The 229,256-nt window shown below is 43.6% G+C and overlaps 1 protein-coding gene across 3 annotated transcripts; it reads left to right on the top strand.

Annotated features, from left to right (window-relative positions):
* The first annotated feature begins 11,195 nt into the window (after positions 1-11,195).
* On the top strand, positions 11,196-215,979 carry CDK5RAP2 (CDK5 regulatory subunit associated protein 2). 3 transcript variants are annotated; one of them, XM_030919432.1, is made up of 38 exons: positions 11,196-11,436; positions 19,590-19,657; positions 23,198-23,265; positions 39,264-39,374; positions 50,635-50,711; positions 57,283-57,406; positions 59,913-60,067; positions 65,975-66,137; positions 67,658-67,711; positions 68,527-68,646; positions 71,350-71,442; positions 77,473-77,691; positions 113,769-113,939; positions 117,818-117,961; positions 127,837-127,937; positions 133,365-133,495; positions 134,998-135,104; positions 137,215-137,352; positions 144,483-144,578; positions 146,525-146,697; positions 151,288-151,705; positions 158,757-158,988; positions 163,130-163,252; positions 166,938-167,511; positions 169,376-169,608; positions 180,704-180,752; positions 183,496-183,668; positions 188,410-188,529; positions 192,370-192,486; positions 194,531-194,720; positions 195,740-195,861; positions 196,930-197,166; positions 200,283-200,360; positions 201,324-201,589; positions 203,655-203,798; positions 210,539-210,665; positions 215,393-215,439; positions 215,887-215,979. In XM_030919432.1, the coding sequence occupies exons 1-38, from the start codon at positions 11,378-11,380 to the stop codon at positions 215,941-215,943; spliced, it is 5,679 nt and encodes a 1,892-aa protein (XP_030775292.1). In that variant the 5' UTR covers positions 11,196-11,377; the 3' UTR covers positions 215,944-215,979. The 3 variants fall into 3 exon arrangements, with proteins under 3 accessions (XP_030775292.1, XP_030775291.1, XP_030775293.1); XM_030919431.1 differs by having other exon boundaries at positions 134,995-135,104; XM_030919433.1 differs by lacking the exon at positions 144,483-144,578 and having other exon boundaries at positions 134,995-135,104.
* The last annotated feature ends 13,277 nt before the right edge of the window (positions 215,980-229,256 follow it).

The raw sequence follows: 229,256 nt of genomic DNA, 5'->3' as shown, positions 1-229,256 counted from the left end.
AGTTTTTCCATTGGTAAATCCAAGAAGTTTAAATGTTCTCTGTAAGGACCTTTTTAATTCTTGTATTCTATTTGGTGGGAAGACAAGGGTGTTCAGAGTAAGATAATTAATTCTGGTTAAGATTTATTAATTCATTCTTTCCTCAACATTTATTAAGCACCTATCATCTGCCAGGCATTATAACAGACCAGAGGGTATAGAATTAAAAGTTCCTGCTCTCCAAAGAAGCCAGACACAAGAGTATGTACTGTATGATTCCAGTCGTAAGAAACTGTTGAAAGACAAATCTTGGCTGGGCATAGTGGCTCATGCCTGTAATCCTAGTACTTTGGGAGGCTGAGACTGGAGAATAGCTTGAGTCCAGGAGTTTGAAACCAGTCTGGGTGACATGGCAAAATACTATCTGTACAAAAAATACTAAAATTAGCTGGGTGTGGTGGCATGTGCCTGTAGTACCAGCCACTTGGGAGGCTGAGGCGGGAAGATCGCTGGAGCCCAGGAGGTCGAGGCTGCAGTGAGTTGTGATTGCACCACTGCACTCTAGCCTGGACGACAGAGCGAGACCCTGTCTCAGAACAAAACAAAACACACACACATACACACAAAACAAAGGAAAGAAAGAAAAAATGATTTTTTGTTTGTTTTTATACAGCATCTCACTCTGTTGCCCAGGCTGGATGGAGTACAGTGGTGTGATCTTGGCTCACTGCAAACTCTGCTTCCCAGGTTCAAGGGATCCTCCTGCCTCAGCTTCCCGAGTAGCTGGGACTACAGGCATGCACCGCTATGTACAGCTGATTTTTGTATTTTTAGTAGAGATGGGGTTTCGCCATGTCACCCAGGCTGATCTTGAACTCCTGGCCTCACGTGATCTACCCACCTCGGCCTCCCAAAATGCTGGGATTACAGGCGTGAGCCATTGCGGCCACCTCATGCTCCATTCATTTTTAATTTTTTTTTGTAGAGATGAGGTCTCCCTATATTGAGTAGGCTGGTTTCGAACTCCTGGGCTTAAGCAATCCTCCTGCTTTGGCCTCCCAAAGTTTTGTTATTATAGGTCAGCACCACCATGACCGGCCCGAAAAGACAAACCTTTAATGAGGGAAAACAGAACAGTGAGGCCGGGCACGGTGGCTCACGCCTGTAATCCAAGCACTTTGGGAGGCCAAGGCTGGTGGATCACCTGAGATCAGGAGTTTGAGAGGAGCTTGGCCAACGTGGTGAAATCCTGTCTCTACTAAAAAACACAAAAATTAGCTGGGCATGGTGGCGCATGCTTGGAATCCCAGCTACTCAGTAAGCTGAGGCAGGACAATTGTTGAACCCAGGAGGTGGAAGTTGCAGTGAGTCGAGATCATGCCATTGCGCTCCCGCCTGGGCGACAAGAGCGAAACTCTGTCTCAAACAAACAAAGGCCGGGCGCCGTGGCTCACGCCTGTAATCCCAGCACTTTGGGAGGCCGAGGTGGGCGGATCAGCTGGGTTGAGAGTTCAAGACCATTCTGGCCAATATGGTGAAACCCTGTCTCTACTAAAAATACAAAAATTAGCTGGGCATGGTGGCGCACACCTGTAGTCCCAGCTACTTGGGAGACTGAGGCAGGAGAATTGCTTGAACCTGGGAGGCGGAGGTTGCAGTGAGCTGAGATCATGCCACTGCACTCCAGCCTGGGCTACAAGAGTGAAATTCCATCTCAAAAAATAAATTGAAATAAAAATAAAATATTGGCATTGCCTCTCCTAGCCTCAAGGAGTTCACACTGTGGCAGCCAAGTTAACAGTTACAGAGCGAAATGTCACAATGATGATAGGCTCAGGGTATTCTGGGAGTCCAGAGGTGGGACATCTACCCAAACTGGCTCCCAAAACTTTCTCTTGAACTGCTGTTTAGAGGACCCTAGGACACAGAGAAGGGGAAGGAAGTATATTTCAGACTCTAAGAGTCACTGGCATGTATAGTTCTTTTGTGTGAATTAGAAAAAAGGCATCCCTGCTTTGGGATAAACTCACAGCTTGTCCAGCATGACACGGACTCAATTTCAGCCTCCACTCCTCCTTTGAGTGGATGTGCTTGTGTAGGGCACAGCCTGTGCTGTGTACTTGGTGGCATGTCACACAGAGAGGACACGTGCAAGGAAGAGGGGACTGTCATTTATCCCCCTGAGGAAGGAGGCCCTGCAGCTGCCACAAGTGTCGTGTTCATCCTTTTCTAGATTCTGCTCTGTGCTCTCAATGTGAATTCACTGCATTTAAGGGAGATGCAAAGTTTACCGTCCCCTCCTACAAGTCACAAGACATTAAGTGCTTCTTTTAATCTGCAAAATGTCCAGACAGTTGATTAATTCAATTATCCTTCTCTGCCTAGAGCTATTGCTGCTTTATATATTCAATGTGCAGCTGGAGAGGGTACTTGAAAGCACTCTGTGGCATCCTAGGATAGTTTTTTCCAGCAGCTTTTAGATCTCTGTTAGCAGACCGTGGATTTCAGTGGGTGGGGATCTGGCCACAGTACTGACGATGATCAATTTAGGTAGGAGATCTTGGCGTGGGACATTATCTTGGGCTCCTGCAAGTTTCAAAAAGCTCAGGAACCAGCTTTTGTGAATCAGGAAATGGAGGTCCAAGCTCCTCTCTGTCACTAGCTTGCTGTGTGACTTTGGGAAAATTGGTTCATGTTTCTGAGCCTCAATTTCCTTATCCATAGAAGAATGATAACAAACTTCTCTCAGAGCTGTTGTGAGGTAGAATCAAGGGAGGAAGAATGTGACACGGGCTTTTTAAATAGTTCCATCAAGTAGGGATTTTATTTGATCTCTGTGGACCTTCAAACATGAGGAGCTAGTGCACATAATAGTATAGACAGATTTTTATCCTGCTTTTGCAGGGCATAGGTCTTACTTGTAAAATAGCCTTCCCCAACTCTTCAATCAGAATGACTCAATCCTTTCTGTGATCCTAGAATCTTACTGTTATTTTTCTTTCTTTCTTTCTTTCTTTTTTTTTGTTTTGAGATGGAGTCTTGCTCTGTCGCCAGGCTGGAGTGCAGTGGCATGATCTCAGCTCACTGCATCCTCCACCTCCCAGGTTCAAGTGATTCCCCTACCTCAGCCTCCCAAGTAGCTGGGACTACGGGTGCACGTCACTACACCCAGCTAATTTTTTTTGTATTTTAGTAGAGACGGGGTTTCACCATGTTGGCTACGATGGTCTCCATCTCCTGACCTTGTGATCCACCTGCCTCGGCCTCCCAAAGTGCTGGGATTACAGGCGTGAGCCACCGTGCCCAGCCTTATTATCTTTCTTATATCAACAAAGTATTTAAAATGTTTTGCTTTGTTTCATAATTATTTATGTGCATTTTCACCAGCTTCTTGAGGACAGGTATTCAGTGAAAGGCACTACGGCTTAGTGGTTAAGAGCAAGGGCTTTTGGATGAATTCTGGGTTCAAATCTCATCTCCACAACTGAGCTACTTGGATGGTGTCAGGGAGCAAAACTTTCTCTTTATCCTGTCTGGTTCAGTACCTGAGGGTTCTGTGAATTAAATGGACAAAAGACAGATTAACAGGAGAAAAGGCATATAATTTTTATTAATAGTTATGTGCACAAGAGTTCATAGAAAAGAAGTGAAACTCAAATAAGTGGTGAGGCTCAAGGGCTTTTATCCCATTATGACAAAGGAAGGGAGTGTTGAGCTTCAAGGCTGATAAATCATGGGAAAGTGATTAGGGAATATATGGGGGAAACTAATGGTAGACAGGGAGGAGGCACATCTTCACAAAGGGAAATTTATGTCCTGCTTCAGGGTAGAAAAGGAGAAGGCAGAAAATTCTTTCTGCATCTCTTGATTCTCAATTGTCTTCAGCTCAAAATAATCCTTATGCAAAAGTAGCATATGTTGGGATGGCATATTTTGATCCCCTTCAATGGCCAGGCAACTCTTTCTTCTCTCTGTACTTCAGTTTTGTCAACCATAAAGTTAGATAGAGCATCATCAGTTCTTGTTTCATAAGGTTATTGTGAGGATTGAATGCAAAGTATATAACACAGTACCTGGCACACAGAAAGAGCTTAATATATGGTAGCTAATTTTAGTTATTCATGGAACATCACAGCTGAAGGGGCCTCAATGTTGTAGTGTAACTCACTCAGTACACCGATAAGAAAATAGGCCCAGAAAGTTGAACTGGGAGGTTGGTATTAATCTTATGTTGATGTGTGTTGCCATCCCTAGTCCAATAATCCGTATTCTATTCCTTTGATATTTGGTATTTCTCATTCCTCTTTCCATTTTGAGAAAAAGTCAGGACTTGGAGTTAATCTGACAAACTGGCACTGAGCACCTACTATGTGCACAGCCTTGGGCTACATGTTGGGCCCAGAAGGCATCACTGGCTTGATCACCCTGCACTCTTCAGAGAAGGCGGTGGGTACTAATTGAGAACTGGTCCCTAATAAGGACTGCTGGTGTTGAGGATTGGATGGCAAGAGGTCTTGGGAGCAGCAGGGCAGATGCGTGTGCCAGAAATACTGCCAACTGTGGGACTGGACAGGCATGGGTTTGAATCTCAGCAGAGTCATAGTTTAGAAGGGCAGCTTGGGCCGGTTGCAGTGGCTCATGCCTGTAAACCCAGCACTTTGTGAGGCCAAGGCGGGCAGATCACGAGGTCAGGAGATTGAGACCATCCTGGCCAACATGGTGAAACCCTGTCTCTACTAAAAATACAAAAATTAGCTGGGTGTGGTTGTGTGCGCCTGTAGTCCCAGTTACTTGGGAGGCTGACGCAGGAGAATTGCTTGAACCCGGGAGGCGGAGGTTGCAGTGAGTTGAGATCGCGCCACCACACTGCAGCCTGGGGACAGAGCAAGACTCTGTCTCAAAAAAAAAAAAAAAAAAAAAAAAAAAAGGAAGGGCAGCTTAGCTAAATCTAGGACAGCTTGTGCAACAAATAATGATACTAATGGATTATAACACATAAAATAAACCAATATCCATGACTTCATAATGATGTAAATCAATAATTGAATAAATGAATAAATGGGGGAGAAGAGAAAGCTCTTCCTTACAGTAGAATTCCAATAAATATAGAAAGGATAATGAAAATAGAAAATCACCAATTGTGGCAAATACTACTGTGAAAATGGTTTTGGGTAAGAATTATCAATAGATGCTAAAATTAGTGGGTGAAAGTATACAAACTGAACACACAGCTTCAAATATCTTCCCACGACATTAGTATTAATTACAAAAGGAAAAACAGTAATTTTATTGTAGATACCACCTTAGCCAAGAAATCAGAGTTAACATCACCCATTAATGAGACATATTAACATTCTGCGCCTCCTGATATACAACCAAGGAAGGGTGTGTCACTTTTGTGGTATTCTTGTCAAAAGTGCATGACTTGGGCTCAGCATAGTGGCTCACGCCAGTAATCCCAGGGCTTTGGGAGGCTGAGGCTGGAGGAGCACTTGAGCCCAGGAGTTAGAGGCGGCAGTGAGCCATGATGGTGCCACTGCACTTCAGCCTGGGTGACAGAGTGAGACTCTGTCTCTGAAAAAAAAAAAGTGCATAACTTGAATTTGATCCTGAGAAAACACGACACAAACCCACATTGAAGAACATTCTACCAAATAACTGGCAACAACATTTAGAAAGTGCCAATCAATGCTGGCCGGGCGCAGTGGCTCACACCTGTAATCCCATTACTTTGGGGGGCCGAGATGGGCAGATTATCTGGGTCAGGAGTTCAAGACCAGCCTGGCCAACATTGTAAAATTCTATCTCTACAAAAATACAAAAATTAGCTGGGCGTGGTGGTGCGTGCCTTGTAATCCTAGCTACATGGGAAGATGAGGTGGGAGTATCACTTGAACCTGGGAGGCAGAGGTTGCAGTGAGAGCTGAGATCGCACCACTGTACCCCAGCCTGGGTGACAGAGTGAGACTGCGTCTCCAAAAAAAAAGAGTGTCAATGCCATGAAAAACAGAACTGTCAGAGACTGGAGGACAGTAAGGAGAAGTGACAAGTAAATGCAATGTGGAATATTGGATTGGATCCTGGACCAGCAAAAGGGAATTAATGGGAAAAGATTAAATTTAAATAAGGTCTGTAATAAGTAGTATTGTATCAATGTAATCTCTTATTTTTGACAATTGTGCTATGGTTGTGGAAGATGTTAATATTTTAGAAATTCTTTGTACTATTTTTGCAACTTTTTTCTAAGTTTGAAATGGTTTCTAAATAAAAAGCTAAGAAAGAAGGAAACAAAAAGAAGTGTAGCCTTTGGGAAATCTCTTCCCCTCTCTGGGCCTTTAGTTTCTTCTTAGGTAGAGTAGTGCGATCACCCCAGTTCACTTCCCAGCACCATGAGGATCAAATGGAAGAGTGCAAAGTAGCAGCATTGCATATATATTGATCCTATAAAAAGTTATTCTTGCTGTTAGTAATGGCAGTTCAAGTGTCTTGATCTGTGAAAGCTTCAGGAGGGTTCTACCCAAATGAAAAACATCTGACTGCAAGCTACTGCCTCCCAGCCATTTATATGACCTTGTCTGAGGAAATAATAATGCCAGCTTTGTGGTTGGACAGCTGTTGTCAAGGAGATAGCCCCAGATAGCCCAAACAGCTGGTGGTAGTGACGTCACCTCTAGGCTTGGCAGAAAGATCATGGTGAGACAGACACAGGACAAAGGCCTCTGTCTCTGACCATGAAACCACTACAGTAGCAGGAAAACCAACTTCCAAAGAGCCTTTCCTTTGTGCAATTGATTCTATTTTCAGTTTCCAGGTTCACTAAAGGGTTTAGCATGCAATCCAGGGACATGGTCATGCTGAACAAGGCAATGGACTAATCATAATGAGAGCTCCTAGGCTGGGCGCGATGGTTCATGTATATAACCCCAGTACTTTCTGAGGCTGAAGTGGGAGAATCAGTTGAGCCCAGGAGTTCGAGACCAGCCTGGGCAACATACCAAGACCCCGTCTCTACTAAAAATAAACAAATTAGTCAGGCGTGGTGGCACCTGCCTGTGGTCCCAGCTACTTGGGTGGCTGAGGTAGGAGGATCACCTAAGCCTAGGAGGTGGAGGCTGCAGTGAGCTATGATCACTCTTACTGCACACCAGCCTGGTTGACAAAGCAAGACCCTGTGTCAAAAAAAAAAAAAAAAAAAAAAAAAAATTAAATAAATTGAAAAAACAACCCAACTCCTCACAGGTTCTTTCTTCTTCAATAATGTCCAAGGTATTCAATTAGATGAGGCAACCATGTGAACTCAGCACTGTCCTCCCCATTTTACACATGAGAAAATCGATGTGTAGCAAGCGGGAAGGAACCCCAGGTCACAGGATAAACGGGAAGAGTTTCCAGAGTCAGAATCCAGGTGTCCAGACTTCCGGTTCTGTAAACTGCCAACACTAAGATTCACCTCTTAGCCACTTTGGAGCAGTTTCCCAAGGAGTAGGGTCTGGTGAACATGTCCCCTAAATACTGTCGTCTGGGTGTAGACCTCACCTCTTAATACTAAATTCTAAAGCAAAATAAAAACCCAAATGGGGATGACAGGCTGCCTGAAACATTCAAGGTACTGGAATTCAAAGGGACCTGGCCTCAATTCCCATCTCTGGCACTTACTAGCTGTAGAACCTTCAGTAAGTAGTTTTTACCTTTCGCAGCCTCAGTCTTCTCAATTTTAAGTCGAATAGTAGCACCTCCTGCAGAAGGTTGTTGGGAGGGTTAAATGAGGTGTTGCATGTGATATACCTGGAACAAGTGACACATAAGACATGTTCAAAATGTGTAAGTTCTCTTCCTTGTTTATATTCTCAAGAGTTTTCATTGGCTGGAGATGCAAAGTTAGTTCCTTCATGTGGGAAGTGTTAGCCTTCCTCCCCATGAGAGAGTTGGTTGTATGTTAGTAGCTTTGAAATATACACAGAAGCTGGGCACAGTGGCTCACGCCTGTAATCCCAGCACTTTGGGAGGCCGAGGTGGGTGGATCACCTGAGGTCAGGAGTTCAAGGCCAGCCTGGCCAACGTGGTAAAACCCCGTCTCTACTAAAAATACGAAAATTCGCTGGGCGTGGTGGCAGGTGCCTGTAATCCCAGCGACTTGGGAGGCTGAGGCGGGAGAATCACTTGAACCCAAGAGGTGGCGGTTGCATTGAGCCGAGATCACATCACTGTACTCCAGCCTGGGCAACAGAGCAAGACTCCATCTCAAAAAAAAAAAAAAAGAAAGAAAAGTAAAGAAACACAGAAATCACCTCCAGAGCTGCAACATCCTGAGAGACCCTGAGAGGTTCAGCCCTCTCATTTAACAGATGTAGAAGCTGAGGTCCATAGAGAAGTGATCTGCCAGGCCAGGCGGGGTGGCTCATGCCTGTAATCCCAGCACTTTGGGAGGCTGAGGTGGGTGGATCACCTGAGGTCAGGAGTTCGAGACCAACCTGACCAAGATGGACAAACCCCGCCTCTACTAAAAATACAAAACTAGCCGGGCGTGGTGGCGCATGCCTATAATCCCAGTTACTTGCGAGGCTGAGGCAGGAGAATCGCTTGAACCTGGGAGGCAGAGGTTGCGGTGAGCTGAGATCACACCATTGCACCCCAGTCTGGGCAACAAGAGGAAAGCTCCATCTCAAAAAAAAAAAAAAAAAAAAAGGAAAAGAAAGAAGTGATCTGCCAAAGATCACATTGTTGGTGGCAGAGCCAGGGGGAATCCTGACACCCCAACTTTCCTGTTTTTGGACACACCTGTTCATGGGTTGAATTTACTGGCAAGGAGTATTGGTTTCTGGGCTTCAAGGACTGCCCCTTTCCTGGAGCAGTGCACCCGGTGTGCTAAGCTCTCCCTCTTTTTCATGCTTTTATATTGCTAATGCTGGGGGTGGTTGAAGATCTAGGGAAAGAAGAGGGACAGGCAAAAATCGTGGGCTTTGGAAGCCTCACTAAAGCTGAGAGAAAGAGAGAGACAGAGAGAGAGAGGGAGAGAGAGAGAGAGAGAGAAACAGAGAGAGAGAGAGAGAGAGAGAGAGAATGAATATGAATCTGGGATACACAGAATTACTGTTGACTGAGCTCCTAAAAGTATCTCCGATTATTCTTACAAAAACCTTGCAGGATAGGTATTGTCCTCATTTCCAGATTGATTGATTGAATCATTCATTCACGTAACATACATTTTCAAATAGCTGCTGAGTGGCAGACATGTGCTAGCTGTTGAGGATATAGCAGTGAACAATTCAGAATGTAGTCCCTGCCCCATGTAGCTTCCAGTCTAGTGCAAGGAAAGACATTTAAAAAGATTTTACACACACACACACACACACACACACACACACACACACACACTGCAAAATATGGTAAGTGCCACAAAGGAATAATTTGCATTGCTAGGAATACAAGAAGTGGCTTGATTTAGATTAAATGATTAGGGAAGGCTTCTTTTGAAAAGTATCAATAATTGGTTAATTACTTAATTGAAGAATGAGGGCCTGGTGCAGTGGCTCAGGCCTATAACCCCAGCACTTTGGGAGGCCAAGTGGGAGTATTGCTTGAGGCCAGGAGTTCAAGACCAGTCTAGGCAACATAGTGAGACCCTGTCTCTATCAAAAAAAAAAAAAAAAAAAAAAAAAAAAGAACGAGGAAACTGAGGGTGAAATGGGAATTGTTCAAGATTACTGGGAAAGTCACTATCTATCCGCTCATCAACTGTTTCAAGTTATTTTCATCCGGTGCTCTCACAAGGGCCTGCAGAGGAAGGAGCAACACTGAGTTGAGGAGGGGAAGGTTGATTTCATTGCTTAAGCTCTGCCAAGATTATCTAAGTGTTTGGTGATTGCTATGTGCTTTAAGAAAGGCGGCCAAGGGGCCGGGTGCTGTGGCTCATGCCTGTAATTCCAGCACTTTGGGAGGCTGAAGCGTGCAGACCACGAGGTCAAGAGATCGAGACCATCCTGGCCAACATGGTGAAACCCCGTCTCTACTAAAGATACAAAAATTACCTGGGCTTGGTGGCGCTGCGCCTGTAATCCCAGCTACTTGGGAGGCTGAGGCAGGAGAAATCGCTTAAGCCCGGGAGGTGGAGGTGGAGGTGGAGGTTGCAGTGAGCTGAGATTGCGCCACCGCACTCCAGCCTGGCAACAGAGTGAGGCGCCATCTCAAAAAGGAAAAAAAAAAAATAAAGACAAAAATGAAAGGCAGCCAGGGTTATGCAGAGGGCCCTCATCTAGTTGGCAGGAGCTGCGGACCCCGCTCCAGTTGAAAGACATTGTCAATACTTAATCACTTTGGGAGAGTCCTTTCCTCTCGCTGGGCCTCAGTTTTCTGACCACAAGTGCCTTTTGAGTCCTAATGGTAATAAAAGATCAATAGGTGAGTGACTGGAGTGGGAGTGCTGTTGACCACTGGCTCATGGGAGTAAGTTATTTGCTTCAAACTAAGTCTGCAAATTACTGTTTGCCTTGAGATTCCGCATGTAGGATTTTTCTAAAGCAAGGCAGCACTCCGTTATCTGAGTTTCAACTCAAGGTCAAATCACAGTTTTGGGGTCATTATTCCAGAAAAGCAAACACGGGGTTAGGAAATTTGAGGATGCCTAAGGCGCTGTATTCATTTCCATCTCCCGCGTAAATTAACGGACTAGGGCCGGCTTTGGCCCTCAACAAAGATGGCACCCGCCCTAGCCTCGTCTTTTTTTTTTTTTTTTTTTTTTTGAGACGGAGTCTCGCTCTGTCACCCAGGCGGGAGTTCTGTGGCCGGATCTCAGCTCACTGCAAGCTCCGCCTCCCGAGTTCACGCCATTCTCCTGCCTCAGCCTCCCGGGTAGCTGGGACTACAGGCGCCGCCACCTCACCCGGCTAGTTTTTTTTTTTTTTTTGTATTTTTTAGTAGAGACGGGGTTTCACCGTGTTAGCCAGGATGGTCTACGATCTCCTGACCTCGTGATCCGCCCCTCTCGGCCTCCTAAAGTGCTGGGATTACAGGCTTGAGCCACCGCGCCCGGCCAACCTCGTCTTAAGTGCCCTCACAAAAAATGATAGCCGGCCTTTTTTTTCTCTTAGTTTTGCTGGCATAAGCACGGACGCTATGCCCTTAGTTAAGATGGCACCTACCCCCGCTTCCCTGCCCGTCCTCTGGCGCCAGCCGGTCGGCTTCACTGCGTGCGCCTCGGTGACCCCGCCTCGTTTCCGTAGGAAGAAGCGCCGGGAAAGATGGCGGCGTCTGTGGTTTGAATTCCAGCGGCGCCGCAGGAGTCTGAACAAGCGCTGGGGTGGAGGGGGCGGGGACACTGGGAGCTCGGCGGGTCGCTACCGCGGGGGTTACTAGTGGCGCCGCCGCCACAGACACCAACACCGCCACCACCTCTGTATCCATGATGGACTCGGTGTTGGAAGAGGACGTCACCCTCCCTGGGACGCTCAGCGGCTGCAGGTGCGGCCGGGGCATTGGTGGTCTTGGTAACCGGGCCGGGGTTCCAGCTGATGGGGTTTGGCTCTAACGCGGCCTTGAGGTTTGCTTTTGAGGGTGTCTGGCCAGGGGCAAGTGTGTGGGGTGGGCTCCTACAGAGAGGGTCTCTGGGGGACCCACCAGCTGACACTCTGGGGGGGCTGGGAGCCAAGATCTGCACCACAGTTGCCTGTAGCATTGCACCACGTACTTTGTAGAGGGCTTGAAGAACAAGTAAGCGGTTTTGTGAAAGAGTAGGACGAGGGTGGGGCCACTTGGAGTATCCCGTTAGTGGGGATTAGTGGAGAACAGGGACCTTGAGGACACCTAATGGTTCACTCTGGTTTGAGGGTTTGTTTTCATTATGGCGAGTATAGCCGGTATGCCCAGACTTTGCTTTTTGGGTCAGATAGTGGCCACCCAGGAGGCAATGGAGTGCAATGGTTAAAAGCCGTGGCTGGAGTTGGACAAAACTGGATTCAAATCCAGCCCTGTAAACTGACTAGCTGTGTGACCTTGGTAAAGTGATTTCACCGGCTTTCCCATCTGTAAAATGGGCTAGTAATATCCACCCAACAGAGTTGGAGTGAGGATTAAAAGAGGTGATGCCTGTCGAGCCATTAGCTTGGCAAGTGTAGTGCCTGCTACATAATCAGTGCTTAAAAAATGATCTTGTGTTGCCATTAGTGTTATTATTACTACTGTCATCAAAGGTGATATGAATCAGGGAATAATGGCCAAGAGTGGCCTCCCATGGACCTGCCCCAAGAGACTGGGAGTCCCCATTGCTGGTTGAGCTGGGGTCTGGTAAGAAGGCCTAATAGAGCACTACACTGCTCCAGGGCTGGCCTCTGTGGTTGTCCTGGACTCCTGGTTGGAGAGTGAGTGGAAGAAAGAAGAGGAGAGCCCTGACTGAGAACCTGCACTGTTTATCCAGCTCTACTAGAGACAAGCTGCTGCTTTTAGTCAACAGATCCTAATTGAAAGGGTGACCATGGTATTTATTGTGCTAACTGGGACACTTTTAAGAGTGAAAAGGGCCAGGCGCGGTGGCTCACCCCTGTAATTCAAGTCCTTGGGGAGGCTGAGGTGGGCCCATTTCTTGAGCACAGGAGTGTGAGATCAACCTGGGAAACATGGTGAAATCCTATCTCTACAAAAAATACAAAAATTAGCCAGGCCTGGTGGCATGCACTTGTAGTCCCAGCCGCTCGGGAGGCTGAGGCAGGAGGATTGCTTGAGCCTGGAAGGTTGATGCTGCAGTGAGCTGTGTTCATGCCGCTGCGCTGTAGCCTGGGTGACAAAAGTGAGACTCTGTCTTAAAAAAAAAAAAAGTGAAAATAATTAATATTTATGCCCGGGCAGCAGACATACATAGGGCCTATCTTGGGTAAACCTGGACAAATGGTTTTTCTGTTTATTGAGAACCTTCATGTATCAGGCACAGACTAAGATGCTTTGCAGTTCCTGTCTAATTGGGTCCTGTGATATTTCATCATGCCCTTTTCTGTCTGTTTTACTTCCACTGCCCCAGTATATTTGGAGTATGGCTTCTCTCCTGTATTGTCCTTTGCACCTCTAATAGTTTTTTATACTACAGTTTGAAAACTATTATTTATGGCCGGGCGCGGTGGCTCAAGCCTGTAATCCCCAGCACTTTGGGAGGCCGAGACGGGCGGATCACGAGGTCAGGAGATCGAGACCATCCTGGCTAACATGGTGAAACCCTGTCTCTACTAAAAATACAAAAAACTAGCCGGGCGAGGTGGCGGACGCCTGTAGTCCCAGCTACTCGGGAGGCTGAGGCAGGAGAATGGCGTGAACCCGGGAGGCGGAGCTTGCAGTGAGCTGAGATCTGGCCACTGCACTCCAGCCTGGGTGACAGAGCGAGACTCCGTCTCAAAAAAAAAAAAAAAAAAAACTATTATTTATTTATTTGAGTCTTGCTCTATCACCAGGCTGGAGTGCAGTGGTGCGATCTCGACTCACTGCAACCTCTGCCTCCCGGGTTCAAGCAATTCTCTTGCCTCAGCCTCCCCTGTAGCTGGGATTACAGGAGTGCACCACCATGCCTGGCTAATTTTTGTATGTTTAGTAGAGACAGGGTTTCACCATGTTGGCCAGGACGGTCTCCATCTCCTTATCTCGTGATCTGCCCACCTTGGCCTCCCAAAGTGCTGAGATTACAGGTGTGAACCACCATGCCCAGCCTGAGAACTATTTTTTAAATATAAATCTGCTCTTCACAGTCTGCTGCTTTATGCTTTTAATGCTGCTTATTGCTGTTATCGTAACTTCCATGATTATTCTCTCAGATAGCCATTCTCATTTCAGTGCTTGTTGGCCAAACACTTAGATTTTGAGGTCCCAGGCCTAGCTGGGTTTCAATCCCAGTTCTGCTACTTAACAACCCCTTGATTTGGGGCAAGTCACTCATCCTCCATGAGCCTCAGTGTTTATCATCTGTAAAAGGGGTTGGTGTAAAGCCTAGGGTTGGCATAAGGATTAAAATGAATCTTAAAAAGTTTAGCTCAGTGTCTGACCTGGAGTAACTACTCAGCAAAACAGCAAACATTCTCCTTTCCCTCATCTCCCTCCTTTACAGGGCCTAGATACTGCATACATTCCATCTTAACCATTTTAAAGCATGGTTCAGTTGTATTAAATCTATTTGTATTATTGCTGAACTGTCACCACTATCTATCTTTGTAACTCTCCATCTTGCAAATGCAAAACAGAAACTCTGTCCCCGTTAAAACAGTAACTCCCTATTCCCCTCTTCTTCCATCCTGTGACAATCACCAGTCTACTTTCTGTCTCTATGTTTTTTTTTTTCTCCTGAGATAGGGTCTTGCTCTGTTGCCCAGGCTGGAGTGCAGTGGAGTGATCTTGGCTCACTGCAACTCCCGCCTCCAGGGTTCAAGCAATTCTCGTGGCTCATCCACTTAGTGGCTGGGACTGCAGGCATGCCCCACTACACCTGGCTAATTTTTGTATTTTTAGTAGAGACAGGGTTTCACCAGGTTGACCAGGCTGGTCTTGAACTCCTGGCCTCAAGTGTTCTGCCTGCCTCGGCCTCCCAAACCTAGCCTGTCTCTATGATTGTGACTACTCTATAAGTATCGCATATAAGTGGAATAATACACTATTTGTCCTTTTGTGACTGGTTTATTTAATGTAGCATTATGTCCTCAAGGTTCATGCATGTTGTAGTATGTGTCAGAATTTCTTTCCTTTTTAAGGCTTTTCTTTTCAATTTTTTTTAGAGGTAGTCTTGCTCTGTTACCCAGACTGGTCTTAAATTCCTGGGCTCAAGTGATCCTCCTGCCTCTGCCTTGCTAAGTGCTGGGATTACAGGCACAAGCCACTGTGCCTGCCCCTCACCAATATTTTTATTGTCCTTTTGATTATACCCTTAGGGTGTGACATGGTAGGTATCTCATTGTGGTTTGTTTGTTTGTTTTTTTTTTTTGAGACAGAGTCTCACTCTCTCACCCAGGCTGGAGTGCAGTGGTGCAATTTCAGCTCACCACATCCTCTGCCTCGTGGGTTTAAGCGATCCTCGTGCCTCAGCCTCCCAAGTAGTTGGGACTACAGGCGCATGCCAGCACGCTTGGCTAATTTGTATATTTTTAGTAGAGACGGGGCTTCACCATGTTGGCCAGGCTGGTGTCAAACTCTTGACCTCAGATGATCCGCCCACTTCGGCCTCCCAAAGTGCTGGGATTACAGGAGTGAGCCACTGCGCCTGGCCCTCATTGTGGTATTGATTACACGTTAATGGCTACTGATATGTTGAGCATCTTTCCATGTGCCTTTTAGCCATTTGTACACTTTCTTTGGAGAAATGTGTATTCAAATCCGTTGTCCATTTAAAAAATGTGAATATATTTTGACCCAGCAATTCCACTTCTTGTCATCTATGCTAGAGAAATCCTCATACTTGTGCATAACAGGACCTTATAAGGACATTCATATGACAATATGTGTAAAAGAAAAACTTGGAAACAAATTGAGTTATTATCAGTAGGGGATTGGGTAAATACACATCCTTTCAAAAGTATCTTTCAGACTGTGGCCCATTGGTAGCTCATGAAATTCAATTTAGTAGGTTGCAGCCAGGATTTAGAAAAGTAGAACAGAATAGAAAACATTTCAAGGATGAAGAGTAATAATATTTCTTCTGCGGCTCATGGTCAGTAAAGTTTGAAGAACAGTGCTGTAGAAAGCTTTGTAGGAGTTAAAAACTTTGAGGCATATCTATTTGTACTGTCATGAAAACATCTTGAGGGCATATTAAGTAGAAGAAAGATGTTGTAGCAAGATATATACTGTTTGATTGCATGTGTTTTATTTTTAAGCAGCAAAATTAAAACTATCTATGTAAAAACACATAAAAAGATCTGGAAGTTACAGGTCTTTTTGATAACAGTGATTACCTCTTAGGTGGGTACTAGATGGGAGTGAGGAGGAGCCAAGGAGAACTTGAGGCTTATCTGTATTTTTTTTTAAATTTATGTATTTTTCTCTAATTAAGAATAAAATAGAATGAAAAAGGGGTTGTTAAAAGACAAAAGTGAGCTCATTGGTGTAATCGTCTGAATGTTATGTCTGGTCTCATTCACGGCTCTAATGAAACAATTTGTCAAGGAGACAGTCCTGTTGGGTCTTGTGGTTTGAATGGACATTTGTTGCTGGCATATATAGGCATAGAAAGAGGTCACTCCTTTTTGGTAGCAATAGAGCAAGATAGGAGGATGAGGTGGTGGAGCTCAGGTGAAGGTCCATTCAATCACTCAAAAATTGTCCACAGACAGTTGCTACAGCAGGGCACGATGGCTCACCCCTGTAATCCTAGCACTTTGGGAGGCTGAGGCAGTCAGGTCACCTGAGCTCAGGAGTTTGAGACCAGCCTGGCCAATGTGGTGAAACTCCATCTCTACTAAAAATACAAAAAATTAGCTGGGCATGGTGGTGCATGCCTGTAATCCTAGCTACTTGGGAGGCTGAGGCATGAGAATCGCTTGAATACGGAAGGCGGAGGTTGCAGTGAGCTGAGATCACACCACTGCACTCCAGCCTGGGCGATACAGTGCGAGTCTCCAAAAAACCAAACCGAAACAAAACAGAAGAGTCATTATGATGGCTGTGCCCTGTGCTGAGTGATGGAAACCTTATGCCTTAGTCCATTTGGTCCTTACCACCACCACCACCACCCCCCATCCCCAACCTCAGGGAAGGCGTCAGGGGTACCAGGGTGGTGTAGGTTCAGGGCAGGGGGTTAAAGTCAGGCTGGCTTGGAGTTTCCAACCTATTAACTTTTGGGTCTTTGTTTTTCCTCATTAGAAAGTTAAAAAAAAAGGTAACATTAAAAATCACCACCTACTGCAGAAGGACTATGGTGAGGATTAAACCTGATTTTAATTTCAAACATTCAGTTTAGAAAATGGACTTCAGTCCTGTGGTGAGGATGAAAGGGAAGGCTGCCTGTCCTGTGCTGAGTGCGGTGCTTGTGCAGAATGGGTGCTCCATGTAAGGCAGGTTTCTTAGATTGTGCTTTATTTTGCACGTGAGGAAACTGGTACTCCACCATGTGTCACATTTATGTAGGAGTTTTGGGCAGTCTTCACACAGGCTAGCAAGGGGAAAAGGCACTGGGATCCTGGACTTTGGGCTCAGCTTTGCCAGTAACTTTTGTGATTTTGAGCAAATAAGTTCCTAACCCATTTCTGGGTTTCAGTCTTCTCATCTGTGGAGTAAGATCATAGCTGAGCCCTTTTGTTTTGCTTACATTGTTTTTATTTCTGGTGAGTCTCCCTGAGGCCCCAACCTTAATTATAAGGCTACAAGTGAATGATCAGAATGGAAAGTGGGAGCTGCTTGGGGCTGGAGGTGTGGTTGGAACTGACTGGAGGATGCACATGACAGAGGTTCATAGCATTTTAAAAGTGGGTAGGTAAAGCCCAAGTGGAAAGTTGGCAGGATCCAAGCAAGAATTTCTGCATTACATAGTGGTTTTGTCTAAGAGTTGGGATGTCAAATGTCGTTTTTCAAACTTTGCCTGTAGGAAGTTTGTCTAAGACCAGAATCTTTGGCTTTGTTTGCTAGGTACTTTTCAGCTGTGATTGATCTTGGCTTGAGTTATTCATGGGCAGTTTCAGCCAGTGGGAGTTAATGTAATGGCTCTGGTGGAGAGAACCCCAGATTGAGAGTGTAGGACCAGACCTTAGGCCGAGCTTGGCCAATAACCTGGTGTGTGTGACCTTGGGCTTCTGGACCACTGTCTGCAAAAGGTGATGGTTGAACTTTATTTTAGTTTTTAAAATTCAGTTTAGAAAATTGATTTTGTCCTTTTAGTGATGTTTATTGGAGGAAATTGAGAATTATACAACATTAAAAAGGAAGAAAACCTCTCATTTCCCTACTGATGATGACTTTTAATATTTCAGTGTATTTCCTTTGTCTTGTTATATATCTATAGCCCACCTATTTCCAAAACGGACTTGAGGTGACTTCAGTATTTATGTACTGTATGTATTTGTTTTCATAATTGAGGATGTATTCTGTTTATGTTTTTTCATTTGCCTTTATAGGGGACACATTTTTTATTTTTTTATTTTTTATTTTATTTTTTGAGACAGAGTCTCACTCTGTCACCCAGCCTGGAGTGCAGCGGCGTGATCTCAGCTCACTGCAACCTGCGCCTCCTGGGTTCAAGTGATTCTCCTGCCTCAGCCTCCCAAGTAGCTAGGATTACAGGCACCTGCCATAATGCCCGGCTAATTTTTGTATTTTTAGTAGAGATGGGGTTTCACCATATTGGCCAGACTGGTCTCGAACTCCTGATCTCAAGTGATCCACTGGCCTTGGCCTCCCAAAGTACTGGGATTTTAGACATGAGTCACTGTACCCGACCTGGACACATTTTTTTTTGGATCATTTTCTTGATGTTGGAATTTTATGATATTTCCAATTTTTTGCCTGTTTTTGATCTTGAAGGTACATTCCAACTCCAAAGTTTGGTGGTCAGGCAAAATTGTCTGAGGAGCACAATGAATTTGGATTTAGAGGCATGGAAAGAGCAAACTGCCAAGAAGGCAAGCTGAGTTTCCATCAGCTCCTAGTTTACAGTGTGGGATAGGGAAGCATTCGTGGGGGTTGGACGTAAAAGACCTGGCTTCTGGACCTGGCTCTCTACTGAACTGCCATGTGACCCTGGCTAGGACAGTGAAATTGTCTGGGCCTTGAAAAATGTGTGCACCCTCAGGAAGTTAGGCAATTCTAATGATGGTAAATCTTTTATAAATTGTAAACCACTGTAGGTTTCAAGGCGACATGATATTTCGCTCTCATTTGTGGAGTACCCACAGTATACTGGACCTTGCTGTATCTTGTTTAATTGCCAATTACTCTGTGAGGTAGCTGCTGTTCTCCTTTTACAGTTGAAGAAAGTGAGGCTCAGAGAGATACATGGCAGAGCTTAGAATAGAATCCAGGATAGTGTCTTTTGTGTCACACCACACCTCCTATTATGGGTTAGTTTTCTGTCAATGTCTCCAGATCCTCACTGAATGTATTTATGTAATTCAACCAGGACAACTTCTTGGATCAGTGAATTTTGCATTGTTTGACATTCTTAAAGCATCTAAATTGGTGTCTGATTCCCAGAGGTTGTGATAGGCATATTAGTGGTCATAATGGTAATAGTAACAACAATAATAATTGCCATTTATTGAACATTTACTATGTGCTTTGTGTTTATATACATGAACTAATTTAATTTTTACAGGGAGGGCATGGTATCCCCATGTACCAGATTAAGAGAGTGAGACTCAGAAACATAAGTAGCTTGTACTTGTCACAGTGCCTCTGCCAGTAGCACATATTTGGCACACAGAACATGTGATATATGACTGAAGGAATGACATTACTGAAGGTCACTCAGCTATCAAGTGTTGGAGCTGGAACTCAGACCCAAAGCCTGAGTTCTTAACCTCTGTGCTTCATGCCTCATAGGTAGCTCAGCTGTGTGCGTCCCTCCTGGCCATGGGATGATTGTCATGTGCAGTCCAGACAGTCGTAACAGTTTCTGTTGTTCAAACATTAGCTCATCTGTTATCTCATGTGTTCTCTCCTAGTGGCCTTGTTCCCAATGTACCAGATGACCTAGATGGCATCAACCCCGATGCTAGGTTGGGAAATGGTGGTAAGTACACAAAACCAGGCCTTCTCTTGAGTAAAGAACAAGGAAAGTAGACATTAGACTGTGAGCATCTTGAGCTTTCATGTCTCTGGGGCCCAGAGGCTTCCCTGGACTGGCATACAGTAGGTGCTGAGTATTTTTTGTATGTATGGATTTGCTCTGCACCTGCTTTCATAAACACTGGACTAGAGGAATTGTTGTCCTTTTGGCCATACTTCATGAGTTTCATTTGTTGCTACTAAACCTATAGGGACTCAGTGAGCGTTTGCTGAACTGAACAACTGCATGGAGGCTGGACATTGAATTGGCGGCTAGGCCGGTGGCTGGAGGCCCAGGAGAGCTGCCATCTGGACGCTAGCATGCCAAGACCTTCCTGGCAGGCTGCTGGATCCTGTTTGCCGGCTGAGGCCCAGCATTCCTACACGGGCCTGCCCTTTGGAGACAAATAGCTGGTTAGACCACAGGAGACGGCACTGAGTAAACAAGTAGCGTATTGTGTTTAAGCTGGATTATGAGGAGACTTTGCAGTTTGGGTCTAGCTAAGCATTCTTCATAATTTTTATTTCTGAAGAAAGTGAATGCTTAAGCATCTCTGTGGGTAGTGCTAGTTTTTGCAAAATATCTCTAAGATATTTTGACTTGTGTATTTTTTTCTCTTTTCCACAGTGCTGGGATATGTGCAAAAGGAAGGAGATTTTGGAGCAGACAGGAAAAGAGTCCCAAGGTTTATTTCTGGAAAATCCCTTAACTTACAGGGCACCCTCATGTTTTCCTCAGGAACCTATTAACTTTTACTTTATTTTTACTTTTTATTTTTTTGAGACAGGGTCTTGCTCTGTCACCCAGGATGGGAGTGCAGAGGTGCGATCACGCACACTGCAGCCTTGACCTCTTGGACTCAAGCGATTCTCCCATCTCAGTCTCCCTAGTATCTGGGACTACAGGCGTGCACCAAGACATCCGGCTAGTTTTTGTATTTTTTGTAGGACGGTTTTGCCATGTTGCCCAGGCTGGTCTTAAATTCCTGGACTCAAGCGATCCACCTGCCTCAGCTTCCCAAAGTGCTGGGATTATAGGCATGAGCCACTGCACTCATTGGCAACTTTTACTTTAAATGCAAAATCTAACAAGTCTGATGTGAGATGGAGTCTCGCTCTGTTGCCCAGGACTGCAACCTCCGCCTCGTGGATTCCAGCAATTCTCCTGCCTCAGCCTCCCGAGTAGCTGGGATTACAGGCATGTGCCACCACGCCCAGTTAATTTTTGTATTTTTAGTAGACACAGAGTTCACCATGTTGGCCAGGCTGGCCTCGAACTCCTGACCTCAGGTGACGTGCCTGCCTTGGCCTCCCAAAGTGCTGGGATTACAGGCATGAGCCACCATGCCTGGCTGGCTTATTTCTTAATTTAGCCAATAGTATACATCTGTTTCATGCCCGACCCTGGGCTCAGTGCTAGAATTCAACCTCAAACGTGTTTACATTTAAGCTGAGAAGATAGACAAACACTTATGAGAAATCATATGATCAGTGTCAGGAGCAAAGACGTATCAAGTGCTGTGAGAGGGGATTAAATGGAGATTTCCTCTGGTGTGGAAGTGAGTCAGGCTAGAGTTTCACAAGAAATTGATATTGGAGCAGAGACCTGAATAAGTCGGATGTAGGTAAGGAAAAAGGAGGGGATGAGCATCCCAGACACAGGTGAGGGCATGGCCCATTTGAGGAACAGGAAAACAAACCAGTGTGCTCTTCACAGTCTGCTCTGCCCATTTCTTAGCCTCTTTTCTGCTAAGTGGTTTCTGAACACCATCCCCACTCCCACCTCTGTGCTTTTGCCCGGGCTGTCTCTCCTTCCTTTTGTTCCTCATCTGCCCAGTTCCTGCTTGCACCCTCTTTAAGACTCAGCTCAAAGCTCACCACCTTTTTTGGCTCTCCCCAGGCTAAGGTGTACTTTCCTCTCTCAGCATTGTGTATTTCAGTTTGTCTCCTCTCATTTCATTTATTCCTGTTGGCTACTTTTAAAGTATCAGAATCAGACTAGTTCTCAGTCGCCTATACTCCTTCCATCCTACTCCAAACCACCATGGCCTAGATTATCCCAATGTTCTCCTAACTGGTTTCCCTGTTTCTCTCCTAAGCCCCTTACAGTCTGTTCTCAGACAGGCAGCCAGAGGGAGCCTGTAGAAACCTAAGTCGAATCATCTTACTCCTTAGCTCCAAATCTTCCAGTGGCAACTCAGAGTCCTTAGAAGAGTCTAAAAACTGTATACAGTCTGTCCCCGTTTACCTGTCTCACCTCCTCTCCTGCTGTCCCCCTTTGTTTATTGAGCTCCAGACTATTGGCCTCTTGACTGTTCCACAGACCCACTGGGGACCATACTTCCACCTCAGGCTTCTCTCTGAATGTGGAGAATTCTCCCCCAGATAACTGGTCCTTTCTCTTCAAGTCTGCCCATATGTCACCTTCTCAGTGAGACCTTCCTTAACCACCTTACTTAAAATGGCAGTCCTCACCCCATGCCTCCTATTTCCTATCCTTACCTACTTTTTCTCCATAGCATTGATCACCTTTTAACATATTATGCCGTTGTCCTTTCGTTTTGTTTATTGTGTTTCCTCCCTCTAGACTATCAGCTGCATTTGTTTGTTTTATTTCCTGATGTTTCCACATCTAGAAAGGGGCCTAGCAGAAAGTGGGCTCTCAGTGCATATATTTTGGAAGAATGAACTTATTCTCTCAGCACACATTTACTGAACACCTACAAAGTGCCACGGGTATTCAGCCTGATAACAGTTAGTTTAGATCTCCATCCTGCCCACTCGATAGGGAGCCTCTTGGGTGCAGGATTAGTGTCTGCTTCACCATTGTTTCCTCAGCTCACAGGATGGGGCTTGGCACCAAGTAGGTGTGTAATACATGTTTGTTCAGTTAAAGACGCTGCAGAGAGATTTGGTTGTTGGCACAGTCTTTAAAACAGGTCAGCAATTTCCGGTCCACTGCTTGCTTTTGAAAATAAACTTTTATTAGAATGCAACCACTTTGTTTCTGGATTGTTTGTGGCTGTTTTTGTGTGACAAGGATTTGAGTAGTTGTGACAGATTTTAGGCTTTGTGTATGGCTCACAATGCCTAAAATATTGTCTGGCGTTTTAAGAAAAAGTTTGCCAACCCTGCTGTCAAGTCAGTTAGACGTGCTTTGTTGTAATTACTGACATGAGAAGATGACACTCTGTTCAGTAAAGTAATTTCACGAAATAAGGAAGTATGTATCAGGACAGTCTGCTTTGCAAAATGCCTGACGTGTTTGCTGTGTTCATCCTCTGACGTGCGCATTGTTACTTTGGGGTTAGTTTAAGTAATTTGTAAATTAATGGTTTAGAGCTTTCCCTGGACTAAAATCAGTAAATCACAACAGACAGCAGGTACCAGCCGCATGCACTATGGAAGCAGTTCATGTTGTTTTCCTCTCTGGGCTCTGTTCCTCAATAGGAACCTTGAGCAGTTTGCATGCTGTGACGTTTTCCTTTCTTTTACCTTTTCACAGTGCTCCCAAATGTGTCAGAAGAAACAGTGTCTCCCACCAGAGCACGGAACATGAAGGACTTTGAAAATGTAAGTGGAAATACCAAATTACTGTCCCCAACAAATCATGTCTGCTGCCCCTGTCCAGCCAGACCCAGGAAAGCTGTGTTTCTTGAGATCTAAGTTCGGTGATGCCAGAGGTAGGAGAGGTGCCATGTCTCATGGACATCCTCTGTGAGACTTTTACGTCCACGTGCAGTCAGCCCGTTATACAAGGGCCAAATATAGGTTCTGATGGGATCAGCAGTTTTCAGCTTGGGGTGAAACTTTTAGTTTTCAACTTTGGTTTTCTAGTTTGGTGTCTTTCTGGTGTCCTAAAGGTGAGGATGTTTCCGTGTTGCACAGTTGAGGGGAGCTGACATTTGTCAAGGGCCTTACTATTACTATAAGGCATGTTATTTATGGTCCTCTATTTGATGCTCACTGCAACCTTTGAGATATTTTGTATTATTCCCATTTTACAGATAAAGAATCTTAAGACTAGGAGAGACTTGTTTATGGTCGTATAATAGATAAGTGTCAGAGTTGGAATTTGAATCCAGGTTTTCATTAATTCCAAAGCCATTATTCTTTCCACTGCATTGTGCCTCCCCTTGCATTTTGTAAACTTTTATCTTTGTTGCTCTTGAATGAAATGTGAGTAACCTGTACCCAGTACTGTGTAGTTTTTTTTTCTGAGAATGGATTACTTGGTGATAGATTTGGCTTCAATGCCTAATGTCTTCCAGCATTGTGTCTTTCATTTATTAGTAGAGGGGGTTTGTTGTCAAGTAACAGAAAAATAAGGTTATTTTCCCAATTCCAATTCTCTTTAACAAGTTACCTGTTCAGTGCTCTCATTTATCATGGGAAGAATTAGACCCTTCTTCATTTGTAAGCAAATGAAATCCATACTCTGCAAGACACAAGAGATATTTATCGGAGAGAAGATGGAGGACACAGAGAGAAGGACATTCCACAATTATGTTTCTCTCTCCCCAGTTGTCTTTACAGAACAGAGCGGTGCTGTCTCTGGATTTAATTTAGAATACTCATTACTGCTAATAGTTATCTGCAAACCACCAGTGACCAATTGAAGAAATGACTTGTCAGATCTCTAATGGAAACAAGTAATTTCTGAGCTTTGAGTTGTTATAATTTCAGCTGTACAACTCGATCTATGCTGTGGGGTCTGGGGCCTCAAACGAATGAGATTTGATTATTCTACATCGTGTATAATTAAAATGTGCTCTACTATTAAATGGTTGTTCCTGTTTTATCATAAGAGTAATAACAGCTACTGTTTATTGAGCTCTTGCTCTGAGCTGGGCACTTTAAGTGCTAAGTTCTTTGTATATGTTACTTTAATATTAAAGCGGCTCTGCAAGATGGTTATTTCATTTTTGAAGGGCACTGCTTTACATTTTATTTCTAAATTGGAAAATTTCACAGGATATTAGAATTTTGGTTTCACATCTTTTATCTGCTTATTGAACGGAAAGGAATCCCAGAATTGAACACAACCCTCTTTATTGTATATAGCAGAAACTGAGGCCCAGGGATGTGACATGGCAAAATTGTTCTCAGAGGCAGTCTGTGCTGCCTGAGGCCCATGGCTTCTGGAGCCAGGCTGCTTATTTGTCCACATCTCCTGGGTGCCCTGTGGCCGGTCACTTAACCTCTCTGTACTTCCCTCATTTTAACAATGGGCATGATAACAGTACCTACTTCATAGGGTTGTTAGGAGGATTGAATGAGTGAATATTTGCAAAGCACAGAGTACGTTCTATGTGTTTGCCATCACTGCTTCTTCCTTTTCTTACTGTTACTGTTATCATTACTGTTACTTTTTTCCCCTCTGCCATGTGATTCAAGTTCCCCTTGTTCAGATGTGTTTTTGGTGACCTAAATCCTGTTTTTCTTGAAGGTGAGGGAGAGCCTTCTATACCACCAACATGTTTTAGGATTTATGTTTTTTTCTTTATGACTGTAGTCCTTTGGCTGCTGTTAGGTTTTTATGGCATTAATATTTTTTATTGTAGCATTTTCAAGAGCAAATTCTGCAGCCGGAATTGAAATGGCCACAGTGTTCTCAGTGTCTCCCTTTCAGGTCTTTATGAGTCACTGAAATTTTTCATTTGGCCTGAGTTATGAATGCATGATCTCTGTGTAGTGGTAGTCTGAACTTTCTGTGGGATGCTTAATAGGAAATGCTCTTGGCATCTAAAGCTAATTTTAGAGTCAGCAAGCATATTAAGGAGGGGGCTGAGATACTTTGGATTTAAAGTGGAAACTCATGATTCGTCTTATTCTAGTCTCGGATGATTGATATCTAACCATCAAGAGTTGCGTTTAGTTGGGGGCTGGCAACACATAGGTCCCCTTCTGGTTTTCCTCAGAGTTCATCCATTTAATAAACATTTTTAAATGTACGCTACTGTGCCAGGCTCTCTGCCAGGGGGAATCTGCAGTGGATTAAGACCAGATAAGTCCCCCTATCCAGAGGCTCACAGTCTGATTAGGAAGATGGATAGAAAAATAGTGCAGGGACAGAGGTAAGTATAGGGTGCTGTGGGGCCACAGAGGAGGGGCTATGACTCGGGGTTCAGAGAAGCCTCTCTGGAGGAGATGTTGCCTGAGTTGGCTCATCAGGGACAGGTAGGGATTGATCAAGTGGAGAGAGTTAGGGAGCATCCCAGGCATAAGGACTCATATGTGCAAATGCAGAGAGAGGCATGACAGGGTTTGATGAGTTCAGGGACCTGTAAGTTCTCTTTGGCTGGAAGGAGGCTGTGTGAGACGAGTTGAGAGGTGAGGCCATTGAAGCAGGCAGGGGCCAGCTCCTGCAGGTTCTTGAACGTTACACTGCTTTGTTTGGTTTTTGTCCTGAAGATGAAAGGGAACCAGCAATGGATTTTAATCTGGGGAGGGAAATGACCAGAATAGTGCTTTCGAAAGCTTACCAGGCTGGTGACTATGAGGAGAAGAGTTTGGAGGGGAGCAATGCTGGTGGTAAGGTGATGAGTTAAAAGGCTGCTGTGGTGGTGTGGGCCCAAAGGGAGGAATGTGGAGCTAAGGGCATGGAATGAAGGGATATTTAGAACAGAGTTAATTTCAGAGCTGGAGGAGCTCTAGGAATCATCTCTTCCAGTCTTTTCATTTGACATGTGGGGACTCTGAAGCCGAGACAGGGGTAGGGACTTATTCAGGCTTTGAACCCAGGTCTTCTATCAAAGGAAGTCCTTTCTGTTTCATTGGACTGTTCTGTGCAAATACTCACTCTGGCTTGTGAAAACCACATGTCTTCTTTTTGGTCTTTAAACTGGTAATCCATTGTCTAATATCCTTGTTAGCTGAGGGTATAATCACCTGTATGGCAGGCCTTATGGTAGGAAGTAGGTAAATCAGTTGCTCTTCTATGGGAGCCTGTCTTACTGGTCTTCCCTCCCTAGACCAGAGGAGGCCTCGCGGAGGCAGCATTTTGTGAAGGCCTGTACCTGTTGTGACTTGTTCTGGACACTAGTATCTTGCTTTCCCTTTAAAAAACATGTTTTTTGGGTGAGTGGGGAAGACCCAGAATCTGGTACAACATATGCTGTCCAAGTAGCTATCTTTATGAACATATGGAAGAGTATAATCCTGGCTTTTGACAGGGAATGACATGGATAGCTTTCCATTCTCAATACTGATAGATGGCATTATTGGCTGTGTAATATTAAATAAAGGCTTATTAAAAGGGATAGATTGAGCCATAATTAGTAAAACCTTACTGTGGGACATTTCAAGTTGTTTCTAATTTCTCACTTTTATAAACAAAGCTGTGATGAATCTCCTTGTGCGTGTATCTTTTTATAGTTACGTGATTTTTTTTTTTTTTTTTTTTTTTTTGAGACAGAGTCTTGCTCTGTTGCCCAGGCTGGAGTGGAGTGGTGTGATCTTGGCTCACTGCAACCTCTGCCTCCCAGATTCAAGTGATTGATTCTTCTGCCCCAGCCACCCAAGTAGCTGGATTACAGGCATATGCTACCATGCCTGTCTAATTTTTTTGTATTTTTAATACAGACAGGGTTTCACTGTGTTACCCAGGATAGTCTTGATTTCCTGACCTTGTGATCTGCCCGCCTTGGCCTCCCAAAGTGCTGCGACTACAGGCATGAGAAACCGCGCCTTGCTGAGTGGTTTTTTTTAAAAGGGTAGATTCCTAGAAATGAGATTTCTGGATGTCAGAGATATTAAGCATAACTTATATGCAATAAACAGTAGATGCTATGGAATAGGATTTGTTATGTCTAGCAGCCTCCTTTCTAAGGAATTGAAAGAACTCTTAGCCAGGTATGGCTGAAACAATTTCCTGTATCCTGTCCACACCTAGTCTCCTTATCTTTTGCTGTTCTTGTCTTATACCCACCTGTCCTGAGATGCTGGCATTCTTGCATTGAGGCCCTTATTCCTATTGTTGAAAATTCTTGGCCTCAGCTGAGGCAGTTGGTCACATTTGAGTGTTTTGTTTTTGGTTTCACTAGGATGTTTGCATCTTTAAATTTGTTGTAATATGTTGTGAATTACTTACTACCAGATGATAACTCCCTCACCTTCCACTCCTGCCCCACTTGTATGGCCCTGAAGCTTTCAGAAGCACCGTGGTGTATAGATACGATGTGGATTTGAGAATGATGAGGACTGGGTTTCAGGCTTGGCCCTGCCACTTACTGACCTGTGGCCTTAAATTGGTTGTTTCTAAAACCTCGTGTGTAAACGGGGCTTCTACTGTCTTTCCTTCAGAGTTATTAATTGGGTAAGGTATGGAAATCATCTAGAATGATGCCTGGTGGAAGGTGGGTACTCAATAAATGCTGATGTCTGCTCTAATCCGAAGATTCTGTTGACTACAACCACTGCCCTGGGTTCTGCCCCATCAGTGTTCAGTTTCTGTACATCCTTCTGTGATGTTTCTTTGACCTTGGAATAAAATCCCTAACCATGGTCCATGAGAACCTGCCCTGTGTGATTGGCAGCTTCCTGTCTCTCTGAACTCAGCATATTCCTCTCCCTGTCGTACACTGCTCTTGCCACACAGGCCGCTATTCCTCGGCCACACCCAGCTTGTCCCCGTGCCAGGGCCTTCATGCATGTTCCACCCTCTGCGTGGACACCCTTTCTCCCTTTCCTTGAATGGCAGGCCCTTGGACCTTCTTGCCTCAACTTGAATGTGACCTTGTTAGAGAGGCTATCCCTAACTCCCTTCTCAACTCATGATTCTGTCTTCTAGCAAGTACTCAGCGCCCTGTCTCTCCCACCATGACTCTTGTGACAGTTTGTGGTTATTTCTTTATTAGTGTACTTGCTTAACATGTGTCTCTATTCAATGTCTGGTACTCAACACTGAACCTAAGAAAATCGTAGGCACCTAATATTTGTTGATTGAATGAATGTGTGACCCTGTATGGAATACTAAAGCTCCGAATTTTGTTTTATCTGTAAAACTGGGAAAAAATGTTTATCTGAGGCTTGGGAAAAGTAAAGAACATGCTAGGATAGTGCCTGCTATACCAGATCTTTAGCAATCAGGGCAGCTGCTGTGGTTATTGTTACTAAAGTGGCTGGAGAGGAGATATGCCTAGAGACACATTTAGAGGCAGATAGCTTTTAATGAGGATGGGGGCATGCAGGGCCAGAGTCATAGGAAAACAAGCAGTAATGAGGGCAAGGTGAGGCTAAGAGTGGGAGAATGAGGGTGAGCTCAGAACACGGCAGGAGTGTAAGAATTGGGTGGATGCCACTCAGTGGAAGTGGGTGAAGACCAGGTCTGTAGCTGGCAGAGTGAGTGTCGTAGCCACTTTCCACGGAGCTCTGTGCACAACATATAGCCCGACGGTGCTAGGGTTTTTTGCAGAGATGAGTACTTGGAATCAAGTAGGGCTCATGGCTGGTGGGGTAAAAGTGTTAAGTACAGGGGTTCGTTTGTGTAGTGGGACGTCCTGCTGGATTGAATGCTCTGAGTTCCTGTACCTCTCTCTGCATGTCCTGGCCATGCCCTCCAAAAATGGCCAGATGGAGGGCTGAGTAGTGTTAATTTTTACAATCTTTTTGAAGGCCATTTGGAAAGAGATTTTGATAGTCATAAATATAAAATTAGTCTTGAGCCCAATAATCCATTTTGGGGAAATTGATCCTAGGGAAACAACCCAGTAGAAGGAATAAAGCTCTGCTGATGAAGGTGTTTGTGACCACATTGTGTATCATTGTGAAAAACTGTAAGGAAGGGAAATTATATATTACATTTGTTATCTCTTTGCTTTTGACAAACGTGTATTGAGGATATTTCACAGATGAGGAAGCTGAGGTTGGAGAGATTAAACAATTTGCCCATGAGCTTATTGTGATTGAGAAGCAAAAAGAAGGCAAAATTCAAGCCTGGTCTTTCTGATTGTAAAGCTGGTCACTTTACAATAGAGCACACTGAGTCCATCAGTGCACAGCAGAGAAATGGTTAAACAGTTGACTGCATCACTTCAGTGGAATGTAGTGCAGTTATTTCAACTGATAGTTTTGTGTAATTCTGCCACAGTATGAAAAATGCTTAAGAAATATTAAAGGAAAGCAATGGAATATGCAAATTCACTTATGTTATAATTCTGCAAAAATGTATATTCATGAGCAAAGGTTGAAAAGAATATGAAAATAGTTGATTTCATAAAGTAGTTAAATTCCAACTGGTGTTTGGGATTCAGTTTTAAATTTCTGTTATTGAGGCTGGGTGTGGTGGCTCACACCTGTAATCCTAGCACTTTGGGAGACCAAGGCAGGGGGATTGCTTGAGCCCAGGAGTTGTGACCCAGCTTGGGTCACAAAGTGAGACCTCATTTCTACAAAAAAATTAAAAAGTTAGCTGGGCATGGTCATGTGTACTTGTGGTCCCAGCTGCTCAGGAGGCTAAGGTGGGAGGATTGCTTGAGCCTGGGAGGTTGAGGCTGCAGTGAGCCATGAATGTGCCACTGCACTCTAGCTTGAGCAACAGAGAGAGACCCTTTTTAAAAAAAAAAATTCTGTTATTGCTCCAGTATTATTTATAATAGAGACTTACCTAGTAACAGTTTTCTTGATGATTTGAAGACACCAAGGAGAACATCAGCATCAGAAATTGATTCCAAAGTATCCTCCCCTCTTTACTACCTCACTTAGCTGCTATAGGCAGTATTATCTTACATGCAGTATTGTTTACTAGAGATCAACTTTAGGTAGCCAAGTTCATGGTTTTTGTTATGGCTAGGTGAGGTCTAACAGTTTTTGTACTTTCAAAAAGGTTAAAAAATTCATTGTGACCCAAAGATCTGCTTATTAACGGCCTGAGAAGTGAATTTCTTTTTCTTTTTCTTTTTTCTTTTTTGAGACGGAGTCTTGCTCTGTTGCCCAGGCTGGAGTGCAGTGGCACAATCTCAGCTCACTACAAGCTCCGCCTCCTGGGTTCACGCCATTCTCCTGCCTCAGCCTCCCCAGTAGCTGGGATTACAGGCGCACACCACCATGCCCGGGTAATTTTTGTATTTTTAGTAGAGATGGGGTTTCACCATGTTAGCCAGGATAGTCTTGATCTCCTGACCTCGTGATCCGGCTGCCTCGGCCTCCCAAAGTGCTGGAATTACAGGCATGAGCCACCGCGCCCGGCCTCTTTTTCTTTTTAAAAAAGGCTTTACTCTGTGTGTGTGTATACACATACAATTTTTTAAGATAGACAATATCGGCTGGGTGCGATGGCTCACATCTGTAATCCCAGCACTTTGGGAGGTCGAGGCGGGCATATCACCTGGGGTCAGGAGTTTGAAAAAATACTAAAAATAAAAAAATTGGCTGGGCGTGGTGGCACATGCCTGTAATCCCAGCTACTTGGGAGGCTGAGGCAGGAGAATCACTTGAACCCGGCAGGCGGAGGTTGCAGTGAGCTGAGATCACGCCACTGCACTCCAACCTAGGCGACAGAGCGAGACTCTGTCTAAAAAAAAAAAGACGATATCACCGTCTATGTATGCAGACTATAATACTTCCCTAGGTGTAAACATTTAAAAATTGATGACTTCATGGAGGAAAGATGCCATACTGTCTTGAGACTGTGAGTGGACGTAATCACAGAGTCAGCAACAGCCAGGATCGCCACAGACCATTCCCGGTCAATAGTGAGTGAAGAACACAGGCCTTGAGACAGCAAGATGGTTGGGTTGGAGAAGATCTCTTCCCTTTAGCGCCTTGGTGTTGCCTTCACTCTACGCGATTTTTAATGCTATCCTGTGTTTCCTGCTTGCTGAGTACAAGGCTCTGCCAGGTGCTTTATCTCATTTGGTTATCACAACACCCCTGTGAGGGAATTGACTTTATCCTCATTTTATAGATGAGCCAACACTGGACAAAGATGTTAAAAAATTTTCCCAAGGTCACACAATGTAAAAGTAGCAGCTCGTGTAGTTTAGTCTGTTTCTGCTGATCGCAGAGCTCTTGCTCTTAGCCCTAGTGCTGTCTTGGGTGGAAAGATGATTTGGTAGAGTGAGCCTCAGCTTTGGAGGCCCAGGTTCTTGCGAGCCTTTGAAATGGACAGCCAGAATTAGGCGCACTTTGCTTAGATTTCAGTTGAGGTAGGGCTGGTTGGAGTTGCCCTGATTCCTTTTTATGTTTTTGGTTTTTCTTCCCTTTTAGATGGAACTTCAGGCTAGGCAAGGCTTTTGACAGAGAGTGGGAGTAGGAGGAAGCCAGGATGATTGACTACTAGCTCCTGCAAAGTTTTTCCTGCTGCTAAGCTGGGGCCCTTCTCCAGTTTCAGAAAGCATCACCCCATAATCATGTTGGGATATTTCCCATTTCAGATGGCTGCACTTCCACAGTAACATGTGGCTTCCAAGGGCTGGAACGTGGCAAATACAGCCTTGCATTAGCTTACTTTTGAGCATTAGGTTTCCAAGTCATATTTGGTGGGTTTTATATTTTGGGCGTTTATTCCTACTGTATTGTAAGCTGTTACCAGTTTTTCCACCTCAAGGTTTTTTTTTTTTTTTTTTCTTGTTTCTCTTAAAGGGAAAAGTACACGTGAGAAAAACAATGTTTTAAATTCCCATGTTGTACTAGGCACTATAGTAAACATTCTAATTAATTTCTTTCACTTCTTAGACTAGTTCTTTGAGATGGTTATAATAATCCCCTTTTTATAGATAGAGAAACTGAGGCACATAGGAAAAGTGAACTTCAGTAAGGCCATACAGCTAGTAAAGTGGTCTGGATTGCATTTATTCATTAATTTGTTCACTCATTTAACAAATTGTTGAATATCTACTGTGTTCTAGATACTTGTTAAAACCTTGGAGGAAACAGCCATGAAAGATTAAGTGGATTATATTCATGTAATAAACATGATAATAATAAACACGCAAATAGATGAGACAAATACAGATTGTGAAAAATTCTAGCAAGAAAGTAAGAGCTGTGCGTTAGAGAGTGAACTGGTTGGGGTGGTAGAGATGGGGTCCACTTTAGATGGCGTAGTTGGGGAGGGCCTCCCCAAAGCAGTGACATTGGAGCTGAGTTGGAAGGGATGAGACCGAGCCACCCTGGCAGACGCTGCAGAAAGAGCTTTGTAGGCAGACAAGGGCTTGGCTTATTTCAGGACTGGAAAGGAGGCCAGTGAGGCTGGAATATTGTGAACGGGGAGAAGATGATACCTGATGAGGTTGGAGAGGTGGTCAGGGACCAGATGATACAGCTCTTTGTAGCTGTGGCAGGGAGTTTTATTCTAAGAATGATGGAAACAAGAGCTAATGGAGGGTTTACCCAGGGAGTGGTGTATACCAGATCTGTCTGAAGCCTGAGGGGGCTCTAATTACATCACACTGCCTTAAAGAAATTATTATTATTATTATTTTTTGAGATGGAGTCTCACTCTGTCACCAGGCTGGAGTGCAGTGGCATGATCTTGGTTCACTGTAAGCTCTGCTTCCTGGGTTCAAGCCATTCTCCTGCCTCAGCCTCTGGAGTAGCTGGGACTACAGGTGAACACTACTACACCTAGCTAATTTTTGTATTTTTAGTAGAGACAGGGTTTCACCATGTTGGCCAGGATGGTCTCGATCTCTTGACCAAGAACTTCTTTTTTAAAAAAATTTTTAGGCTGGACACAGTGACTCACGCCTGTAATCCCAGAACTTTGGGAGGCCGAGACAGGCGAATCACCTGAAGTCAGGAGTTCAAGACCAGCCTGGCCAACATGGTGAAAACTTGTCTCTATTAAAACTACAAAAATTAGCCAGGTGTGGTGGTGGGCACCTGTGATCCCACCTACTCGGGAGGCTGAAGCAGGGAGAATTGCTTGAACCCAGAAGGCGGAGTTTGCAGTGGGCTGGGATTGTACCACTACACTCCAGCTTGGGTGACAGAGTGAGACTCCGTCTCAAAAAAAAAAAAAAAAACAAATATATATATATTTTTTGACAGAGGGTCTCACTCTGTCACCCAGGCTGGAGTGCAGTAGCATGATCATGGCTTACTGCAGCTTCGACCTCCTGGGCTCAAGTGATCCTTCTGGCTCTGCCTACCAAAGTGTTGGGATTATAGATGTGAGCCATCCTGCCCAGCTAAGAAATTCTTAAATGTGTCTGTCCATCTATTCTGCCAACCATTGGCTATTTAGTAACCATCTCTTGGGTTACAGTCGAGTGCACAAGGTGGTTATGGGATGGGGGTGGGTAGAAAGCCAAGCATCCAGCTAGGACAATTCAGTATGGTCATTGCTCTGATAAAGTAGAGAGTGTATGGAAACATGTAGAAGGATCCCCGGTCCAGCCTGGTAGTGGTATTCAAAGAAAACTGTGAGAGAAATGGTACTAAGCAGAGAACTGAACTGGCCATGGTGGAAAAGATGGTGCTTGTATTTCATTTTATTCATTTGGGACTGTCTGGCGTTTGCTGTGACCTTCTAAAGGCGTATTTTCCTTTGCCATATACAAAAATTTCTTTAACTATAAATAGGACAAATATTCTTTCAAGTGTTGCTGAGAATTTTAGCATTGTGTACAATGAGGGCATTCTAAGCAACCTCCATAAATATTTTATTGGTAGCTGAGTAACAGAATAAGGTTTCTCTTTATAGGAAGCATCTGGCGGGGTAGTCGTTTTTGTTTGAATGAATGTTTTATGTGCTGTTTCCTTAAAAGGAGGTGCTAATGAACCTATCAGTTGTTTCTTGTGCTTTTCTTGTTAACCACAAAAGTGAAACCTTAAGTGTTAACAAGCGGGCCAAGGGTAGATAGTTTGAAAATGTACTTAATGTGAAATATGCTTATCGTTTTCTTTTATTCACTGATAAAATTGTATTTATGGGCTGGATGTGGTGTGTCATGCCTGTAATCCCAGCACTTTGGGAGGCTGAGGCGGGTGGATCTCCTGAGGTCAGGAGTTCAAGACCAGCCTGGCCAACATGGTGAAACCCCGTCTCTACTAAAAATAAAAAAATTAACTGGGCATGGTGACACACATCTGTAATCCCAGCTACTCGGGAGGCTGAGGCAGGAGAATCGCTTGAACCTGGGAGGTGGAGGTTGCAGTGAGCCAAGATCGCAACACTGCACTCCAGCCTGGGTGACAGAGCGAGACTCTGTCTCAAAAAAAAAAAAAGTATTTACTAAAAAGAATATGATATGCTATTAAAAATTGTTTTTTAAAAAGCTGGAAAAAATATGTGGTGAGTGTGAAGATGTACTAGCATCCAAGTGTAGCTTTTCACATTTTGCCCTAATTCATTTTAGTTATTTTAAAAATCAGCTTTATTGAGATATAATTTACATAAAATAAAATGTATCAATTTTAGGTGTTGGATGAACTTTGACAGATGTATATTCCCTTGTAATCACTATTGTAATCTGTATGTATGTATGGTTATAGTTTTTTATATGTGTGTGCAGTTCTTGGCATATGTAATGATCACTACAATCAGAATATAGAACAGTTCCATAATCCCAACAACTTCCCGTTTTTTTTTTGCTTCTTTGCGGTCAGATCCTCTCTTCACCCCAAGCCTCTGGCAACTAATGCCCTGTTCTCTGTCCTTGTAATTTTGCTTTTCCCAGAATGTCATATAAATGGAATCGTACAGTATGTAATCTTTTCAGACTGGCTTCTTTGCCTCAGCATAATGTCTTTGAATTTGATTCACGTTGTGTGTTTCACAGTTGCTGAGCACTGTTCTGTCGAATGGATGTCTACTGTTTATCCATTCACCCTCTGAGGGACGTAAGAGTTTTTCCCAGGTTTTGGTGATTATTAATAAAGTTGCAGTAAACATTTATGTACAGGTTTTTTGTGTGAACATAGGTTTTCATTTCTCTAAGATAAATACCTAGGAGTGGAATTGTTGAGTCACATGTTAAGTATAGTTTTTTTGTAAGAAATTGCCAAAGTATATCTAGAGTGTCCGTGCCATTTTGCATTACCATCAGCAGAGTATGAGAACTCCATTTATTCTACATCAGTACTTGGTATTAACAATGTAAACAATTTATTTTACTAGGCACAGTGGGTCACATCTGTAATCCCAGCACTTTGGGAGGCCCAGGCGAGTGGATCATTTGAGGTCAGGAGTTCGAGACCAGCCTGGCCAACATGGTGAAACCTTGTCTCTATTAAAAAAAATACAAAAACTTAGCCGAGCGTGGTGGTGTGTGCCTGTAATCCCAGCTACTCAGGAGGCTGAGAAAAGAGAATCACTTGAACCGGGAAGACAGAAGTTGTAGTGAGCCAGGATCGTGCCAAGCCTGGGCAACAAAGCGAGACTCTGTCTCCCACCCGCCCCACCCCCCAAAAAAATTAACCATTCTAGTAGGTGTGTACAGTATCTCATTTTTTGTAGGGACAGGGTCTTGATTCTTTTTTTATACCTGTTTCTCCACTCAGACTTTCTATCTTTCCATTCATTTCAAGATTGTTGTCTTATGTCTTAGTACATGATTTTGCATGTTACAAACATTTTAGTCACTTGACTTTAAAAGTTTCACATTTTGAGGCTGGGCGTGGTGACTCACACCTGTAATCCCAGCACTCTGGGAGGCCGAAGATGGCGAATCACCTGAGGTCGGGATTTGAGACCAGCCTGGCCAACATGGTGAAACCCCGTCTCTGCCAAAAGTACAAAAATTAGCCAGGCATGGTGGCACATGCCTGTAATCCCAGCTACTTGGGAGGCTGAGGCAGGAGAATGGCTTGAATCTGGGAGGTGGAGGTTGCAGTGAGCCAAGATTACCGCCATTGCACTCCAGCCTGGGTGACAGAGTGAGACTCCGTCTCAAAAAAAAAAAAAACAGCAGTTTCACATTTTGAAATTGTCAAATTCATTTATTTTCTTCTCACAAAAACCTATGAGATTGATTTTATTATCCCTGTTTTAAAGTTGAGGAAACTGAGGCTCAAAGAAGTAGCATGTCTAGTTTGCATCATAAAAGAGAGTTAAGATTGGACTTAGTATTGTCTCCAAAGCCGCTAATCTTTCTGCCTTACCATTGAGAACTGAGCTTGAACAGTGACTTTGAGAATGGAAAGAGAACAACAGATGCACGAACTGTAGCATGGACAGGCACACTGCATTTAGTAAATATCATCAGCACTCGCTTCACAATTCAGAGTCTCAAAAAAAGATTGCGTTTTTCTATTATTACTTTATTTTTATTATTTATAGGAAATTTATATGGTACAAATATACAATGTACTTCTAGATGCATACTATCATATCAAGTAAATAATTACGTATTCATATCCCCTGCCCTTTTAAAAAATAGTAACCTATCTATATAATGTTCCATAGTATAGTGTTTTTATTTAACAATGTACCTTGGACATAATTTCCTATGAGTGCACAATGTGGTCTCTCATTCTTGTTTATGGTTCTATCATATTCTATCGAGTTGACATACTATAATTTACTTAACCGTGGACAAACTGACTTTTAATAATTCACATTAACCATAGACTAGTAGACTATTTGACTTTAAAAACTTTAAAAAATGAGGCCAAGTGTGATGGCTTGCACCTATAATCCCAGCAGGTTGGGAGGCTTAGGTGAGAGGATTCCTTGAGCCCAGGAGTTTGAGGCTGCAGTAAGCTGTGATTATACCACTTCATTCCAACCTGGGTGATAGAGCAAGACCTCATCTTTGGAAAAAAAAAAAAAAAAAAAAAAAAAAAACTTTAAAAGAAGTGTAACATGCATGCAGGCATACCCACAAATCATATGTGAACAGTTTAATGAATTATCAAAAAAGGAGCATAACCTATAACCATCACCAAAGCCAAGACATGGGACATTATCAGTGCCCCAGAAGTTTGCTTTGTGGCTCATTCCAGGCACTAAGCACTTTTCCTCCCCAAAGGTAACCATCATCCTGGACTAATTTAAAGTCCCTTCCTTTGTAACAGGGTAAAGAGAGGAATTTTTTTTCCCCGCAAAGGCAGAGACTTAAAAATATGTGAAACAGAGAGGGAGAACCTGGGGATGTTGGTAGGATTTTGGAGAACATTTAACTATTTAAACATGGTGATAGAAACGTACTAGGAATTGCTTTACTGTGTAGGCTATTATCTGTTCTTGAAGTTAAGTTAGACTGCACAGAAAAGTTTACTGGATGAACCAAACCAAAAAAGTCAGGAATTTTCTCTATAGGCAGTGAGGTTGAATTGACAGATCATAGTTACTGGAGTCAGATAGCAGGATGGGAATCCCAGCCCTTTCCCTACTAGCGTGATCTTTGATCATCTATATAGTGGAGACGGTACTTTTGCAGTGTTACTTTAAGAATTGAGATATTGTATGTAAATTATCTAGCTAGGTGCTTGTTTACATAGTAGGTTCTCAGTAAATATGCTTTTTCTTACTATATCCTTTTTTCCCCCAACTTTTTATTGTGACAGATTTCAAGTGTATGAAAAGTTGCAAAATAGCGCAGTGAACAACCATGTATATTCATCTAGATTCACCAATTAATGTTTTCTATATTTGCTTTATCTTTTTTTTTCTGTCTCTGCTCATTTGAGTTAATTGCAGACGTCATGACACAGCACTCTTAAGTACATTAGCATGTGTCTCTTTCTTAGGACATTTTCCTGTAAAATCGTAATATTATTACCTAATAAAAAGTTGTTATTCAAGTTTCCCCAGGTATCATCATATGGTTGTTTTTGTAAAGAATTCAAGCTTTTATTGTACTTAGTAGTCGTGCCTCTTCAATCTCTGTTTATTTAGAAGAGTTTACCAAACATTTTTGCCTTAGGATTGTCATTAAGATTTTTGAAGAGTTCAGTTCTGTTGTTTTGCAGAATGTTTTTCAACTTAGATTTATCTGATAGACTCCTCTTGATTAGGTACAGGTTAAAGGTTATAGACAGAAGCACTTGAGATGGAATTGTTTGCTCTCAGTGATTTATTTCAGGAGGAAAATGATGTTAGTTTATCCCTTCAGTGGTGATAAGAGATGAATTTTTTTGGTTAAGATGGTGTTCGCAAGTTTTCTAAATTGTAAAGGTACCTTTTCCTTTTGTAATTAATAAGCCATTTGTGGGGTAATAAGTCTGAGACTGTCTGAATATTATGTTCTGTAGTGATCTTTCATCTCATGCTTTTAGTGTTGCTGATTATTACCTGAATCAGTCATTACTATGGAGGTTGTACAATAGTGATTTTCTGTTCCTCGTATTCTACATTTATTAACTGGATTTCTTTTGAGATTCTCCTCTTCTTTTCCTTTTCTTCTTCTTATCAGTGTGGAGTTTTGAATTCTTTCTTTATTCAGTCATTATTCATTTTCATTCATTATTCATTCCTGTCATTATTCATTTTAATGCTCAAATTGTACTGACTTTGGCTAGTGGGAACCGCTTAATTCTTCTGGGTTAGTAGAATGGTAGCAAAAATAAGCTTTCTCTAGTATTTAACATTTGAATCAGTTTTCTAGCCTTGTAATCTATAGGGACTAATGTATGTACTATCTGTCTCCTGTTTGCTTTTGATGACCCTCTGTGATATTTTTCAGCAAATCACTGAATTGAAGAAAGAAAACTTTAACCTAAAGCTGCGCATCTATTTCCTTGAGGAAAGAATGCAACAGGAATTTCATGGCCCCACCGAACATATCTATAAAACTGTGAGTGGCCCACTTCTCATTGCTGTCCCTTGTGTCTTTTCTCATTGTCATGTCAAGCAGAAATTTGATTAATATTTGATCTCAGAGTTAGCAGGAATAGAGATGCTTTCATTTAATCTGAATTGATTATGGGGAGCATGAAGATATCAGGATGACTTTATTTTTTTTTTTTTTAATTTTTTTTTTTTGAGGCGGAGTCTCGCTCTGTCACCCGGACAGGAGTGCAGTGGCCAGATCTCAGCTCACTGCAAGCTCCGCCTCCCGGGTTTACGCCATTCTCCTGCCTCAGCCTCCCGAGTAGCTGGCACTACAGGCGCCTGCCACCTCGGCCGGCTAGTTTTTGTATTTTTAGTAGAGACGGGGTTTCACCGTGTTAGCCAGGATGGTCTCGATCTCCTGACCTCGTGATCCGCCCGTCTCGGCCTCCCAAAGTGCTGGGATTACAGGCTTGAGCCACCGCGCCCGGCCGGGATGACTTTAATATTAAGCAAAGGGGTACATGATTAATTTTAAGGAAGTCTTTCACTCTGTTTTAAAAATCGGAATTCGGATTCACTCATTTTTACCTCAATTAAGTTTTTATAATTATGTGTTCTTTAGAAACAGGCAGTGGAATGGTGGAATGGTTTTGGAGTTGAATTCTGTTACCAGCTAACTTGTGTAACTTAGGCAAGTCACTTTAGCTCTTGGGGCTTGCTTCCAGAATTAAGTGATAATCCCTTTGTCATAGGGTTATTTGTGTGAATTAAAATGAGAAGACAGATGAAAAGCTCCAGCACAGTCAGTTGACAATTATCGTCTTCTTGAGGCTTCGTTTGGCAGCCCAAAGTTAGGATTGTCAGTTTTTCTGTGATAGGACTCTTCTGTATTCCTGTGTGCTTGCCTGTAACTGTCAGAAGAAAAGGCTATCCTCATTTGAAGTCTTGACCTGGAGGTCTTTGTCTGAAAACAAACCTTGGTTCTGAAAACTGAAAAAAGAACTTGGCTTTCTTGAAAAGGCTTGAGTACAAACAGTATTTCAGTGCCTGTTTGTTGGCTTTTTCTAGTAGATTAGCCCTTGGCCTGGGAATTATTCTGACTTTTCTGAAGTTTGTACCAGTGGAAACTTTTGAAGGAGGAAAAAGAACTCTCCTTGAGTTTCAGCAGATGAACTTAAATTGACTTGTCTTGAAGAGGGATTGTGCTGTGCTTCTGAGCCTTTTCAAGAATTGAAAAGCTTCTTTGTCCCCTATGAGAGTTTTTTTCTTCACTCTGGGGGTGGAAAGACAATGAGGATGTCCCCTTTTCTGGAAGGGAGTGGTGATGCAATCACAATTTTAGAGGAAAACCAGTAGCCTAAAGCAGTTTATTTGTGAGTATGGTGGTCATGCGTCTCAGAACCTCTTGGGTGATAGGAATACAAAACGTGCCAATTGCCAACTCTATCAGGCACTGTCTTTGGCATCTGTACATTTGCATCTTATTGTAATTCTCATGACAGTCCTATGCCATGGAGTTTATCTTCATCTTATAGGGGAAGAAACTGAGACTTATAGAAGATGAATAACCCACCTGATGTCATATAGCTATTATGTGAGGTGGATTTTGAGCCCAGGTCTTCCAAACTCATTGTACCATACCACTTCAGCTGTCTGACTAGATGACCTGATTTCATGACCCCTTTCTTCAGTGTAAGGTTTTGGATAGGTGCACATCGTTTAGAATTCAAAAAGCCTAAGAGATACACACTGAAAAGACTCTTCCATCCTTGTGTCCTGGTCCTCTAGATCTAATAAATATTGATTGCTTATGCAGAGGAATTTTATGTATATATAGTACAAGCAAGCGTGTGTTTGCGTGTGTGTGTATGTATGTGTATAAACCCTCTTTTTACATAAATGCAAGCATGTTCTGTTCTGCACCTTATATTTTTCACTTAATGATTTCTTTCTTTTCTTTCTCCCTCCCTCCCTTCCTTCCTTCCTTCCTCCCTCCCTCCCTCCCTCCCTTCCTTCCTTCCTTCCTTTTCTTTTCTTTTTTTTCTTTCCTTCCTTTCCCTTCTTTCTTCCCTTCCCTTTCCTTCCTTACTTCTTTTTTCTTTCTTTTCTTTCTTTCCTTCCTTCCTTCCTTCCTTCCTTCTTTCCTTCTTTTTTCTCTTTTCTTCTTTTCTGTTTTCTTTCTTTCTTTTTTTTTTTTTTTTTGAGACGGAGTCTCGCTCTGTCGCCCGGGCTGGAGTGCAGTGGCCAGATCTCAGCTCACTGCAAGCTCTGCGTCCCGGGTTTACGCCATCCTCCTGCCTCAGCCTCCAGAGTAGCTGGGACTATAGGCGCCCACCACCTCGCCTGGCTAGTTTTTTTTTTGTATTTTTTAAGTAGAGATGGGGTTTCACCGTGTTAGCCAGGATGGTCTCGATCTCCTGACCTCGTGATCCGCCCTTCTCGGCCTCCCAAAGTGCTGGGATTACAGGCTTGAGCCACCGCGCCCGGCCTCTTTTCTGTTTTCTTTTCTTTTTTTATTTTATTTTATTTTATTTTATTTATTTTTATTATACTTTAAGTTTTAGGGTACATGTGCATAACGTGCAGGTTTGTTACATATGTATATTTGTGCCATGTTGGTGTGCTGCACCCATCAACTCGTCAGCACCCATCAATTCATCATTTATATCATGTATAACTCCCCAATGCAATCCCTCCCCCCTCCCCCCTCCCCATGATAGGCCCCAGTGTGTGATGTTCCCCTTCCCGAGTCCAAGTGATCTCATTGTTCAGTTCCCACCTATGAGTGAGAACATGCGGTGTTTGGTTTTCTGTTCTTGTGATAGTTTGCTAAGAATGATGGTTTCCAGCTGCATCCATGTCCCTACAAAGGACGCAAAATCGTCCTTTTTTATGGCTGCATAGTATTCCATGGTGTATATGTGCCACATTTTCTTAATCCAGTCTGTCACAGATGGACATTTGGGTTGATTCCAAGTCTTTGCTATTGTGAATAGGGCCGCAATAAACATACGTGTGCATGTGTCTTTGTAGCAGCATGATTTATAATCCTTTGGGTATATACCCAGTAGTGGGATGGCTGGGTCATATGGTACATCTAGTTCTAGATCCTTGAGGAATTGCCATACTGTTTTCCATAATGGTTGAACTAGTTTACAATCCCACCAACAGTGTAAAAGTGTTCCTATTTCTCCACATCCTCTCCAGCACCTGTTGTTTCCTGACTTTTTAATGATTGCCATTCTAACTGTTGTGAAATGGTATCTCATTGTGGTTTTGATTTGCATTTCTCTGATGGCGAGTGATGATGAGCATTTTTTCATGTGTCTCTTGGCTGTATGAATGTCTTCTTTTGAGAAATGTCTGTTCATATCCTTTCCCCACTTTTTGATGGGGTTGTTTTTTTCTTGTATATTTGTTTGAGTTCTTTGTAGATTCTGGATATTAGCCCTTTGTCAGATGAGTAGATTGCAAAAATTTTCTCCCATTCTGTAGGTTGCCTGTTCACTCTGATGGTAGTTTCTTTTGCTGTGCAGAAGCTCTTTAGTTTAATTAGATCCCATTTGTCAATTTTGGCTTTTGCTGCCGTTGCTTTTGGTGTTTTAGACATGAAGTCCTTGCCCATGTCTATGTCCTGAATGGTACTACCTAGGTTTTCTTCTAGGGTTTTTATGGTATTAGGTCTAACATTTAAGTCTCTAATCCATCTTGAATTAATCTTCGTATAAGGAGTAAGGAAAGGATCCAGTTTCAGCTTTCTACTTACGGCTAGCCAATTTTCCCAGCACCATTTATTAAATAGGGAATCCTTTCCCCATTTCTTGTTTCTCTCAGGTTTGTCAAAGATCAGATGGCTGTAGATGTGTGGTATTATTTCTGAGGACTCTGTTCTGTTCCATTGGTCGATATCTCTGTTTTGGTACCGGTACCATGGTGTTTTGGTTACTGTAGCCTTGTAGTATAGTTTGAAGTCAGGTAGCGTGATGCCTCCAGCTTTGTCCTTTTGACTTAGGATTGTCTTGGCAATGCGGGCTCTTTTTTAGTTCCATATGAACTTTAAAGCAGTTTTTCCCAATTCTGTGAAGAAACTCATTGGTAGCTTGATGGGGATGGCATTGAATCTATAAATAACCTTGGGCAGTATGGCCATTTTCACGATATTGATTCTTCCTATCCATGAGCATGGTATGTTCTTTCATTTGTTTGTGTCCTCTTTTATTTCACTGAGCAGTGGTTTGTAGTTCTCCTTGAAGAGGTCCTTGACATCCCTTGTCAGTTGGATTCCTAGGTATTTTATTCTCTTTGAAGCAATTGTGAATGGAAGTTCATTCCTGATTTGGCTCTCTGCTTGTCTGTTACTGGTGTATAAGAATGCTTGTGATTTTTGCACATTAATTTTGTATCCTGAGACTTTGCTGAAGTTGCTTATCAGCTTAAGGAGACTTTGGGCTGAGACGATGGGGTTTTCTAAATATACAATCATGTCATCTGCAAACAGGGACAATTTGACTTCTTCTTTTCCTAACTGAATACCCTTGATTTCTTTCTCTTGCCTGATTGCCCTAGCCAGAACTTCCAACACTATGTTGAATAGGAGTGGTGAGAGAGGGCATCCCTGTCTTGTGCCAGTTTTCAAAGGGAATTTTTCCAGTTTTTGCCCATTCAGTATGATATTAGCTGTGGGTTTGTCATAAATAGCTCTTATTATTTTGAGGTACGTTCCATCAATACCGAATTTATTGAGCGTTTTTAGCATGAAGGGCTGTTGAATTTTGTCAAAAGCCTTTTCTGCATCTATTGAGATAATCATGTGCTTCTTGACTTTGGTTCTGTTTCTATGCTGGATTACGTTTATTGATTTGCGAATGTTGAACCAGCCTTGCATCCCAGGGATGAAGCCCACTTGATCATGGTGGATCAGCTTTTTGATGTGCTGCTGAATCCGGTTTGCCAGTATTTTATTGAGGATTTTTGCATCGATGTTCATCAGGGATATTGGTCTAAAATTCTCTTTTTTTGTTGTGTCTCGGCCAGGCTTTGGTATCAGGATGATGTTGGCCTCATAAAATGAGTTAGGGAGGATTCCCTCTTTTTCTATTGATTGGAATAGTTTCAGAAGGAATGGTACCAGCTCCTCCTTGTACCTCTGGTAGAATTCAGCTGTGAATCCATCTGGTCCTGGACTTTTTTTGGTGGGTAGGCTATTAATTATTGCCTCAATTTCAGAGCCTGCTATTGGTCTATTCAGGGATTCAACTTCTTCCTGGTTTAGTCTTGGGAGAGTGTAAGTGTCCGGGAAATTATCCATTTCTTCTAGATTTTCTAGTTGATTTGCATAGAGGTGTTTATAGTATTCTCTGATGGTAGTTTGTATTTTGTGGGGTCGGTGGTGATATCCCCTTTATCATTTTTTATTGCATCTATTTGATTTCTCTCTTTTCTTCTTTATTAGTCTTGCTAGCGGTCTGTCAATTTTGTTGATCTTTTCAAAAACCAACTCCTGGATTCATTGATTTTTTTGGAGGGTTTTTTGTGTCTCTGTCTCCTTCAGTTCTGCTCTGATCTTAGTTATTTCTTGCCTTCTGCTAGCTTTTGAATGTGTTTGCTCTTGCCTCTCTAGTTCTTTTAATTGTGATGTTAGAGTGTCAATTTTAGATCTTTCCTGCTTTCTCTTGTGGGCATTTAGTGCTATAAATTTCCCTCTACACACTGCTTTAAATGTGTCCCAGAGATTCTGGTATGTTGTATCTTTGTTCTCATTGGTTTCAAAGAACATCTTTATTTCTGCTTTCATTTCGTTATGTACCCAGTAGTCATTCAGGAGCAGGTTGTTCAGTTTCCATGTAGTTGAGCGGTTTTGATTGAGTTTCTTAGTCCTGAGTTCTAGTTTGATTGCACTGTGGTCTGAGAGACAGTTTGTTATAATTTCTGTTCTTTCACGTTTGCTGAGGAGTGCTTTACTTCCAATTATGTGGTCAATTTTGGAATAAGTGTGATGTGGTGCTGAGAAGAATGTATATTCTGTTGATTTGGGGTGGAGAGTTCTATAGATGTCTATTAGGTCCGCTTGGTGCAGAGATGAGTTCAATTCCTGGATATCCTTGTTAACTTTCTGTCTCGTTGATCTGTCTAATGTTGACAGTGGAGTGTTGAAGTCTCCCATTATTATTGTATGGGAGTCTAAGTCTCTTTGTAAGTCTCTGAGGACTTGCTTTATGAATCTGGGTGCTCCTGTATTGGGTGCATATATATTTAGGAGAGTTAGCTCTTCCTGTTGAATTGATCCCTTTACCATTATGTAATGGCCTTCTTTGTCTGTTTTGATCTTTGATGGTTTAAAGTCTGTTTTATCAGAGACTAGGATTGCAACCCCTGCTTTTTTTTTTGTTCTCCATTTGCTTGGTAGATCTTCCTCCATCCCTTTATTTTGAGTCTATGTATATCTCTGCATGTGAGATGGGTCTCCTGAATACAGCAGACTGATGGGTCTTGACTCTTCATCCAGTTTGCCAGTCTGTGTCTTTTAATTGGAGCATTTAGTCCATTTACATTTAAGGTTAATATTGTTATGTGTGAACTTGATCCTGCCATTATGATATTAACTGGTTATTTTGCTCGTTAGTTGATGCAGTTTCTTCCTAGCCTCGATGGTCTTTACATTTTGGCATGTTTTTGCGATGGCTGGTACCGGTTGTTCCTTTCCATGTTTAGGGCTTCCTTCAGGGTCTCTTGTAAGGCAGGCGTGGTGGTGACAAAATCTCTAAGCATTTGCTTATCTGTAAAGGATTTTCTTTCTCCTTCACTTATGAAACTTGGTTTGGCTGGATATGAAATTCTGGGTTTAAAATTCTTTTCTTTAAGAATGTTGAATATTGGCCCCCACTCTCTTGAGCAGTCTGTCTGTTCTCAGATCTCAACCTCCGTGTTGGGAGATCCACTGCTCTCTTCAAAGCTGTCAGACAGAGTCGTTCCCGTCTGCTCAGGCCTCTGCTGCTTCCCCTGTTGTTTTTTTAGCTGTGCCCTGTCCCCAGAGGTGGAGTCTACAGAGACAGGCAGGTTTCCTTGAGCTGCTGTGAGCTCCACCCAGTTCGAGCTTCCCAGCGGCTTTGTTTACCTACTTAAGCCTCAGCAATGGCGGGCACCCCTCCCCCAGCCTCGCTGCTGCCTTGCAGTTAGATCGCTGCAGACTGCTGTGTTAGCAATGAGGGAGGCTCCTGTGGGCGTGGGACCCTCCCGGCCAGGTGAGGGATATATTCTTCTGGTGTGCCCGTTTGCTTAAAGCGCGGTATTGGGGTGGGAGTTACCCGATTTTCCAGGTGTTGTGTGTCTCAGTTCCCCTGGCTAGGAAAAGGGATTCCCTTCCTCCTTGCGCTTCCCAGGTGAGGCAATGCCTCGCCCTGCTTCAGCTCTCGCTGGTCAGGCTGCAGCAGCTGACCAGCACCGATTGTCCGGCACTCCCTAGTGAGATGACCCCAGTACCTCAGTTGAAAATGCAGAAATCACCGGTCTTCTGTGTCGCTTGCGCTGGGAGTTGGAGACTGTAGCTGTTGCTATTCGGCCATCTTGCTCCGCCCCCCTCTGTTTTCTTTTCTTTTCTTCCGACAGAGTCTCCGTCTGTTGCCCAGGCTGGAGTGCAGTGGCACAGTCTTGGCTTACTGCAACCTCTGCCTCCCAGGTTGAAGTAATTCCTGTCCTTGGCCTGCTGATTAGCTGGGATTGCATGTGAATGCCAGCACACCTGACTAATTTTTGTATTTTTGGTACCGATGGGGTTTCGCCACGTTCTCCAGGCTGGTCTCGAACTCCTGGCCTCAAGTGATCCACCTGCCTTGGCCTGTCAAAGTGCTTGGATTATAGGCGTGAGGCACTGCACCTCGCTTTACTTAATGATATCTTGGGTATCTTTCTTTAAGAGTAGTTTAAGAATGAATTTCTTTATTCTTTTTGTTTTTGAGACAGTATCTCACTCTGTCACCAGGCTGGAGTGTAGTGGCGTGATCATAGCTCACTGCAACCTTGAACTCTTGGGCTCAAGGGATCCTCCCATCTCAGTCTCCTTAGTAGTTGGGACTGCAGGCATGCACCACCACACCTGGCATTTTAAAATTTTTGCTTTTTTTTTTTTTTTTTTTTTGAGACACAGTCTCGCTCTGTCGCCCAAGCTGGAGTGCAGTGGCCAGATCTCAGCTCACTGCAAGCTCCGCCTCCCGGGTTCACGCCATTCTCCTGCCTCAGCCTCCTGAGTAGCTGGGACTACAGGCACCCGCCACCTCGCCCTGCTAGTTTTTTGTATTTTTTAGTAGAGACGGGGTTTCACCATGTTAGCCAGGATGGTCTCGATCTCCTGACCTTGTGATCCGCCCGCCTCGGCCTCCCAAAGTGCTGGGATTACAGGCTTGAGCCACCGCGCCCGGCCTAAAATTTTTGCTTTTTATAGAGATGGGTCTTGCTATGTTGCCCAAGGCTGGTCTTGAACTTCTAGCTTCAAGCCATCCTCCTGCCTTGGCTTCCTAAAGTGTTGGGACTTATAGGTATGAGCCACCGCACTAAGCTGCCTTTTTTTTATAGTTTCATCATATTCCATTTATGCTTTGAAGGTACCCTGACTTTTGGTTTGGAAATTACAATTATGTATATGAGTTTATAACTTGAGATATTGGACTTGAGAAAAATAGCCAAATGGACAAGTTAGTATTAATTCTTTTAAATGTATTAAATTGGAGTGCCTGTTGGTTCATCAGAAAGGGAAGCACTTAGAGTATATTATATCATTTCATAAATAGAAGCTCTCCACCCTTCTGAGAGCTGGAAAAAGAATCCTCTGTTTGAAGGATGTTTCTGCATTTTTCACAAAATTACAGTTGAAGACATTGTACACTGTTACCCAGGGTCCTTTATGCAAAGATCACTTTCTTCAAGAAAAAGTTCTGCCTCATAGATGACTTCTTTAGTTCTTGTTGTTTGACAGTGAAGAAGATAACCTATTTTAAGCCCTGTCTCCGAGGCTTTTCTCATTTGCTTGCTCATTTAATCCTTAAAGCCCTCATGTCATGGGAGCTTTTATGTTTTGTTTTTGGCACTTGAGGGATTGGAAAGGAGAAGCATTGCTTTGTCACCCTGTGGACTTATGTGTCTAAGGACTGTTACAGTATTGTGCTTCTAGTTTTGTATTCCACGTTAGCATGTCTTGTTCACTTCAGTGTCTTCTGTGGTCTGTCCTTCACAGGTGCTTGGTAAGTTTCTGCGAAGTGAAGGAATGAATAAGTGAGTAGCCACTGACTCTGTGGTCTCCTCTTGTAGAGAGTAGAGACAGAATTTAAACCCACGTCCTTTTGGTCACACAGCCATGACTTTTCTGTCATGGCTGTACTTCTCAACCTGAAGTACTTGTTTCTCTAGGGCTGCTTGCCAGAAAGGAGGGAGGCATATCCTGTGAGATGGTAAATCTTACTTGAAATGATTTTTTTTTTTTTTCAAGACAGAGTCTCGCTCTGTCGCCTAGGCTGGATTGTAGTGGTACTATCTTGGCTCACTGCAACCTCTGCCTCTCAGGTTCAAGCGATTCTTCTGCCTCAGCCTCCCAAATACCTGGGACTACAGGCATGCACCACCATTCCTGGCTAATTTTTGTATTTTTAGTTGAGATGGTTTTGCTATGTTGGCCAGGCTGGTCTCGAACCCCTGACCTCCAGTGATCTACCCGCCTCCCAAACTGCTAGGATTATAGGTGCGAACTGCTGTGCCTGGCCTGGAAATATTTTTGTTTAAATAATACACATGTGGCCGGATGCAGTAGTTCACACCTGTAATCCCAGCACTTTGAGAGGCCAAGGTGGGCAGATCACTTGAGGTCAGGAGTTCAAGACCAGCCTGGCCAACATGGTGAAACCCCATCTCAACTAAAAATACAAAAAATTAGCCGGGCGTGGTGGCAGGTGCCTACTATAATCCTAGCTACTCGGAGGCTGAGGCAGGAGGATCACTTAAACCTGGGAGGTGGAGGTTGCAGTGAGCTGAGATCGCACCACTGCACTCCAGCCTGGATGACAAGAGCAAGACTTCATCTCAAAAAAACAAAAAATGAAAAACACATGTATTATGGAGTACAACATAAAATTGGCATGGATTATTAAAATAAAAGAGGAGCTATAAACCCAGTGCTTTGGGAGGCTGAAGCAGGAGTATCATTTGAAGCCAGAAGTTCAAGACCAGCCAGGGCAATATGGCAAGACCCCATCTGTAAAAACAAAACAAAACAAAACAAAACAAAAAAACGGGCATGGGAGTGCACACCTCTAGTCCCAGCTACTCAGGAGGTTGAGGTGGGAGGATCCCTCGAGCCCAGGAGTTTGAGGCCTGCAGTGAGCTATGACTGCACTTCAGGCTGGGCAACAGCAGAGCAAGACTCTTGCCTCTAAATAAATAAACAAAAAACCAAAGGGAGATTTCCAAGAAATGGTAGATTTACAGCAGTCTTCCACAAACTATGCACCCAAACCCCCATCTACTACATGAGTTCATCTAATATTCTGTCTGGGATACATTTGTGCATAAGTTTTAGAAGCCTGCCACTGTTCCACTGTCTCATATTGAATTCCATTTCCCCTGAATTCTGTCTTGGATTCTCACGTGAGTTGTAAGCCCAAGGCTGTGTGCGACTCCCTTTGTTCCACTCAGTTAGAGGAAGACATTTGGTTGGAGAACATTGTGGTTCTCCTTATAGACAGCTTGCCCTATGTGGTTGTAGCTTTTTTTGTAAGTGAGAACCTTGAAATCTTATATTGAAATGACATACGCCATGATGTGTCCTCCTGTTTTCCATCCACATGTTTTATTTATTTTTTTTAAGCTGTAACACGTTCCCACTGCTACAGCCACCACATGTGTGATTGTAAACAACCACCAGTAATTGCTTTGGAATGGGAAAAACACACCGCAGAATTGCTTGTAAATTTGCTTGGCGGAGGGCATACAATTTTTAAATCAGCCTTCCTTGTATGACATTTATGCCTTGATATTTGAATGCTCTGGCTGTTAGAAGCTTGGAGCATTTACATAATTGCTCCAAGTCTTGGGAAATCCAGGTCTTTCTTTTGAGACCACCGGTGTTTAATAATTCCCTTTTCCCTGTGCCCTGAGGCTAATGAGGGTTTTTGAATCTAACATCTGCCTATTACAAGCATCCTGTAGTCAGTCTGTGCTGGAAGCAGTTTCCCCATTGTTGACATTCATAGGTCCTGTATTTTACGTTGATTCTTTTCTTTCTTAATCTTGTCTTGTAGAACATTGAGCTCAAGGTGGAAGTAGAAAGTCTGAAGCGGGAACTCCAGGAGAGAGAGCGGCTGCTCGTCAAAGCCTCGTGAGTACCGTCATCTGTTGAAAGCCTGCAAGTCGCCCACACTGGGTTGGTCAGTGAAATAGAGCCATACACTTTTCTAAGACAGTTGATTTCCATCTGGAGTCTGAGGACTCCAAAGAGGTTTTTGTTTTTACTTAATTATTTAGTGTTCAACAAGCTTTTAAGATATACCATGATTATAGAAAAATGAACAGATCTTAAGTGTACAGCGTGAATGTTCACAAGCAAACACACCCGTGGAACTACCATCCAGATCAGGAAAGAGAACATACCAGCCCCCGTAAAAGCCCTCTTTGTGGTCTCAGAACTCACCTTTCTCCACTAAAGATAACGACCGTTCTGACCACTGTTAGTTCTGCCTGTTTTTAAACTTTATATACAAGGAATTATATAGTAGGTTTTCTTTTGTGTCTGGCTTGTTTCCTCAACAATGTATTTGTGAGATTGATCTATGTTTTTAATTATATCAGTAGTTCATTCTTATTGTTGTAAAAGCCTGGGGTGATTTGAAGGGGTCCTGGTGGGTGAGGCAGGGAGACAGAGGATAGGGCTTCAGCCAGAGTAATTGTCTTTTTCTTTTTTTTCTTTAAGATCTGTTAAATGTACTAGGGACCCTCATAATATTTTGCTTGAAAGAGGTTCTACTCCTTAAAAAACATTTGAAAACTAGTATTTTCATTTATTCAAATATTGAACAACAAGCACAGTTCAGCAAATACAGTCTGTGAATCAGTTGATGATTCATTCATTCATAAACATTTATTACATAATAACTTGTGAAATACACAAGTATTTCGAATCTAACATCTGCCCAAAGATCTGAAAAGAGAGAGCCCTCCACCCCTCTACTTGAAGAGCCCGTCAGAGACTGGTGAGCTGTTCATCACACCTGTGAAAAATAACATGCCAGGAAGGTACAGTGGTAGAGTGTGTTGTGGGTAAAGTGGCGACACCAAAGTGTGCTAAGTTTTGTTCTGTGACAGTGGAATAAGACTTCCCGGGGCTGCCTCACTGAGGATCCTAGCCAGAAGCTTACGTGGAAATGCTTCATTTGTTCTGACAGTAGAATTCCTGCTGGGTGTGGTAGGCCAGGACCATGGAGTTCTTCGTTTAGGGCACAGCTGCACTGCTCTGGGCCAGGCCAGTATAATTCCCTTCATTGCCACCGGGTCCAGCAACTGGAAGCTGGCCTGCTGTTGGCTTTCAGCAGACTACAGGATGCCAGGTGTAGGCTGCTTCTCCCGGTTATGCTGAACTTGCACACTTGGTATTTTCTGAATGAATAAGTGAATGAAGTAATAAATATCACCATATTAACAAGTTGTTAATGTTGTTGTTGTTTTTTGAAGTACATTATTTTCTGGGCAGGGAGGCAAATCTACTTTATCAAACCTGAAGATCAGTAATAGAATTTGGTCTGTCTCATACTCAGTGCCCTGCCTGCTGCAGGTCTTGGCTTGGACTAGTTTTTAGTTAAGCTCATATACATGGCAACCTCAGCTCACAAAGGCTTGCATACCCTCCTCAATAGCAAAACATGGGATTGAGTATTTTGGAGGCTTGTGCACATCTTTAAATGTGTATATTTCCCAAACTGCTCAGGCTTGTGTGGTCTGAGCTTTATTCATTTATTCAGAAATATGTATTAAGTGGCTCTTGTGTGCTGCAGTAGACTAGGTTCCTGGGGATGTAGTGGTGATGCAAACAGATGCATGAGGCTCACATTCTAGTGGGAGTGATGGTGATAAAATACTTGGAGTAATAAATATATAAACAAAAGTTGGGGAAAGAGCTATGAAGTAAAATAAAGGGAGCTGTGAGAATTTATAGGTAGGGGAGTAAATATATATTATTATTATTTTTTGAGACAGAGTTTCACTCTGCCAGGCTGGAGTGCAGTGGCGTGATCTCAGCTCACTACAACCTCCGCCTCCTGGGTCCAGGCGATTCTCCTGCCTCAGCCTCCCGAGTAGCTGGGATTACAGGCATGTGCCGCCATGCTCAGCTAACTTTTGTATTTTTAGTAGAGATGGGATTTCACCATGTTGGCCAGGCTGGTCTTGAACCCCTGGCCTCACGTGATCCACCCATCTGAGCCTCCCAAAGTATGGGGATTACAGGGGTGAGCCGCTACGCCCAGCCAGGTAGGGGAGTAAATATATAGATGTGGCTATATAGCAGGAAAGGTGTCCCTGAGGAGGTGGCATTTGAAATGAGATCTGAAAGACAAGTAGGAATTAACAAGGTGAATGGGTAGAGAAACTGTTCAAGGAGAAGAGAATGTATGGGTCTGAGGGAATATGAGAAGTCTAGAACACTAGAGATTTTGGTCTTTATCCTAAAATCACATGGAAAGCAGTCATGGGTTTTAAGCAAGTGATACAGTCAGAGTTCTGTTTTTGAAAAGGTCATTCTGGATGCTGGGTGGGAAGTGGATTGTGGAGAGAGCGCGAGTGGAAGCTGGGAGACCAGTCAGGAAGCTAGTCCAGTGGTTGAGGTGAGAGGCGAGTGACAGAGTAGCTGGGTGAATCAGACATTTGGGAAGCAGAATCAACAGGCCTTAGTGATGGATGGGAAGGGAGATGTCATGGATGATTCCTGTCTGGGGTTAAGGTTATGAGCTCTGTTAAGAATGTTCGCAATGAACATTCTTAAACTGCTCCAGCTTCCTGTCTACCAACTCTATCCCAAACACAGTTCATGGATGCTAAAATGTTCTTGCTTTTGCTACTCTAACTCTGCTCCAGCAGACCTCCTCCCCCTCATCTCCTCCCAGCCCAAATGCCTTCCATTGCTCAGCCCTTTGTGAAGCCTCAGATCTGGAACCACGCATGGCTTCCTCTAGCCTGCGTCAGTCTCTTAACGGATTTCGCTGGTACAGAATGATAATACTCTATGCATAACACTTGTTAGTTTATAAAACACTTTCCATTTACATTCCGTCATTGTTCTGGGAGCTGGGAAAGTCTTGAAGAATACCCTCATTTCATAGAGGAGAGACTATAGGCCAGGAAAAGGGAAGGGCCATGACTCCCAGCCGGGAAGGTCACATCTGCCATTAGAACTCAAGTCCTTGACTTCTAGTTCAGCACTAGGTTCCATGTTCTTTTTAAATTTTTGTATGTAGATAATTGTATATTGGTATATACACAATATCTATGTATGTGTTCAATGACAGTATCTACCATGGAACGGCAAGGTGTGCCTATCTCTTTTTTTTTTTTTTTTTTGAGATGGAGTCTCGCTGTGTTGCCCAGGCTGGAGTGCAATGGTACAATCTCGGCTCACTGCAACCTGGGTTCAAGTGATTCTTCTGCCTCAGCCTCCTGAGTAGCTGGGATTACAGGCATGCGCCACAATGCTTGGCAAATTTTTGTATTTTTAGTAGAGACAGGGTTTCACCATGTTGGCCAGACTGGTCTCGAACTCCTGACCTCAGGTAATCCACCTGCATTGGCCTCCCAAAGTGCTGGGATTACAGGCTTGAGCCACCATGCCTGGTCGTGCTTTTCTCTTTAACCCTAGCTTTCTAGCACCCAGCAGTATGTCTATGGTGGATACTTGCTGATGGAAAATATCTATGTTAATATAATACCCTTGACTCCCCTTTTCAGTGTTACGATTTTTGGTGGGGCATGGGGACAGGATATGACAACTGCCACAGGAAGAGCCCCTGCTTTTACCTGAAGAACCATAATTAGAATGAAAAGAATCCAGGGGAAATGTGGAGGATTGAAAGGGTAGTGAGGCTGGCATTTATAGAATCTGACTTTCTTGTGTTGGGTGGAAAGCTAGATGAAACCAGTTTCTCTCAGCCTTTCCTCTCCTCAGGTCTTGCTGTCCACCTTGTGTGTTAGCCCCAATTCTGCAAGGAAAGAAAGGGTCGAGGGAGGGAGCTAACACTTATTGAGATCCTTCTCTGTTCCACATCCTGAGTCTGGCACTTGACAGGCTTTATTGCATTTGATCAATTATGTGGGCAACCAGTATTCCCATTTGAGTGGAGAGAAAACCGAGGTTCGAGGAGTGGGGAAACGTGTAGCGGCTGCTCTGGCTCCAGAGCACGCTGTGCCTTGCTGTGAAATAAACATTTGTTGGCTGGTTTTCCACTGTTATATTTATCAGTTACAATAAGGGGACATTAAAAACGAAAGCAGTCATATTGTTGCGAGTAAATTTTATCTCTGTAGCTTTAAAACACAAACAAAAATAATAATTCCATTAGTAGAGGAAAATTGTACCATACTACTGAGTATAAATTTTATTGCCACAGAAACTGTGAAACACAGAGATGATAAATGAAAAGTTGGAACATTTATTATTGGGAATATATTTTACTGGTATAACTCAAACTCAAACAAACTGAGTAATAATAGTACTTGTTAAAAATTATAGTCAGCTTCTTGACAATGTATGTGATTCAGACAGCAAAACACAAAGGTTAGACCTGGGCTGATAGGAGGGAGATAGCATATTTGCACTCTGGTAGGTAGGGTGGAGGGGTAAGGGAAAGGGGTAGCAGAGGTGATCTATTTTATACAGGAGGCTCTGTAAAGCCCCAGGCCTCAAACCTTGGTGAGCAGGTAACAGAAATTCATTACTGGAGAAATCCTGTATCCAAGGCTTGGGAAGGCAGGGCTTCTCGTCCAGAATTCTTTCGGCCTGTGTATAATGCTTCTCAAGGAGTGATAGAAATGATTGTGAATCACTGTGAATTCAAGACAGCGATCCAAAAATGAGCCCCAGGAGTGGGGGGTGATGGCATTCAATGGCATTAATCAGGAAATGGAAATGGGCACCTTGGCTGTGGCCAGCAGAGACCCCAGCAGAGGGTAGAATGAGGCCTCTCACAGCAGCTCAGCAGGAGCCAGCACTGTGTGAGCCTCAGAGGCCAAGGGCTAGCTGCAGAGCACTCCGATCAGAGAGGAACAGGCCTACATATGTGAGCACATTAATTCTGAGAGGTAATCATCTCATTTTTCACATGAGGAAACTGAGGTGTGAGAGGTAATTTAGTGAGGCTACATAATTCATCCAGAGTCACACTGAGGATATAATAGAGTAAAAATTTAGAAGCAGATCTGTGCAGCTTCAGAGCCCATGTTCTTTCTTTCCAGTTGTTCACATTGAATTCCATTAAAATGATATGACACTGGGGCCTTCTGAAGCTTTATTGGTGAAAAGAAAAAAGATATTAATAAAGTCTTTATTTTCAGGCGACTCATGTTTGAGACTTGGACAACAAGTATGGTCCTCTTGACTTTCCATTGTTCTCAGTAAAAAAATTCACATGGCTTGTACATGTGAGTGTCTGATCACATGGCTCTCAGTTGGAAAAATTTTATATATCTTTAAAGTAGGGCATGGGAAGCTGGTGGTGAATAGATTTGTTCTGTTGCAGTTTTTCTGAGAAACCAGCCTTAGGTGGAAGCATTTCCTTTATTATTTTGCCTTCTGGAAACCTGCAATCATTTTAGAAATCTGATGAGGACTGCTCATGCATTCATGTCCGACACTATTTATCTTCTGGCATCGGTGGTTGTAGTCCTGCATCTGATTTGGGCGTGCCATTCCCACCACTGCCTATCATGTGGAGAAAATATTCCATGGTGCTCTAGCAGTGTGTACTCCGTGTTTTATGTTAGAGTAACACAGAGTACAGGTTGCTTATGCAACCTTCCCTCTTCATACCCTAAGTGGTAGCTAGTGTGTGAACAGATTGATCCTGATGCATTTAAAATGCTTTTCCCTTCAGTTGGCAGAAGATAAAGTATGCAGACCCTTACTCCTGCAGATTTATTTTCGTTGCATACTGCTCCTTTGCACGTTGGTTTGTCAGACCAGCTCTCTGCCCTCCTTGCACCACTGGTGGAAGTATACTTTGTTGGAAGCCCCCTGGTGGGAAATTTGGCAGTAGCTATCCAGAATCTTAGCAGTGGGCTTACCCTGTGACCCAGCTATTCCCTTTCTAGAAATCTGTTCTCAGGAAGTCACTGGATAGTAGACATACAAGGATGCTTTTATCATAACATTGCTTATTACAGTAAACAATTTCACCAACATTTATTGAATACTTACTTTGTACCAGGCACTGTTCTCAGAACTTTGTGAGTATCGTTGGATACAATGTGTTAAATGAGAAACAATTTAAATGTTTTAAAAATAGAGAACTGATTTAGTAAACTATAGTACATTTCATACATTGAGTTCATGTACAGCCTTTAAAAATGATGATATAGACTTCTATTTATTGACACAAAAGGATGTTTATGGTATATTAAGTAACAAAATCAATTCACTGATGTGTACCAAATGGTTCTTTTTTGTAGAAAATGTCTGAAAGGCTATATGCTAAAATGTTGACTTAGTTATCCTGAGTGACAAGATTATGGATGATTCTTACTTTTTTCTTATTTGTGTTTTTGAATGATAAATATGAAGCTAAAGAAAAAGAAGCTCAGCATGGGTCTGTGGGAGAAATGACTAACAAATATTCCTTGTCTCTCTGGGGCTGTGAAATGACCATCAGACTATCACCCTTGCATGTTTTACCCCGTGCCTCTTTTTGCAGCAAAGCAGTTGAGAGCTTAGCTGAAGCTGGTGGCTCTGAAATCCAGCGGGTAAAAGAAGATGCTCGAAAGAAGGTGCAGCAGGTGGAAGATCTCCTAACCAAAAGAATACTCCTTTTAGAAAAGGCAAGTCTGGAAATCCTGAGGGCAGTGTATTTCTTACAGTGGGTTAATAACAGGTGGGCACAGTTTCGTTTCTTTTTTCATAAACCGTCAGTTTCAGGAGAAACAACAGCCACCCTTATTGAGCATCTCCTGGATTGTAGCCCCATTTCAGGCATTTTACATGTATAATTTATAACCCCTTTACCCTGCAAACTGGCCATTGTGGTCTTCATTTCTGTATAAGGTCACTGAAATACAGAGAGAAGTACTAAATCGTCTGATAGGCCTAACCTAATACTAATAGGTTTAATCCTGGGTTTAACTATGCTGATTTTAAAGCCCATGCTCTTTCTACAGCAGCACTCTGCTTATTGTCTAGTTTAGCTCCATTATTTTAAAGATGTGGAAGCTGAAGGCCAGAGAAGGGAAATGACTTACCTCACATTAGTTAAGCCTGGAACCAGACTCTGACCTTTAGGCTACCACGTGTCCATCCAGCTCTGGTACCTGGTATCCGGCTTCCCTCCAACCATCCTGCCAGTGCTCATAGAATGTCTTTTCTCTATTAGGCACTGCATGTCACTTCTCCTTCTATTTATTCTCAGTTAGGTATTTCCTATCACTGTGATGGGAGTCAGGATGTTCCCTGGCTAAAAAATCCTGTCTCCTTATCTATTTTAAGCTAGTATTAAGTAATACTATTTAATTCTTGGTCTTTGATATCTGTTGTTTTATCACAGTTTCTCTACCTGAAACTGGTTCTTTTTAGATACAGAGAGAAATGGCACCAAAAGCACTTCTGGTTACAAAGAGCAGGCACTGTTTTTGCAGTTTACAATTTTCCATTTATGATGTTCACATCAGCCCTTAAATTGTCCTTTTGGGGGTATGTAGCTATTAGGCCCAAAATACCTGTGTTTTAAACAGGCTTGGAGAGGGTTAGAAACTTAGTATAGGTCAGAAGTGGTAGAACTAGAACCACAAGAAGGTTCTCCTGATCACAAATTCTGAATTTTAGCTAAAGTGTAATTATGAGATCTAACTTACTGGGTCATTTGTTTTTCCCTGTAAGTGCTTTCCTGTGTGTTGGGGTGACGAGTCTCCGCTCTGTCACTTAGTAGCCTTATCACCTAGGATAAGGTATTTGCTTACTCTGAGCCTCTGCTTCATCATCTGTAAAATAAGGACAGTGATACCTGGTTTGCAGCGGTAATTGTAATAATAACTGTGGTATTAACAATTTATTGTGGGCTTACCATTTCATTGTGTGAGACATTCTCCTAAGCTCTTTATAGACATGAAGGTAATCTTTTCAATAAACCTCTGTGAGGTGAATACTTCTGTCATCCTTTTTCTTTCTTTCTTTTTTAAAACAGGTGATGAAACAGGCACAGAGTGGCTAAGTCACTTGCTTAGGGGCACACAGGCAGTAAATATCATAACTGGCTTCAGACCTGCATTCTAAACTGCTGTAGTCTACTGTCTCGGGATATAACTTTTTAGGGTTGGATGCAGATGGGAGATAATACGAATGAAGCTCCTTGCTCAGAGCCTGGCATTTAGTAAATAACAGGCTTTGTTGTTGTCTAAGAATATGATACATGATTTTTTTCAGCTTTCATTGAGAGTGACAGGAAGCCCCGTGGGGAGATAGTGGTGGGGGCGGCACTGTGGAGGGCATGGGCAGGGAGGAGGGAGCCAACATTTTTTTCTGAGCTTCCTGTGATGGAACAAGCATTTGACAGTGACTCACGACAGCTCTTTGATGGGACGGTGGTTATCCCTATTTTATAGATTGGGAAACTCAGTCTCAGAGAGGTTTAACAATTACCTGAGGTCACACAGCAGGTATGTGGGAGAGCTGGTTTTTGAACCCAATTCTCTTTGATGTTTATCTTTGTGATGTAATTGGAGGCAGTTGGTGTGAGTAGCTGGAGATTCATATCTACTCCCAGGTCACTTTCATGAACACCAGGGCCTTTTTCCCTAACACAGACACTGCCTGCATGATTTAGATAATTTCCTCGTTGGCTTCTCTGACCTCTTGGGAAGAACATACAGTTGTTTTATTTTGTACCACCTAAATCACCTTGGAGATATAGAAAATGTACTTTAGAATTGTTCAGTCATTATCTTAAAAAAATAGGGCAGTGGGGGTGTGTGGGATGAATTTGTATGGAAATTATGGTGACTCTTTGGAATTTATGTATGTTTAGTATTGAGAGGAGCATTTCTCCTTGTTCTTCTTGAAGCTGTAAATATTGATCTGATTTTTCAAAACCAAAAATACAGTTCTTACAGAGTTGAGTCTTTTCCATTGGAAATGCCTATTACGCTTCAGGATACAAGAGGGAAAAATGGCTGGCAAGTGTATTTATTACCGATTCTCTCCATGTATAGTACAATTCAGGGAGGGGAAATGTGCTGGAGAACAAGTCATAAATATTTATATTTTAATCCAATTTCCTTTCAGAATGTTCCCAATTGTATTGAAAAATTGCATCAAATGCATTTAATTTAACTCTAGGATGTGAAAGCCGCCCAAGCAGAACTGGAAAAGGCCTTCGCAGGGACAGAAACGGAGAAGGCTCTTCGGTTGAGTTTGGAAAGCAAGCTTTCAGAGATGAAGAAGATGCACAAGGGGGACTTGGCAATGGCTCTGGTCCTGGATGAGAAAGACAGGTCTGGCTCTTGTCCCTGTCATACCCTGACATCACATTATCTGGCAGCGTGTTCTCTTTTCTTCCTTTTTATCCTTCCCTTCTCCCATGTTTCCCACAGGACTTGAGTGACTAATGGGAACAAGTCCAACACAGTTAGATAGAAAGAAAACTACAGAGAGAATCAGGAGGAAGAGAAAAGGAATAGCATAGTCATATGAGGTCAGAGATAGTCTACTGATAGACATTCATGCTGAAAAGTTCTACTCAACTAAAGTTAGCATTTGATTTTGCCCGTAAGCTTCCTGGGAGTCAAAGGAAAAAGGATAGAGACGAGATTCACATTGCAAATGAGGTAAAACAAGCTAGTAACTCAGGAGAAGTCCAGTTTTACTTGGCACAATCAGAGGAAATTTCTCTTGTGGTTCTTCCGAAAGTGAACAGTGAGTGACTGCCCCCACAAGAAATACCAGTGAATTCCATGTGACTTATTTTCCATCATATCTTTTAATGCAGCCCAAGGCACAAATTAGTACAGGGCAAGGTGTCAAAAATAAAACAATGTTGACCCAATACAGAGCTCTTTGATGATCCACAATAAAATGGATGCCTTCTAGTCTATTGGATAGTTGATATGGCTTTTAGGCAATCCTTAGTGCCCGTTGTATTTTGCAACCAAACTTTTGGTAAAAACTTGTCAGGAGAAAGCTGATTTTATTGCTTACCATAAACCTTACATTTTGATACTCTTGCCTTATTTTGGCAGTCACTAAGTGGAAGGTTAACTAAATCTAGGTCCAACTGCTGGCTAACCTGTGACCTATCTGTTGAAGAGCCGAGCTTGGAATTTGATAGAAATTGTTCTAAAGCAAATGATCTGTTTCAGAGGATACTGAGTGGCTCCGTTTTCTTGGTTATTTGGTGCCTGCCCCCTGCATTGACGAACACTACTGTGTTGTTTAGGTGCTTGGCCTAACTGCCTGGTTTCTCAACTGTTGTCTGCTTTTACTTCTGCCTTGGTACTACCTGTGGAGATTGGAGTCTGCTGCTTGGAAAATCAGATGAGCAAATCCTAATCCTTGGGATGGGATTATCTGTAAAAGAGAAGTAAATAGACCTAGGGGGAGAGCCCACGCCTCCATGTAAGTGCCCTAGCTTCAGCATTTGGAGGTGTGAGCATTTATTTGGTGCCCTGTGATCTTTTCTTAGCTTTGATCTGGAAAATGAAAGTTTAATGATGAATAATTTCAGGGTGAGTGAGGAAACTGGGTTCCCCATGGACCTCAGTGGAGTGAATCTGTATCATGTCAGTTTACCCATTTGAGGCCTTGTGTTTTTCTTGACTTCATGGCTAGGAAGAGAAACTTCCCTGGGATGTGCCCTGCTACTGAGCCTCCCCTCAGAGTACTGCCCTTTCCAGGCACCACCCATGGAGCCACTAGACTGAGAATTCCACAGAACCATTTCTGTGTTCCCTTGTATCTCTGCCAGCCCATCAGCAGTGAAGCCCTTAGAAGGCTTATGGGCTTGTCTTCCTTGGGGAGCTACAGGTCTGGAGCAGTTAAACTGGGAGTAGGGGACCCAGGGAATAGAATTTGTGAGCAGCCACCAAAGAAGAAACGACTGGCAGAATTCCTGGCGCCTGTGAAGGGGAAGGAGAGCGTTTGGGATAGGTTTGAAAAGAGGTCCTGGGACAGAGTGAATAGAAAAGGCCCTCTGAGGGGCCTGACAGATGCTGAGCAGTCAGTTCATTGATTCTATTGGATCTTTACGCCTTTTATTCAACAAATATTTCCTGAGCATCTTCCACTCAGCACAGTGGTGATGAGAATGTAAGAGGGAGTGATACAGCCTGGGTTCCTCTCCCCGGGAATCTCATTGTTTGAGTTGAAGCTTATCATACAGCAGGGTGGGAGGGGTGGAGGGAGGAGCAGGATGATAAGGGCTAAGTAGGATCAATGCTGGGTTAACATATTTTATTGAATTCAGTTTAGAGGGATTAGGAAAAGTTTCCTGGGAGAAGTACTGGGATGAGGAAGAACTACTTGGACAAAGAAAGGGGAAGTAAAAGAACAGTCCTGAGGCAAGAAGGAACAGGCAGGATCCAGGCACAGGAGGGTGCGTAGCCTGGCCTGAGTGCTGTGTTCTGGAAAGAAGTGGGGAAGAGGTGAGGAGAGGGAAGCTGGGGAGGTGACATGGACCTTATTGAAGAATTTGAGTTTTATCCTAAAGGCATACAAGAACTTCGGGGAATGACAAGATCAGATTTAAATTTAGAAAGGTCTTTCTGGCTGCCCTTAGGGAATGGATTGGTGCTGGGGCTGGGTAGAAGACTAGTTCTCAGGCTGATGCAGAAATCCAGGAAAGAGCTGATGGTGATCAAGGTGGAGGTGACAGAGCTGGGAATGGAGGAAAACAGGCTAGAAGGTAGGGTAGACATGATGGGCTTGAAGGACTTGGTGACTGATTGGATTTGGGGGATGAGGGGAACGGCTACAGTGACACACCCTTGCCCAGGTGTTTTTTTTTTGTTGTTTTGTTTTGTTTTTTTAAGATGGAGTCTTAACTCTGTCCTCCAGGCTGGAGTGCAGTGGTGTGATCTTGGCTCACTGCAACCTCTGCTTCCCAGGTTCAGGTGATTCTCTTACCTCAGCCTCCCGAGCAGATCTCGGCTCACTGCAAGCTCCGCCTTTCGGGTTCACACCATTCTCCTGCCTCAGCCTCCCGAGTAGCTGGGACTACAGGCGCCTGCCACCTCGCCCAGCTAGTTTTTTGTATTTTTTAGTAGAGACGGGGTTTCACCAGGTTAGCCAGGATGGTCTCGATCTCCTGACCTTGTGATCCGCCCGTCTCGGCCTCCCAAAGTGCTGGGATTACAGGCTTGACCCACCGCGCCCGGCCCTGAGGAGACAGAGTTTCACCATGTTGGCCAGGCTGGTCCTGAACTCCTGACCTCAGGTGATTTGCCAGCCTCCCAAAGTGCTGGGATTACAGGCATGAGCCACTGCGCCTGGCCCTTGCCCAGGTTTTGAGCATGAGCAGCTGTGGTGCAGTTTATTGAATTTTGTGGGGGGAAAAGGAAAAAGAAGAAATGTTTTTGGGTGGAGGGAGAGGGAAGATGATACCTTCAGTTGGCACGTGTTGGGTTTGAGGGCCTGTGAGCCTCAGTGAGTGGAGTCTAGGATGTGGCTGGGTGTATGGATTAAAGCTTGAGTTAAAGGAAGTATAGATTCATTCCTTAACCAACCACTGAGTGTGGCCTTGGGAATGCATGCTGGGAATGCAGGGCTGAATGTTCTCCTGCTTCTATGGTGCTCTCAGTGTGGGAGGGGATAGATGTTAAAAAAATATATGTCGTGATGGATGCTGTGATAAAGGTGAGCCCAGGGTTCTGTGCTGTGACAAAAGCAAGGTGTGATCAGCTCTGCCTGGGCGTGGGATGGGGAGGGCTTGTCAGACAAGGAGTCCTGGGAGTTGGGTGAGGACGCTTTGCCAAGCAGAGAGAACAGCACATAAAGGTACAGAGCCTGGCACATTTTAAGGTGATCCTAGAGGAGAGTGGTCCTCTTAGCATGTGCCACAGAAGCTTGATTGCTCATCTTTTTTGGAAGGGGGACTTTGGGAAGGGTTAACGTGTATCAAGTACTTACTGTGTTCTAGGTGGTGGAGTCTCCATGGATGTCGGATCAGGGCTTTGCTAAAGGCTGCATCTTCCTGGGATTTCCCATAGGTCTGGCTGGACAGGCGCCGAAACCCAGTGTGTCAGTCCTGTGAGTACAGCTGTCTCTCAGGGCTAGCTATGTCCCAGGCGCACTCCCAGAGACCAGTGCAGCAGTCGGATGCCAGCTCTGGATTTTTACTCAGGTTGTGGCCCTTTTTGTGGTGAAACTCTCCTGGGTGTAGGATCAGTATGTTCCCTCCCTGAAGGCAGGCCTGCCCAGGAAGCTAAGTCAAGGTCAGGTGGTTAGCAGAGAACTGGAGCCAGAGCCCTTGGTTTTGCCCTCATGAGATGGATCTAGATCTGCGACACAGATCAACTCACTGTTGGGCAGGGCAAGGTGTTGAATCTTTAGGGCCCAGGGACCCCTCACGTGGATGGATGGACTCTGCCAATATCTTTCTGGGGTCCCACCACCCTTTTTAAAGGTGCATGCTTTAGCTACTTTATTGCCTTCAATCTGGCCTTTGAGCTGCTGTGTGTCTTTAAGGCAGTTAATACTGGGAAGCCCTGCAGATCAAATATGCCAACAGATATGTTCTGTTTGGCTTACAGTATTTTTAAAAGTGTGGATTAGTTGCCAATATGTAAAAAATTGAATTTCATGCAGAAGTCTGGATTTCCACCTTCTCTTTAAAACCTAGGAGATTGGCAGCCCTGGGTATCGTCTTGCTGGATTGAGGCTACCCCTCCCCTAGATGGGCCTGGTGCTCCAGCTTGGCCACAGGAGTCCCCACCAAGCCTGCCTACTGTTTCTATTCTCTATCTAGAACTTGCTTTAAGGTAACTAAAAAAAAAAAAAAATCAGTTTTATTGATGTAAAATTACATACAACACAGTGCTTCAATTTTAAGTATTTATAGTTTGGTGACTACCTCTCTCATTGATTATGTGATGATTTCAAAGTTGAGCCCCTAGAGGGCAATCTTACACCTCTTTCCAGGTTTTCTGGGGTGTTGCATTGGTGCTGCCTGGCACCCTGTGTCCTAGTACATTGCTAGGTACTTCAGTTACCTTTGTCTCCCTCTTTACCTTCATTGTGGGAAGCTGTGCTTCACTAGGGCTGCTCTGTCTGACTGCAAAATCTTTGTTCTTTCTACCAAACTAAGTTGCTTTCTAGGCTTAGCTGCAGAAAGGCTATTCTGAGGGTCTTCTGACAAAATGCTAATTGTTGCATGTTAAAAAAAAGTAATAATTGTAGCAACTGTCATTTGTTGAGTTCCACCATATTCCAGGAGCAACGCAAGATTGTTTTAAATAGCTTGTCTTCAGTCCACAATCGCAAGTCACCCCTATTTTGTAGCTGAGGAGGCACAGGCTCAGAGAGATTGAATTACTTGTCATGCCCAAGGGGCAGTTGATATGGGATAATTTGGTAATTATATTGTGTTATTTGATAACACAGCCCAGAGAGGGATATGTTCAGCTGTTCCTGAGGGGGGCACTAGGGGTGCAGGTAGCAAAACTTCCTGGAGGGGAGGTGATGCTTAATTAGCTCTGGCAGGATGAATGGGTGTTTGTCAGGTAGAGGTGGGGGTGAGGTGGGTGTAGGGTGGGGAAGGGCCTTTTAGCTAGAGGGAATAGCATGAGCAAAGGCGTAGAGGCATGAAACAGTCTGGCTTTGGGAGAGAACTGGAAGTGAGGCTACTGAGTGGAGATGGAGAGGGCGATGGTTTCCTGTGAGACTGAAGCTGTCGGCAGGGGCCTCTGATCTGGTAGGCCCTAAGACCTGGGACCTGGAATGCCTGGAAAGGAGTTTCACCTTTATCTTGAAAGTCAGTGTTTTTAAACTTTGCCCTGAGAAGCCTTGACAAGACATGCCGTTTTTTCCACGCTCACCTGAACAACTCTGCTTCGTTGGTTTTGTTTGCTTAGGTTTCAGTGACATTTCTTTTGGAGAGAGGATTTCTTGGCCAAAAAAATTAGTAGTCCATTGCTGTTGGTGGGGGCCGTTGAAGGTATTTGAATAGGAGCACACCTTGGCTAGAGTCTAGAAGCTCAGAGTTGAATTGACTGGAGGCAGGCAGGGGACCAGTTAATGTCACGTGAATTCTGGTGCTTCATCTCCTACCTGCAAAATGTGATTCTGTTTATGTTCAGCCACTGTATATGTCTACTTTGAAGATATCTGGCCCCATTTCCTTCCTCCTCCTGCTCCACTGAGCTAAGAGAACAGCTTAGAATTAATATTTAAATTTTGTTCTCTTTTAGACTGATTGAGGAGTTGAAGCTGTCTTTGAAGAGCAAAGAAGCTTTAATTCAGTGCCTTAAAGAGGAGAAATCTCAGATGGCATCTCCTGATGAGAATGTGTCATCTGGAGATCTCCGAGGACTTTGTGCTGTTCCAAGGGAAGAAAAGGAGAGAGAAACCGAGGTGAGGCGACGGGACATGAAGAGGGGACTTTAATTAGCCAACCAGACTCCTCTGTGGGAGATGGAATGCGCATTCAGGCCTCATGGTTCATACACAGCCTGCTTCTAAATATGAGACCCCTGTCAGCTGAGGAGTGAGCAGAAACTGCCTTTGTCAGGGGCCCTGACATTCTTTTTCCTTTTCAGCCTCCTGTTCCTATAAAGAGTTGCTTAAAAAAAAAAAACAGTCCCTACCTGCTTGCCTCTGTTTTACCATGTGTTGATTTGTTGTTACCTGGGGACTTTATTTTCATCCTTTGGGTTTTCTTACGATACAGTTGTGGTGCGTTGTTTTCCATCTTGCCTTTTTGGTTAGAAGTAGGTGTGAGGCCAACTTTGGTCTCTGCAACTTGAGAGGTAGGGTGGGAAGGGGACTAACTTGTATCGGGTTTGGCAGCATGGGAGGGGTTCTGTATACCACCTCGTTCAATCCTCCCAGCCACCTGGCGAGGTAGAGCTCATGGTCTCCTTGTCAAGTTTCGAAACAGGTTCAGAGGGCCGGGTGCGGTGGCTCAAGCCTGTAATCCCAGCACTTTGGGAGGCCGAGACGGGCGGATCACGAGGTCAGGAGATCGAGACCATCCTGGCTAACATGGTGAAACCCCGTCTCTACTAAAAAACACAAAAAACTAGCCGGGCGAGGTGGCGGGCGCCTGTAGTCCCAGCTACTCTGGAGGCCGAGGCAGGAGAATGGCGTAAACCTGGGAGGCGGAGCTTGAAGTGAGCTGAGATCTGGCCACTGCACTCTAGCCTGGGCGACAGAGCCAGACTCCGTCTCAAAAAAAAAAAAAAAAAAAAAAAAAAAAAAAAAAAAAGAAACAGGCTCAGAGGAGTTGTTACATTTTTCCAGGTTCCAAGAGATGAGTTACTAGTAGCTGACCCCAAAGCCTCCCTGGACGCCTGCCCCCGCCCTAGGCAGCCTCCCCAGCAAGCTCTTTTGAAGAAGTTGGGCAGGCCAGGGAAGTGCAGGTAGGTCTTAGTCTAGGCCTTCCATTCTTGTTGGACCAAGAATAGCTGCTGCATGTGGTATATTCACATTGGGGATGTTCTGGTTGTTCACAGAAAGTCTTGGTTTCTTCATGGAGGCAGGGCCTGTGTTCCTACCACAGCAGTGAATGCGGTAGCCTTGCCAGTTCATTTTCGTCTGTAATCCACAGTTGTTTCCTGCCCCTCCTCTTAACTCTCTTTCCCACTTCCGTGGCACGGCCCTCTAGTAGGCCTTCATCTTGTTCAGCAGCACCGTGGTTTACTCTCTGTGGGGCTGGTGATCAACCAGGGTAGGTTGTTGTCTTCACATTTTTCTTCATTCAAATCAGGTGGGGTTTTGGGTGGGGTGGAGAGAGGGAGGGGACACTTGTTTTAATGAGTTCCACAGTAGTGGGGGAAAGTGAGTAAGCGACAAGGACGTGCTCATTCTATTTGTTCTGGAGAAGCTGTTGGATTGCACGTGCCTTCTTGACACCAATTAATGCCTTCTTTTAGGCTGCACAAATGGAGCATCAGAAAGAGAGAAATAGCTTTGAAGAGAGGATCCAGGTATGTTGATATGGTTTTAAAAAATGTATTGAAGATTTAGTCTATTCTTGCCTCTTGTTTTATTGAGTGCAACAGATAATTCTGTGTCACATAGCTGTCATTCATTGAATGCTACTGTATGACAGTCGAGCATAAGGTACTCTAGAAAGGGTTTCTTAATCTTTGCAGTAACTCTGTGAAGTAGACATTCCCGTTTTACAGATGTGGTACCTGAGGCCCAGAGAGGTGAGGTCACTTGCTTAAGAACACATAGCTAGGAAGAGGTAGAGCGAAGATTTGGACCTGCCCATGTGCCATGGTTCCTCTGTCACAGCAGGAGGCATTTGTGGAGTGCCTGCCAGCTTAGAAAGTGCTTTCACATCCATTATCCCATTTGATCCTCACAACAGCCCGGAAGGGAGGCGGTGGTGATTATCTTTAGAAATGAACTCAGACTATAAATGTATAGTTCAGTCTCCATCAAAAGGAATGAAATTAATGATCTGTTATTTCCTCCAAATAACCTGGTATGGTTTCAAAGACTCTGAGTGACTGTATTCAAATTCCAGAAGGCATTGGAATCCTTCCCATAGGAATAGCTGTCATCGTCTTAACTGATTTGATCCCCTTCCCTTCACCCAGCCCTGTTGCCGGGAGCGGTAACACAGTAACTTGGAGTTGATGCCACTATGTTCAGCTCTACTTGGAAACATTAATCACAGGTTGACAGGAATAAGATAGAATAACTGCATTTGAGTGTGCTCTTAAAGATATATTTACAGTGCATTTTGGTTGGAACACATCAACTTAGTGAATCTTTTTCTAATCTAATTTAGGCACTTGAGAAGGACCTGAGAGAGAAGGAAAGAGAAATTGCTACAGAGAAGAAAAATAGTTTAAAGAGGGATAAAGCCATTCAGGGTTTAACCATGGCATTAAAATCAAAGGAAAAAAAGGTATGTGTGATACATTTGAAGTAAGATTTTTCTTTATTAGCTTCTATGACTGGTCTGTCCTGCCCTGAATTTTTAGCTTTAGATAAAAAGTTTATAAGAGAGATGAGATAGTATAGAAAGTGGGGAAATAATCCTCTAGTCAACTGGGAATTCTTTTGGAGTGTCTAATCCAGTGCTGTCCAAAAGAAATATAATATGAAGTTACATATGTGATTTAAAACTTTATAGTGGCCTCATTAAAAGAAGTAAAAAGAAACAAGTGAAATTAATTTTAATTATATATATTTATCCCTCCAAACATAATCATTTCAACATGTAATCAATAAAAGTAATGAGATAGTCAACACTTTTTTTTCAGAACTATTTGAAGTCCAGATATGTTTACAACACACCCTCAAATCAATCTAACCACATTTCACATGCCAAGAGCCACATGTGGCCAGTGACTGCCGCATTGGACAATGCAGGTCTAATCTTTTGAAGGATAACAGAAGAGTGAGATAAAGGAGTTTTGGGAGGCAAGGCCATGACTGTGAGTTGGTTAAAGAGCTACCTGAATGTTGCCTGTGTGATCCAAGGTGGTAGCTGATGGTTCTGTGCTGTTTTCTTGTCTTTACTATGGCAATCTATTGTGTCCTAGTAACTATGCAAGGAACAGACACAGAGAAGAAAACCCAGCTCTGCTTGCAAGTCTATTGGGGAAGAAAGAGTGGTGAGGGTTGTGATTGAGGGAAGTGCAGGGAGCTGGGGAGGCAGAAGGAAGGGGGCCTGATCCAGATTAGGTGTGGATGTCGGATGTGTGGAGCAGTGCTTAGAGGAGGAGGTGCCTGAGCTGCATCTTAAAGTATCAGTAGGAGTTAGTTGGGAAGTAAGGCGGACGGGGGGAGAACACTGGTCAAGGCGTTTAGTTAGGAGAAACCCCATATGCATCACAGACAGTTTGGAGTTGTCAGAGCACAAAGTGTAAAACTTAAAGCTTTGAGGCGAGAGAAGAAGGTGAAGCTTTTTCAAGTGGCCAACCAGTGGGGGTTGGGGAAACTAATCATATTGAGCTGCTTGAGTGGCACTGAAGGCCACTGAAAACTCTTAAGCACATTTTCATTTTGGAGAGGTCTCTGGCTCTATCTGGAGAGTGAATTGCAGGAGGGAGAGAATAGAGGCTGGGAGACCAGTAGCTTCGGTGAGAGCCAAGAAAGGCTGAATTAGAGCAGTGGGCACAGCAAGTAGGAATGGACGGGGAGGGGCTTATTTAAGAAATAAGATTCGAAGTAATTAGAAATAAGGTTGGGAAAATTTGAGGATTAGATGTAGGACTTCAGAGAAGCATAGTGAAGGATGACTTCAGGTGTCTGGCTTGCATGACTAGAGGTATGGTGGTGCCATTGACTCAGCTCAAAGTGTGGATAATGGAGGTTGATAGCAAGATCTGGGACAGTGGTAGATGTGATGAATCTGTTTAGAAAGTGCTGACTTTGAGGAGCCCGTACACCATCCAGATGAGATGTCCAGGAGGCAGATAATGTGCATGCCTAAAGTTTGGAGAGTGCTCAATCCTGAAGAGGTCAGTCTAGGAATCCCTTGTGTACAGGTGTGAGTTAAGATTCTGAGAGTTGACCTACTTATCTAAGGAGAGTATAGAATGGGAAAGAAGAAGATTGGTGATGGGACTGCAGAGGACATCAGAATTTCAGGGATAGGGAGAGGAATGCACAAAGGAGACAGAAGGAATGGTTGCAGAAGTAGGAAACTGACCAGGAAACTGGTGGTGTTGCTAAGGAGTTTGAATGATCACCAGTGTCAGATGCAGCAGAGATTTGCCTCCTAGTAATAGTAGTCCTGGTGGGCATGGTGGCTTATGCCTTTTATCCCAACACTTTGGGAGGCTGAGGTGGGAGGATCGCTTGAGGCCAGGAATTTGAGACCAGCCTGGGCAATAAGGTGAGACTGTCTCTCTAATAAAACTACAAAAAAGTAGCTGGATTTTGTGGTGTTCACCTGTGGTCCCAGCTACTTGGGAGGCTGAGGTGGGAGGCTTGCTTGAGCACGGGAAGTTGAGGCTGCAGTGAGCTGTGATTGGCCACTGCACTCTAGCCTAGGTGATAGAGCAAGACCCTGTCTCAAAAAAAAAAACAACAAAAAAAAAAACAAACGCACAAAAGTAGTCAACATTGTATCACTTGTGGGGAGTTCTAGGCCCAACTGGGACCAGAAGCCTTCAAGTATGTCAGGACACTGGTGTTGGAGCTGCTCTGGGTGCTGGCAAAGTCCAGGGTGTGGCCATGGTGGTTCATGGCCAACTCCGGGGTGTAGGAGAAAGTCACTGGAGAATGAGGAATTTGGGGAATACCCAGGCTAGGTTGTTGGGCAGGTCGTTTATACGGACAGTAATAATAGTAACAGTATGACCAAGGCATTATTTTAGCACCGATGCACATTACCTCGTTTAACCCTAACAACACAATAGCTGGGTGAGTGGTGATATCCTCATTTTACAGTTGAGGAAATGGTGTCTCAAAGATTTTGAGTACCTTGCCTGAAGTGATCCAGCTAGTAAACGGCTAAACTGGAAATCCCACTCGGATCTTTTCTGATTACAAAGCCCTTGATTATAAGCACGACACAGTTGAGCAGGAAAAGCATGTGGGCTGTGCAGAGAGGAGAGCCCAGTTAGATACTTGGCTGGTATTCGTTATATTTCCCCAGGTTGAAGAACTTAACTCTGAAATTGAAAAGCTCAGTGCTGCCTTTGCTAAAGCCAGAGAGACCCTGCAGAAAGCACAGACCCAGGAATTCCAGGTAAGTGTTCACTTGGCTTAAGTGGCTGTCTCTTTGATCCTGACCCCTGGTAAGGTGAGGACTTTGCAGCTGAAAGAACTTGGATGATTTTAATAAGGAAAACTGTGGGTGGTCTTTAGATTCGCTCAGTCTAATTAAAGGGAAATTCTCTACCAGATTTGGGAGATTTTCCAGCCCCCTCCTCAATATGGTAATGATAAATATTTCCACAGTTAGGAGTGCTAAGTGTGCTCTGTGCTAAGTAATAATGCAAGATATGTGGATTATCTCATTTAATCTTCACCACTCTGTGGGGAAGGTAATCATCATCCCTCTTGTGTTTGTACTTTTTTTTTTTTTTAAACGGAGTCTTGCTCTGTCGCTGAGGCTTGAGTGCAGTGACGCAATCTCTGCTCACCGTAATCTCTGCCTCCTGGGTTCAGGCAATTTTCCTGAATCAGCATCCTGAGTAGCTGGCATTACAGCCCACCACCATGCGTGGCTAATTTTTGTATTTTTACTCGAGCTGGGGTTTCACCATGTTAGCCAGGCTGGTAGCGAACTCCTAACCTCAAGTGATCCACCTGCCTTGGCCTTCCAAAGTGCTAGAATTACAGGAGTTAACCACTGCGCCTGGCCGTATTTGTGAGGTTTTGAGACTCAGGAGGGTGTGCAGCTTATTTACTGTCACACAGTTAGCAAGTGGCAGAGCCAAGATTTTAGTGTAGTAATTGCTAATAATAGCAAGAGACATTTATTGAACACATACTATGTGCCAAGGCCTGCTAAGTGCGCTCCATAGATTATCTCAGTTATTTGCACAGCAGCTCTATGAAGTAAGTACGATTAATATCCTTTTTTTTTTTTTTTTTTTTAACTGCTGAGGAAATCCAAGTTAGTTTCTAGTAACTTGCTCAGGGTCCCAAAACTGGTAAGTAATAGAGCTAGGATTTGACTCCAGAGCCAATCTGACTCCAAAGACTGTGCTTTTACTGTCATCCCATATCTCCCTTACCTGGCTGCTTTGGTCCCAGCTGCTCTTTTCCAGACCTTGATGTTTTTGACCTGCCTTTTCTCTCCTCCCTCTGTCCCCACAGTGTTGTACTACAAGGACTCCTGCTGGTCAGCCCCTCTTTCTTCCTAATTTTAATTTCATGTTTTAAATTATTGTAACATGTTTCTTCTCATGTTTCTAGTTTTCCTACACAGCTTATACCTATCACTAATAACTTAATAAATCAATAAATTTCATCATCAAAGTAAGTCCATACTGCCTAAAGCTTCCTCCTCCCACCCCTTGCACTGATGTTGCTTTTGGTTGTAACGTAGAAGTTAGAAGTTAAATCTGATTTAAGACTGTTTGATTCCCAAAATTCATATCCCATGCCTTATCTTTTGCAGAGCTTTGATTCACAGTAAGAATAATTGAAGTAATTTGACTTAAATCATAGTACGCTAGGAACATAGACAAATCTTCGCTTTTGGAATCTCAGACTTGCCTTCGCTCACCATTTTGACAGTGGTTGATGAAATGGAGCTAAGATTACACTTTAGACTGTTTCTCTTTTTCCTTGCCTAGAAAATAACAAGCTTCAGAAGCTGAATTCTTAGGGAAATTATGTTTCCCATTGCTTGGGAAAAGATCTGTTGGGTGCTGATAGCCAGAGAGAGTGGTATAAACATTGCGATATTTTACTGGTTATGACGGGCCTTAAAGGAAAGAAAGGAATCTTATAAATTTAAATGTTACCCAGATTTATTACATACATTTAACTTAATAACCCCAGTCTTAGTCAAAAGACTTTAAGAATGAGTTTTGAGGTCTTACAATGTACAGTGTTGGTCGGGTTTCTTATCTTGCAGCACACAGAGATTGGGAGCTGTTGTAACTCCTCAGGTTATACGTGTCAGGTTGGCTCTTCAGAGAACCCTCATTTAATCTTTGCCCAAGGAGGTAGCAGATTTACAAATCAGCGAGTTTTTGCAGGACTTGAACTCAAGTCTGTCTTCAAAGCCTATGTTCTTTCCACTCCTCTGATTGTGTGTGAGTAAATGCACACAATGCACCTATGTTGGCTATCTCATTGTGAGGCATATGTAGTTTGAATGGTGCACAGATACATGTAAATGCATTTTTCCCCCATGTATTGGGATCTTTTTGGGATATCATGTGATTTGAGCCAATTGCAGCATGAGTTAAATAGCCAGCGTTCACAGGGTTGGCATCAAGCCTGACACTGAAGCAACAGCAGGTGATATTTAAACTCTTGAAGTGATTGCCAAAGTTCAGAAGTACAGAGGTGTGAATTCTAGTCACTGGTATCACTGTGAAGGTAATAGTGTGGGCTGGCTGCTGCTACCTCCACACTCATTTAAAAAAAAACTTTCAAATTTGAAACGGTATCCTCCCAGCTATTAAAGTAAAAATGCACATTGTAGGAAATTTATAAAATACTTAAAGTAGTAGTGAGAAGTTGATAGAAATCATCAGTAAACTCACCTCTTGCCTTGACTCTGTGCCTCGACTCTAATGCATATTTGTACATATATACATATACACTTTAAAAAATTAAATAGGATCATAATATGTATTTTGTTCCATGACCATTTTTTAAAATTTAACATTCTTGCTATGGCAGTTTATATAGACCTACCAAGTCTTTTCTTTTTTAATTTTTATTTTGAGATAATTGTAGATTTACATGTACGTTCTTTGTACTCTCTACCCAGTTCTCCCAAAGGTAACATCTTGCATAATTGTGATGTAATATCAGGACATTGACATTAGTGCAGTCCTTTGACCTTATTCAGATTTTTAGCAGTTGACATGCATTCATTTGTTTATGTGTGGGTGTGTGTACATGTTTAGCTTTGTGCTACTCAATCTTTTTAAACAACTGAGTATAGTCCATTATATGGAGGTAACATTTTTACTGGGAAGAATGTGGAGTGGGACATGGATTTGAACCTTGACTCTGCTCTTGCAGAGAGCAAGTAGTAGTAGTAGTACAGTCTCTGTATTAGTACATTCTCATGCTGCTAATAAAGACATACCCGAGACTGGGAATTTACAAAGAAAAAGAGGTTTAATGGACTCACAGTTCTATATAGCTGAGGAGGCCTCACAGTCATGGCGGAAGGCGAAGGAGGAGCAAAGACACATGTTGCATGGCACAGGCAAGAGAGCATGTGCAGGGGAACTGCCCTTTATAAAACCATCAGAACTTGTGAGACTTATTCACTATCATGAGAACAGCATGGGAAAAACCTGCCCCCATGATTCAGTTACCTCCCACCAGGTCCCTCCCATGATGTGGGGATTATGGGAGCTACAATTCAGGATGAGATTGGGGTGGAGACACAGCCAAACCATATCACTAACTCTAACCTTGGGCAAGACATTTGAGCTCTTCCAGCCTGTTTGTGCATTGTAAAATCTAGATATCACCCAAGGTTTAAAGATTTAAATAAGAAAGTGTACCTGGGCACAGTAAATGTTGTTAACTCACCCTTAAATTAGGTGGTATTTGGACAAAACAGAGTACTTTGGTCTGTTTTTCAAATTCTTGGTTAATAGTGTTACTATATATAGCTTTTGGTTTGTGGAACCTCTCTATTATTTTTTGATTGGGAATGAAAGATAGTGGAGTAGGTAAAGGAAAAGTAGAGCTAGATTTATTTATGTTGTACCCACTGAAATGGCAATTTATGTATCATATGCTATATGAGATATATGAGATATATGTGAGATATATATCATGAGACATCTCATATAAGATATATCACATGATACATATCATATGATATACCTCAAATGAGATGTATTGTGATATATCTCATATATGTGATATATGATCTCATATTATATATATCTGATATATATTTTTTATATATATATATTTTTTCAGACGGAATCTTGCTCTGTCACCCAGACTGGAGTGCAGTGGTGCAATCTTGGCTTACTGCAACCTCTGCCTTCTGGGTTCAAGCAGTTCTCCTGTCTCAGGCTCCCGAGTAGCTGGGACTACAGGCGCATGCCACCATGCCTGGATAATTTTTGTATTTTTTTTAAATTAATTAATTTATTTATTTTTATTATACTTTAAGTTCTAGGGTATGTGTGCAGGTTTGTTACATATGTATACTTGTGCCATGTTTGTGTGCTGCACGCATCAACTCGTCAGCACCCATCAACTCATCATTTATATCAGGTATAACACCCAATGCAATCCCTCCCCCCTCCCCCAGTTTTTGTATTTTTAGTAGAGATGGGGGTTTCACCATATTAGTCAGCCTGGTCTCGAACTCCTGACTTCAGGTGATCCACCTGCTTCAGCCTCCCAAAGTGCTAGGATTACAGGCGTGAGCCACAGCACCCAGACTGTGTATCATGTTTAATCTTCACAAGAAGAAAATAGAGACCATTCCTCCCAAAGTGTTGGGATTACAGGCAGTGAGCCACTGTGCCTGGCCAAGGATGTGTTTCTTGATATGAGTGTATTCAGTTTGTGAACATTTGTTCAGCTGTACACGGATGATTTGTGTACCTTTCTGTATATATGCTATATTTAGTGGAATGCTGGTAAACCAGCTTTCAGAAAAAAAAGAAGGAAAAAATAATAATTAAAAAAAAAAAGAGGCCATCACTTCCCATTTCACAGATGTGCGTATGTTTGATAATCATATGTATTTTCTTTAACTGTGTATTAATGAAATACCACATATTCTTGACTTGTTTTGACCATGGACTTTGCTGAAATTGCAGTCTCTCAGGCTGGCCATTGAACTAGCATGCTGACCACTTTTTTTTTTTCTCCAAATGAATCTGGGTTTGAGCCATTCTGATGTGGATGAACATTGTAAATGCTTAGGTTTATCTCTGCTTTTTGTCAACCTAAATAACAGAGAGAATCTCTCGAAGAGAAAATGACACTTATTCAGGAATAGGACATGGCAGTGGGAATACATGTACCATAGCTTTGTGCATGTTCAGGGAGGTTAAGGAAGACAAAGATTTTTAAAGAAAAATGACAATTACGTGATTGTATTGAGATACTTATCCTTAGCTACAAGGATCAGTAACAAGAATGACACCAGTCCTAGGTTGAATAGGCAGTTGCTGGGCAGATGTCCTTGCAGAAATATTTTTTTGTGTAGGATTGCAGTGGCCCTTGTGCAAGGTTGTGGTTTTTACAGAGTCTTTTGTGGTAGTTTTTGTTCTGAGGCATTTATGCCTGAGTAATCTGTTTTCATATACCCGAATCTATTTGTCAAGGTTGTTTTTTTATTTTTATTTGATTTTTTATTTTTTTAAACACAAGTGACTCCATTTTGATTCTGACAACTTTCACATTTTCAAATGAAGGCCTTCATTTTCTACCGTTTAAAAATGACTTAAATTGTTTTTTAAACCATTATTAAAGTAACATGCTCACTTACCTTAAAACATTTGAAAATACAGAGTTGTGAAGAAAAAAAATTAACTATAGTCCCACGCAACTAAAGACAGTCCCTGTGAAAATTTGTGCTTTTCTTTCTTTCTTTTTTGAGACGGAGTCTCGCTCTGTCACCCAGACTGGAGTGCAGTGGCATGATCTCGGCTCACCACCACTTCCACCTCCCGGGTTCATGCAATTCTCTGCCTTAACCTTCACAAGTAGCTGGGACTACAGGCGCCCACCATCACGCTCGGCTAATTTTTGTGTTTTTAGTAGAGACGGGGTTTCACCATGTTGGCCAGGCTGGTCTTGAACTCTTTACCTCATGATCCACCTGCCCCGGCCTCCCAAAGTGCTGGGATTACAGGTGTGAACCATGGCACCCGGCTGAAAATTTGTGCTTTTTTTCCTGGTCCTTTAAGAAAATACTTCTTTCATACAACAGTAGACTTTTCTTCCTTAACATCCACATCATAAGAATATTATCTTGTTGCTTTGGTTTCTGAATGTTGTCTATGTTAATGTTTTTCTTTTCTTAAGAGCCCAGGTTTCTTGATTTGTTTCAGTGAGGTATGAAAATTAGCTCATCTTTCCTCTCTACCTTCTCTTCTAGGGGTCTGAAGACTATGAAGCTGCTCTATCAGGAAAGGAAGCCCTTTTGGCTGAGCTGCGCTCACAAAACCTCACCAAGAGTGCAGAGAACCACAGACTGCGTAGAAGCATTAAGAAGATCACCCAGGAGCTGAGTGACTTGCAGCAGGAGAGGGAGAGACTGGAGAAGGACCTGGAGGAAGCCCATCGAGAGAAGAGCAGAGGAGATTGCACCATCCGTGTGAGTACCGCCCTGCCCTTCTGACACAGTGGACAGTGCTTTTGGGGCTATGTGGCTGTGTCTGCTTGTGGGGTGATGTTCAGTATAGAAGACTAAAGAAAATACTTCACTTATTATCTCACTACCTAGAAATGACCAGCTTCATTTGATCTATTTGGTATTTCAGTCCTTTTATTCTCTTTCTCTCTCTCTCTCTCACACACACACATACACACACGCACACACACACATACACAGAGTTGTTATCACGTTGAAAATACAGTTTTGTATCGTGCTTTTTTAAGTTTAATGTTCTCTGTCTGGTTTGTTGCCATGTAATGAATGTTCTTCAAAAACAATTTTTTTGTGCCAGCATAATATTTCATCACTTGGATGTATTACAATTTATTTAACTAGTTCTTTTTTGAACGGCATTTAGATTATTTTACTTTTTTTTTTTTTGCCTTATGACTTCTGCAGCAAACATCCTTGTACATAAATATTTGTCTGCTGATTCTTCCTTTGTTGTTTTTTTTTGAGATAGGGTCTCACTCTGTTTCCTGGGCTGTTCCTGAACTCCTGGGGTCAAGTGATTCTCCCACCTCAGTTTCCTGAGTAGCTGGGATTATAGGCACATGCCACCATGCCCACCTCACCGATTATTCCTGATAGAGGTATAATAACTGGGCCAAAGAGTATGAATTTTTTTAAGGACTGTTGTATAGATAAATTCAAATTGTTCTACAGAAAGATTATACCAGGTTTCTCTAGGTGATCTTTTTTATGACTGTACTCTATTTAGCATTGGGTATTAGCATTTAAAAATCATCTCTGAATTTGGTAAGCTTATTAAATTTCAATTATGCTTAAACTTAAATATTCTGTGTCTTTTAATTTAATCCCTCCTGAGAACATAGCCTTGGTGCAATCAGGTAAGATTGGGGTCTGGGTCTGAGTGATCATTGCCATGCAAGTTAATTGAATTGTCTGCCTGAGATCCTGGGCCAGGCAGTCATTAGAGTAGAGGACTCAAAAGAATACCAGTGGTTAGCTCTATGGTGCCTGCTGCTGATGGGGACACCAGGATCCAAAGGTTGAAATCCCAATGTTAACACTGAAGAAAGAATTGAAATGCAGATGTTTGTATATTTTAATAAAATTTTAACAAACATTAATGGGTCCATAAAGGAAATCTAGAAAAATTAGAAAATGGTAGCTATAATTCCACTACCCTAGCAAAGTAACTCTAATTTTCTGTACTGCCGTTCAGTCCTGGTGCACCTGGGCTCCTGGTCTAATCAGATTCTAAATACCATTCTGTCTTTGATCACTTAGTCTATCATAGGCACCATCTCATGGTGTAGGCTTCAGAACGATCATGTTAAATGCTGATGCATACTCTTTCACTGAATAGATTTCACGTGATTTACTTAATAATCTCCTTTGTTGGACATTTTGGCTATTTAAATAATGCCACAGTGAACGTCTTTTGACATAAGGGTATTTTCTCTTGAAATCCCTAGGATAGATCCTGAGGAGTGAGATTACTGGGTCAGATAGTGCCTATATGTATATATATGTAAATACATATTTTTCGAGACAGAGTTTCACACTCTTGCCTAGACTGGAGTGCGGTGGCATGCTCATAACTCACTGCAGCCTCAAACTCCTGGGCTCAAGGGATCCTACTGCCTCACTCTCCTGTGTAGCTGGGACTTCTGGTGAATGCCACCATGCCCAGCTAATTTAATTTTTGTTTTTTGTGGAGACAGGGTCTGGCTGTGTTGCCCAGGCTGGTCTCAAATTCCTGGTCTCCAGTGATCTTTGCATCTTGGCCTCTGAAAGTGCCGGGATTACAGGTGTGAGACACTGCACCCGGCCAATATTTTATACTGGTTGGTTAATCATGTTGCCAAATTGTTTGTCCAAAAGGCTGGCCCATTTTATGCTGCCACCAGCAATGTTAGAGTGCAGTAGTATATTGCATGTTATTAAAAGACCTGTTTCTCATATTTATTCAGTGTTATTGAACACAAAATGTATCTGGTTTAGACACTGATGGAATTACAATACGTAACTCCTGAAAGTTTTATTTTTCTAAGGGAGGTGAAAATGCTATACAAGACAAAATGCAAAACAATTTAAAATCCACAGCTAATTAATATAACCTGTACTCAGTGCAAAAGATCCTGTGTGAAGTGGTAGTCAAGGAAATCTTCTAGGAGGGGCTGACACTTGAGAATGAGAGGGGTCAGATTTGAGTAGTGTGACTTTATGTAGATGAGGTAAAGAAAAGGCTGGCCAGAGGGTCCATTTATACAGCTGCATGTTTCATAATCAATTCTTATATCCTTCACTATTAGATGACAATTTTTTTAGTTTAAAACAATTATCCCCCATCCCCTACTGCTATTATAATGTTTGTGTGGTAAAATTTGGAAGGCCGAGGATGAGGGGATGATACACACACACACACACACACACACACACTCACACTCTCTCTGTCTCTCTCTCTCATAGATAATATATAATATGTAGTTTTTTATATCATAACTTAGTCTTTGTAATCATTTGAGATGGCTGTATAACATCAAGCGTATATACTGTAATTTCCTTAGGCATACCTCTGTTGTTAGACATTATTTGTTGGTTTCATAATTTACTTATTTATGTAAACTCTGGTGCTTCTAGAAGAATTTTGGGCTGCTGTGGATAAAAAGATGTATTAATGCATAACATGTATATGTCTTCATATGGAGGTATTTGGCAAGGAATGGAAGGGGACTGTGATGGCAATAGGGCAGGGATTGGGGTGAGTATACTGTGGGTAGGACTTTCTTGTGAGTGATAGAAACCTAGCTTGAACTAAGTTTGGCAGAAAGGGAACTTGATTGCCTTGTGTAACTAAACTGCTGGAAGGACAGGGGCACTGGAAAACTGCCAAGACCAGACTCACTCTCTGAGAGCTGGCTTCTTTTTTTGCATCCATACTCCAGTTCCAAGAGGTTGGACTCATTGCCAGCCATGTTGGGATCACATCTTCCCAATTTATTGCAGAAGAAGAAGAAGGACTCCCACACTTTGCTGCCCTGGCTGGTTTCTTGTCAGGATGGCCAGATGGGTGATGTACTGAGAATCCCAATTTGGGTCACATGTTCATTGTGCCTTGGCAGAAGGGTGTGTGTGTGTGTGTGTGTGTGTGTGTGTGTGTGTATGTATAACATCATTGGCAACCTCCCCTAGAACCACATGTTTGGAAGGGGATGAGCAGGTACCCAGAGAAAGTGGTATTTTGTTTCAGGGCACTGGGCAGACCAGAAGTAGCTGTATACTCTAAATGCTTTCCTCAGGTGAACATGCCAGTGACTCAGGCTTCCTGGCATCTCATCGTGACTACCTTTATACATCAAGTTACATACATGTTTCCAACAAGATGATTTGGCCATGGTTTCCTTCTTTTTGTATAGATATTGCATCACAGTTGTATCTCTAGTTAACTTTTTTATAGTCTAAGAATTTGATGTGTGCATCTCACATGACTGTTCTACACCAGGTCTTGGGAGTACTGGCTTACTCAGAGCCTGAGGAAACATGGTGGGGTGGTGCCTTTGCCTTATGGCGCTAGGATAAATGCACAGGTGGAGCATAACACACTAGCCTTGCATAACTTCCCAGCTTGTTTCTGGTAACTAGGCTCCTTATTTAACTGGAGTGCCTGCCCACTCACCAGCTGCTACAGCTGTGGCTTTTGGATTGAAACAGAAAAACCTAGACCTTTTGTGATGTTTCTGTCCTGGCAAAAGAAAGGAATCCATTCATACATTCAGCAACGTTGAACACTTTGTGCAAGTCCTCTACTAGACAAGGAGAAAATACCATAATAGGGACATGAACAACCTACCACAGGAGCACAGAGAAAGGAAGTGGCTTGCAGGAGCAGGGAAGGCTCCTGGGGAAAGTAACTTTTGAACTGGTTCTGAAGTTTGAGCTAGAGGCTAATGGATAGGCAAGGGAGAGGAGGGTTTTGTATAGAAGGCAAAGGTTTAGAGGTTGGAGAGGGTATGGTGATTTTGGGGAAGAAGAGTTTGGGGCCGCAGTGAAGGGTGGTTCCTCTAGGGATGTGTCAGGAGATTAACCTGAGAGATGTTGGTTTGTGGAGAGCCTTGGATGCAGAGTCTGGGCACCTGGATTTGAGGTGTAGGCAAGGGGCCCCGGGCGGGGTAGGGGTTGGGTATGCCAGTCAGAGGACTGACAGCATCAGATTTGCAGTTTAGAAAGACTAGTCTGAGGGATGTCTAGAGGATGGATTGCTGAGGGAAAGCCAGGAAACAAGATGAGACAAGGCTTTTCCTTAACACAAGTCAGGCTCTGAGAGGTCAGTGTTATGGGGGAAAAGAAAAGGAACCTGTTTCTTTGTAATGGGGATGCTCAGCTGTGGCTTGTAGGGCTTGACTTGGTGCATATTCAATACTTCATCCACGAGGACTTTCGGATGTTCACCTTTGGGTCCCTTTCATGTTTACTCAAACTTTGCTGCATCCCACAGGTAGGATAAAGAAAACATTGGTAAGAACAACATCCAAAACACAGGTCTTGTTCTCAATTCACATTCAGCTCAACCCTCATTGTCTCTTTGGTTGCTATTCAGAGTGGTAGAAATAAAGCAGGTATGATCCTCAGGTGTAGACTTGTACTTTACAGTTTATGAAGATTGCCTGTGTGCCCACGTGATGCTCCCAGCCTTGGGTTTGGGCGTAGAAAATGTTTTTCCCATTTTACAGATTAATCTGTGCCTCAGAATTTACATTGCTCGGTCATCGTTACATAGATGGTGATATGTATGTGACATGGATTCAGGTCTATGGACTCTATCTAATTTCAGGACTTTGCTAAGATAGTACACTGTTGCTATGCCAAACCAGTCAGTAATTATGTTGAGAATACTGTGCTTTTGGCAGAAAGGAAGATTGGTATATTTTCAGCTTTTCAACAGACCAGAATAATACATTCTCAAGAACACCCAACTTGAAGTATTCTGGCTAATTGAAGCTGTAAACATTGTAATTTGTTCCTTTTATGTTTCAAAAATACTTGCAGAGGTTTATAGAAAGTCATAAGATTAAATGAAATTAAAAATAAAGGCTTTAGGGTCAAGGAAAAATAAGAGTGACTGGCAAAATGGAACCAGAGTGAGTATTTTAATTAATTCATTTGAGACAGGGTCTTACTCTGTCACTCAGGCTGTTGTGTAGTGGCATGATCCTAGCTCACTGCAGCCTAAACCTTCAGGCTCAAGTAATCCTCCTGTCTCAGCCTCGAGGAGCTAGGACTATAGACATGCACTACCACACTTGGCTAATTTGTTAAATTTTTGTAGAGAAAGGGTTTTGCTGTGTTGCCCAGACTGGTCTTGAATTCCTGGCCTTAGGCAATCCTTCTACCTCAGCCTCCCAAAGTGTTAGGATTATAGGTGTGAGCCACTGCGCCTGACCCAGAGTGAGTATATAAAAATGCACATTGTGGCTGGGCACGGTGGCTCATGCCTGTCATCCCAGCACTTTGGGAGGCTGAGGCGGGTGGATCACCTGAGGTGAGGAGTTCAAGACCAGCCTGGGCAACATGGTGAAACCCTGTCTCTACTAAAAATACAAAAATTAGCTGGGTGTGGTGGCACCCAGGTACTTGGGTAGTCCCAGCTATTTGGGAGGCTGAGGCAGGAGAATTGCTTGAACCTGGGAGGCAGAGGTTTCAGTGGGCCAAGATCGTGCCACTGCACTCCAGCCTGGGTGACAGAGGGAGACTCTGTCTCAGGAAAAAAAAAACAAAAAAAACAAAACAAAACAAAAAAAACTACATGTTGTGATATCCTTCACAGTGCTAAAGAGGGGGACTTATAATTCAACTGGTAGTTCCTGGCAGGGAAAGCAAAAAGAGAAAATCAGTTACAAGGTCTCCAGTGTCTGTAAGAGGAACATGTCAAGTGAAAGGACGGCTTTTGCTGGCACTGAGGCCCAAGGAAAGAATTGCCTCTGGTGGGCTATTATAAAGAGTACTTTGAGCAGTTTATAGCGTCTTCAACAATACCCCATTCAACAAAAGCTATTCTGTATGGGGCCAGATTAATGTTATCCAAGTAAGTAAGCTTGTAAGTAGGTTTTCTGGGACTATATCTAGCTGTTTCCCATTTTTCTCTTTTTCTGGACAAGAACTACAAAATCAGTTGGAAATGCTGCAGCTCTGTTTTACAGATGAGCCCTGACCTAAAGCCTATATACAGGATCCAGATCAAGCAGTCCTGGTTTTTGTAGCCTTCCTTGAATTTTGATGGTAAGCCAATCATTATTCTTGGATGTGATCAAACCATCCTTTGCTCATGCCAACAACATTTATTGCCAGTCTCATTGTGCCTGTTCTTCAGCATTTTGTAGGGAGGCAATTTTTTACTGAAAATTCAGCTTGGTTCAGAGGCTTATGAATTCACTGTGTCTGGTTGTGCACGAACACTGAGAAGTTGAGCCCCGAGAGTCAGTTCTCCATGCTTGTTTGTTTTAATTGCCTGTGATTGCAGTGACCTAGTCCCAGTTGACTCAGCGTGTGTTGTAATTTGCAGTTTTTTGTTTATTCAACACAAATTTATGGAGTACTTGTAATGATATTGTTAGGCTCTGGTGAATACAAGCTTTGGTTTTTACTTTGGGCATCTTATTTACAATGAAGAAGGTCAAAAAGTGAGGATCACAGATAGATCCCTTGTATTGTAGTATACCTCCTTGCTGCCAAAGGGGCCTGTATCCCTTCAAGGAAATTCAGGAGACCTTTGCAAAAACAAACAAAAAACCCATTGTTCCCCAGTCTATGCCCCAGCTGTGATGTTTAAAGTGGCCTACTCTTGAGGTTAGTAACAGGGATGCTGCTTGGATCCTCACATCTTTGCCTTCATTTGATACATTGTCAGAGCCAGAGACCTGGGCTCTCCTTTTAGCGTGTGTGAGTGTGCACATGTGCATGAATGTGTGTGTTTGGTGAAGGGTGAGAGAAATCTGTATTTTAGGTGCACTCTCTCTGGTTCAGATACTTAGTATTCTACTCAGGGTGGGTGCGTGGAGAGAAGCAAGCTAAGGTTTTTTTGTTCTCCTTTATAAGCAACATATATTAGACATTGGCTTAGTTGTATTCCCCAGACTGTTTCAGAATGCTTTCATCTGTTATGAGACCTGTCATCTGCTACCCTGACAAGTGTGTGCTTCAGTACCTGGGCACTTAGCTCTGTGGGGATGCATTTGCTGGCTAAAGCCCAAAAATCTAATTAAAGTTGTACCTGTCACCCAGCTGGCTAATCCCATGTGCTTTGACAGGAGTGGGTTTAATTTCAGGGTAGTTCAGCCTGAACCTCCCAGTTCTCACATGTACTCATTGATGGATATCTCCAAATGAGATTGTGACAGCATTTAGAACATCTTTTGGTAAATCAGAATCAAAACATGGCATTACAGGCTGGTTGGTTAGGGCTAAGACCACAGACCTGAGATAGTATGTTTTTTACTAAGGGCCAAAGCTCTCCTCTTGCCCTAAATATATATATATTATGTGTGTGTGTGTGTGTGTGTGTGTGTGTGTGTATATGTGTGTGTGTATACATGAATTAGGTGTGAAGATTTTGAGTTGGTATCTTTATAGAATAATATGCAGTTTAAATGACCTATGTTGGAAGAAGTACTATCTTTGCAAATTCCAGTTTCTTATGAGAGAGGCTGAAGGCAGAAACACTGGAGTCAAACTGGTTTGGAGTCCTGGCTCCATTACTTACTAGTTGTTGAACTGTGAACCAGCAAATTTGCCTCTTTGAACCATGGTATGCCCATTTCTTATCAGAATAATAACGGTTAGTTCTTAGGTTTATCTGAGAGAGGGAGTGATGCTTAGCATAATACTTGACACATCATAAATGAGCAATAGTTGGTAGCTATTTTGATGATGATGCCTTGGCCTCGGGCCCTAGAAACGTAGCAATTTCAGTGGCCATCTTTGGAATAGCGGAAAATAGTTCTCACCTTGGGTTGCAATCTCAGCTTCACTTACAAGTGCTTAACTTCTAAGCCAACAGCTTAAACTTGCTAAACTTATGTTCACTCCCCTAAAATGGGGTTGATTATATGTATTTTAGGATTAAACAAGTGAATAGTAAAATGTAACATGTGAGAAAATGCCTGCCATGGTTCCTGGTACAGAGAAGTTGATGCTCAGTATATCTGATTCCTTCTTTTCTGTCCTGTTTTCCTGCTTTTAATTGTGTGGCAGGTACTGGCTCAGGACTTTGAATGACAAATCATCACCTGCTGGAATCTACCAGATGCTGTTGATTAATAAATGTTGTCTTCCCTTTTACCAGCCAAGTCACCAAAGCTATAAATTTCTTCCTTGATCAACAGTAACCTCTCCTCTGAAGAAAGTGCTTGTCTGTTCCTTTCCAGCTGATTGATGCCTCTAGGAAGGGAGTCGGAGCACTCTTCTATTGAGAAACTCCGGAGATTCTCAGTGGCTCGCACCTGGGGCTGCTGTTAAAGCTGCTTTAAAAGGCTGTCCCCAACAGTTTTCATATGGAATTGCCGTAATCTCCATGGGGCACAAACAGGGAGACTTTCCCTTATGTTCACCTTCTCATTTTATCATTTCTGTGCCAGGCTCTGTCCTGGTCCCTAGTAGTACAGGACTGAATCAAATCATACACAGTTTCTGAAGGAATCTAGTGAAGAAATAGCATAGACATACAAAGAGCTAATTAAAATATAGCATGATAAGTCCTAATAGTGGGATGGACTGAATGCTTTGGAAGCACAGAGAATGGAACTGTGCTAAGAGGCTAGAAAAGAAGGGAGGGAAGGCTTCACAGAGGAAGTGGATTTGAGCTGAGACTTGAAGGATAGGTAGCTGTTTGCCTGGGGGAATGGGAGGTGGGAATGCATTCCTGGTAGCAGGAAGGCCTGTGCCAAGGTTTGGGGTCCATGAATGAGCCTGGCTCATGGGGAACAGTGAGTGGGGCTGGAGGAGGGGCAACTGGTGAAAGCTGTATCAAGCCCTTTGCTCAGAACTTGTGCAGTCATCACAGCTAGTACCATACTGTTAGGTGAGGCACATGTTTGTTAGTTCTTTATGCCAAGGACTGTTTCATTGTGGTGGCCTCCCAAGTTTTTTTCCCTCCAGCATATGAATTGTTTGTTTGAATGAACTATTATGGAGAGAAAACACAAAAGTGGAGCTGCTCAGGGTGAAGTGAGGTAGGAGGCCTGGCACCCACCTCCCTGCATCATCTGTTTCCACCACAACCCCCAGGAGCAATGAGGCTCCACAAAATGTGGCACCTACTAATTCTGGAAATTCTCCTTACATCACAGAGTACCTCTTCCTCATTAAGACTGTGGAGAAATTTCCTTTGTATATTTACAGGTAACCACTGAGCACTTTGACAAGCTTTCTCGCAGTGAAACCTGATAAGGTGGAAATTTGATGGATGAGAACCTTCTCATTCTCCATCTGGCCAGAGATAAAACAAAACTAGCAGGCTGGAGGAGGAAGTGTGAGGGCTTGGCCTTTCATTTCTAATGTGATTCTAAGATTTCAGGACATGTTATTTTTCAAACAATGCAGTTAAATTTTTTTTTTTTTTTTTTTTTTAAATCAGCCAGTCTGCTCAAAGAGAGCCCTGCCATGCAGAGGCAGTTCTCAGCCCAGTGCTGGTCTGGAGTGCACCTGTGAATCTTAAGGGAAAATTGCCCATTAGTGTAGAAATTGAGGCCATTAGTTGACATCATCATATAGGTCTTGCTGTGGCAGCACTAACTTTAAATTAAGGCGGTAGTCTGGTATAGGATAGGGTTTTTTTTTTTTTTTTTTTTTTCTTCCCCTGTGTAAACCCTTTGTTCAGAAGCAAATAAAGCAGATGCACCCAGGGGGCTTTGCAGATTCCTTAGGATGGTGGCTTTTTGTATTGAAATCAAATATAATTTTCTGTGTTCTTCCCTAAGCTACTGAGTCAATTTCTAGAGGAAGGCCCAAGAACATGTAGTTAGAGGATACTGATATCCAGTCAGGTTTGGGTATTCCTAATCCTAGAGCTTTTTGGGTTTGGCTTGTAAAACCACTGGCATAGTAAAAAGAATATAGATAGACCTGGCTTCAAATCCTGCTTCCACTACTTTTTACCTATGTTACTTGGGTTAAGTTGCTTGAAGTCTCTGAACTTCAGTTTTCTGATTGGTAAAATGGGTATAATTAAAATACAGACAGTCCCTCAGGAGATATTAGAGATTGGAATAAAGCGAGTCATATGAATTTTTTGGCTTTCCAGTGAATATAAAAGTTATGTTAATACTATACTGTGGCCTATTATGTGTGCAACAGCATTATGTCTAAAATAACAACATACATACCTGAATTAAAAATACTGCCAAAAATACTAATGATCGTCAGAACCTTTAGCTAGTTGTAGTCTTTGTTGGTGGAAGATCTTGCCTCAATGATAATGGCTGCTGACTGATCAGGGTGGTGGTTGCTGCAAGAATGAAGTTTGCCACCTTGATTAAGTCTTCCTTTCACAAAATATTTCTCTATGGCACGTGATGGTGTTTGTAGCATTTTACCCACAATAGAACTTCTTTCAAAACTGGAGTCAGTCCTCTCGAACCCTGCTACTGCTTTATCAACCAAGTTTACGTAATATTCTAAGTCTTTTGTTGTCATTTCAACAATGTTCACAGCATCTTGAGATGGAGAAGATTCCACCTCAACAAACTACTTTCTTTGCCCATTCATAAGAAGTAATTCCATATTTGTTCAAGCTTTATCATGAAATAGCAGCAATTCAGTCACATCTTCAGACTCCACTTCTAGTTCTCTTGCTATTTTCACCACATTAGCAGTGAAGTGAAGTCTTGAATCCCTCAAAGTCATCCATGAGGGTTGGAATCAGATTCTTCCAAACTCCTGTAATGTTGTTATTTTGACCCTTCTTATGAATCACAAATGTTCTTAAGGGCATTTGGAATAATGAATCCTTTCCAGAAGCTTTGCAGTTTACTTTGCCCAGATCCATCAGAGGAATCACTCTTTACAGATGTATTTCTTAAAGACTTGAAAAGTTAAAATTACTCCTTGATCTGTGGGTTGCAGAATGCATGTTGTGTTAGCAGGCATGAAAACAACATTCATCTTCTTGTACATCTCCATCAGAGCTCTTGGATGACCAGGTGCATTGTCAACAAGCAGCAATATTTTATTTTATTTTATTTTATATTTTTAAATTATTATTATTATTGTACTTTAAGTTCTAGGGTACATGTGCATAACATGCAGGTTTGTTACATATGTATACTTGTGCCATGTTGGTGTGCTGCACCCATCAACTCGTCAGCACCCATCAACTCGTCATTTACATCAGGTATAACTCCCAATGCAATCCCTAACCCTCCCCATGATAGGCCCCAGTGTGTGATGTTCCCCTTCCCAAGTCCAAGTGATCTCATTGTTCAGTTCCCACCTATGAGTGAGAACATGTGGTGTTTGGTTTTCTGTTCTTGTGATAGTTTGCTAAGAATGATGGTTTCCAGCTGCATCCGTGTCCCTGCAAAGGACACAAACTCATCCTTTTTTATGGCTGCATAGTATTCCATGGTGTATATGTGCCACATTTTCTTAATCCAGTCTGTCACTGATGGACATTTGGGTTGATTCCAAGTCTTTGCTATTGTGAATAGTGCTGCAATAAACATACGTGTGCATGTGTCTTTATAGCAGCATGATTTGTGATCCTTTGGGTATATACCCAGTAATGGGATGGCTGGGTCATATGGTACATCTAGTTCTAGATCCTTGAGGAATTGCCATACTGTTTTCCATAATGGTTGAACTAGTTTACAATCCCACCAACAGTGTAAAAGTGTTCCTATTTCTCCACATCCTCTCCAGCACCTGTTGTTTCCTGACTTTTTAATGATTGCCATTCTAACTGGTGTGAGATGGTATCTCATTGTGGTTTTGATTTGCATTTCTCTGATGGCGAGTGATGATGAGCATTTTTTCATGTGTCTCTTGGCTGTATGAATGTCTTCTTTTGAGAAATGTCTGTTCATATCCTTTGCCCACTTTTTGATGGGGTTGTTTGTTTTTTTCTTGTAAATTTGTTTGAGTTCTTTGTAGGTTCTGGATATTAGCCCTTTGTCAGATGAGTAGATTGCAAAAATTTTCTCCCACTCTGTAGGTTGCCTGTTCACTCTGATGGTAGTTCCTTTTGCTGTGCAGAAGCTCTTTAGTTTAATTAGATCCCATTTGTCAATTTTGGCTTTTGCTGCCGTTGCTTTTGGTGTTTCAGACATGAAGTCCTTGCCCATGCCTATGTCCTGAATGGTACTACCTAGATTTTCTTCTAGGGTTTTTATGGTATTAGGTCTAACATTTAAGTCTCTAATCCATCTTGAATTAATCTTCATATAAGGGGTAAGGAAAGGATCCAGTTTCAGCTTTCTACTTATGGCTAGCCAATTTTCCCAGCACCATTTATTAAATAGGGAATCCTTTCCCCATTTCTTGTTTCTCTCAGGTTTGTCAAAGATCAGATGGCTGTAGGTGTGTGGTATTATTTCTGAGGACTCTGTTCTGTTCCATTGGTCTATAGCTCTGTTTTGGTACCAGTACCATGCTGTTTTGGTTACTTGTAGTATAGTTTGAAGTCAGGTAGCGCGATGCCTCCAGCTTTATTCTTTTGACTTAGGATTGTCTTGGCAATGCGGGCTCTTTTTTGGTTCCATATGAACTTTAAAGCAGTTTTTTCCAATTCTGTGAAGAAACTCATTGGTAGCTTGAAGGGGATGGCATTGAATCTATAAATAACCTTGGGCAGTATGGCCATTTTCATGATATTGATTCTTCCTATCCATGAGCATGGTATGTTCTTCCATTTGTTAGTGTCCTCTTTTATTTCACTGAGCAGTGGTTTGTAGTTCTCCTTGAAGAGGTCCTTGACATCCCTTGTAAGTTGGATTCCTAGGTATTTTATTCTCTTTGAAGCAATTGTGAATGGAAGTTCATTCCTGATTTGGCTCTCTGCTTGTCTGTTACTGGTGTATAAGAATGCTTGTGATTTTTGCACATTAATTTTGTATCCTGAGACTTTGCTGAAGTTGCTTATCAGCTTAAGGAGACTTTGGGCTGAGACGATGGGGTTTTCTAAATATACAATCATGTCATCTGCAAACAGGGACAATTTGACTTCTTCTTTTCCTAACTGAATACCCTTGATTTCTTTCTCTTGCCTGATTGCCCTAGCCAGAACTTCCAACACTATGTTGAATAGGAGTGGTGAGAGAGGGCATCCCTGTCTTGTGCCAGTTTTCAAAGGGAATTTTTCCAGTTTTTGCCCATTCAGTATGATATTAGCTGTGGGTTTGTCATAAATAGCTCTTATTATTTTGAGGTACGTTCCATCAATACCGAATTTATTGAGCGTTTTTAGCATGAAGGGCTGTTGAATTTTGTCAAAGGCCTTTTCTGCATCTATTGAGATAATCATGTGCTTCTTGTCTTGGGTTCTGTTTCTATGCTGGATTACGTTTATTGATTTGCAAATGTTGAACCAGCCTTGCATCCCAGGGATGAAGCCCACTTGATCATGGTGGATCAGCTTTTTGATGTGCTGCTGAATCTGGTTTGCCAGTATTTTATTGAGGATTTTTGCATCGATGTTCATCAGGGATATTGGTCTAAAATTCTCTTTTTTTGTTGTGTCTCGGCCAGGCTTTGGTATCAGGATGATGTTGGCCTCATAAAAAGAGTTAGGGAGGATTCCCTCTTTTTCTATTGATTGGAATAGTTTCAGAAGGAATGGTACCAGCTCCTCCTTGTACCTCTGGTAGAATTCAGCTGTGAATCCATCTGGTCCTGGACTCTTTTTGGTAGATAGGCTATTAATTGTTGCCTCAATTTCAGAGCCTGCTATTGGTCAGGGATTCAACTTCTTCCTGGTTTAGTCTTGGAAGAGTGTAAGTGTCCAGGAAATTATCCATTTCTTCTAGATTTTCTAGTTGATTTGCGTAGAGGTGTTTATAGTATTCTGTGATGGTAGTTTGTATTTCTGTGGGGTCGGTGGTGATATCCCCTTTATCATTTTTTATTGCGTCGATTTGATTCTTCTCTCTTTTCTTCTTTATGAGTCTTGCTAGTGGTCTGTCAATTTTGTTGATCTTTTCAAAAAACCAACTCCTGGATTCATTGATTTTTTGGAGGGTTTTTTGTGTCTCTATCTCCTTCAGTTCTGCTCTGATCTTAGTTATTTCTTGCCTTCTGCTAGCTTTTGAATGTTTTTGCTCTTGCTTCTCTAGTTCTTTTAATTGTGATGTTAGAGTGTCAATTTTAGATCTTTCCTGCTTTCTCTTGTGGGCATTTAGTGCTATAAATTTCCCTCTACACACTGCTTTAAATGTGTCCCAGAGATTCTGGTATGTTGTATCTTTGTTCTCATTGGTTTCAAAGAACATCTTTATTTCTGCTTTCATTTCGTTATGTACCCAGTAGTCATTCAGGAGCAGGTTGTTCAGTTTCCATGTAGTTGAGCGGTTTTGATTGAGTTTCTTAGTCCTGAGTTCTAGTTTGATTGCACTGTGGTCTGAGAGACAGTTTGTTATAATTTCTGTTCTTTCACGTTTGCTGAGGAGTGCTTTACTTCCAATTATGTGGTCAATTTTGGAATAAGTGTGATGTGGTGCTGAGAAGAATGTATATTCTGTTGATTTGGGGTGGAGAGTTCTATAGATGTCTATTAGGCCTGCTTGGTGCAGAGATGAGTTCAATTCCTGGATATCCTTGTTAACTTTCTGTCTCGTTGATCTGTCTAATGTTGACAGTGGGGTGTTGAAGTCTCCCATTATTATTGTATGGGAGTCTAAGTCTCTTTGTAAGTCTCTAAGGACTTGCTTTATGAATCTGGGTGCTCCTGTATTGGGTGCATATATATTTAGGAGAGTTAGCTCTTCCTGTTGAATTGATCCCTTTACCATTATGTAATGGCCTTCTTTGTCTCTTTTGATCTTTGATGGTTTAATGTCTGTTTTATCAGAGACTAGGATTGCAACCCTTGCTTTTTCTTGTTCTCCATTTGCTTGGTAGATCTTCCTCCATCCGTTTATTTTGAGCCTATGTATGTCTCTGCATGTGAGATGGGTCTCCTGAATACAGCAGACTGATGGGTCTTGACTCTTTATCCAGTTTGCCAGTCTGTGTCTTTTAATTGGAGCATTTAGTCCATTTACATTTAAGGTTAATATTGTTATTTGTGAACTTGATCCTGTCATTATGATATTAACTGGTTATTTTGCTCATTAGTTGATGCAGTTTCTTCCTAGCCTCGATGGTCTTCACATTTTGGCATGTTTTTGCGATGGCTGGTACTGGTTGTTCCTTTCCATGTTTAGGGCTTCCTTCAGGGTCTCTTGTAAGGCAGGCGTGGTGGTGACAAAATCTCTAAGCATTTGCTTATCTGTAAAGGATTTTCTTTCTCCTTCACTTATGAAACTTAGGTTTGGCTGGATATGAAATTCTGGGTTGAAAATTCTTTTCTTTAAGAACGTTGAATATTGGCCCCCACTCTCTTCTGGCTTGTAGAGTTTCTGCCGAGAGATCTGCTGTTAGTCTGATGGGCTTCCCTTTGTGGGTAACCCGACCTTTCTCTCTGGCTGTCCTTAAGATTTTTTCCTTCATTTCAACTTTGGTGAATCTGGCAATTATGTGTCTTGGAGTTGCTCTTCTGGAGGAATATCTTTGTGGCGTTCTCTGTATTTCCTGAATTTGAATGTTGGCCTGCCCTACTAGGTTGGGGAAGTTCTCCTGGATGATATCCTGAAGAGTGTTTTCCAACTTGGTTCCATTTTCCCCCTCACTTTCAGGCACCCCAATCAGACGTAGATTTGGTCTTTTTACATAATCCCATACTTCTTGCAGACTTTGTTCATTTCTTTTTCTTCTTTTTTCTTTTGGTTTCTCTTCTCGCTTCATTTCATTCATTTGATCCTCAATCGCTGATACTCTTTCTTCCAGTTGATCGAGTCAGGTTACTGAAGCTTGTGGATTTGTCACGTATTTCTCGTGTCATGGTTTTCATCTCTGTCATTTCGTTTATGACCTTCTCTGCATTAATTAGTCTAGCTATCAATTCTTCCACTCTTTTTTCAAGATTTTTAGTTTCTTTGCGCTGGGTACGTAATTCCTCCTTTAGCTCTGAGAAGTTTGATGGACTGGAGCCTTCTTCTCTCATCTCATCAAAGTCATTCTCTATCCAGCTTTGATTCGTTGCTGGCGATGAGCTGCGCTCCTTTGCAGGGGGAGATGCGCTCTTATTTTTTGAATTTCCAGCTTTTCTGCCCGCTTTTTCCCCATCTTTGTCGTTTTATCTGCCTCTGGTCTTTGATGATGGTGACCTACTGATGGGGTTTTGGTATAGGTGTCCTTCCTGTTTGATAGTTTTCCTTCTAACAGTCAGGACCCTCAGCTATAGGTCTATTGGAGATTGCTTGAGGTCTACTCCAGACCCTGTTTGCCTGGGTATCAGCAGCAGAGGCTGCAGAAGATAGAATATTGCTGAACAGCAAGTGTACCTGTCTGATTCTTACTTTGGAAGCTTCCTTTCAGGGGTGTACTCCACCGTGTGAGGTGTGGGGTGTCGGTCTGCCCCTAGTGTGGCATGTCTCCCAGTTAGGCTACTCAGGGGTCAGGGAACCACTTGAGCAGGCAGTCTGTTCGTTCTCAGATCTCAACCTCCATGTTGGGAGATCCACTGCTCTCTTCAGAGCTGTCAGACAGAGTCATTTGCGTCTGCAGAGGTTTCTGCTGCTTTTTTTTTTTTGGTGGTTGTTGTTTAGCTGTGCCCTGTCCGCAGAGGTGGAGTCTACAGAGAAAGGCCGGCTTCCTTGAGCTACTGTGAGCTCCACCCAGTTCGAGCTTCCCAGCGGCTTTGTTTACCTACTTAAGCCTCAGCAATGGCGGGCGCCCCTCCCCCAGCCTGGCTACTGCCTTTTGGTTAGATCGCAGACTGCTGTGCTAGCAATGAGGGAGGCTCCATGGGCGTGGGACCCTGCCGGCCAGGTGTGGGATATATTCTCCTGGTGTGCCCGTTTGCTTAAAGCGCAGTATTGGGTGGGAGTTACCCGATTTTCCAGGTGTCGTGTGTCTCAGTTCCCCTGGCTAGGAAAAGGGATTCCCTTCCCCCTTGCGCTTCCCAGGTGAGGCGATGCCTCGCCCTGCTTCAGCTCTCCCTGGTGGGGCTGCAGCAGCTGACTAGCACCAATTGTCCGGCACTCCCTAGTGAGATGAACCCAGTACCTCAGTTGAAAATGCAGAAATCACTTGTCTTCTGTGTCGCTCGTGCTGGGAGTTGGAGACTGGAGCTGTTCCTATTCGGCCATCTTGCTCCGCGCCCAGCAATATTTTAAAAGGAATCTTTGTTTCTGAACAGTAGGTCTCAACAGTGGGCTTGAAATATTCAGTAAACCTTGCTTTAAACAGATGTATTGTCATTTAGGCTTTGTTGCTCCATTGTAGAGCACAGATAGAGTAGATGTAGCATAATTTTTAAGGAGTTCTGGAATCATAAGTGAGCATTGGCTTCCAGTTAAAGTTACCAGCTGCATTAGCCCCGATAAGGAAGTCACCCTATCATTTGAAGTTTTGAAGCCAGACATTGACTGCTCCGCTCTAGCTATGAAACTCCTAGATGGCATCTTTTTCCAATGTAAGGCTGTTTCATCTGCATTGAAAACCTGTTGTTTAGTATAGCTACCTCCATCAGTTATCTTAGATCTCTTGGATAACTTACTGCAGCTTCTACATCAGCACTTGTAACTTTACCTTGCACTTTTATATTACTTAGATGACTTATTTCCTTAAACCTCAGGAACCAACCTCTGCTAGCTTCAGTTTTTCTTTTTTCTTTTTGCAGCTTCTTCACCTCTCTCAGCCCTCGTAGAATTGAATAGAGTTAAGGCTTTGCTCTGGATTAGACTTTGGCTTAAGGGAATGTTGTGACTGGTTTGATCTATTCATACCACAACTTTCTCCACATCAGCAAGGCTGTTTAGCTTTCTTACCATTCATATGTTCACTGGAGTAGCACTTTTAATTTCCTTCAATAAATTTTTCTTTGCATTCACAATTTGGCTAAGTGGTGCAAGAGGCCTAGCTTTTGGCTGTATTGACTGTTGACATGCCTTCCTCACTAAGCTTAATCATTTCTAGCTTTTGATTTAAAGTGAGAGACACATGACTCTTCCTTTCACTTGAACACTTAGAGGCCACCATGGGGTTTATTCACTGGTCTAATTTCAATTTTCTTGTATGTTAGGGCATGGAGAGGCCTGAGGAGAGGGAGGGAGACAGAGGAATGGCCAGTTGGTGGAGCACTCAGAACACACTTTTATCCGTTAAGTTTGCTGTCTTATATGGGTGTGATTTGAATCACTGGCAAACAATTGGGATAGGAATATCAAAGATCACTGATCACCATAACAGCTACTAATAGAGAAAAAGTTTGAAATATTGCAAGAATTACCAAAAGGCGACACAGAGACGTGAAATGAACACATGCTGTTGGAAAAATGATGCTGACACACTTGGTTGATACAGGGTTGCTGCAGACCTTCAATTTGTAAAATACAGAATCTCTGTGAAGTACAGTAGAGCAGAGCACAATGAAATGAGCTATGCCTGTACCTGCTTCATAGGGTTGTGAGAGTTGAATGAGGTGATAGATAAAGTGCCCAGCACTCTCCTAAATGTCACAGAGTTTGTAGAAGAAAATGTCAGGTGGTATTTTATGATGATTGTTGACGGCCTGAGTAATCAAATTGGGCTTTGTGGAAGAGGTGGCACTTGAATTGGGCCTTGAAGGATCGTGTGCTTTCTCTAGGTGGAACTGGAGGGAATTCATACTTTTTCCAGGGGGAGGGGACTGGATACAGGCAGAGAGCCTGAAAGTATGTTAATTAAGTGGTTGGGTGAAGGGGACTGGTTGCAGATAAAGCTGAAATGTAAGCTGAAGCCCACTAGTAGGAGCCTTGAGTAGACTCCTTGTAGGGTAGCTTCATTCTGCAGTTAACTTGGAGTCACTGAAGGATGCCAAGCAGAGATGTCATGATCAGAGGTCTACATGTGATTTGGTGGCGTGAACCCAGAAGCAGCGAGACCAGTTAGGAAGCTGTTGCAGTTGACTAGCTGGGAGCTGAGTTCTGAAGAAGGCAGAGGCAGTGGGGTGTGGGGTGGGGAGCTGTCTGGCGGAAGGAATACTTTTCTCAGTACTGCAGCTTCTACCCTTCTTCCTTTCTAATTAAGGAAGGAGGAGTTACTAATCTGAGTGATGAGAGTTCAGGATATTTTGGGGGCCATCCTTGTTAATGGGTGAGTTATAAGAACCTAAGTTCCAGATTCTTTTGCCTTGCTGCTCCTGACCTAGCCAGGCCTAGCCTTTGCTGGACAGGCCGACTCCCTCATTTCCTCATCAGTCATCTTTGTGCACTTCTACTTCTACTTGAGTAAGAGGACTTGGGTAGCTCCCTAAGCTGCATACACCCTCCCTTTTCCCAAACAACAACAACAACAACAACAACTACCCATAACCCTTAATTTTATCAGAAAGCACTTATCTGGATATGAGATTGTTACAGAATTGTACTTTGATTCCCATTCTGCTATTGTTGTGTATAACTCCTTTGAGAACTCTGCGGATAGCAGGAGTGATTGACAGGGCAGGATATGGACACTCTTGGCCATGAAAAGCACCAAATCCTCGCTTTTCATCTCCTAGGTGCTCTATGTTGAGGGTGTGCTGTACCTTGAGACCTGGGTTAACTGTTGGATGACAAGGTGCCTGTGAGAGGGAGGGGCAAGAGCTGAACCTTGTGGTGAGGTGGGGGTGGTGGTGGTGATGCCATGACCATGTGAGGAAACTGGGTAGTGAGGATCAGCCTGGGGGTTGTATGTGGGGACAGAGGGAGGTGAGACGACTTCATTTGCTCTGCACTAGCTTCTATGCTGGGCACCCATTGAGCATTCTCTCCTCCAGCCCTCCAAGGACCCTGGGAAGTTGCATTATTACCTTCATTTACCGGAAGGGAAACACTCAGATTTAAGTTATCCATCTCTGGTCACACTGCTAGTTAGCAGTAGAGGCAGGATTCAAAACTAGGGCTGTTTTCACAGTCCAGGAATATCGAAGGAGGTTTGGAAAAACCACCCAAGATGATCAATTTTCAGTTCTGATTGTTGTACTCAGGCAAGACATGCCGTCTCCATGCCTCCCCAGAACATTTATTAGAACCCCACTGGTGGCAAGTGCATGAGCCTGTCAGCCGTCATTGTGTTGCCATGGCAGCCACTCTTCTTCAGGGCCACCTCCGCACACAAACCTGCCACCCCACCATGGTCATTTTACTTTAAACCTTCTTTAACTGCTCTTCATATGAGGTTCAAGGTGCTTGGTTCTGCCCCATTCATTAGAAGGAGGGCCTCAATCTCAGGCTAGAGAGTCCATCAATCCAAGTCCTTAAGAAATGATAAATTAATTTCAGGTATTGGAATTATTGGCTAGTGGAAGCCTATGTCACAGCGTGGTTTTATGTTTTCTTTAGCATTAACAATAGCACATATGGGTGGAAAAAGCACAGAATTTGGGGTCACACTGACTGGGGTTTGAACTTCAGCCCTAAAACTTACTAGAGCTTTTGTAAAGCTTTGTGAAAATCTCTCAACCTCTGTGGGCCTTAGTTCTCTTTCTGTAAAAACAGGATTAATAATACTTACCATGTAGGCGGTCATTAGGGTTGGAGATATTTTATGTAAAAATGCCTTGGCCTGTGCGTGGTTCATAGCTGGTTCTCAGCAAATGGTGGTTTTCGTAACTAATGAGTAAAATAAGAGAAGCAGTCTATACTCTTCGGTATCTTAACTTTCCCCAAGATCCTGATGATGCTGTGGGCCCTCTACCTGTCCCCCCACCCGAAATGTACACACACACAGATTTGCATAGGATCCCTGGCCCAGTCAATGGTCCTTAGGTTAAGAACTCCTAATCTTGGGGAATGACAGCACTACATGTCCTTTGTGGAATTCTGTAACAGGTCATTTTCATGTTGTCAACTCTGTTAGGGGATTTGTGGGAGAAATGTGGCACATTAGTATCCCTTATTGCTTAAGCCAGGTAAGACGTTCTTAATCTAGGTAGCTGAATTAAAAATTAAAAGGGGGGGGGCGGAGCAAGATGGCCGAATAGGAACAGCTCCAGTCTCCAACTCCCAGCACGAGCGACACAGAAGACCAGTGATTTCTGCATTTTCAACTGAGGTACTGGGGTCATCTCACTAGGGAGTGCCGGACAATCGGTGCTGGTCAGCTGCTGCAGCCTGACCAGCGAGAGCTGAAGCAGGGTGAGGCATCGCCTCACCTGGAAGCGCAAGGGGGAAGGGAATCCCTTTTCCTAGCCAGGGGAACTGAGACACGCAACACCTGGAAAATCAGGTAACTCCCACCCCAATACTGCGCTTTAAGCAAACGGGCACACCAGGAGAATATATCCCACACCTGGCCGGCAGGGTCCCACGCCCACGGAGCCTCCTTCATTGCTAACACAGCAGTCTGCGGAGATCTATCCGAAAGGCAGCAGTGAGGCTGGGGGAGGGGCGCCCGCCATTGCTGAGGCTTAAGTAGGTAAACAAAGCCGCTGGGAAGCTCGAACTGGGTAGAGCTCACAGCAGCTCAAGGAAGCCTGCCTGTCACTGTAGACTCCACCTCTGGGGACAGCGCACAGCTGAAGACCAACAGGGGAAGCAGCGGGGGCCTGTGCAGACGCGAACGACTCTGTCTGACAGCTTTGGGGAGAGCCGTGGATCTCCCAACGCGGAGATTGAGATCTGAGAACGGACAGACTGCCTGCTCAGGTGGGTCCCTGACCCCTGAGTAGCCTAGCTGGGAGACATCCCCCACTAGGGGCAGTCTGACACCCCACACCTCACAGGGTGGAGTACACCCCTGAGAGGAAGCTTCCAAAGTAAGAATCAGACAGGTACAATCGCTGTTCAGCAATATTCTATCTTCTGCAACCTCTGCTGCTGATACCCAGGCAAACAGGGTCGGGAGTGGACCTCAGGCAATCTCCAATAGACCTATAGCTGAGGGTCCTGACTGTTAGAAGGAAAACTATCAAACAGGAAGGACACCTATACCAAAACCCCATCAGTACGTCATCATCATCAAAGACCAGAGACAGATAAAACCACAAAGATGGGGAAAAAGCAGGGCAGAAAAGCTGGAAATTCAAAAAATAAGAGCGCATCTCCCCCTGCAAAGGAGCGCAGCCCATCGCCAGCAACAGATCAAAGCTGGTCAGAGAATGACTTTGACGAGATGAGAGAAAAAGGCTTCAGTCCATCAAACTTCTCAGAGCTAAAGGAGGAATTACGTACCCAGCGCAAAGAAACTAAAAATCTTGAAAAAAGAGTGGAAGAATTGACAGCTAGACTAATTACTGCAGAGAAGGTCATAAACGAAATGACAGAGATGAAAACCATGACACGAGAAATACGTGACAAATCCACAAGCTTCAGTAACCGACTCGATCAACTGGAAGAAAGAGTATCAGCGATTGAGGATCAAATGAATGAAATGAAGCGAGAAGAGAAACCAAAAGAAAAAAGAAGAAAAAGAAATGAACAAAGTCTGCAAGAAGTATGGGATTATGTAAAAAGACCAAATCTACGTCTGATTGGGGTGCCTGAAAGTGAGGGGGAAAATGGAACCAAGTTGGAAAACACTCTTCAGGATATCATCCAGGAGAACTTCCCCAACCTAGTAGGGCAGGCCAACATTCAAATTCAGGAAATACAGAGAACGCCACAAAGATACTCCTCCAGAAGAGCAACTCCAAGACACATAATTGCCAGATTCACCAAAGTTGAAATGAAGGAAAAAATCTTAAGGACAGCCAGAGAGAAAGGTCGGGTTACCCACAAAGGGAAGCCCATCAGACTAACAGCAGATCTCTCGGCAGAAACTCTACAAGCCAGAAGAGAGTGGGGGCCAATATTCAACGTTCTTAAAGAAAAGAATTTTCAACCCAGAATTTCATATCCAGCCAAACCAAGTTTCATAAGTGAAGGAGAAATAAAATCCTTTACAGATAAGCAAATGCTTAGAGATTTTGTCACCACCACGCCTGCCTTACAAGAGACCCTGAAGGAAGCCCTAAACATGGAAAGGAACAACCAGTACCGGCCATCACAAAAACATGCCAAAATGTGAAGACCATCGAGGCTAGGAAGAAACTGCATCAACTAACGAGCAAAATAACCAGTTAATATCATAATGACAGGATCAAGTTCACAAATAACAATATTAACCTTAAATGTAAATGGACTAAATGCTCCAATTAAAAGACACAGACTGGCAAACTGGATAAAGAGTCAAGACCCATCAGTCTGCTGTATTCAGGAGACCCATCTCACATGCAGAGACATACATAGGCTCAAAATAAAGGGATGGAGGAAGATCTACCAAGCAAATGGAGAACAAAAAAAAGCAGGGGTTGCAATCCTAGTCTCTGAAAAAACAGACATTAAACCATCAAAGATCAAAAGAGACAAGGCCATTACATAATGGTAAAGGGATCAATTCAACAGGAAGAGCTAACTCTCCTAAATATATATGCACCCAATACAGGAGCACCCAGATTCATAAAGCAAGTCCTTAGAGACTTACAAAGAGACTTAGACTCCCATACAATAATAATGGGAGACTTCAACACTCCACTGTCAACATTAGACAGATCAACGAGACAGAAAGTTAACAAGGATATCCAGGAATTGAACTCATCTCTGCACCAAACGGACCTAATAGACATCTATAGAACTCTCCACCCTAAATCAACAGAATATACATTCTTCTCAGCACCACATCGCACTTATTCCAAAATTGACCACATAATTGGAAGTAAAGCACTCCTCAGCAAATGTACAAGAACAGAAATTATAACAAACTGTCTCTCAGACCATGGTGCAATCAAACTAGAACTCAGGACTAAGAAACTCAATCAAAACCGCTCAACTACATGGAAACTGAACAACCTGCTCCTGAATGACTACTGGGTACATAACGAAATGAAAGCAGAAATAAAGATGTTCTTTGAAACCAATGAGAACAAAGATACAACATACCAGAATCTCTGGGACACATTTAAAGCGGTGTGTAGAGGGAAATTTATAGCACTAAATGCTCACAAGAGAACGCAGGAAAGATCTAAAATTGACACTCTAACATCACAATTAAAAGAACTAGAGAGGCAACAGCAAAAACATTCAAAAGCTAGCAGAAGGCAAGAAATAACTAAGATCAGAGCAGAACTGAAGGAGATAGAGACACAAAAAACCCTCCAAAAAATCAATGAATCCAGGAGTTGGTTTTTTGAAAAGATCAACAAAATTGACAGACCGCTAGCAAGACTAATAAAGAAGAAAAGAGAGAGGAATCAAATCGACGCAATAAAAAATGATAAAGGGGATATCACCACCAACCCCACAGAAATACAAACAACCATCAGAGAATACTATAAACGCCTCTATGCAAATCAACTAGAAAATCTAGAAGAAATGGATAATTTCCTGGACACTTACACTCTCCCAAGACTAAACCAGGAAGAAGTTGAATTCCTGAATAGACCAATAGCAGGCTCTGAAATTGAGGCAACAATTAATAGCCTACCCACCAAAAAAAGTCCAGGACCAGATGGATTCACAGCTGAATTCTACCAGAGGTACAAGGAGGAGCTGGTACCATTCCTTCTGAAACTATTCCAATCAATAGTAAAAGAGGGAATCCTCCCTAACTCTTTTTATGAGGCCAACATCATCCTGATACCAAAGCCTGGCCGAGACACAACAAAAAAAGAGAATTTTAGACCAATATCCCTGATGAACATCGATGCAAAAATCCTCAATAAAATACTGGCAAACCGGATTCAGCAGCACATCAAAAAGCTTATCCACCATGATCAAGTGGGCTTCATCCCTGGGATGCAAGGCTGGTTCAACATTTGCAAATCAATAAACGTAATCCAGCATAGAAACAGAACCCAAGACAAGAAGCACCTGATTATCTCAATAGATGCAGAAAAGGCTTTTGACAAAATTCAACAGCCCTTCATGCTAAAAACGCTCAATAAATTCGGTATTGATGGAACGTACCTCAAAATAATAAGAGCTGTTTATGACAAACCCACAGCTAATATCATACTGAATGGGCAAAAACTGGAAAAATTCCCTTTGAAAACTGGCACAAGACAGGGATGCCCTCTCTCACCACTCCTATTCAACATAGTGTTGGAAGTTCTGGCTAGGGCAATCAGGCAAGAGAAAGAAATCAAGGGTATTCAGTTAGGAAAAGAAGAAGTCAAATTGTCCCTGTTTGCAGATGACATGATTGTATATTTAGAAAACCCCATCGTCTCAGCCCAAAGTCTCCTTAAGCTGATAAGCAACTTCAGCAAAGTCTCAGGATACAAAATTAATGTGCAAAAATCACAAGCATTCTTATACACCAGTAACAGATAAGCAGAGAGCCAAATCAGGAATGAACTTCCATTCACAATTGCTTCAAAGAGAATAAAATACCTAGGAATCCAGCTTACAAGGGATGTCAAGGACCTCTTCAAGGAGAACTACAAACCACTGCTCAGTGAAATCAGAGGACACAAACAAATGGAAGAACATACCATGCTCATGGATAGGAAGAATCAATATCATGAAAATGGCCATACTGCCCAAGGTTATTTATAGATTCAATGCCATCCCCATCAAACTACCAATGAGTTTCTTCATAGAATTGGAAAAAACTGCTTTAAAGTTCATATGGAACCAAAAAAGAGCCCGCATTGCCAAGACAATCCTAAGTCAAAAGGACAAAGCTGGAGGCCGTCACGCTACCTGACTTCAAACTAGACTACAAGGCTACAGTAACCAAAACAGCATGGTACTGGTACCAAAACAGAGCTATAGACCAATGGAACAGAACAGAGTCCTCAGAAATAATACCACACACCTACAGCCATCTGATCTTTGACAAACCTGAGAGAAACAAGAAATGGGGAAAGGATTCCCTATTTAATAAATGGTGCTGGGAAAATTGGCTAGCCATAAGTAGAAAGCTGAAACTGGATCCTTTCCTTACCCCTTATATGAAGATTAATTCAAGATGGATTAGAGACTTAAATGTTAGACCTAATACCATAAAAACCCTAGAAGAAAATCTAGGTAGTACCATTCAGGACATAGGCATGGGCAAGGACTTCATGTCTAAAACACCAAAAGCAACGGCAGCAAAAGCCAAAATTGACATATGGGATCTAATTAAACTAAAGAGCTTTTGCACAGCAAAAGAAACTACATCAGAGTGAATAGGCAACCTACAGAATGGGAGAAAATTTTTGCAACCTACTCATTTGACAAAGGGCTAATATCCAGAATCTACAAAGAACTCAAACAAATATACAAGAAAAAAACAAACAACCCCATCAAAAAGTGGGGAAAGGATATGAACAGACATTTCTCAAAAGAAGACATTCATACAGCCAAGAGACACATGAAAAAATGCTCATCATCACTCGCCATCAGAGAAATGCAAATCAAAACCACAATGAGATACCATCTCACACCAGTTAGAATGGCAATCATTAAGAAGTCAGGAAACAACAGGTGTTGGAGAGGATGTTGAGAAATAGGAACACGTTTACACTGTTGGTGGGACTGTAAACTAGTTCAACCATTATTGAAAACAGTATGGCAATTCCTCAAGGATCTAGAACTAGATGTACCGTATGACCCAGCCATCCCATTACTGGGTATATACCCAAAGGATCACAAATCATGCTGCTATAAAGACACATGCACACGTATGTTTATTGCAGCACTATTCACAATAGCAAAGACTTGGAATCAACCCAAATGTCCATCAGTGACAGACTGGATTAAGAAAATGTGGCACATATACACCATGGAATACTATGCAGCCATAAAAAAGAATGAGTTTGCGTCCTTTGTAGGGACATGGATGCAGCTGGAAACCATCATTCTTAGCAAACTATCACAAGAACAGAAAACCAAACACCGCATGTTCTCACTCATAGGTGGGAACTGAACAATGAAATCACTTGGACTCGGGAAGGGGAACATCACACACTGGGGCCTATCATGGGGAAGGGGGAGGAGGGAGGGATTGCATTGGGGAGTTATACATGATATAAATGATGAATTGATGGGTGCTGACGAGTTGATGGGTGCAGCACACCAACATGGCATAAGTATACATATGTAACAAACCTGCATGTTATGCACATGTACCCTAGAACTTAAAGTATAATAAAAAATAAAGAAAGAAAGAAAGAAATGAAAATAGAGAAGAGAAAAAAAAATTAAAAGGAAATTAAAAGGAGAATGGAATAAATGGTTGCTGAATACATATAAATACACTTGGAACTTGAACCAGACATCAAAATATGGGTCTGATAGTTGTTTGTATAGAGTAGGAAACTGAATCTCGAAAATGAGGTAAGTGGACCTGTAATTACTATGCACAGGAAAAGTGCACACTCTACTCAGCATGATACATGAACATTTTTAGAATTAACGGGTATGCACGATGTTTCTAGGATGACATACACATTTATTGTGAATTTAAAGGTGTACCTAAATGTCTGGCTTAACACAGGTTTTATAGGTATTCTTCACAGCATTTTTCAGGGGAAGATTTCTAGAAGTGAGTGTTGGATGTACGTTAAGTGAATTGGGATCATTGCGTTAGTGAGTCATGCAAAAGAGATCTAAACCATGGTGTGGAGGCAAACTGAGAAGATTCGGAATGAGAGAGACCTGGAATAAGGCAGGTGCTGTCCCTTGGTGATGGTGATCTTAGGCAGATTACCTGTCTCAGCCTGTTTCCTCATTCATAAAATAGGAGTAGTCCCATCCATCTCATTGCTTGATTCATTCAGTCATCCAACAGATGCTTACTGAGTGCTTTCTTGGTTATCTATTGCTGCATAACAAATTACCCCAAAATGTGGTATCTTAAAACAACAATCATTTCGTTATACCTCATGAGTTTGTGAGCCAAGGACTTGGGCAGGGCACAGGTGGGTTTTCTGCTCCAGGTGGCCCAGGTTACTCGTGGTCTTCAGCTGGTGGATGGGGTGGGCTGGAGGGTTCATGATTTTTCACTCACATGTCTGATACCTTGTTGGGGATGGCTGGAAAGAACAGAAACTGACACAGTATCACTTCTGCCATAGTCTCATGGTCACAGCAGGTGCTATGCTGCCCAGATTCAATAGGAGGGGACATAGAGTCCACTCCTCTCGATGGAAGGAAAGTCAAATAATTTATGGCTGTGTTTAATCTGCCACAGTGTCTGCTATGTGCCAGGTACCATTCTAGGTGCTGGAGATACGGCAGCCAACAAAATACACAAAACTCCCTGCCCTCATGGAATTTGCATTCTGGTGGGAAAACTGTAAGCAAAATACACATATAAATTAAATACTATATTAGGAGGTACCATGGGGTACAATGGTGCAGGGAAGGAATGTGGAGAATAGGGTGGATGGTCAGGGAAGACTGGTCTGAGAAGATGATGGTTGAGCACTCACTTGAAGAAAGTAAGGGAGCAACCTGGAGAACTTTCCAGATAGAGAGAGCAGCAGGCTTAAGGGCTCTGACCTGGTGTGTAAGAGGAACGGCAAGACAGCCAGGGTTGTTGGAGAAGAACTGGTTGGGGAGAGCCACAGGAGAAGAGGCCAGCTGGTGGGGGCCCTGTGGGTCATCCTATGTTGTGAAGAGTAAATACGTCATTATGAAAGTGCCTAGCTCCTTGCCTGGAACAATGGTAGGCTCTTGACACACAGTAGCTTCTATTATTGATAGAACTCAGATGTGGGAGCTCCCAGGTGTAGGAATTTTCAGGTATGGGAGTTCCCAGCACCCGCCTTACTCCACTCAATACCCAGTCTTTAGCCACAGTTGCTCTTCTGGCACTGGTGGTATTGACTGTTTCTGAGCCGTCACTGGCCAGCAAAACACAATCAGGAAGGCGAAAACATGATGATAATCAGCCTCATAATCAGCCTCTTCTCTAATAACGTTAGTATGGTAGCTAGACCTTGCCTTGGTAGATTTTGTAATGTAGGGGAAAATGAGCTTGTGTGTGTATGTTTGTGTATGTACACCCTGGGTGATTCTTGAGAGATCAGCTTTTGATTATATTTTCTCCTTGAAACTATTTTCATTCATGGCCCACAAGGACAATTTGTACAAGGAGAAATTCAAACAATAGTCAAATATATAGAAGCATGATTGGCAATCAAAGAATGCAAATTCAAAGACTTATGAAGAACCTTTTTATACCAATTAGCAAACATTTAAGAAAATATCAGTGCTGGTGAGGATGTGGTGAAACAAAAAACTCCCACTTGGTGATTGCATTTTTGCCACTGTTTTTTTGGAAGGAAGTTTGTCACTTTATAGAAAGAATCCTGAAAACATGCTTATCCTTTGGCCTAGTAATTCTACTTTTGGGGATTTAGCTTAAGAAAACAAATCAGAAGTTAGAAAAAAAACTTGTTTTATGCTCACAGCTATTCCTTGTTGTATTTTCTGTACTAGCAAACAGTTGGTGACAGTGGGAAAGTAGTTAAGTGACCTAAGAGACATGCGTTAAAATTGGTAAGCATAAAGATCATGTGGTATAATCATGTGGTATGATCATGTGGTATCTTTTGCTTTAGGCACAGCCTCATCACCTGTCCCGCCTTCCTTTAGACTAAAAGGATGAGCAGAGCCAAGTTGGAAGCTCCATATTATAGCAGCTCTCTAGACCTTTCTCATCTCTGTACTTTAAATGAAACAAAACAAAAAACTTTTCTTGACTTTATACTCTTAAACTTTTCTTGTTGTTTAATTGTTCTTTTATGTCATCATTATTTAATTGCTCTGTGCTCTTTGTAAGCCATAGTATAATGGAGTAAAGTGAAATAGGGTAAAGTCCATACCAAACTTAAAACTGTACAAAAATTAGGGCTGCAGATGGACAAGAACTGAAAGAAGCCACCTACTGTTTGAAAATGGTTTAATATATTGCCATGACTGTATTTTGGGGGAGTGTTTTTATTCTTTAGCTTTAGAATTCCGTTAATGTTGCTTTAGTATCATTTGTATAATAATAAAAAAACCCTTTCTTTCCTTCTCCAAATTGAATTTCTATTTACTGACATTTATAATTCATGATAAGTTCTTGGTCTGGCTGTTTGGAGTAAAGGTTTAAGGCAATCTCATCATCATCCTTTTGCCCAAGAAAAAAATTAACAATTTTTAAAGCATTTTAAAAAATGTTACTTTACCAATTATGAATGTAGTGTCTGCTTAGTGTGAAATATTTTAAAATTGAGAAAAGAATAACACAATTTAAAAAAATCGTCTATAATCATGTGTTCTGATACTTCTTGCAGATTTCTAATAAGTACCTTAAAAAAAAAAAGACCCTGCTCATTATGGAAAATTGAGAATACCCACAAAAGGAGAGAGAATAGTACATTGAATCCCTATGTGTTTGTTTCCCAGCATTAGCCATCGTAAACAGAGCTAATCTTGTGTCATCTCTGCCCTCCCCCTCATTCCCTCCTTTTCAACACTGAATTATTTTAAGCAATTCCCAGACATACTATTTTATCAGTATTTCAGTATGCTTTAAAAAGTACCATTTTCACATTCAAAAGGGTAGTAATCTCTTAAAATTACCAAACAACCAATAAATGTTTAGATTTCCCTGATTGTCTCATTAAAAGCAATTGTTTGAAATAGTTTGTTTAAATCATGATCCAAGGATGGGTGTGGTGGCTTATGCCTGTAATCCCAGCACTTTGGGAGACTGAGATGGGAGGATTGCTAGAACCCAGGAATTTGAGATAAACTTGGACAACATAGTTAAGACCTTGTCTCTAAAAAAAGATAAATTGTGATCCAAACAAGGTGTATACATTGTATTTTATTTATTTATTTATTTATTTATTTATTTTAGAGATGGGGTCTTGCCATGCATGTTGCCCAGGCTGGTGGTGTCAAATTCCTGGGCTCAAGTGATCCTCCTGCCTTGGGCTTCTAAAGTGTTGGTATTACAGGCGTGAGTCAACACACCCGTCAATATGTTTTTTTTTTTTAAACCTTTTTATTTTGCAGTAATTTTAAACATACAGGAAAGGGGCAAAAACAATATAGAGACTTCCTATATATCCCCTAGTGTTAACATTTTGCGTAACTGTGGCATACTTATCAGTATCAGGAAATTAACATTGATGCAACACTATGAAGTAATCTACAGACTCTATTTGAATTCTGCCAGTTTTCCCATGAGTGAGCCTTTTCTGGTTCAGGATCTCATGAAGGATCCACAGTGAATTGTCATGTCTGCTTAGACTTGGCTAATATGGAACAGTTGCTCAGATTTTGTCTTTTATGACCTTGACTGGTTTGAAGAGGACTGGTCAGTTATTTTGTGAAATGATGTTAAATTTGGGCCTGCCTGGTGTTTCTGTCATGTTGGGGTGATCAGACCCAACAGCAGGTCGTGGGGGCAACGAAGTCTGTCGAAATCAAAGGACTGAGAAAAGACAGTTTGAAAGAGAAAGTGGGACCAGGGGGCCATCACTAAGTATGGAGGCTGTGAAGGCCTGGAGCTCTGGAAGCCCAGACTGTTGGTGATCAAACAAAGAAACAGGTGGTGAGAATATGGGACAGGGCAAGTACATGATCTACAGCTGTGACAGTTTAGCATTTCCTTTGCGGCATATGGAACATGTTCTGCTACTTGAGATAATGGAGATCAGGTTCTTTTAACTCGATACAATCAATCCTGGGAGAGCAAGGAGCAAGGAGCCAGCAAGTCTAGACACATTCCAGAGCCACAAGGGGTCCCTGATTCCTGGATTCTGTCCAAGCCAAGAGGGGTTTTATGCCCTGGGCTTAGATTATGGTGCATCAGGGTAGCCTTCCACCCTTCAGCACAGAGCTTGGTGTTCCAAAGGCCATAAGGAGTTTTAGACTCTGGACCCCGGGCATATTCCAAGACTCTTTACATTATGTCAGATATCAAGCCCTGCTTCAGCTTCTCCCAACACTCAGCTTTTCTCCCAACACTCTCATGATTAGATTGAGGTTGTGTGTTTTTGGCAAGAATAGCATGGAAGTGACGTGCTCTTCTTGGTGTATCTTATTTGTAGGTGCGTAATGTCAGTCTGTCATTATTGATGAGGTTAGTGCTAGTCACTTGGTTAAAGTGGAATCTTCTGGGTTTCTTCACTATAAAGTCACTATTTTATTACCTTTATAATTAATTTTGTGGGGAGATCTTTTGAGACTATATGAATATCCTGTTTCTCTTCATACTTTGAAGAATTCTAGCATCCATTGATGATTCTTACCTGCAACAATTATTACTGTGGTGTTTGCCTAGTTGTTATTTTCTTTTTCTATCTTTCCTTCTACTCTTATTAGTTGTAAGTCTACTATGAGGAAGAGCTGTCCTCTTCCTCCTCCTGCATTTGTTTATTATTTAGTTATTTGTTTCTATCAGTATGGACTTGGGGATGTTGTTTTACTCTATAAGTTATAAGCCATTACTATCATTATTTATTTTATTGTTCAAATTGACCCATATTTGGCCATTGGGAGCTCCTTCAAATTGATTCCTGTGCCTTTTCAACATAACTCCTTGTTTTTTGAGCAATTCCTTGCTTTCTAGGAGCACAAGATCTCTTGGGCTCATCTTGTATTATATTTTCCCTGCTCCAGGCCTGGAAGCAAGTATTTTCCCAAGAAACACTGGTTTCTTTTATTGGAAAATGGTATTTAGAAACCAAGATGTGAATGATGGGTATCCTTATTACTACTGGAGTGTTACTGCCTCTAGGATTTGTCAGTGTACAGAGCTGAAATATGTATATGATACATGCATACAAACATCTGTATTTCTATATCTTTCCAGTTCTGTGTGTATGTGTGTGTGATCATGAATTCAGACTGATTCTACAGAGTTCGTTCTTCCCTTTCTTTCCTTTTCTTTCTTTTTTTTTTTTAAACTGAGTCTTGCTGTACTGCTCAGGCTGGAGTGTGGTGGCACCATCTTGGCTCACTGCAACCTCTGCCTCTTGGGTTCAAGCGATTCTCCTGCCTCAGCCTCCTGAGTAGCTGGGATTGGCATGTGCCACCACGCCCTGCTCATTTTTGTATTTTTTGTAGAGACAGAGTTTCGCCATGTTGTCTAAGCTGGTCTCAAACTCCTGACCTCAAGTGATCTGCTTGCCTCGGTCTCCCAAAGTGCTGAGATTACAGGCCAACTTTTTAACTTATTGTTTAATAAGTAAACAGGTTTTCCCTCTTTTTTTTTTTTTTTACCCCATGTAATTTATTTGTTGAATATGTTGGGTCATTTGTTCTTTAGAGTTTTTCACATTATGGATTTTGCTGACTGTTTCTGTAATGTCATTTGACTTATTTCTCTGTTGACTCTATTTCTAGTAAAGTAGTAGTTTAGATAAGATGCATGGTCAAATTCAGGTTAAATTTTTTGGCAAGATTACATCATCAATGGTCATTTGTACTTTCAAATATTTGATAGTCCCTCTTTTTGTGATGTTACTAGCTATTGATCATTTGCAAATGGTGATAATTTGATTTCATTATTCCTTCTTTTATAGCTGAATACATCTATAAGAGAAACTTGGTTTTTCATCACCTATTTAGTTACCCTGAGGTGCAGCTCATACAGGAAAGTCAAAACAAGTTCCCTAGAATCCTCCGATGGTGACTGTATTATTAGCTTTCTATTGCTGCTTCGACGAATTGCCACAAACTTGGTGGCTTAACAATACAAATCTATTATCTTGCAATTCTAGAAGTCAGAAGTCTGAAATGGGTCCCACTGGACTAAAATCAAGGTGTTGGCAGGGCTGCATTCCTCCTGAAGGCTCTAGAGGGAGAGTCAGTTCCTTGCCGTTTCCAGCTCCTAGAGTCTACCTGATTTCTAGGTCTGAGTCCCCTTTCCATTCTCAGAACCAGCAATATATTTGCATATATGCAGGTTATACTGATTGTGCTGTTCTAGGGACTGTACTTTAGAACCACTGCTTTAAATAACCCTGTTCTTTTTTATAGGAAAAGGCATTTAGAGACTCTAGTCTAGATACCAAGGAGGACACTGATTCTAACCTTTTTTAGTGAAAGAAAGGAAACAACAGAAAATAGAAGTTCATATTGATATTTCAAATTCACTTTTAGAGTGACAAGTTTTAACTTCTTTTATGTTTGTATTTCTTTTCTACTTAAGGTTTTGGGTTTTACGACAATAATTGTTTAATAAATATATATATGTTATATATACTCACACAGTTTCAGAATAACATTACCAATATCATTACTTATAACATGATTACTAAAAACAGTTTAAGATTTTTTTTACAACCTCTTTTGTACTTAGAGAAATATCCCACTAGGGATGTACAAATTATTCTGCTTCAAAGTTATTGAAATAATTTCTGTCTGTTGGGTTAACCAGTTAACTGGTTACAAAGTTAGATTCTTTTGTTTGCTTGCTATTTTTTCAGTTTTAGGGGATTTTTATTTTATTTTTAAGGTAATTGTGTAAACATTTAGATGACTGCAGTGTCACATCTGTAAAATGAGTTCTAGTGTCTGTCTTTGTCTCTTCTACCTTATTCTCTCTTATACCTTATAGGCAGTGATTTAATTTGTTTTGTGGTTAAATAAATGGCAGTGTGCTATCCATACTTATTTCTCTTGGGTCTCTGCTGCTGCCATACACACTTAACAAAATGTTCCAAAGATTACTTTAGGGCAGTATATTTATATATAGAGAGAGAGTCCTCATTCCTTTTCCTTTATAGCTTAAGAGTGCTCCACTGTGAGAATGTACCATAGTTTATTCCTCTATTGGTGGACATTTGGATTGTTTACAGCCTTTTGCTATTATGAATAGTGCTTCAGTATTACAAATAGTATACATATTTAAAGGTAGTCATAATCATTCTGTATACTTTTTTTTCCTTTTTCTATAACATGGGAATAACATGAACTTTTTAAATGTTATTGTAAATTCTTTGTAAATGGTATTAAGACAGTGTTTTTCCTGATTGTGAAGATAATACAGGATTATATAGAAATTGTGGAAACTTAGAAAAATAAGTAAAAATCAATGGAAAATTACCCACAATTCCTCTACTTAGATATACTGTTTTGTTTTGATGTGTTACCTCATAGCCTTATGACATTTATATTAACATTTAGAAAATAATGAACATCTTATTATCTGTACAGTTGAATACTCTGGTTTGTTTTGACTCATAATTGTGGGTGTGTGTTTTTTAAATACCATACTCTATAATTATTTCTCTGTTGTTGACTATCTAGTTTCTTTCTGGTTTTCCAGCATTTTAAATAATATTGTGATAAGTTATCTGTTCATAAATCTTTTGCCAAATTTCAGATTATTCTTTTTTTTTTGAGACGGAGTCTCGCTCTGTCACCCAGGCTGGAGTGCAGTGGCCGGATCTCAGCTCACTGCAAGCTCCGCCTTCCGGGTTTACGCCATTCTCCTGCCTCAGCCTCCCGAGTAGCTGGGACTACAGGCGCCAGCCACCTCGCCCGGCTAGTTTTTTGAATTTTTTTAGTAGAGACGGGGTTTCACCGTGTTAGCTAGGATGGTCTCGATCTCCTGACCTCGTGATCCACCTGTCTCGGCCTCCCAAAGTGCTGGGATTACAGGCTTGAGCCACCGCGCCTGGCCTCAGATTATTCTTATAGTGGTTTTTGTAAGATTTTAAGTGAGAAGGAAATATACACTTGTATATTGCCTTAAATACATCTATTATCTTGTTCTCTTGTAGCAGTAATTTAGCAAGTCAAACACATAAGAGATTGAAATTTTTGTTAAATATATTCCATTTTTTCATTTTCTTCTGGTAGGATCTTAGAAATGAGGTTGAAAAATTACGCAATGAAGTGAATGAAAGAGAGAAAGCAATGGAAAATCGTTATAAGAATCTTTTGAGTGAAAGCAGTAAAAAATTGCACAATCAAGAGCAAGTGATCAAACATCTAACAGAAAGTACCAATCACAAGGACATGTTACTTCAGGTACTGTAACTTTTGTATTTAAATTTTTTCATTTGGCATGGGTTGTTTTTTTAAAAACAATTCTTTTGCAGAAATATTTATGATTACAGTAATCATTGCTATGTTTCAGAATACTTTAGAGCTTTCATGATGTCATTTGGGCTTCAGCCACCAGGGAGGTAAGTGTGGTGAAACAGATGCTCAGAGAAGGGAAGAAACGTATCCTGGGTCCTATGACGACTACATAGCAGAGCCTAGAGTCACGCTCTGGCTTGTTTTGCCCTAGTGCTCAGGCTACTTCACTGAGGCTCTTCTACTGCAAATATTTCCTGTTACTTATTTATACCATGCTCTTTCACTCCCCTTTACTTTTCTTCTGACTGTTCCTTTTTCTTTAGGAGTACCCTTCTTGTTTGATCATGTAGTGAATTTTTGAGATTCATCTCAGACTTACAGATAACCATGATGGAGTAAACACAGGCATTTAACTCTGCTTCCTACAGAAACCTCATTAAAATAACAGTGGAAGAATAAAAAGGTATAAATCCACAGGGACTAACTAGGAGAATGGAAGGAGGTATAATAGCAAGTGTGAGTTGTCAACAGAATTTTGGATAAGTGTGGCTTGTAGACAAAAGAGGTAAAAAGAAAAAAAAGACAGAAAAAAATTTGGCTAAGTGGATGGGTGACCATGTTAAGGGCATAGGATTCAGCTTTCTCCACACAGCTACATGCCTTTGGGACAAAAAGCCAACAAGAAGCAAGCTGATTTCTGCTACAGAACCCCCAGAAAGGCATGGCATGCATTGGGTATACCTGGTAACTTTAAAAATGGGAGACTGGCTGGAATTCTAAGCAGTTATAGGTGACCCTCTCCTCACAAGCGGGAGATCTCTGGAGACCTTAAACCAGAGAAGCTCTGGCTATGGGGTCACCAGATGTAACTGAAAGCAGGAGTGACCACTTAAGTGAAAACAGGGAGGGAGTGGAAGTGTGCATGCCCAGCAGTGAGATGCTTCGGAGGGGAGAAACAATGGAAAGATGCTGACAATTGGGGGTCCTCCAGCAAAATACCTGGGCCCCCACCTGAGCACCTCACTGTGAGGCCACCTTTGATGGATCCTTTCCACACTCTCAGAGCTGCTGAATACTTCTAACCCCTAAAAGTAGGTGCATGGCCTGGGTTTATCAAATAGGAGAAAAGAATTTAGGAGGAAAGATGACCTGGTGTGGTGGCTCATGCCTGAAATTCCAGCACTTTGGGAGGCCGAGGTCGGCAGATAACCTGAGGTCGGGAGTTCAAGACCAGCCTGACCAACATGGAGAAACCCCATCTCTACTAAAAACACAGAATCAGCTGAGTGTGGTGGCACATGCCTGTAATCCCAGCTACTTGGGAGGCTGAGGCGGGAGAATTGCTTGAATTTGGGAGGCGGAGGTTGCGGTGAGCTGAGATCGTGCCACTACATTCCAGCCCGGGCAACAAGAGCGAAACTCCTTCTCAAAAAAAAAAAAAAAAAAAAAAAAAAAAAAAAAAAAAGAGTTAAGACAAAGGCCAAACAGAGCAGAGGTACATAGAAGAAATAAGAAACATGCAAGGAGGAAAAAACAAGACAGCTTTTAAAAATCCAAAAATTCAGGCTATAACACCTTTAGATAAGGCTCTGACAAAAAAGATATTTGGAAAAGAAGAATGACCTATTGGAGATTGAAAGTATGATTGCAAATATAAAAATGTTTAAAAGAAGAGTGAGAAAAGTTGGAAGATAAAGTTGAGTCTTTCAGAAAATAGAAACAAATAAAAAGATGAGAAAATGGGAGAGAAAAGATAAGAAACCTAGAGGCTTGATACAAGAGGTCCAAAATATGACTAATAGGAGTTCCAGAAAGACAGAACAGGCAAAGCAGAGGGAAGGAAGTTTTCAAAGTAATAGGAGAACATTCCCCAGAATGGAAGGACAACTATTTCTACATTGAAAGGGCCTGCGATGTTTCTAGCACAAAGAATGAGAAAAGACCCATACCCCATGGTGTGTCATTTTGAAATTTCAGAACACAGGGATAAAGAGAGGACCTGAAAGCCTTCCACAGAGAGGAGAATACAGGTCACATACGAAGAACCCACACTTGGAATGACATCAGAATTCTCAGCAACAACATTGGAAACCAGAAGATGGAAGAGCAAGGCTTTCAGATTTTGAAGAAAAGTAATTTCCAATCCAGCGTTCTGTACTCAGCTAAGCTGTCAGCAAGTGTGAGGGCAGAATAAAGGCATTTTCAGACATTTGGTAGCCTACGGTCATCTGCCTCCTATATACTCTTTTGCAGGAAGCTCTTGTAGGATGATTCCATATGTATAAAGGAATAACCAAATGGGAGAGAATAACCAAAAGAGAGCGACGTGGGCTCCAGAAAGTAGGGAATTCACGTGGCATGTGGTGAAGGGAAGTCCTGGGATGAGAGCTGAGCTGCTTATATAGAAAGCCTAGATTTGAACTCTTGAGGGCTTCAGTTGGGATTTCTCCAAGAAACTAAAATGCAAATAGTCAATTTTTTGATGTGTGATCACAGAACACTGTATGGTTAAGTCATGAGCAGTATCTGCTTGGCTGTAATGTAAATGCAGAATATTGATTTACCTAAAATTGGGATATTATTAGGAAAAGGGTTGAGGGACAGAGGATATAAGAGCTGAATCCTTAAACTTCTATGGTAGGAACCAGTAGGTAAAATCTGAACTTAAGAAACCAAGCCATGTAAGAATAGGAATGTAATATAGAAACATGGAGGTATATAGCAGAAGAAATAGCTAAAGAGTTGAAAATTGTTTTTCTCTGGGAGTGGGATTTGAGAGGTGAGAGTAGAGGAGAGGGAGAGGACACCATTTTCCATTTAAGCCTTGTAGTACTATTTGACTGTTAAACTATATATATCTATAATTGGACTTTAGAAAAATGAAAATGAATGGTGTAATTTAAGCACAACTGTATTGTGACAATTCTAGAAAGTCAGTATTGGTTGTTTGATTCCTAGTTCTTTCTATTACAGTTCAATGGGTTTTTATAAAGAATTACCTCTACTTTTTTTGTTTGTGTTCACCGAATTTCTCATAAAAATTTGAAAGGATACATTAGTTCTGCTAGGTGCTTAGGAATAAGATGTGGTTCTTACCCTTAATTTTTGACAAGAGTGGACAGAATCCTAGTTCAGGAGTTACCAGGATTTTAAATCGTTAGGAATAGATTCCACGCAGAAGACTAGAGATACAGTCTCCAGTCCTGTTGTGTTGTTGGATGTTAGATCTTCTGAAGGGTTCAGTCAGTGGAATCGTATTGTGTGTGATCATGAGGGAGCCTTTTATATGTGACCAGACCCTAAAGCAGTATTTGCAGTCTTGGCTTTTTTTCCTGGAAGTTAGATCTCCTTTTGGATATGCACAGTTCAAGTTTTATCAAATTTGTAACATTTCAAGAGAGACTAAGACTTCATTGGGTTTTGATGTACAAGTCTTGTAATCATCTCCATAAGCCTGCAGGGCTGGAAATGATCGCATCCTGAGCAGGGTGCACCTAGGTTTGGAACCAGGTCTGTTGGGTCAGAGCCTGACTTTGTCCTCCACGCCCACTGGTAGTGGTGGCGAGCGAGTATGGTTTGTAGCGACTGCCACCGTCCTTGGCTCTGCTTTGCTGGCATGCAGCTATTCTGCAAGTTGTAACAGCATAGAAATGGAGTTGCATGACAGTTTTGTAATTGCCTAGTGTTTTGGAATGATGAAAATTATGTAGGGGATATAGGAGTATTGTGAAAAAACAAAATATTTTTCCTTAAGGAGTTTGGGACAATTTCTTAATATTTTTTTCTTGGTGTCAACTTCCTTATAATTTGTTTTATTTCATTAGAAATTCAATGAAAAAGATTTGGAAGTAATACAACAGAACCGCTATTTAATGACTGCAGAGGATCTCGAGCTCAGGAGTGAAGGCTTAATAACAGAAAAGTGCTCTTCTCAACAGTCACCAGGCAGCAAAACCATCTTCTCTAAGGTAAGCTTGACTGAAATTGGACATTCACATGCGAATGGATTCATATACTTTTTTGAAACATACTTGATAACTCCTTTGATCTAGAGATCCTCAAATGGCTTCTTGTTGATAATTGAGCCTACAACAGGTAGGAGGAGGAGTTCTTAGCCTACCACGTTACAGATTAATATCCTTCAACTGAATATTAGTCTTTGCACTGCACACGAAACTGAGAAATCACAGCTTGTTGAACCAGAAGCCTCATTTGCTCTATCAGGGCTTACCTCTTAAGAACTATGTAATCCCAAGTGTTAAGTGTTCCTGTTTAAATTCACACAAAAAATGGCACAGCAGGCCCTTCCTTATCTGGCCTCAAATCATCTTTCCAGTCTCATTTTCTTTCATCTCCAGCAATAGCAAATTTCTTATAGATTCCTGAAAACACCATGTTTGTACCTCTCTGTGTCTTTGCGTGTGTAGTTCCATCTGCCTGGAATGATTTTTCCCTCCTTGTTTACATGCTAACTCCTGAACATCTCTGCAGGTGCCATTTTAGTGTCACCTTCTCTCTGGAGTCTTTCCTGATCCTGCTTAGTAGTGCGGTCCCCTCTAGTAAGTGCCCCTCATGGTACTTACTCTGTGCATTGGAGTTATGGGATCCACCTTTCTGCTTCCCCTCACCTGGGCTCCTGTATAGCACCATGGGCAGGCACTTCTGGGGTAGGGAACTGGCACATGTTCCAAATCCCAGTGTTCAGCCTGTTGCCTGGCTGTGTAAATATTTGTTGAGTGAGTGAATGAATAATGCAACCAGGCAGCCAGATATGGGAAAGGAAAAGAATTAACTTAAAAAAAAAAAAAAAAAAAAAAAAAAAACAAAAAAAAACTGGCTTAAATTAAGTTCATACATTTGGAAGATAGAGAACTCTTATGCAAATTAGTTTTCTGATGAATGGCTCTAATTGTGACTTGCAGGTTTGTGAAGGGTGATTCTTAAAATAATTAACAACTGGTACAGCATGGGCATCAGCCTTCAGAAAAGACTTGGGCACTAGGGCTGGAGTGGGGACCTGGAGGCCTGCTCCTGTGCCAGGCACCAACCCTGTAGTTTAAAAACTACTAGGGACCTCCTGGGAGGTCCCTAGGGAGGGACCAGGGCAGCTAGCATGGTTGGAGTGGAGGGACCAGGGTTTATTTTCCAACTGGTGTGGAAGTATTTCAGTATTTTAGCAACCAGTGCTAGCCACTGTGCTGTGTATCTGCTCAGTATCAGAGCTTGTCCTGGGGATATCATTGGCTGAGCAGTTGGAGCTGTTTCTTAATTCTGACCGTTTGTGTATTTGCATTTTGCTGTTTATCTTGAGAGCATCAGCATGGACTTGTGGAGCCCTTGGGCTGGGCCAGCAATCTGGAGGCCTGGATTTCTCTCTGTTGACTCTGTCATTTCACTTACGTAACCTGGGGCAAGTCTTATAACTAAATCTCAGAGGGCTAATATTTTGTCATTCTAACTAGCATTTAGTTAATTTGATTTTGACCAACTTCAGTTGGCTAAGATTCACATTAACCTGTAATATAAGGCATAGTCTGTTTCACACCAAGATAGCAGCTCATCAGGTTATTTTAGATGGAAATATCTTCATTACTATGAATGTATTTAGTTAAACTAAAATGCTATTTTGAATCACATTTTAGTCATGTAAAAAGTATCTCCTATAATCCCAGCACTTTGGGAGGCCAAGGCAGGTGGATCACGAGGTCAAGAGATCGAGACCATCCTGGCCAACATGGTGAAATCCCGTCTCTACTGAAAATACAAAAATTAGCTGGGTGTGGTGGTGCATGCCCTTAATCCCAGCTACTCACGAGCCTGAGGCAGGAGAATTGCTTGAACCCGGGAGGCGGAGGTTGTAGTGAGCCGAGATTGTGCCACTGCACTCCAGTCTGGCGACAGAGCGAGACTCCCCCCCCCCCCCACCAAAAAAACGGTATGTAAATGTTGAACAAAATGCTTATAAATTTATTGGACAGGTTGGGTATTTTAAAATTTCAGTTTTATCATTTTGTTTTTAGTTGTTTTGTGCTGGGTGATGTACTTCATATGACCAGAAATATAAAGTTACTGGCTGGGCATTTTGGTAATATTCAGATCCTGGTGATATTTAAATTACTGTGTCAAATACCTAAGTATTTTAGCAAAGGCTTTAATTGTGTTCTGCAAGATGAATTGCAAATTGCAGATAGAGATTTATTGGCCAGGCATCATAGCTCATACCTGTAATCCTAACATTGTGGGAGGCTGAGACAGGAGGATTGTTTGAGGCCAGGAGTTGGAGACCAGTCTTAGCAACCTAGTAAGACCCCAGCATCTACAAAAAAAAAAATAAATAAATAAATTACAAAAATCAGGTTGGCACAGTGGTGCATGCCTGTAGTAGCAGCTACTCAGGAAGCTGAGGCAAGAAGATTGCTTGAGCCCAGGAGTTTGAGGCTAGAGTGAACTATGATCATGCCACTGTACTCCAGCCCGGGTCACAGAGTGAGCCCCAGTCTCTTTGTTTGTTTATTTATTTATTTATTTATTTATTTATTTATTTATTTATTGAGACAGCGCCTTGCTCTGTTACCCAGGCTGGGTGGAGTGCAGTGGCATGATCTTGGCTCACTGCAGCCTCCGCCCCCCCGGGTTCAAGTGATTCTCCCGCCTCAGCCTCCCAAGTATCTAGGATTCTAGGCATGTGCCACCATGCCTGGCTAATTTTTTTGTAGTTTTGGTAGAGAGAGGGTTTCACCACATTGGCCAGGCTGGTCTCAAACTCCTGACCTCAAGTGATCCTCCTGCCTCATCTTCCCAAATTGCTGGTATTACAGGCATGAGCTACCTCTCCTGGCTGAGACCCAGTCTTTTTAAAAAACAAAACAACAGCAACAAAAGAATTTTAAGTGATCATTTAAGAATTGTAAATTTCTGGTGTCACTTTAAGAAATCCCAACTGTTGCAGCCTTACAGTCGTACCCCCACTCCCCCGGCCCCAAGAAAGGTGTGCTTTTCAGATCATAGTTCTGTCTTTGTAGAAAATGTGAATTTATTCTGCTGTGCCCTTGGCTATTTTGTGTTGGTTTAGACTTTATCCTCTGCCCATTTCTAGAAAGAACTTGAGGCTATGATCATGTCTCCATAGACTCTGGGCAGTCTGTTTTCCTTCTGATCATTGTGTGATCCTGAGAATTAATGCTAGATGACTAGGGAATTGAAGAATAGAGAGCACAACACACTGATTATATTTAACTTACTGCAGCCAGAGATTGATAGCTTGGTTATTGACATGGTTGGGACATCGCTGCTGAATTTTCCGAGTATTAAAATTAATGTCTTTGTTGCAGGGCTGTGACATAGCTACTGAAATAGATAGACCCCATCTACCTACCAGGCCTCTAAATTGCCTGATTACCAAGAAGTGATCCATTAAGCTTTCTCATTACGGGTCTGCTGTCTCTTTAGATGTGGTCTGCACGTTACATGTGTTTCCTTCAAGTCATTAAGGAAACTATGGTAAAGTAGAAAATGCCCGGCTTTGGCGTCAGAATGCCAGTCCTGCTACTCACTTAGGTCTGTGATCTTGGGCAACTCACTTAATGCCTCTGAAACTCACTTTCCTCATCTGTGAAGTGGACAGTTACATGCCTGCCTTTTGAGAGCATTAGAAATAATGGAAGTGGATTAGTTAAGGTTCTTTTGGTTGCAGGCCGCAGAACCTCACATTGGATAGTTTGAGCACAACCACCACGAAAGGGGATATTGATTGGGAGCAGACTTGAGGCTGTCACATATGCCAGGCAAGACTTGAGCAGCCACACTTTGGGGAGGGTGAAACTGGGGCAGCACCATGGACTTCAACCACAGAAGTCCCAGACTCTAGGGCTCTGTCGGTGACATGACACTGACCCAGAGACTCCCAGCTGTCTGGTGTCTTGGTTTAAATCTCTCAGTTCCTGGGAGAGAACTATACTGGTTTAGCAAGTGGGCCCAGGGCCTGGCTTACAAAGGAGAGGAGTCTTCTTGGGACTCACCCCTGTGTTGTAGGGACAGTTCTCAGGTGAGGCAGGGGAATGCGGTGAGCGGGGTGGTCATTCCAAGGGCCATGGAGAACACATCGAAGAGCCAGACACCAGCAGATGTGCAGCAGTGATGAGTCTTCTCTGCACTGAGAGACCTACTGTCTGGGTTGCTTTTTGTTTGGAGGGGCTGGGTGGAGAGGGGGTAGTGGAGGTTGGTTGCTCCTGCTCAGCATGTGCTTCTCATGACTCCCCTCTGGGCAGCCTGGCCACCTGCCTGTGTGCTGAGGAGATCTACTGGTTTGTCAGCTCTGCTGAGGGAGCCAAATGACTTCATTCTAATGGGGCATGATTCAACGCAGGAGAATAGGTGATTGATGAAATGGGACCCAAATGGCTTCAGAGAGTTCATTTATTTAACATGGGTAAGCAATTTGCTTCTAGGAAGACGTTGACTCACTCTGACTTCCATTATGCAAAATATCCCCAGGAATCTCTGCTCTTAAGATTCATATCAGTCTCTGAGTTCCCCTCTTACCTACTTAATCATCAGTTTAGCAATTATTTGTGGCAGCGTTTGATTTGTGCCAGACACTGTGCCTGACTCAGGACACTGCTGCTTGCCAGGAGCCCTCAGCCTTGTAAACAAGTGGCTGGCATGCCAGCTCTGGGGGCTGGAGGAGGACATCTCTGTCAGTCAAGGAAGGGCTTCCTGATGAGGTTTGGCCTGAGCAGATCCTGTAAAGTGCTCTGGAGTGTGCCAGTGGAGAATGGTAAATGACAGCACTGGGTCTCGGGGGGATAGGCATTCCCCCCGGGACTCTGATGGAGGGATTTCCCAGTTCCACTGAGATGCAAGGGCAGGAGGAAGGGAGGAGGGCAGGAGCTGAGGAGAGTGGTGGCCTGAAAATTCTGAGGAACCTTTGGAATAGCTGCCAGAAAGAAGAAAAGAGCCTGAACTGAGATCCAGGCCCTGGTGTGGCAGGCAGTGGGCTGTCCTCCTGTAGGACTAACAGCCAGCCTGCAGAGGTCCTGTTAAGATACTGGGTCCTACATGCATACATTCCTGGAGTCTCTGTGCCATCCGTCAGAAATCCATGTTTACCGTTTTTTTCCCCAATCTTTCTTGGTTGGCTTTGAAGTTACATACTTAGACACAAATTCTGACTTTACCAGTTACTAGCTTAGTGGACTCTAACAAGTTACTTCTGCTCCCACAGAGTCAGTTTCATCATCTGAAAAATGGGAAGTTCCCTGGAATGCTGTGGTGACTAGAGATAATATGTCAGTAGCTAGTATAGCACTTGGAGCATAAGAATAATGGTAACAGCTGACATTTATCAAGTGTTTGCTTCAAGCCAGGCATCATTCTGAGAACTTTGTCTGGATTAACTCATTTAATCTCTTTTATGCTCCAGGACGTATGTAGAATTATTACCACTACTTAGAGGTAAGAATATTAGCATACAGGCCAGGCACGGTGGCTCACGCCTGTAATCCCAGCACTTTGGGAGGCCGAGGCAGGAGGATTGCCTGAGCTCAGGAGTTCACGACCAGCCTGGACAACACGGTGAAACCTCGTCTCTACTAAAATACAAAAAATTAGCCGGGTGTGGTGGCGTGCGCCTGTAGTCCCAGCTACTCGGAAGGCTGAGGCAGGAGAATTGCTTGAACCCAGGAGGTGAAGGTTGCAGTGAGCAGAGATTGCGCCACTGTGCTCCATTCAGCCTGGGTGACAGAGCAAGACTCCATCTGAAAAAAAAAAAAAAGGAAAGAAAAAGAATATTGACATAGAGAGGTTGAGTAACTAATTCAAGGTCGCATAGTTCATAAAGTCACACATTCTTAATCATCACTGCCCCTCATGTTAAGTGCTCAAGAAACAATAGATTTTCTTATTTTGTCACTGGCTTTTCTTATTTTCTTTTGCTGGCCTTTATGTGGCTGACAGTGATGATGTTACCCTTGCCAAGCACCCAGATGCATTATATTTAAGGCATCTATTATGGGGCAGTGATGGGTGGGCTGAAGAGAATGGGCCTTGAAGCCCACACCTGGCCTCACCATCCTGACCTTGAGCATGAACAGCCTTCTGTGTTACAGTTTCCTCATCTCTAAAATAGGGAATGTAGTAACATGTAAGCACATTGGGTCATTGTGAAGATTAAATGAGAAAATGCCTGGAAAGCACTTAGCATGGTGGCTGGCGTACTGGTCCTGGAGAGCCTCCTTGATCTTGATGTCCTCTTTAAATCCTTCCCACTCTTCTCTGAGGTCCTCTGGCTGCTCACGTGGTTGTGTGCAGGTGGGAGCTGAGAGAATCCCACATGATTCTGTTGTTGTGTACAAAAGGCATTTGGGAACTCCTTGTGCCAGTGACATGTGGCATGATTTACAAAAGGGCCTGACATTTCCAGCAGTCTGGATGACGAACTTATCATGACCCGACTGGTGGTTTAGCATCTAAAAGCTTTAATTAGCAGGTGGTGCCTTGGCCTTGTTTTGTCAGGACTGGAAGCATAACAGTATTCCCCTGGATCAGGGCTTCTTCACCTTTTTTGCCCTCTGCATCCTTTTGGGAATCTACTGAAGCCAGAGACCCCTAGCTTGAAAAAATGTTTAAATGCATACAATATATGTGTAGGATTCTAAAGGAAACCAAATATTTTGAAATTAGGTTATCAAAATACAAATTATGCTATGGAAATGGTGCTTCCTTAATTAATATTACTTATTAATATGTTAACTAGTAAGATATGGTGGTGAGTATAAGTAACTACCGTAGTTATGAAGTAGTGATAAGAATGAATATTTTGAGATATCTGCAATATATACAAAATAACTATTTCTTTTGATGACAAAGTCAAGGTAATACCACTAGTATTACTATGGTTTGTAGCAATAGCAGTATTCCTTCAATTCATAATTGAAGGTAATGCTAAATTTCAGTTAGAGGTTAGTGGAAATAGAGATGTAATTTTTTTCCCTTGCTCATATTCCTTCAGCCTGTAAATTTTAATCAGGTTGAAAACCCCTGTCGTAGGTGGTATCTTAGCTTTAGGAGAAAACGCAAGTCAATGTGAACTACAAAGGCTGTTTGCAGCCCCAATTTCTTCACGAACTGAACATCCACCTCCAGCATTTAGAGAGCACTTAGTTGGTGATAGGCACTGTGCTGGATATTCTGTATGCATTAACTTCATTTTAATGTTTTTTCTTATTTTGAAATCATTTTAAATTTGTAGAAAAGTACAAAAATAAAGGATTATATTTTTTCTGAGCCTTCTGAAAGTTGCCAGTGTGAAGCCTTGTCCCCTCTGAATGCGCTAATGTGTATTTCTTATAAACAGGAACATTCTCCTGTATAACCTCAGCCCAGCCACTACAACCAGGAAATTAGCCTGGACTAATTTCCTTCAACGCTACCTTCTAATCCTCAGACTCATTCGAATTTCATCACTTGTCTCAATAACACCCTTTGTAGCAAAAGGATCCTATTCAGGATCATGCCTTGCATTTAATAGTCATGATTCTTTAGTCTTTAGTTTGGAGCAGTTCTAAAATCTTTCCTTGACTTTCATAACCTTGGCACTTTTGAAGTGCCCAGGCCAGTTATACCGTAGAATGTCCCTTCAGTTTGGGTTGTTTGTCTGGTGTTTTCTTGCTGATTAGATTCAGTTTATGCATCTTTGGCAGGAATATCATGGTAGCGATGCTGTATTCTTCTCATTGTGTCCTGTCTGATGGTACACAGTTGGATTTGCCCCATTACTAGCCATGCTAACTTTGATAACTTTATCAAGATAGTGTCTGCCAGGTGTCTTGACTGTCTAGTTATGCTTTTTTCCCTTTGTATTTAATAAATATTTTGGGGGAGGTGTTTTGAGTCTATATAAGTATCTCGATCTTCAAACTTTTACCTACTAGTGTTAGCGTCCTTTTGTGTTTCTTGGTAATTATTTATTACTGTGATGGCTGGCGAAGGGTGATTTTTCTAATTCCATCATTCTTTCTACATTTATTAGTCATCATTTTTCTATAAAGAAAAACCTACTCTTTTCCCCTCCTATTCATATCAGTATGGATTTATGAATTCCTATTTTATTTGGTGGATTACAATCTGTTACTATCAGTTATTATCAGTGGTTTATAAACCATTACTCATTATTTATTTCAATGCTCAAATCATCCCCAGATTTTGCTTTTGGGGCCTTTCCAAACTGGCTCTGTGTGTCCTTTTGACAACATTCCATCATTATTTAAGCATTTCTTTAAAAAATTTTTTCAGCTTTGAGTTATAATTGACAAATTAAAATTGCATATATTTAAGGTACACTAGATGTTTTGATATATATATATATATATACACATTGTGAAATGATCACCATAATCAAATTAATTGGCATATCTATCATCCCACATTGTTACCTTTTTTTGTGTGATGAAAAAACCTAAGCTCTACCTTCTTGGCACGTTTTAAGTGTAAAATACAGTATTTTTTGTTTGTTTGCTTGTTATTTCAGGGTCTTGCTCTGTTGCCCAGGCTTCAGTGCAGTGGCATGATTCTAGCTCATTGCAGCCTCAAACTTCTGGGCTCAAGGGATCCTCCTCTCTTAGCCTCCCAAGTAGCCGGGACTATAGGGGCATGCCACCGTATCCTGCGAATGTTTTTATTTTTTACTTTTTTGTAGAGATGGGGTCTCACTATGTTGCCCAGGCTGATCTTGAACTCCTGGCCTCAAGTGATTCTCCCACCTTGGCCTCCCACAGAGCTGGGATTATAGGTGTGAGCCGCTGTGCCTGGCCAAGGTATTGTTACTTATAGTCATCATGCTGTGTATTACATCTCTGTAATTTATTCATCTTGCATAACTAAAACTTTGTTCCCTTTCACCAACATCTCCCATATCCTCATCCCTCCAGCCCCTGGCAACCACTGTTCTATAAGCACTTCCTCATTTTTTGGCACAATAAAATGCTATGCACATATCTTTTGTTGTTCCTGATTTTCCTTGTCCTAATACGGGAATCAGCAATTTCTCCAGGTATCCCTGGTTCCTTATAGTACACAGTTTATCTTTCATCTGCTCCATAACTCCACAAGGCAGTGGTAATTGTCCACCAGTTTTACAGGTGAGAATACGAAGGCTCCTAATAAGTAACTTCCCAGAGTCTCAGAACTGGTAGGTGGCAGAACCAAATTTTGAACATTAAAAAATTTCACATTTGTGAATGTGAATTCATAAAATGACATCCCCATTTCATAAATGAGGAGACTGAAGCTCAAAGAGTTTTGTTAAGCTACTTACCCAAGATCATACCTCCAGTAAGTGGCAGAGATCCACCTCAGATCTCTTCATCATCACTGTGCTCTGGATGCCTCCCAAGAATGCCTTGGTTGACCTCTTCTACTTGACTGTCACTAAATCCCTAGTCCCCAATACTTGCCAGGTTTTGGTTTGTGAATTTCTCTTCTTTGGAGCAACAGTAAATATGGAAAGACATTTTTTTGTAGTGTTGTAGAAACGATGACCAGCAGCTCTGAGGGATGACAGTCTCACGATGGGCTAATCCCATAACTGATGCGTCTTCCTAGCAGCTGTTGGAAGCAGTATTGGAAGCTCAGCTCTCAGCTTCGTTCTGGGATAAGTGATGGGCAGTCATTCCCCACTCCTCCTGAAGGTGGTGCTCTCTGACTGTGACCTGAGCCAGAGCCAGGCACAGGGCCTCACCTTCGTTTGGTTTTAAAAACTGGGACTAGCTACATATGTTTGCATAATATAAGGATGTACTCTTTCAAAATTCTTCCCTTAATGTCAAATGCTCTTTGTCATTTCCAGGAAGAGAAACAATCATCAGACTGTCAAGAGCTGATTCAGGTCTTAAAGAAAGAGCGGGACATCTATACCCATCTGGTCAAATCTCTGCAGGAATCAGACAGGTAAGGGTTTCTGTCTGGACATCACACATGTGAATGCGAACACACACACACGCACCCCTTCAATCAGTGCTGGTGATCTCTAAGGCAGCAACGCCCTGCCAGTTTGCTTATGGAGCTTATAAAGCTTGGGTGGCGATTGCCCTATTTAATAGTCACATGTACCTGTTTTCTATCAAGAATTGTCTGATTTTTGGCAACAAAATTGATTACTCAGGTTTTAAAATCATGATTACTCAGGTTTTAAAAATACTTTATTGTATATTTAGAAAGTGCTTCTTTGTGTATTATCTCATATGATCCCCACAGCCTTTCTGTGAAGTAATAATAATGCTATCCCTGTTTTCTATAAGGTCATGAAAACTAAGATAGGGTAAGTTACTTGCTCAAAGTCACACAGATGTCAAGTGACAGAACCCTGGGACTCAAACAAGTCTCCCTGTCTCTGCAGAATTGCTGAAATGAGTTGCTGCCAGCAAGGTGTGGTGGGGAGAGCCAACTCTAGGATTGAGAGGCCTTGTTCTAGCCCTGGCTCTCCCATTTTCTAGCTCTGTGTCCACAGGCAAGTGCTGCTCTGGGCCTCTGTCCACGTATCTGTACACGCAGGGTTGGCCTCAGGGATTTCTCAGAATTGAGAAATCCTTTTTTTTTTTTTTTTTTTTTTGAGATTGAGTCTTGGTCTGTTGCCCAGGCTGGAGTGCAGTGGTGTGATTTCTGCTCATTGCAACCTCCACCTCCCAGGTTCAAGCGATTCTCCTGCCTCAACCTCCCAAGTAGTTGGGACTACAGGCATGTACCACCACACCCGGATAATTTTTTGCATTTTTAGTAGAGACAGTGTTTCACTGTGTTAACCAGGATGGTCTCAATCTCCTGACCTCAGCATCCACCCGCCTCCACCTCCCAAAGTGCTGGGATTACAAGTGTTGGCCACCACTCTCTACACAGTGGAATGGGTACAGTTGAAAGGATATGATGTCTGGGATTCATTTCCAAACTGTGCAGAAGCTGAGGAAGAGGGTGGGGATATCAAAAGAACAAGATTGGCCCTGGTTCTCTGATTGTTGGGGCTGAGGTATGTGTAGATGGGGGAGCAGTTCATTACAGTAGTTTTTTTTCCCCCCTTTTATGTATGTCTAAACTTTTCTATAATAAAAAGTTAAAAAAGAATCACCCCTCATTTCTCCCTCTTGTATGTCCTCTACTCTCACCATAGTGAGCTCTTTATCGTTCCCTGGTCTATACCTTCACCTGTTTTTCCTACCCTATTCCCAACCTTTCCCCTACTTTGTCTCCTCCCAGTCCTTTAGAATTTAGCTTGAATGTTACCTTTGTCAAGCGGTCCTGCTAATCCCCAGAACAGTTGCCTCTGTGTTTCTGCCCTGCATGGGGAGGTCACCTTGTGTAGATCTGTGCCTGCTGTGCCTCCTCACCTCGGGGCAGGGGTCCCACCTTACTGTCTCGGCTCCCCAGGGCCTGGTACAGAGTAGGCACTTGGGAAATGTTCTGTGCAGGAATGCCCCTCCCCACTGTGTTGATCTTCTAAATTATGAGATAATTTCCAGATTTTTTCATAGGAAATGAGTTTAGGGAAAATGAAAACATGCCGCTGAAATTCTGGGAGTAGGCGTCACTCCCTGAAAGTGAGTTTTTTCAGAAACCTCAGCTGCTGGTCATTTTCACTTGGCGAGTGGTGTGGGGGGAGGTGGCGGGGGAGTGAGGGGTGTGGGGTGTGGGGGGTTGAGTCATGTGTGGAAACTCACAGAGGGAGTGGACACATTTCATTTCAATCCCGCAGCTTCTCTGGATAGGAGCCAGGTTGATTCTGGGTACTGAGAGGCCTTGTGGGTGGATGTGGTTGCGCCTGAGTCTTCTCAGCTTCATGAGGGGCTCCCAAGTTTCACAGGCTCTTTCTTAATGAATGAAAACTTGGATGGGACTGAGGCGGGTCAGGGCTAATTCAGACTAACAAGGACTAACCAGGACTAACAAGGATTCTTAAAAGGTTTCCTGTTCATCTTGAGACTTGTAATACATTTAGTAGGAGACAGACCTGGGTCCACATCTCAGCTGTGCCACTCAGCAGCCCTGAGCTCTTGGGTAAGTAATTTCTCACCCTGAGCCTCAGTGTGTTTGTGAAATTGAGACTGGCTGGTCTGCCTACTTACCTACCTACTTAGAGATCTACCTACTTTACAGGGTTGTGTTGAAACTAGAGAGAACACTGTTTAAAGACCTAATACTTCCTGGCATGTAGTAAGCACTCAGTAAATGGTAAGATTTCTTAAGAATAATGACAACATGAAAAGCTTATATATGTCTCAATATTCCATTATGCATAAACTTAGTTTGCAGGGGGTTTTTGATTCCTCAGACCTTGGCATATCCAGAGGGCAGAATGTGGGCTAAGGAAGGTAGAGCTCCTTTCTGTAACTCCAGCACTGTTCATTCTGGAAATTGGCAGGAAAGGTGGATGACCCTGGAGACAGATGATGTACTATGATTAAAATTGGAAAAGAAGGTCAAGAAGGGAGGAAACTCATCGTAAGAATGTGGTTGATCCTTTCACTTTTACTATTTATTCTTCACAGCAGCACTTAGAAGTTGGCGGATTATCCCCAAATTACAGAAGTGGAAATGTGCATTCTAAGACGCTGTGTATCACCCAGTGTTCCATAGTGAAGGATTATCAGTGCTCAGGTCACCTTGACTCCCAAGTCAGGTTCTTGCTGATACACTCCCCATCTTGAGGACTAGCACCATTTCCCTTTAACTCAGGATTTCTCAGCCTCAGCAATATGAGGCTTTGGGGCTGGATAATTTTTTTGTCATGAGGGCATGTCCTATGCTTGGTAAGATGTTTAGCAATCCCCTGTCTCTACCATGGGAAGATCGGCTCACCTGGTCCTCCCATGCCAGTTGTAACAACGCAGAATGTTTCCAGACATGGGCAAGTGTCCCCTGGGGGGTGGGGGCAAAATCATCTCCAGGTGATTATCATTGCTGTAACTCATGAAATTCAGCAATCTTGGCTCATAAATATTATCTTCTGGATAGGAGTTGTTGGAGTATGTGGAAGGAAGGAAATGATGCTCGTTGAGCGTCTCATATGTGTTAGCCCCTGTCCTAATGTCTTTCCCATGTAACATCTCATTTATTCCTCAAAACAGTCGCAAAGCAAAGGTATTATTATCCCCATTTTGTGTGAGGAAATCAGGACTCAGTTAGTTGAACTGGCTTGCTCAGTAGTGGTAACATGCTATTTTGAGCTTGGATCTCTCTGACTCCTTGTTTCTGCTCCTGTCTGCCCCGCCCCAATTCCAGGAAGAGGAAGGTTTTTGTTTTTTTCTGAGTGAAGCACCTTTTGTTCTCCCAACTCCTCACACCTTGAAAAGATTCTCAAGTTGGGAAAACATAAATGACAGACACAGGAGCAGCAGCTGTGTACTTTTCACCCTGTCAGAAAATGGAAGAGGGAGTGAAGCAGTTAGCTTTCCCCAGCCCTAATCACAGAAGCTTCTCTAAAACAGCCTCCTTTTTCCCCCCTGGTTAAATGCCTCTGCAGCACGACCACATACAAGCGAGTGCTGTGCTGTGACACCTCTGTGAGGTTTTTCATCAGCCTTACAAATTGATCATTATGATTGTCTTAAAATGGAACTAGGTACAAGTTGCTAGTAGGGCCCTTTCTCTTGCATGAAGACTGCTTCACGATGAACTGTCCTCAAAGCAGCAAGCATAGAAGATTAGACATCATGGTTTATTTTCCTTCCAATGTGTGTTGATTTATGTGTGCAGTTCGATGGATGGAGCTGGAAGTCTCTGAAGGAGAAGTGGGGCTTCTTTGAGGAGTCTGGCACACGTATTTAGAGCAATTGCCTCTAACCATTCGGGGGCTATTGATCCCTTTTGAAAACCTGATGAAAGCTTATAGGCCCTCTTCCTAGAAAAATCCACATATTCATTCATTTCTTGGCAGATAATTTCATGGCATTGATGGACCTCTTTAGGGAACCATAGGCGCTGGATGGAGAGTGATAGATCTCTTGGTATCTAAAAAAGAAGTCTGTCTGATTTGTTAATGTGTTTCAGTAGTATTAAAAATGTTCATATACTTTGACCCAGTAATTGCATTGCTGGGAATCTTTCTTAAGAAAACAACCTGGATGTCAAACAAGGCTTTAACCACAGAGATGCACAGTGAAGCATTATTTATGCTATTCAGATGTCAGCTGGGGTCTCCATGTTCTTCTGAGAGCTGGATTTAAGTGGTTCCAATCTCTGCCAATTGCACATCAGTAGGAGTCCAAAGCTGTTCCTATGGATCTGCACTGTCCAGTTCAGTAGCCACTAGCCATGTGGCTGTTCACATTTAAACTTACTGTAAATTTAATAAAATGAAACATTTAGTTCCTTGGTACATTAGCCACATTTTAAATGCTCAATAGGCACCTGTAGCTAGTGGCTACTGTAGTTGACAGTGAAGGTATAGAATATTTCCATCACTGGAGAAAGTTCTGTTGGACAGGGCTCCCCAAGATTAATGCAAATTCTGGGAGGTGTGCATTTTCTTGGCCTCCTCTGGGTTTTGGGCTTCTAGTCTGTGCAAGCTCTCTGTACAGCTTAGCACTACGTCTCCTCTCCCAGAATAAAAATCCACTCATACTATACATTTCTGAGTGGTTAACCCATCACAGTGGAGTTTTGTTGACCCTTAATAGATTAGTCTTTTTCTCCCTCTTACTGTTGACTCACTCTTCCTTTAATTTTTTCTCTTCCCACCTGTCCCCCACCCTTACTTCCAATATGACTCTTTTGAGGAGCGCAGCAGGAGTCCTCTGTCTCCCTTTCTTCTGAAGCCTGGGTGTCCAAGTGACACCCAGGCCCTGGGGAGCCTCCCTTTCTATACGTAAGCCCTCTCAGGGCATTGTTCAGAACAGAGACACGTTCTGGACTGGAGAATTACATTATTTTCACCTAGTTATGCCTATAGCAAAAATTTGGAATTGACCCAGGTATCCACTAATAGGGGATGAGTTAAAGTGAGTGATAGGACATTCACCTGGTTTAATATTATATGGTCATTAAAAATGATGTTTGCAAATAATTGCTAAAAATATAGGGAATTATGAAGTGAGGAATGCATATCAGCATTGTATGTCTAGTATTATTTCAGCCATGTAAATTACTAATAGGGGAAAAGATTGGAAGGAAATACAGTCTGCCGTGTGTTAGTTGGTAGTAGGAGCCTGGTAATTTTTGTTTTCTTTATACTGTTGTATTTAAAATCTTCTATAGTAAGCCTGTATTTACTTTTATAACCAGAAAAAAACACAAATGACATAAAAATCACAGGAACAGTTTCTGGGCTTTGCATCTAAAAGTACAAATAGGTCTGTTTTAAAACTTCTGGTGTCTTGTTTTACCAAGTATCAACAACCTGCAGGCTGAGTTAAACAACATTTTTGCCCTGCGGAAGCAACTGGAGCGGGATGTGCTTTCATATCAGAATTTGCAGAAGACCTTGGAGGAGCAGATCAGCGAAATTCGGAGGCGGGAAGGTACACACTTTATTCTATGTGCTTCTCTTTGGTTTTTCCACTTGGAGGGCATGAACTGAACTTCATGAGAGTCCTAAATATTTGTTAAGGGATGAAACATACACAGGGTTTCATCTGGAGATCCTTTTTGTGGTGACCACGCTGATGTTAGCCTTCCTAGTAGAAGAGCCCAGTAAGTTGTACTAAATTCTGCTGAAGGTCAGGTGCAGGATTGCTTCCTAGCTGCCTCTACTGTTTTCTGCATCGTTTGATACTTCTAGTTCCAAATATCCCTGGGCACTTGCAATCCCCTTTTCTGGGGGATTACAGCCCTCACCGCCCAAAACATCTGAGTACTGCCTACCACAGCACCTACTGCAGAGAGCCCAAGACCACACACACATATGGGTGAGACGCTGTTTTAGGTTGAGCACTGTTTTTAGTGGTGTATATGCATTAAAGGAGGGCTACAACATGAGGGTCCTGTGGGACATATGTTTTCTGTATTCATCACAGTAATATTAAGATTTGACTCTCTCCCCTGGTAGAACTTGAACCCTTTAAAGTTCGGGTTGGTATCTGATTCCCTTCTGTATCTCTAGCCTGGTGCCTGACACATATGGTAAAAATTGATAATAACAGTGGTAGGTTTGACATCTCTTGAGCATCTGCTCTGTACGAGGCCCAGTGCTAGGCACCTGACTTTCCACCTGTGACCCTCACAGTCATCTCATTAGGTAGAGTAGGTAGATGAAGAAACCAGGGCTCAGCTGGGGGTTGATGTGCCCAGATTTGAGCCAAGGCATCTTCCTTTAAGTTTAGCTGTTTCTAGTATTCTACACCATAGTTTAGGTGTATCAGCTCTTACACGTGTGTGTTAAATGAGATACTGTTTGTTGATATGCCTGGCTCAGTACACATATACACACATCTTCCCCCCGCCCCCTGCTTCTCCCCTTCCTATTACAATTGACCTTTGCTGCAAAGGAAGTAGATCCTTACATCGGTGACCAGAGATTCTTCTGTCTTAGCACTAGCAGGCACTTTTTGCACTTAGTGTGCTGGTTTCCCATGAGGGTTCTGGGGCCAGTAAAAAAAATAGATCAGACACTTTTATCTCCCTTGAGTTCTGCCCTTGTGGGTCACATCTAATTTTTCTGCATTTTCCCCTAAACAGAATCAGTCCCTCATTTAAACTGAAATCACCATTTTCTTGTGCCATTCAGAATGGTCTCCAGGCACAATACTTGATATGCAAATTATAATTCACAGTTGGCCACAGTGAACACCTACGGCCTAAGATGAAACCATACGTTGAAATACCAGCCTGTTGAGAAAGGGAAAATTACTTTTGCTCCAAAGGTGGTGCCTTAGGCCCCCTCTGTGCACTATGCTCCCTTCCGCCCCACCTCCCCCATTCACATTGCTTTGGATGGATTGCACAGGGATCAGTCTTGGGAGGACCTGTTTTTGATATTCCTTTTCTCTTCCCCCTCCCCACCTTTTGTTTTTTTGGGCAGAAGAATCATTTTCATTTTATAGTGATCAAACATCTTATCTAAGTATTTGCCTTGAAGAAAACAATCGGTTTCAAGTGGAACATTTTTCTCAAGAAGAACTTAAGAAAAAGGTATTGACCTATTAACTTTTAGTGCATTTCTTTTTGTTAGATTGTTTGTTGTATCTTGGGTTCCTGATGAGAGGTTAAGATTCTGAAGGCCCCTCTCCTTCCTTCCTGTCCCCTCTGCCTTGTTGTGTGTGCCCCTCCTGTGTCCATTACCTGGAGTACCTTCCCTCGTGTCTGATAAACTCCCCAGGCCTAAGAACCCAGCCAGGCTTGATCTCCTTGAGGAAAAGCTCTCTGGCCCCTCCGTTTAGAGTTAGCCACTTTTCCTTCGGCTGTTCACCTCTTTTTTTTGTACCTAATCCAAATCGATGTCCTTCTCTTACTGATCTGTAATTATGTGGTTATTTGTCTATATTTCCTTGCTAGGTTGTGAACATCTTAAACTTAGTGATTATGTCTTACTTATTTCTGATTTCCCATTGCCTGGTACACACACAGGAGCTCATAATAGATACATTTTGAGTGAATAATGTTCCAGGTTTGATCAATACATCTTTTTTTAAACTGGAAAGGTTCTTCAATGTGTTGATCAGTGGCCTGGTTAGAGTGGTTTAGTGTTTCAAGGTTCTGAAAAACATTGTTAGGAATAGGAGGTTTGAGACTGTTTGATTTATTGTAAAATTATCATGTATGTGTGACTGAGATTCAGTTTCCGTCTTGGAATAATTTACATTCTGATAGAAGACACAGGCATGTAAACAAGTAATTGCAATGTGAGGTGCAAGGTTGCTGTATGGGCAGCTGTACAAGGTATAGAAATAGCAGAGGAGAGGTTAATTGCCTGTATGGGAGATGGCGGGGTGAACTTACTTGATCAGGGGAAGCTTCTCAACAGAAGTGAGACTTGAAGTGGGTTTTGAAGGACAAATTCAGGGTTTGCCCAGGTCTCCACTTTCTCAGCAAAGAAAGAGAAAACAGCCTGTGTAAGGCACAGAACGAAGAAGTAGCAAGGAGAATAACATTTTGGGTATTTTGGGAGGAATAGGGCAAGGAGTATGGAGGCAGCTGTTAGTTTTTAAAGATGAAGAAAATAGAGATGATAATAGCTGCTGCTAGTGCCTACTGGGGCTGTGGTAAGGCCAGGAGGTAGTTCACTTGGTTGACACTTAGTAAATTCAGAATGTCTTGTTCTTCCTATTAGAACCTCCTTGAGGATTAGATCCAATTTTTGTTCATATTTTGATGTATTGGATATCTACTATGTGTACTCAGGGTGGGAATTTCCATGTTATTTGAAGAGCTAATAATCGCTTCCATCAAGAAGCCTCGGAAAATTACTGGCCATTGGGATTTGAAGCCTGCAGGAAACCAAGGTGGTGTCTGCTCGGTTCCTTATGTGTCTGGCCTCGCAAGACCCAGGCCCAGCTCTGCCTGTGTAGAGGCAGCTGCTCTTTCACATGGTTAGGCACTTTGGCTATTGTTCTGTCTCATTTAGCTCTCCAGGCACCCCAGCTATGGGACTTTGGGCAGTTAAATTTCTTTGTATTTCATGTCCTTATTGTAAAATGGATATAGACATACTAGCCTGTTCACCTCCTCAGGATTTTTGCAAGGAGTGATGGACTAAAGCTTGTAGGAGTATTTTACTAGCCATAAATTGCTTCATAATTGACAACTGTTAATATTACTGGCATTGCGAGATAGGTGTGCAGAGGAGGAGGTCACTAGTGAAAAGTAAGACTCTGATACAGTTTCAGAAACTTTAGCCTTGGGAGACTTTTCCTCCAGAGGGCCTCAAGTGCAGGAGAGAGATAGTATTAGCTGTCACTGACTGAACACTTAGACCGTGCCAGGGTCTTCAGTGCACTGTGACCACAATCTGTTCAGTTCTCATAGTAACTCTACAGATGAGGAAACTGGGACTTCGATTGTGCAGTTTGCCCAGGATCTTTTTGCCTTGAAGTGATGGCTCTGGGATTAGAATACTGGTATGTCAGATGTTAAAGACAGTATTTTTGTCACTGTGCGCAGGGTATCCTGAGGGCTAGAATCAGCCTGATTCCCCATAACCATGGTGCCAAAGAGTCGCTTAATAGGGCTGTCTGGGGCTGTGGCCCTGGGAAGCTGAAGCCTCTTGTTGGGTAGACAGCCCTCTCCTGTTTTTACCTCCTAGGTCAGTGACCTCATACAGCTAGTGAAGGAGCTGCATACAGACAACCAGCATCTGAAGAAAACCATTTTTGATCTCTCCTGCATGGGTTTCCAGGGAAATGGGATTCCAGATAGACTTGTGTCTACAGAACAAACAGAGGTAAGAAATATTTTTATTGTCATGTGCTGATTACAAAAATATAACAACCGGATTGGTATGGTGGCTCACGCCTGTAATCCTGGCACTTTGGGAGGCTGAGGTGGGAGGATCACTTGGGCCCAGGAGGTTGAGGCTGCAGTGAGCTGTGATTACACCACTGCACTCCAGCCTGCGGGATAGAGCGAGACCCTGTCTCAAAAAAAAAAAAACCCATCAAAACCATTTATTCATATATATGTATGTATGTATACAAACCATATATTTGTATGTATGTATGTATGTATAACAACCCGAAAGGTTTTTCAAGACTGCATCTGTTCCTGGGGAGATCTCTAACTGAAATTCCCTTTGTTGTGAACTGGTTATTGAGGGTCCCACTAGGCTGTCAGGTCTGCCCACAGGCTTCCTCAGGTTCGAGTCGTGTCTCCATGGACACATTCGATATACTGTGATGCTTTGACTCTGGTCCAGCCCTGGGACCTGTGCTGCAGATGGCACACATCTGGATGAGTGATGTGGTCTCAGAGGGATCTGGAGAGTTTCCAAACCACCCAGATAATTTGAATAGTGTGGATGCAGCCTTAATGAATACATTAGCATTGAAAAACTGACATACACACAACCCACCCGGGAAAAGAGGAAAGAAGTCTTATTCTCCTTGATGACTTCTGGGCCTCAGTGCTGATCTTTGTGACTTATTGGCTCTGATTTTCTCTGTTTGGGACCCGGGCTGCACAATGGGAGGACCCTGAAGTTGTGATGTTGTTTCCCTCTTCATTCCCTATCTTGGCCTGACTGTCCCGTAGGAAGCACCTTGCTTCATGCGCGGGTTAGCATTGTTTCGGAAGACCAGAACTGCTCTCCCATAAAGTGCAGTAGTAGGGCCGTTATGTACTTGGGTCCCTCGTGTATGAAACTGGAATCTTCCTGGTTGGGGTTGTCTTCTGCTCTACCTGGAGTGCCAGGTAGATGGAGAACTCACATTCATTGCAATATCATTTCTTGGGAAAGATTTGTCAGCCTTAAGCTGTCTCCTCCTACCTTCCAAGTGGGAAATGCTCAAAGGTGTTTATGCTGCACTCTGGCCATCTTCTTTCTTTGTGAGAGGGAACATTATTGATCTTAGCCTCCAGGACTCTAGATAATTTTGAAAACCAAGAATATCTGTGATCCATTTAGGGAGAAACAAGTCTGATTTGCTTCCTCCGAGGCAGCGTTCTTCACCAACTTCATTTGAGACACAAGTGGTGTGTTTTGTTTGTTCATTTGCCCTTTAAAAGTCTGTTAAATGTCCCATTATGTCCCTTGGAGAAAACGGCTTTTTCCTTTTCCCACCCTAAGATCTTAATATCAGCCGACTCAGATTTGTTGAGTCTTTTATCATATTGTACTTCGATTTGATGTTCCCCATGAATAGCCTTGTTCTTTATAGCACAGCTCCCCATCATCCCCCAGAATGGGATGGGAAAGGTGATGAGCCCACTGGAATCTTAGCTGAGGGAGTAGATGGAGTTAGGGTGAGGGTGAGATGGGAAAGAGCGGAGCCTGCGGTTCTCTGGGAGTACGTGTGGTTCTCCTTTGATGAGAAACAAATCAGAAACAAACCAGAAATGCGTATATTGTCCGTAGCATTTCCCGAGCAGCATGACTTGCAAAGTGGGGTCTGGGTATGATTCCTATTCTCTAGGAGCCTATAAATCAGAAAAGGCGGAGGGGAAAGCAAGTATATTTTTATTTTTAAAATTCAGTATTTTTTCTCCAATATTTAATTAACCCATAGCATTACCCCAACATTTGGAAAACAGAGAGAATAAATTACCCCTATTTCTGTCACTTTAAAACAAGCACACAGTTAATTAACATTTGGAAGTGTTCCTTCTATATTTGTGTGTATGAACATGTGTATGCACATACCTCTCCTGGAATGCAGCTTTGTCTTCTGTTCTTGCTAATTGCTATTATGTCATAGCATCTCATCCCATGTTATGAATGTGCTGAAACTTAACTGCCTCACTGCTGTTGGACATGTAGGTTATTTGTAGTGATTTGCCATTTTTAATTCCCTAATAAATGTCTTTGAACACAAATCTTTTTCTGTGTTTAGGGTTTTTTTTTCCTTAGAGTTGATTCCCAGATATGTGTCATTAGGAGGTCAAAGGACAGATATAAATATGCAATAGGCATACAATTTATTTTCATTTATTTATTTATTCTCCACCGCCCCCCAACAACTTCTAATTTGTAAAAGACTATAAGTAGTTTGAAGGCTCTAATAGAGTTTGTCAGATTTCTTTTTAAGATGCTGGCTCTGGTGTAGAACCTCACCAGCTGGGTACCATGGTGCTCAGTACCTGCCTGCTGGTAGTTCACATAGACACCACCAAACAAAACACCAAGAACAGGTATCCTGTTGTTGCTGTGTACATTTAAACAAATACGAGGTTGCACCTATTTTCTCATATTTATTTGCTGGTTATTCATGCATTATAGGATAATTAGGTTGAAAATTGATACAGAGGAGTGATTTCAGCACAGTGTAGTCAGGACATGGACCTGCCTTCTGAGTGTAGGCTATGTGTGAAGAAAGCATGTGACATGAGTCCTGGCACACTGCAAAGGCTCGAAGGCGTTAGTTACTATTATCATTTACTTATATTGTCATTATTAAGAATGGTTAGAAAACTAACTTTTTTTTGACATAGAGAGGAAACCTGGACAAAGGGGCGTAATTTAATTGAACTCAAATATTTGTAGGGCTGTCATGTTGACAAGAAATAGACCTTGTGTGACTCTAAAGGACAGAAATGGTTCTCAGAAGTAGAAGGTACTTGTTAAATATTCTGTTAATAGTAACAATAAAACCTGGTTTGTCAGAGCAGATTTAATTTCATTAAAAGGAGGAACTTTCTAACAATTTGACTTCATACGTTATTATGAGTTTTACATGATTTATAAAGCCCTTGGCACAGTTCTGGCATGTGGTAGGTACTCAGTGAAACAGCTATTTTATTTTATTTTTTTGGTGAGTTAGTGGCAGAGATGGGACTATAACCCTCTTCTGACTCCCTTTAGAGTTGTTTAGCAACACCATAGGGCAGTGCTTCTGAAGTTTAATGTGTACGTAAATTTCCTGAGAGTCTTGTTAAAATGCAGATTCTTGTCCAGTAAGCCTAGCATGGGGCCTGAGAGTCTGTATTTCTAACAGATTTGGGTGATGATGCTTCTGCTGCCCTAAGGAATACCCTTTGAGTAGCAAGACCAGAGGCAATCCTGAAAACCACTTGTTTCTAGATCTCGTTTTGAAAAAAGTCATTATTCGTTTGTTTATTTGTTCAGCAGTGTTATTGAGCATCAGGCATTGATGTTAAAACTATGAACACATGCATGTCCCCGCCCTGTCTAGGATGTAATCTAGAGAAGCAGAGGGGCAGTCGTGGCAGAGTGTGGTGAGGGCTCTGATGGAGTGAATGCATAGTCTCAAGGGAGTTGTAGACAGGTGCTCAGCCCTCACTTTGGGGATTAAGGGAAGTTCTTCCTGGAGGAGGAAGGGGAGCTGCCAAGAAGATGAAGAAAGAATAGCTCAAGAGACGGGGGGAGAGGCAGTAGAGTGCAGAGTAACAGCATGGGGTTTCAAGGAGGGAGTGTTTCATAGTGTGGAACACTCTGAGAAGACAAGAAAGAAAAAAGTACTGAGAACTTCCTGTGAGTCCCATGACCAGTTTCATTAGAGTGAGGGGGACAGAAGCCAGCTTGCAGGGCTTAGAGAAGTGATGAGAAATGAGGAAATGAGGATACAGCCAGTTGACACTTGGAGGTTTGGAGGTTGCTTCTTTAGTGGCAGTAGGGCTGGAAGCTGAGCCAGGTATAGTGACTCAGTTCTTTCTGACATCTTAGTTCTATGTCTTCGAAAATGGGTAAGCAGCATGTAGCATGAAGTACATTTCTCTATGTCCATAACATTTAATTTCTTGACCATTCCTGGAAACTGAGAGTTTACTTTTAATTTTGACCAGGTCAGCAGAGGTAAAGAAAAATGAAAGTGAATTTTTACTTCACTGTATCAAGTATTGGCATGGTTATGGTTCTGGAAATGCAGAATAACTTTGATGCTTTTCATATTTCAACTTGGAATGACGTGTTAACGATAGTTTCTTTGCTCAGCTAAACTTAGGGGAAACTCTTCTCAGATCCGCAGGAGTCAGGGAGGAGCTTCTCTCTGCCTCCTTCCTAACCCCATGTGGATTTCATCTCTCGTTAATAAACAAGGTCTTTGGGGACCTTTCCTGGGCAGTAAAAGCCACATTGCAGAAGGTGAGAATAGACCCCTTGCAGAAGCCTGGAGAGAGGCAGAGAACACTCAGTGACCAGAGCTGTTGGGGAATCAGAGAGAGACTTTCATTATTGTTTTGAGACGGAGTCTCACTCTGTCGCCCAGGCTGGAGTACAGTGGTGCAATCTCAGCTCACTGCAAGCTAAGCTCCGCCTCCCAGGTTCACACCATTCTTCTACCTCAGCCTCCCGAGTAGCTGGGATTACAGTCGTCCGCCACCACACCCGGCTAATTTTTTGTATTTTTAGTAGAGATGGTGTTTCACAGTGTTAGCCAGGATGGTCTTGATCTCCTGACCTCATGATCCACCCACCTCAGCCTTCCAAAGTGCTGGAATTACAGGCGTGAGCCTCCACGCCCGGCCCTGTTTTGTTTTGTTTTAAAGATGGGAAAGACTTTCTCCTAATATTTTATTATGAAAAAATTCAGACACAGCAAAGTGAAAAGATTTTTACAGTGAATACCCATATACTCACCACCTAGGTTCTATTCCCATTTCCTACCTGCCCATCATCACTCTGTCTCATCTTTCTGATAAATTTTAATTGAAGCTACAAACATCAATATACTTCCCCCAAGTACTTCAGTGTACATTATCTTCAATAAATGCTTATAGTTAAATGAACTGTAGAAATTGTAAGCCTGTGTTCACTAAGTTTTACAAGTGTATGTACCTGTGTAAGGCAAACCCCTATCAAGAGCCTGCGTCTCCTCTGTTGTCCAAACCCAATCCCACCCCAGCTGCTCTTCTGATTTTGTCCCACTATGGGTTAATTTTGCCTAGACCTTCATATAAGTGGAGTCCTACAGTATATTCTCTTTTGTATATATTCTTTTACTCAGCATTGTGTTTTTGAGATTCATCTATGTTGTTAGTGCATCAAGTTTGTTCCTTTTTATTGCCAAGTAGTATTCCATTGCATGAATGGATTACATTGTTTATTCATTCTGCTATTAATGGACACTTGGGTAAAAGGTGATATGAGCATTCATGTACAATTCTTAGTTGGGACATACTTTTTTTTTTTTTTAAACTTAACGAGTACCTATGAGTAGAATTCCTGAGTCATAGGGTTATTAGTTTTATAATAAATGCCAATGCTTTTTCCAAACCTTTTATATTCCCACCAATGAGTTTGATAGTTCCAGTTAGTCTTTATCACGGTGAGAATGTTATGGTAATGAGGGAAGAAACCAAAAGAGAAAGAGGCTTCCTTACCCATATTTATAAACTTCTATACCTCAGTAGGTATATTTATGCATGTCTAGTCTGTTTTGTGCTTGATAGGATAGTGGGATATGGTTTTTGATCATCACTTCTGTTTGATCCTGATTGCAGATTTAGATATGGTTAGATTGAATGTGTTCTGACCCTGGGAAGTTTCTATAAAAACTGAACTCAGTTGCCTTTGTTTTGTTTTTCTTCCAAAACAATGTTTTTCTTCTGAAAGGAAAATCAGAGAGTTGGACTGGAGAGCTATGGGGATAATTGACTAAACACAGGGATTCAGAGAGAAAACTTGAACTAGAACCGTAGGTATCTCACATGTACAACACACCCAACAAATGACCCAGTACTCCGTGGTTTCAGCACCTTCGGTGTGGACTATTTTGTTTTGTTTTTGTTTTCGAGACAGGGTCTTTGCTCTGTTGTCCAGGCTGGAGTGCAGTGGTGTGATCACGGCTCACTGCAGCCTCAACCTCCCTGGGCTCAGGTGATCCTTCTGCCTCAGTCTCTTGGGACTGCAGGCATGTGCCACCACACCCGGTGAATTTTTGTACTTTTTGTAGAGACAAGTGTCTCACTCTGTTGTCCTGACTGGTCTTGAACTGCTGAGCTCAAGCAATCTGCTTGCCTAGGGCTCCCAAAGTGCTAAGATTACAGGTGTGAGCCACCGCACCTGGCCAGACTCTTTTATTGATGAGATAAGATTTGGTATAATTTTGACATAGCTTCGATTGATTCCTTACCCGGGAGTGGCTGGCCACCTTTTCTCTCATTTTTAATTTGGTTAATTCAGGTGCCCCATGAATAGAATTTTTACTTTTCCGGAGAGCTGAGAACTGGCTTTCTTGAGAACTTTGTACTGTCCATTTTGTAGCACTCAGAAGCTTTGGGATTTACACTTCTTTGAAGCATTAGGTATTTATGCAGTCTTTATAAATAACTGTCCTTCGTTTCCAAAAGCATAAAGTTATCGTCAGGCAAGCGTGATACTCTTCTCATTAGAGATGAGGACTTTTTGTCAGCAAAATGACAGTGTTGCCAGGACTGTCCATCTCAGAGGTGTGACAGTCAAACAAGAAGAGGTTTATGCCTTGTGCTAAATAGGAGAAATGATGCATAAATTGGGCACACCATAAATTTCATTTATTACTTTCTTGCTATTTGATATTTTCAATTCCATCAATAGCCGTTTTCCAAAATCTTGTTACTTTTATATAATCTGAAAGTGAATTTAGCAAAGGCAGGAGTGGCAGTGGCGTACAGCATATTTAATTTACGGCAGCTAAGGAAAGGCCATGCAAGGGCAAGGGGCAATGTCTTTAGTTATTTTCTTGGGGAATTTGTCCTTAAATTATGCTTGATCCAGGCAGCTGGTGTGATTCGCCACAACTAGCAGCTCTAACTTTGGTTAATTTTTATTTCATGGCTTTGGCATTTGTTTCTTCCTCTTTTTTGTTTGCCTTTTGTTTTGCATTAAAAAAAAAAAAAAAAGACATCACTGACTTATTCATACATATTCATGCTGCACACTTTTTTGGGTTGCATTTTCACATCATTCCATGCTCCATGTAGCTTATGGCTAGCAAGGAGGATGAGGACACGATCAAAATTGGAGAGGATGACGAGAATAATTTCCTGAGTGACCAGCATTTGCAGCAGAGTAATGAGGTAGGAACCTTGCAGTTAACTCCTTATTTCATCTATTCTACTCTATGTCCAAACCAGTCTTCGAGTCCGGAATGAGTCCAGTGAGTTTTCTGTTCGTTCTGCCTATATCGTGTACCTTTCATGTGCCAGTGGAAAGCAAAGAGTAGGTCTCTTCCCTCTTAGAAGTTAAAAACTGGGTGATGGAGCCAGTCATGAAACATGAAAACAAGCGTATACTTGCAAATAAAAATGGACTTGTTATAGTAGAATAGCAGGCATTGGATGTTTGACCTGGACAAATCTTCAGTGATCTAATCCAAACCATTTTATGAATTAGAAACTGAAGCCTTTGAAGAATGATGATTTATTTGGGGCACAGAGTAAATCAGTGATAGAGTTAGGATAAGAACCCTTGTTTCTGGACTGTGTGAACTACCAGATCATTTGGTTGAGGCGTAAAGACCTACTGATGGAACTTAGTTCCCCTTCCTAGGGGCGCTCTGCAGTCTCCTCATCTGGAACCCACACTGTCATTTGGGCATTGTGAGAATATGACCCCCATCCACATAGAGCACTCTTCCAATCACATTGATACTGAACATTTGGAGCAAGCAGTCTCCAACCCTCTAATTCATAAAATGTGTGGGAGACTCCAAGCAGTCTCCAAAGTTGAAAGAACCCTAGAGACTGGGATGTGGTGGGGGTAAGATGCTACAGATTTGGTATTTTTGGCCTTCAGGATGTTCAAATTTGTGGAGTCACAAAGGGAAGATCTTAAAATATAGATAGTTTTAGAAAGCAAAGTAATTAAAAGTGCAACCAGATGAACCTCATTCGAAGTCTTAGCTTTGGCACTACTCTCTCTGTGACCTTGGTTAATTAGTGTTTAACCTCTAAGCCTGAGTTTCCTCATCAATGAGGATAGTAATACTTCCTTTTAGGATTGTGATATTTAAATAGAAAGGCATGTAATAAGTGCTCAGTAAATAATAATTATTGTTTTTATTATTCTATACGTTTCCTTCTTTGGAGGTTGCTTATTAGTTGGATTTAATAACTAGATTGGTGGCAAAGAAGACACTATAAATAACAACTCGTTTGTGTAGGTCTTGTCTTCCATTTAAAAATCTTAATCATTTCACCAGTGTGGAGAGATGGGGGTGATGGCTAGTGTGTATATCACTAGCAGTAATGAAGTCAAGAGGAATTATTTATAGACTGGTAGAAGAAATTTACAGCTTTGGATAAGGGAGAAAGAATGCTAATTGCAGCACCTCAAAGACATGCCCAGTACAGGCTTTAACTAGTTGCGTCTTTGGTACCACTCCTCTGGGACCCTCAGTGACCCAAGAAGGTGGATCCGTAAATAACATCTCCATGGGAATTAGGAACTCTCTACCTTCCTAATGAGAAAGATCAAAGCCATGTTAAATTGTATGTGTCTGTAAAGAGTAAGTCAGCTTTCTGATACATAATAAGGAGGATACATTGCAAGAAGAATGTAATAAACACTCAAATCATTGTTAATGACATGGGTTCCCTACTCTTCTTAGAAAGAACTTTCAAGGAGTGGGCTGTAGGGGTGGGAGAATGCATTTCCAGTGTGCACCTGTAGTGAGTAAGACAAGTAACCTGAGGTGATCTCATTTCATTCTCCTAAGAACCACGGGAGGTACCATTACTGCCCCCATTTTATAGGTGAGGAAACTGAGGGTGAGGAGAAGTGATGTAAACATCTCTATCCTTTTTCTAGAACATCTCCCTATGTTAAAGTGAGTACGTGCGCACCTGCGTGCCTGTGTCTCTCTCTCTCCCTCCTTCTCCCCCTTTCCTTTTTTGTTTCTCTCTGGCTCAGTGTGTCTGGCTTATTTGCACTTACTCACTTACCTTGCATCTCCATCCTCTCTCCACACACCCGCTTCCCTTACTCCTTATTCTATTATTTGACCAAATACTTTTATTTGCAGATTATGAAAGACCTTTCCAAAGGAGGCTGCAAAAATGGATACTTAAGGCGCACGGAGCCTAAGATTTTAGAATCCGATGGGGCCCAGGCACCTGGCTGCCTAGAAGAAGGCGTGTTCATAAACCTGCTTGCCCCTTTGTTCAATGAGAAGGCCACGTTGTTACTGGAATCCAGGTAGACATGAGGCCCAGACATTCCTTTGTTTCTCTAGTTCTAGGGGAGAACAAACTCATTTTGCTAAATGGGTTTGGATGCTGCTGCTGTGTAATTTACCTGAGAGAGCTCCTGAAATGGCTTGGAAGGAATCTTGCCAGTCATGCAATTAAGTAATTAGGCTGCATCCTAGTGGCTGTGAGGGGACGTCAGCAAAGCCTCATGTAAGCCCATTATAAAGAGGAGAAAGAAAGCTTTCTTTGAGAATTATTCCTGGGAGCCCCAGAAAGGGCTGCCTTGCTGTCAGCGAGAGGAATCAGCCCTACCGAAATCTCTCCCAGTTTCGACAACAGCTTAAAAAATATCACTGTAGTTGTGATTCTGCTGTTTTTGTTGAGCTTGAATTAAAGTTCTCTTCTCATTGTATCTGTTGGGAGCCATTCCTATGTGAGGAGATACTACAGGTTGTTTTCCTTAAAACAAAAAAGGAGAAACATTCCGTACATTTGTGTTTTTTCAATTAATCCTTTGGGAGTAATTTTTCCCCCTTTCATGTTCTTCCTAGTCCTTCCATAACAGCTGCTTGGGCTTTGGAACCAAAAAGAGCTGTCTTTTTATCTCTCAGTGCCTCAGTTTATCTGATTACTTCTTAGGGTTGCTGTGGGGAGTAAGAAAAAAACACTTAAGAAAAATGGCTGGCGTGTGGTGTGGTGCGTGTTCAATAACAGTTTTCAGTTCTCCTCCCAAATAGGCAGAGAAATGGAGCAGTAATGATTGCCCATGACTCTTGACAAGAGCCAGAAACGCTAATATTTCTTGTATCATTGATGGACTAAGCCTTACGGGCGTTTCTTCAGTGGAAAAATGGGATTGAAGCACTCTGTTTTTGTGAGCTCAGCAAGCCTGACTCCTCCCCAATCCCTGACATCTGTCCAATATTTTTCTAGCATGAGTCTTCTTGGAAGACATGCTCAGTGGCAATTCTGGCTTATTATCACAAGTAGTTAGATGACCATAGTAGTTGGTGCTTGGGAAATGGAGGATTTCCTGAACATCACGATCCCTAATTTTACTTCAGAGTTAAAAGACACTTTTTGTGTGAGGGCCATGTGGGAATGTACTTGGGTGATGTGAATCAGGGAGAGTGCAGTGGGCTGTGGTAGGAGCGTGGTGAATTGGGCGGTCGGGGGAAATGCTTCCTTCTGGCAATGGAAGCATTTCAGCCCCAGCTGAAATGGGAGTCAGAAAGGTCTGGAATCTCAGCTTTGCTCTGCCACTTGGTTGGGGGATCCTGAACCTTTATGAGCCCATTTATTCATCTGTAAAATGGGCTTTTAAAGAATCCCCCTCTCACAGTCTTATTGTGAGGATTCAGTGTATTTAGAGGATTTGGCACATGGTAAGTGCTTAGGAAATGTCAATTCCTCTTCCCTTATACCTTCCTCATGGCACAGATGCCCAGGAAGGGGATATAAACAATATTTGGGCTCTGAGAAATCTCTTGGACTGAACCATTGAAAAGGTCCGGCTTATAGTTATAGCTTAATGAATCTGCTGTTCAGATTTCTAGCAAAATAACACTTGAAATATTTTATTTAATAGCACCACCACTTTAGTATATTATAATGGCCTCTTTCACCACCTTTTACTACCCATGTGTAAAGTATTTTTCCTCGGTTTTATTGTGTTGTTTGGTGGTGAGTAATGGTCTTCCTTTGGCTAGCCAAATAACAATTGTCATTATTTTTTATCTGTATTAAAGAGGCGAAGGAAAGGAAAATTTAGTTTAACATCTCCTGAAGCTTGAAATGCCAGAAATATTTTGAAAGTCTGGGTTTACTATAGTTTGAGGTTGTTTCTGTTGTCTAGATAATTTCACATTAGAGGTGAAAAATGTACCATACGTTTAAATTTTGTTGTTAACCCCATTTTGGTGTGCTATAGCTATTTAAATGGAGTTGACTCTGCCCCCATCTAGATAATAGAAATCTGGATATGCAGAGGGCCTTCTCCCTCCCCTCAGAGGGCTCAGTGGGAAAGACAACACAGGGGTGCCTGTCATTGCCAGTGGCAGCAAAGATCGGAGGAAGGGAAGGTCAGAGTATGTTAAAGGAGTTGTAGAGTACAGCCTGACTGTTTCACAGGGTTTCTAGAGATAGAGCAGGTAGTAGAAACCGAAGTGAGAAGAAAAAAGAGCTAACACCAATGAGGACCTTCTGTCCCCTTCTTTTGCTGACTGCCACCACCTCACCCAGACCTGCATTTTCTTTCTCCTGGGAGTTAGCAACAGCTTTCCAGCTGGTCTCTTCTCTCTACTTTCCCCATTTATTTTCCCATAATTTTCTGTCCCAGTTTCATAACTCTGTCTTCTTATGATTTTTTTCCCTTTATTTTTTAGATGATTTAAACATACTTATTTAAAAATCTTCTTCAGATTGCTTTATTGTTTCTGTTTCCTCAATTGTGAATTCTCTCATTAGGTTGTTGTCTTTTTAATAGCCCTCTTCTTACAGCTGTGGGTTTTCTCCCGTGTTTCTGATCTCTGGATACTTTTATCTTGATTTTTGAGCCCTATAGTGTACCTTACACTATTTTTTAGGTGTGCATATTTTGCAGTCATTACTCTGTGATTAGACCAGCATGAGGGGAGCTCCTCTGTGTGTGAGGCCTCTCTGTCCATTCTCTATGCAACAGCAGCCAGAGTCACCTTTCTTGATTTTTTTTTTTTTCTTTTTTTGACATAAAGTTTGGCTCTGTTGCTCAGGCTGGAGTGCAGTGGCACGATCTCAGTTCACTGCAGCCTCCTGGGTTCAAGTCATTGTCCCACCTCAGCCTCCCGAGTAGCTGGGACTACAGGCACATGCCATCATCCCTGGCTAATTTTTTGTATTTTTTGTAGAGATAGGGTTTCGCCATGTTGCCCAGGCTGGTCTCGAATTCGTGAGCCCAAGCTATCTGCCTGCCCTGGCCTCCCAAAGTGGTGGGATGATAGGCATGAACCATGACGCCCGGCCTGGAGTCACCTTTCTGAAGCACCTGTGTGACCAGCCCGGTCCATCGCAAGGCCTTTCAGTGGCCTTCTTTTTTTTTTTTTCTCAATGTGTTGTACAGGACTCTTCGTTTTTTCCCTGCCCATCTTTCCAGCCTCATCCCTTCTTCTCCACTTGACTCTGTTCCTGTTGTTTTCCATGCTTAGACTGTTCCATTTCCCCTCCTCGAGGCTTCCGTGCTTAGACTGTTCTCATTGATGTTAGAAACCCTCCGCTGTCGTTCTCCCTGCCACCCCCAGTCTGGGGCACTCTGGGATGGTTGCCCTGTAACCATAATTTGTTTACATATGTTTCTCTAAAACTAGTCCATGTCCTCCTGGGATAGTTTTATATCCCCAGTGGCCACTGCAGTGCCCAGCACAAGAAACACACAAGGGAGTCTTCTTGAGTTACTCCACCGGAGCACCATTCCAGGTGTTTTACATGCTGGCTTAGTTTTGCTTCCCTGGAAAGCAGAGCCTGAGATTCGGATTAGAGTATAAGGGATTTGTTTGGGATTTGACATCAGGGAGCAGGAATGAGGGCTCAGGGAGAGTAAGACAGGAATGAAAGCAGAACCAATAAGGGTGCAGTGATGATCTGGTTACTGCTGGGGACCCTATGAGGGACTGTATATTACTATGCCTGTGTGGTCCATCTGAAGGATGGGAGACTGGGACATTTACGCAACAGCTGTCTTCTCCCACTGGTTGAGAGTTTCCCCAGAAATGGAAACTGTTTCACACTTCCACACTGCTTTACTGGCTTGCTCATAGAGCTTTGGAAAAAGCCCCAAGGCAGCAGAGATGTAGAGGGTGTTTGAGGTGGGACTGTGTCTATGGGAACTGTCCACACAGCAGCAGCTGAAGTCAGAGGTGTGCCAAGGGTATGTGACAAGGAGCATGGAAAGTATCTGCTGCCTATACAATATCTCGTTTAATCCTCATAGCTGTCTTGTGGAGGAATACTTATCTTCTTTTCAGAGAATTGCGGAGTTAGAATATGAAGGGATTTGTATCTGTCTTCAAAGCCAATGCACTTTCTACTGTGCCTGTATACAAATATTCTTTCATTAACACCTCTTTGTTAAGCACCCATTGTGCACCAAGATGGATTAGGTCATCGATGGACCAGCCAGGTTGGCCAGATTAGTCTAAAGCCATACTTGCTCCTGAATATAGAAATGGGGCCAGGGCCAGGGCCAGGAGGTTGGCTGGCGGGGTAGAGTCAGGGAGGACCCTGTAATTGTCATGGACACCTTATAATCCTGTTTTTTTCTACCTGGGCCCAGCCTGCGTTCACATATTCATGTGACTCACCCACTTGCTGTGTACCTTGTGTCAAATTAATTCTACTCTTCTTATCCTTGAAATGACATGGTAGTACCTGCCTTGTTTGGTTGCTGTGAGGTTACACAGGATAAAATACTGGATGTGGGTCCTGGCACGTTGTGGGTACACACTGTATTTAGTTTTGATGGAATCTGGGCAACAGTAGGTGGGGATAACTTGGGATACTGGCTAGGGGACAAGGCCTAGCAGAAAGCTTGATTCTTCTACTTCCTTCCCTTTTGGAAAAACAGGCCAGACCTTCTGAAAGTGGTACGGGAACTGCTTCTGGGACATCTGTGCTTGACAGAGCAGGAAGTTTCTGGAGAACACCTTGGTGGTAAAACTGAGAAGACACCCAAGCAAAAAGGTGAACTTGTCCATTTTGTCCAAACCAACTCATTTTCCAAGCCACATGATGAACTGAAGTTGTCTTGTGAGGCCCAGCTAGTAAAGGCAGGCGAAGTGCCCAAGGTGGAGCTGAAAGATGCCTCAGTGCAGACTGTGGCCATGGAGGGCGACCTGCACAGATCCAAGCACGAAGCAGTGGGAGAGGCTTGGGAAGAGAAACCAATCAACACTGCACTCAGAGCAGAGCATCGGCCAGAGAACCTGCACAGGGTGCCTGGGTGGCAGGCTGCCCTCCTTTCCCTCCCTGGTGGGACCAATAGAGTAAGTTTTTCCATGTATTAATTATGTACTTACTTTATACAAAGAAAAAACTTTAAAAATCACCTTTAATCTTACCACTTTCTTCCCATTTATATGATGAGAATGTCCAGTGTCTCCCCCTGCTTGCACTTACCCTGGCCTCCACCCAGAGCTGTGTGTCCTCACTGACCTTCCTCTGCCTCTCCTTCCCCTCACTCCCTTTGTCTGTCTTCCTCCATCTCAGCCCTATCTAATTTATCTGTATATTGCAACATTTATGTATTTTCCTTAGAAAAAACACATGTGAGGTCTTGTTTATACATCTGTCTATAGCCGTCTATTTCATGTTATGAGGAACATCTTTCCTTGTAATGGCTACATAAGGTTGCATTGTGGAGATGTCCCAAAATCTATCCAGTTTTCATTGTATTGACGAACATTTGCTTTTGCAGGTTGCAGTCAAATGGTCATAACCTGACTTTAGGGGTAGGGATGAGAACCTAGGTTTTTTTTTTTTTTTTTTTTTTTTTATTATACTTTAAGTTCTAGGGTACATGTGCATAACGTGCAGGTTTGTTACATATGTATACTTATGCCATGTTGGTGTGCTGCACCCATCAACTCGTCAGCACCCATCAATTCATCATTTATATCATGTATAACTCCCCAATGCAATCCCTCCCTCCTCCCCCCTCCCCATGATAGACCCCAGTGTGTGATGTTCCCCTTCCCGAGTCCAAGTGATCTCATTGTTCAGTTCCCACCTATGAGTGAGAACATGCGGTGTTTGGTTTTCTCTTCTTGTGATAGTTTGCTAAGAATGATGGTTTCCAGCTGCATCCATGTCCCTACAAAGGACGCAAACTCATCCTTTTTTATGGCTGCATAGTATTCCATGGTGTATATGTGCCACATTTTCTTAATCCAGTCTGTCACAGATGGACATTTGGGTTGATTCCAAGTCTTTGCTATTGTGAATAGTGCCGCAATAAACATACGTGTGCATGTGTCTTTGTAGTAGACTAATTTATAATCCTTTGGGTATATACCCAGTAGTGGGATGGCTGGGTCATATGGTACATCTAGTTCTAGATCCTTGAGGAATTGCCATACTGTTTTCCATAATGGTTGAACTAGTTTACAATCCCACCAACAGTGTAAAAGTGTTCCTATTTCTCCACATCCTCTCCAACACCTGTTGTTTCCTGACTTCTTAATGATTGCCATTCTAACTGGTGTGAGATGGTATCTCATTGTGGTTTTGATTTGCATTTCTCTGATGGCCAGTGATGATGAGCATTTTTTCATGTGTCTGTTGGCTGTATGAATATCTTCTTTTGAGAAATGTCTGTTCATATCCTTTCCCCACTTTTTGATGGGGTTGTTTGTTTTTTTCTCGTATATTTGTTTGAGTTCTTTGTAGATTCTGGATATTAGCCCTTTGTCAGATGAGTAGGTTGCAAAAATTTTCTCCCATTCTGTAGGTTGCCTGTTCACTCTGATGGTAGTTTCTTTTGCTGTGCAAAAGCTCTTTAGTTTAATTAGATCCCATTTGTCAATTTTGGCTTTTGCTGCCGTTGCTTTTGGTGTTTTAGACATGAAGTCCTTGCCCATGCCTATGTCCTGAATGGTACTACCTAGATTTTCTTCTAGGGTTTTGATGGTATTAGGTCTAACATTTAAGTCTCTAATCCATCTTGAATTAATTTTCGTATAAGGGGTAAGGAAAGGATCCAGTTTCAGCTTTCTACTTATGGCTAGCCAATTTTCCCAGCACCATTTATTAAATAGGGAATCCTTTCCCCATTTCTTGTTTCTCTCAGGTTTGTCAAAGATCAGATGGCTGTAGATGTGCGGTATTATTTCTGAGGACTCTGTTCTGTTCCATTGGTCTATATCTCTGTTTTGGTACCAGTACATGCTGTTTTGGTTACTGTAGCCTTGTAGTATAGTTTGAATTCAGGTAGCGTGCGCCTCCCGCTTTGTCCTTTTGACTTAGGATTGTCTTGGCAATGCGGGCGCTTTTTGGTTCCATATGAACTTTAAAGCAGTTATTCCATCTGTGAAGAAAGTCCATTGGTAGCTTGATGGGGATGGCATTGAATCTATAAATAACCTTGGGGAGTATGCCATTTTCACGATATTGATTCTTCCTATCCATGAGCATGGTATGTTCTTCCATTTGTTTGTGTCCTCTTTGATTTCACTGAGAACCTAGGTTTTATCTTGTGCAGACTTTGTGTAGTAGAGGTATTCTGAGGGCTTCGTCTATAATCTTTTATCCTGACAACACTCATCAAAGATCTGGAAGCCACACCCCATGTTCCTGTTGTTAACCAGTGGTTGAGCTGAGACTCCCACTGTACCTGACTGCACAGCCACACCCTTTCCCTGGATCAGGCTACCTTCCAACCCTGGTGGTGTGAAATGATAAAGTCTGGGTTTGTTGAGTGAACGTTTGCATGTTGATTTTCCTTCAGCTTATATACTGTCTCTAAGCCCTACACATCCTGTCAAATATGCCAGATTGTTAAAACCAGGTTCTTTTGGCAATGTTTGGTTGGACCCTTATGAAAATCCTCTTGAGGTCATGGCTTGAAACCCCCACCCCCGCCACCCTACGGCCAAGAATCCCCATAGAAGGGAGATGTGTTCTGGGAGAGAAGGAAATAGGTCGTGTTTCTAATAGTGGTTCAGTGAAGGCTGTTGATATTCTTGTTTCTGATGGGTGTTTTGTATTTGAGAAATCAACTGTACACACTGCTTTATAGCATCAGAATGGAGAATTAAGTTTATTTTCTGACCACTAAATTACTGCTTTTGCGCATACAAAAGAGAGTTAGATATATCATTAGCAAAATTGCTTTTGATTGTTTTAAATTATGCACCAAAACTGTAATTTCTAGAAAAGGGTTTTCTAAAGATATCAGTAGAGACCAGAGAGAGAGAGAGAGAGAGAGAGAGAGAGAGAGAGACTGCCATTATATTAACGGTACTAGAAATGCAAATTTGTGCAGTTTGGCTAGAATAGAAATGCTCTCATCTGCCCCAGCTCCTTCAGTTTGTACCTGTATATCAGGAAAACTAGGTGTCTTTTGTTTGTTTGTTTTTTTTGTTTGAATTTTTCATTGTGTGAGAGATGTTATTCTGTGTTCAGGAAAACTGGAGAATTGAATGGACTTAATTTCCCCCAAATATATTAAAATATATATTTTTTTAGTTTGAAATTGTTCCTCTTGCTATGTCTTCAAAAGGAAGGAAACCGTATTTGTTTATTATTTTTAGTATCTGTTAGGGATTGTGCTGCATACTCTGTGTGTGTCTGTGTGTGTATATATACATATATATATATAATCTCACTTAATATTCTCAACAAGAATATGAATTTGGTAGGTATTACTTACATTTTACTTTTGAAGAAATATTGGCTCAGAAAACTGTCCAGAGTGACTTAGCTGGTAAGTGGAGTGATAGAAGAGCCCTCTCGTCACCACCATGGCCTCCAGTCTATGCAAAGTAGAAGGAAATTTAATGATATTCTTTGTGGTCTTTGGTAGTTAAGAAGTTGATAATCCTATGGCTTACCTCTTTTAATAGGAGACTCTGATATCCTGTTAAAAGGAATATCACTGCAGCCTGAGGGTAAGACAAGGAGACCAGATATCCTTCCAGTTGTTTAGTTATTGAGACAAGGAGACCAGGTATCCTTTCAATTGTTTAGTACAGACAAGAGGATGGACTTTCCTGATATACATGTGTTTGCATTGGGCCTAGCCACTTACCTGCTTTGAGTCTTTGGCAAGTGTCTAGTACAGTACCTTGTACATGGTAGGAGCTTGGAGTGTGTGAGTTCCTGTTTCCCTTCCATTCCCAAGGAAGAAGTTCCAGTGTGACATCTTTAATAATGTGGTAGGTGGGACTCTGTTCAGAGTCCATAAGGTAGCATTTTGTGTGGTGTTATTTTAGAACGAGCATTAGGTTGACTGACGGCAGTCTTCCAGCTTGAAATTGGCTTTGGCATTTGTGCACTTGCAGATATCTTTTCTGCTGCCACATGACACACAGATTTGGATCCAGGAATAAAGATTGGTGGAGACTGAGGACCAGGCAAATGATTGTTATTTTCCAGCCCTCTTTGCTGGGGCATCCACCCCCTCCCACGTGGTCTCCTTTTGCCACCCCAAACTGTTCTTATCCTTGAACCTACTCTCTCCTCTTACCTGAAATTTCAGAGCAGAAAGCATCTCACTTTTCTGAACTGAGCACTGGACCCTGAAGAGCTAGTCTTAGGTCTGACTCTTGAACCTTCTTGCACTGTGACATTGGACTAGTTGTTTGACATCTCAGTTCTTCATCTGGAAAGTAAGCATGATAACGTCTCTTATCCTGTGAGTTCTGGGACTGCAGAGTTCACTTCAGGATTGGAAAGTAAGCATGATAACGTCTCTTATCCTGTGAGTTCTGGGACTGCAGAGTTCACTTCAGGATTATGGGAAAGTGTGCTTGAAAGCATTTTATATCCTAGAATGTTCAAGAAGGGGCCCTTACTCTTCTTTCCTTCTTAAGAGACCTCAGTGATCTCATTTCTTGGGTCTCAGATATTTTCTGTTTTCTTCTTGGGTTCCTTCTCCTCTGCTATTTAAAAACTTTAAAAAAAGAAAAAAGCCTTATTAAGATTTAATTCACATATCATCCAATGCATCCCTTTAAGGTATACAATTCAGTGGGGTTTTTTTTGTGTATTGTACAATTTAGAGTTGTACAACAGTTTTAGAACATTTTCGTCATCCCAAAAGAAACCTTGTACTCATTAACAGTCACTTCCCATTTCCCCCCAACTCGCCCACCCCAGCCCTAGGCAACCACGAATCTACTTTGTGTCTCTTTTGATTTGCCTATTCTGGATTATTTTATATAAATGGAATCATGCCATACGTGGTTTTTGGTGACTAGCTTCTTCCATTTAGCATACTGTGTTTGAGGTTCATTCGCGTTGTAGCATGTGTCAGTACTTCATTTATTTTTATTGCCAAACAGTATTCCATAGTGTATCCATATGGATATACCGCATTCATTAGTTGATGCACATTTGAGCTATTTCCACTTTTGGTTATTAGAAATAATGTTGCTATTCATGTACAAATTTGGGGGTGATAATGTTTTTATTTCTCTTGTGTATATACCTAGGAGTAGAATTGATGGGTAAGATGGTAACTCTGTTTAATCTTTTTGAGGAACTGCCAGACTGTTTTCTAAAGCGCCTGTACCCTCTTTACGTTCTCGCTGGCAGTGTGTGAGGGTTCCAGTTTCTCCACTTCTTCATCAACACTTGTTGTTGTCCTTTGGTTATAGCCATCCTAATAGGTATGAAGTAGTGGTATTTTATTGTGATTTGATAGACATTTTCCTTGGTAACTAATGATGTTGAGCATCTTTTCACATGCTTATTTGCCATGCACATATCTCCTTTGGAGAAATGACTATCAGAGTTTTTACTCATCTTTTAATTGGATTATTTGTTTTTATTATTGAGTTGTAGTCTTTCTTTAAATATAGTCTGGATTTAAGTCCCTCTGCCCAGCTTTTGAATGTTTAAAATTCCCCAGTTGAAAGAGACCCCCATTTGGCCTCTTAAGTTATTGTTTATATGTTCATTCCACAAATAGCTGTTGAGTACCTACTGTGTACTAGTTCTTATGCTAGAAGCTATACAGAGAGTATGGCCAAGATATGCAAAGCCTCTTAACCCTGGAGCTTACAGGTTGGTGCAGAAGATAGACAAGGAACAGATAATTTCACAGGCATTTAATTAAAATGATAACTAGCGTTCTCTGAGGGGATATGTAGAGGACAGTGAGTGTGTAATAGGGAGCTCTGCCTTGGTCTTAGAAATCAAGGCCCATTTTCCTGAGGAAGGCCCATTTGAGCTGAGTCTTAATGAATGCTATTAGAGTTAGTCAGGGAAGTGGGAAGGAGAGAGTGTTCTGGGCAAAGGGGTTGGCATATGCTAAGGTCCTGAGGTGGAAGGAAGGCGTTTTGAGGGACCAAGGTCATTGTTGCTGAAGAGCAGGGTAAAGTGAAAGGGGGTGTAATTCAGGCTGTAGGTCCTGCAGGACCTTGTAGGTTGTGGTATGGACCTTGACCTTTGTCTTGAGAGAACTGGGAAGCAATTAAAATAGTTTTAGGCAGAAGAGAGGAGTAGTAGGTTTGTCTTTTTGCTGTAGCATGGAGAGTGGCTTAGAGAGGGCAAAAGTGAATGTGTGGAGACCACCCAGGAGACTGTTGCTATGACTTAGGTGAGAACTAACAGCATCTTGGAGTTGAGTGGTAGCAGTGGAGGATGAGAAGAGTTGAAAGAATTGAGAGACAACCTGGGACTTATAATTAATGGACCCTGATGAATGGTGAAAGTGGGTAACAAGAATAAAGGGAAACTTAAAAATTATTCCCATGGTTCTAGATTGTGTAGTAAATGGATAGTCATGCGATTCACCAAGACAGAGATTGTTGAAGTGGCATAGATTTTCAGTGGAGGCATGGGGTGATGAAGCTGAAGAGTTGAATTTTCAGTTGATTCTGTAGTGCCCATAAGTCATTATGAATGAGGATGACTGGGAGTTCTGAGCCTGGGAAATATCCCCTGGGTTGGCAACTTAGTAGCCACCAAAGTAAGGGGTGATTCTGGTGGACTAGCAGGGGTTGATAGGCCAGATTAGATTAGACCGAGGAATGTTTGGGAAATGAGGAAATAGATAAGGAGCAAAATAACATTTCCCAGAAGATCAAGTTGGAAGAAGAACTGCCATTTATGGAGCATCTGTATTGTCCAGAGAGACAATGGGCCAGGGCCAGGAGGGTGGCGAGGAGAAGCTTAGCCCTTGATGATCAGAGGAGAGACCTGCCAAGATACAAGCTCTTTGGCTAGTGGATAAACATAGCTGCCATTATAGGACTGAAAAGTCTGGGCAGCCAGTTCGAATTCCGTTTTATAAGGCTGGCATGAGAATGTTGACTGTGCAACCAAAGGAAGTGTGTTCAAAGTGTATTCATTCTTGCATATGTGTGTTTTCAGGAGGCTAAGAAGTCGCGCTTGCCAATCCTAATAAAACCATCCCAGTCATTAAGAAATACGTATCGTCTCCCTGCCACCCAGGAGGTGGTGACGCAGCTGCAGAGCCAGATCTTGGAGCTGCAGGGGGAGCTGAAGGAGTTTAAAACTTGTAATAAGCAACTTCACCAAAAGTTAATTCTGGCTGAAGCAATGATGGAGGGGAGGCCAACGCCTGACAAAATGTTGCTGAATGGTAAGCACCAAGAAAAATGTATTCCCTGTGAGCTAGACAAACGGCTCGATAGAAAACTGCTTGAAATGTCAACCTTGTTGTTTAGAATTGCAATAAGTTTGAGTATAAATTTCATGAATTGCAGTGATTAATCTTGACTCTTGACAAATGCACAACAGAGGGAACACAATAAGGAGAATGAATCCATTGCTTTCATTTTACTCTGGAGTCTGGATAAAGGGAACGTGTAGTGCTCATAGGTCTGAGGGGGCGCTGCTGCCTTCACTTAGGATTCTCTGCAGATGCCCCAGTTGTGTTTGGCTTTGTCTGTGGATGCCTCTGGCGTGTGGCGTCAGAGGTATGCAAGTGAGGATCTACTTTGCAGAGTTCTCTGGAATGTCCAGGCCAACTTGGGGCTAATTCCAAACCTTACTAACCTTGTGTCTTCCTCTAGAAGAGACCCACTTCCCCACCTTCTTTGAACCTGCTGGCTCTGCTCTCCTGGGAGGCAAGACAACAGAAAGCCCCTGGGTTAAAATGTCCCTAAATAGTTAGGATCCAGAGACTTGGAGGAAATGTGTCTAGTGGCGTCCTCTAGTCTAGGACAGTGGTGCTTAGAGATTTTGGACCAGTAACCCTTTGAGAATCTGAAGAAAGCTGAGGGCCCTCCCACAGAATGATGCAGGTGAGCATATAAGTAGCATTTTACATCATTTTCTCAGGGCTCATGAATCCACAAATGTGCATATGTTGACTCCTAATTTTGAACTTCTGTAAGCAGATGGCAGCAGCACCATAACAAGAACAACAAAAGTAATCTTTTATTTATTTATTCATTTCTTCTGTGTGCCAAGCACTATTCTAGGCACTGAGGAGAGGGGAGTGAACAAAGCAGATGAAGTCACTGTCTCTGTGTCTAGCTTACATTCTTGTGTGTGTGTAGGGTCGGGGGGAAGACAGAAAGCTGATAAGCATATGTATAACATGTGAGAAAATAAGTGCCATGGAAAAGAATGAAGCAGGATTCAGGTGTGGGGAATGTGGAGGAGGGGCAGGATTTGCTCATGTCACGAATGCTAGAGAGCCCCCGTGGTGAAATGGCATTTGAAGGGAAACAGGGGAAATGAGTGCTCTAGTCATCTTGGGAAGAAGGAAAAAGGCAAAGGCCCTGGTGCTGCTGTGAACAGGGGAAGATGAGTGAATAGTAAGGAGGCTAATTGTGTGGCTGAAGTGGAGTGAGGAAGAGGGAGAGTCGTAGATGAGGTCTGGGAGGCAACAGATCAGGCAGGCTCTTTTACTCTGTAAGATTGGAAACTTTTGGAGGGTTTTGAGCAGCAGAGTCATGATTTGACTTAAGCCTTAAAGTAGGGGTTGACAGGCTGGGCGCGGTGTCTCACACATGTAATCCCAGCACTTTGGGAGGCCAAGGCGGGCAGATCATCTGAGGTCAGGAGTTCGAGACCAGCTTGGCCAGCATGGTGAAACCCCGTCTCTACTAAAAATACACAATTAGCCAGGCATGGTGACATGTGCCTGTAATCCCAGCTCCTCAGGAGACTGAAGCAGGAGAATCGCTTGAACCTGGGAGGCAGAGGTTGCAGTGAGCAGACACAAGAGTGAAACTCCATCTGAAAAGAAAAGAAAAGTAGGAGTTGACAAACCACAGCCTGTGGGCCAAATCCAGTTCACTTCCTGTTTTTGGAAAGTTTAATTGAAACACAGCCACACCCATTTGTTTGCATATTATCTGTTTGCTTTTGTGCTTTGATGGCAGAGTTGAGTAGTTACCATAGAGACCCTATGGCCTGAAAAGCCTAAAGTATTTATTATTTGACTTTTTAAGAAAGGTAGTCCAACTTCTGCTTTAAAGGATCACTTTGGATATGAACCTTTGGAAGGATGGAGTTGTCATTCACTGAGATGAGAAAGACTGAAGACTGCATGAGAGGCAAGCATGAGGGGGGACATTAGGGGTCTGGTTTGGACATTTGAGATGCCTGTTGACCATCCCTGTGGAGGTATCAGATAGGCAATTGGAGACAGATGAGTCTGGAGTCAAGGGCAGAGGTCTGGATTAGAGATACAGAGTTAGGAAATAGCAATATATTGGTAATATTTGAAGTGATATGACGTGGAGCCATAGCAACCAGGTCCAGGAATCGAAACTGCGGTTCTCTAGTGGTTAAAGGTTGGACCAGGAAGACCAGCCAGTGAGGTAGGAGGGGTCCAAGACAGGATGACTTCCCAGAAGCTGAGTAAGGAGGGGATTAGCAGTGTCAGATATTGCTATAGGACAGGTAAGACAAGGACTGACGATTGACTTTGGGATTTAACAATGTGGAAGTCGTTGGTGTCCTTGAAGGGAGGCTGTTTCCATGGAGTGGGTGGGGTCTGATTGGCATGGGTTCCAGAGAGAGAATGCAGGAGAGAGAGATTGGAGACAGCAAGCATAGACAGCGCTGAGGAATTATACCGTAAAGCAATGTAGAGAAGGAAGGCGGTTAGGAGCCACATTGTCACCAAACCTCAGGGGATTCAGTGAATCAGGGGACCATGGATGATTACAGTAAAGTGGGGTCGGTGGTGGTATAGTCTGGAAGCATTAGCTGCAAAGGTGGACTTTTCAGGGAAGAAAGAATGATCTAGAAATGGCAGTGAGGAGCAAAGACACTTATACACTTTGGGCCCATGATATAAGAGCTATGGGAAAGAAATGACCACAACTTTGAAGGCTGCGGGATAAGCAGTGTCCTTGGGGTCATCCCAAGTTCCCTTAGAGTGATGGGGAGAGGTGAATGTTCAGAGAGGATATTGATGTTCTTTGGGACTTGCCAATGAAGGGAATGAATACCAGGGTGGGAGGTTGCATCAGATTAGAGGATTTCTAGAGTGGTTCAGGGATTGGAGATGACTTTGGAGTCTTGGACATACTGTGGTATTAATAAAACAAGCACCTATTACTTACTGAGTCTTGCTATACACTCTAAGTACATGATCTAATTGGGTTCTCTCAACAGTCCTTTGAGGCAGATACAGAAATTACTACCATCTTATAGTTAAGGCAGCAGTTTCAGAGATACAGTGACTTGGCTACAGTCACACTGTGACCAACTTTTCTAGCTAGATGGGAATCAGCCTGCCTAATTTCAAAGCCCATGTTCTTTACTGTTTCACAAAGCCTAGTATGTGATACTTCTTGTATGCATTTTATGGTGATCCATAGCCAAGGATATGTTTCCTTTAATTTTAGGTTTTCTTTTGGTTTTACCGTAGTTGAGGTTTCCAGATAAGAAGACCTTTGACAGAATTGCTCTTCCCTTACCACCTCCTTATCTACCTTCTTCTAATCCATTCAACCATCATCCAGGCATCTTTTCATTCATTCAGTGAACATTCCCTGGGCACCTGCTAGGTTTCCAGCCTCATGCACTGGGGGTAGGAGAGAAATAAATCAGATACAGTCTCTGCCTTCTGAGAGCTCCCCGTCTGGTGTGTGTTGGGGGAGGTGGCAGTTAACTAAATCAGTACAGGGTTGTGGGGACCTTCATGGAGGAAAGATTTTATGGCAAAGGTAACTCAGCTCAACAGAGGCCTTGGCACTTTCCCCATAGCTTGCCATTTTTAAAAATTCAAATTTAAATTTTTTATATTTTGTAGAGATGGGGATCTTGCTATATTGCCCAGGCTGGTCTTGAACTCCTGGCCTCAGGTGACCCTCCTACCTCGGCCTCCCAAAGTGCTGGGTTTATAGGCATTAGCCACCATGCCTGGCTCCTAGCTTGCCATTTACACTCAATACTGTTTTTATTTTTTACTGAGACACCAGGGTGCCTCCACCTCAGGTGCTACCTCAACAGTTGCCCAGGAGACCCTAGGACCTCTGTCTTCTTGGGAAAAATGGGCACGAATTGATAGAATTCATTTTCTCACTCAGCTTTTTGAGGGCCTGGACTTAAACCATTTCAGACAAGCTGCAGTATATTTATGCTTTTTATGTCCTGTTATGGCAGCTCGATAGATTAATTTTATCTTATAAATTGCATTTTGCCTCCCCAGTGTTTTTATTTTCCCTGTTGTATCTTTGTGTTCTTCTCAGTTGCTTGGCTAAGTTTCAAGTCTTACGGTTTTATTTATTTTTCTTTCTCTTTGTGATTGCCTGTAGCTCAGCCCCCTGTGGGAGCAGCCTACCAGGACAACCCAGGAGAGCAGAAAGGAATTAAAACCACATCTTCTGCCTGGAGCGACAAGGAAATGGACAGTGATCAGCAAACAAGCTACGAGATCGGTCAGAATTCAATCCCTATGTGTACTGAACACCTTCCATGTGCCACGCACCATTTGGGATGTTTCATCTAAAATTATTACTAAGCCCATAGCAGCCCTCTTGGGGCATTATTATCATTCCAGTCTAACACATGGGAAGCTGAGGTTTTAAGAAATAATTGACCCAGGGTCACCCAGCTGGTAAGTAGGAGAAGAGTCAAAGTACAGTAGGATGTCAGAGCCCACCCGTCCATGTGTCAACATGCTTCTCTACCAGGTAGTGGGCTGGGTTCTGGTGGTTCAACATGAAAAGACACAGCCTGCTCTCAGGGACCCCACAGGTCAGAGGAGACAACCATCGCAACAGCCTGTCAGTATTCAGCGCGGGGCTGCCTGTTGCTGAGGTGTGTTCAGTGTTGGCCTGTGTGCCCGGGAGGAGTGGGTCAGAGGAGAGCCTGAGGCTGAGACTGGGTTTGTGGGGTTTGCCAGGCAGAGCAGTGAAAAAGGTGCAGATATGTGGGTGACGGCACAGGCAAGTTGTATTCCTCTCTTTTTAAAATTATGAAGTATTAGAAGCATACATAAGCACAAAAGATAATATAACAAATACTCATGTTCTCATTGAACCAGAATGAACGAATGCCTACATTCTTTTTATGTTAGATATTTTCCCCATTCATTAAAAAAAAAATCACTATTAATCCAGATCTAACTCACTCTGTTAGAAATAATTGTCCTCAAGAATCCTAAATTTGTTATGGGATGGCCATGGGAACACCAGTCTTTGGAAAAATACTGAGTTGTGGTATATACACTGTTTCCAGTGGTGTATACTTTTGCAAGGTCCAGAGTCACTGCAGTGAATACATGTTCACATGCTTCTGCGTGTTCTGGGCTTTGAGGAGAAAGGTACTCTACCAGGCAATAAAGTCCCCCTTAACTGAATTGTGGAAAGTTGTAGAACTACAGTATTTCTTATAATGCAAATATTCATAAATGGTCTTGGGGACATCTTTTGATTTCTTCATAGTCATTAATACAAACTTCTTAACTAATTGACAGCTTCCCCTTCCCTGTCAGTACTTCCCTTCATTACTGAACGTCTTTCATTTTTCCGAATGTGCTTCCAGAACTTTGCACATGAGTTGCGTCTGCCTGAACTTCCACCTTTTAATTGTTGCCCAGCTGAGGCCGGGTGCTGCGTGTTGACATCTTCACTGTTGTTTCTTTTTCATGAGGCCCTTGACAGATACTTGGGATGTGAATAAAGGATTTTACAGGCACCTTGGCCTTCACATTGAGGGTTAAGAACTCTTTCTCTCTTTGCTCATGCACCCTGGTACAGGAGATTCCATTGCAGGAGTGTTACTTTGGGAAGCAGCATTCAGAGCGTTAGAGGCAGACTGCCAGGCTTGGAGGAAGGGCTCTACTGCTTACCTACGCTGAACCCTGAGCAAATTCTTAAGCTCTCTAAGCCTCAACCTCCTCTTCTGTAAAGTGGGGATATTAGTGATGCCTCATAATTACTTAAGGAAAGTCCTGGGAACTAATCTTTATTTCCATGAGTGAACACGCTTCTTGTCGTGAAGTACAGACCAAACTCCATTATCATGAGGTTGTTACAGCAAAGATATTTTCTTGTCTTGGAGGGTGATTCACTGGAAGAAAGCCTTATTGAGAGATATCTCCCTCCCCAGCTCCCCTTTCTCTTTCTTGTTCAGCCAGAAGTACTTGCTGAGTACATTCTCTGTCGCAGGCCCTGTGCGAGATACTGGAGAAACAGACGTGGATGACACGGTCTCCACCCTCAAGGCTATTATTGACTAATTATCATAGCAAATTGTGTACAATAAAAATACTGTATTAGGAATGCTTCCTTTAGGTCAGGTAGCAGCTGCTTTCTAAAATGAAATACCGTATTTTATGGTATTTGCATCATGAACAGAGACAAGAGTGTACCTAAAGACACAAGGAGCAGATTGCAGAATCAGAAATTGGGACATGCAGTCTAATGATGATTTTTGTGTGAATTTCTTTCTGAGAGATCTCTGAGGTCACCCAGTCCAACCCCACGTTGTTGCTTCTGTAGCATTTTTCCAGGCTGGCCTTTGCATGCACGCCTCCGGTGAAGGGCATCTCCTGTCTTCGAATGGTTAGACGATGTTTGTGTTACTTGGATTCCTTCACTACTGTGTGCCAGATACTGTGCTAGCCTTTTTTTTTTCTCTTTTTGCAGATATTGTTCCATATAATCCCTAAAAACAAACATACACACACAACTTTTCACAGTGAATGATGTTCTTTCCATTTTACAGATAAAGCTACTAAAGCTCAGAGAGGTCAAGTAACTTGCCTATGTGGCAGAGCCAGAGTTTGAAACCATGTGTGTTGAATTTCAAAGGCAGGTTTTTCTACTACATTCCGCTGCCCCTTAAGTATTCAGACAGCTCTCTATATTGAGCAGAACTTTCCCTGGGCAGCCAGCAGTGTGGCATAGTGGTTAAGAACAGAAGCTCTGGAGTCAGGCCTGAGCTTGAAGCTGCACTACAGCCATATGAGACATCTCTTTCCACATTTTAGACACAGGGGAAACTGAGGCTCTTGGATAGTAAAGTCACTTGCCTCAGGCCGTGCGACCTTCTAAGCTTCATATTCTTTCTGCTGTACCACTCCACTTCTCAAACAAGTGTGGCTGCATTTCTAAGGGTTTAGCTATTTACTAGCTATAAGGAAATATTTCCTGGCAGTGTTGTGAGTGAAACACCTCACTAAAGGGGATGTCAGGGTATCTCCTGGAAGCCGTTAGACATGGACATGAGAAGACTCTCACGTGTCGTGGATATTCAGAATTACCACTCTTTACTGTTGCTTCACAGTCTGTCAATGTTTCTCACACTGGCACTGACGTCTGGTCTGGGTTACGTACTGTACTAGATGCCAAGAATGTGAAAATGAAAGGCCACATCTCTGCTGTGAAGAAACGTGCAGTCTGGTGAGGGAGAGAGGCATTCAGATAACTAATTGCTATGTGAATCAACAAATAAGCCACTTATAATTTTTACTTTAGCACCCAGCACATAGTATATTTGTCTTGAGTAATATGCATAAGGTGCTACAGAACCACAGCGAGTTATGACTTTTGTGTAGTTTGGCAGTGGGCTTGCAGAGGAAGGAAAATTAGATCTGGGTATGGAAAGAGTTCATTAGGTAGGAGTAGAATAGAGGGCTGAGGTTGTTCCAGGCAGAGGGCACGGCTCGTGCAAAAGCATGGAGGCATGAAACAGCAAGCTATGTGCAGAGAATCATGGTTAATTTTGTAGGAAATCTCCATAGTGGTGCCAGATATATTCCTGGAAAGGTTGCCTGGAACTAGATCGTGGGAAGGTCTCATGTAGATAGTGGGAATGTCGATGAATTTTAGAGGGGGTGTATGTGGGTTTATCACGGTTAAATTTACTTTTTAGAACAGTCACTCTGAGGAAGAGGACAACTGAGGCGTAAGAGGGAAAGACTAGGGCTTTTTGAGGGAGGCTTGTTAGGAAAGACTGAGGCTTTTTGAGGGAAGTGTGTTAGGAAATACCAGGGCCTTTTTGAGGGAGGCTTGTTAGGCCACTGCAGTGGTCTTGGCTTGGCTATGGCTGTGAGGAAGGAGAGAGGGGTTGGATTTTAGTAAAAGAGATACTGACATAAATGTTTTTGATTTTTAGGCTCTGAGATTTGCCCACCTGATGACCTTGCCAGCTTGCCATCATGCAAAGAAAATCCTGAAGATGTTCTGAGCCCAACTTCAGTAGCTACTTACTTGAGTTCCAAGAGTCAGCCTTCTGCTAAAGTCAGTGTGATGGGGACTGATCAGTCAGAGAGCATTGATACTTCAAATGAGACAGAATGCTTAAAACAGAAAATCCATGACTTGGAAACTGAGCTGGAAGGCTACCAGAATTTCATATTTCAGCTTCAAAAGCACTCCCAGTGCAGTGAGGCCATTATTACAGTTTTGTGTGGGACGGAAGGAGCCCAGGATGGCTTGAGCAAGCCCAAGAGTAGTTCTGATGAGGAAGAAATGACCTTTTCAGGTTTGCACCAAGTACAATATGTGAAACACATGAAAATCCTCCATCCGCTGGCCGCAGAGATGATTGACAGCAGGATGCTAGAGAACCTCAAACAGCAGCTGGAGGAACAGGAATATGAGCTGCAGAAGGAGCAGAATTTGAACATAGAACTTTTCAGTGAGATCCATAATCTGCAGAATAAGTTCAGAGATTTCTCACCTTCCAGGTACATTCCACCTCTGCGGTCTCACCATTTAAGCCTGTAGTCTCCCAGTATTGCCACTAGGTGGGAGCCCATGAGCTAAAAGAGAACGCTGCTCTGTGATAGGTAGAGTGTGTTCTGGGGAGGGCTTGATGGTGGGGTTCAGACAGCCAGGTCCCGTGGAGAAGTGAGAGGTGAGGCCACAAAGAAGAGGAACAGCGACCACACACGTGAACGTCAGTTACGAGTCTTTGGTCCCCTGGAAATTGGCAGGGCAGATTTCGCCCTCCTCGAGTTGGGGACTCAGGGTAAAGGTTTCATACTAGTCACTTGGTGAGTGATAGAGCCTTTGCTTGAACTGCAGTGTGTACTACTGGACTCTTACTGGCTTTTGCTGTGCTGTGAAACTAAAACTGATGTCTAGGCAAGGTAGGAGGAATAGAAATATATTCCATATCTTTACCCTTTAAGGTCATCTTAGAGAAATAAGCCTGTGTTGAAAGAGAATAATTCTTAGGTCACAAAGATAATGCTTTATGGTCATAGATATATACAGTTTTGCTTCATGAGATACGGCAAAAATGGGATCATTTGTAAAGTTGACCTTCATTTGTCACTAATTTGAGTCAAACACATTGTTCTGAATTGTCAGGAGCCAGGATGAATTTTTCAAGACTTCCCAAGCAGTGAGATTGAAGGAAGCTTGTAATTATTGAAAGGCTGTTGCCTTAGGCCTCTGGTTAGGCACTTTTCTTATCTAATCCTCAAAATCACCTGAGAAGGAGGTGTTCCTAAACTAGTTATTATAGGTAAGGAAACTGAGCCTCGAAGCAGCTGTGGTGACTTGGCAGGGAATATTCACAGAGCTGGTCAAAGCCATTGGCAGGGTTCAAGCCCACATTATCCCACTCCAGTACCCATGTTTACTCATGTTGCTCATGAGTTACCCATGTTTACCCATGTTACTCCAGTATTCACATGATACTGGCCCCTACCTTTAATGCTGGTATCATGTAATCTGCATGTGCACATTCTATGTTGAAGGCGACTGCCAGCCCATGTAGTGTTGTCATTTCTAGGAAGGTATGTTGAACTGAAGTGTCAACATCTTTGCCAAGCTACTCGCTGGAGCAAGGTTATTGTGGCCAGTTTACCTGAGTCACATTTCCCTTAACCTTTGTACTTACTCAGTGCCTTTCTCTTATGGGCTCACATAGGAAAAGATGGCACATGGTGGTAAGAAGGTAATATTGCATAATGATCTTCAAAGTGAGAATCGTGTTTGAATCCAAAATCTTTACCACTTAACTAGCTTTGCAATCAGTTTCTTCTTCTGTAAAAGGGGACATTTATACATTTTGGAAGACTGAGAGGATCAGATAACATATAAAGCACTGAATTCAGTTACTGACAGGTCCTAGACCCTCAGTAAATGGTAATTAACATCGTGATTATTCAGTGGCATTTCGTTCAGGAGGAGAGAGTCCTATCTTTTTTTTCCTTGCCGTGCACTTTCTTTGTCACACTTCATGAGAATTTTTGGAAGGTCCTCTGACCCTTGGGGCACTCCTTTCTACAATTCAGAATAGTATTTTTGAAGAGTGTTTGGAAACTAATTGTTCGCCTGAGTCCTTGCCAATCTGTACTTTAATTGGGGGCTTTATAAGGTTACAAATGTTGCAGAAGAATCTTTGTTCCAGCATTTGTTGGCTGTGTGAAATCAAAGAAGGGGTGACCTTGGTACAGTTTCAATTTTTCTAAAAGTATATATACTTGTACAGCTGCAGGCTTTTAAAAATTGTACTCTGTCATCTTTCCAATTAGTGTTAAGGTCACAAAAATTCAGTTCTAAAATGGTCCAAGTATTTTCTTTCCCCTCTTTTATCAGATACAATTCATTAGTTCAGTCCCAAGCCAGGGAGCTCTCCCTTCAACGGCAGCAGATTAAAGATGGCCATGGCATCTGTGTCATCTCCCGTCAACACATGAACACCATGATTAAGGCATTTGAGGAGTTGCTGCAGGCCAGCGACGTGGATTACTGCGTGGCCGAGGGTTTCCGGGAACAGCTGAATCAATGTGCTGAGCTGCTGGAGAAATTGGAAAAGCTATTTCTCAACGGTAAGTAGGGTGAGGTACGTGAGTCCTAAGACATCAGTAATTGACCCGGGACTTCTTGGAGGGGCACAGGAGGAGCTAACTCCTTGGCCTTACTTATCTCTTACCCCTCTGCCTTGATGAGGTGACAGCAGAACCACACTGGCTGCTGCTTCCTTCCAGTGACCACTTCCACGTGGCTTGTGGTCGGCACTGTTACAAACCAGGAGTCCAGTTTAGACACCTCAGGGGCCGGACTGGCGAGATACATGAGTGAAGCCAGCCAGGAGATGCTGCCTCTCACTCAGCAGTGGTCACATGGTTGCCAGTTCTTGCATCTTACAAATTTTCCAGAGAAGATGGGACCTTTTTTTTTTTTTTTTGGTGAAAACTCGTGTGTTTTAAATGTTGGCAGCCAAAAAAATCCAATCAACCAAGCACAATTTTTATCAGTTAAAAAGTGTATCGAAGAGTTAAGGATGGCCAGAGGAAGAAAGAAACCTTTGCTATGTGCTAGGCAAAATTTTCAAAATAATTTTTTTTTGAGACTACAGCAAAGAACTCCCATTTACTCTGCACCCAGCTTCATCAGTTGTTAGCATTTGCCACATTTGTTTTATCTTTCCCCGTCTGTACACACACGCACTCTACTCTTATCTTTCTGAGCCCTAGGAGAGTGGATTGATTGATGCTATGATGTTCCTTTCTCCCTAGATAATTTAGGGTGTGGTTCCTCAGACCAAGGACATTCTCTTACCTAACCATGGTACTGTTATCACAAGCAGAAACAGTGTTGTCTCATATACTATTATCTAATATACAACCTATAGTTGAATTTTTATAATTAATTCAATAATGTCTTTTATGACAGTTTATTCTGGATCCTGATCCTGATCCAGGATCCAGTCCCCACATTACATTTAGTTGTCATGTGTCTTTGGTCTTCTCTAATCTGCAGTAGTTCCTCACCCTGTCTTCTTTTCATGATGTGAACATACTTGAATAGTTCAGGCTAGGCCCTCACTTTGGGATTATCTGTTCTTAAGACTCAATTCATGATTAGATTAGATTGGTTAAATTAGATTGGCTATGCAGTTTTGGCAGGAATGCTACATATTATTTTGTTCTTATGGTATTTTCTTAAGGAGGCACACAATATCAATCCCATTTTTGGTGATATTAACTTTGATCACTTCTTAAGGTAATGTCTGTCAGTTTTCTCCAATGTAAATTATATTAACCTATGTAATGAATGAGTAATTTGTCGAAGATACTTTGTAACTCCGTATGTGTTCTCTTCCTCTTCAAACTTCTACCATGAGTTCTACCATATATTGATGATTCTTGTCCGAGTCAAATGTTACTATGACAGGTTTTTTCTAACAGTAACATTTTAAAAATCACATTCCTTCTTCATTTGTATTAGGTGGCATTTACTAGAAGGATGCGTTCTCTGTTAAACTCCTTTTATTAATATATTTCTTGTTTATTTGTTTATGATCAGTGTGGGCTTGAAGATTCTTATTTTATTCAGTGGACTATTATCCATTCTGACATTCATATCATGTTGTCCCAGATTTGGTAAGTGGCAGTTTCTTTCGACATGTCTCCATCTTTTTGGGAGCACTTCCTTACTTTCTGGGACAAAATAGATTTTCCATGCTCATCCTGTACTGCTCCTGCCCTGAATGAGCCATTTCTCCAAGAGCCTTGATTCCTTTTAATGAGGAATGATATTTAACAACCAAGATTTGGTGCTAGGTGTGTTCATTGCTACGAGGGTACCATTGTGTCTAGGCCCTTTAGCAGGCTGTGTGCGTGTGTGTGTAAATGCATAATTTATTTTTTTTTAAATCATTACTTCACAATGGTGGCTTTAATTCCAGTCCAAACTCACTGGGTTCTTTCCTGTTTTTCCCACTTCCATATTTTTACTTCCCTTCTCCAACAGTAAGAACCCTGGCTCTGACAACATCACCATATCTGTTGATTTACTCACTTCTGAAATATATGCATATAGTTACAGAATTACTCCACCCTTTCCGCTGTGAAAAACAGTGAGAAACACTTTAATAAACAAAGAGAACCACTTTAATAAACAAATCTTGAACTGGAACTCTTCCAGTTCAAGATTTGTTTATTAAAGTGGTTCTCTTTGTTTTTAGGCTAAAAGTATACTATAGTATGTTCTTGAATTTAAAAGTTGTTTGGTTTCATTCTTTGTACAGCCGTTTTTGGGTTAGTCATTTGAAACACAATTAGATTCATTTGTTTTTATTTGTATTCAATTTTAGAGTTTTTTTACCCTATTTTTATTGATTTAATTTTTTGAATATGCATAACATGAATATGATTCCAGAGTCAAAACTATATCCTTTTAAATTGCTCTGTGAAGTCATTATTTTTGTTCTTTTCCTTTATCTCCATTAGTATTGCTTTCCAGTTCCCTTTCTCTCTTAAACCCATTGGGACTGGACTCTCAGTCATCTCAACCCCTCCACTGAAACAGTTTGCCCGACACTGACAACTTCCACTTTGCCAAATCCAAGGATCAATTTTCAGTATTCCTCTTACTCAGACTGCAGCAGTATTTGACGTGTTGATCCCTCCCTCCTTGGCTCACTTGGCTTCCAGATGATGCCACTGAGAGTTCAGTTCTCCTCTCCCTCCCTGGCTGCCTCTGTGCAGCCCTGCCTTCTGCATGTCTTCCATCAGTCCTCACGACCTTATTGCTGCCACCGCTTCAGTTCGCTTCTCTTATCTCACCTGGATGCTGCAGGCCTCTCCTGTTTGGCCTCTGGGCTTCCATCCTTGCCTCACTGTAGTGCATTTCCACACACTAATCAATAATCTTTTAAAAATGTAAGTCAGATCATGTCCCATCTCTGCCCCCAAATCAAAGCCTTTCCTTTTTATTCAGTGTAAAAGTCCAGATAAGGGCCTGCAAAGCCCTGTACCATTGCCCCGGCTGCGCTCTCTTCTTACTCCTGGCGCCCCACCCTCTCCTGCTTCCCCACCCCAGCTACTGACCCTGCAGTGTTTCTAGCATGCCCAGGCCAGCTCCTCCTTCAGGGGATTTGCACTTTCTCTTCTCTCTGGTGTCCCTGATCCCTTCAGGCCTTGTCTCAAATGTCATCATATCAGCGAGATGCTCTTTGACAGCGCTTTATGAAATAGCGAGGCACCCCTGCCTATCACTGACATTCCCCTTTTTGCCTTGCCCTGCATTATTTTCCCCGGTCTACCCACAACCATCTTGCATGTTATGTGTTTACTACCCGTAACCATCTTAACCATCTTACATGTTATATGTTGATTATTCTGCCTTCCCTATAGAGGGTAAGTCCCACAAAGGTGCACGGATCTTGTCTGTTGTGTTTGTTGCTGTAGTGCTAAGATATAGATAACGTTTGGTGTATGGTGGACATGCAACACATATTCTGAGAGAATGAATAAATTAATCAGTGAGTCCAGTGTTACAGCTGTGGAGAGTGTGGCCCATTGAGGGTGAGCAACTCATCTGTGACCATTTATGGAGTGAATGGCAGAGCTGGGATTCAAATCAGGTCTCTGGACAAAAAACTTTTCCTACTAGAGCTACTTGTATTATAGTTGGTATTATATAGGTTATTTGATTTAAATTTCACAATGACCTTGGAAGCAAAATGTATTAAGTTCAGTTTTATAGATGATGAACTGAGGCATAGAGATATAACCTTATATATCTAAATAAATGGGCCTAGTGGTGAAGAATGCAGTCATTGGAACTGGGCTGGCCAGATTAGAGCTCTGGCTTCCCACTTACAAGCTGTGTATGTTAGGAAATTTACTTAATTCCTTGCCTCAGTTTCTTTCTTCACCTGTAAACTTAGCATTCTAATACCTAATTGGTAGAGTCTTTGTAGGAATTAAATTATGGATGTGAAGCCTTGCTTGCCTCAATGCTGAATGCATGGTTCTTATGTACTGAGTTCTTACTAGTATTTGTACTTGTTGTGAGTTGGGGCTTAATCCTCAGAACAGCCTGTTTTCCAGGTGAGGAACTTAGACTTAACAAATAAGAGTTTGTTGTTCAAAGTCACAACTGACTTGGTGGAACCAGGATTTGACTCTGTTCCTCTTGTCTTCGTATGTACAAAATAGATGGCTTATGATGGCCCACATAGTTCATTTAATTCTGGCATAGGACATTGGGTAGTTTACCCATCTGGGCCTAGTGAATGTTTTCCCCCAGCTTTTCCAAAGGGCCCAGCAGCTTAGACCTGTTGTAGACTGGTTTTGCTAATACCAGTTCCCAGGACTTTTGAGGACCAGGGTATATAGGAGTACCTGACTTTTCCCAGCTTTATGAAAATCTACTTCCTTCTAGCTAAGGGTATTCTAAATAAGCTAGTTTTCATTTTATTAGTGGAGAAATATCTGAGTCCTCATGATAAAGCCGTATCTTCCAGGCCCAAGTCATTTTTTGTTGGCTTCTTTTCTTCTTGAAGGCCCTCACTCTAGGCCCTAGGGAAGTGGAGAGCTGAGAGAGGGTGCCTCTGGCACCAGCTGCCCTCCCTCCCTCATCCAGCCACTCCCCTTGATTTATTTTTTAGTTGTTTACCTTGACACTGCCCAAGGAGAGCCTACTTATTCTTTGTAGGTTCTGCAGGCAGATGAAGCATTTTAGACTTAGCAGATAACACAAACATAGAACTTGATTTTCTCCTACAAAAAGCATAAAAGTCCCAGAAACCTCACCACAACTCCTTTTCTTAGGAACTAAAGTGTAACACAGAGGTAGCTCTTTCTTAGATTCATACAAGGGGTCTGGCTCTTAAATTATGAAACAAGCTTATCATAAAACAGTTTTATATTTGAGGCAGTTGCATAGCATGAGTTCTTAAAAATTTAAATATAGCTTTTAAAAAAATTAATAGAAAGCAATACATGTTTACTGTGGAATAAAAGATAAGCAAATACTCCTATAATTGCATCACACAACAAAGCTTGAATACCCTGGAGTATATATGCCCAGACCTTTTTTATTCATATGTGTATTTTTTATGGAAGTGGGTCTGTTTGCATCCTCTCCCTTTGTTCAGTTGTAGATAATAAATATACATTGTAAGTTTTAGTGGCTGCAGGGCATTCTTTTGTGTCAACGTACCATAATTTATTTAATCATTCCCCATTAGATGAACATTCAGATTGTTCCCATTTTGGGGCTATTATAAAGAACACTATTGGAATCTTTCTGCATATCCTTGCTATTTCTTTAATAATGTTTGGTTGGCAGGCTCCAAGAAGTAGGATGGTAGTGTGGTTTCTTAATGCTTATAAGGGAACTCTCCTTTGGCTCCATTAAACTGGGGATCCCACCAGGGATCTGGAAACCCACAAGATTTTGTGAGTATGTACATTTTTCTGGGGTGAGGGTCTATAACTTAGATTCCCAAGAAGGCTGGGATCTAAATAGATCAGGAACTGGTGTTGTAGCCAGAGTTTCCACTGTATCCTTGTTCTTGGTGCCTCCAAAGAGCTGTTGTATGAATAAGGCAGGTGGTATTTTGTCTGCAGGTATTTTTGAGTAAGCTGTGTTTGACACTGGGAAAGGTACAAAGAAGACAGTTTGATCAGTGAGCTCACCACATGAACAAAGATAGCTCCTGGAAACGCTTGCCTCAGTTCTCTGCTGATAGAAGTGAACCTGAAACTTGGTTTCTTCTCAAGGCCTTCCACAGTCTGGAAGGGGCCTTTGCCAGCCCACCACCTTCTGATGATGATGATGATGATAATGATGCAGCTGAAGGAGAAACAATGAGGGAGTGGGGAAGGCTGATCTTTATTGGGTGCTTGCAATATGCCAGGCATTATTCTCAGCCTAAGAGGAAGTATTATCTATTATCCTCATTTATTAACAAGTGAGGAACAGAGAGGTTAATTCACTTGGTCTAAGTCAGACAGGAAGAGCAGAGTCTGAATTTGAGTCCATGTTGTTCACTTTCACAGTCTACGCTCCTAACCACCATGATATTGTGCTTCTAACACTCCTATCAAATTGGATGCACTGGTCAAACATTTCTGTGGGCCAGGCCTTGCCTTTCCCCTCTTCCATGATTCTGTTCAAACCATTATTTTTTTCTGTAAGACTTTTACTCCCTTTCCATTTAGAGAAATTTAGAGAAATTCTGCCTGTCCTCCAGGAAACTTTCTTTGTTCACCTGAAGTGGAAGCAAAATTTATTCCTTCCACCCCCTCCCACCCTCGGTTTGTTTATAGCTTGCACTTGATATTCACATCTGAGTTTGTGATAGAGGCTGTCACAAGGATGTTGGGTTGGAAAGAACAAGACCTTTGAAGTCAGACAGACTAGAGTTCAGATCCCAGCTTTATGGGTCATTTACCCCTGGAAGGGCCAGATTTCCTGTGGGGGATAGCAGTACCTGTCCTGTAGGGATGTTTGTGAGGATGAAATGACATTATTTAAGCTTGTCCAACCAGTGGCCCGCGGCTGCATGCAGCCCATAACGGCGTTGAATGTGGCACAATGCAGATTCGTAAACTTTCTTAAAACATTATGGATTTTTTTTTAAGCTCATTGGCTGTTGTGAGTGTATTTTATGTGTGGTCCAAGACAGTTCTTCTTCCAGTGTGGCCCAGGGCAGCCAAAAGATTGGACAACCCTGATTTCTTTCATTTTTAAATTTCTGGCCAAACAACAGACCCAGTAGACACTCCTGATTTAAAGGGTGTCCTGCTTGACAAATAGTGGGAGCTCAGGAAGGTATGTAAACCAAAATTAAAATTGTAAATCCTATAGCTGTCTGAGTGGACCCTTCCCGCAGCTAAGGGAACCCACCAAAACCTGAAAAACTAGTTTAGAACATGATGGGAAAGTGGGGGCAGTCAGTCATGCCTCATTATACTCTCCTCCCTTTGGAGTTGGCACACAACTGACCAGTATTAACATTAAAATAGAGATCCTTAGGCTGGCAGAACAGACTCTGTAGCAATAAGAAACCAAATTCTAACCTGACTCCATTATAGCATCACATGACAGATAGCAGGGCTCTGAAAGAAATCAAAGTGTTTTACCCCAAAATATATTTCTTTGACATGTTTTGAAATGGCCCTGAAATGTTGTCTCTTGTAGGGAACACTTACATTCTATAGAGAATCCCCTTCCCTTTCCAGGTCTTTTTCTGATCCTGAAGAGATTGACTGAGAGTCCAGCACCTTTTAAGGATCTGAATAGGAAACATTTGCCTCTGGAGGTGGCCACCTCTGGGACTTCATCCACATAAGAAAAACCTTGGTCTCCATAACCCCTTACCTTAATTCAGGCACTCCTTTCTATTGATTCCAGGTCTTTAGATAATAACTCAACCAAGTGCCAATCAGATAAATGTTTGAATCCACCTATGACCTGGAAGCCCGCCATCCACTTTGATTTGTCCTGCCTTTCTGGACCAGACCAGTGTATACCTCACATATATTTATTGGTATCTTATATCTCCCTAAAACATATAAAACCAAGCTGTAACCCAATCACCTTGGGCACATGTTCTCAGGACCTCCTGGGGCTGTGTCACTTGTCATGATCCATAACCTTGGCAAAAGAAACTTCAAAACTGGTTGACATCTGTCTCAGATACTTTTTGGCTTACTGTGACAACAATAATAATGGGGTATGCATGTTATGGTTAACAGAGTGATCCAGGCTTTCAGAGAAAATGGAGGGTTTTTCCTCCTAAGAATCCCCGGAACTGCCCTCCCCAGAGCCCCTTGGTGTCTTCCCACCTTTATAAAGCAGTTCTTCCCTCCATCAAAGATAGGGCTCCATTGCCACCTCCCCTAAATGTTCCTTGATGGTCCAGGCCAGATTCTGTTTGTCTCCTCTGTGTGCCTTCCCACAGCATCCATTGCAGCCCTTTATCACAGCGCTGTAGTGTAATTGTCTTTTGGGTCCACCCTTTCCACTCAGGTGAACTCACTGAGGGTAGGGTAGCTCCTCATTCATTTCTGTATCTTCAATGTCTGGCATAGGCACCTGGGAGGAGCACTGTAAATATTAAAATAGAATAGAATTAGTTTCTACCAATTACCAGAGAGGTGGAAAGGAAGAAACATCTGGGTCATGTAGGAGATGCCAGGCTGTGGGATTTGAAGTTCACTCTGTAGGACTGATGGATTTTGAGCTGGGAAGTACTGTTTCAAAAGAGGCTTCTTAAGTGGTAGCACTATACAGAATGGATCAGTGCAGAGAGGAAACTGAAGTTGGGTCAACCAGTTATAAGTTTGTCTGGCATAATAGTCTTCTCTTGCTTGTTCAGTTATGGATGGGATAACTAGATGTATTTTATTTGAAAAGATAAAGTCCTCCTATTGCCTCATACTACACAGCTCTTAGGCGTAGCAACAAGATTTGCCTGAGACATGGGAGCAGCATTTTAATGACATGCATCCTAAGCTTTTGAATCACTAGACAGATGGTACCCTGTTACCTGTGTGGGGGCATTTTATCAAGAAATTCAGTGCATTAGTTGTTGTGATCTCCCTGTGAATCCTACAGTAACTATTTGTCCCTTGGTTTTAAAGAACTCTGTTACAGTAATAGGGGAATGGGTGGAATACAGTTGTTGTTGAGTTGTTGCAAGCTCCTCAAGGGTCTCTTATTTGAAGGGGAAACTCATGCTGCTGGTGGCATCAGGGCACTTCCTGGTGTGATCATGGGTTTGGTTAGGAATGGAGGAGAGGTTTTTGATGGGTTTAAGATCTGGAGACCTGGAATGCTTAAAGCCTGCCCCAAACCAAGGGTCCCCACCCTGTGAAGTTCCTGAGGAAGATACACAACTAAAGAACAATGTGAATGCGGCCAGGTTCAGGGGCTTACGCCTGTAATCCTAGCACTTTGGGAGGCCAAGGCAGGTGGATCACTTGAGACCAGGAGTTTGAGACGAGCCTGGCCAGCATGGTGAAATCCCGTTTCTACTAAAAATACAAAAAAATTAGCTGGGTGTGGTGGCGTGTGCCTGTAGTCCCAGCTCCTCAGGAGGCTCAAGCATGAGAATTGCTTGAACCCAGGAGGCGGAGGTTGCAGTAAGCCGAGATCGTGCCACTGCACTCCAGCCTGGGCGACAGACCAAGACTCCATCTCAAAAACAAAAACAAAACAAAACAAAAAACAGTGAGAATGTGAAGCAGAATGTCATGTTACTTTGCCTGGCTAGTGCCTGAGTAAGTCCTAAGCTTTTTGGAAGGCTGGGCTGGCACCGACGGTCCATTCTCAGGGTCTGTAGGGTCGGTGTTATCTGCTAAATGTTAGTAAGCAGTCCAGTGCAGGTGTGAGATGAAAAATGTTGACTAAGCTGTTCTTTTAACATACAGTTGTCCCTACCCATTAGGGATGGTCTTACAAACTGGTTCTTCCAGGAAAGGTCTTGAAATCTGACTCGGTCAGGTGTGGATTTCCCCCTTGAGGAGGATTGTAGAGGACAGAAATGTGGAGTCTTTGAGAGCATCCACTGATGAGGGCCTGTCAACCTCTATCTATCTTTCAAGAAGCCAAAATATCATGCCATTTTTGGCCAGGATGTAACCAAGAGGCATAGGTTTGTGACTGAAGTAGCTATAAGGATCTCTCCATCTCTCTTGCTTAGCTATAAAGTGTAGTAAAGTAACGGAGAGTGTGATCGGACAAAGGGAGAGGTGAAACATTAAACCTCCTGGATTTTCACTTCTTTGCTTTAAAACAGAGATACTAACACCGTGCTCATAGGATCATTGTGAGGCCTGAAGGAGATAGCAGATGTTAAAGAGCCATACTCAGGCCCTGGTGCCTGGTCACTCAGGCCTGTGTGACTCATTTCTGACGGTGACAGTGCCCTGCCGTGGTAGGTGACTTTCCACCACTCAGCATGTTGCACTGACTCTTGGTGCCCAGTTGGCTGGCCTGGTGGGTGGTAGGGAACCTGGGTGGCCATGCCAGCCAGCCTTGTGAGTTTGTAGGTGGAAACTTCTAGACTTAAAGCAAATGTGCAAGGATTCAGTGATCTTTTCCTCTATACTGTGGTGTTTGAGAACTTTTCCTTTTAGGAATAGTTTTGAAAATTGCATGTGTGGGTGCAGTTTAATTATAGTCTCATTTTTCAAGTACAACTATAGAAGAGTTTGTTTTTTTCTTTAGCCACGCATCAGTTTCTTCAAAGAGCTCATCCCAGCCTGCAATTTCCAGGGTTCTGAAGTATTTTTAAAATAAAGTTGTTAGTCTCTTTGAAATCTGGGCTCATGTGCTTCCTTTCAAACAGCAAATGATGACATGCAGGAAGAGAGCAGAGCATCTTTTGCCCAGCTACATTCTGAGCTATATTTTGTTTTCTTTTGTCATTTTAAAAAATAATTTCCCCTGCTGTAGACAGTGGGTTTTTCAACTGTACTCATGTACTCCTTTCCCTAGTTTTAATCCTACTTCTGAGACCCTTCCTAAGGAAATAATTAAAATGCAGATAAAGCTGTATGCACAAAGATGCTTATTTCATTTGTTTATAAAAGTGAAAATTTGGAGATGACCTAAGCGTCAAATAGAGAACTGGCAAAATTGTGGTAGTGCATGCCTACAGTGGAATATTAGTGCAGGCATTAAAAATGATGTTTCGGAAGCAAATTTAGTAAGAGAAATGGCTATAATAGTGTACTGAGTGAAAAAATTATGTTGTAATATAGTATCTTCCATGCCAAAATGCCTGAAAAAAAGAATGGAAGGAAATCCAGTAACTTGGCTGTGGGAGTGCCAGGATATTGATCTTTTCTTGATTCTGTTACCCATTTTCTGTAATGAGCATATATTCTGTTAGTATCAGAGTTTGAGAGAAAGAAAAAGAAACTGCACCAGCAATGCCTCGTGATTGCTTTTTAGATTCAGTGCTGTCACCTAGAACTAGTGTCAATGCAGTGATAAAGGAGAAGTCTATAGTCTGAACTGTACTCTTGGTAATCCTACTTTAAATATCCAGGATTGTTATAGAGCGTTTAAACAAGTGGAATAGTGCTTCTTCAACTGTATGAGCAGGAAATTATTAGGGAACACTTAAACACTTTTTTTTTCCTCCTCCTTTCTTGATGTTATTTCTGCTTCCAGGAAAATCAGTTGGAGTGGAAATGAACACCCAGAATGAACTGATGGAGAGGTGAGTGTGTAGCATTTGTCAAGAAGACTTCCCAGGACTTTTTAGGTCTGATTTACCTGCCAGCTTTTAAAATATTTTGGCTCCTTCCCATTCTGTTTGTTTCCTGCTTCTTGTAAATAAGGTATAAACATCTATGGAACTGACAGTGGCCATACAAAACCAAGAGCTCATGCCATATGTTCTGTTGCCTTCATTCATTCATTTCATTCACTTGTGTCATTTCTATCAGGTGATTTGAACCAGATGACATATTCGTTTGTTGGCTCCCAGATACCAGCAAGATAAACTCCAGACTCCTTAGCCTGGCATTTGAGGCCCTTCTCAGTCTGACCCTAGTTCTCTTCTCCCCTGCGTGTTCTCCTCGCTTCCCTTCCCCAATATACCCCATGTTTTAGTCCTATTTGGCTTTGTGTTGTTCCCCACACCATGGCTGTGCACTCTACCTTCTTCCTCTTCAAGTTTGAAAATCATTCTTCAGAGTCCATTCAAATGTAAATGAACCTGGTTTCCCCAGTACCCTCCCTCTCCACCACATCCCAGCGTCAGTGATTCTTGCTATAGCACTTGGACATAATTACATTACAGCATTTACCACATGGTATTGTAATGCTTTCTACATTTATCTTTCTATTCCCAGAATTCCTTGGAAGAGGAAAGGAGCTAGCTAGTATTCATTAGGTATTGGTGTGTGTCAGCTGCTGCTGTAAGCATTTCACATTTACTAGTTCTCACCATATAAAGTTTGAAGTAACTATGTTAGGATGAGGAAGCCATGGGTCAGAGCTGCATACTTGCCATTACGAGGCAGAGCTAGGATTTGAACTTGAATCTGTCACACTCCATCCAATGCGTGTCCTCTTCCTGTTATTCCACATTGTCTTTTGAGGGCAAAGCCTGTGTCTTGAATATCTCTACCTGCTCCAGCTCCAAGTTGCTGGCATGTAGTTGAAGTTCAGAAAATATTCATGGAATAAATGAATTGTGTAATTTCTTAGCTTGTCTCTATGGCCAACTGAAAATGCCAAGGTCTTGCCCTCCTTTATTTAGTTGTTAAAGATTCTGAGTGCTATTAATGTTGCTGTGTGCTTTCCTCTGCTTTAAAGATGTGGTCCTTTGGGCCTCTGGGAATACAATAGAGACCAGTCTAGGGTGCAGACTTGTAGATTTTATTGACATCATGAAGGGCACTTGGCATCATTAGAGCGAGTAGGCAGAGAGGTATCACAGCTCACAGGAGGACATTTTAATCAGGGCTTCTGGAAATTTAAAAGAAAGACTCTTCTCCCACTGCAATATTGTTAGAGATCCCTGCCAGTTCAATCCTCCAATTCCATTCTTGTAATAATAGGTCATATCCCACTGGCATGCTTTAGAGAGGGCAAGGAAGGCTTCCCAGAGTGGGGACATTCTTAGCTGAGATCTAAAGGGTGAGAGTTGAAGGGGCTGGGGGCTGTCGGGAGAGTGTCCATGCCTGAGGCAAAGGAGACACGGTCCCTTTGAGCATGTAGCCGGCACATAGAGGGTCAAAGCAGGAGAGGCAGGCTGGGTGTTGTTGGGCTGGTCCTCAAGTGTGTTAAAAGTCCAAACTCTATTCTGTAGGAAGTAGGGAGTCTTCGAAGGAAGGTAAGCCGGGACTGGACATGATCACATTTGCTATTTAGGAAGACTGCTGGGGTTGCTTGCAGAAGGAGTTGGATTGAGGGATAGAACCTGTTTTAGCCTGCTCAACCAATGTGTCACTCCTTTTCATTTCTGACAGGTTTGTTTTTTGCCTTCTGTTCTGCCTCTCTCAACTGTCGTTTAGCACTCACACGGGCCACTTCTAAGCCAATTAAGTGGGTGCCCTTGGCCCATGCTGCACTTCTGCAAGCCAGCAGCAAGCCTGTGCATCCATCACACTGTCTGGGCAAAGTTGCATCAGGTGTTTACCTGTTAATGAATGCATTGCAGCTTTGGAGTCTTTGCTCTTGTCTTAGCTCATGAATAATGAGACTGTGGCTGCTGACAGGAAGTAATAGGAAAATGTGGGAGAAAAAAAAAGCATCAGTTAAGGAGTTTATAATGGAGCTTCATGTGGCCTTTTCACAGCATTCAGCTTTTTTTTTTTTTTCTCATGGCTTAGGTGGTCCTTGGGAAATACAGGTTAATAACCAGATGATTGCAAGAATAATGATATTGAAACCTGCTTGGAAACCATGAGAGTTTTGAGATTTTTAAATCCATAGGCCACCTCATGGTTTTGGGCTGGGCTCTCACATTCTTCTGGGGGCCTTGGAGCCAGGCAGGCCTGGTTGAAATCTAAACTGTGCCTCTGACCAAGCCGTGAGACAGTGGGCCAGTTTATGATGAGCCCCAGTTCCCCCACTCTAAATGAGGATAGTAATCCCTACCTCAAAGGGTTTCTGTGAGGCCCAACTAAAATCTCAAATGCTTGGTATAGAGAGGTTATTTGGTAAACAGCTACCATTGACCCAAGTCCTCTTGGGTCCCTCCCCTGTAAACCAGGCTATGGGACAGGCACAACCCGCTGCTTCCCCTTGTTGGCTCCAAACTCAAGCCCACCGAGCCTTTCTTGCTTTTAGAATGTCATTGCTTATTGCTGTAGAGAAATAAAAGGTCTGACTGAAGTTGCAAACATGGGGAAGTTACTAAGGGTAAAGTAATCTTAAGTATTCGTAAGTCATAGTCCTGGCTTGGGATTTTAGCATGGGAGATGATTTATCTTTCAATCTCAATGGTTAAGGATTGAGGAAGACAACTTAACCTACCAGCATCTTCTACCTGAATCTCCTGAGCCTTCAGCCTCTCATGTGCTCTCTGATTATGAAACGTCTGAAAAGTCCTTCTTCTCACAAGACCAGAAGCAAGATAATGAGACTGAGAAGACTTCAGTTATGGTGAACAATTTTTCTGAAGGTAAGCTAAGCTTCATAAAGCATTTTAAACATGGCCTGATTAAAACAATAGTTTGCCATCTTACCTTAGTAAGCAGAGTGTGGTGACATTTGAATATTTCTCTGATGAAAGGAGATCCCATTAGGGCTAATGCTGGTCATTCAGAGTATCATTTATCACTGGAGAAAGCTATGGTTGTTGAAAGGGTTGGCAATTGGGGAAAAGTCATTTTTATTTTTTAAATGACGACTTAATATATGACTTGCCATTTCTTGCAGGCTGTGTGTCACTGAACTTGTATGTCAGTGCAGATTTGGTTAATTTCCTATTGTTTCTTTCAAAGTCATCCTTAGGCAGGGTTGGTTCAAAGACTCTTCCCCTTTGAGTTGCCCAAGAGTATCTAGCCCCCGTTCTGATATTTTTATATAAATATAACATTTGTGATTATGGGAATCTACTTTGTTTTCCTTTAGTGTAACCCATGGCCCATTGGGTCCGGCCTTTTGTCTTAGTCTAGTTGGATTGTTATAACAGAACGCCATAGAATGGATGATTTATAAACAGCAGAAATTTATTTCTTACAGTTCTGAAGGCTAGGAAGTCCAAGATCAGGGTACAGCCAGCATGAGTGGGCTCTGGTGAGGGCCTTCTTCCAGGTTGCAGACTGCCATTTTCTGGTTGTATCCTTACATGGAGGAAGGAAGGTGAGAGAGCTGATGTCTGTTTTATGAGGGCACTGATCTCACTGTGAGGGCTCTACCCTCATGATCCTATCATCTACCAAAGCCCCCACTTCCTAGTACCATTACATTGGGACTTAGAGCTTCAACATAGGAATTTTGGAGACACAAGCATTCAGTCTATAACACCTTTGTTCTGCCTCCGACCATGGACTGAGTTAGCAGATGAAAATTTTCACAGCGGCCCCATGCGGTGTGTGAAAGAGATAAGCATGGTGCCTTCATCCCGTGGTGGCCTCTGAGGCTTCTTGAGGACACTCAGGACTCAGAGGAGCCCAGTTTGAAGACAGAAGGCATACCCAGAGCCTGAAGTCCACATTGGTGGCATAACTGAGGTATCAGCTGGGGTCCTCCAGCAGTGTCATCTAGACCTAGTTTCTTTGGATTGCTGGCTGTATCTCTCTGCAGTTTTTGTGAGTTTCTGAGTACTTGGTTTTTCTTGGTCATTTCTGGCTCTGCATTCTGCCTTTCCCAAATTTAGGTCACACCACAAATTGTTTCCCTGTCCCTAGTGCCACTTCATTCTGTATTGTATACATTCAGCGTGTAACTCAGTGACTTTCCGAGAATCCCCAGAGACCACTCCCATGAGGCTTTGGTGCAGACTTGATTGAGGAACCAGAAGGAGAGTGGAGTTTACAATGCAGCAACCCAAATGATTTAAACTGGAACTCTTGAGGTCCCTATTGTTTTCACTAGGCAGTTCCCTCTGCTCCCTCTCGCCTGCTCCTCTTTTTCCACCCTTCACCCTGTCCACCACCCCAACCTTGTTCTATTTCTAATCTAGAACCTTTTAGGCATTTCTTCTATTTCTTATTCCTCTGTGGACCTGTGACCTTGGGCTTATTATGCCCTCTTAGTGGGTTACCTGAAGTGGGACAGTGCTCCCTGGAGCCATCCCAGTAAGCCCACCATCATCTTTTTTGGTGTGTCTTCAGCCTTTTGCTCTCTGCATCTAGTTTTTCTTTTGTCTTTTGTCATATTTATGATTTGTGTAGAGAGATAATTTCATATTTTTCTCACTTACCATTCTATCATAAGCTTTCTGACATGTTGTTACATAACATCATTTTTAGTGGCTTTAGAATAGTCCATTGAGTGGCTGAATTGCCGTTTTCCTTCTGTTCCCCTGTCGCTGAACATCTAAGCCATTTCCAGATTTCACAATTGTAAACAAGGCTGCAGGGGATATCTGTGAACATGAAGCTGTTCCCTTATTTGGGGGCTTTTCTTAATACAGATTCTGTAAATTGGACCTGCTAGGCGAGAGATACACACTTTTTTTTGTTGTTGTTGCTTATTGGATTTACGTTTTTAAAGAATTAGCATTTGTCAAAAGGGCATTATTCTAAGAGAGAGATTTTTCTCCCATTTTGTAAAGGCTAGTATAGTGTTTCCTTCTCTTCAGTTCGGCTGCATAATTAATAAGTGGTGTCCAGTTCAACTGGGAATGTTTCCTTAAGCCCAAGTGATGATTCTGTCTCCTGGCCATAGACTCAGTGGAAGATGGCATGTTTCGATGGCTGCTAAGCATTTATGTCCCCTTCTCACAGTCATGAGTGTGTGACTTGGATAAACCAGCAAGGAAGGTTGCAGTCAAACAGAAAAGTTCCTGAGTGACTCCGACCTGACTAGATGCTGGAAGAAGATTTGCAGGACACCAAGGCAGGAGCGGGGAGGTACAGTGCCACGGGTGCCAGAAGTTTAAGGAGCACGGAGGTGCAGTGAAGTGGGCACCAGAAGTTTAAGGAGCCGGGAAGTACAGTGCTGTGGGCGCCAGAAGTTTAAGGAGGGCAGAGGTGCAGTGCCGTGGGCGGCCGAGGTTTAAGGAGCACGGAGGTGCAGTGCAGTGGGCGCCAGAAGTTTAAGGAGCTGGGAAGTACAGTGCTGTGGACGCCAGAAGTTTAAGGAGCATGGAGGTGCAGTGCCGTGGGCGCCAGAAGTTCAGGGAGGGCAGAGGTGCAGTGCTGTGGGCGCCAGAAGTTTAAGGAGCGTGGAGGTACAGTGCCGTGGGCGCCAGGAGTTTAAGGAGCGTGGCGGTACAAGTGCCGTGGGTGCCAGGAGTTTAAGGAGTGGGGAAGTGCAGTGCTGTGGATGCCAGTAGCTTTTTGCAGACAGAGTGCTTCCGTGCTGTGCTGCAGCGAGAGTTAGGACATTCCACCAAATTACTTGCCACACTTCTGGCATTAGCAGGAGATAGCTGAAGGTCTGGGAATTAAGTCATCTCATAAACATTCCGATTCATGGTAAAATTACTATTTAATTAGGAAAAGATCTGTAACATTGTGATACTTTTAAATGAAAGTCATTTTGGAGGAATTAAAACTGGGTCATAACATTAGTGTAATGTTTTAAAACAAACATTACTAAGATATACTGAGTATACCCTAATTGATAAATTAAAGACATTAGTTTTGCCTTTGGATACTTAATGTGATGATGCTTTAAACACTGACTCTAGAAACCTACCCCTGGATTGGAATTGTGCTTCCTTCTTTGTTAAACTGAGGTGTGGCAGAGGCTGAACAAATACATGCTTATTTTGGAAAATTTAAAATGTTATGTATTATTAAGTATTATGTTAAAATGTAATACAGAATTTTTGAAAAATCTAAAATCTGCCACCTAAAGGCAACTGCTATTAATATTTAGATATACTTCCTTCTTTCACATATTTGTGTCTTTCCTTGTCTGTAGAAATTTTTAAGTAGAGTTCTGTGATATTGTGAAGTATATATTTGGTCTTCCTGGCAGTATCCTTCATAATGAACCAGTAAACATAAGCAAATGTTTCGCTGAGTTTTTGAGCCAGTCTAGCAAATTAATCCAACTCCAGGAGGCAGGTGAGGGAATCAAATTTTTAGTCGGTTGGTCAGAGGCACGGGTGAAACAATTGGGGGCTTGCGATTGGCATCAGAAGTTGTGGGAGGGGGGCAGTCTTGGGACTGAGCCCTCAACCTGTGAATCTGACACTATCTTCAGGTCCAACCGAATTAGAAGACACCCGGCCGGTGTCTGCTGCAGAACTGTTTGCTTAGTCTGTGGGGAAAAAAACCCTCACATTTGGTCACAGAAGTCTTCTGTGTTGATTGCTGAGTGAGTGTATGGGAGAAACTGAATGTTGTTGTTGTTGTTGTTTTTCTATAAGTTGTGATTATGTTGAATAATCAATTTTGGATCTAAGATTTAGTTTAATATATTTTTATGATATATAGTCTTCATAACAATTTTAATAGCTATGTAATACTGCATCATCATGAATGTTCTACAGTTTTTTATTTAACAATTGGAGTTACTTCAGTTCTTATGGTTACATCCAATGCTGAGGTGAACCTTTTCCTCCATTCTGGCAAATGCTTGTCAGCATCTCTGGTGGTCTCTTTAAATAGAGTTCTAAAAGTTGAATTATTTGGTAACAGACATTGGAAAATAGCTTTTCTAAGGCTAATGATAGAAGTAGCCCCAAAAGGACATACACATTTATACTCATGCTAATAAGATATTCTCTTGAGATCACTTTTCTTATTACTTTTCTCACTAGCATTGTTTTGCTTTAAGTCTTAAATTAGTAAATGATAAATGGATAACATATTCCTTTCAAAAAATTAGTCTCAAAAATATCTGGATTCATTATGAAGGTAGTTTAATCAACTCTCAGGCAATTCAAGCAGACTTGAAAGTGATCTGTTAGTTTCACCATAAGGAAGATTTTAAATTAATATTTGATATTTAGAAGAATAAAAGGCTACATTAGAGTTAGCATTAAAATTGTATGGAATATAATTTTTTCTATGTGACGTAAAATGTCTTCCCGTGGAGGACTGCAGAGAATCGTTATAGAAGTGTGTCTGTGGGCTGTGGGAAATAGCTCAACCTCCCCATGCCTAGGAAAGAATTGCCAGTTGCTCACCATCTTAATACATCCAATACTGTTTGGAATTTCAGGATCCCTGCATAATCCATAAATTATTCAATTTGTTGGGGTTTCAGACTTTAAATTAAAAATGGCTTCCTTCCTGTAGACTTACTAATGGAACACATACAGGAAATTCGAACTTTGAGAAAGCGTTTAGAAGAATCTATTAAAACAAATGATAAGCTACGGAAACAGTTGGAACGGCAAGGATCTGAATTTGATCAAGGTAAGGAAAGACCTTCCCAAAGGGCTGTACGTGTCTATGGGTGCTTCACTGTGACGCATTTGCCTGAGTAAGCATCTGTGTACAAAGCAGGTGCTTGATAAATGTTCATTTCTCTATCTTAGAGCAGTCTGCCAGCCTCTGGTATCCTGAATTGTGACTGGCACCTCATTTGACTTTGGAAGCTGGAGAGAAATAGATAGGAATTTTAAGATAAAACAAAGCAATATATTGTCTTTTCATCTATAACAGATTATTGCATTTTAGCAATCTGGTAAATTTCACATGCCAGGCTAAAGATCACACATATTCCTGCATAAACACAGTTAGCTCCGAATAGAATGATCACCCATGAAAAACTTAAAAATATTTCCCCCCCCACATAGGTAAGACATTCATGTGCTTCAAAATTTAAAACCTCCATTCTTTACCCATTAACCCTGTTTTCCCTTCCCTCTTCTCCACTTTTTTCCTTGTTTTTCTTCTGTATCCTTAACAGTGTTTTTTAAAATGCAAATAGCAGCATGTATTCTTATTCTTCTCTTCACCCCAGAGGTAACATACTCTATATCCATGATTCTGTCCATTTGTCATGGAGCAGTAAATCTTGAACATCTTTCCTTACTGCTCTAGAGAGAGTTCATCATTCCGTAAAGCTTGCGTCTTGAAAGCCGCTTGGCACACTCAGAAAAGCCCAAGTTTGTCTGGTTGAACTGGCCAGAGTGTGGACCCTGCTGTCCCATTTATTAGCTTTGTGACTTTGAGCAATTCACTCATCTCTCCCAGTCTTAATTGTTTCATAAAACAGGGTCATTGTGAGATTAAATGGGGCAATGTTATGAGTAGGGCCTTGCTCAGTGCCTCACTCAGTAAACGGTTGCCGTTGTCATCATTATCAATTTTATTTTACTATTTTATTCTGTATAACATTGCAAAGCTCAGCAATGGGTAGGGACCCTAATGTCATTCCCATTTTTAGAGGTGGTAGAATTGACTTCTGGAAAGATAGTGCTCCATGGCAGCAGCACGCCTGAGTCCTCGGACCCTTGTCCAGGTCTCATTCCTCTCTAGCCATCATAGCTACCAGCCGGGAGGGACATCTTTCCAAAGTACCATGCATGCTGCAGCTTTCAAGGGAAACCGAATGGCTCCATCTCGCCCTCTCCGGCCCTCCTCCCTCCCTCTCGCTCGCTGCGCCCACTTCCTGCATCCACCCCCCTCACCCTCAGGGAAATTGATTGATCTGAGTTATTAGTTGTATCAAACACAGGAAAGAAATACACGCCTGGGCCCTTCACATTCACTCTTGGTAATGCCTGAATTAGATTCATTCTGTTTTACATTTTCCCTGGCAAATCCAATTATAGAATTATTTGGGGGCTCAAATGGCCACCAGCTACAATGGAGCAGGCAATTGCTCTGGAGAGTAATTCACTCTGACGGAAAGGTTTACAAAAGCATTCATAAAGTATTTACATTGGTGGAAAGACGTGCTGTTCTCACCATGTTGTCACAGCGTCTGAAAAGACAAAGGAATAAAAGTGGCTCCGCCTCCCCCTGCTGTGAAATGTTCACCTTGGGGAGCAGGCCTGAGAAAGGTATGGCTTCTTACGATATTGAGGTGGAATATTGTTAAAAACCGGACTCTCATGTGTTAGAGCTTCCAGCTTGTCCCCAGTTGTACAGGCCTGTAGTGATGACCCTCAGAGGAAAGACTGACCTAGCATCAGAAGTGGGCCTCCCTAGCTCAGGTTTAGGCCGGTCAGGAACTGTTCTTTGGCCTAATTATTTCTTTGCAAAGAAATACTGCCTGCAAAGCTACCACCTTAGCTTTGGTGGTGGTAGACTTCTTTTTTTTTTTTTTTTTTTTTTGTTGAGACGGAGTCTCACTCTGTCGCCCAGGCTGGAGTGCAGTGGCCGGATCTCAGCTCACTGCAAGCTCCGCCTCCCGGGTTTACGCCATTCTCCTGCCTCAGCCTCCCGAGTAGCTGGGACTACAGGCGCCCGCCACCTCGCCCGGTTAGTTTTTTGTACTTTTAGTAGAGACGGGGTTTCACCGTGTTAGCCAGGATGGTCTCGATCTCCTGACCTCGTGATCCGCCCGTCTCGGCCTCCCAAAGTGCTGGGATTACAGGCTTGAGCCACCGCGCCCGGCCGGTGGTAGACTTCTGTAGAATTTTTCCTGCTTGTTCACAGTACTTTTTGGTGCTATTTTGGCTCCAGTCTATCATTAATTGTTTTAGTAATACAAATGGTAATAGCAGTAACAATAACATCAATCATTTTTATTGAGTTAATGGAGACTTAGGGAAGTGTTGCGATTTGCCTGAGGTCATGCGGCTATTAAGAAGCCAGAACCATGGTGCAAACCCAGGTGTCTCTGAAAAGATACCAGAGTTCACAGGGGAGAGTGGAGGAAGATGGTGGGGAGAGACACAGTGAGTAAAACAATTAGATAACATTGTGGTAGGTGAATCATTAACATGAGAAAAAGGTAGTGCTGTAGAGTGGAAGGGCTGTCAGCTCCTTGGAGAACTGATGCCGTACCTTCCCTACAAGGAGTTTGAATAGGATAGGTACTCAGTTGTGTGCCAGGATGCTTTCAGCTGCAGACAACAGAATGGGAGTAGCAACTGATGGTAACAACAGGGATTTGTGTTTTCTCACGTAACAAGAAACCCAGAGGCAGGTAGTTCCAAGGTAGGTTTATGGCTCAGTGACAGCAGTTTGGGTTAGTATCTGTGACGACTGCAGTAGTTACAAGCATCCCAGTCGCTCAGACAGTGTCCAAAGCATGGGAAAGAAGAAGGTGGGACTTCCTCTTGTCCTCTTTTCATCCTGGTGAAAAATCTTTCCCAGAAGCCCCCAGCAGACTTCCTGTCAGGCCCCATTGGCCAGAGGTGGCACGTGACCATGTCCTCACTGCAGGGTGGCTAGGAAAGCAGGAATCTGGCATTTTGGCTCTCTGGTGTAGTAAGTGGACTCAGTGAGTGTGGAGGACAGGGAGGGAAGCATCTGCCTGCCACATAGAGAAGGCACCTTGCACACAGTAGGCATGCTCCTGAGGGTGGCCATGAATGTGAATGTTATCTATGAAATAGGGGTATCTAGACTGGGAAATTGGCCCTTGTGTTTTGTTGTGCAATTGTCTTTTGCCATGGTGGGCCATCAGATGTTTTTGAGTAGAGAGTAACTTAAATGGACTTTGTTTAGGATAATAACCCCACTGGCAGAATAGCAGGGCGGCAAGGTTAGAGAGCAAGGTGATGAGGCCTGAACTTTAGGACTGAAAAGAGTAGGCCAGTGTCGGAAGCATTTTGGAGGAAGCAGCAGCATCATGATTGCTTGATTGGGCAGTGGAAGAGAGAGGGGTTAGGATGGCTTCCAGCTTTCTAGCTTAGGTTAGGGATATGGCGATACCATCTCCTGAGGCAGGAAACAGGTGAGAGAGAGCAGGTTTGGAAGGATGAGGAGTTCGGCTTTGGCTCTGTGGACTGAGTGACAGAGCTGCCTCAGTGGTGAGGCCCGGCAGGCAGCTGGATATGAATTTTGACCTCAGGAAAGATATCTGTGAAGGTGAAGACTCTCACTCACTCACCCTACTCCTGGCCCAGGTCTTCTGCTTTGTTCTACCTTAGGTAAGATGTGGGGGAGCCCCTCCTGCCCCCTCTTTCAGGCTTACTCTCAGTTCTCTTTGGCCTCTGGTAATTCCTTACATAGTTAACAGGAGGGATTTTCATTGTATGTTGTGCTAACTCTTTGTTTAAAACTGTTTTCTAGAAAGTTCCATCTATACTGATCTGGAGACTGTTTATAAATCAGTCTTTATGTGTGTTTTTATAGGTTCTACAAACACTTTTGCTTCTGGTTCAGAGCTTCATAGTTCTCTAACATCAGAAATTCATTTCTTGAGGAAGCAGAACCAGGCCCTCAATGCAGTGCTCATTAAAGCATCCAGAGGTAAGAATTAAAGGAGTCACTGGAAGCCTGGAACGCCAAAGCCTTCTGTGTCATGGAAAGAATGCAGGCATTGAAGTCTGACCAACCTAAGCATGAATCCCGTGGCTCTGTGATGGCTTTACACCATTTAATTGTCACAGCAGCCCTGTGAGGTGTTTCTGTTTTATAGCTGAGAATACTGGAATCAGAGAGGTTCAGGAATACCTCATAGGGCTGTTGTGACAACTGAACGGTGTAAAGCTCTCAGCACAGTGTCTCTAGTAGGGACTCAGTAAATGTTATTTTATTTGCTTGTCACTCGTCCCCCCTCTAGCCATGTGTCTCTCATCCTAGTTCACAGTGGAAGAAAGAAGGGCTGGAAATATAATACTGCCAAAATCTCAACTAGTGATTTCCTGCTATCAGCAAAGTTTATCCTGTACTTCTTATAAAGATCCCTTCTCTTAATTCCTTCTATTTGAGCTTGGCTCCCAAAGAGCTTTCACTTACATTATCTTTCACTACCAAAAACAATTCTGGGAGAGGTATCATTAGCCCTATTTGACAGGTGAGAAACTGAGGCCTAGGGAATTGCCCAGCCTGTGGTCACAGAGCTAGAAGGTGGTAGAGCTAGACCTTGGGCCAGCTTATCCCACTTTTCCTAAAAGGATATTGATGCTCCTTTTGGCTTAAGAGATGAAATTGGGGCCTCTGTCAGTCATTCATTCACTTAGCAAACATTTCCTATCTCCTGTTCTACTTCAGAGCTATGTAGACTCTGATACAGAAATGGATGAGATTTCATCCCTTCCCTCGGGGGCTCATAGTCTGATGGGAGAGGCAGCCAGACAATCTTGGCAGGCCAGCGTGAACCTCAGCCTCGATAAAGTCAGGCTCTGGGAACTGCAGGACCCTGGAGAAGGCATCCTGACTCGGGAAAAGCTTGCCTTCAAGAACAGAGGATGAGGAGGACTTAGTGAAGGTGCTGAAGATTGAGAGGAGCCAGGGCCTTTTAAATGGAAGAAAGAGAGCAGACAGAGGCCCAGGGGTTAGCGATGAGGAGTCTAGGCCGTTCAGGAAGAGTAGGCAGCATGATGTGTCTGGCCCTTCAGGGAGGAGGTGAATGCTTGCTTAGAAATTATCTTGTTGTGGTTAAGAATGGAGTCAGAAAACCTGAGTCTGAATTCTGGCTCTGCCACCTACAGTAGGCCATGTGACCTTAGGGAAGTTTCTTATCTGGAAAATGGAGAATAATAGTGCCTGCCTCAGAAGTCGGCCCTGGAGATTAAATAGGGCGATGCATGCGAAGGCCCTAATGTCACATCCGCACAGGTAGTGCTGGTGCAGGTCAGCTGTTACCACCACTAGCACTGCTGGCAACTCATCTTTATGGAGCTTCCAGCCCCCAGAGTGCTCCTGACTCCCTGTGGTAAACCCTTTATAGATGGGAGCTCAGTGAATCCACACAATAACACATGTAAGGAAACAGGCGTAGAGAAGTGAAGAGCCACACTCAAGCTTATGAAGTCAGTAAATGGAGAACCTGCTCTTGAATGTGGCCTCTCTGCCTCCAGCCCCCTGCTTTTGACCACTGTGTCTCTTGTGCCTCTGGGTATATTTTATTCCTCAGGAGAGGTGCTGCCCTCAGCCTGAGGAGTGAATGGGCCTCAAGGTGCCATCTGCACAGCCCTGCTGGCCTTCCGGTGTTAGGCTGGTAGAAGGCCTGCGGCCAGGCCAGCACCCATTCTCAGAGTTCTGGGTCCTGCATTTTCCTCTATACTTTCTACCCGCTGTTTGCTCTGTGAAGGCAAAGTAACTAGGTTTGCATGGCCTGTTCCTTAATAGAAAATTAAACAGGCCCATTTTATCCCAGTGACGTTTAATCTGCAGCCTTGATGTTGACAAATTTATCTGCCCAAAGTGTGTTAGATAATTGGAATGCCAAAATCATAAATGCCAGATCGAATCTCATTCTTTTTTGTATTCTTGAAGTGCTGTATTTATATAATAAGGTTGGAAAAAACAAATGGTGGCCCTTCTCAGTGGCGCCTTTTTGTGTTTGCAGATAAACAGAAGGAGAATGACAAATTACGAGAGTCCCTCTCCAGGAAGACCGCGAGCCTGGAGCACCTTCAGCGGGAGTATGCCAGTGTGAAGGAAGAAAATGAAAGGCTGCAGAAGGAAGGCAGCGAGAAGGAGAGACACAACCAGCAGCTGATCCAGGAGGTCCGCCACAGTGGCCAGGAGCTGAGCAGGTAGTAGCTGTGCTTCCCCAGTGACCTGCTGGCTGTACCACACATCCCGGCACTGGGCTGCAGTCGTGGAATCAGCATGCAGGCCTCTGCCGTAGTGCACAGTGGCAGGCAGTAGACACAAACACATCATACGTCTGGTGGGGCTGCAATATATGGAGAAAGATCCTGTAAGGAGGAGAGGGCTTGGCAGTGGGTTGCTGTTTTCTGTCGAGGGTGAATCAGGAAAGGCCTTTGTGAAAAGATGCCGTTTGCTCAGAGAGCTGAATGCAGTGAGGAGAGGAGTGCTGCAGCTGCCTGGGAAAGATCATTTCAGGCAGAACAGGCGCAGGCCCTGAGGCAGAGTGGCTTAGGCCTGTGCCTGGCAGAGCAGGGCAGTGTGTTGGGAGAGGGAGCTAGCAGGATGCCAAATCACATCGGGCTGCAGAGTCAGTGTGAGGACTTTGGGTTTACTCTGAGTGGCGTGGGAAGCCACTGGGAGATTCTGAGCAGAGGAGTGACATGGATCTGCCGTCGATTTTGAAAGGATCCCACCAATGGTCCTTTTGCCGTTTCCCTCTGAGTCTGTCTGGTTCCACATTTCAGTTGTTCCTGTTGGCACACGTGAATGCCCCACTCTTTCAGTTACCGTCATCACCAAGGGTGGTGCAGTGAGGTAGCAAGATCTTCGTCTTTGCCGCCAAATAGTCCTGGGTCTAAGTCTGGCTCCCCTCCCGAGCTGTGCATCCCTGGGTAGGAAACAGCCCTTTTGAGTTTCGTTTCCTCATATCTCTGAACTGAGGATTAGAGAGCACCGACCGTTTAGGGTATCTGTGAAGATTACATGAGATCACGTATGTAAGGGGCTGGACACGGGGAGCGCTTGGAAATTGCAGCTGTGACTGGAATTCTTAACCAGGCTTGTCACTTCTTGGTCCACACTCTTGTGACTGAGGGTGGAATTGGCCTGCTCTGTGGGGTCCGAATAAGTTACCCTATGGTAAAATTAACCTGTCCTTCTCGTGCCTGTGGGGCCTTCTTAGGGTGCAGGAGGAGGTGAAGTTGAGGCAGCAGCTGCTCTCACAGAATGACAAGCTCTTGCAGTCCCTCCGAGTGGAGCTGAAGGCGTATGAGAAGCTGGATGAAGAGCACAGGAGACTGAGAGGTACCGGGGGGGCTCTGGTCCGAGGCCCTTCTCACGTTGAGGCTACTGTGCTTTGGGCTGTAAACCCACCCGACCGCCGGCTGTAGGCACAGGAGGGTAGAGCTCAGCCCTCTCCTCTCTGGCCTCGTGGGTAGAATGGATGGGTGTTGAAGTTAGCGCTTTGACCCACTCTTCTTTTGAAGGAACAGCAGGAAACATAGAAGGACTGAGGCTCAGCACCCAGGCCAGCCGTGGTCTGGGTTCCCACTCCCCTGTTCCCAGCTATTTGACCCTCAGCAGGCCACTTCACCCTTTTGAGCCCATACATGCCTCTGTAAAACATGTCTCTCAGCACCTGTTGTGTGGAGAATTGTGTTGAAAATTGAATGAGACCATTTATTAAAAGCATCCTAGCATGATACCTGACACATAGTAGGCACTCAGGAAATGACTTTTATTATCGTCCTGCTAGTGTGTGTTACTTTTTGCCCATTAATTCAGCAAACATTTATGGACACCTCTCATGTGCTGGGGATTGCTCTGGGGATGGTTGTTGGCCTCAGTGCTCTCTGCTAATGTTTCAGAATCAATTTTGAGGTGTGGTGAGGTGTTTGTTTGTTTGTTTGTTTTAACTAATTTTCCAGATGGTTTCTCTCTATTGAAAGTTGATCTAGAAAGGGGTCATCTCACAGCTTTTATTTTCTTCTCAACTTGCTTTTCTTATTCTTGCTGTTGTGTCTTTTTAATATACTGTGGCTCTTAAAATCATCCCCTTTCATTCTATAATTCTAGCCCAAATAGATTTTATTACTACTAGACATAATTTCGGGGTTTGGTGTGCAATTTGCTAGGCTTTTATGGCCAGAAGCGAAAATTAATTTCCAGCTCTTATTTAGCCTGTGGAATAGCAGCAATTAAGTCTGCCAATATTTTTGTTTCTAAAGTCAAGTTGTTATTTTAAACTGTACCTAGTTCTTAGGAAGAGGGAGGGCGATGGTGGTGGCGGGTGTAAAACGCGATTGAGTTCCTTCAATGGCTGACCCTTTGGTTGTGGAAGACGTCAGGGCTTCTCTTTGCACATGTCCGCAGAGGCGTCGGGAGAAGGCTGGAAGGGGCAGGATCCTTTCAGGGACCTGCACAGCCTCCTGATGGAGATCCAGGCTCTGCGGTTGCAACTAGAAAGGAGCATTGAAACCAGCAGCACTCTGCAGAGCAGCCTCGAGGAACAGCTGGCAAGGGGGGCAGAGAAGGCACAGGAAGGAGCCCTCACTCTGGCCATCCAAGCCCTGTCCATCCCTGAAGTGCCCCTTCAGCCTGACAAACACGGTACTGCCCCTGCCTCTCCCCACTTGCTGAGAATGCAGCTCTGAGCATCTGTGTGTGACATGTGAACTTCTGAATGATGCCTTTGCCCCACAGAGGTGTCTTTCTGTTGATAGCTGACACGCTGTACCCTGGGAGCCAGGGGACCTGACTGCTAATTAATTAGACGTCACCTTTGGCAAAATGGCGTAATCTCCATCTGAGGCATCTTGATTCTCAGGGAAGTGGAATTTGGACTTCCAGACACCCTCAGTGCCTCTGGCCTTGCTCCCTCCTATCCATTTAGTCCTGCCTACATCACTTCCATGCTGAAATTTCTTTTAGTTTCTCTTACTGCCTTTAGAAGGGAACCTAAACATCTTAATCTGGCTTTCAGTGTCTTTCAGGATCTGAAAATCATCCTGATAGGTTTAAAAAGTGGATCTGTTTTGCATTTGCTTGCAGGTTAATTGCCTAGCCCTGGAGAGGCTGTTGGGGGGTACCAGAAAGAGGAGCAGACACCTCTGCCACCTGCCCACCACAGGGTGTGGAGCAAACCAGTAAATGGTTAGACTCCAAGCAGTCAGGCAGCCTGTCCTCTTTGCTCTAGAGATGAAAAACAAAGGCCCAGAGAGTGGATGGGGCTTGCCCAAAGTGGTATAGCAATTAGGCAGCAGAGCTGGAACTAGAAACCATTTCCAGCTTTGACTCTAGGGCTGTTCCTAAACCCAGTGGACCCTCTGGAGCCTTGGGTATCCTGGGATTATCATCCTGACACCCATGGGGTACATGTGTGTATCCAGTGGGATGAGGAATGCCAGCATGCTTTAAAAGCAAGTATTGTACTAAAGTTTGCACTTACTTTTACTTGGATACCTCTAGTTAAAAAAATAAAAATAAATCTCTTAAGGAGTACCTAGTCAGTCTGCCTTAGAACTCGTAGTGATTAGTTCATTGATTTCTCATTGACAAGGATCTTAAAATTTAACCAAAAAGATGATGTAATAATATGAAAAAAGTGAACAGAGAAAAAAAGTTTATGATTCTATACATTGATCGTTTTTTAAAATTTGCATATTTCTTTTCATTTATTAAATATCGGCATGAATTTATATTTTTCAAATTGGTTGTTGTGTCATTCTGTGTCCTTTCTTTGTTTTTGTCCAATATTACATCATACATGTTCCCTCTGCTTTCACATGGGCTTCGTAATGATTGTTTGCAGGCTATTCTTAGTCACCAATCCATGACCCCGTTGATTATTAAAGTGGTCTCTGATTTAGAGCCATAATAGACATCAATGTTAATATACTTTTTGCTGTTAAACAATATTCTTAGGAGAAAACCCGACCAGGGGAATCTCAGAAGTTTAGAAAGGTGCCATATTTCCACCTTCTAAATGGTCTGTCCATCAGAAGTGTACAAAGGTAGTGGTTTTTGCATGACCTCATCAGCATCGGGCATTAATATTTTTAACAGTGGGTCTGCACCTGACCCTTTTTAAGGCTTTGAGGGACTTGTAGGGGTGGGCTAGGGGAGATTGAAGCAGGGAGAAGAGTTCTGTGCTTGGGGTGCCCAGGATGGAGAGTTGGGTAGCCGAAGCAAGGAGGCCATCAAACAGCCTTTACCTGCCTTTGAAATTTGCCAAAAGCAGCCCTCAGCATGCGTGGCAAGAGGCATCCAGGAGAGCATTCAGAATTCACAGTGCTGCCTCAGCAGAAAAGTTTTCTAATTTCCTTGAGTCAAGATCAGAATTATAGGCAGCAGCATTTCTTCCTTTGTAAAAGACTTCTCAGGTCTGTATTTAAGTGCATCTGTTTTTAGAATTATGTTCTAAAGGCTGATATCTTTCGCTGAGAGTGATTCCTCTCGGGGCCAGCTCTGTGGAGCTGACCTCCTGGCTCTTTGGCCTTAGGAACTGTAGCACACCCTTAGGTGGTGCTGGAGTGCGGCAGCCCACCGCCCAGTGGTGCAGGAGCTCGGATGGAGGGATCCTAAGCCCTGGGCTTGCTTGCTCTCTGCCACTGACATGCTGGGTTCTGCTGGACAGATCATTTTCTATCTCTGCCACTTGGTTTCCTCGTCCATGAAATCTGAATTACAATGTGTTCTGCCCACTGAGCTATTGAGTCCAATAGCTTTTCATATGTGAAAGTGCTTTCCAAATTATTACGTGTTGCACAGGTCGTCTGTACAATATCTATTGATTTTGCCTCCTTACAGTGTTGCAAATACATCACCCCCCAGATCCTATTGTGGGTTACTCTCATCTCTGGCTTAGATTAGTGTGGCAGCCTCCAGACAGAAAAAAACTCCTCCAGTACAAAATACAGACCTCAGCTTGACATTGCCTTGCCCAAAGCCCTTGAGTGGGCCCCTCAGTCCTCTTGGTTCTGGCCTTGCATCCTACTTTGTCCTTCCCTGCCCCCTGGGCCTTGGGTCTATGAACTGCTTATTTCTCCCTGAGCGATGATTCCACTCTTTGTCCCACTGTCTGCCTCTCACCTGCCCATTGTGCTGCCTGGCATTTCTTTCCCTCCTTCTTACCACAGGTCAGTCACAGTCAGTCTTAAAATGGTGAAACCCCGTCTCTACTAAAAATACAAAAACTAGCCGGGCGAGGTGGCGGGCGCCTGTAGTCCCAGCTACTTGGGAGGCTGAGGCAGGAGAATGGCGTGAACCCGGGAGGTGGAGCTTGCAGTGAGCCAAGATTGTGCCACTGCACTCCAGCCTGGGTGACAGAGCAAGACTCCATCAAAAAACAAAACAAAACAAAACAAAAGAAAACAAAAACCACGTAAGGTTTTAAAACAGGTGTTAGCCTTTGGGAAGCCAAGTTGGGGATAGTGCCCTCACCTGAGCCTCAACAGCCTGTGTTTTCAGTCACACTAAAATAAAATTGCTTGTTTACTCTTCTGCTGGGAGTTTTTCTAGGGAATGGACTGGGGCTGGTCACTCTGTCTCCCTGATGTCCCACACAGGTGGGCCTGGCAGGACAGAGGCCCAGTGAAGATTTGAAGGAATGCTTGTGTGTGTGTATGAATTAGTGAATGTGAGGGGCTTGACTGTATTCTCATTCAGTTCTCTCTTGAATGCTGACAGCAGTGAAACTAACAGTTCTCGTGTTTTGCATTTTGTAGATGGTGACAAATATCCCATGGAAAGTGATAATTCATTTGATCTGTTTGATTCCTCCCAGGCAGTGACACCAAAATCAGGTACAAAGCTGAAGTCTGGGTAACTGTGGCAGCATTGGATATGACAGTAAGACTTTTTAAATTGCAGAAAAGGGGGTCCCTGGTCCCAACTCAGGAGGGTATTTGGCAAGGATTTGGGATTTCAAGTTCTCAGCATCTCCAGCTGGTGATATCCTCCTTCAAGCCAGTTAGTCTACTGCTAGGTGTTACCAAGCTTAAAACATCATTGGGTCCCTGTTGCCTTAGATTAAAATTGTGACCACCTTTGTGAGGCTTTCAAGGCCGCCCAGGATCCAGCTCCAGTGGGCCCGTCCAGCCTTATCCCTTACCCTGGTGTAGCCACACAGGGGTCACCATCCTGCAGACAGGCCCACACTTTCCTCTCACTGTGACTTTTAGATCCCCTTTGTTCCACTCTTTGCCAGTAAAAGTCCCATTTCCTCAAGACTCATCATGAATGCACATTTCTCTGTGACATGGCTTTGCTGCTGTCCCTGGTCAGAATGACTCATCATTAGTGTAATTCTTGCTTCTTGCTCAGTCCAGCTCAAATGCTGCTCCTTCTCAGAAGCCTTCCCTGTTCTCTCCCTCCCTGCACAGATAATTGTTTTTCCTGGCTCTGGCCCTTCATCACTCTGCGGTTGCACCTTCCACAGTGTCTGTATTCTGATCAGACTGTGGGCTACTGGAATGCAGGCACCAGCTTGAGTTATCCTTGTGAATCTGGGGTCTTCTGCCGAGTGGGTGGTTGATAAGTGTTGGTTGAGTTGACTTGAGCCTATCCTACAAGAAGACTCGTAAGCCCAGTGTAGGGTAATATATAGAGGTCCAGGAGCCATGCCTCTTTCCCCACTGGGCTTGTGTTGGGTGGCATTTGGGCACGAGGGCCTCTCCTGGCTCTCCTAGCTAGCTTCAACATCATAAGCGCCTTGAGCGCAGAGTGTTACCTGAAACAGATTTTACATCCTACCTCTCATTTTACAGTTTCAGAGACTCCTCCACTCTCTGGGAATGACACGGACTCCCTTTCCTGTGACAGTGGCAGCTCGGCAACTAGCACTCCGTGTGTGTCCCGCCTGGTCGCTGGCCACCGCCTGTGGGCCAGCAAGAATGGCCGCCACGTTCTGGGCCTGATTGAGGACTATGAGGCCCTGCTCAAACAGATCGGCCAGGGACAGAGGCTCCTTGCCGAAATGGACATTCAAACCCAAGAGGCTCCCAGCTCCACAAGTCAAGAGCTGGGAGCAAAGGTAACCTGACCACAGAGCTGGAAGGCACAAGCTGCTCCCTGGGAGTGTCCGTGGAAGGGGTAGGGGAGTCAGAGGGCGCAGTTTTCCTCAGTAAGCCCCTGAGAAGAGGGACTAGGAATTGTGGCCCCAGAGAGCTCAGAGGTCAGGTCCAGTGTGGGGGACTGTTGGTGGTGGCTGTGTTTGGTGGGGTTCATGCCCTGTATTCCTGCAGTTACTTCATGGGCTCTGCTGTCTTGCTCCCATGACGGCCTCTGTACATCTGGTCTCTCATCCATTCTTCTCTCCATCTGCACCCTGGTGTGTCTGTCCACTCATCTGCCCATCCACCTGGCTGTCACCCATTATGAAGTGGAATTACTAGTTTAAAGGTTGTGAACTTTTTAGGGCTCTTGATGATAACTGTTGCTGCATTACTTTCCAAAACAGTTGTGTCTCTGTTCATGAACGTTTGTCTCACTACATTTTTGTCTTTGTTGAGGTTTTGTTGTTGTTGTTGTGTTTTTTTATTTTGAGACAGGATCTAGCTCTGTCACCCAGGCTGGAGTGCAGTGGCGTGATCATGGCTAACTGTAGCCTCAACCCCACCTCCTAGGCTCAAGCAATCCTCCTGTCTCAGCCTCGCAAGTAGCTATGACCACAGGCATGTGCCATCACACCTGGCTGTTTTTTTTATTTTTATTTTTTAGAGACAGGGTCTCACTATGTTGCCCAGGCTGGCCTTGATCTCCTGGGCTCAAACGATCCTCCCACCTTGGCCTCCTAAAGGGTTGGGATTACGGGTGTCAGCTATCATGCCTGAGTATGTCAGCATATATATGTATTTTTTTTTTTTTTTTTTTTTTTAAGATGGAATCTCATTCTGTTGCTCAGGCTAGAGTTCAGTGGTGTGATCTTGGCTCACTGCAGCCTCCTCCTCTTGGATTCAAGTGATTCTCCTCCCTCAGCCTCTTTAGTAGCTGGGATTACAGGCACCTGCCACCATGCCCGGCTAATTGTTGTATTTTTAGTACAGACTGGGTTTCACCATGCTGGCCAGGCTGGTCTTGAACTCCTGACTTCAGGTGATCCAACTGCCTTGGCCTCCTAAAGTGCTGGGATAAAGGTGTGAGCCACTGTGCCCAGCCCAGGTATTTTTATTTATAATGACTTTTTTGTACTTTATTATCTAAAAAGGGTGTGTCTTTTTTCTCTTTTTTTTTTTTTTTTTGAGACAGGGTCTCACTGTGTTGTCCAGGCTGGGGTATGTGGCATGATTGTGGCACACTGCAGCCTTGACCTCCTAAGCTTAAACAATCCTCCCATCCCAGCTTCCTGAGTAGCCGGGACTACAGGTGTACACTGCCACACCTAGCTAATTTTTTATTTTTTGTAGAGATAGGGGTCTATGTTGCCTAAGGTGGTCTCGAATTTCTGGGCTTAAGCAATCCTTCCACGTTGGCCTCCCAAAGTGTTAGGATTATAGGCATGAACCACTGTGCCTGACCTCATTCTATTTTTGTATTTATTTTATTACTTATAAAAACAAGTGCTTTTTTCATTTCTTCTTCTTTTTTTGTATTTCCCCTTTTCTGAGTCACATACATAATTTTCTTAAGCCCTTGATACCCCCCAATTTGAGTTTGCTCTGACAGTAGTATAAGGCCCTGATACCATATTCACTACAGCAGGGCCATTTCACAGGGACCAGTAAAGACAAAACCATGTATTGCTTGCTGTTGGTGTCATTTTCTCTGGGCGGGTCTCTGTGGGCCGCCAAACAGTGAGAATGGCCCTCCCACAGACCCTGTACTTGGAGTAGTAACTGTAGTTAATGCTGGTGGTTATTAACCATGGTGGTTATTAATCATGGTTATTGATCGGGCTAAAATCACCCCTGAAATTCTCTCATAATCTACAATTCACCAGTCTTTAAGAACAATAAATTGGTGTTATGTGTACCAGGCTTTCGCTCAGCATGTGAAACAGAAGCCCTACAGTCTGGAGATTTATGCTGCACGTTAAGGCTTGCTTGTCCAAAATCTTTTTCAAGACTGCACATAACAGCCGTCATATCCCCCCTGTGTAGGGTCCACCCCCAGCACCACTGAGCAAGTTTGTGAGCAGTGTGAGCACAGCCAAGCTGACCCTGGAAGAGGCCTACGGGCGGCTGAAGCTTCTTTGGAGAGTCTCAGTCCCCGAAGATGGCCAGTGCCCCCTTCACTGTGAGCAGGTAGGTGGTGACACATGATTCAGAGGCTCAGTGATGCCACTGGGGCCTGTGTCTCAGTTTCCTCCATACCAAGCAGGGGCCCACAGCAGATGTGCCCACCATTTGGGTATGTATCAGGGAGGAGATGGCCCTGTTTGCTATGGCTTCACCGTGTTCTTACTTGATCCGTCCCACACTCCTGTAGCCCGGCTCTGAGCATATCTTTGTTGAGTAGAATCCTGTCTGCATTCTACACGTGAGGAAACCAGGACTCAGGGAGCTGAGGCACTTAGTCAAGGTTAGAGCTTGTTTGAAAGCATAAATATTGGAACCCAGTGTTTATTCTTTTATTTTATAGGCTTTAAGTCCCGGTTTGTCCTCATGGACTAGCCCATTCTTTTCTACTCATCATCCCTTTTAGTTTAGGTGCCTTTCTCTGGCTCTTCTGATTCCTGTCGACAGCTTTCATCATCATATTTGAGTGGACCTTGTTCAAAATCTGTTTTAACTACTTAGGAATGACAGGCTCCAAACCAGGAGTCAGGCAGAGTAGAAGCCGTCCTCTGATTTCTGTGTGTGGGATACATGTGGTGTCATGACAAGGTGAATGCCCACTCTGGCTACTCAGAGACACCTCCCTGGAAGAAGGGACATGCAGGTTAAGGAAGAGTTAGAACTCTCTGCTTGGTGGCGTGATAGATATTTCCACCTTTGTTTATCTGACCTATCCGTTCTTGCCAAAGGCCAGCAGGAAGGCAAAAGGGAAATTGACATTTCTTTTTGTCCTTATCTCATTTAGTTAAACCCCTTTTGACAGCTCTCAGGTCTCTCAAACATGACCAGGAAGTAGCTGGGGGGCAGCTCTCTCTGCTCTGAAGGTTCTAATGAGCCTGTCCTAAGATTTTCCTTTTGGGATCCTGGGGACTAAGTTTGGATACACTAAGCTCAGGAAAGTTAATAGCTGTTCATTCCACAGAAAAATCTTTTTTTTTGCCCATGTTTAGCTGGTGGCAGTATCAGGTGGGAGACAGAGTATGAGGGAGGAAGGCTGAGACTCACTGGGGTCCAGTCCCACATTGGTCTTTCCCTTCTTCTAATCCACCAAGTCCTGTTCCATCTTAGGCTTAGGTGACACAGATGGCCTGACTGCCTGGAGTGTCCCATGTCCTGCTTCTGGCTGGCTCCTTCTCACCTTTCAAATCTTAGCTTAAATATTACCCCAGAGTCAGAGAGGGCTCCCTGAGTCCTTCAACATAGAGTCCTCTTCTGTTTCATCATAGCCTTTCAACCAGTTGTCATTGTATACTTGTTTAATGTCTGTCTTCCTCTATTTTCCTTCAGAGGACAGTGTCTATTTTATTTATAGTCTTTGAATGAACCAGTGATTTTTTTCTATACACCCAAAGTAGTACCTGCCTCATGATTTTAACATAAACATGTCTGAACTAAACAGTTGACACTTAATGCAATGTTTTTGTCCTTAGCACATTGTAGTAACTGTTATATAGACAGAATACAGCTCATACACATATATAAAAAATATATTTTTATATATACACACACACAAATTATAGCCACGTTGATTCTTCCCTACTTGCACATCGTTCCAAGAGGGGTTGGTGCTCCTGAGTACCCCTTTCCTTCCAAAGGTTTCTTGAGTAATTGATTTTGCTCACTTTGATGTTATGGAATTGTGGTGCCAGAAAAAGGACCTTTGAGATGCTCCAGTGTGGTTGCTGGGGTACAGACCCCCTATGTGGTGTTAAATTGCCTCTAGCCACTTTTCTGTCACTGCTGTGTTTTATACCATGCCTTTGCTTGGTGTGAAATGTGTGTAATGCTGATTTCCATTTCCAAGTTTTCACCAGCAACCCGGGGGCTCTTGAACTACCTGGTTTTCTCTTGAGTGTTATTAATTGCCTTTTACATTTAGTATACCATCCCATGCAGTCTGGACTGCTCTGGAAAGTGTGTATCATGTGCACCAGTTGTGTGGAGGTATACAAATGTACACACATACTTGTTTATAATAATTTTTTTAAATGGAGGATAAACAATAACAAACCAGGCTACATATAGTAGTGGGAGGGGAGAGATTAGAGTAACAGATAGAAGGTAAATTTCTCTGAATAGACCGTTTTGTAAATTTGACTTTGCAACTATATAAATGCATTACATAATTATAAAAAAATCAAAATGAGAAAATTTCTAAAAATTCTTGGCAAGATGAAACAAACCTTACTGTACACGGCAATGTAGGCATAATAACACAAAAAGGAAGCATTTCAATGACTAACACATAGTACTTTGGCCACACATTTCTAGTAGAAATATTCTAAGGGCAAGAAGAAAATTTAAACTCTTGTTAATGGTTAATATAGCCGGGCGCGGTGGCTCAAGCCTGTAATCCCAGCACTTTGGGAGGCCGAGACGGGCGGATCACGAGGTCAGGAGATCGAGACCATCCTGGCTAACACGGTGAAACCCCGTCTCTACTAAAAATACAAAAAAAAAACTAGCCGGGCGAAGTGGCGGGCGCCTGTAGTCCCAGCTACTCGGGAGGCTGAGGCAGGAGAATGGCGTAAACTCGGGAGGCGGAGCTTGCAGTGAGCTGAGATCTGGCCACTGCACTCCAGTCCGGGCGACAGAGCGAGACTCCGCCTCAAAAAAAAAAAAAAAAAAAAAAAAAAAAAAAAAAAAAAAAAGTTAATATAACATTGTTAGTAATAATATTGATATTGATATTCTGAATTATTATATTTCTATTATAAGATAAAACAAATAACTTAATTTTATTGGGAACTGATTTTTTACTGTAAGGAAAAAGATATGAAATCAAAGAAAAACCCTGTAATCCTAAATTTGAATAGCACATATCATTATGATCTTGTGATGTATTATCATCCATTAAAAGAATTTTATGAACTTTCTCAACATACAAGGCTCTAGAAACAATGTCTGGTCTAGCACCAGTGAGCACCCTTGATGCCCAAATTATGGTTTCTAGATACCTTTGCCCACTAAAGGGAACTAGGGTTCCTTGGAGAAATGGCTTGCTGCTAGGTCTGGGGCAGGAGATGTATAGTATGAGCCTAGAACATATTTCATCCTAGTAAGAAAGGATCCAGCATGGGGAAAGAGGGAGAGAACCCCATGGATTTACAGTGGTCCCCATAAGTGTGGGCCCTGGACCTGCAGCATCTGCATCACCTGGAAACTTGTCAAAAATTCACCCTCTCAGGCCTCCCACCAAACCTACTGAATCAGTAACTCTGAGCGTGCACCCCAGCAGTCTGATTTCATAGCCCTCTAGATAGGTTTGAGAACCACTGGATTTAAAGAAACTCAGGAGATAATCAAATACAAAACATGGATCTTGTTTGCATCCTGAATTGAACCAATTGTTTAGAAAAAGAAAATTATGAAGCAATCAGGGAAATGTGTTCACTGACTGGATGTGGTGATACTAAGGAATTACTGCCTTCTTTTAAAGGTGTCATAATGATACCGTGTTGGTTTTTTTTTGTTTGTTTGTTTTTAAAGAATCTTTTTGTGGCCGGGGTGGTGGCTCATGCCTGGAATCCCAGCACTTTCAGAGGCCAAGGTGGGAGGATCACCTGAGGCCAGAAGTTCTAGAGCAGCCTGAGCAACATAGTAAGATGTTCTCTGTTTAAAACAAACAAACAAACAAACCCAAATCTTCTAGAGAGATATAGTAAAATACTTTATAGATGATACAATTGGCTTCTAGGGTTGGTTCCAGAATCATCTTGGGGAGAGGATGGGCAGGAATGTAGTAGAGATAAGTATGGCCATGAATTGATCATTGCTGAAGCTGGATGGGCACTTGGGCATTCATTATTCACTTCTTTCTGCTTTTGTAAATGTTTGAGATTTTTTCACCATAAAAAGAAAACAAGCAAAAATTTCTGTCCCCGGAGTCAGGTGGAACACTGACAAGGAAGCCTGAGGCCTCCTGGGAGGGAGTGACTTCAGCGCTGCAGCTCTGTGGCCCTCAGGAAGGGTGTTCTGGTGACCTCCTGCAGCACCAGGCATGCTGCTCACACCCAGCGTCTCATCTGATTCCTTGCGGAAACCTTGAGGGAGTTAGCTATGATTCTTCCCCTTTTCCAGAGGTAGGAATGGAAACTCCCAAGAGGTTAAGTGACTTGCTTCAGCATCTTATAGTGGGAGTGGTGGAGTTGTACTTTGAGCCCCTGCTGTTGCTACCATGGAATATTCATCCTATAAAAATGAAGATTTGAATCCAGGGAACAACAGACATGTAAACAATTAAAATTCCCTGTTTTAAGTACTGGATAGAATATATACAGGGTGTTAGGAGAGCACCAGTGAAAATTAACCCACCGTGAGTGGGTAAATGGTGTCACAGCACCTACTCTGCACCAGACACTGGTGGTTAGAGGGAGGAGATGAGCGTGTAGTCAGTACAGGAAGCAAACAAGTAAAGGACCAGTCACTCCAGTGTGCCATGAGCGGTGATGGGGAGACACTGAGCCCCGGCGCACCCAGAGGAGCAGTAGCCAGCCTAAAAGAAGTGCCAGGTCAACCTCCTGGAAGAGGCGAAACCTGAGCTGACTTTAGAACGAGGAATGGGTCAACCAGGCCGAGATTGAAATGATCATTCCCGCTGTCTTCCATTATCTCATTTGAGTCTCACTCTACTGCAATGTGATAGCTGGATCAGGGATGATTATTCCAGTTTTACAGATGTGGGACTAAGGTGTTGACTGTAGAGAGACTTTGTCCTGGAATGTGTGGCCTCTGGAGCCATGACCAGAAAATCTTTGTGGGCTCTTAGCCACAAGGAAAAGAATCAAAGCAAACCTAATGTTTAAAATTAGGATCTGTTTGGGAAGAACTGTCGAAGTCCTTGTACCTGACATGACTGGTTAATCTTAAAAGTAGGTTAAGTCAGGGAATCAAAAAATGATACGTACCTTAAACATTTTAGTTTAACTTAAAACAGATAAATGTACATTCATTTGCCATTCTTTTGATGTAGGGCCAGGGCCTTTTCTTTTGAATATGGGTCTGCTGATTGGAGTTTCACATCTTCTTTCTTTCATAAACTGCATCCATAATGTATGTCTGTCACTTCCAATTTCTGTTTCTTTAAGATGAAGAGAAAACTTAGACACTTGCAAAGCAATTTGAATATAGAATTCTTCTAGACTGTGTTCCTCCCACGTCTTTTATAGTTGTCTCACCCACACCTAATTTGCCAGAAATGTGTTTTTTAGTGACTTGCTTTTATCAAGTCTTTCCTGAAGCATATGTTAGTTTTCATACAACTGGTTCGCTCTTTTAATACACATATTTCATGGGCTTACTTAATATTTAATTAAATTATGCAATTTGATGACAAGTACAGCTACCATAAACAAGTTTGGGAACAAACTAAAGTGACTCTTCATGAGCTGACAACTCACCATCTCTCCTGTTGGAAGCAGAAGTGTTTCGACGTAGCAGAGAGCGGCCTGTGCCAGGGTGCTTTCCTGACAGAAAGGGAGTGTCCTTCCTCCTGTGAGCTGGTTTGCTGGAGACCGGCTGAGAGGGCTCCACCGTGCGTATATTTCACCTCGGAGCACTGGGGACTCTGGCTTTGCCACCCATCCAGAGTTTACTCTGAAAAACCAGAAGAGTTTCTTCTAATGGAGCTTACTTTCCTCATAATACTTTTATATGATATTTTGAAGATTTAAACATTAAAAAATTTTTAAAATCAGCATTATATATAGTTTTTTTTTTTGAGACGGAGTCTCGCTCTGTCGCCCAGGCTGGAGTGCAGTGGCCGGATCTCAGCTCACTTCAAGCTCCGCCTCCCGGGTCCACGCCATTCTCCTGCCTCAGCCTCCCGAGTAGCTGGGACTACAGGTGCCGCCATCTCGCCCGGCTAATTTTTTGTATTTTTTAAGTGGAGACGGGGTTTTACTGTGTTAGGCAGGATGGTCTCGACCTCCTGACCTTGTGATCCGCCCGCCTCGGCCTCCCAAAGTGCTGGAATTACAGGCTTGAGCCACCACGCCCGGCCAGTTTTTGTAAAAAAAAAAAAAAAAAAAAAAAAAAAAACACTCAATTTGAAATCATATCTCACGGAGAGAATTGCTGTTAACATTTTGATGACATCTCAATATACACATCTATGGATGTGGGCGTTTGTGTTCAGTTTTGTGGAACAGGAATGCCTTGTACACAGGGCGTTTTGTTCTGGGCTCTTTTGTCACTAACTGTGATCATTTTTTGATATCAATATATAGAGCTCTACAACATTGTTTTTAATAGTTGTAAAACTATTGTATTATATGTAAGTACCATAATTTATCCAGATCTATACTGAAATCAGGTTATTTTTTCCTACCATGAACAATGCTGAGACGAACATCCTTGTACATAGGCATCTTCTTGTGCTTATGTTATTCCTTGGGGGAAATGCCAACGTGTAGAATTGCTGGGGCAAAGAGTTAAGCGCATCTCAGTTTGGGAGATCTTGCCAGGGCGTTCTCGCTGGGTCATGCCATCCCGCACTTCCACCAGATGCCACGAGGTGCTTTCCCTTTACCCTCAATGGGTTTTGTCCAGTGTTGCCTTCTCCCGGTTGTCAGGAAAAGGCTTCTAGTTTCCATTCAAATATTTTTGCTAGTGAGGTTGAGCATCCTTTTATATGGCTTTGTAATTTTTCTTGTGTAACATGACGTTTTATGTTCTTTGTTCATTTTTCTAATTTCTCTTCTCTTTAGATTGGAGAAATGAAGGCAGAGGTCACCAAACTACATAAAAAATTGTTTGAACAAGAAAAGAAGTTGCAAAACACCATGAAGCTTTTGCAGCTGAGCAAGCGCCAGGAAAAAGTCATCTTTGATCAATGTGAGTGAGTGTGTGGGTGGCCGCTATGCCTGACGACTTCCTGCCTCCAAGGGCTCCCAGTTCTGCGCTGGATTACCCACTTTGGAGCCCAGATTGTAATCATGCCTCCTATCTGTGGGTGTCTTTTCATACTCCATCCTTTCTGACTCACACAGACAAATGTATTCACTTAACACACCTTTGTAGAGCAGCCCCTTGGTGTCAGGGACTGTTATCTCACTGGGAGACAGTCGTGTGGCATGTCAGTGATGGAAACATGCAGAGCACTGGGGTGGGAGTTGGGTGGGCGTCACTCTGTCCTGGGGAGGTGGGCATCTTAGACAAAGTATAACCCCTGCGCTGAGTGTGAAATGAGAGTAGGTGTTGTCACATGGAGCAGGGAGTGGCAGTCCCACAGGGAAGAGCATGGACAGAGGCACAAAGGCAGGAAATAAGGTTTTGTATGTGAGAAACCAAAACCAGTCCCTGTGGGGTAAAGGCTGCAAACAGTGAATTGAGGCAGGAGGGATTGGGGGTCAGGGAGTACTTCATGAAAGACTGAAGGTGGCAGGCTCAGGGCAGAGGATTGGCCTGTCAAATCTGTGTGCAAGAATGGCTCGCTGGTGGCTGCTCCACCAGTGAGGCAGAGGCCGACTCACTAGTCAGACAGGAAAGGTGGCTACGATGCTGGGGATCCAGAGGAGGGCATGGATTTGAGAAATTCTTCTCAAGGCAGATGCCAAGACTCAGGATTGGCGAAGTGAAGTAACTTTTTTAAGGTCAGTCCCAGTTCTGATCTAGCCACTTTGGAGATTGTGTGGGAGCAGCTCTGTTTCCCGGTTTAAACTCTCAGCACTCCCTCCCGCTGCATTTAGAGGAGCAGGCGGTAGCTGAGTTTCCATTAGTGCCTGTTGGCAACATGGCCCTGGCCAAGCCTGTGCTGTCTGTGTGTCAGTTTCCCTGTCTTAGGAGAACTGCTGACTGCAGCACTTTCTCTCTGGATGTGCCAGCCTGCCTTGTGCGGCTCTTCTATCAAAGTCCAACGTTTCTGGGGCATTTCTGAGAAGCACAGCACAGAGATTATTGCCAAGTAGGAGTTCTCCTTAGCCACCCCTGGGAACCTTCTGAAAATAGACTCTGTGAGACTGGCAGTGTTTGAACTGCAAAAGAGAGGAGCTCAGCCACTGAGCAGGCACTGAGTTCCTGTTCTTTGCCCCTTACGCCAGGCCCTGGGGACAGAGATGAATGAGACAGTCTTTGCCAGTGAGGGTTCCGGGCTTAATGAGGGAGACACACAGCTTAGCTGCAGGACAGTGTACTGAGTGCATCCTGGGAGGCCTGAGAGGTGGTTCAAGACTGACTGGGTCTTGAGGAATGACTAGGAGTTCATCAGACAGTGAAGGGGCAGGAATAGGATTCTGGCAGATGGCCCTGTGGCCTTGCTGCTGTGCTCCCAGGGGTGAGAGAGAACTGAGTACTCAGGGACATGCTTAGGACATGCAAAGGATTTTCCTGTGAGAGATGAGTAAGAGGGAGAAGCAGGAAACATGTTGCAAGGACCCTTGTGGATAGGACTCCAGGACGAGCAGCAGGGACCAGCGGGGTCCATGTGTGTGTTACAAGATCCCATGGCTGAGCTTGGAGGGGCCAGGAGGCCGGGAAGACCTCTTTGGTGGCTGCAATAGACCCCCAGGTGGGCAGTGGGTCCAGACTGTGGGAGAGGGGATGGTTTTGAAAGATTGTAAGGAGGTCAACCTGGCAGACTGGTGGATGTCTGTGGGGTTCTGGTTGAGGGTTTCGTGTCACTCGTAGAGAAAAGGAGCACAGAGGGGAACCTGGAGAGAGACAGTGCCAGCTGTGGTCATGTTAAGGCATCTGTGGAATATTTGGGTTAGACTCTTGGAGCAGCAGTGGGGTGGGAAGCGATGCTCTGCATGGGTCTAGGAAAAGGCAGAACTCCCTGCATTGGCATCTCTCCTTCTCAGCAGCCTGTGACCCTGAACAGTCACAGGGCAGGTAGCTAACCCTATTGACAGGTGAGGAAATTGCAGAAGTAGGTTTGGATGGGTTGTGTCCTGTGGTCGGTCAGAAGGACAGAACTAGAACCCAGGTCCCCTGTGTCCTAGGTCAGAGATCATGGAATTATTGATTGAGCACAGTTCAGATCTCCACTCTTATGTGACCTGCATTAGACTAAAACCCTAAGCTTTAGATTCCTCATCTCTAACTGGAGACATGAATTCCAAAGGACTCAGACTAACTAGTGGGGCCGGGTTCAATAGCAACTTTATAAAAAGCACCCCAGTTTTCTCATCTGTAAAATAAGGATGATAACGCTACCTAAACTGTATTGTACTTAGCACAGTCTCGGGGGCAGAGGAGATGCTCACCCAGTCCCTCCTCTTTCTTTCCATTAGGCCAGACCAATTCCTATGCATGGAGGTAGCAAATCATTCATAGTAAGAAGAGCCGCAAATGTCTCATAGCACTTCCCCTCCTGAGCTGGTGTTGCCCGTCTCCATATCTCCTAGGCCTGGCACAGAGCAGGCTCCGCCAGAGCAGGGTGAGGGGCTTGCCCCAGGCAGCATAGCTGGTGGCTGACCCGGGCCTGCAACTCCTCCTGTGCCAGGCTCTGCAGCTCATCCCAAGGAGCCAGGTCCTGGGAAATTCTCCAAGCCCTGCAGACTTCACAGACCTGCTCTGTGAAGTGGACTAGGTGAAAGTTGGCATAGCACCTCCTCTTCCTCCATCCCCTCATGGTGATGGGGAAGGGCAAAGGCCAGGGCTGACTGCTACCTGGTCAAACTGACACTATACCTTCTCAGAGTCTACAGGGGAAAGTAAGGAAAGGGCATCCCAGTGGGACCCTAAGAGTCCTGATGCCCTGGGGCCACTCACTGGCCATGTGACCTGGAACCAGGTGCCTCAGTTCCGAGCCTCAGGTCCTCATTTGCAAAGCGAGGACAGTAGTTCTGCCCCATAGGGTGGGGGAGTATTCAGTGAGGCCACAGTTGGAAACCACCTGTCACCAGGTCAACACTGTTCAGCTCAGGTCGGTACCTTCTTCCCAGCACTCTGTTGAGGTGGGAAGAACCGTGGACTGAGTTGGGCAGACCCGCGTGTGAGTCCCATCTCTGTGCTGGGGCCAGTCTAGATTTGGGACAAGTCCTTTGTCACTGTGTTCCTCGGTCTTCTCCTTGCAGCAGGGATTTCTGTGCTTTGGACTGCGGCAGTGCTGTTGAGGTGCAGGGGTCCCCTCAAAGCTTGAGCCAGGTGATCCTTAGTTCTTCTGCTATGAGCTTTGTTCTCTAGGGACATGGAGTGATCTTTCACACTCATCTTTAACCTCCACAGCTGTGATACTTAATCTTTTCTGGGTCTCAGGCCCCTTGGTGAATCTGGAGAAAGCTGTGGTCTCTCTGTGGAAAAATGCAGACATCCAGATACATACCCTCATTTGCACACAGTGTTGGAGGATTTAGGACTGACCCCCCAAACATATCCAGCGCCCCATGTCAAGAACTTTGCCCTGCAGCAGGAGGTCAGGTTGGGGGTAGAGGGGCAGCGGCCACCTCTGAAAGTCGTTTTGCTTGGCTAAAAACAAAGTCCACACCGTCTGTTCTGTTCCCAGTGTCATAGATTGCAAATAAACTCCATTACCTCCAGATGGAAATTTTCGTGAGGCAAGAAATCAGTATTTTCTCAGGGCCACCACACAACACCTATTCTGAAGAAGCCACTGGGGAGCCGGGCTGTGTGTGTTGGGCGTTGAGTCTGTTACAGCCTCTGGCACTGTTGGCTAAAGGTGCGGCTCCAGAAGCCTTTGGTGTTTCCAGCATGGGGAGTAAGCTGATCTCCTTACCCTCACCAAGCCCTGTTGAGAACAGATTCCCTGTCAGGCTCAACTCTGATCAAGAGGGGCATTCTTGCCGCTGCTGGAGTTTGTGTTGGACAAGAAAAAGTCTGAAGGAAGAGGCACGTTTCCAGTTGCTCCTGAAAGCCAGGGCTCGCCTGCCCCTCCTGGGAATTCGGATACACAGGGCATCTGTCTAGTACGGTGCTCCGGGCGTCAGCGTCGGCAGGGACCTCTGAAACTATCCCACCCAACCATCTCCTGTCCAGGCAGAATGTGACTTGCCCTGGGAACCAGGCTGGGTTATTCCACCAGTTGAAGGGCAGGCAGAGGAGAAGCAGCATGCCCACGGCGTTTTCTTCCAGGTCATTTGGAGCTGGCTGTAAGAGCTGCTGGGTAAAAACCTGGATTTGTAGAACTTGGACCCTCACATGTGGGTCTGCCTGATCGGGGCACAGTCCCTTCCCACAGCTGCTTCCCACAGGGCCTAGGAAACTCAAGAGTGCTAGGCAGGCCCAGGCCTCTACCCTCCCAGCGCCATTGCCCTCCCTGGCCCACAGAGGTGAGCCTGAGGGATACCTGGACAGCCGGGTGACCGTGCAGAGCTGTGGTGTCTTCTGTGAACCGGCATAGCGTGCTCTAGTCTCTGCATCGCTGTCAGGTGGTGGCTTAGCGGGGCCTCAAAGAGGTGTTGTTGATGCGTTATTTGGCCCTGGGGTGTGTGATGGGTCAGGTAGGCCCTTGGTACCTCCCTCTGGTCTGGATGCTTCAGACCTCATGTTGTCCATGTGTCTGAGCCCTTTGGGGTGGGGCTCATCCTCCCTGCACTTGGCTTTCACACGGCTCTCCTGGACATCCATGCCCCTAATCATTGCATTCTTTGCTCTCTCCTCAGTGGTCATAACCCACAGAATCCTTCGGAAGGCCAGAGGAAACCTGGAGGTATGCCCTTTGAGTCTTCACTGTAGGCCAGTGGAAGGTTGGGAGGGGTGCAGGGCCAGAAAGGACCGCTTGAAAAATGAAGGGGCAGGGGGATCCAGGGGACATGTCCTCCTCAGAGAGTTGTGTGTTTCTGCCAGCAGTGCATGGAAAGTTGTGTTTTATCATGCCCTGTCGCCAGTGGGGGTTCTAAGTTTTAAATTTGTATGCTATTTTTACCAGTAAGAAATTCAACAAACAAAGCTTGGCACATAGTAGGCATTTGATGAATATTTCTTGAATGAATGCAGTATGATCTCATCGTCATTTTATTCGGTAAATATTTACTGACTAAACTATGTCTTTGAAAGCACTTTGAGAGTAACAGTCTCGCGTTTACCTCTGTCAGGGGTCTTACTTCAGAAACCTCCACTGGACTTAAAATTCTCCTTTTTTTCTCCCTTTTCCTAGCTTAGGCCCGGGGGAGCCCATCCAGGAACATGCAGTCCCAGCAGACCAGGCTCCTGAGAAGAACTTGCAGTCAATAAAGCTTGTGCTTCCCCACTGAGCTCACACTGCCTCTTTGTTCCAAGGGTGGTTCCTATTTATTGAGGAAGAAAGAGCTGTCTGGCCAAAGGAAATCTTTTTTTTCCCTTCACGTTTTCTCTCTGAAAGTTGGCCTGAGAGTTGTTGTCAGAAAAGTGCAGGTGCTCCACAAACGGGTGGTAAAAAGGCCTGGAGCTCTTGGATGTCGCATTTCAGATCTGGGGCAGGCACCGGAACTGAGGCTGTGCGCCTTGGTGGGCTTCACGTCTTCCCCTGGATTTGCTTAGTACTCATTAAATGATTCATTTCATTTCACCTTGATGATTCTGTTGTTTTGTGTGGAGCCTCAAAGCCCAGGTCCCAAAATCCTAAGTGGGACAGGCCAGGGTTCCACGAGTCACATGGCTCACTGCTGAGCTCGCTCAGGTGTCCAGAGAAGAGCACCTCCGTGCAGCGTGGCTGTGGGCACTGGCGTGTGCTCAGCATCTCACAGTCTGCTGGACAGCAGCCCTTGCAGTGGTGCCATTCCCGATTTAGCAAAGAGCAAAGTGAGGCCCAGAGCTGGGATGTGGCATTTGCATTGTCCCCGTGATGACAGGGGTGTGTCATCAGCCATCCACATCGCTGCCTCTGACCAAGATACCCCAGCCAAAACACTTTAGCGGCTTCCCACTACCCTCTGATCCAAGCCCGAGCCCCTAACAAGGTTTACAAGCCTTGCTGGCACCTCCGGTTCCTTGCCCATCTCGCCTCCTCCCACTCCACTCTGTGTTCCGGGCAAACTGAACAGTGTTCTCCCCAGCCTAACGCAGGCTGCACCCTCTTGGACATGCTCCTCCCACCCTTTCTTTTTCTAGTTAGCTTTGAATGGTCCTTCAGAAGTATTTTTTCTGCCCTTGGGGAAGCCTCTCCTGACCTGATACTAGGTGGAATACCCCACCTCTGCTCCCGCAGCCCCCACACCACTGTGCAAATCCTCTGAGTCCCTGGAGAGCAGAGGCTTGTGCTGACCACGGAATTGCCAGCACCTGGCCTGGCACCCAGCTCCCCAGACAGGATGGTGAGGGGAGGAGACTGGATTGCACTGACTGGAAGCGTAGGGTGCTGCAGCCTAGGCTGGGAGTCCGGGGAGTGGCCTTATGCCACTTTGCCTGTCTCCCCATCCATTAAGAGAGGGGTGGGGCAAGTGGGTAGTGAGGACCCTTTCTGCTTGGGTTCCTGCCATCTGTGCTCTTCTGAGAAATATTTGCACAGATACACCTTGGTTGAATATGTACCAGTGTGTGAAAACTCAGATTGAGCCATAATGTCACTGGAGTGCCTTTTGCAAGCAGTCGCAACAGTTGACTTCCTAAATGGAAGCTGGGTGGGCTGAGGCACCAGGTCGGCGTGGTGCTGTGGAGCCGGAGGCCTGGTTCCAGTCCCGAGTCTCACGCTTCTGTAAGTGAGAGTTACTCTTGCCCAGTACTGTTACGGAGTTGGGAGCCTCAAATTTTGGAAGCAGCTGAACAAGACCCTTTCCACAAATGGGTGACTCTTCTTCAGTGTCTCAGTGACTGGTCTTAAGCAAGTTTTAAAGTACTGTTTTAAGTTCTATGGCTATGTTGTGCCAAACCCCTATTAACCTCAGTAGGGAAGGCTCAGGTTCAAGAGGCCTGAGAAGAGACCCACAGAGCCAGCAAACAGGATGTGGGCTTTATTAGAGGCTTACATACAGGGAACAGTCCAGAGGCGGCAGGACTGGACAGGGGAACTGCTTTTCATACAGAAACGGATAGTTCAGTGGCAGCGGCTGAACAACACAACCCACGGCCCCAGGTGGGGCAGGAAAACTGCCACCACTTATAAACAGCATGCGGTTTATATAGCATTTTTCACTTAACCTTCCCCCAAGGACCTCTGCCTGGGAACCTTTTAACCCAAAACTCAGGGCCTCAGTCCCCTGTACAGCCCGTGTCCCATGAGATGGGCTGGGGGGCTCAGATATTCCTCACAAACAAGGAACAAATCTCCGGGTTGGCCGCTCCTCGATTCTCTAGCTCAGAACAACATTAAGATGCGTCTGCCATACAGAGTCGTTCTAAGGGTATGCTTAAGCTATTGCTATCAGAGCATTTACCCTCCAGGCAGATGTGCACAAATGTAAGCATGTGTGGTTGCGGGGGGAGTGGGGAAGATAGGAGTAGGTTGTACAGTGTAGTAGATATAGCTCAGGCAAGGCCTGGAAGTCAGATCTGGGCTCAGATGTCCCCACAGGGGAAGAGTCCTACCTTGCCTGGCACATGGTCAGTGCACAGCCCATGGGAGCTGAACCTTGTCATTGGCAAGGGCTTGAGGTGGAGGGATTGGAGGAGAGATCCACCTTGGATGCTGGTACGTCCCAGGCCCGTCTGGTTGGTGAGGCCAGGCATGCCTGGGAGCAGGACCTGCGGAGGAGGGGCTCCAGGAGTCCAGCTGGCCATTTGCTTCAGGTCACCCACAGCTTTTCAGGAACACAATAATCTAAAAGTAAGTACATTTTTATCCCCCAGTTTAGAGTCAGGTAAAATACTTTTAACCTTGGGCTAGTGAAGGCCCTCCCTCTTCTGGGAGGTGGAGGAGCAGCCTGGTTTGTTTGGGCTGGATTAGTGCCAAGAACAAACTCTGCAAATAAGACAATTTGGACCTTGGAAAAAGCTCCATTGTCCCTGGTGAGTTAATTTTACCAGCAGCTGAATTCAGGAGGCTTTGAAGCAGTAATCAGAAAATGCGTCAATTTCCCGTCAGTGAAATTAATCACCACGTGTGCTGGAGGAGCTGCACCTGAGAGAAACAGCTGCAGGGACTAAATATATAGTGAGAGAAGGATTGGGAGACAGGCTCAGGGCCTCCTGCTTGCCCTGCCTTGGAAATGGTGCTTTGATCTCACTTCTGAGGCCCAGCTCCCCACGTCCCTATCAGGGTCCTGAAGAGTAAAATCCTCGCCCTTCTGACTGGCGCTTACCTGGATGGTAGTAGCCACGCTGTGCATTTCAGTAATCTGCACCACCTCACCCATTTTACAAATGAGAAGACCAAATGTAGCCAGAATTTGAACCTGAGTCTGTTAAAACCTGATGTCCCTTGGATTATCAGTATTCCCCCTAAATGCCATCTCTTCGAAAAATTGCAGCATTTCCCTGTTACAAATCGAAGTTTTCTCTACCCTTTCCAACAAAACGTCTCTGGATGACCAGAGCAGGGGCCAGAGACCCACAATTGAATTCCTCAACACAGCAGCCCTGAGAACTGCTTGTAAATGGGTGGTGGAAGGGAGAAAGAGTGATCTTGTTAATAAGTTCTCGGCATTGTGGAAGCTGAGAAACCTGCCTGGGGGATCTGGCCTTGCCAAATTGCCTCTTCAATCTTGGCCATATTTTAGGGCTAACTCAAAAATGCAATTATCAAAATTACTCATCCCATCTCCTGAGAAGCCCAGGACTGTGCCTCAGGGGCTAGACCTGTTTACCTCTTGCCACAGATGGGCGCCAGGTGGGGTGGGGGTGAGCAGATCCAGAGAGCCAGGCTCCCCAGGTGGGACCTTCTAGTGGAACCAAGCCTCAGTTTCCTTATTCGCAAAAATTATGAGATGTGGAAAGATACACAATGGCTAACTGTGAGGCCCAGACATGGCCAAATTGCTGGGGTTCATCCGTTCACCTCAGTGAAGGATCTGCCTCTGGCCAGCAGCACATGCTAGAGACATCCTTACACCTCCTTCTTCCTCACCCTCCATATCCCATCCATGATCAGGGCCACTCCACTTGTATCTCCCAAGGCCATCGCTTCATTCATCTCCACTGCCATCTCGGTCCAAGTGACCATCAGCTCTCCCCTGGACAGCTTACTGTAATAGCTTTTCAGTTGGCCTCCCACATCCACCCCCTGCCAAATGTCCACCATACCACAGCTAGAGTGATTCTTTAAAAGGCAAGCAAATCATATTATCCCCCTTGTTCAAAAATATGGGATGCCTCTCATCACACCTAGTGTGGTCAGCAAGCCCTCAGTTCCCTGAGTCCCCCTGTCCGCCGTCTTGGCTCCCTGTGCTCCAGTCTCAGGGCTTTCATCTCTGTCCACAGGACCTTTGCACATGCTGCCCCCTGCCTAGCATGCTCTTACCCTGGCTTCTCCTGCTAGTCAGAGATGGCTTCCGGATCAGGAGCCGCTATTCTGCATGGTCAGAGCGTGATTATCCGCCTTCACTGGCACTTGGCCACTGTGTGACCTTGGGTTCTTCCTCTCCCTGTCATTGACCTGAAGCTCCGTGAAAACACAGACCTCATGTGATTTGCTCACCACACCAGCCCCACTGCCTGGGACAGGGCCAGCAAATATATTCACTCAGCAAACCTTGCCAGAGCTTCTCCCACCTTCTTCTGGAGGAACTCTGGAGGAACTTGGTTGGGAGAAGAGACAAGTAATATAGTGAGTAGGGAACATTTGCTTAGACCTGGGGTCCTGGGATCCTGGGGTCCTCAGAGCCTGGCTGTCTTTGGAACATCGTCATAGGCAGTCATCATAACAGCCCTGGGTGGGAGGGACTGCTTTTTTCATATGAAGGACTGGGGCACGGAGTGACCCGCCCAAGATCACAAGGCTTCAGATGGAGGCCCACAGGCTGCAGAGCCCAGCTCCCCGCCGCTGCGTGCGAATGCAGTTCAGTATGGCCAGTGCCCAGGTGGCTGGCCAGGCTGGAGTGCAGCCCACACTGGCAGCATCTGCTTCCACTTGCAGCCCACTCAGGCGGTTCCTGCCAGTGATCCAAAGCCCAGCCCTGCTCCTGGCGAGGCCCAGAGAGGCCTCATCCTTGCTGGGAGGCAGGCAGTTGGAGTTGCTTCTGACTCATCCTTTTAGACCTCTTTGTCCTCAGGGTTGCCCAGGTCCCCTCTTTTCCTGTTGACCCCATTCCCTGGGAAGCCGCCGGCCCTGCCTGACTGGAGAGGGCAGCACTGGGCAGGGCTCACCCCTCCAACTGGATCACAATGGGACTAAGTGCATGGTGGTTGCCAAAGCGCCCTCCCCCACGCGCCTCTCTCAAATGCAAAAGCACGTCCTTGTTAACAGGCATTCACGGGAGAGCTTAATTACATGTTTTCAGGTCTAAAACGATCCTCTGTTTGTGTTAATACCACTTTCTCGTTCCAAACAGAACCGCAGTGTGGTCCCAGCTCGTATGTGACACTGGCCGACTGTGGGCAGACACAGGGAAGAAAGAGAACCAGGTCGCCCTGGCCTCGCCCTCCTCTTTAGCCAAAACGATGGTGGGGTCGGGGGCCACAGACAGAGAGTGACCGGGCCGGGGGCTCCTTTGTGGTGGAAGCCAGAGGCTGGGAGCCCACCTGGAGAGTGTGGAGTGGGTGTGAGAGGGAGACACAGGTGGGCGGGGTGTGGACACTCAGCATAGGAAGGTATTTGGAGACAGTCGCAGTTACACACTCAGCATCTGCTGGCACCTACCCAAGCCCAGAGCTCCCAGAGCTGCCAGAGCCCCACGGGCGCCCGAGGCACTGCCAGTCAAGCGTGGGAGACAGGCCAGCACACAGGTGATCCGTGGTCATGATAAATGGTCACAGGGGGCCATGGACACCCAGAAAATGAGCTCCTACTGGGCCCTGGAGGTGAGCAGGGGAGGTGTCCTGGGGTGACCCTGGGCGAGCAGTAAAGGCCAACTGGGAATTGTGGGGCAGAGAAGGGATGGGGGTGGGGCTCCTAGGCAGAGGAAACAGCAGGGACTAGGGTCTGTGAGTGGTGCATTGGCCTGGCTAGAGTCAGTCAGCAGCATGGGAAGTGCCTCCAGTGGCAGCTTGAGGCCGGTGGGTGTCATCGGGAGCAGCAGGGGAGGCACGGGTAGGTTTTTGTCTGGGAAGGGGTGGAGGGACGTTGCCGAGTGTCCAGGGTGCAGGCTGGAGGGTTCTCACCTGGTCAGGAGCCGGGAACAGAGAGACAGGGTGGATTTGGGACACTTATGAGGATGTGGGGACCCGTGTGTGTATGTCTGTGTGTGTGTGTGTGTGTGTGTGTGTGTGTGTGTGTGTGTGCGCGCGCGCGCCCTGGCGGTGGGGGTGAGGAGGAGAGGGTCCATGCTGCAGGTTTCTGGCCCAGCCAATGGTGTGGGCACCTCCACAGGGAGAGAAGAATACGGAAAGTATGGAACAGTATGGAATGCCAACTGCATCTTTCAAGGTGGGCAGAATCTACAGGGTTGGGGTAGGGGAGGAAACAGCCTGTGCAAAGGCGTGGAGGCCACTGAGGGACCCATGGTAGTGGAGCGTGGCCGGGACATGAAACAGGAGGTTGGATACGAGGTACTGTAGATTTGGGCCTCTTTTTTTTTTTTTTTTTTCTGTGTGTGTGGCATTGGGAAAACAATGGTGATTGTTCCAGCGATGAAGGAGAAAGCCCTGGGAAGAGGCAGAAAGAAAACTCTAGATGGAGGAGGCCAGTCAGGGTGAGGAACTCGGTCATCTCCCAGGCAGTGAGCCCCATGGCTGTGAGGACACAGAATTTCACTCTCTTCTCGCTGCTGTTGCAGGAAGCCTGATGGCAAGAAAGAAAGCCGGCCTCCTACTCAGATGGGGCCATGGGGGTGGCCTCCCCGCGGACTACCTGGGACTCCTGTTTTAGATGCAGTCTCTGGGCCCCACCCCTAGAGTGAGCCAGTGACCCAGCCACACGCAGCCCCTCTGTCTGGAGACAGGATAGCGGTCCAAGCAGCTGCCTAGCAAGGGCCTGTGCCACAGAAACAGAGATGATTTGAACTCTCCCAGCCTCAGTTTCCAGCCTCACCTTTAAGGTGGGTGTAACAACACCTCCTGTTTTCTACCCAGGCTTCCTCCTCCCTTGAGAGTTCCCTGTCTTTGAGTTCAGAGCTCCTCCAGGCTCTGCAACAGGCCATCCTGTCCTCTTCCCAGCCCAGCGGATTCTGCTTCCTTCCTCTCTCCTCTCCCCTCCTCTCCACTCCCGTCCCCTGCCCTCCCCTCCCCTTCTCTCCCCTCCACACCTCTCCCCTCCCGTCCTCTCCCCTCCTCTCCCCTCCTCTCCTCCCATTTCCATCTCCATCTCCACCTCTACCTACATCTCCATCTCCACCTCCACCTCCTCCTTACGGCCTGCTTGCCTGCAGCCAACCTGGGCGCCTCTGGCCTGGGTGAAGGCAGCAGTCTTCTCACGGGTCTCCCTGTCTCCTGTGCATGCCCCCACCCCTCACTGTCTCTGCCCACATCCAGGATGATCTTGTCAATTGCAAGCCAATCATGTCACTTCTCTGCTTGCAAACTCTCCCAAGATCAAGTACCAACTCCTCCACTGCATCCAAGCCTTCCCGTCTGACCTTGGCCTTCATCGCCTGTAGATCAGGGCTTATCCTTGGTGATCTCTCCCGCCCCCATCCATGAGGTTGCTAGTCTTGCCACACTTCTTGCAGGCCCCTGAGAGCACCTCCTCGGCATCCTGTAGCTCTGGGCTTTGCACCTGCGTCTACTGTTCAGAAATGCCCATCTCCCACATCCCGGGCCTGACTCACTCCCACTCATCTTTACCTCAGGCATCACCTCTGGGCCTTCATCCTTTATCCCTCAATTTATCTCCCTATAATAGGGGTATGATCCCTTGTAACTGGAGATGGTCTTAGGGTCTTAACTGACTATAAGCAACTAAGTTAACTGAGACCAAAGAAGTCTAAAATGCTAATGATGCCTTAGCTGCGTTAATAGAGATACAGAGTCCAACCAAGAGAGGCGAATTATCTGGCTCTTGTCAGACCTCCATGACTTGTCCAGCTCTTCTGTGGGCCTTGTGATCATTTCCTGTGCCTTGCTTCAGGAAGGATATTGACAAAGTGGATCATATAATTGATACTTTCACCTCATTTCATTGAATTTGTTTGCCATTCGTCAAACATGTATATGCCAGGCACTACATGTATATAGTCACATTCAATGCCATAAAGCATTATGATGTCCTTTGTACAGATGAAGAGGAAGTCACAATATGTTAGGTATTGCAATGATAAAATAGCGCCTATGGTAGGCAGAACAACAGCCCCTGAAGATGTCCATACTCTAATCCTGGAACCTGTGAATATGTTACTTTATATGACAAAAGGGAATTTACAGACATAATTAAAGTTAAAGACCTTGAGGATGGGAGATCTTTCTGGATGATCCAGGTAGGTCCACTCTAATTTCATGATTCCTTAAGGGAGAAGAAGTTTTCCTAGCTGTGGGCAGAGAGAGATGTGACACCAGGGAAAGCGTCAGAGAGTGGCTGAAGACAGAGGCAGGGGCCACGAGTCAAGGAACGTAAGTGACTTTGGGAAGATGGAAAACGCAGGAAACAGATTCTCCCCTAAAGGCCCCAGAAAAAGAGCACAGTCCTGCCTACTCCTTGATTTTAACCCAGCGAGACCCATGTCAGATTTCTGCCTATGAAACTGTAAGATGATAATAAATGTGTGTTGTTTTAAGCCACAAGGTTTGTGCTAATTTGTTATGACAGCAGTAGTAAATGAATCTTGTGCCTTAGTCAGTACAAGTATGATCATACGAAATTAGAGATGATACGCATATGCTTGTAGTGTGTAATTTCTTTCTTTCTTTCTTTCTCTCTCTCTCTCTCTCTCTCTCTCTCTCTTTCAGACAGAGTTTTGCTCTTGTTGCCCAGGCTGCAGTGCAATAGCACGATCTCAGCTCACCGCAACCTCCACCTCCCGGGTTCAAGCGATTCTCCTGCGCCAGCCTCCCAAGTAGCTGGGATTACAGGCATGGGCCACCATGCCTGGCTAATTTTATATTTTTAGTAGAGATAGGATTCTCCACGTTTGTCAGGCTGGTCTTGAACTCCTGACCTCAGGTGATCCACCCACCTCAGCCTCCCAAAGTGCTGGGATTACAGGCGTGAGCCACCACGCCCGGCCTTGTAGCGTGTAATTTCTTAATGACAGGGGCCACTGAATAGATAACCTGTGAGGTAGTGAGCTCCCCATCCCTGGAGATATGTTACAGAGGCTGCCTGCTAGCTGTTATAGAAGGGATTTCTTCTCAATTGGCAGGTGCTTGGACCAAGGACTTCCTCCAGAGAGTCTCCAGAGATTACAGTGAGAAGCCACATGGCCCAGGGCTGGAGGAGGCGTGCTTCTTCTCTGCCAGCTGGGAGGCCTGTCACCACCCACAGGGTTTCCCTTTAGGCGTGTTATTATATGTGGTTCCAGGACTCCATTACTTCAGAATACTTCTATGTAATGTATTGAAGGAATTATTGAAATGTGTAATTACAGTGTGCATTGTAATATAAAACAAGTCTATTATATTCATTTGATGGAACTGTGCTCCATAATGTCTATTCTCATATAAAGGCTCTGCCATTAGAGTGTTACATTGTGTGATGGTAATTGTCCGTCTGCAGACACTGTCTCCTGTCTTCACCCAGTTCTCTTTCTTCCTCGCAACACCCCTGCTACCATGAAACTGGAATACCCCAACTTCCCAGGTGAGAAGGCACTTCGGGGTGATTGGGTCCACCCCACATTAGACAGATGGGGAAGGTGAAGCCCTGAGCCCAGAGCTGGTAATGCCAGCATCTCCCAAGTCCCAGCCAGTGTCCAGCCTGTGGTTCCCAAACACCTGTGAATCGGAACCCTTTGTTCAAAAAGAAATCTTGTGTGGAACCCCAATACACAAAGCAGGTGGGTCAGCTCTAGGGCAAGCAAAGATGGGGCCTCCAGGGTCCTGAGTGCTTGGGAGCCCACTAAGCCTCACCCCCACTCTGAGGTCCCTCTATCAAACAGTAGGGCTTCAAGGGACACCTCGTGAAAACCAGTGCCTCAACCCCTTCCTGGTCCAGATGGGAAAAATGAGTCCCTGAGTGTGGCAAGTGCTTGCCCGAGATCACACCATGAGTTGGAGGCAGAGCTGGGATCAGCACTCGTGTCTTCTCAACCTGCATCTCTCCATCACAGTTGCATTGAGAACCCTGGCTGTTCTCAACTCTGGCTGAGTTAGAATTACCAGGGACTTGTCAGCATGAGGATCAGAACCCTGGTCCCACAGACTGTGGTGTGATGAGTTTGTAGCAAGGTGCAGGGCTTCCTGTTTTTGAAAAGAGCCCCTGAGGCTCCTGCTGCATAGAGCGAGTTAAGAACGTCTTCCTCCTGAACCTCGCTCCGGTTTGTGCTCCTCACCGCATCTCCCCGCCCTTCCCTAAGTCAGGCCCCATTACCTGCAGTTGTCATCTTTCCACAAATATTTATAGCGTAGGAACTGTCCTGGGCCCTTGGGACAAAATAAAGACCCTTGCTTAGATTCTAGCTGTGGACACCCGTAATAAACAAGCCCATTGTCTCCTTGTTAGAGGGGAAATGTGTTATGGCAAAAAGGGCTGGAGTGCGGGGCAGGGGAGAGTGATAGAGGGGAGCTGGTATTAGGATCTAACTGGGCAGAGCAGGACAGGGGATCCTAGTGGAAAGGGGATGTGAGCAGAGAAAAGTCATCCCAATACCTCCATTGCCTGGATCTGTGCAGTAGCATGTTGAGAACAGAAAATGAGAAAATACTGCTCTCTCAGGTTGCCTGCCTTGCCGTTGGGTTCTGAAGTCAACCTGCTTGGGCTGGGTTATCACAGTTTCTCTGCCTTCTACCTGCAGCCTTGAAGTGAACAGCAGTCAGATTTAGGCCTGGGCTGGGCTGGGGACAGTCTCCTTCTGTCTCCACCCCAGAGCCATGGAGCCTTGGCATCATCAGTCTTTTTCTCCAAAGTCCTGCTGGCTTTGAGATTGACCCATGTAAGCAAATGCCTCTGGTTCACTGGAGGAATCAGACATGGAAGCTCGGATTGCAAAGCTCTACACACAGTCTCAGTTCTTACAACATCCATGTGCGGCTGGGTTTAATTCTCCCATTTTTCAGAAGATTAAATAAAGCTCAGTGAGGTTAATGCACTTGCTTAGAGTCATGTCCCCAGTAAATCGAGGAGCTGATAGTGGAGCTAGGTCTGTTTGACTGTTTCTACTACGTCATGTCACCTCACTAAATGTTTGCTGAACTGCTGAGGGGAGGTGTGGAGTATTAGGCTGGCTGAGTTAGGATCCCCAGGCTGGCAATTTAGAGCGTGTTATTCAAATCCAGCTGACTCCTGTTTTACAGTAACCATCATCAAAGGCCGCTGTTAACGGGAGCCCACATCTTCCTTTGTGCATTTGAAAAAAATCCATCTCAAAGCCATCACGTCCATGCAGTGACCGCGGAGGAGTCAGTAGGAATTAAATCTGAAGCCAGAAACAGGAAGAAGCGAGAGGAAGGTCATCTTTTGAAATGACAAAGAGGTGCTGTTTTCTCAGTCGGGCAGGCCCAGCTACTGTAGCACCAACTGGGCCGCGAATTTTAATTCCAATCTCTGCAGCTGCTAATGTGCTTGTCGCTTGGAGAATAGACACTAATTGACAAGCAACTAAATAAATAACGTGTAACATGAAAGCAAACACAAGCTTTAAAAGAGAAAAAAATAGCAAAAAGGATGAAATTAAAGATGCGGGGGGTTGAACAGTGTTTTCCACACTCCATTAAAGTGACATCAAAAGGCTTTTCAAAATATTTGTTTTATGGTGAAGATAGAGTTAGGGATCATCTGAGCTTCTGTCCCCATGCTGCTGCGCTGGAGATCAGAGGTGGTGCAGTGAGGAGAGAAGTTTCTTCAAAAAGAGCTGGAGAGACACAAGCTGAGTGCCTGAGGGATGACATGTCAGCCTCTTGGTCTTACAAGGTGACAGACCGAGGCCCAGAGAGGCCCAGTGGAGCACCAGAGTCACCCATTGGGTCCCTGGGAGGTTAAGCCTCTGGTATGGATTGAATTGTGTCCCCCCAAAAGATATGTTGAAGTCCTAACCCCTAGTACCTCAGAATGTAACCTTGTTTGAAAATGGGGTCATTGCTGATGTCATTAGTTAAGATGAGGTCTTACTGAAGCAGGGTAGACCCTTGGTCCAGTATGGCCAGTGTCCTTGTAAGAAACGGGAGAGACAGGGGAGAAGAGCACAGGGTGGACCCTTGGTCCAGGATGGCTGGTGTCCTTGTAAGAAATGGGAGAGACAGGGGAGAAGGGCACCATGTGAAGACACAGACGCAGCGAGAAGATGGCCACGTGACAACAAGCCACGAGGCAGGCACAGATTCCACCCCGAGCCTCAGACGGAGCACAGCCCTGCTGACACCTGGGTTTCAGACCTCTGCCCTCCAGGACTGCAAGAGAATAGACTTCTGTTCTTCCAAGCTGCTGAGTGTGCGGTGCTTTGTTCCAGCAGCCCTAGGAAATGAACGCAGCCTCTGCTGCCTGTGCGCCTGCTCCCCGCTCTGCCAGCCCAAGGTGGACACGAGTGTCGCGTCCTGGCTGGAGACACTGCTTCTCAGAACTCCCCGGACGTCCTCCCGCTGGTTGTGCTCTGATCATATAGCCATGAAATTTCACTGGCGTTCCCCCATTTTCATTATTCATGTAGTTTTTGCTATATAGACTACAAGAATCTTTTCAAATTTCAATTCAATTTGTTCAACAAGTACTTCTTGAGCTTCTTAACCAAATAGACCTGCTTTTCTGAGGGGCCACCAGCCCTTCTCCCCTCCTTCTCTGCTCCCTCCAGACCAGCCGTGGGGCTCCCTTGCTTTTCCCTAAGCACACCCGACATGCTTTGCCTCAAAGACCGGCCACTCTCTCTGCTGGAATCCTCTTTCCGCAGACATCCGCATGGCCTAGTCTCTCACCTCCTTGATGTCACCATCTCAGTCAGGACTACACTGACATTCTGCCCCTATTCATAATCCCAACCTGCCCCTGTGTACCTGATGCCACTTAGCTGGCTTCATGCTGTGTGATTTTTGTATGTGTTATGCTTATCCTTGGTCATGTTTTCCCACCATAGACTATAAACTCCATGAGGGCAGGGACTCCTCTATGTTGCTTACCTAGAATGGTGTCTGGCGCTCAGTAGATATTTGTTGATGAGTGACACTCTCCCTGTGCTGAGCACTGGGGAGGCTGATATGTGGTCCTTAAATAGCTCACAGCATCCTAGAGGACCAGCATGCACTGATAATTCCAGCTCAGGTGCTATGAGCAGCAATAGGCTGACTGCCACGGCAGACCAAAGAGTGGTGAGTCACTCTTTCTGGGGTGGCCAGAAGGGTCTTCCAGAGGAGGTGTTGTTTGTAACAAGTAGGCAGGTGGTGGTAGGAGGGGTTGGCCTAGGGGTCCCAGTATGCAAAAGCGTGGAGGCAAGGAGAAGCATG

The sequence above is a fragment of the Rhinopithecus roxellana genome, chromosome 16, assembly GCF_007565055.1.
Source record: "Rhinopithecus roxellana isolate Shanxi Qingling chromosome 16, ASM756505v1, whole genome shotgun sequence".
Lineage (NCBI taxonomy): Eukaryota > Metazoa > Chordata > Mammalia > Primates > Cercopithecidae > Rhinopithecus > Rhinopithecus roxellana.
This window is presented reverse-complemented; position numbering and strand designations above follow the sequence as displayed.

Excerpts from the sequence above, each read along its gene's own strand:
- CDK5RAP2 (XM_030919431.1), top strand. The coding sequence starts at position 11,378 with ATGATGGACTCGGTGTTGGAAGAGGACGTCACCCTCCCTGGGACGCTC. Across the intron at positions 57,407-59,912 it reads GAATACTCCTTTTAGAAAAG|GATGTGAAAGCCGCCCAAGC; the intron begins GCAAGTCTGGAA and ends ATTTAACTCTAG. Across the intron at positions 210,666-215,392 it reads AAAAGTCATCTTTGATCAAT|TGGTCATAACCCACAGAATC; the intron begins GTGAGTGAGTGT and ends CTCTCTCCTCAG.